Raw genomic sequence first — 266,467 nt, 5'->3', positions numbered from 1 at the left:
GAGGTGGGGGGTGGGGGGAGGGGTGAGGGTATGACTACATGGTGAGTGCCAGGCACACTGTCTGGGGAATGGACACGCTTGAGGCTCTGACTCAGGGGGATGGGCGGAACATGGACAATGTATATAACCTGGGCTTTTGTATCCCCGTGATGAGCTGAAATAAAAAAAAAAAATAGAGAGATAAAGAAGAACATTAAAAAAAAAGAACATTATACAGATTGGTTGGAAAGGAAAATATAAAACAGTCTCTACTCATAGACAACATGATTTTCAACGTATAAAATCTTGTGGAGGCTGGGCATGGTGGGTCACGCCTGTAATCCCAGCATTTTGGGAAGCCAGGGTGGGAGGACCACTTGAGGCCAGGAGTTTAAGATCAGCCTGAGCAATGTAGTGGATATTTTCTTTACCAAAAATGAAAACAAACAAACAAAAATTAGCCGGGCATGGTGGTGTGCTCCCGTAGTTCCCACTACTCAGGAGGCTGAGGCAGGAGGATCCTTTGAGCCCATGAGTTTGAGGCTGCAGTGAGCTACAATGATGCCACAGCACTGTAGCCCAGGCAACAGAGTGAGACTCTTGTCTCAAAAAAAAAAAAAAAATCTCATGAATCTACAGAAACATCCTAGAACTAATAAAATAGTTTAACAAAGTAACAGGGTACAAGATCAATGTACAAAAATCAATTACAGTTCTATATACCAGCAAAGAACAATTGGAAATTGAATTTACAATATTATAATAGCATCAAGCAATGGAATGCTAAGGTATAAATCTAACAGAATGTATGCAGGCTCTGTATTCTGAAAATTATAAAACTCTGATAAAAAAAAAATCAAAGGCCTAAATAAATGGAGACATATATCATGTTCATGGATTGGGAGACTCAGTATTGTTAAAAAGTAAATTCTCTTCAAATTTATCAATAGATTCAACACAATTTCAATCAAAATCCCAGCAAGGTTTTTTGTGGATATTGAGAAGATCATTCTAAAATTTAGAAAGGCAAAAGAACTAGCATAGCCAAAACAATTATGAAATAAAGTAACAAAGTTGGAGAACTCAGACTATCTAATTTCAAGACTTATCATAAAGCTTAAAGTAATCAAGACAGTATGGTGTTAGTAAAAGGATATATACATAGATCAATGGGGAAAAAGAGCCGAGAAATATACAGAAATATAACCAGTTGATTTTTTTAATTAATACTTTACTTCTTAGAGCAGTTTTAGGGTCACAGAAAAATTGAACAGCAAGTACGTAGAGTTCCCATACTCTCTCTCCCGTTCCCCCAGTTTTCCCTATTATTAGCATCTTGCCTTCGTGTAGTACATTTGTTACAATTGGTGAACCCATATTGATACGTTATTATTAAACAAAGTCCATAGCTTATATTAGGGTTTTCTCTTTATGTTGTACAGTTCCACAGGTTTTTGCCAAATATACAATGTCATGTGTCCACCACGACAGTATCATAGAAGAGTTTCACTGTCCTAAAATCCCCCTGTGCTTCACCTACTCATCCCTCTACCCTCCCAACCCTTGGCCAACCACTGATCTTTTTACTGTCACTATGGTTTTGCCATCTCCATAATGTCATATATTTGGAATCATGCAGTATGTAGCCTTTTCAGACTGAAACCTGATAGAACTTGAAATAGGATAGTCGATTACATAATCTATTTAAATTTTGAAGCCACACGTTAGTTACCATTCTATTTGTTGAGTGACCATATGCAAATTCAGAAATTTTCATCAAGATAGAAAGTAGCAGCAAAGGAAGCTACAGCGCCACCTTGTGGTGAGACCCAACACTGCACTAAGATGGTACCCTCCCCTCCCCCACCAGCCCCTTCAGTCACACTTGGCCACATCTGGGTCTGATGTCACTGCATGGTGAGGGACCAGCAGAAGCTAAGCTAAGAGCCAGAGTAAACAACAGACATGATTGGGAGTAAGGAGGCCTTGTTCTGGGGCTCCCTTGATGACCTAGAGGGTCCCTTCTCCCTAACATACTCAGGCAAGATCAGGACAGCCAAGATCCTCAGCCAAGAAAGCCTGAAAGGTAAGTTAAACGGAGGAAGACAAGATGGAGAATGACAGTATACTGACATTCCCAGGTGGTGGAAATAAAGTATTATTGATTATCCATGAGCCTCAGACCTTCTTCAAAAATACATTAACCTTTGTTTACATTTAAAACTGCCCAATAGCAGAAGTAAGGAACACCAATCACAGATGGCAAATAGTTTTCATCTCCAGTGTCAACTTCAACTAATTGGTAGCAGCCAATGAGAACACTGTGTTAAGCAGGATTCTGAGGCAGAGTTTGAGCTCAGTGGAAAGAAGGCCATTAATGATTACAACATCAGTCCCAGGTATGAGAGGGAAGAGGAACAATCTACCTATCCTAGGGAAGGTTCTACTGCTGTAGAACTCTATGTAGCTCTAACTTCTCTGAGTCTCTGTTATCCTTGGTTAAAAAAATGAGGATAATTATGCCTTCTGGGTCTACAGCACAAAAAGAAAACCATGGATTTAAAGAGTTTTGAAATTTTTAAGAATATATATAAGTGTGAGATGGTACAAGTATTTCCATTGGCTTCCCTGGATGAACAAGAGATCTCATGACTCCAGAGTTGCTAGTTGCCTTTCCCAACCTAAAGCCCACTGAAGGAGCTAAAAGACATTGGATTAAAAATGTTAAGAGATTGATTAGATCATAACATCAAGTCAAATAGATTGTGTAAGCTGGGCTCTAAAGAGTTTAAATCTGCCAAGCATGGTAGCTCACATCTGTAATCTTAGCACTTTAGGAGGCTGAGGCAGGAGGATCACTTGAGCTCAGGAGTTCGAGACCAGCCTATGCAACATAGTGAGACCCTGCTTCTACAAAAAAATTAAAAATTAGCCGGGCACGGTGGCATGCACCTGTAGTCTCAACTACTTAGAAAGGTAAAGCAGGAGAATTGCTTAAGCCCAGCAGTTTGAGGCTGCAGGGACGCCACTGCACTCTAGCCCCAGTAACAGAGTGATACTCTGCCTCAAAAAAAAAAAAAAAAAAAAAAGATTTTAAATCATTAGCAGTGAGAGACTGGAAAATCCCTGGCTTGGTGTTGCAATTTTTTTCAGGGCCAGAGATAAAATTAAAATGAATCAAATAGCATCATTGAAGGACCCTTAGATTAATTAACTCAACAGTTACTTATTAACCATCCACTCATTTGCTGACTTAACAGATATTTATTGAGCACCTATTATGTGGAAGTTATGCTAGGGCAAGGAATAGAGTCAAGGATAAGATAGTTAGGTACCTGCCCTAAAGGAGTTTATAGTGTAGTGGGAAAGGTAGATAATAAACAAACAATTATCATAAAAGTGGTAAGTTTTATGAAAAGGGGAAAGTGGAGTGCCAGAAGAGCCACTGGAAGAGGTTTTAGATGTCTGGAGGGGGCCGGGTGTGGCGGCTCACGCCTGTAATCCTAGCACTCTGGGAGGCCGAGGTGGGAGGATCGCCGGAGGGCAGGAGTTTGAGACCAGCCTCAGCAAAAGCGAGACTCCATCTCTACTAAAAAAATAGAAAGAAATTATATGGACGACGAAAATACATATATAGAAAAAATTAGCCAAGCATGGTGGCACATGCCTATAGTCCCAGCTACATGGGAGGCTGAGGCAGAAGGATCGCTTGAACCCAGGAGTTTGAGGTTGCTGTAAGCTAGTCTGATGCCATGGCACTCTAGCCTGGGCAATAGAGTGAGACTCTGTCTCAAAAACAAAATAAAAAATAAAAATAAATAAATAAATGTCGGGGAGGGGCAGGCACTGTGGCTCATGCCTATAATCCCAGCACTTTGGGAGGCCAAGGAGGGAGAATTGCTTGAGGCCAAGAATTTGAGACCAACCTGGGCAACATAGTGAAAGTCTCCACAAAAACATTTATAAATTAGCTGGGCACCGTGGCATGCGCCTGTAGTCTCAGCTGCTCAGGAGGCTGAGGCAGGAGGATCGCTTGAGCTCAGGAATTCAAGGTTACAATGAGCTAGGATAGGGCCACTGCACTCCAGCTTGGGTGACAGAGTGAGACCCCATCACTAAAATAAATAAATATAAATAAAATAAATGTGTATAGGACAGAGGTTGTAAATTCATGGTGTGTGGAACAAATTCAACCACAAATAACTTTTTTGACCAGCCCCACGCTTTAAAAGTACCTAAATTACAGACCAATGTTCCTTAAAAACATTGATGCAAAAGTCCTCAACAAAATACTAGCAAACTGAATTCAACAGCATAGTAACAGGTTATATATCATGACCAAGTGGGATTTACTCCCAGAATGCAAGGATGATTCAACATGTAAAAATTGATCAAGGTATAATAATATACCACATTAAAAGAATGCAGGGGTAAAAACCACACGATCATCTCAACTGATGCAGAAAAAGCATTTGACAAAATAACACCCTTTCACGATAAAAAAAAAATCAACAAACTAGAAATAGAAAGAAACCACCTCAACATAATAAAATCCACATATGAGAAACCCACAGCACACATCATACTCAATGGTAAAAGACTGAAAGCTTTTCCTCTAAGATCAGGAATAAGGCAAGAATGCCCACTCTCACTACTTCTATTCAACATAGTACTGAAAGTTCTAGTCAGAGCAATTAGGCAAGAAAAGGAAACAAAAGTCATACAAATTAGAAACGAAGAAGTAAAATTATCTCTGTTTAGAGATGATATGATCCTATATGTATAAAAACTAAAGGTAAAAAACTGTCAGAACTAATAAATGAATTCAGAAAAGTGGCAGGATACAAAGTCAACATGTAAAAATCAGTGGCACTTCTCTACACTAACAATGAACAATCTGAAACGGAAATCACAAAACAATTCCATTCACAATAGCATCAAAAAGAATAAATACTTAGGAATTAACTTAACCAAGGAAGTTAAAGACTTGTACAGTGAAAACTATAAAAAGTTGCCACAAGAAATTAAAGAAGGCATAAATAAATGGAAATACATCCCATGTTCATGGACTGCAAAACTTAATATTGTTAAGTTGTCAATACTACCCAAAGCAATCTACAGATTCAATATAATCCCTCTCAAAGTTCCAATGATGATTTTTTTATAAATAGAAAAGCCTATTCTAAAATTAATATGGAGTCTCAAGGAACTTCAAATAGCCAAAACAATCTTGAAAAAGAATAAAGTTGGAAGGCTCACTGATTTCAAAACTTACTACAAAGCTACAGTAGTCAGAGTAGCGTAGTGCTAGCATAAAGGCACGCATATAGACCAGTGGAATAGAATAGACAGTCTACAAATAAATACTTAAATATATGGTCAACTGACTTTTGACAAGGGTACCAAAACAATCCAATGGAGGAAGCGCAGTCTTTTCAAAAAATGGTATGGGGAAAACTGTATATGCTCATACAAAATAATGAAGTTGGATCCTTAACAAACACCATATAGAAAAATTATCTCAAAATGGATCAAAGGGCTAAATATTAAGGCCTAAAACTATAAAATTCTTAGAAGAAAACATAGGATAAAAGCTTCACAACATTGGATTTGGCAGAATTTCTTGGATGGGACACCAAAGGCATAGGCAACAGAAGAAAAATAGACAAATTGGACTTTACGAAAATTTTTAAATTTTATACGTCAAAAGACACTATCAACAGAGTAAAAAAGGCAACCCACAGAATGAGAGTAAATATTTGTAAATCATATATCTGATAAGTGATTGTTATCCAGAATATATAGAGAACTCCAAAAACTCAACAATAAAAAAAAAAACCACCCAATTCAAAAATGGGCAAAGGGCAATATACGTAACCTAAACTTTTGTACCCCCATAATATGCTGAAATTAAAAAAAAATGGGCAAAGGGCTTAAATAGACATTTCTCCAAAGAAGATATGCAAATGGCCAATAGACACATGAAAAGATGCACACATCACTAACCAGTAGAGAAATGCAAATTAAAACTACAATGAGGCCCGGCAAGGTGGCTCACACCTGTAATCCTAGCACTCTGGGAGGCCGAGGCGGGTGGATCGCTCGAGGTCAGGAGTTCAAGACCAGCCTGAGCAAGAGTGAGACCCTGTCTCTACTAAAAATAGAAAGAAATTATATGGACAGCTAAAAATATATATAGAAAAAATTAGCCGGGCATGGTGGCACATGCCTGTAGTCCCAGCTACTCAGGAGGCTGAGGCAGTAGGATCGCTTAAGCCCAGGAATTTGAGGTTGCTGTGAGCTAGGCTGACGCCACGGCACTCACTGCAGCCCGGACAACAGAGCGAGACTCTGTCTCAAAAAAAAAAAAAAAAAAAAAAAAACTACAATGAGATAGCACTCATAAGGATGGCTACTACCAAAAACAAAAAAAAAAAAAACAGGAAATAACAAGTGTTGAGGAGGATGTGGAGAAATTGGAATACAAAATGATACAGCCACTGTGGGAAACAGTATGATGGTTCAAAAGCTAAAAATAGAATCACCATATGATGTAGCAATTCCACTTCTGGGTATATACCCAAAAGAACTGAAAGCAGGTTATTGAAGAGATACTTGTATCCTCATGTTCCTAGCAGCATTATCCACAGTACCAACAACGTGGAAGCAACCCAAGTGTCCGTCAACAGATGAATGCATAAGCACAATGTGGGAGATACATATAATGTAACACTATTCAGCTGTAAAAGGGAAGGAAATTGTGACACATGCTACAACATGGATAAAACTTGAGGACTTTACACTAAGCAAAATAAGCCAGTCACAAAAAGATAAATACTATATGATTCCAGTTATATGAGGTAGAGTAGACAAAATCATAGACAAAGAAAATGAAATGGTTGTTGCCAAGGGCTGGGGGGAGGAATTAATGGGGAGTTACTGTCTAACGGGCACAGAGTTTTAGTTTTACAAGATGAAAAGAGTTATGGAGATGGATGGTGGTGATGGTTGCACATTATGAATGTATTTAATACCACTGAACGTACACTTAAAAATGGTTAAGATGGTAAATGTTATGTTACATGTATTTACTATAATAAAAAAAATTTCTTTTAAAAAGTACTGAATAGCTTCAGTGGCACAAGCACGCTCCAGTTTTCCACAGTCCCCACCATTCCATATTGTGTTCCACCTGGTGCTTGCTCACATGGAGGTAGCCTGGACCCTGAAGGACATGCCACTCAGTGAGTCAGGTGAGTGGGGTAGGAGAGGGAGTCAGGTGAGTGGGGTAGGAGGAGTGTTCCAGGTGAACAAATGCCCAGAACAGAGAGAGATTATGGTACGTCCGAGGAATTGGAAGGTCCAGGTGGCCCAAGTGTGGAAGGAGGCCAAAGGGTTCAACTCCTTTATGTGATATATGGAGAAACTGACACCCAGAGGGAACAGACTTGCTCAAGTCACACAGCTAGCAAGTGACAGACTCGGGGCTAAACCCCAATCCCTCCTGCCTCTCCAAAGGGCAACTCTTTCCCTGTAACCCTTTCCTTTACCCACAAGGCCTCCTAATCGCTAATGATGTCCCAGGGAATGTCCAGGAATCCTAGCCCGTTCAAACCACCTGCTCGTCAGGATTCAGACCAATCAGGCAAGTGGCCTTACTCCCACGGGTTGCTCCACAGCATCTCCTGCTACTTTCTTGAGTGTGAGTCAGGGCTGAATTTAGTAGCTGGCAAGTTTCAGGGGCTGGGTTAAGGATCCACCCCATCTGTAGTTTCCTAAGTTGCGTGATGACAGTGAAATACCTCTCTCAGCCACATGAGGATACCTAGAATTTCACCATTAGCCCTTCCTTCCTCTAGCCTAAGGCTCTGTCCTGCCTTTAAATGCAAATACCTGGGGAGAAGCAACACTGTCACCTCAGTCTGAGTGTACACAGAAAACCACAACTGGAAAGAAAACTACAGAGTAGCCAAACGAACGCTCTTCTCTTACTAATGAGAAACAGGACCCCAGAGAAAAGGGGCTGGCCCGGGATTATCTAGCATCCAAACTAGGGGGAAACCCCGGCCACCTGATTCCTGGTCCGGGGAGGGGGGGCACTTTCTACGGCTCTGCACCATTTCTCACTGGGTCCTGTCCTGAGAATGTTCTCCTGGAGGAACAGAGGAGAGAAAGAAAAGGGAGCATCACAGAGGTGGGGAAAGGTATCAGAAAAAAAAAAATAGAAGGAAACTTGGCTGGCTTTATAAATTTTCAACTCTGGTGTAGTTCATTCTTTGATTCAACATATATTTATTGAGGGTCTGCCATGTTCCAGGCACTGTGCTGGCTGCTGGGGTAGTGCCTTTCCTTGCAGAACTTCCAGGCCAGGGCCCCCAGCTGACCTGCGTGCCCTGCTCTTCCCCTCCCCCACCCTCCCTCACCATTGCCTTTGCTAAGCCAATAGCAAGCTCATAATAATCACTTCACTCGGTGCATTTTTCTTGCACAGGGCACTGTATGTTCATTATTTCATTAATTCTCACCAAAAACATAATGAAACATGACAAAGAGATTATCACTCATTTTACAGATGAAGACACTAAAGCTCACTCTTGCCTTGGTTCAAGCACCCTTGCTGCTCTCTCATTCAAACCACCTTCCTCCCAACTCTTAGGGGTTTGAAAAAAGGAGGAGAAAGAAAGGATCTCATCACTTCCTCCCCAAAACCTCACCCCTCGTCCAGCCCACAATCAAGTCTGAGGCAAGAAGGGCAACCTATCATCTCAGAGTTTCTAGGAAAATTTGGAGTCTGGTGCCTGAGTCTGGGTACCCTCAGTGAATGAATGATCAATGAAATTCTGCCAGAGGGTAGGAGGGAAGGGCACCCAGTATTCAGTTAGAAGACTCAGCCCCTACAGAAACACAGTAATCTCCATGGGTACAAAAAAAGCTCCTTTCACAGCTCTGATTTCAACTTCAACACTCTCTGTGATGGTGTCCTCTGTAGAGGCAGAAATCAGGCTGAAAGACAGGTAGTGTCTTGCAGAAGATCACACAGTGAGGACAAGGGAGCCAGACCGAAGCTCCCACCTTCTGATGCTGTTTCCACTACATTGTGCTGACTTCCTTAGAGCCGTAGGCAACCTGGCACCAGAGTCAAGTCCTTGGCCAGACCCCCCCATCTCCTCCTAAGAGCAGCCTACCAAGGCTAGAGGTAGGAACAACATCTAACTGAGGCTCTCTGAGAGAAAGACCCTGAGCCGGGGACCAGAACAAAAGCCTGGCTATCTTTCTTAGGACTCTCCTTCTTCATGAACACCTTCCCACTACTGGATATATAACCAAAAGAAAGAAAGTTGGTATATCGAAGAGGTATCTGCATGTTTATTGAAGCATTATTCACAATAGCCAAGATATGGAATCAACCTAAGCGTCCATCAACAGATGAATAGAAAAAGAATCTGTGGCATTGGAATACTATAAAATGTGGCGACGGAATACTATACAGCCATAAAAAAGAATGAAATCCTGCCATTTGCAGCAACATGGATGGAACTGGAGGACATTATGTCAAGTGAAATAAGTCAGGCACATACAGATGAATATCACACATTCTCCCTCAAATGTGGGGGCCAAAAAAGTTTTTCATTTTTTTTTTTTTTAGAGACAGGTTCTCACTATATTGCTCAAGCTGCTCTCGAGCTCCTGCCCTCAAGGAATCCTCCTGCCTTAACCTCCCAAAGGGCTGGGATTACAGGAGTGAGCCACCAGGCCCTGCCTTAAAAAAGCTGATCACATGGAGGTAGAGAGTAGAATGATGGTTATCAGAGGCTGGGAAGTGTGGTGGGGGAGAGATGAGGAGAGGCTGGTTAATGGGTATAAACATACAGTTAGACAGAAGGAAAAAGTTCTAGTGTTCGATAACAAGTAGGATTGTTCACGATAATTTGTTGTATATTTCAAAATAGCCAGAGGAGAAGATATGAAATGTTCCCAACAAAAAAATGATACATTTAAGGTGACAGATATCCTAATTACCCTGAATTGATCATTGCACACTGTATGCGCATATCAAAATATCCCATATACCCTTTAAATATGTACAATTATCATGTAGCAATGAAAAAATAATTTTTAAAATTAAAAAAAAAAAGAAATCACTTAATCCCGCTGAATTGTGTACTTAAAAATGGCTTAACAGGCCGGGCACGGTGGCTCATGCCTGTAATCCTAGCACTTTGAGAGGCCAAGATGGGAGGATTGCTTGAGGCCAGGAGTTCAAGACCAACCGGAGCAAGAGTGAGACCCCGTCTCTACAAAAAATAGAATAATTAGCTGGGTGTGGGGGTGCATGCCTGTAGTCCCAGCTGCTCGGGAGTCTGAGGCAGGAGGATCCCTTGAGCCCAGGAGTTTGAGGTTACAGTGAGCTACAATGACACCACGGCACTCTAGCCTGTGCAATAGAGTGAGATCCTGTCTCAGAAAAAAAAAAAAAGATCTAATAGGTAAATTTTATGTTGTGTATGTTTTGCCACAATTTTTTAAAAAATAGCTGCTCCTTCTAAGCTGAGGATGATGGCTGTGGAAGATGTCTCATGCAGCTGTTCAGTAAAAATTAAATCCTCTCTTTATCCCTGCCATGGAAATTGACATAGATTCTTTGCTCGACCAAACTTCAGTCAGGCTCCTGCACCTTCTCTTCGACCCATCTGTGCATTTCCATATAAAATTCAGTTTTAACAAAGAACCCTGCTAAGTCAGTTGAGCAAGAACCCCTCACCCTCTATATCTGATCAGGTTCCTCATCCTCCACCAGCCCGCAAGGGATGTCTGGTCACCCTGGCCTGTCTTCAGCAAGAATCCTGTTAGGTCAGTTTAGCCAGAATTCCCCTTCTCCCTGATGTTCCCTCTCAGTAATTTTCCATCAATCGACCCCCACCCTGCTCCTTGGCTGTAAATTCCCACTTGCCCATGCTGTACTCAGAGTTGAACCCAATTTCTCTCCCCTGCTACAAAATCCCATTGCAATGGTCCCTATGCCTATCACAATGGTTTTAATACAGTCTTCCTGACCATTCTTTAACCAGTGTCATTGAACAATTTTTTCTTTAAAAAAAATACAGTTGGGAGCTAGACACAGTGGCTCATGCCCATAATCCCACACTTTGGGAGGTCAAGGAAAGAGGATCGCTGGAGCCTCAAGACCAGCCTAGGCAACATAAGGAGACCCCATCTCTACAAAAAATAAGAAAAATTAGCCAGGCATGGTAGCATGTGCCTGTAGTCCCAGCTACTCAGGAGGCTGAGGCAGGAGGATCGCTTGAGCCCAGGAGATCAAGTTTACAGTGAGGTATGATCGTGCCACTGCACTCCATCCAGCCTGGGTAACAGAGCGAGAACCTGTCTCTAAAAAAAAATACGGATGGGTAAGATCATAGTGGTTAAGAACAAAGTTTTTATAGTCAGAACACAGCTGCACTCAGTGTTTGCTTCTGTGATCTTGGCAACCTGTATCAAAAGGCTTCCAAACTCTGATGTGCACACAACCCCTTGAGGCACTGAAACTTCACCACAGAAACAATCGGGGTGCTAATATCTGTTTCATAGGGTTGTTATGACACTGAGACACTATTCGTAAAGTGCTTAACACAATTCTGAGCATTTAGTGAGCACTCAATGAATGGAAACTAATATTATTTTTCTTTCTTTCTTTTTTTTTTTTTTTTTTGCTTAGTCTCTGTCCTTCCAAATTTAAGAGTGATCTGAGGGTTTGGTGGAATTTGGTTTTTGGTTTTGGGGGGTTTTTGTTTCTTTATGGTTGTTTGGGGTTTGGGAGGATTTTTTGTTTGGTTGGTTGGTTGGTTGGGTTTTTTGTTTTGTTTTGTTTTGTTTTGTTTTTGAGACAGAGTCTTGCTCTGTTGCCCTGGCTAGAGTGTTGTGGCGTCAGCCTAGCTCACAGCAACCTCAAACTCCTGGGCTGAAGCGATCCTTCTGCCTCAGCCTCCCGAGTAGCTGGGACTACAGGCATGCGCCACCATGCCCGGCTAATTTTTTTCTATATATATTTTTAGCTGTCCAAATCATTTCTTTCTATTTTTAGTAGAGACGGGGTCTTGCTCATGCTCAGGCTGGCCTCGAACTCCTGACCTCGAGGGTTCCACCCACCTCGGCCTCCCAGAGTGCTAGGATTACAGGCGTGAGCCACCGCACCCAGCCTGGTTGTTGGTTTTTTGCTGTCTGTGCACAATTGGGTACATGAAAGCCCTTGCATGTGCAGCAAGTTCCTCATACAGTTGTTTGCGTTCCCGGGAATACACAGACCGGTGCAGGTGCAGGTGCACGTGCCAGGGGAGGCACGCGTTTGCCCGCGGCAGCTAAGCGGGTGTGTGCACGTGTATCTGTGTGTTTATAAAACACTGTTTCCTTAGAAGACTTCACTGTCAATGAATTAATTCAAAAGTCATTTTCTCTTACTTATCATGGGATCAACCAAGGCTAGTGAGTGGGAAGGTAATTACAGATTAATTGGTCAAAGGGAAAGATTGCGTTTTTATTGAAGTCTCTTATCCTAGCCAAAGGTTCTAGATACTGGGGAGAAATGTAATAACAGGTCATAAAAATCCTGGTCTATAGGTTGCTGTGGATCATCAGGCTGTACACGTCATAAGGGCCCCCAGTCCCCTGCCCCGTCTTCCCAGTCAGGGGGAGGAAGAGTGATCGTGGGGTGCCCCTCGTCTTGGAATGCCCTTTGTGCTGCCCGTCCAGAGAGCTCTCTGCAGGCTCGGGGAGGCGCAGGCCCAGGAGGCAGGACCCCTGAGCTCTGACTGGCGTCTGTGGCTGCCTCACTTTCCCATGCCAGGACGCCAAGGCCACATCGGCAGAGGGGTGCAGTGTGGTGCAATGGTTAAGAGCACAGGCATTAAAGCCAGACCAACCTGGGCTTAACTCCCAGGGCCTCCGCCTCCCAACTGGTAAATGTGTGATTCAGTGAAGCTCTTTCTGAGCTTCTAGTTCCTCAACTACAAAACATGGATTTTTTTTAAAAAAACGAATATTTCGTTCATTCATTCAACAAACACTTACTGAGTATCTCTTATGTAGTAGGCATTGTGCTCAACAGGGCAGACTGAGCTCAGTCTGGTGGAGACAGTCGTATAGGCCTGGCGTATAACATCCTTCGTAGTGAGGTCTGAAGCCACATCTTCAGCCTTTTCTCCCACTAGTCATCCACATGTCTCGGAGCACCGGCCGTACCTAATTACTCCTCATACCCACTGGAAACAGCACAAGCGCTCCCTCTACTTAGAATTCCTCTCCTGGCCCCCTGGCCATGTAGCACTACTATGGAACCTTGAAGATACAGCTCATCTCCTCACCAGAAAGCCTTCTCTGACACCCCCAGGCAGAATCACCCCCCAATCTAGTTCCCATAGCACATGGCATTTACTGCACAGTGTTAAAAGGTAAACTTAGGCACATGAAAACATTAAAGGGTTTATTTGAGTAGATGGTGATTTGGAAATCAGGCAGCACCAGACCACAAGCAGTTTAGCACTCCACCGAGGGGGTGGGAAACATTTATAAAGTGTTTGCGGAAGCAAGACAAAGAAAACATATTTGGTTAGAGTGAAAAGTCCCTATTTAGAGGTTAGTTGGGGGTTTCTGATTGGTAAAGTCTCTAGTTTTATTTTACTGTTCACATTCGGCAACAGTTTGCTTAGGTAGCAACCGAAAGTGCTAGAGCCATCTCAGCCTAACGGCCTTCCAATTAAAAAAAGTTCAATGGCAGCTACAGCACTCATCAAATGTGTTTCTGACTATCTGTTTATACGTCTATCTCCCCACCAGACTGAGCTCTCAGTCTGCCCTGTTGAGCACAATGCCTACTACACAAGAGATGCTCGATAAGTGTTTGTTGAATGAATGAATGAAAAATTGATAAAGTGAGCACAGAAAAGAAAATCAATGAGTCCCGCAAGGCCGAATTTCTGAGCCTTGGTCTCACTCAGTAGCACAAATTGAGAGTCTATAAGACAGCATGGAGGCTGAGAACTAGCCAAAAACTAACCTTGTCCTGCCACCTGGGAATCACAGATTGTCAGAGTGAACCAAAGACCAGGGAGATACTAAGACCTCGAGACGGTGATCTGTCCAAGGTCCCCCAGTGAGGTGTCCACAGAGCAGAACTAGAAGACAAGCCTCCTGCCTCCTCCTTCTGGAAGCTTTCATCCAGGCCAGCTTCTGTCCAAAGTTCCACACGGGAGAAGCAAGGTCGTCTTATACACAGGGCCTCCAAGAGGGTACCCCTTGGCTAAAGCTGCAGATGCACAGTCAAGCTCTGTTGGGTTGAATCGTGTCCTCCCCCCAACAAGAAAAAAAATTCATATGCTGAAGTCCTAACCTCCAGTGGCTCAGAATGTGACCTTATTTGGAGATAGGGTCTTTACAGAGGTAATCAAGTTAAAATAAGAGCATTAGGGTGGACCTTAATCTAATATGTATTGATATCCTTATTAGAAATTTGAACACAAAAGCACCAACCCCACCAGACCTTGATTTCAGACTTTTAGCCTCCAGAACTGTGAGACAATAGATTTCTATTGTTTCAGCCACCCGGTTTGTGGTACTTTGTGATGGAGGCCTAGCAAGCCAATGCAAGGCTGGAGCAGTGCGCTAGCAGAATCACCTAGGATTAGTTAGACAGGCAAGGCCTCCCATAGGAAGTCTGGGAATGGACTCAGCAAGCCCGCAGCTGGCTCTGATGCACACTACATTTGAGAACCACTGCTTCTGAGCTACTCTATCCATGCTGGGTTGATTAGTGTCCTCCTGAAATTCACGTTCACCCAGAATCCCAGAATGTGACCTTGCCGGTTTGGGGAACCTGCAGCCTTGGGGCCTTCTCGTGCCCTTCTGGATCCTTGAGTGTGGCCTTTTGACTGAATCCAAATTTTTCAGAACACATCCTTTTACTAAACGGATTAAAGCTATACTTACAAGGCAGGATCCAAATTTTCAAACTTCCCCAACCCTAGGTAAAAGCCTCTGAAACCCAGTCCATTCATTTTTTTCTTTGGAGATGAGGTCTGACTACATTGCCCAAGGTAGATTCAAACTCCTGGGCTCAATCGATCCTCCTGCCTCAGCCTCCCAAGTAGCTGGGACTACACTGTCCACGCCCACATCCTAGTCCACTTTTAAGACCCAGGTGATGACCAAGAAAAGGTGCTCGACTCTATCTCCAGAGACCTGACTTCAAATCTCTGCTTTGCCAACTGACTCCCTGTGAAATCTCAGTCCCTCTGCCCTCTCCTGGCCTCGGTCTTGCCTCTGCAAAAGTGTCAGGCCTGAGTGCGTTGACCTCCAAGGGACCCCTCCGTTCTGCTCTGGGCCATTCTGGATCTTCGGGTTGTGTGTACGTATGCATGGAACAGGGTCCAAGCAATTCCTAAAGGGGACAAACAGATTAACCATTAGGCTGGGTCAGTTCCAGGAAGGACTCAAAAATTAACCTGGTTACTCTTTTTTTCCCATTTAATCTTTACCATTTGTAATTCCGGTGAGGCATCATTCCTCTCCTGTTCTTAACTCTTCAAAGCACCTGTAGCTCTCTTACCTCCTTGGATCCTCGCAGGAACTCTGTGAGACAGGCAACCACAGGACAGATGAGAATCCAGAGCCCATGGAAGTGAAACAATTTGCTTAAGTCCACGTGACAAGTTGGTGGTAAAGCCCAAAACTCATGCCAGAGTTTTTGCCTCCCAGTCCCAGACTTTGGGGTGTGCAGCACACCGTGAAATCATAGCCTCAGTTTCTTTTTAAGAAACTGCAGCCTGAGACTTCCTCCATAGCAGCATGTGAAAACACACACACACACACACACACACACACACCATAGGTATCTATCTTCCTCCATACCAGCATGTGAAAACACACACACACACACACACACACACACACACACACACCATAGGTATCTATCTTCACACTGTATTCTTTATAGGAACAACAGCCCAGGGCAGTTCCCAGCCAGCAAAATACATTTTCTAGAAGAGATTCCAAGAGACCAGAAGATGCTGAACTTGGTCCTGCTTGCTCTGATGAGCTCTCCTCAGCTCCTCCCCACCTCCCCACCTCCCCTTGTGCACCAGCTTGCTTAGCAGGGAGAAGAGAGGGATGAAAGCTCTGGAGTGTGTATTAGTTTGCTAGCACTGTCATAACAAAATACCACAGGTTGCATGGCTTAAACCAGCGGTTCCCAACCTTTTTGGCACGAGGGACTGGTTTCATGGAAGATAATTTTTTCATGGATGAGGCAGGGGGAAGAGGGATGGTTTGGGGATGATTCAAGTGCATTACATTTCTTGTGCAGTCAAACCTCTCTGCTAATGATGATCTGTATTTGCAGCTGCTCCCCAGCTCTAGCATCACCACCTCAGCTCCACCTCAGATCATCAGGCATTAGACTTTCATAAGGAGCACACAGCCTAGATCTGTCCCACACTTGGTTTACAGTAGGGTTTGGGCTCCTACAAGAATCTAATGCTGCCACTGATCTGACAGGAGGCAGAGCTTATGCAGTGATGCCTGCGATGGGGAGCAGCTGTAAATACGGATGAAGCTTCCTTTACTCACCTGCCACTCACCTGCTGTGTGGCCCGGTTCCTAACAGGCCACCGACTGGTACCTGTCCACAGCCCGGGTCTTAGGGACCATAGGCTTAAACAACAGAAATTTTATTTTCTCACAGTTCTGGAGGCCAAGGCCAGCATGTTCGGTTTCTCCTTTGGCCTCTCTCCTTGGCTTGCAAGTGGCCACCTCCTCACTTGTCCTCCCACGGCCTTTCTCCTGTGTGCCTGCATCCTTGGTGTCTCTTGGTGTGTCCAAATTTCCTCTTCCTATAAGGACATCAGTAAGATTGGATTAGGGCCCACCCATATGACCTCACTTAACCTTAATTATCTCTTTAAACACCCTGTCTCCAAATATAGTCACATTCTGAGGTACTGTGGGTTAGGACTTCACATATGAATTTTAGCAGGGGACACAATTCAATCTATAAGAGAGTATGTGCAAGCACCCCAGCACACAACTGAGAGGTGGTCTTCTCAGTGAAATACCATCTTCGCCCCGCTCAGCATCTGTGGAACCACATTCTCTCATCACAGCCACCACCGCTGCTTGCTCTGCAGAGTTACTTGTGAGTCTGTAAATTTACATACATATTCATGTGCATGTGACTATTAGGTGCAGGTGTGTATGGACAGGTGCATTTTGCTATTGTGTTTGGTTTGAATGTGTGTGTGTGTGTGTTGTGTAGGTGTAATGTGAGCATGCATGAGTTTATCTGCAGGTACCCACCTGCAGATGTGCACATGTGTGGACGAGCATGTGGGTGAGCATAAATATTTGTTCATTCACCATTCACTCATCAGTTCAACAAAGATGTACTGATGTTGCAGGCACTACGCAAGGTTCTGGGGATGAAGAAGACACAGTACGCAGATGGATGTTCACCAGGGTACATGCGTGGTGGATGTGTTTTCCAGTACTATGTAGGTGTCTATGAAATCTTTACATACACGTATGTATATGTCACAGCCCACATCAAGCTAGGAGAGTTTCTGATTGAGAGAGAGTTTCTGTTGATACTAAGAGATGCCACTGTGGTCTCTCCCCAAGCCCTAAGGATCAGATTCAAACAGCCCTCATGGAAGCCACAGGCAATACAGGCATTCTCTGCCCACTGGTCTACTAGGATGGAAGGCTGAAGTGCTGGGTCCCTCATCATCCCAGCCACTCCACCCTCCCCACCCATAGGGAGGTGAGGCATTTCTCGATAACAGGGCACCAAGAGTCCAGGCCACTGAAGGCCATCTGAGCTTCACGTGGTTTTATGGTTTCACGATTAATGCTTGGCCTTGGGTTATTTCTAGGAGTAAGGCAGGAGAGAGATGGGGTCAGGCGAGATAAGGTGCCAGGTCACCTGCAGGAGGCACCTGCCCTGGCAGCTGCCTCTGGCACCACAATAACTGCAGAATTCCAGACCCTGCCAAAGGAGGGAGGTGCCAAACAGGGAGAGATCAAGGGCTTCTGGGAACATGGGTGGAAAAGACAGCCCTCCGCAAAACGCTCCCAGGACCCAGGGAAGCCCCTCTACCAATAGTCAGCCAGCCTGCGTGAGTTCACCTCCAGGACGTGAGGAGCTCACAACCTCCAAGGAGCTCCCTTAAAACATTCTCTTTTATACTGGGAAAAAGTCTACCTCCTTCCGTTCATTCATCTTATTTCCCCTCTAAAAAAAAAAAAATATTATGGGAATAACTGTCCTACGATTAATGTCTCCAGGAGATCCTGTTTCTAATGCTAGTATATAACTTGGAAAAAATACGTTATTACTTTATAGCTTATTTGAGCACTTTTCTTTCCCACTGGAAGTCTTTAAACTTCCTAAGAGTAGAAATGAATATATATACACATATATATTACATAATATATATATGTGTATACTATGTACATAGGTTTTATATGTAAATATTATGTGTGTATATTTTATATGTATATATTTATACATATGTTATATATACTTGTGTGTGTAAATATACATATATACTGTATATACCACCATTTAATTAGCATTTACTATATAAGGCACCATGCTCAAAATTCACACATGTGCTCTCTAATCTCTACAACCACTATAGAGCATTATTATTTCTATTTTATAGAGGAAAAGAATGAAGAAGGGTTAAGTACCCTGAGTGAGACCCCCAAGCTAATGAGTAGAATTCAAACCCAAGTCACTCTGATTTTAACCCTGTCCCCTTAAGCACCACATTATAATTATTCCTATGCCATGCACAAAGTAAGCCTAAATTAATGCTAGGTGAATTGCATTAATTATAATAACTAACCCATTCATTCCTAGCATGAGTGAGTTTATCACATGAGTCGGCTGCATCTGGAATGGGTGGGACATAGGACAGATGAATTTACATGGGAGGACAAGAGACAGTCTGAGGCTGAACCAGAAGATTGGGTCTTTGGACTTCAAGGTGTTGCCAGTGTTGAAGGGGAGGGAGACATGAGAAAGGAAATGCCGTGGGCTTCTGAGCTTCCCCCAGAATCACCCTTGAGCTGAGTCCTTGGGAAGAATCCCTGAGTCTTTTACCTAGAATGCCTTTCTCCCCCATGTCAGCCTCTCTTCCTTCAAGACCCGGCTCAAATGGCACCTTTTCCCTGCAGCTCAAGTTACCCATTATTTCTCTCAAGGCAGAATTATTCCTCCTTCAGCTGGGTTCCCACTGTCCTTCCTACACATATCTCAACTATAACACACATCCCATCACATTGCATTGAAATGTTTGTTTATCTCCCTAGACTATGAGGTCCTCAAATGCTGGGCTTTTTAGTCTAAAAGCTTAGCACAGGGCCTTGGAGAGGTGGCACTCAGTACACAGATGCTGTGAATGAGTCAGTGGGTGAGTGAGACACTGAAGGAGGAGAGAGCCATCTTGCAGAAAGGAGAAACTCCTAGGTCCAAAGCAGGCCAGAGGTTTGCACCTTACAAATGACATACAGGTTTGTATCACTGTCATGCTCCTGCCTTGAGGGTTGGCATGGCAACCCCCTTCTTCTCCAGAGCCAGGGTCCTCCAGACACCTCCCCACCATTCCCAGTGAGAACTGAAGTGTGAATCATCTGCTATCCAACACCATTCCCCTTGGGGAGACCAGCCAGCCAGTCTCCTGCCTTTCTCTCTAGCTGTGACAGGACAGGAGGAGCACCCACACTGGAAAGTTTGCCAGTTGAGTCCATACAGGACCTACAGGAACAGTCTAGGACAACCTGGAGACCAAGAAATCTAAGATAACTGGAATGAGTAGGATGTGGAGAAAAGAATTCAGTGAGGTCAACATGGACAAAGGCTATGGTAGCCAAGCTCCAGCTACACAAACGATAAGGAACATGTCAGGACAACAGAGAAAGGCTCCCAAAGACACAATTGTTACCCCCTGGGAACGGTATGGCCAGTGGGAAAGGCTCAAAACCTAGGGTAAGACCTGGGTAGAGAAGGGATCTCCAGGACACATGAGGCAGAAAGGGCACTTAGACCACATATTTAACATCTAAGTCTAGCTCTTCCCCAGAGCAGTCCTACAGGGCAAGGTTTCCTGATAGGATGTAGGGTAGAATTCTCCAGGCTTAGATCAAAGAATCTCAGATTATACCACTGGCACATCTAAGAAGCTCTTCTGGATAACACAGTTCTGTCCAACCTGGCTTCCAAACGGGGCTATAATCTGCTCAAGAAAAGAGAAGAACAAATGGCAACAAGCATATGAAAAGAAGCTCAACATCATTAGTCATTAGGGAGATGCAAATCAAAACCACAATGAGAAACCACTTCAGACCCAGGAGGATGGCTAGAGTCAAAAAAGCAAAAAAATAACAAGGGTTGATGAGCATGGAGAGAAACTTCATACATTGCTGATGAAAATGTGAAGTGGTGGTCCTCAAAAAGTGAAACAGAATTACTGTATAATTCACTCCTAGCAGAATTGAAAACAGGCGTTCAAACAAAACCTTGCACACAAGTGTTTATAGCAGCATTATTCACAATCACCCAAATGCCCATCAACTAATGAGTGGTTAAACAAAATGTGGTATGTCCATAGAGTGGAATATTATTCAACTATGAAAAAGAATGAAGTACCGATACGTGCTACAACATGGATGAACCTTGGAAACATTATGCTGAGTAAAAGAAGTCAGACACAAAAGACCAAATACTGTATGATTCCATGTATATGAGATGTCCAGAATAGGTAAATCCATAGAGACAGCAGATTAGTGGTTGCCAGGGATTAGGGCAAGGGAGGATTGGAGAGTGACTGCTTAATGGGTATAAGGTTTTTTGAGGGGTGAAAAAATGTTTTGGAACTAAGTAGAAGTAATGGTTGTACAGTAATGTAAATGTACTAAATGCCACTGAATTATATACTTTAAAGTAGTTAATTTTTTGCTTGATACTTTATTATTATGCTGCAAAACAATAAAATAAAATGGTTAATTTTATTATCAAATTTCACCTCAATTTAAAAAAAAAATGAAAAGGACATTGGCTATCAGGGCCATATGAGTCACTCTGCATGGTTTTGCCTTCTCCACCAAGGTGGACACTGGGCCTCTGCCTAACAAACTCAGGGAGTCACAGCTGGGGAGCTTTAGCAACCCAGGCAGCCGATGGGGCAGAGTACCCCTTCCTCGCTTCCTTCCTCACCACCTCAGCAAGTCTCTGTTTAGGGAGGCCATGGCAGCCCCTGAAGCCCTCAGAGGAATCAGAGCAGGAAATCAGGGCAGAAGGCCAGCTCCCTAGCACTGACCTTCCCTTGAGCTCACTAAGTAACTCCTTCATGGGTTTGCACAGTCAATATCGGCCATCCTGCCAAGGCGCTGGTGGGGCAGAAAAGCCCCCCACTTCTCTGCTGTTAAAGGGGCCCAGGCTGGTGAGGGACAGTCTCTCTGCTCCCCACTCTTTCTGATGGCCTACTATGGGCCAGCACAGCACGTGGTATTTGACATGATTATCATATTGAATCCTCCCAATAATCCTACTTTGGGGTTATATTTACATATATATATGTATGTATATATTATATATATATATGTTTCAACTAAAATATCACCTCCTCAGAGGCCTTTCCTGACGAGCCATTCTGAAGGACCCAATACCTACCCCTGCTCTCAATTACATTGCCCTCTTACTGTCTCCATAATTCACCACCAGTTAATACCCATAACGGTTTATTCAGTAACTCATATATCATCTCTAACTGCTCTAGAATATTCTCAATGATATTTGTTTGCCACTACTGTTATTCCTTTTGTCTGAAACACAATAAGGACTTGGGAAGTAATATTTGTGGACTCAGAAAAAGAATGCAAAGGAAATACTCAGGACCAGGAAAGAAGATCTGGGGAAGTGGAGAAGTAGTTAAGCCCCACCAGGCGAAACCAACAATAATCCCTGTCTCAAAAGCCTGAGAACTAAAGAAACCAGAGTTGGCTCTGGAACACAAAACCCTGTGCTGGGCACAGGCGGGTGGATGAGGGTCCAAGTGGGCCAGACCTGATGCCAAGGGTGGGATCCACACACAGCCCCTCCCTGCTCTAGGACCAGGAAAGAGCGGCAGGAGGGGCAACCCTGAGAGTAATTTACCCGAGTCTCCCTGGGACACTAAAAGGGAAAATGTGAGGATCTTGGAGCTCCAGGGCTCCACTCAGGCTGCCCGCCCTAGGCCTGGCCCTGCCATTGTGGAGACTTGTGGGCCCAGGGACGTGGTGGGGGCTCAGAGCTCCACAGTGATAGGCAAAGGCAGCCTGTGCCTGAGGTAGATATTATCAGGGCTCAGTAGGACTTTGTGGGTCCAAGGCATTGTTGCCTTTGTGGGCCCCTTTCTCCACAAAAAAATGTGAAAAATTCTATTTCACAATGCATTAATATAAATATATTAATATTGTCTTAATTTATGTGACCTGAAAGTTCATTTTCTTCTTCTGATTTGAAAAGAAACTAAAACTTTTTCATGGACCCCTAAAAGTATTGTGGGATCTAGACATTATGCCTCCTGTGGCTGATAGATAAGTTAGTCCTGGATATTATTATTATTATACCATTTACAGATGAGAAAACTGACACTTAAATTACAGAGCTCAAAAGTGGTAGGAATATGTTTATGGTCAGTTGATTTTACTTTTTTTTACTTTTTTTTCTTTCTTTTTTTGTCTTTCTTTTTTTTTGAGACAGAATCTCGCTCTGTTGCCCAGGCTAGAGTGCCGTGGCATCAACCTAGCTCACAGCAACCTCAAACTCCTGGGCTCAAGTGATCTTTCTGCCTCAGCCTCCCAAATAGCTGGGACTACAGGCATGTGACACCACACCCAGCTAATTTTTCCTATTTCTAGTAGAGATGGGATCTTGCTCTTGTTCAGGCTGGTCTTGAACTCCTGAGCTCAAGCAATCCTCCCGCCTCAGCCTCCCAGAGTGCTCGGATTACAGGCTTGAGCCACTGAGCCTGGCCTGGTCAATTGATTTTAGACAAGGGTGCCAAGAAAATTCAGTGGGGAAAAAAAAAATAGTGTCTTTAACAGATGGTACTGGGACAACTGGATACCCACATATAAAAGAATGAAGTTGGACCCCTACCTCACACCATACATAAAAATTAACTAAAAATGGATGAAAAAAACTAAATGCAAGACCTAAAACTATAAAACTCTTAGAAGAAAACATAGATGTAAATCTTCATGCTTTCTTAGATATGACACTTAAAACACAAGTAACCAAAGAAAAAGAAAAAATAGATAAATTGGGATTCATTAAAAAAATTTTTTTTAACTTTTGTGCTTCAAAGGACACTATTTAAAAAGTGAAAAGACAACCCATGGAATAGCAGAAATATTTGCAATCACCTATTTGATGAGGGTCTAGTATACAGAATACATTAAGAACTCTTAAATCCCAAAAATAAAAAGACAACTCAATATAAAAATGGGCAAAGGACTGGAATAGAAATTTCTCCAAAGAAGATATACCAATGGCCAAACACATAAAATGATGTTCAATGTCATTAAGGAAATGCAAGTCAAAGCTGCAATGAGATACCACTTCACACTCACTAGGATGGCTACAATTTTTTTAAATGGAAGTAACAAGTGTTGGCAAGGATATGGAGAGATCAAAACCCTCATACATCGATGGTGGGAGTGTAAAATGGTGCAGCCTCTTTGGAAAACAGTTTGGCAATTCCTCAAAAAGTTAAATATAGAGAATGACTAGCAATTCCACTCTTAGGTATATGCTCAAGGGAAATGAAAACATATACCCACACAAACACCTGTACACGAATGTTCACAGCAGCATTATTCATAATAGCCAAAAAGCAGAAACAATCCAAACATCCATCAAGTGATGAGTGGATAAACAAAATATGGTCTATCCATATAATGGACCATTATTCAGCCATAAGTAGGAATGAAATACTGACACATACAACATGGATGCACCTTGGAAATATTATGCCAAGAGAAAAAAGCCATATGAAAAGCCTACATAGTATATGAGTCATTTATAGAAAATATCCAAAACAGGCAAATATATAGAGATAGAAAGCAGATTAGTGTTTGTCAGGGGCTGGGAGGAAGGGGAATGGGGAATGACTGCTAATGGGTAAAGGTTTCTTTTTGGGTGGTGAAGATGTCTAGAAATAGTAGTGATGGTTGAATACGCTGAAAATCATTGAATTGTACTCTTTAAAATAGTATGTTATGAGTATGTTAATTGCACTTCCTCTGTGTCTCTAGTTTTAAAAAGTAAAATTGTCTGTGGTGATGATTGTATAGCTCTGCAAATATACTAAACACCATCAAATTGTACACTTTATTTTTTTTTATTTCAGGATATTATGGGGATGAATTGTATGGTATATGAATTATATCTCAATAAAGCTATTAGCAAAAGAAATGACAGGACAAGGGCTCAGATCCAGATCTTTCCATTTCCAAAATGAATACCTTTAACCACTATACCACACTACCTTATTTGTCAGCTCACTAGTCCCAGAGGGGCTCTTGACCTCCCTCCTTTCCTCGTACTAGCACCGTTTCCTCTCCTGCCCTGTCCTCTGAGCACCAAAAGCTCCAGGCAAGTGGTTTCTTTCTTCTAAGCTCTGTGCTGTCCAGATCAGTCCCTCTTCAAAAACTCATAAATGCCTACAATTTCAAGTCCAGTCTCCTTAACCTGGAAATCAAGGCCTCTCAAGGTCCGGCACCAACTTGGTTTTCTGTGACCCAGTTGGACGGGGCCAACAGCTGCCCTTCTTGGAATCATGTCCTTTCTTGCTGTCCTGCCTGCAAAATCCTCTCTCCACCCCTCCACTGCATGGCCAAATCCTGCCTCTCCGCTCTGGTGCTACCTGGCAACTTCTCTGAGTTCAAAGTTACACGCACCCACACATGGGTGTTAATTGCACTTCCTCTGAGCCCACACGGGTCTCTATTTATACCTCTACACCCTTCTCCCGGTATTAAAATATCTGGGCATATATTCCTTGAGGGCAACACAATAAACAACCCAAAGCACTCAGCACAGTGTCAGGCACCCAGCAGTGCTGACAAAAGTCACAGCAAACTAACAGATGTGAATTCAGTCTCACCCCCAATCATCTCATGCTCTTTTTTCCCTAATGGCAGTTTTCCTGCCAACTAGAAATACTGCAGGCAGATTGCACAAGATGTTTAGAATGATAATGAATGAAAATGGATTACAGTCACATTTATTTCATATAAATTAACCTCTGTGAGCTTTATTGCCTTGGTTGTCTTGACTACCCAGCTGTTGATTGGCATACCCTGCTCAGCTCAAGGGGTGGAAATGTCCCCCTGGCAGGGCGATGTCAGCTGGAGGTGATATGAAGAGGATGAGAACTCAGGAGCTGAGGTACCAGTGACATCCTGAATGGTTCTTACTGTCACCTCATTGGGACCCCACCTGCCTGTTCCTCAACTGCAATTGAGACAGCCAAGGAGTTGGGAAGTCCAAGGGGTGTGCCACAGTTGTGCTCTAACAAGGTCCCGGGAAGGAGAGCCAGGGAGAGCCAGGCCAACAACCCCTACTCTGGGTTTCCTATAGGGGTGCCCGTGCCGGAGATGCCCTTCCGTTTCCTACCCACTGCTGCCCCCTGGTGCCCCAACCCACCATGCCCTACAACGCCCCACCAGCCCTACCCTCTAGCACTGCGGTCCCCCCCGCACTGCGGACCACTGCCGATCCGTGGCTTGTTGGGGTCCCCAAACCCACTCCCAACCCCAGGCCTTGCGGCCAGAGGTGGGCGGCAGGCAGGCAAGTGAGGCTTCATCTGTTTGTGGCCGTCCCCCATCGCTCACATCACCTGTCAGATCAGCAGTGGCACTGGATTTCCATAAGAGCGTAAACCCTACTGGGAACCACCACATTCTGGGGATCTAGGTTGTGCCCCTGTGAGAGTCTGGTGCCTGATGACCTGGGGTGGAGCTGGGGCGGTGGTGCTGGCGCCGGGGAGCGGCTGCAAGTGCCGACTGTCATTGGCAGAGAGCTTTGACTGCACAATGAATGTGGTGCACTTGGGTCATCCCAGGACCATCCCCACCCTCCGCACTCACCCTCCCTCACCCCTGGCCGTGGAAGGATTGTCTTCCATGAAGCTGGTCCCTGGTGCCAAAAAGGTTGGGGACCACTGCTCTAGCACATTGGAAATACAACGTAAGGCTGGGCACAGTGGCTCACACCTGTAATCGCAGCTGCTCAGGAGGCTGAGGCCTGGCAACGGAGCTAGACTTTGTCTCCAAAAAAAGAGAAAAAAAATGCTAGCACAAATGTAATTTTCTAGTAGCCACATTAAAAAAAGAGGTAAAAGTAAACAGGTGAAATTAATTTCAATAACATATTTTGTTTAACCCAATATATCCAAAAGATTAGTATTTCAATGTGTAATCAATATCAAAATCATTCATGAGATATTCTACATTGTTTTTCTATGCTAATTCTTTGAAATGTGGTGTGCATTTTATACTTTTAGCACACCTGAATTTAGACAAGCCACATGTCATGTACCCAACAGCCACAGCCGCACTTGGCCAGTGGCCACTGTACTGGACAGCTTAGCTCTTGCGCCTTGAACAGCACTGCCCCTGTGGACCAAACCAACGCTGCCCGTGCCCTCAGCGAAAATATTATCTCTAGTCCAGTCCTCATTCCTAAGCTCTAGACTCTGAAAGCTGTCTGCTTGTCATCTCGACTTGCCTAACAGAAATCTATCTAAGTTTCCCAAAACTGTATTCTTGTTTCCCTCCCCAAAACCTATCTCCCACAACCCACTCCAACTCAATCAGTGGCACCTCGATCCACCCAGTTGCTGGAAGTATTAATAAAACCCCAAGCGATCATGCTTTTCCACCATCAAACCACCATTGAGTCCTGTCAATCAGGCCCACAGGTGTATCTGTTCATCCACCTCCATCGTTAAGGCCAACATCATCTTGCCTGGATGACTGAATAATACCCAACTAATTCCACTCCGACCTTCCCACCCGCTCACTCCACATCGACATGGAGCAGCTAGAGGGAGCAGAGCACTCCCCTGCCCACGCCCCTCCACCAGCTTCCCGATGCCTCCTAATAAAATCCAAACTTCTTGGCCGGACACGGTGGCTCACACCTGTAATCCTAACACTCTGGGAGGCCGAGGCGGGTGGATCCCTCGAGGTCAGGAGTTCGAGACCAGCCTGAGCAAGAACGAGACGCCATCTCTACTAAAAATAGAAAGAAATTATCTGGCTAACTAAAAATATATATAGAAAAAATTAGCCGGGCATGGTGGCGCATGCCTGTAGTCCCAGCTACTCGGGAGGCTGAGGCAGTAGGATCGCTTAAGCCCAGGAGTTTGAGGTTGCTGTGAGCTAGGCTGATGCCATGGCACTCACTCTAGCCCGGGCAACACAGCGAGACTCTGTCTCAAAAAAAAAAGAAAGAAAGAAAGAAAGAAAAAAGTAAAAAAGAAAACCTAAACTCCTTGCCTAGCTTTTCCACACCCGTCATTACCTGCTCCCACACCTCACTGCCCATGACTCTCTCACTGGCCATGTGCCTCCAACCTGCTCAACTCATTTCCACTTCCTGCTCCCTCTATCCAGAATGTTCTTCCTCCCAACCTTCTCACCATTGGGCTGGCTGCGTGGCCTTCCCTCACCACCTTTCCTGCAATAGTCCCCGCATCCTTAGTCATTTTCTATCCCATAACCTTGTGTTTATTTTCTGCATGGCATTCATCACTCCCAGAAATGATTTGATTGGTTGTTTGTTTCCTGTCTCCTCCCACTGGAACGGAAGCTCCATGAGGGGACAGAGTTCTCTTGTTTTGTCCATCTCTGTTTTTCTAGCAGCTAGAACAGTAGAGTACCCAGCACACAGTAACATATGAATGAGTGAGTGAGGGAATGAATGCTATTCCTTCTGTCTGGAACACTCTCTCCACCCTGTGGCTGGCTCTTTCTCTTTGGGGTCTTAGATTAGGTGTCACCTGCTCGGACAGGACTCTATCTCCCACCCTCTTTGCTACTCTCCGAGCACATACCACAGCTTTTACTTCAGCCAATTCATTCGCTCTCTTTTTTGTCTTTTCCCACTGCCCGTATCACCACTTCGAGATTTCTAGACTCTGCACTCCAAAAACAGGGGCAATGTCTGTGCAGTTCACTACTGTCACCCATTGTCTAGCACAAAGCCTGGCATGTGATGGGTGTCCAAGAAATACTTGTTGAATGAATAACCGACTCTTCCTGGGACCTCCCAGCCCTGCCCAGGTGAGTGATCCCTTGCGGGTATCCTACCAGGTCTCTACAAAAAGCCTGCCTTGCCCTGGTCCCCTCTGGCTTCCAAGGGTGAACCACTGGCCCACCTGGGCATGATGTGAGCTGTGGACCTGCTTCAAAGCAAGAGTCAGGACTGGGGTAGAAAGAGGAAGGACTGCTGTCCCCAGGCTAGGCCTGAGGTAGCCCATTCGCCTCTCTCCCTCCCTCCCCCAGGGTCATCAGAGCCCTCCTCCCAACAAGGGTCTCAAGAGCCCACCCAGGTTGGCCGAAGGGAGGGTTTCTGACCCTGAGACCCAGCTATCACCCTCCGCAGTACCCACCCCCACGCCCACTGGGCTGGGCACACAGCCAGGCACACCACCACTTCCACTTACCTGGCCAAAATCAAGAGTCTACTCCTCAACCCCACACTGGGGCTGGACAGAGATCCACAGTGTCCGTGGGAGGAACTCCCCCCTCAGGAGTCTTCCTTCCACTGCAGAAGCCCAGAGAGGATCAGGGACTTGCCCGGGGTCACACGGCCAAGGCCGGAACCCCAGGCTCCTTCGGGTGGAGGTGACAGGCGTGGTCTACCCCTGGAGCCCCGGGGTCCTGGCCACCCCTGCCTTTTCTTCCGTTTTCGCTCTCCCAGCTCTGCAGAACCAGGAGAGGCCTGGCTATAACCTCCTCGCACCTGGGCCTTCACCACCACGGCCTCGCCTCCAGCCTCACAGTGCGGGGCTGCGGAGAGATGCGCGTCCCAGCACGGAGGCCCAGCACGGAGGCCCAGCATGGTCGGACCCAGGAACGCCACCTCCAGCCCAGGGCCAGGCCCCGCCGCGCCCGAGCCTCCGGGGAGGGCCGGGGCCGGGGCCCCCACCCTGGCGGCTGTGACACGGCAGGAGGGCAGCAACTGGGCCAAACCCACCGCCTCCCCCGGGCGACCCCCGCCTGCGCGGCACGGTAAGGTGGTGGCATCCCCCGGCTCAGCGCCTGAGAGCGACGGCTCTGTCCCTTCCGCGGCAGGGACGTCACCGCCGCGGTCGCTCTTCCCGAGGCCTGGGCTCCGCGTATCTCCTCCCCTCAGCGGCCCGCGTGGACGTTCCTCGCCCTCACTGCGTGCAGGGCCGGCACCCCAGGGCACGGGGGACAAGGGCGCCGCGATGGCCAGCTGACCGCCTGCCGAGAAACGCGAGGACTGACCAAGGGACAGTGGGAGGAAGCGTGTGACCAACAGGCTGCGTGGCTCGGTGACCGGCCGACAGATTGAGTGACAGGATCGACTGACACTCCGACTAGGCTCGAGGGTGCCAACAAGATCGACCCGCACGTGGGCTGCGGCGGGTGTGCGGCGGCTGCCGGCCTCGGCCTCGGTCTCCACCTTCGGCCCCTTCCCGCCAGCTCACGGCGCAGCCTCTGCCCCCGAGGACCGATGCCCGAGCCGCAGCGCGGGCAGCCGGGCGGCCGCGGCGTCCTCCAGGGGTCGCTCGAGCCCGCGCGCGGCTCCGCGGCGCCACCTCGTGGCCGCGCCCGGAAGGGAGGGGCGGGGCTTGTGGGCGGGGCTAGGGGCGTGACTGCGACTGCGCAGTAGCGAGCGTTCCAGCAACCCCTTTCCCCGGTCGTCGGCCACTTCCCCGCCTCGCTTGCTGGCCCCCTGAGCCCGACCCTCCTCCCCTGTCCGAGAGGACGGGTACCCTCGGAAGCCTGAGTCGCACTGCAGACCCGTCCAATGGCCTGATGGGGCAGGAGAAACTCCCGGCTCCCCCTTGGACCCCCTGGCAGCCTGGGCGTCCCGGCGGCTCCGGGGACCCGCTGGGGCGGGGGACTGCGGCACCCGAGCATGGCAGGAGCCTCAGTGAGCAGGTCAGGACAAAAGCTGGAGCAATTTGCATCACAGTATTTCCGTTACCGGGCCCAGAATTACTCGTCACCCCCACTTGCTCCCTTCCCACCACCCCGCGTCCGGCTGGTTCACCTGCAAACTCACCTGCCTTCCAGACGGCCGGCCTGGAGCGTGGCCAACACTGGCGCGACCCCTAGGTGGCAGCAAAGGCCCGAGAAAGCGGTACCAGACCGGTGCCTCCCTTCCACCTTAAACACAGAGGAGAGAAACATCCTCGCACCCCAAGGTGACTTGAACCCTGACTTGCCGCCACAGGAGAAGAGACAAGGCAGAGAGAGGAGAGGCTAACAGGGAGGGGCCATAGGAAGTGATGGTTCAGAACACAGATGCTCTCATACCTGCCATCCGGACCATGTGACTGCGGGAGTCTCCTCACCTCTCTGGGGCTCAATGTCCTTACCTGTAATATTAGGGACAGGATCGGTACCTGCTTCACAGGACGTTTTGGGGATTAACTGATGCTGCGTGGAAATCACTTAGCACCGTGCCTGGCACGCAGTAAGCGCTCTGTAGTCGCATTAATAAACGTAAACAACATCCCATGGGCCACCAAGACCATACCCAGCTGGCATCTGAGTGTGATGTCCTTTTTAATGGGTCGAATTGGCTAGGCTACAGCCCCTAGTTATTCAGCCAAACGCTAATCTAGATGTTTGGGTGAAGGTATTTTGTAGATGCAAATGAAGTCCATTATCAGTTGACTTTAACACATTGACTGCCACGCTAGAAAAAAAATTTTTTTCCTGGCCGGGCGCGGTGGCTCACGCCTGTAATCCTAGCTCTGGGAGGCCGAGGCGGGTGGATTGCTCGAGGTCAGGAGTTCGAGACCAGCCTGAGCAAGAGTGAGACCCCGTCTCTACTAAAAATAGAAAGAAATTATCTGGCCAACTAAAAATATATATACAAAAAATTAGCCGGGCATGGTGGCTCATGCCTGTAGTCCCAGCTACTCGGGAGGCTGAGGGAGTAGGATCGCTTAAGCCCAGGAGTCTGAGGTTGCTGTGAGCTAGGCTGATGCCACGGCACTCACTCTAGCCCGGGCAACAGAGCGAGACTCTGTGTCAAAAAAAAAAAAAAATTTTTTTTCCTTGGGGCCATGGTGTTTTATTATGACAATAGAATACAAACTTCAAAAACAAAATGATCCTTTCTAGTTTAATGAAATATTCGGTTTTTTTTTTATTGTTTTCTGTGTGTGAGTTATATGCAGCTTGAAAAATAGTACTTGTGGCTCCCAGGATGAAAAGACATGTGAGTTACATAGGCTTCACAAGGCCCCAGGCTCAAAACTAGTGTGAGTTAAATACAACTCACATGGCAGTTAATGTGTTAAGAAAGAAAATCCTCAATAATCTGAGTGACCCTGATGCAACCAATTGAAAGTCCTTAAAGTCAGAGCTGAAACTTCCCTGAGGAAGAAGAAATTCTGCCTGTAGACAACAGCTTCAGCCCCTGGCAAGAGTTCCAGCCTCTGCTGATTTCAGACGTGCTCAGCTAGCTCGACAATTACATACAACAACTGCTTGCAACCAATCTCTTAGTATGTATCCCCCTACTGGTACAGTTTCTCTGTTTGAACCCTGACTAATACATTGAGGAAGCAGTGTGTGTGTGTGTGTGTGTGTGTGTGTTGGGGTCACAGGGCCTAAACTCATATTTATTCACTCCTTTTTAAGCTCCAGGTAGTTTGTGGCTTTGGGGGTGCAATAGTTGGAGGCTGTAGCCAAAGCATGGGGTGTTTTTTTGGTTTTTTTTTAATAGAGATGCAGGTCTCGCTCTTGTTCAGGCTGGTCTGGAACTCCTGACCTTGAGCGATCCTCCCGCCTCGGCCTCCCAAAGTGCTAGGATTACAGGCGTGAGCCACAGCGCCCGGCCCAAAGCATGGTTGTTGATGGGCTATGAGGTATTGATAGGGGCTGAGTGCCGGTCCACCAGCCCTGCCCCCCAGGCCATGGCCTCATGGATGCGACCTGCTTGTTCCCCACCCACCCCGTTTCCCAAGGGAGACCAGGCTCATCCTCTTCCCCCTGCAGCAGGTGTAGGATTGGAATGAGGGCTCCAGAGCATGCTGTCTCTCTGGAAACCAGCTGGTGAGGAGGAGGCTTCTGCCTCAGCAACTAGCAGGTCCACATGTCCCTGCCTCTCCTGCCCCTACCCCACAGGCCCGTGTGTCACGCACAAACCCACGCCTCTTGCTCTCCCGCCCTGATTCCAACAGTCGCTCACATTCATGGATTACATTCTACACGGGGGCACTGTGCCAAGCCCCTGACTCGGCACACTCACCCTCACCACCAGCCTGTGGGGTGGGGATTATTACTGACGTCATCTCCGTTTTCCAGAGGAGGAAGCTGAGGCACAGGGCTATCCTCCTAGCCTTCTACCCATTCCTCCGGGGGAGACCTGCTCCGGGCGGAACCTTAAAGGTGGGCTGAGAGCGCCCATGGTGGAAAGCAAGCGGCTCTGGTGTTGGAGCTGTGCAGGGTTGGGGTGGCTCATCGCTTCCCAGAGCCTTGGTTCATGGTGGTGGACAAGGAGGTGGCCGGCCTGAAACACTTGGAGCTTTACAGGCACTTGGCTTCCTTTCACCAGGAAACTGGAGGCTGGTGAAACATCAGCTGGTGGGAAGAGCGTGGGCTCGTGAGTCAGCGAGCCTGAGTTTGAGGCCTGGAGCTGCCACTTGCAAGCTGCGGGGCCTTCAGCACGTTCTGGAACCTGTCTGAGCCTTGGTTTCCTCATCTCCGGGGAGGAGCCCCCCCCCGCCCCCCTCCCCCACCACAGGGCTCCTATGGGGACAGTAGTGCAGCTGGCACATACTGTTCTCTCCGCCTTTGTTAGAGGGTGGTAAAAGTGAAGGCCCCGTTTTACAAGCACAAGAAATTGTCATTATTACTGCTGAATGGACACCAGCCCCCACCTCCTCAAAAAAACCCAAAAACCTGCTCATTCTAGGGTGCAGCATATCAGCAGGCACTCCTGTTTAAGACTGACCCGGGCCGTGTGCCTCCTTGCATGATATACCCTGGACATCTCTCTTGCTCACCTTGGTCCCAGCCCTGCCTTCCTTCCTCATCTGAGAGCAGAGCAGCATCACTCCCCCACCCCAAGTCGCTCACACCAGAAACCTGGGTGTCAGCCCAAGACCTCCCTTGCCCTCACCCTCATATCCAGCAACTCCTGCCAGCTCTACCTCCCAAATCTATATCCACTGTGTCCCCCCATCTCACAGCCACTACCCAGGTCCCCACTACCCAAGCTCCCTCCTGGACGAGCAGCTCTCCCACTGCCTGCCCCACACAACAGCTAGGGTGTTTTGTTGTTGTTTTGTTTTGTTCTTGGAGACAAGGTCTTGTTCTGTTGCCCAGACTGGAGTGCAGTGGCGTCACCATAATTCACTGTAACCTCAAACTCCCGAGCTCAAGCGATCCTCCTGCCTCAGCCTCCCAAAGTGCTGGCATGAGCCACTACACCCAGCCCAGGATGAGATGTTTTTAAAACACAAACAGGATCGTGTCTCCCACCACTCAAAACACTTCCATGGGGCTTCCCAGTGCTCAAAAGACAGATGCCAAAGCCCCGGCCTCCAAGGCCCCGCAAGGCCTAGTCCCTGCCACCCTGCCTTCTCCATTCATGTCAAATTCCTTTCCCTCCTGCTCTGCACTTGGCTGCCCACCCTCCTTTCCCTTCCTGATACTCTTTGCATGTTCCTTTTGCACAGGCTGTTCCCTCTGCCAAAGCGGTCTTTTCCCCTACTCCACCCCAGCGCTTCGTTAACTCCCCTCCGTAGGGAGGGCCTCTGGACCCTCCTGCCCAAGCTGCTTCAGGTACCTTTTGTTAAACATGGCCCTGGAGCTTGGTGCCTTCTTTTGAGCACTGCACTCAGTCAGTATCACAGCTTGCATTTGGGTTACTGTGGGATACCCTCACCCCGTGACACGTGCACACACGCACACATGACTGTGAGCTCCGGGTTCACAGGGACCAGGGCTGGTTCTGCTCACCATGGCATCCCCAAACCCATACGCAGGCAGAGCTGAGTCAATGCTTGTTGGATGGGCCCCTGCTTGATTATGGGCAGGGGGCCACATGCCCTGGTTTTCCTGGGGAGGCCCAGGGTTTACCTGTCATCCCTGCATAATAATGATAGTGCCTCTGTTCACTCTCAAGTATCCCAATTCGGTGACGTGTGATCAGCCTAGTTGTTAGAAAGGAGAAGGGGTTCACCCAGAGCTTCTGCTCTTTCCCAGACCCACATTCGTTTTCCACTTTTCAGACAAGCTGAAAGCTTTTCCCTCTCCTCCTGAGATATTTTTCTTCTTTTACTATCCTCCCTGCATTCCCCCCAAACCCTAGAAATACATAAGAGTTCTGTTTGCCCATTTCACCGCAGAAGTGTTCTCCTGGAGGGTTGCCACGGTGATCGAATGATGTCACCGCCCTGGAAACAGTTGCCCAGGAGATGAGTGATGTCACTTCCAGGAGATGATTCCCATGGCAACCATCTCGGTAGAACTGGGGGGTGGCCAGGAAAGTGAAGGGGGTGGAGGGCGGATACAGAAGGGACAAATATGAAGGGCGGAAGGAAAGGGGGAGGGGGAAGGGAGGGCAGGAAAAAAGGGCAGGAAGAGGATGGGGATCATCCCAGAGAAGTTGAAAATAATACAGCATCACAGAATCTCAGAAATGGAAAGGTCCCCAGAGACCACCAAAAACAACGACCTCGTTTTTCACAGAGGCTGCTGAGAGGCCAGGACTTGCTCAAGGTCACACCGCCAGGTTACAGGTGATGTTAGAACCAAGCCTGTGGCTTCCTGACTCTCCAGTTTTTTATATGGCCCAACAGTAGATCTGGGCAGGGGAATGAAGGATTCCTCTCCGTCATCTCTTTTTTAAGTTCTGGCCTCAGGTTGATCGATTATTCATAAATTCAATAAATTCTTCCTGGGAGCTGTGTGCTAGGCCGGGAGAGGATCCTGCATGACATTTTCAGTTACTTTACATATTTTTATTGTATTTCCCCCGCTAAAGCGTTAGCGCCATGAGGACAAGGGCCATGTCTGTGTAATTTACCAAGGCACTCCCGCCACCCGCCACCACTGTCTCCCACTCAGTATCGGCTCAGTGTGTTTGTTGAATGAAGACAGGGTGATAAACGCGGTGTGCGACAGACCCCCACTACAGGACCCCAAAGAGGGGCTCACAGTAGCTGGCAGGGAGGAGGTAGGATTCATAGATAGAATTTGAATAGGGCGAGAGAAGGAAGCCAGAAGGGAGGGTAAAAGCTTGAGCAAAAGGGAGAGAACAGGCTGCGCAAGGAGGGTGCAGGTGGAGAGGGATCTCAACTGGTGGTGCTTTTTGATCCACCCCTTGAATTTTACCGTAAATGTAGCAGCTACAGGCGCCTCACTTTCGGAGGTAAAGGAGCAGCTCCAAGGCTTAGGAGAAAGCAAAGCATTAAGGTTCAGATTGCAAGATACGCCTGGGGATGGGGGTGAGGCAGCGAAAAAGACCAGTCGGGCAAACAAAGAAATTAACTGAGTGAAGAGTGGCCGGCAAGGGAGGACAAGGTCTCACCAAGAAAGACCTGGAATGTCCAGCTTTCAACCCCAGCCTGAAGGCAACGTGGCATTCTGAAAACAAGGACCTGTGCAGAGACATGCTCTGTCACCTCCCAGCTGTGACCACAGGAAAGTCAGTTCTCTCTGAGCCGCTAAATTGGAGCTGCACAACCATCTTGGAGCTCGCAAGATTATTAGTTTTGAATTTTAAAATGTATGTAAAGCCCCACTTAGGAGGGTGACCAGCCCACAGAAGAGAGTCAGCAAAAGTTATTCCTCCTCCGCTTTCCTGATACAGTTTCTGCCCTCCACAATGGCATGGCAGCGGAGCTTTGGGAAATGAACTTGACAATGGATTCCTTCGAGCTGTAGCTCACCCAACCTTTTGGGGTCCCTGCTTTGCTGGGCGCCACAGGGGCCTACAGTCCAGTGGAGATGGGGAAGAGACCTTCACAGTAACTTAGAATAATGATGCAAAGACTGACCCGAAGTCACCCAGCAGTTCAAAAGACAGAGGAGGCTTCTAGCCAGATCAGAGAGAGGTGGCATCTCATCAGGCTTTTATTTTATTTTATTTTTTTTGAGACAAGGTGACAGGGTCTCACTATATTACCCAGGCTAGTTTGAAACTCCTGTGATGTCAGCCTCCCAAGTAGCTGGGATGACAGGCATGAGCCACCAGGCCGGGCCTCATTAAGCCTTGAAGGAAGCATTTGATTTACGAAGGACAGAGACCAGAGAGGCAGACAGGCTAGTTATTGTTACTTTTCTAGGACTCTTTTTCTCCAGATGGGGATCAAAATATCCATTGGGTAGTGAAAAAAGCTGCAAAGAAAGACAGCTTATTTTTGGTTTGTTTTGTTTTTTTAAGAGATAGGGTCTTGCTTCATCACCCAGGCTGGAATGCAGTGGTACAATCATAGCTCACTGCAGCCTCCCAGGCTCAAGGGATCCTCTGCCCTCAGCCTCCCAAATAGCTAGGACTACAGGCATGTACCACATCTGGCTAATATGTTTATTTTTTGTAGACACAGGGTCTCACTATGTTGTCCAGGCTGGTCTTGAACTCCTGGCCTCAAGCAACCCTTCCACCTTGGCCTCCCAAAGCGCTGGGATTACAGCCACCACACCCAGCCTAGACAGGCCCAGTTTTGATCTGTTTTACTTCTTACTAGCTATGTACCTTATACCACCAATCTGATATCTGGTTTCCTCATCTGTTAAAAAATGTTAACATTCCCACCTTCCAAGTTTGCTGTAAAGATTCAGACACCATGCACATAAAGTGCTCAGAACAGAGTAGGTGTTTGATTTTGGTTTGGTTTTTTGCTGTTTTATTTTTTAAGAGACAGGTCTTGCTCTGTCACCCAGACTAGAGTGAACACAGCGCAGTCACAGCTCTTTGAAACCTTGAACTCTTGGGCTTAAGTGATCCTGCCGCCTCAGCCTCTTAAGTAGCTGGGACCACAGGCACATGCCACCATGCCCCACAGTAAGTATTTGAAGTGGTTTTTACCAGCCAGCCTAACTACTGCGTTTCATAAGGAAAGATGATGTGTTAAGTCCCACCCATCTCTGAATCACAGTGTTTGTGCTTGCCTGATAGTTGGAAGGGTCCCGTAGGAACTGAGGCCCCAGCTCAGTCTCTGAATGGCACACAGCCTCTATAAGGGTGTATGGGAGGAAGGGGTGGAGGGCCTGACAGCCCAAACACAGCCTACTTTATCTTACAGAGCCATGAGGAATCCTGGGCTCCCCAATCCCAAGTGATTTGAATGGCCAAGTATCTACCCAGTAATAACTCCATCATCAAGAATCCTCTAAGAAATGGACTTTTGGGCTGGGCGCGGTGGCTCACGCCTATAATCCTAGCACTCTTGGAGGCCGAGGTGGGAGGATCGCTCGAGGTCAGGAGTTTGAGACCAGTCTGAGCAAGAGTGAGACCTCGTCTCTACTAAAAAATAGAAAGAAAATAACCGGACAACTAAAAATATATATAGAAAAAGTTAGATGGGTATGGTGGCACATGCCTGTAGTCCCAGCTACTCGGGAGGCTGAGGCAGTAGGATTACTTGAGCTCAGGAGTTGGAGGTTGCTGTGAGCTGGGGTGACACTACAGCACTCTAGCCTGGGCAAGAGTGAGACTCTGTCTCAAAAATAAAAAACAAAAAGAAAGAAATGGAATTTTGAGCAGGGTTTGAGGACCTACTGGAAATCAACAGCACCAATAAATGTTAACATCTCTTTCCAAGTATAATTTCTTCAATTCTAAGTGAAAACATTAAAAGCACTCAGAGTGGAGGATATGTGACATTCATTTTTGTTCTAGTCTCAACCCAAAGAGCATGGCACAGTGAAAAGAACCATGGACAAGGACTTACAGGATCTGAATGCTGGTCTAGGTTGGTTTTTTTTCTTTTGAGATGGGGTCTCGCTACCTTGTCCAGGCTGGAGTGCAGTGGCTATTCACAGGTGTGATCCCACTACTGATCAGAAAATGAGTTTTGACCTGCTCCGTTTGCGACCTGGGCCGGTTCACCCCTCCTTAGGCAACCTGGCAGTCCCCCGGTCCCAGGAGGTCACCACATTGATGCCGAAGTTAGTGCGGACACCCAGTCAGCATAGCACACTACAGCCCAGAACTCCTGGGCTAAGGCGATCCTCCCGACTCAGCCTCCCGAGTGGCTAGGACTACAGGTGCACGTCACTGCATCCGGCAACTGCTCTAGGTTCTGTCGCTAATTTTGCTATGACCTAGAAAACCTATTTCATTTCTCGGGATTTTAGTTTCCCTGCCGTAACACTCAGATGACCCCTTCTTAACTACTTCAGAAATTTATCTAGATCGGAAAAGCTTTAAAACACTAAGTGTAGAACTGGAGAAAAAGTTAAACGAGCAGAGAAGCCTTCCTGGTTTATGTCATCACTTGTCACTTATAGCTCCCTCTTAGGTCCTCTCAAAGAACATTCATCATCAATGGGGCTAATTTTAACCACGCATGTCCATTCTTCCCTGTGCCCCATGACCAGACTAAAGGCACCTTACCCATACTGAGAACCATGAGCTGAATTAGAACATATAACCCAAACCCTACACTTAAAAAAAGAGGAACCTGAGCTTCAAAACTGGCATAACTTGCCAAGGCAGCATGGCTCTGCGGGAGCCCACCGGAGGGCAGTTAGAATTCTGAATTAGAAGTCTTGGGCAGAGGCTGTCCTCTGTAGCTTAGCAGCTGTTTGAATTCTAGGGGTCCACAACCTTGCACCTCGGCTTCTTCATCCATTGAGACAAAACCTTTCAGAAGACGGCTATGAAAATGCAAGTGCTTTAGCAACTTGCATGAAGGACATTTCAAATGCAAGAGCAATTTTTATGTCTACATGTTTATCAAAACCAAGTGTCTTAGCCAAATAAAGCTTGTAGCTTTAAAATGCCTGACCTACTCATTTAAGTAAAAGTCAGTAACCATTTTAGCTTAAAATGAGGTCAACTTGAAACAGGCAGTATATTTATTGGCTTGTGGGGGGGGTCATACCTCTACTTCAGAATGAGAACATAGGTTAAACTTCCATGCTTAAGTTATGTGCTCCACAGTATAAACTCAAGTACAGAAAAGGTCATGGCCATTTTCATCAGTCCAGTGCCAAGCTTCAGTCAAAAACGAAGTGTTTAAGACCTCTGGATAACTGAACCAATCTGCCTAACATGCTCATTCCTAGGTTCCACACTGGATGTGAAAAAACATTGTGAGGGGCCAGAAACCACATCACTCAAGGACGGTCCATTGGTGGTACTGGGCCCCCGGGGACACCTTGGGGTCAACCAAACTGGGGCATGTTTAAGGGGTTAGGCTTTTTTTCTTCCAAAACTCAGAATGGGGTCTGTTTCTCTACTTTAAAGAATACTTACAAGCTTTCTTAATAATAATCACTAAAGATGACTTCAGGGATCCAGGGTCTGCCCCTAATTAACATTTTATTACATCTAATACAGAAAGAATATTAAGAAAATTTGAGGACACGTACAGACTCAGTGTTTACCTTCAGTGTTAAGTATAAACCAACATGCCAGGCTGGGTTAAGCAACACCCCCCAAGTTAAATACAACCTTTCAGAGGTGCTCTACTGTGGAAGGCTGCATTTTGTTCTGTGAGGCATCAGTTCGTTATCAGGAAGATGGATCAGAGAGGCTATGTGAACTGGGTTTGTAGAAAACTATTTAAAATCCATGAGTCTGATGTGTGTACTGCAAAATATGTAATGGAATCAGAGGGCAGGAAAACTTGAATACTGAACTACAAATACTTCAATGTTTGAGAGACTCAAACCAGAATCCAAAAGGGTTAAATGGCTCCTTGAGAGAGGAAAAATCAAGACCATACGCATAGATAATATCCCCAAAGCAGCATTTATTTACCCATTGAATTCCAAAACATTTATTTTAGAAGTCTGGCATTTCATAATTACCCATCTTGATTGACATGGGCTGACACACATGGCGCTGTCAGGATACACAAGGACAACAGCCAAAGAGTTACAAAAAATAAATCCATGATTCTTAAACAATTGCAACCAAAAAAAAAAAAAAAGTTACAAGTATCAAAACTTTAGATGCATTGCATTGAAAAGAAGGTTTGTGCACATCATAATTTAAAGAGGCAAAACAAGGCGCTACTGAAACCTCACGTTGAACAGTTTATTATAAAGCTGACGGAAAGGAGCAAGTTGTCTGTCTGTATCAGCTTCCCTTAACAGTTTTCCATTAGCTGAAGAAAGAGGTGGGAGGGGTGAATTCATTTTTGCATGCACAAGATGTACTGCTTAACAAAACACTATCAGCTTGTTTTAAATGGATCTTTTAAATATCAACTGTAGCCTGTGTTGGCTATTCTCCTTTCTACTCTCCCCCATTACTTTCACCTGGATTTCTCACAGATCACTAGGCATAGTAAAATGCCTCATTCAGAATGCACTTCTCTGCACAATTCAAAAAGGGAGCTCCTGTGGGCTTCAAAGCAACCATCAGTCCAGCAATGCCCATGAAGATTTATCTGAAACTGCTTCCCAAGGGACAGGAGAGCAGATCTGAGTAGCTGTGCTGCCAATACAGATAGGTTTAGCACTAGATATTTAGTGATTGTGGCAAGGAAGAATTGGTGATGATGAGGGTGGTGGGTGAAGGAAGGGTGGGGGACCCGAAGGATCTTCAGTTGCCTTCTCCTGCTTCTTCATCCTGCTGGTCGCTTGTCCAGAGGGTGAGGTTGTCTCGCAGCAATTGCATGATGAGCGTGGAGTCCTTATAGGAATCCTCGTTTAGTGTGTCCAGCTCAGCTATGGCGTCATCGAAGGCTTGTTTGGCTAAGAGGCAGGCTTGCTCGGGTGCATTCTGGATCTCATAGTAGAACACGGAGAAGTTGAGGGCCAGGCCCAGCCGGATGGGGTGTGTCGGCTGCATGTGCTCTTTGCTGATTTCAAAGGCTTCCTTGTAGGCAGCTTCAGAAGCTTCGACCACACTGTTTTTCTTCTCCCCAGAAGCTACCTCTGCCAAGTAGCGGTAGTAATCGCCTTTCATTTTCAGGTAAAACACCTTGCTCTCATACTGGAAATCGTTGCAGTTCTTGATGAGGAACTTGTCAAGCAGAGCCAGGACATCATTGCAAACCGTCTCCAGCTCCTTCTCAATCTTCTCCCGGTAAGCTTTAACCTTCTCCAATTTCTTTTCATTTCCATCAGCCATGGTTTTCTGCTCAATGCTGCTAATGACCCTCCAGGAAGATCGCCTGGCACCAACCACATTCTTATAGGCCACAGAGAGGAGGTTTCGATCCTCATTGGAGAGAGGTTCATTCAACTCCGTCACCTGCAAAACCCCAAAAAGAAAAATATTGAGAGCAAAGTCTGAAAATCTTGGAAAGAAACATTCTCTTCGATACAGTCAACAATTCTTCTCAAGAATAAGATTATGGACAAATCACTGGAGAATAAGCACCACTCATGGACAAAACCAACATAGGCAAGGATCCTATCTAAAGGAAGACTGTAGTCTAACAGAAAAGATAAATATAACTCAATACAGGAAGTGACAGGGCTTGAGAAATTCATGATTCAAGTCTTAAAGATGTTGCTTTCCTACTGGTAGAGGAAAGGGGACAAGGATAGTCATGGAAAGGTTGTGAGATCATGGTGCACAATGGTGAGGAAGAAAACCTTGAGGTTCAGCTATTCTGCAAAAGATATTCTGAACAAGATCTGCCATCCCTTTACCAAATGCTCCACGATGACAGACTGGAATTCTGTTTCAGATTCTACTTCCAGCTTTATAGTCTGGAGAAAACCAGTCACTCCTCAAATACATAGTAACAGATGGACAGGAGCCTCCCAGATGAAATCAAACATCACACCGATATAGTGGCCAAAGCTTTGCCCTGTGTAGGCACTAATGGAACCTCACTGATATTCCCCCCAACCAGAATGAAGAACAATGCATTAGTGACACTAAAACACCACAGCCGCTGGTGAAAGGAAGCATAGCTACTCAGTACAAGCTCTACTCTGGTGACATGACAAGAAACCCTGAATGGCCATGAAGGATGGGAGCATCAATTATTTCAGATCAAAGAGTTAAATTTCATAAGCTGTGACTTCTCCTAGTTCTCCATAATGCCAACTACAAGCGAACTAGCTATGTAGTTAGGAGAAAGAGCACTAGACCTTCCCGTGGGTTGAAAGATATTTTGAAGTCGTAACGCCAGGTACCTGTGAATATGACCTTATTTGGAAACAGGGTCTTTGTAGATGTAATTAGTTAAGATTCAATCATCCTGGATTAGGGTGTGTCCTAAACCCAATGACATTTACAAGGACAACTGAGATTTGGAGACAGACACAAAGATACACATAGAGAACACCATGTGATAATGGAGGCAGAGACTGGAGGATCGCTTGAGCCGAGGAGTTTTTGAGGTTGCTGTGAGCTAGGCTGATGCCACGGCACTCTAGTCCAGGCAACAGAGACTCTGTCTCAAAAAAAAAAAAAAAAAAAAAGAACAGAACCTCCAACAATGGAGGGAAAAAGCCAAGTTCAATGGAGAAAATTATCAATAGCACATTCAAACTGACATGCTTAAACTGGTCTGAGAAGATTGGCTGCAGAGAACCAGAAATTTTATTTTACTTATTTTAAACAAATAATGATGGTTTACTGGGGGAATTAGAGGTTCTAGAACATAAGCAACAAGTATAATCATTACATGTAAAATTCAGAAAACCTGTTTTTTGGGTTTTTTTTCAATCCTGAGATCCAGGGATCCAACAGGTTCTTACAAAGTAAAACAAGCAACTGAGTCTCCCCTGCCCCTAAACCCCAGACAAAATAAAAACAGCAGTTCCCTCTTCTAATTTCCCCATTTCTCTGCTCCCAGGAACCTGATTTTGCTGCAAATCCTTAACCCAGGGCTATGTCTCTCCTCCTTTGCCCACTTATTTCTTCAGTGTGGCTCGGCTACCTTCCCGGGAGGGCTGCCTCCCCTCCAGTCAAGCCATGTTTCTCATTCTTCTTCCTCATACGTGCATTAGTCTCCATACCTCTCTCCGTGATCCGCCCCAGTCTACCACTAATCCAAAATCCATGCTCCCTTCAAATCTAGTTGAAGACCTGTAAACCCACCAGTTTTCTCCTCCAGTAAGTGCCTTTAAACATTCACATTGTCTTGCCGCAAATACAAAGAGATTTTGTAAATATTTAATAACTTAGCCTCTTAAGGAAGCAACCTTTCTAAATCAAAATTCCATCCCAAGTACTCTTGAGAAGTTTCAGAATGTGTGAATCCTCTAGAATGACTCGATTTTCTAGTGCAATATTCAATAAAACAAAGGATGAGGCAAAGAACAGAATTTGGAGCCCTCCTTCAATCTTGCAGTCACTAAACTCAACTAAGACCACTTGACATTAAGTGGAACTGATATCCATAACAAAGCTGCTTTTATAAGACTGTTGCAAAGATACACCAAGGGAACCTCCCAGAGTGTATCATTAAAATTGAGTGTGTATCTGAAATCCATTTATGTATCATACAGTGTGTTTATAAGGGGCAGTATAATTACTAAAACCTAAGACATCTGGAGTTTAGTCTGCGCTAGCCAGCTGTGTGACCTTAAACAAACACCACCTTTCTGTTGTACATCAAAACCAAAACAAGGAGGATGAGCCCAAATGATCCCGAAGGCCTCCTTCAGCTCCAGCATGGTATGGTTCCATTTTTCCTGAGCACCAATAAAAGGTGTGGTAAGGCAGGAGGCTGAGGTTGACCCTATTAACACAGAAGAAGTCAGGGTGTATCTGTGGGTTTCAGGAACTCACGTAAGCATATCCTTTCTCCATCAGAAGCAAATGGCCAAAAAAGGCTCTGGGCAATATTTATAGTGACACCTTCAAAAGAAAAATCATTTACGAGGAGTATTAGTGTTTATGTAACAATCATCTGGTTGCCTGCCAGTCTGAATGAATCACTATCAGCATCAGCTGAGGGTGACTAACATAACTAAGCAAGTAAACATTATTCTTAGAACCCCAGCCAGAGCCTAACTAGGAAATAACTGGATACATTTAAAGATAGGATTTTTTAATACTCCTGGGTTATAACTTGGTTAACAAAAGAAAACTTATGGAATGAAGATAGTTTTATTACTTGATCAGGTAAGTAAAGAAAACTGAGTTTTCCCCAGACTGGAAAATTACAGACTCAAGTGAAATCAGATGGCCCATTAAAAGAAAAAACACTTACACCAGTCTTAATCGGTGATATTTATTGAGAATAACCTCCACTAACATTAGCAACCAGTTCCAAACACTTCCAATACCAAAATACAGAAGCCAGGAAACTAACAAAAGTACTCAGGGAGGCAGACGCTGGGAGGCAGCGCAGTGTAAGGGAAAGGCCCGTGACACACTCCTAGTTCCACCCACGCTACATATGAAATCAGCTGGATGATCGTCTGCAGAATCTAGGGAGATGAGATTTATTGCATCTCTACGATCACAGGTTTCCAAATAATTTCTTTTCTTTCTTTTTTTTTTTTTTTTTTACGAGATGAGGTCTTGCTATATTGCCCAGGCTGGCATTGCCCAGGCTGGGCTCAAGGGGATCAGTCCCCCAAGTAGCTGGGACTAATACCACTGAAGTTGGCTCCAAACAGTTTCCAATTAGGACATGAAGCAAAGACAAGACAGAAAATTTTAGAGATGGACCTAAACAAGTTCTCAATCTTCTTTCCCGTCCAACACCAGAGTTACAACACTCATTTCTGCCACACATGGCTGCCCCCAGCACCGCAACTCTGGGCACTAAGTCTTCATGGCTACAACCCACCTAAGGGATTTTGCCACCTCTACTCACAGCCTATGCCCTCTTGATCCCCTGCCCACCTCCCCACCCCCATTTAATCCTACTTCACCACCCCCCCACATACAAAGGCTCTCCTCTCCATTTCTTTTAAGGACTGCAGTCCCTGCCAGCCATTTGCGATGTCCTTACTACACAGGATGTCCTTACCACACAGCCTTCGTCTACACCTGGTCCCAACCCCAGGGCACTCACTCCACAAATTTTCTTTGCTCCAGAACTACACAGCATTACTGAATGTCACAAATGACCTGTCCTGCTGCTAATTCATTTATCTTCCTGTGACACCATTTGCTTACTCAAAAATCCCTAAGGGCCTCCTCCCACTACTCACAAGGCAATAAACTATGTGTTTGGGAGTAAAAATAGATCCACTGCCAAAAATAGCACAGGAACTATTTAGGAAAATTTAAAGTCCTTAATCTGGGAAATAACAGCACCAGAAGTCATACTGAGCAAATCCTACACATGCTACTGGCCCATGCTTTACTGTTAGCCACACTTGTGTGCTACCAGCTGGCTTCCTTTTAAGAGTTTATAACAGAAGAAAATGATTCTCACAAACAATTAAGTAAACCCGCATCATAAAATCTTTAAGCTTCTTTGGCAGAACCTTGTGTTGTTTTAAAAAAAAAAAAAGTGAACTAGAGGGATGAAAGCTTTTTGGCTCTTTCCCAAGTTAACACCCAGGATCTTGCCCGGCCTGACCCCAAGCTGGCAAAGCACCCACCACCAGAGCACTCCCTGCAGGGCACTGTGCAAGGAACAGCCCCCAGCCAGAACCAGGCTGAGCCTCTCCTCACCAGGGCAAGGTTGTAGTTCTGTAAAGCCACACAAGATAGGCTGAACTTCAAGCTCAGAGCAGACAATTTCAGGTAATATCCACTCTAAACCTAATGTTAGTCAAATAAAATAGCTATCCTTGTATAGTTAAGAGACTGCCTTTGCCTTGCTTTGGATATAATTGAACATCTTCAGAGGGATTGGCAGAGATCAAATACAACTCTATCCGAATGGCATTACTGCATGCTACTGTCCCTGGCAGGCACCAGGACTGAAGGCTTCAGAAGCCGTGCCAGGTTCCGATCATGGAAGTGCCAACACCCACCGCTGCAGAAGGGAATGTCACTGCAGCAAGGAACAGGGGTGGGAGGAGCACCAAAATGCTGGGGCAGAGGGCAAGCTGACTCTGCTTGGACACTTGGGAGGAATTTTTCCAGCAACCCAGAGACAAATTTGGGGCCTACAGGCTTGTAAGTTACTAAAGGCAATATGGAGAAACAATTGGTGCCAAGGATATGAGACGATTTCTTAAAATACCCCAAGTAAAATTTAATGTAATAGCAGAACTCAAGTTCAACTAAAAAAACCTTCTGGCCTTCTAAGACCCCTAATTTGTGGATTGTTTTTATTCAGAAAAAAATGACTTGCATCCAATACATAAAATTATTTAGTAAGCCCACCTGTGTAAAATGCTTGGAATTTAGTCACCAACGTTAACAGTGCTTAATATACCAAAGTATACACTAGACATATTATCCCTCAGCCTCATGGACCTTCTTAGACAGTAGCTCTAAATTCAAGAGTTCAAATCTTGGCTTCACAATTTAGCTATCTGACCATGAAAAAAATCAACCTCTTTTAAAAGTGTCATTTGTAAAATGGAGTTAATAACAGTACCTATCCAGAATTGTTATAAAGATTAAACAAGTCCTGGAGAACATTTAGGAGATTGAAAGAAAAATATTCTTGGCCAGGCACGGTGGCTCACGCCTGTAATCCTAGCACTCCGGGAGGCCAAGGCGGGCGGATCGCTGGAGCTCAGGAGTTCGAGACCAGCCTGAGCAAGAGCGAGACCCCGTCTCTACTAAAAATAGAAAGAAATTATATGGAAAGCTAAAAATATATATAGAAAAAATTAGCCGGGCATGGTGGCGCATGCCTGTAGTCCCAGCTACTCGGGAGGCTGAGGCAGGAGGATTGCTTGAGCCCAGGAGTTTGAGGTTGCTGTGAGCTAGGCTGATGCCATGGCACTCACTCTAGCCCGGGCAACAGAGTGAGACTCTGTCTCAACAACAACAACAAAAAAATTTCTTAATTAAAAAAAAGATTAAATGAGAATAAACAAATTTTTTTAATTAAAAAAAAAGATTAAACAAGAATGTACACATAGAATGACAGCTACCATTTACTTAGTGCCTAACAAGTAAAATGAAAACTTCCATAAACTTTCTGAATATAACAGGAAAAACACATCCAAACCATACTTCTGGGTAAGTGTGACACTATAGTCTACCACTAATATAAAATCCGAGACCAAGATGAGAACACACATTTTTGGTTTTTTTTTAAGGGAGTCAGTCCTTGACAGCGGGAGAAGCTCTTCTGGGGCTAATTCAGGAACCCAAACCCACAGGGGGCCACAATTCCCACTTCAGTGCAACAAGTCTATGCGAGCTGTTTGCCACCTGAAGTACCTTTAATTGAGACTATTACAATAATCCAGAAAGAAGGCTATCTTCCTTCCTCAGCCAATAAATGACTGAGATAATTACCTTTCAAATGACCAGTTAGTGGGAAACAGGGCTCCCTTATTTTTGTATATTTCAAACCATAGTATCAATGTGGCTGTAGAGATTTCATACTGCTCACAACTTGGGTACACCTCAAATCACCCCTCACTATCAGAGTTTGTCTCACCCTGGGCTACTCAGTCCTGCTCTCCTCTTACATAGCACTTGCTCACGTCCCCACTTCCCTTAATCTCACAGCTGTCGGAAGAGGCTTTTGCCACTGGTTGGGCCAAGCGCCTCTTCCTCTCCAACTCCTGTTTCCTTAAACTGCAGTTTTGCTTCCTGCACTTAAGATTTCTATAGATATTCTTCAAGTCCTTCAAACATATTTCTCCCTGTCTTCTGTCAACATTGTCATCGATTGGGCATCAGTGTTAAAACACACCATGCTACCCCAGATAATTTTTACAATTTATAACTTCATGATTACCACTTATGTTTTCTATAAAATAGTTGACTCAGGGCAGTAAAAGATATGACTTGATTGTGTCTACTCATGAATATTCACTGGAAATCTATCTGGTTATTTTCCTTCTTTCCTTAAATCACTTAGTCTAATGTACTAACATTTTAATCCCACTTTATGGATTTCATATTTCTCATGAAATAGTGTTATACTCATTTTACAGAGGTTATATGAATTGTGTAAGGTCATTCAAAGGACTTGGGTTCTAGAATCTTTCACAATGTTTCCTCCCACTATTAGACTCTATGCAAGCCACTAGGTATGAGATAAAGAGAGCTTGCAGATACTCCTTCATAGTTCATTTCAGAAAGATTTCTTGCCTCTTCAAATTATGGGGTGAGGCACGAATCATAGTTCGCAACTGATGAGGCAACACCATTGTTTCCAATATGCATGATTTTTCTTAAAGCTTACCGACACTGTCCTCCAGGTGATGCTGGTAGAATAAGGAACATCAATTATTACAAGCAGGCAACATTATTAGGTGACCATTTAAATTATAAATGAAACAGAGAACAAGTTAGAAGATTGACGGTGAAAACTGACTTGTTAGTAAAACCAACATTACTAGTTTTATACTTCAGAGGACCAGAAGCCAAGAGATTTAAGTTTCAAGGTCACAGAGTGGTGGTGGCATCAGAACACATCCTCAATGCAGGTACCTGCTCCATTCCCCCTATAGTCTACTTACCTGCCCTTCCACCGCCCTGAAGAATACTCATGTAAACCCAGAGAGTTACTGAACTTCGGTAAGGCTTGTATTAATAAAATGGGGACTGAGTTATCCCAATAACATTAAGAATTTAATCTATAAACACTGACTTAACAGATAAAAAAAAAAAAAAGGTGTTCACCACTGACCCCTGCTAAGTCCCTTCCAATAAATATATTTCATTTACATGACAAAAAAATTTTTACCATAAGAAACAGGCATATTGGTGAAAAAATGTTTGTATTTTTTGATAGGAGTTACCTAGAGAAAATGGTTTATCACAATTCTAAGATGACATAATTAAAGCTTGGACTGAATTTTCAGTGTTCATCAATCATTTCGGGTAGAGATATTATAGACTCCCAACACACTGAAAGGTCCATTAGTTTGCAAAACAATACCTTAATGCCTCAGAGAAGATCTGCTGGACACAAGAAGCTAGCCGCAGGAAAGCATTTTCAAGCCTGCTTCCGAAGACCAGAAAGCCAATCTTCTCTGCTCCAACTAGATTTCATTCTGGAAACATCTCTCCATTCTTTCCTTTATTTCCCATCTCAGTGACCTCAGGTTTCTGATAGCTCCAAAATGTACCTTCTAGCCATTTTTGCTTCACCTCAATTCACCTTCAAACCCCATCCTTTCTTTCTTTTCACCATCTTTACTTCCCAAAGGGCACCTAAGATTGTGGACTTCAGAAGTCCCACTCATGGGATTAGCAAGGGCCTTACAAAAATGTACAGAGGCCTCAGCCTCCACCATCCCAGTTCCTCTCAGTTACTGGGGAGAAGAGGCTCACTTAAGTGTGACTTGCTGTGTGGACAGAGGCAGCTTTATTTTAAAGAGATTAAGCTTTAGGGCCCCAAGGAAACACTCATACAGCCAGTCCCATTTCTGCAAATTTGTAAAATTATAGACTCATTTTTTTTAAAGAGGGACTCCATAAATTTCAGGCCCCAAACCTAGACCATACCCTGGTTTGCATGAAAAGCTCCCATTTAACCACAACAGCACGCCAGAAGGTTCGAACCAGGATCACCCAGGATCACCAATGAATCGACAAATGGGCCTTGCTGTCGCCAGCCTCCAAACAGACCTAGTTAAATGTGTAACAAGGACACCACAGGAAAGATAACTCAAGTATCCTTCTTCCCTGAATAATCCTAAATATTGGCCTCAACTACATACTTCATCTGATATTAATAGCAAAAGCCTTAAAACGAGTTTTTCAAATGACTCTTAAAATTTTAGAAAGCCTTGGTATTTGTAGTTTTAAGAAATCCCTTCAAAAGGACGTATTAGCTATAACCCGGGGTGGTAATTCTCAAACTTAAGCCAGCTAAAAATTGCCTGTGATAACTGGTTGAAATGCAAATTTCTGAATCTCACCCCTAAATTGTCCACATCTTTAGCTGATCTAAGGGGGAGTCCCAAGGGATCCTCCCAGGTCTCAGGAGGTCGTACGCTGGATGAACACAGCAGGTAGGTGGCCGCAGCTGTAGCTCTACCACTGTGACCTTGACGCAGAGAGAAGTAATGTTCATTCAGAGAAAACGTAAGATAATGTGAAGAGAGGGACAGTGAAACGGTAACCGGAACCCAGAGTGTCAGAAATGCAGGTGGGTGTCTAAGTCACCGTATTTGCTAGGGTGTGGCTGGGCACGACTCTACTGGAAATCAAGTTGCAGAACCGACTTCGGAGGGTATAGGGAATGCAAAGGCACGCAGGTTCGTCTGACCGAGAAGTCACGTTCATCTCAACCTTCTGGCAGACTGCGCAGCAACATAGCCGGGGCCCCGCGCCCCTGTTTCCCCGCCGTCGTCCACCCCAGACTGCAGGAAGAGGGTCTTCGCACACAAAGCCAGCCCCCAGGCGTGGGAAGGGGGAACCAGAATGATTCGGGCGAGCAAAGCAGAACAGAATTACAGACTTCAGGTCGTGGCAGAGAAATGCAGGGGAAACAGGGTGCCCCCCTCACTAGGTGATTCTTTATTACAAGTTGGGGAATGGAGGAAGGCGAGAAGGGGATCAGCCCCCTGGTCCGGAAGAACGGTCTAGAAGGAAAAATGTGGCTCCCTCACGCCGCCTCGGGCACGCCCGCCCCCCACGCAGGGCTCCGAGCCAGGACGCGGCGACCCCCGCCCGCCGGCCCGCCCCGCATGGCGGCGTCCGCGACCCTGCGCGGCTCCCCCCCGAGCCCCCACCCCGGCCCGGCCTCAGGAAATGGCGGGGCGCCGGGCGGGCGCGGGAAGCGCGGGCTGCGGCGGGGCGGCCGCGCCCAGCCAGGTCGCGGGGTCGCCCCGGGCCGAGAGGGAAATGCCACCCGGCCGTCCCCAGCCCTCCCCAACGCCGGCTGCCCCGGCCGCCCTCCCGGGTTCTAGGCGCGCTCACCGCCTTCATGGCGGAGGCCATGTCGTCGTAGCGCTCCGCCTGCTCGGCCAGCCGTGCCCGCTGCAGCAGCTGCTCCCGGTCCCCCATGTCACTCGCGGCTCGGCCTCGCCTCGCGCCCCACACCGCTCGCTCGCCCGCCCGCCGGTCCGCTCCCGGGTCGCCGCGGAGGCCGCCGCCGCGCACGCGCACTGGCTCGCCGGCCGGCCGGAGGCTGCAGGCTGCAGGCAGCGCCGCGCTCACGCCCTCTCGCTGGCTCGCCCCGCGCGCTGTGGCTCGCGCCGCCGACGCCGCCGAGGGAGGAGAGGCGGCCGCGCGGGGGGATGGGAGGACGGCACGACGCCTGCGCAGTGGGAGCGACCGGTCCCGGCGCCGGGGAGCGGCGGGAGTGGGAGGGGGGAAGGGCGGGCCGGCCCTAACGGTCTATTTCAAGGTGACGTCACCTACTATAAATAACTGCCGCCACCGCCCCTCCCGGAAGCCGCGCAGGCGCCCTGCGAGTGCTGCATTTTACAGCCGCAGAAGTGGAGGTGGGAGCGGGGCGAGCCGTGCTGGGGACGCGGAGCCCGAGCAGGGGCGCGGTGATGGCGGCTGCACAGGCAGCGCATTGTCACAGCCCCACCCTGAAAAGCGCCACTGAAGCCACGTTAGCGATCTGGCTTTGAGAAGGGCCGAAAAAGCAAATAAACCTTGCGGGTGGAGAAGCCGGGGACCCGCCCCCGCCGTCTCTCCCACCCCGAGCCCAGCAGGGCTGATGGGCTCTGCGGGGCCACACCCTGCGCTTGGGTCTGCACTGCCCCGGGCGGGACCCTTGGCGACACCCCTGACACACACTCACACCCACCGCGCTGCAGAACTGCGCCCCCACCCTGAGACGTGGCCTTGGGCCGACTGTGCCTCCCAGAGAGGAGAGTCTGGGTGGCCCGGCCGTGCAGAGTAACATTCAGAACACACCTAGGAGCCGGCCCAGTGCGGGCATTATCCTATTTAACCCTCACAACCTACCCCGTGGGGGGGCCACAGCTGGTCTCTCCATTTTCCAAATGTGGAACCGGAGGCAAAACGAGTTTAGTGACTTGCTCAGGGTTACACAGCCTGTAAGTGGTGGGGCCAGAATCCGAGTTCAGCGCAAAGCTGGACTTCCTCCTGTGGCAAAGGGGGACTGGACCTGCTGGCTGGTCACGAAGCCCCTCCCCGTGCTGGCATTGGATGCTGAGGGTCCCTCAGGCCAGGCCCTGGGCTGGGCTGCCCGACCAGCTAGGAAAATCCCAATGACTAAAACAGGGCCCGTCTGAAGTCTAACACGCCAAGGGCAGTGTGGGACAGTGAGCCTTGGGCTCGCTGAGAATTTTATTGGGTACCTACTGCATGCACGGGGTGGCTGGAGGGAAGGAGGACATAAGTAAGACACAGCCCCTGCCTCTGAGGTGAGGTCTAAATACAAAAGAGCAGGTAAGCTGGCCCGTGCAGGAGCTAGTCAGGAAAGATAACAGGGGTGGGGAAAGGCTTGGTGGTGAGGATAGAAACAAAACCTGGGAGATGGTGAGAAGAGAGGCCTGGCAGTGGGAAATGTTGGGTAAAACAAGCTTCGGGAATATTTTAAATGCCAGGCTGAAGATCTGAGGCTATATCCTTAGGTAATGGGAGAACCACAGAGGTGGTGGAAGCCATATTTCAGGCCAGGACTCTTGCTCTGGAGAGTAAGATGCTGTAGAAGGGAGAAGGGAGGGACTGGAGACTGGGACTTTTCCAGAGAGACCTGTTTTGCCATCTGGATAACTGGACTTAAAGAATTATTTAAAGCTGCGGTCCCCAACCCCCGGCCATGGCCCAGTACCAGTCCCTGCGTGGCGTGTTAGGAACCCTGCAGCACATCTGCCTGGGCTCAGCCTCCCCCTCATCCCAGCCACCCCCTGTCCATGGAAGAATTGTCTTCCATTAAACTGGTCCCTGGTGCCAAAAAGGTTGGAGACTGCTGGTTTAAAGGACTGCAGAATAGAAAGCCACATCCTAGAAAGTCAGACGTGGCAGGACCCTGAGAGTCACCACTGTCCAACCCCTTACCCTGCATACGGGGAAACTGAGGTCAGAGGAGAAGAAGGGGGCTGGCCCTAGTTTGTGCAGCGAGTGAGCATGTCTGGGGCCTCCATACCAGGTCTCCTGCCTCTCAGGCCTTCTTCTTCTTGCTGGGATGCTAAAATGACCACAGTTTCGGTGCCCACGAAACAGGATTTGAGTGTGGGCCTGAGAGGACGCTGCCACCCCAGGCTTTGCCATGCTTTGAGAGTCACCTTTGCTGATGGAATCCAGGTTAACAAACCAGGCTGATCTTCCCCCTAGTGAATATTATCAAAGAGCATGCGCAGGCTGGATAGTAATTAATCACCCACCCACCCTCCGTGAGGATGGGGTTCTGGCGAGAGGAGGGAGGAGGCCCAGCACCGAATGGGGACACATCCTCAGCTCCTTCCAGCTCTTAAAGGGCTGAGAGCCCTTCCAGCTTTTCTGATCGTGTTCGACTGAGATTGATTTCAAAACAGTGAAAATTTAGGTAGAGCTGGAACATTCTGAATAATTGAGTTTGTTTGTTTTGGTTTGGGTTTTTTTTTTTTTTTTTCCTGAGACAGAGTTTTACTCTGTTGCATGGGCTAGAGTGCAGTGGTGTCAGCCTAGCTCACAGCAACCTCAAACTCCTGGGCTCAAGCGATCCTCCTGCCTCAGCCTCCCGAGTAGCTGGGAGTACAGGTACTCACCACCACACTCGGCTAATTTTTTTCTGTTTTTGTTTTTTTGTAGAGACGGGGTCTTGCTATGTTGCTCAGGCTGGTCTAGAGCTTCTGGACTCAAGTGATCCTCCTACTTCATCCTCGCAAAGTGCTGGGATCCCAGGCGTGAGCCACTGTGCCCGGCCAGGCTGCTTATTTTTGTCCTCACTGCTTTCCAACCTGTTCCAGGGTTGTCCCTTGAACAAACTCACACAGCTGGTCTTGGGCAGTGCCAGGATTCATGCTCAGGTCCGGCATAATCCCAAGTCTGAGACCAACCCCACAGTGCCCTTGGGGTGTCAACTAAGAAGGGCTCAAAGTGTGACTCCCCCGTTGGGGTCATTCAAATTGTAAAAAGCATACACAAGCCTCCCACCCTATATCCTGCACACGCTTACCAGCACTCATCTTCTTTGCTCTCTGGGGAGAGAGCCACAAATTCCCCTGACCCTGCTCCCAGGGCTCCTAAGTCTCATCGGTAAACATAGCCTTTGAACAACTCCAAAGAGAGCCTCTGAGCAAGGTGAAGGAGGCCAATAGTTAATGTCAAACACACTTGTATTGCGCCAGGGCTCAGAGCAGGTCCCCAGGGCAGGGGCCCAGTCTGTGTCTTCACCTGCTACAGAGTCTCACTCAGGGAACACAGCAAAAAGCCCCCTAGCTTCCTGAGGTTGTGTGGTGTGATAGGAGAAAGAACATGGTTCTGGACTTAGGTTTGAATCCTGTTCTGCCAGTGTACCAGCTGAGTACCCGCTACTTGCACAAAGGGACAAACCGGGGCTGATGCAGTGGCAGTGGCTCACACCTGTAGTCCCAGCTGCTTGGGAAGCTGAGGTGGGAGGATCCCTTGAGCCCAGGAGTTCAAGGCTGCAGTGAGCTATGAATCACAACACTACACTCCAGCCTGGGCAACAAAGTGAGACCCTGTCTCAAAAAAAGGAGGGAGGAAGGGAAGGAAGGAAGGAGGAAGGAGGACGGGAGGAAGGAGGACGAGAGGAAGGAAGGAAGGAAGGGAGGGAGGGAGGGAGGAAGGAAGGGAGGGAGGGAGGGAGGGAGGGAGGGAGGGAGGAAGTCAAGCCCCACCCTGGACCTACTGAATCAGAATCTTCATTTTAAAAGAAACAGGACTGACCGTGCCTTAGGTTTGTGGTTTGTTGTGGGGGTCAGCAGGCCTGTGTGCTGTGCCTGCACGGCGCTGGCACTGCCCATCACAGCTGCAAAGCTGTAATAATTCCTTGCTGCAACCCACTCTGAGCTAGTGGTCACGACTGCTCCTCACACGGGGCTGGATTTCCAAAGCATTGACAGAACCCTCCACCAGAGCCCAGTGAATAGGTGACCCAGAAAAGGCACGACCTGGTTTTTTGGGTTTTTTTTCTCAGATACTCCAGGACACTCTGAGCTGCCTGAGAAGTCTGGACACCAAGGGACATATTACAGAGAAAACCCGGTATTGTTCTAGAGAGATGGTGTTCACACTGTTGGCATGGTTACCATCTTGAGCTGGCGGGGCTACCTGCTCTCAAATTAGTGTCACCCAGAGAGGATTTTAATTTTTTTCCCCCAATGCAGGCTGCCTGCTGCCAAGGTGACCCTACTTCTCCCTAGCCAATGACAATAAACACCACCAACAATAGCATCAACAACAGCTCTTGTTTATTAATCACTCTCTGCCTGCCTTGAGGGTAAACAATTTACCCTCATATATTATCTCATCAAATCCTCTGCACTTGAAGCCAGGTGCAGTGGCACACGCCTGTGATTCCAGCTACCTGGGAGGCTGAGATGGGAGAATCCCTTTAGCCCAGGAGTTTGAGAGCAGCCTGGGCGACATAGCGAGACCCCTGTCTCAAAAAAAAAAAAATTGTCACTTGGAGGGAGGTTGTTATCCCCACTATACGGACGAGGAAACTGAGACCCAGAAGGATCAGATGCTTGCAGTCATCCAAAGCCTTCCCCACCCACACCCATTTTCTGTCATTTCCTTTCACCTCAGTGTTCTTCTGCTGATCCCAGATCCCGCCTCCTGTGTCTAAGATCAGAATGAGCACAGAGATTTCAGGATCATCCAGAGCCTTCTGTCGCTCTTTCAGAGCCTGCCTTGGAAGCAGACCGGTACCCAAGGCAGCTTTTGGCATTAAGACGCACAAAAACGTCCTGGTAGCTGCAATCTGTGAGCGGGTGGAGCTCCGAGCCCCAGTCACAGCACCCACCCCCCTCGAGCTTGTTCAGAGGAGCTCAGCCCAGGGGGAGAAGCAAAGCTGTCACCTATGGGATTGCAGGGAAAATGAGGGCGAAAGAGGCTTCTGCAGATGGTCTGGGAGCTTGTGTTCCTGAGAAAGAGTTTTCTAGATCCTTTGGCTCGAACCATCTGGATAATTGTCTCAAGCTTCTGCATGGCACCCACTGGGTGGACCCAGGTGGGAGGGCTGTCGTGGTCCAGGAAAGCTGGAGAATGCTGTTACTTCACCTCTAGGCCTTGGATTTCTTTCTTTTTTTTTTTTTTTTTTGAAACAGTCTTGCTCTGTTGCCTGGGCTAGAGCGCCGTGGCATCAGCCTAGCTCACAGCAACCTCAAACTCCTGGGCTTGAGCGATCCTCCTGCCTCAGGCTCCTCAGTAGCTGGGACTACAGGCGCTCACCACCACGCCTGGCTAATTTTTTGTATTTTTAGTAGAGACGGGGTCTCTCACTCTTGCTCAGGCTGGTCTGGAACTCCTGGCCTCCCAGAGGTGCTAGGATTACAGGCGTGAGCCACCGCGCCCGGCCTGAGCCTTGGATTTCTTACCTGTAAAATGGGAGGCTGCACAGGTGGATGGCAAAGTCCTTTTTTTCCCCGAGCTCTGAAAGTCTAGGGTATTTTACCATTGGAAGATGAACAGAAAATGACAAGACAACCCGAGAGGATAAAACAGGGATGCTTCAAAAGCCAAGTGTTTGGATCATGTCAAGTCATGGAGTGAAGAAGGTAACGAACCCCTACTCCATAGCAGGCCACGGGGCAGCATTTGCCAATACGCTCCCTCTTGGTTAAGGCAAGGTCAGTATTAATGTTTCCATCTTACAGATGAGGAAACTGAGGCCCAGGGAGGTTAAGCGTCTTGCCCAACTGCAGCAGAGAAAGCAGGGGGCAGGAACCAGGATCCAGAGCCGCTCCATCCCCACCACTCCCACCGCTGCTCCTGACCTGAGAGCCTGAGAACATTCTTTTAGTCACTGAGCTGTGAGCATAACTGTCATCAACTGCTGCTTCAACCATACCCTGGGAGTAAGAGAGAGAGAGGGTCGCTGAGTTTTCACCACGGCTCCCTGCCAGGAAACTCTGCTAAAAAACATCTTTTCCTCCCCAGTATGTTAGTAGGAGGCAAGCAGATTGTTACAGCCTTCTGTCTTCTGAGCCCAGACAAAACGGTGGCAGGCTGGCCCTGACGCAGGAAACAAAGGGATCTGGGAGGAACACAGCCACATGAGAAGGCTGGCTCTAGGAGGCTGACCTCTGCAGACACAGCACTGAGCTGCCCCTGGGGTCGTAGGTGGAACCTCTCCCCCTCTAAACATCAAAGCTCCTCCACCTGGCCCTTCATACCCTGGCCCAGACCCATCATTCCAGGTCATCACCGACTCCCTGGACATTGGAGGCCCAGCAGGTCCCTGACTCTATCCATGAGTTTCTAGAATGTCCTTTTTCATCCTTCCACCTCATTCATTCCCTGCTTCTTCAATCCTTTATACCCAGCTGAAATCTTACCTCCCCTAAATAGCCTTCCCAATTTCTACAACAAGAAGTACTCTTGCCTTCCACCTACTCCTACTGTGACTGGTACCACCATCTGCACAGAGCAACATCAGTAGGGTTGACGTTTACTGGCCAGCTACGGGGTGTCGAGCACCGTGTTATGTCATTTAATGTAATGTATAATCTCATTTAATCCTCATGGCAACTATTCCTTTTATATCCATTAAACAGATGGGGCAACAGAAGCTCAGAAAGGCGTCCTCTCACCTGAGGTCATGCAGCTAGTAGAAGTGTTAGGATTTGAACCCCAGGTCTTTCTGACTATAAAGTTAATGCTGTTTGTCACTTATACCACCTACTTCCCACTCCCCAGGAAGTTGCCATTTCCCTTGCAGAATGTGAACACCAGAGGATAGAGCCTGTGTTTCATTCATTATCTGAGCCCCTGGGATGCCTGGCTGAGGGTCCTGAATCCAGGCACCGCTCCATGAATGCTGAATTGAATGTGGTTACACCTTCTGCATGTTACAGAAATCCCACCATGAAAGCCATCTTTGTGAGTGTCCAAGGTCTTCCTTTTCCTCCACCCCAGGAGGGGGAACACCTTAAATCAACTGACAGCTTACTGATTAAATGACAGCTGAGTGAAAGATAAGAAAAGGGAGGGAGCAGAGGGGAGGAAGGCAGGACTGCAGGAGCCAGGAAGGAGCTGAAAAGAGGGGGAGGGCACCCAGGTTGAATCTGGCCCGTCTGTGATTACTCAGAGCACAAGATTGGAAGTTACCAGACCTGGCCTCAGATCTCAGCTCTTCCACTGTAGCTGGGGGAACCTGGGTAGGTTGCTGCACCTCTCTGAGCTTAAGTTTCCTCTTCCATAAAATGGGCATGTTGCTGTCCTTGCTAGACTCTCTGAGCTGTTGCCAGGAGGAGTAATGCTGTGCCTGAGGGAGGGAGTGAGTGCTGCCTACCTGGTACTTGTGACAATGTTGTCACCCCCTTTAAACGGGGACAGTTGGAGGATCAGCGTTCCCCATGAAGTCACTGGGCCCTGAAAGCTGTGGCAACCGGGAACTCACAGAATCGCAGAATCACAGACCCATAATGAGGATCTTGAAGACAATTCGCTTTGGCTTTCTCACTCCAAGAGGTGGCACAGCACGGTGGACTGATGGCCAACTCTGCCAGCAGACACGCCTGGGTCCAAATCTTGGTCCCCACTTGCTAATTGTGTGGTCTTGTGCATGTCACTTTGCCCCCTCAGACTGATTCCTCATCTTTAATATGGAATTAAAAGTAGTTCCGGCTGGGGGGGGTGGCTCACGCCTGTAATCCTAGCACTCTGGGAGGCCGAGGCGGGTGGATCGCTCGAGGTCAGGAGTTCGAGACCAGCCTGAGCAAGAGCGAGACCCCGTCTCTACTAAAAAATAGAAAGAAATTATCTGGCCAACTAAAATATATATAGAAAAAAATTAGCCAGACATGGTGGTGCATGCCTGTAGTCCCAGCTATTCGGGAGGCTGAGGCAGTAGGATCGCATAAGCCCAGGAGTTTGAGGTTGCTGTGAGCTAGGCTGATGCCACGGCACTCACTCTAGCCCGGGCAACAAAGCGAGACTCTGTCTCCAAAAAAAAAAGTAGTTCCATTCCCACAGCACTGTTGGGAGGATCAGAGACCCAGATAATGGCATCTGGTTATTCAGCTGGTCCTAAGGCAAATGAGGCTCAGAGAGGGAAAGTAATTCACCCATGGTCACACAGCAGGTTAGCAGCAAAACCAAGTCCATGCCCAGGCCTCCCAAAGCCCAGCCCTGGGCCTATCCTCAGACAGTTGGGGCTTTGCGTCAAAGAAGCCAAGACTGACCTTGGAAATGCAGCCAAGGAACTCGTGCTGGGATCACCAGTGGGATTGTGTGTCTCCCTGAGCTGAAACAACTGCTCGAGTTCCTGTAGCTGGAGTATGACAAAATGGCCAAGTCAGAGCCTAGGGTCATGTGTCCAACTTGGGGTCCACCATGTAACCCTGGGCATGTCTGGTCACCTCTCTGAACCTCAGTTTCTCTGCTTACCAAATGGGGGGAAGAATTCCTGGCAGTGCAAAGGAATCATATAAAGGCAGAGAGCTATTTTCATAACACAGCTACCCCTGAGTTCTCCCTGTGTATCTCATTATGCAGCCAGCCCTACGCTATTGCTAGCAATGGCTTCATTTGGTCTTCATAGCAACCCTGTGAGGTGGGGCCCTAACTTGCAGAGAAGTGGCTCAGAACAGGTGGAACAAGGATCTGTGCTCCCAACCTATTCCCTCTGCCTGGAACACCCCTCTTCGTTCTCTACCTAACTTGGGCTCCTTCTTCAGGTTTCAGCATCACCCTGGCTTCCTTTGGAAGGATCTTTCGGCCTTAGGCTGGGGTAGGCACCTGCCCTCACCTGCAGTGCTGGGTTGCTCACTCTCCTCCAACAGACAGGGAGCTCCACGATGCAAAGACCTCATCACACTCATGGCTGTATCTCCACAGCCTAGCACTGTGCTTGGTATACAGCAGGTGCTCCGTAAATACTTGCCAAGTGACTGAATGCATCACGCCAGCATCAGGATGCCTCTGGAGCCTGAGCGAGCTGGCGGGATCAGAGGAAGAGGAAAACTTCTGGCCTCCTGCCACGCCTTGCATTAGCAGCATCTTCTCCGAGGCCAGACAGCCGGCCTCCTGGGACGCCATTTGAGCCGGCTTAATTCCGGTCACTGCTTCACCTTGGAAAGGCAGCCGCAGCCCTCACCAAGTGGCCCAGTAATTGACATCACAGCAGCGCTAGGAGCTGCCCTATTAATATTTAATGTGGCCATCACTGCGGCAAAGGCCCAGTCTCCAAGAGCTGGAGGGGCCGTGCAGACTCCCCATGGGGTCGTGGGGCGGGCACGGATGGGAAAGGGCTTCACAGACCATAAGGCCCCAGCAGATGAGCACTATGCCAACCCATTTTAGTCCCTGGCTTAACTCAGGAAGAGCCGGGCAGCATGTGCTTGCAGTGAGACAAGAAGACTGCTGACTGAGCCCAAGCGCTGAATACATGGGGGATTAGGGGTTCCCGGGGACATTTCCTGGAGACAGGGGGAGGGCAGAGCACTGGCGCCGGCCAGATCTGGACTCCACTCCAGGCTGGCCCTGCCCAGCTGTGTGACCGGGGCAGCGGCTGATGGCTGAGCTTCAGCTCCCTCATCTGTGAAATGGGGCTAAGACCTGCCGGTGGTGCTGCTGTGAGGACTGAATGAGACACGTGGTGCGGAGACCCTAGCTTGGCACATAACAGGACGTCCACAAAGGCTGAGTCCCTTCTCCCAGACCAGGCCTGGGACCTGAAGCTGGAGAGAGGAGGAGAGGGGACCCTTCGTGCATTCATTGGCCAGAGTGACAGCAGAAGGGAAGAAGCAGCAAGGAGGCACAGAAAGGGTGACCTTGGAGCCAAACATCTCGGGTTTGGACTTTCCACCATGGTGGCCCACCCAAGGAAGGAAACCAGAGAGAGGACGGGCAGAGAGCCCCAGGACGGCAGAAGCAGAAGGGCCCTCAAAGACAATCTCTCTGACCAGCTGACCCCTCTGTTTGGCAGATGAGGATACCGAGAGTCCAGGAGGGAGCAGACCGTGCTAGAGGCTCACGCGGCAGAGCTGGGGTCTGATCTGGTCTGCAGCCCTCCGGGGCCTCATCACCTGGGGCTTATTCAAGGCCACCTCCCAGGTGGGGCAAGCAGATGGGTTGGCAGACATGATGTGATGTCCCCATTCCTGGTGCTGACCTCCACTTCTCTGGCCTCCACAACAGGAGGAACCTCATCCTCTGCCCCTTCCTGGTCTCCCTCTAGTCTATTTTCCTACACATCCTGGGAGCTCCCTAAAACATAAATATGAACTCGTAGTTTCCCTGCTTAAAACCCTTCCATGATCCCACACTTAAGTTCACCAGGAGGCCCAGTTAAAACTGAATTTCAAGCTGGGCGCAGTGGTGTGCACCTGTAGACCCAGCTACACGGGAAGGCTCACTTGGGCCCAGGAGCTCGAGAGCAGCCTGGACAACATAGTATAAAGTCAGCATAGACTCAGCATAAAATCCTGACTCTAAAAAGAAAAAAATGAAAAAGAAACCCTGAATTTCAGATAAACAATGAATAATGTTTTAGTATAAGAATGTCCCACTAGCACTCTGGGAGGCCGAGGTGGGAGGGTGTAGGCTCAGGAGTTCAAGACCAATTTGAGCAACAGTGAGACCCCAACTCTACTAATAATAGAAAAAATTAGCCAGGCGTGGTGGCGCATGCCTGTAGTCCCAGTTACTAGGGAGGCTGAGGCAGGAGGATTGCTTGAGCTCAGGAGTTTGAGGTTGCTGGCAACTAACTAGGCTGATGCCACAGCACTCTAGCCTGGGTGACAGAGTGAGACTCTGTCTTTAAAAAAAAAAAAAAAAAAAAGAATGTCCCAGATATTTCGTGCACATACTTATGCTTAAAAAAATTGTTTATCTAAAATTCAAATTTAACAGGACAACCTGTATTTTTATTTGTGAAATCTGGAAATCCTACATACATTGCCCTCAGGAAAAAGGATGAAGACTTTAGTTAGCCCACGAGGCCCATTTTATCCCAGAACTCATCCCTCCCCTCTCTTCCACATGGACTCTCTGCTTCAGACACAACTCTGCCTTTACTTGAGAGTCCCAAGCCCTCCCTCCTCTCTGACCTTTACAGTTGTTGTTCCTCCCACTGGGACCCTCTTTGTATCCTCTGCTCCTCCTAGTGCCCTACTGTGGTTGACCTGACTCATCCATCAGGCCTCTGAAGCAGTATCACTTCCTCCAGGAAGCCTTCCTGGCTTTCCAGGCCTGGCTGGTGCCTGCCCTGGGCCCCCACAGTGCCTCTCTCTGCCTGTTCCGTTCCCACGGCATAGCACAGGAGTTCAGCAAGCATTTGTTGCATTGAATTGCTGAATTCCACAGCCTCTTACACCTCTCCTATCAACAGTTCCCCCTCCTTCAGCCAAATCCTATGTGCCCTCCAAGGCCTTTTTGGAATCCCATCTCCTCCAGGCCTTCCCTGAGCAGCCAAATCCTTCCAGCTCTTCTCTTCTGAGATGCACCTGGCGTGTCTCAGTCACAGCCGGGGCAGTGAGCAATCTTGTCATGCCATAAGCTCAGCAAGATCAGCAACCCTGGGACTCTCCTCCTGTGACCTGTGGTGCTGAGCACGTGCCTTCCTGCCAGGCAGCGCTCCACAGATGCTTGTGAGCTTCAGGAAAGCCAAACCAAGCTCCTGTGTTTGACTCTCCTCCCACCCAGTGGCCAATAACCAAAATCCTAACGCTGCCCTGAGGCAAAGCATCTCACATCCTATATGCCTATAAAGGAAGGGAAGCATCCTTAGTTCCCACTTTACAGGAGAGGAAACCAAGGAAGTGGAGGAACCCATTGTTCAAGGCTCAGGTCTCTGGGCTCCATCCTACCTCAGGGCCTTTGCACTTGCTGTTCCTCTGCCTGGAACACTCTTCCCCAAGCTCTTCACGTGGGTGATGTGGCAGGTTAAAGATGGTCACAAATACTTTGCTGCTCCCCTGCATTAAGAGGTGATGTCTCTTTCCCTACCTCTCAAATCCAAGCCGGCCTTGTGACTTGCTTTGACAACAGAATGTAGCAGAAGTGACCCTTTATGAGTGTGAGAGCCCAGGCCTCAAGAGACCTTGCAAGCTTCTGCCTTCACCCTCTTGGAACACTGCTCCTAGACCACCACGTGAGGCAGCCGGTCTAGCCAACTGGAGGATGAGGGGCCCCAGCCAACAGCCAGCACGGACCGCCAGAGGTGTGAGTGAGGCTGTCTTGGACCACCTGTGCCTCCAGCTGAATGCGGCTGCACGTGTGACCAGGAGAAGTGGGCAAAGGACCCACCCAGGCCAACCACAGACTCATGAGAAATAATACAATAGTTGCTGTAAGCCACGAAATTTGGGGATTTGCTATATGGCCATACATAACTGATACAACTGCCTCCTCCTCATTCAGGTGTCCACTCCAATGTCACCTCCTCAGAGAGACCTTTCTTGACAATTCTGGCTAAAATAGCACCCCCCCCTCCCTGAGCCCACCCCTTACCTCTACCCGCCCAGCCATTGTTTATCCCATTATCCTGTTTCATCCTGTCCAAGGCATTTAGCACTATCTGAAATCATGATAGTGATTATTCCCTTGTGGACTTACTAGCCATCTCCTGCACTGGGCTGCAGGTTCCATGAGGGCGGGGGCCAGAATGGTGCCACCTGCCTAGAGCCTGTGTGGTGTCTGGCACAGGGAAGGAGCTGCAAATTGTTGCTGGAGAGATCGTGAGCTTGCTGGTGTGGCACTTAGGGGAGCAGAGTGGCAGGTGTGAGCTCCCATCTGGGCACATCTTCCAAAACCAGTGCCCTTGGGAGGGCAGGAGTGCTGGCTACGTGGCTGGGCTCTGTTTCAGGGACAAGACCTTCAGGGAGCCCAAGTTGAACAGGAAGGAAGAGAAACTGCCAACACGTTTGTTTTCAGCAGGGGCTCAGGTTCAGACCAAGGAAGTCACCAGGGCTTCTCTCCTCCTGCCAGCTGCAGATTATCTCCGGCCCAGCCACGCCCTCCTGCAAGATGAGCAAGTGGAGAAACGGGGCAATGGGAGACAATGTTGGGGACACTGAGTCACTGCCCAGGGGCCAACTATTCCCAAGTCCCTCAGAGTCCTCAGAGTCTGCTTTTTCCAGTGCCAAGAAATTGATCCAGCCACAGCCTCAAAGGAGCATAAGAAACACAAACCTGACAGCAAAAAGAATCGGCTCCAGGATGCGACTTCAAGCTATAGCGCTCTGCATTCTGCAGGAGCAGAGACAGCATCACTGCGGCTCCAGCCAAGCTGCTTTCAAGTCAGGCACGACGGTGTGACCTTGTGCATGCTACTTCCCCTTCCTGAGCACCGATTTCTGCATCTATAAACAGTGGACAATGAAGGCTGAACTCCTAAGATTGTGATGAGAATTCAATGAAAACAGGATGCTCAGCACAACCTCTAGCACACACAAACAGTAAAACTGATTGTGGTTAAGCTTATGAGCTTTTCTTTACCTGTCGGTATACTGGGGGCGGGGGGCAGGAGGTGATGGCTGGAAGCAGGGGGCAAGATTTGCAGTTAAGGTGACTTCTTGGGCCCCTCTCTCGGGACCCGAGAACCTCACCCAGGCCCCTCTCTGGGGACCCGTTGAAAAATAAATAAATAAATAAAATAAAAAGATTTGCAGTTAAACATGGACTCTTCCCAGGAACGAGAGCCACATTTAGGAGTTGCCTGGCATTGCCTGGCAGGGACTAAGGTTATAGTGTGAAACCCTTGGTCCACATTGGAGTGTCTGATTCTGATTGTCTTCTCTGACAGATGAGAAAGCCCCTCAGAACAGCCCTCCAACCCTCCTGGAGGCCTCCTGGTGTGACTAAGTCAATCGTTTGGAGGTAGAGCCCTGACAAGGATTCAGAAGGCCTGGGTTAGGGGCCCAGCTCTGGCATTAATATGCTGTGTGACAGGGAACAAATCACTTGCCCTCTCTGGGCTCTAGTGTCCTCATCTATAAAATGGGTCATTCACCTCTTACTAAACTCATAGTGTTGTTCCAGTGATGAAATGATGAGATAGTTTTCAAAGAGTACTTTGAAAAGCATTTGTTGTTTGACAAATAAAAAGGGAATAGCTATTAAAACTGAAAGGACCCCTGGATTCTCTAGAAAAGACTCTCTAAAGCCATTAAGTCAGGCAATATAATATGGTTTCAAATCCTGGCTTGCAATGTGCATGAACTTGGGCAAATGAGTTGACTTTTAGCACTGCCAGAGGTTTGGTTTTTCTTCTGTGGGAGATAGGGTCAGAGAAGGGCTGGGAAGATGCTGCAAGATACAGGATAGACAAGATGAGAAAGAAGCCCATCAGCTTCCAGAACCCCTGGAAAACCAGGGGAGAGGGTTCCCCACCTGACTGTGAGTTTAGGGGGGGCTACCTGTTCCTCTTTCCATCCCCTACAAGCAGCCCTCTGGATCTCAGCCCACCCCAGGTAGATGGTGACTCAAGTTGTTCTGCAGAGACTGGTCTCTCTGCCTCTGTTGCCATGGCACTGCGGCACTGCCTGGCCAATCAGGAAGGAGATGGGTATCTGAGCCTCTGTTGCTAAAGCTGGAGCAGGACACCTAGCCAATGGGAAGGGCAGCAGAGTGGAGCCACCATGGAAACCTCAGCAGCGAGGTTCAAACCATGTTTTTGTCTTCATGTCTCATTTGCAGGGGGTAGGCTGGGTTTTCTGCATTTTTTTTTTTTTTTTTTTTTTTAGCAAAGAGCATCTTACAGCCCTAGGAGGATGTTCAGAAGTCACAGCAGGCATATGTGACAAGAGGCAATCTTCAAAGAGTCAGAAGGACTCCAGCTTAGCAGGGTACAACTTTAGATGATCCCTTCATCATTCTTCCCCCAGATGCTCAGCATCACCTGTGTCTCTGAGCGTGGCCCATCCCCACAGCTCTACCTAGCCCTGTCCGTCCTAGAGAATGTCTGTAGGCTGCAGACAAACCCTCACCCCCAAAGTAAGTAAAAGAATGTGGGGCTCACCCTCTTTTGCCCCATAGCTTTCTGGGTTTGGATAAACTCCTTAACTTCTCCTCCTACGGGCAAGGTGGTGTAGGAGAACAGAGATAAGTAGGGGTCAGACACAGCTGCTGCCCTGCTCTGTACAATTAGAAGACTGTGCACATGGGCTCTGTGATTCCTTTTAGATTTCACATTCTAGACTTAATGCTTTCTCACCTCCAGGCTCTGGATAAAATGGATCTACAAGGAATGGCTTCCCAAGGAGGAGCCCTGTAAATAGTGCAAGTGGACACAAGTAAGATTCACACGGCTCTGTGCACTTAAGTTGCCAGACTAGGAGGATCATCATTTGTAGAGCTCAGGCCCAGAGGGGTGAAGGTGCCCCCTTGAAGTCACACAGCTGCCTGGATGCAGAGGCAAGATGCCCTAGCTCCCTGTAGCCTGTGAAATGCAGCCTCCTTAAACTAGCCTCCTCATCCCTGGACAGGCAATCAGGAAGCTGTGCGCCCCACACCTCCAACACCCTTTATTTTGCAAACACAGGCAGAAAAACAACCAAAAGGGAAAGCATGTCCCACCCCTTCCCCACTCCCTCCTGGCTTTCACTCTGTTGCCTGGCAACAGTTCTATCCAGAAACCTGGGTGTCATCCTTGACAACTCCCTCACCCTATCCTTCCCACAAAACCCATGGCCCAATCATGTCCGTTTTATCTCCTAAATGGCCCTCGAGTCCATCCATTCCTCCCCTCCCCCCAGCATTTCCCAAGTCTGAGGTTCCATCATGAATTTCCTGGACAACTACATTGGCTTCCCACAGGCCTGCAGCTTTCATACTTGCTCATCCCATCCCCCACCTCTCTCTTCTATAACCACAGCCAGAGCAATCTTTTAAAAATACAAATCTAATCCTATCACCTGCTGTTTGCTTAGAACCTCTAAGGATAAAAATCATCATCAGCCTACTCCCCCAACTTTATCTCGCCCTTGTGTGTGCTCTTCCCTCTCTACCTGGAACATTCTTCCCTCCCCAATTCTGATTACTCCTGCTCACCCTGTAGCTCTCAGTTCAATGGTCACTTCCCTGGGGAGCCTTTGCTGACCTCCACGACAAGGTCAAACCACCCTGTGATTGGCTCTCCTGGCACCACATGTTCTTTGCATCTATCCATAGCACTTAACACAGTCACAATTTTACCCTTATTGGTGGGTAATTATTTGATTTGTATCTGTAAGCCTTGACCCATTTGATGTAAGCTTCATGAAGGCAGTGACTTTGTCTTGTTCTCCACCTCAAACATGGACAAATGGATGGATGGACAGGAGTTGAATAGGTATATGGATGGATGCATGGATGGATGGATGAGTGGATAGTGTATGGATGCATGGATGGGTGGGTAAGTGGATGGGTAGATGGATAGATGGGTAAGTGGGTAGATGGATGGGTTGGTGGTTAGAAGGATGGATGGATGAATGGATGGATGAATGGATGAATAGATGGATTGGTGGGTGGATGGATGCGTAGGTGGATGGATGGGTGAGTGGGTAGATGGATGGATGAGTGGATGGATGGGTTGGTGGATGGAAGGAAGGAAGGATGGAAGGATAGATGGATGAATGGATGGATGGATGGGTATATACATGAGTATATAGATGGATACTCCCATTTTGCCCAGCTTACTTAGATCTCATCATATCTCCCTCTAGTCTGTGGCTAGCTAATCTTTCCCCTATTCATTCAACATATACCACGCATTTCCGATGTGCCAGGAATATGCCCACAATGCTATAGGAATCCAAGGAAAGAGGGATTTATATGCCCTTGAAACTTAGATAATAATGACAGCTACTTCCAATTAACCCTTACTACTATGTGCCAGCAACCACTGTAGGCTCTCCTCCTGGGAAGCCCCCACTCCTTTCTCTTTACTTTTCCAGTAGTAGAGACCAGAAGCCTATCGGTGTCTCAAAATTCAGTTTAGGCGTCAGCCCATGCCTGATCTCCCATCCTCAGAACTGCCCCAGCACGTACTTCTGGGGCACTCTTGCTGGTCCTTGCTCATAAACTGCTTCATATTATCCTTTCTCCGTCTCTTCCTCTCCACCAGAGGAGTGGAAATCCTACCTATTCCCCAGGAAGCTCCCCAGGGACAGATGTGAGGATTCACATCTCACAGAAGGCCTATCTGTGGGCTGGGCACTGTACACGCACTTCCCTCTTTTAATTGTCATAGGATTCCAAGGGAGGCACAATTACCCCCATTTTATTTATTTATTATTTTTATTTTTTGTAGAGATGGGGTGTCCCTATGTTGCCCAGGCTGGTCTCAAACTCCTGGCCTCAAATGATCCTCCCATCTCAGCCTCCCAAAGTGCTGGGAATTCAGGTGTGAGCCACTGCACCAGGCCTACCCCCACTGTAAAGAGTAGGAAAGTGATTTGCCCACAGGTAATGAATGGTGAAACTGGTGCTGAAACCCAGGTTGGTTTGAATCCAAGGCCAAGATCCTTAACCAGTATCCTCAGATCCAAATAGTCTCTCCAACAGCCCAAATATGGCTGCTACACCATCTGCTACACCTGTGCCTGAACACCACCGGGCAGGGCAGCCTATTCTGTTGTTGCGCGCCTGCCTGTCAAAGACTTTATTCTAAACCGGTTGAAATGTGCACCTCTGAAACTGCTACCCAGTGACCCTGATTCTGCCCCCTGGTTACAACCAGAACAAGCGCATCCCCTCTTCCACATGGCAACCTGTCAATAATTTACAGCCAGCTCTCGTGTCTCCCCTGCATCTCATCCTCTCCAGGGAGGGGCTGCAGAGCAGAGAGGATGCGAACCTGGAGCTAGAAAACCCAGGTTCTCATCTTGGCTCAGCCACCATCCACAGACCCATGTATTTCAAAAGAAAATTAAATAGGTGATTTTGACAAACAAGGACATAAAAAAAAATCACCAACTTTCTAGCACCCTTGTTTCATAAAAGAAAGGGCATCCTGACACAGAAAAAAGTAGGGCAGACAATCTCAGAATTAATTTAGCTTTCTGAAAACTCCCTACATTGTCCCTGTTTTTCTCATTTGGCCAGGTCCTGGTGCTGACTCCGTGGGGGACTGGCCCAGGTCTGGAGGCCTGTGAGAACCTCCGCTGCAACCCATTTGAGAAAACATCGCCAGCCGGAAAGCCAGAGCAGAGCACTCCACCATCAGGACACAGTAGTCACCCTGTCTCAAAAGGGAAGGAAAAGCCAAAAGCGCCTGGCACTGTGAGACAGCCACACTCAGGAAGCGACACAGACTTCTCCATCGCACTGTGGCTTCATGTCTACGTTCTGTGTCAGCTTAGAGGAACAAAGGCTTTCCCTACTCTGGCAACTCCTTAGGTACCCTGAGACCATGGGAGGCCACGTCTCTAGCAGGAGGAACTTACTAGAAGTCAGGAGGGCTGTTCTGGTTCCACGGCAGGAGGCCAGTGGGAAAGGCTGGCTGGTTGGTTAGGCAAAGGCCGCAGACTTTCTTTGGGGGCAGTTCTGGGCTTGACCTGAAGGGCTACCCTCCAGCCCAAAGGGTTTCTTACCACTCATTCATTCATTCGTTTAATATTTATGGGGTATCTTCTATGTGCAAAGTGCTGGCTAGCATGGGGAGTACAAGGTGAGCCAGGAATGATTTGGTCTCTGTTCTCATGGAGTTTAGAGTCTATTAGGAAAGGCGGACGTTAGTCCAAGTTGAAGGAGTAAGTATAAACTGACGACAGTGATCAGGGCTGCGACAGAGGCACGTGTTGCCCTGACAGCGAGACATGAGGGCAATTCCCCCAGTCAGTGGCCGTGGAAGGCTGCGACAGCAACAGCCAAGCTGGGACTGGAAGAAGCAAGAGCAGGCGCTAGGCAGGCGCAGGGGGGAGAGCACGTTCCAGGCAGAAATCGCATGAAGAACAGCCAGTGAGGCCTGTGTGACCGCCGTGGGGACGAGCAACAGGGGAGAACAGGCAAGGCAAGGCTGGAGAGGTAGGTGGGGGCTCACATACTACTTAAAGGGGTTTGGTCCTTTTCTTGAGTGAGACAGAAAGCCACCGGCAGGCACGGAATGTGAAAAGTGGCATAAGTATTATTACTTGAAGGCAGAGAGAAAACAACAATTGCCTCTTCCAGGCGTCAAACCGATGATGGTCGTGGTGGCAGTAATGATAAGGATAAAAAAATACTAATAGAACTAATGTTACTGAACACTATGTCCTATGTATTATGAGGTGGACACTGTTATTATCCCCATTGTACAGCTGCCAAAACTGAGGCACAGAAAGATTAAGTAACTTGCCCAAGGTCACACAGCTGGTAGGTGGCAGAGCTGGAAAATGAGTGAGTGACCTCTGAACACTTAAAGAAATTACTCTTTTAAAGAAGTCATAGGGCTAAGCACAGTGGCTCAAGCCTGTAATCCTAGGACTCTGGGGGGCCGAGGCAGGCAGATCTTTTGAGCTCAGGAGTTTGAGACCAGCCTGAGCAAGAGGGAGACCCTGTCTCTGTTAAAAATAGAAAGAAATTAGCTGGACAACTAAAAATATATACAAAAAAAATTAGCCAGGCATGGTGGTGCATGCCTGTAGTCCCAGCTACTCAGGAGGCTGAGGCAGGAGGATTGCTCGAGCCCAGGAATTTGAGGTTGCTGTGAGCTAGGCTGATGCCACGGCACTCTAGGAGGGGCAACAGAGCAAGACTCTGTCTCAAAAAAAAAAAAAAAAAAAAAAAAAGAAGTCATAGGCCAGGGAAATGCTATCCTACAAAAGAGACTCTGGGGACAATGACCTGGAACAAACTTGATTTGTAACTTAGCACTTTAAGCCACACAGTTCACTCTGCGCACTCTTATTGAGCCTACCATGTGCTAACCACACTGTGTAGGTATCAAGGATATGGCGGGGACCAAAAACAGTCCCAGAACTTACATTCTAGGGAGGAGAAGAGATTGGCACACGTAGGCCAATAATGTAGATAATTTCAGATGATGATGGGCTAGGAAGAAGAAACAACAGGGCTGTAGGGTGGTGCTTCTCTAGACAGAATGGTCGGAGAAGGCCTTTCTGAGAAGGCAACAAGTGACACCAACAACGAGGAACCAACTGAACCACAATTTCGGGAAGAGGGTCCCAAGAAGAGATGTGCAAAGGCCCTGAGGCAGGGGCAACCTTGGGGTGTTCACGGAACAGAAAGAGAAGCTGCATCATTCTGAGGGAGTAGGAAGAGATGAGAATGGAGACTTTGACTTTCAGAGAAGCCCAGGTGGGCTTCATACGGTCTTGCAGGCCCTGGCAAGGAGCTGGGATTTTTATCTTGAATTGATGGGATGTCACTGAAGGGTTTTTGAGCAGGAGAAGGATACAACCTGTCCTATGTTTAGAAGAGAGCGGGCTGGTTGCTGTGAGAACACATTCCTGAAGGCAGAGGAGGATGCAGGAGGACCAGTCAGGTTGTGTCGCATCAGGCGAAGGGGGTGGGGGGAGGATCAGACTACAGTATATTTTTGCCAATGGATTAGATGTGGGGTTGAGGGAAAGGGAAATATAGCATAATTGCAAGGCTGGGTAGACGATGGTACAGTTACTAAATCAGGGAAGACTGTGGGTGAAACAGGTTTGGGTGGGAGCTGGGGGTGGGGTGCAGAGCTAAATGAAGAGCTGGTTTCAGACATACCACGTCTGTTATTACTCTTAGGTCTCTAATGAGAGGCCAGGAAGGCAAGTGGACTGACAGGCTGGAGTTCAGGGGTGGGCTCAAGGCCAGAGATCTTAAGTTGAGACTCATGGCCATGTAGGTGGCAGTTAGAATCAGTACCGGGTCACCCAGGGAATGCAATGCAGAAAAGAGGCCCAGGGGCCACAACCTGGGGTCAGTCCCCCAACATGCAGAGACTGCACAGAGGTACAGAGGCCAGCAAGGGAGGCTGAAACAGGAAGCCAATGAAGGGGTCCTCGAGGAGAGCCCCAGCCAGACCTAGCTCCACTGACCCACCTTGTTACCCCTCTGCAGACAAGGGGATGGCCACACTCATTGCTGAGGTGGCTCCAGCCTGATCATTCTGTGACACTCCTGAGAAGGAGCAGCAGCAATTCCGGCAGCCACTTGCCAGAAGAAGAAATCAAAGCTCAGGCTCTTGCTTGATACTTAACTGCTGAAAAAATTAAAAAATAGATAAAATTAAAAAAAGAAAAAAGCTCAGGCTCGCCCAACTCGCTCCTGCAATGGTCTCACACCGGGTGAAATCCAAAATACAACAAAACATAGGCCAAAGGCCCATCACCAGGGATGGAGGGCTGGGCAAGGTCATGGTGACCTGGACTCTGTCACTTGCCAGGTGGGTGACCCCAATCCTCAGTTACTTATCTGTAAAAGGCAGCCAAAAATAGCCAGCGTGAGGGGTTGTTGCTAGAACTAAGCCAGGTAGCAAGCGAAGCATCCTCATGGCTCCAGGCGTGCTTGTGATCAATGACGGCTCCTTTCTGCTTTAGGAAGATTTTTTCCCCTGAATCAGAACAGAGAGAGTCCAAGGTGGCTCTGCCCTTTCTGAATAATGCAGTCCTGCTGCTGGCCAACCCCGGGGTTGCCAGCTCTGCGCCACCCCTGCCCCTCATGTGCACAGCACATAGATACCCAGCTGATCACAGGAATTGGGGGTCTGCAAAGACTGACTAGGTCACCCAGCTGGAGTCTGGGGTGCTGTGGAAGGTGGAGTGGGGAGTGGGGACATCAGCTTCTAAGGCTGACCACAGCTGTCCACTCACTTGAGCCTTTCCCCAGGCTGTGTTACCTTGGCTGGCAGAGGGCCCGATATGACCGCAGAGCAACACTTCAGCAGCGAGCCAAGTGAACTCAGGCCGATGTGCTCAACCCCGAAGATGGCTCCTGGCTCTGTGTCTCCTAGAAGCAGCCCTGGGAAGAAGGCAGCCACTGCCACGGCAGCCACTGGAAGGGGAGCTGGGCAGGCAGCCTGGGTCCCTGGCCTGCCTTTGTCACAGTCACACTAATGGCTCCACTTACTGGAGCAGCCCCAATGTGGCAGGTGCTATGCTAGGTACTTTACCTAAGTAGGGGCTCTTCAACAACCCTGCAAGGAGGGCGAACATGCTCCCTTGAAAAGATGAGGAAACTGAGGCCAAAAGAAGAGGAAGGCCTGCCCAAGGTCACCTAGCCTTCCACACATTCTTTCTCTTGACAGACATATAAACAGGCAGGAGGCCCTTCTGTAGCCCACAGGGTCCTGCGTGATCTGGTCTCTGCTTCCTGCTCCAGCGGCACTTGTCCCCTCCTCCCCCGTGGGCCACCCATCAGGTCTTCACAGAAATGTCCGGAAGCCTTCCCTGAGCCCCAGAACAGGTCAAGGTCCTCCTCAGACCTCTCCCAGCAGCCTCTCCTTTGCCTTTGGAGCACTTTTCACAACTAATTGTTTCACGACAGCACTCGTTATTTGTGTAATTTTTTGACATCCTTCTCCCCCCTGTATGCACAAAATGCCTGCACACAGACGGTCGTTAACAACACATATTTGTTATGAGAGCACGATGACCGAACACGTGAACGACGAATGAGCGAATAAACCACGAATGGACCTCCCTCTGGCAGGAATGGGCCAGCTCTGATTCTGCTGGGAGACAGGACTTGCACAAAGTGCCATCTCCCTTAGACCCTAAATCACAAACCCTGGTAGAAACAGCATCTTCCATTCACTAGGATGCTGCCCAAGGAGATGTGCGCAAAGCGATGCCAAGATGTGTGCCGTGGGAGGCAGACACCCAGCTCCCTGCACGGGTTGGGCCCCAGAGCAGGTCGGCTTCTTTTATCATCCCCTAGTCTGGCTGCCAGAGGTGGCAGCCACTCTGCTATTTCCTGAAGAGGGACGGTGGCTGGGGGTGGTCAGACTTGCCTCTTGTCTTGCAGGGGGAACTGGCCCGTTTCACTTCTGCTTTGAGGTGAGACACATCCTGTGTGTCAGACCACCAGGGAGTGCTCCCGGCCCCCCAGTGCCAACCGCCACCAGCGGCCGGTGAGCGGCCAGTGTGGTGGATGAGCAGGAACAGGAGAGTCTGGAGAGTTGGGACCGGGGACATGGCTCTCAGCACTGTGCAGGGAGCCCAGGTCTCAAGCCCTGCCCGCCCTCTCTCCCTCCTGCTATGGCCGTCCCACCAGAGGCCACCCCGACGGGGCTTCTCTCCCACGCCCCAACTCATTCTCTCTAAGGGGAAGAGCCCCCGGGGTGGAGAATGCAGCTGGGTTCAATCCCTTTTCTGCCATGTGTGCTCAAAAACCCTGGATAAGTCCCTTCACTTCCTTGAGACTCAGTTTCTCCTCTGAGAAGTGGGGGGGAAGGGGTTCCATCACCCACCGCCTCCCTCAGGGCTGTCCTCAGGTTCTAGCAGGACCATGGGTGCACGCTTGCTTGGGGCTTGACACACAAGTCAGCTCTGGCTGGCAGTTCTGTTCTCTCTCCCTCCTTTCTCGAGCGTCAGACCAGCTGGTGGTGTACCAGGCTCTTTGTGCACCTGCTGGGCACGTTCAAAACAGAACGTTTGGTCTCCATTAGGGGAGACTTTAGAGCAATGCCTTAAAATTGGGGAGCGCTCTGCACCACCCAGACACCTTTGCAAAGCTGACTGCATCAGATCGTCACCGTGACCCCTTGAAGGAGGCTGGAGAAACACCACCATCACCACACCCCCAGCTTGAGGTTGAGTGAGGTGAATGACTTGCTCAGGATCACACAGGTAGTTGGCACTAATGTCAGGCGAGAATAACAGCGAGGCTACCTCAGACTGTGTAGTGGCTCAGTTCTCAAAATGTTTTTACAACCCTTATCTCCCAGGTTCTCATGGCAACGCCACCCCCTCCCCGAGTTACTAGTTACGAGTTACGTAAAGATGACTTGATAACTCCCATTTTGTGGATGCACTGGTGAGGGTCAGAGTGGTTTTGGGGAGTTTGCGCAGGGTCACGTGGTGAAGAAACAGCAGGCTGAGCCCAGGAGCAGGATTCCTGGATCCCTGAGGAGAAAGGGGGTCACAAAAGAGGATTATTCCCCTGCCTGTCCTGTCTAAGGCACCAGCCGCTGCCTTGCAGCTTGGGTGCGTTTACAGCCCATTGTTCTATCCAGATCAGGGTCAGGAAGGCCAAAGTCTGACAGGTGAGCAAGGCCCCACGTGGCGTGACCCCAGGGGACAGGCTGCTCAAGGCTTCCAGACAATGGGCCATTTGTCAGCTCCAGTTTGCACCCTAGAACTTGACATTCACCTCCGCTCTGGAAATCAGTTGTTGAAAGGGCTGGGTGGGGCAGGTTTGGAGAACTCTCCAGTTCTCTCAGCTTTTTAGCTTTGAGTCACCTTCTCCTGACTGATCTGGTGCCAAAGCCCTCCAGCCCTCCAGTGTCCCCTTCCCCACCCCATCCTCTTCACCTGCTAGAACTCTTATGCAGCCATAAAAACCCAGCCCAAATGCTCCTTTGTCCAGTCTTCCCCAGCTCCCCTATGCAGAGCCAAGTCCCCTCCTCTGTCTGTAGTGCTTTATACATGGTTGGTCCTAGATAGAGTGCCACAGTTGCCACTCTGCGTGTCTGTTTCCCTCCACCACGAGGGCAGGGCCCCCATTGGTTCAGCTTTTCTTTTTTTGTTTGTTTGTTTTGAAACAGAGTCTCATTCTGTGGCCTCAGCCTAGCTCACAGCAACCTCAAACTCCTGGGCTCAAGCGATCCTCCTGCCTCAGCCTCCCGAATAGCTGGGACGACAGGCATGCGCCACCATGCCCGGCTAATTTTTTATATATATATTTTTAGTTGTCCAGCTAATTTCTTTCTATTTTTAGTAGAGACGGGGTCTCCCTCTTGCTCAGGCTGGTTTCGAACTCCTGACCTAAGCGATCCTCCTCCTCCAGAGTGCTAGGATTACAGGCATGAGCCACCACACCCAGCCCAGCTTTTCATAAATATTGACCAAATGAATGACTTCAACCAATTGTAACGAACACCTAATGTGTGATGGGCACTTGTGGAGGATAGGAGGATGAGCAAGATGTGCTCTCTGCCCCCAAGGCGTTTACATATGACTGGAGAGGCAAGCTGCACAAACAAGGAAAGTGGAGGAGAAACCTAAGAGCCATGCAGCGGGATGTGAACACTCGGTATGACCAGGATTCTAATCCTGGTGCTGTCCAAAACTTGCTGTGTGGCTCTAAGCAGGTCTCTTAGCCACTCTGGCCTTGGAACCTAGCAAGAGTAATTACTACAGGAGATTGGGACTGGGCTGCCATTAAGAAAGGGTTCAGGCTGGGCACAGTGGCTCACGCCTGTAATCCTAGCACTTTGGGAGGCTGAGGCAGGAGGATCCCTTGAGGCCAGGAGTTCAAGACCAGCCTGAGCTAGAGCAAGACACCGTCTTTACTAAAAATAGAAAAATTAACCGGGTATTGTGGCGTGTGCCAGTAGTCCCTGCTACTTGGGAGGCTGAAGCAGGAGGATCACTTGAGCTCAGGAGTTTGAGGTTGCAGTGAGCTATGATGACGCTACTGCACTGCCGCCTAGGTGACAGAGCAAGACCCTCTCTCAAAAGAAAAAAAAAAAAAAAAAGATTCAGATCTCCACAGCCAGGAGAAAGTGGCAGGCACCTTTTCCACCGAAGTCACAGGGGGAGGGACCCCAGACCCCCCCCCACGCATCGAAACCTCTTACCCAATCAGAGTCTAGTTCATGGTGTCTCAGCCCAACACTATTGACATTTGAGGCTGAATAATTCTTTGTTGTAGGAGCTGTCCTGTGCATTGTAGGGTGTTTGGAAGTATCCACTAGATGCCAGTAGCACCCCCTGCAGTTGTGACAACCAAGTGTCTCCAGACATTGCCAAATGTCCCCTGCAGGCAAAACTGCCCCCAGCTGAGAACTCCTGGCCAGTTCCTGATTCTCCTCCAGTGCTGTCCAGGGGCCTGGAAAGGGGTCAGGGTGTTCTGAGACAGTGTTGGGACAAAAGCCCTACGGGCTTGCCTTTGGCATAGTCCCTGCCCACCCCCGCAAGCTTGTCTGTCTACTCAGGTTCTGAGGACACACAGCTTGAGGAGAGGCCGGACATACCACCTTGAAAAGGGGCCCTTTCCCCAAGGCAGCACCTGGTCACGCCTACAAGATGCTCTCAGACTGCAGAGAGAGAAGGACCCAGAACATAAACTACTAGGGTTGGATGAACATCAAAGGCATTGGGAAAATGTTTTTCTCCCGGGATGTCATGGGCTTAAAAAGAAAATTTTCTATCTCTTAGGAGATGTTTGAGGAGTATTAAAGGGGGAAACTGAGCCTGGACAAGCAATCTGGTACAATGCAAAGAGCATGGAGAGGAGGAAGGAGACTCAGTTCCATCTGCAACTGCCATGAGCTGCCAGAGGGACTACGTGGAGCTGGAATTCCCCCTCAGCACTCAGCCTTCCCGTTGTTTTGAGAAGGGGAAAGGTCTATAAACTGGTCCTCAAGGTTTCTCCCAGACTCATTGCCAGACGAGTTCAGATGAAAATTCTGGAGCTCAGAGAGAAAGGGGTTTGCTGGAGATTGCACAGTGGTTCCCCATCTCCCCTTGCCCCCATGGGGAAAGAGATTTTCTTCTTGGAAGGACTATGTGCTGATTCACTGAGGAAACAGATGAATCCTGCTGCATCCAGAGAAGCAGAAGGAGGTCAAAACTGAAGGCTGGTAGGACTGAGTTCTTGGCACCAGCTTTGCTACAAGCAAATGCTACAATCCGGGCATTTCAGGCCAGGTTTAGGGCGAGTGTGTGGCACAGCTTGAAGGCCAGGAGCTGCCTGGAACACTTGCAGGCTGAAGCCACAGCTGCAGGCCAGAAGGGAAAGACCAGACGGTGCCTTCCAATGGGAGCCAGGAGGGGAGGAAAGGCCACTGGCCCCGGCTCAAAGTCACCGCCCACTCCCTACAAGAAAACCTGGAAAAACCTCCTTCATATACCCCTCAGGGCTGCACTGCACTTGTAATACAGTCAGTCGAGAGGAGGCCCAGGCCCCAGGATGGACAAGCAGGTGGCACTCATCGACCCAGCACTCCCAGGAGGTGAAGGGGACAGCACAGTGGGCAGGGACTGGGCTCTGAGGTTGCAGACATGATCCTCAGCCCAGCTGCTCGTCAGCTGTGTGGCCTTGGGCTCTACCTCCTGAGGCCTCCCCCTCTCATACAGTATGTTAAGATTATGAGATGAAAAGGCACATGACACAGTGCTCATAACACAGGAAACACTCAGGGACTGGAGGGATCATTATTCCATGTACCTGAGGTGTTCTGGGTAACTGAAGAGGCCTGTAAACTGGCTTCTATTCAGCTTTCTCCCCCACGATATCCTATCCTCTTCAGTAAGGCCTTGCATATTTGCTGAGTGTCTCAGACGTATGTCATGTACACCTTTCTTTTAATAGCCAAAGATTCCATTTTCATTATTTTGATGGGTCTTTTCCTACAAACTAGATACAGCTTCCGTGCCTAGTCATCATAGTGCTTGGCAGTCCCCAGCCCGGCTACGCAGCCTTTGGCGGTCCTGCGCCTTCAGAGGCCCTTTGTTCTGTCGGCTCCAGTTGCCGTCACAGTCAGTTGCTGTTTCACCCTGCTGTCGGGCTCTCTGCCTCTACTATCTCATTCCAGCGTGCAGCTTCTAATCTGCTGCGGTCTGAGAATTGTATTTCCAAGGCTGGTTAGAACTGCGTGTAAATGGGAAGAAGCTTAGAGAAGGAATCTGGGTTTCTCCAATGCAGCACTGACGGCAGAATCACTAGGAGTGTCTGTTTGCAGTACAGAGTCCCAGACCTCCGGATTCAGGATTCTGCAGCTCTGCGAGGGAGGCCCTGGAATCTGTGTTCTAAGGGAGCTCTTCATGTATGGGAGCATTTGAGAACCACTGGTGGGGACACTGAGACAGCTACTCCTGCTTTGAAGCCTTTTGGCTTATTCTTAGTTCCTTTGGTAAGGAATGTGTTACTCAACCTTGTTTCTTTTTCTTTTTTTTTTTGGAGTCAGAGTCTCGCTCTGTAGTCCAGGCTAGAGTGCAGTGGCATCATCATAGCTCACTGCTGCCTCAAACTCCTGGCTCAAGTGATCCTCCTGCCTCAGCCTCCCAAGTAGCTGGGAATATAGGCACGTACCACCATGCCTGGCTAATTTTTCTATTTTTGTAGAGATGGGGCCTTGCTCTTGCTCAGGCTGGTCTTGAACTCCTGGCCTTAGCCAGTCCTCCTGCCTCAGCCTCCCAGAACACTAGGATTACAGCCCTGAGCCACTGCGCGCAGGCTTCTACCTTGTTTCTTTTCCTGTTACATTTTTCTGTATCTCACTCCCTGTGTGGCTCCCTCCCAGCCCCACTCCATTTCTATATCCAGGAGGCTGACTTGCGCTGCCCCAGATATAGTGGGGCCTGTGGGCACCCGCTGGGCACAACCACGAAGCTGAGAAACTTCCCAGGAGCTGCCCAGCCTTGGGCGACAGCCCTGTTCACAATGGGCAGGCACCAGGGCAGTGTGGTGAGGAGACCTTTTTTCTACTCTTTTCAATGTGGCGCCTCGGGCCAACAGAAAAAACTTTTCCCAGCAGAGGATCTTGGGACCTAGACAAGGCAGAACGATCCTGGCAGCTACAGAGCCAGTTAGAGGAGTGTTCTCTATAGCTCTTCGGCGCACTCTGACCCCTACACATCCTACGAGGACCAAGGCTACTTTCTCTTTAAACAGTACCCTGTCCACTCTGGCCCTGTGATTACTCCGTTCTCTAAACTCTTGGGGCTCACAGAGTCTACATTAATCATCGTCATTGTGACATTAACATCTATGAAGGAGTTACAACCTTCTAGGCACTAAGCTTTACACACACTCTCCTGCGTGATCCTCAGGACCCCATGAGGTGGAATTATCCACTCATTTTACAGATAAGAAAACTGGGGCTCTGAGAGGTACAGTACCTTACTCAGGGTCACACAGCTGGCCGGTGGCCCTGCTGGAAACTGAATCCAGGCACCTGTCCCCCAAGCCTGCTCTCTTAACCACTATGCTACTGACCATAACCAAATGCCTGGAAAGGCACTGCACGGGAAGCCAGAGGACCTGGGTCCCTGCCTTGTTCTCTCCCAGAGCCTGGGGCAGGCCACTCTGGGGCTGTTTCCTCATCTGGGGGAAAATCAAAGGGTGGGACCGGATCCCCAGGAGCCCCTCCATGTTAAGGTTCTTGTCCTTTGGGACCACTCTCATCTCCACAGACACTGGGGTGACCCCAGGCATATCATGCACATGTCTGGGCCTTAACAGCTTCGTTTTTCCATAGGAATACGTCCTTCCCATGACTCACTTTGGGGAAGCAGATCAGGTAATCCTGTCAAGGTCCTTCTTCCAGTTCATGTGTCCCTCCTGTGCGCTGGGCCCTGTGAGGGACCCGGCCACACACACCTGCTCTGTTGATCTCACTGACTCATTCATTCAGCTCTCACTGACCGAAGTGTGTGCCAGAGGTTACAGTGCACAGGGCTACACAGAGACCGGAGGCCTGGTTTCCCTTAGGGGAATCCTAGGCCTAGTGAGCTGAAACAGGCCAGCAGATAATTCGTGTCACAGTGCAGAAGAGCAACATTTAGAAGGTGGCAGGGGAGGGCTGGGGATAAAGGTGAGGCCACCTCATCTCTGTTTACAGCTGGGCTGGAATTTAAACCCAGGTCCTCTTGGCCCCAAGCTTACCGCATTTGCACCCACTCTGCCTCTATACCAAGGCACGGGTATTCACATCTACACACCTGGTGGTGGTTTTCTGGTCTGCACGCATGTGTCCTCCGTGTCTAGCCAAACCACACATTCCCTGTGGGCTGAGCTCTGTGTCTGGGAAGCAGGGATGGAGGAAGATGGGCAGGACTGAGACAGGTGGGAAGACCAGATGATGGTGCAGGAGGGAGGCACTGAGTTCAGCCTGGACAAGTGGGTGGAAGAAGGTGCCCACCAGGGAGAGAAGGACTGCAGGGGAGCAGGCAGCAGGGGGATGGGGGCTCAAGGGCAGGCAAGCTTCAGGTCCAGCTCTGCCAGGGGAGTGACCCAGCATCCTCACTCTTCAGCTGCCCTTTCTGCTGAATCATTCTCTGGGCCTTCTCCTGGGCAACTGCTGAGGATCGCAGGCTGCCATGTCCAGCATCACTCAGGAATCTGGCTGGGGAGCAGAGTGAAGACTCCTGTCCAGGAAGTGAGAGTGGACATTTGTTTACTGCCTTCTTGTTAGGAAGTCCTTTCATATACATCTGTCCTTTGACCCTCCAGCCGCCATGGGAGATAGCATCCCATTTTATAGATGAGGACACTGACACTGAGAGAGAAGCAATGGTTTGTCTGAGAGAAGGTCAGGTGAAAAAGGAAAGGAAAATGTTTTTTTATCAAAGACCTGCTCTGTGCCAGGAATCAACCAGCGCCATTTTCACATATGTACATAAACAAATCTATTCTCTCAAAATCTCTACATGCAGCATCAATAGCAGCATTTTAAGAGTTTTAAATAAGTTCAAATCACCAAAGAATTCTGCTAAGTAACTAAGAAGCCCTGCTGGAGAGGTGGAAATTCAGATGTAACACCCAGTGCCCAGCTCTGGAGTCCAGAGTTCATTCATTCTATAAATTTAGCTAACAACCATTTCTCCAACATCTACTATTATGCTGCACACTTAGGAACAAAAAGATGAACAAAATGGAGATGCTTCTGCCTGGTAGAGTGTAAACATCAAGCACCAGGTTGAAGTACAAAGTGCTCTGGAGAAGTGACATTTGCGCTAATAGCTGATAGATGACAACCACCAGGATTTAGGGAGACAGGGCAGGCGTGGCGAGAAGGCGTGTTTGGGGCAGATGGAGCAGCATGTGCAAAGGATCTGAGTTGGTACAGAGTTTGCAAAGCCAGGGACTGCACGATGGCCAGCATGGCTGTAGAAACAGCCCACGGAGCCAGATTGTGCAGGGCCATGTGGGCCACATCTAAGATTTTTGAAGCTCCAGTCACCAAGGAGTTCTGATGAAGTACTGGGCATAATCACAGCCGTTTTTGAGCAAGTGGTAGTAACTATCAGGTGCTCCCCTTTGGCCCATGGCCCCCTGCCTACCCCTGTGCAGGTCAGGGAAGGGCACTGAGGTTGAGGCAAATGCTGAGTCGTATCTCAATACACAACGAGACCTAAACCTACGTTAGAGTCCAGAGAGGCTTCCCTTTGATTTTTCTCAGAATGCTATGATGTCTGTGTCCCAGAGCTGGCCTCACCCATTCGTCAAGATTCACTCCAACAGCATGAGCCTAGTTACCTTGTATGTTGTACTGCCTGCTTACTAGTTCTGACCAAATCTATCCTTGCTCCTGGCCCAAGAGCCTGTGAAAAGAAATCGCTCAGTAAATCCACAGTCAGACTCCAAGCCAGTGAATTCCTAAGCCCTGTCACTGTCTGTGGCTACCCCATTGACCACCATGGCCCTGACCACCGGGCACAACTGCCCAGCCCAGGATAGGACCACTGCTGCTGGCAACTGGGCTGGGGACAGAGATGCTGCACATGGAGCTTTATTTGCTTCTGGTATGTACAGGTATGTACAGTTGGTATGAAGTCTATGGTACATTATTTCGTAAGATTACCTTACACCCTGGCACACTCCTGGGTGGAAAGCAGCAGATTCTGCTCCTAATATCCCACGGACGGTGAAGGAAAAGGACGCTAACTGGAGCCACCCCCTTCTGAGGACATTCATGGGGGCTGCCTGCCCCCTTTGCCAGACACTGAAGCCCTCCTACGGACAATCTGTGCCTCCCACCTGCTCTGGGCGCTTGCTGACAGGATTTGGGTGGTGACAGCAGCAGCAGCTGCTTCCAAAGTCTTTCTCCTCCAGTGGAACAACGCTTGTTGGGGGGCCAAAAACGAGCAATGGCCCCCACTCACCAATGGACACCTGACGCCTAGAGACTGACTGGAATCTTCCGCCCCAGGTTTGAGGGTAGCAGCTTGTTCTGCTGCCCCTAGCATGGGCACAGCCTTCTAACCCCGCCGCAGCCTGGGCTCATGGGGCGCTGGCGTGCATCTTCTCTAGGCAGCTCGTCCAAAACGTGACCAGCCGGTTGTCACGGTTGATGCAGAAGTCTGTGAAGTCCTTCAGCAGCCGATCGGCAAACTTCTCATCCCCTGTGGCACTAGAGCGCCACGTCTTGGTCAGCATGGTGTTGTAGGCCCAGTTGTAGCCAACCCGCTCCTCGCAGAACATGTTCTGGTTGGTGGAGCTGGTGGAGTTCCGCCGCCGCCGTTGCTGCCCTGAGAACTTGCGCTTGGAGTAGGGCAGCTGCAGAAACACCGTCCCTGGAGAGAAAGGAGAGCACCTGGGTCACAGCCACTAGGAGGGCACCTGGAGCCAGCTGAGGTGGTTCCGTGGCCACAAGCTCAGTGCAAGGGAAGGGACCTGCATGAACAGGGCCTGGGCCCTCAGGGCTCCTGCTCCCCCCACCGGGGCCCACCTGCCCAGCTCCTCACCTGTAACATGGATGTACTGAGGCTTGTTCTCAGCAGGGAAGTTAAAGGCAGAGGCAGAATATTTATCTTGTACAAACCCAAACCTAAGGGAAGGACAGGAAGACACACTGATCAGGGCCTTCCCGCCAAGGGGACAAAAGGAAAGAATGTGGCAAATAGGACTCGCTGACATCCTGAGATAAAGGGAGCTAGAAAGATCTCCTTCAACATGGAACATGCAGGCTGCTTTTTTTTTTTTTTTTTTTTTTGAGACAAAATCTTGCTCTGTTGCCCAGGCCAGAGTGCAGTGGCATCACAGCTCACTGCAACCTCAAACTCCTGGGCTCATGCGATCCTCCTGCCTCAACCCCCCGAGTAGCTGGGACTACAGGCACACCACTACTACACCTGGCTAATTTTTAAATTTTTTTTGTAGAGACAGGGTCTTGCTATGTTGCTCAGGCTGGTCTAGAACTCCTGAACTCAAGTGATCCTTCTGCCTCATCCTCCCAAAGTGTCGGGATTACAGGTGTGAGCCACTGTGCCCAGCCAGGCGGCTTATTCTTGTCCCTGCTGCTTTCCAACCTCTACCCCTTCTACCACCATGACTGCCCAGACCTCCTTGCACCCAGCCGCCTGTCATCTCTGAGGTCCACTGTGTCACCGTCACCACAGTGAATGAAAGCTCTCCCACCCACTGCACTCTTCACCCAGTCTTTGTCTCTGCTCAGATGCTCCCTCCCTATTGTTTCGTCCCTCAGCCGCTCCCACAGACCTGCCCACTGTCCCTTCTCCCCAACCCCACCCTGGACCTTTCCTCTGCATCTTGCTGGAATGTCCCTTATGTCCCAGTTAGCCGCACACTCAAGGGAAGGGTCCTTATCTTAATTCACCCTAGCCACACCTCTCTCCCTTTCTCCACTGTCCTTAGGCCAAGCAAGTGGAAGGTTCTCAATAAAGGCCTTGACTTGAAATGGAACGCAGTATCGTAACTGAAGTCCTTTTCTTAAGTAAAGAACACCAATCTGGGCCTCTCTGATTCCCTGTGCTCTGGAAACAGGCAGGAGGAGCCATTATTCATCTATGCCTTGTTCTGTTCCATTTCTCATCTCTGGCTTGTTCTATTCCTGGTTTTTCTATTTCCATAAAGTGCATTTATTACAGCTCTACCTGCTAAGAGCTGTAAAGGACGTGGTAACAGATGTGGCTCCTGTCCTCTAAGTCTGAGCGGTTTATGTAACAAACGCAGTGATGTAGGGAGAACTAAACAAGGTAAAATGCCTATCTCCTTTCCTGGACTCAGTTCCTCGGAAAGGTGCTGTATAAGCTATATAAGCTTGTACCAGCTTTATAAGCTGCTGAGGCTGGGTGTGGTGGCTCCTGCCTGTAATCTCAGCACTTTGGGAAGCTGAGGCAGGAGGATTGTTTGAGTCCAAGAGTTTAAGACCAGCCTGAGCAACATAGTGAGATCCTGTCTCAACAAAAAAATTTAAAACTTAGCAGGGTGTGGTGGTGCACACCTATATTCCCAGCTACTCAGGAGGGTGAGGCAGGAGGACTGCTTGAGCCCAGGGGTTTGAGGTTGCAGTGATCTATGACGACTCCACTGTACTCTAGCCCAGGCAACAGACCTTGTCTCAAAAAAAAAAAAAAAAAAAAACAACCCAAAAAACAAAAACAAAAAGCTGCCAGCTTTATACTGGCATTCCATAATTATTTACCAAAGAATACATGAAGTCAAATAAGCAAATTAAATGGACAGACTACTGTGCATCGCAAGCTCCCTCATCTATAAGATTTTGCCTTTGCTTCCTTTACTTTCTTTTTTTTTTTTTTTTTTGAGACAGAGTCTCACTTTGTTGCCTGGCTAGAGTACAGTGGCGTCATCATAGCTCACTGCAACCTCCAACTCCTGGGCTAAAGCAATCCTCCTGCCTCAGCCTCCTGAGTAGCTGGGACTACAGGAGTGTGCCTCCACACCCAGCCAAGACTGGGTGCATTTTTAAAATGCAATTTAATCACATGGTCTGTGGCTACCTCATTGTCCACTCAGGGAGAATGTAAGCTAGGATTGCAGGTAGGGGGCTTCTGTCCCTGGGAAAGAGATGTATTTCTTTGTTTTAACCCACCCATTTGCACATGGAGGAAGGGATGTAATAGTATCACTCCAATTGCCCAGATGAACATAGAGGAGGAGTGGGGAGCCATAGAAGAGGAAGTTCTGGGAAGATGGGCACTTTTCTAGCTCTTTCTGAGACAGACCTTATGGGTGGGCTGATGTGTCATTTCAGAGCCACATTTCCACTTCAAGCCCCACTCCAAGTGAAAGCTACATATTAAACAACTGCTCTAGGCAAGGCACTTTGCTAGGCATTGTAGAAGGAAATAAAAATGCCCTCTGGGGGCCCCCAAATCATTGGAATACATTCAGAGTGTTTTGAAAGAAAGGGAAAGAGGAATTCAGAATGGAAAAACCTGGGAATTCCTGGTGGAGCAAGATTCTGACAGGTGTGGAATGTGGGGGAGTATAGGTGTGGAAGGTAGAGAGATGCAGGTGTGGAAGGTGGACGATGTGGAAGGTAGGAAGGGTACAGGTGTAGAAGGTGGGGGGTGTAGATGGGGATGTAGGTGTGGAAGGTGGAGGGATGTAGGTGTGGAAGATGGAGGGGTGTAGGGAAAGAAAGTAGAGGGATGTAGGGGTGGAAGGTGGAGGATGTAGGTGTGGAAGGTGGAGGGATGTAGGTGTGGAAGGTGGAGGATGTAGGTGTGGAAGGTGGAGGGATGTAGGAGTGGGAGGTGGAGGGATGTAGGTGTGGGAGGTGGAGGGATGTAGGTGTGGGAGGTGGAGGATGTAGGTGTGGGAGGTGGAGGGGTGCAGGGGTGGGAGGTGGAGGGGTGCAGGGGTGGGAGGTGGAGGGGTGGGAGGTGGAGGGGTGGAGGGGTGGGAGGTGGAGGGGTGGAGGGGTGGGAGGTGGAGGGGTGCAGGGGTGGGAGGTGGAGGGGTGGAGGGGTGGGAGGTGGAGGGATGTAGGGGTGGGAGGTGGAGGGATGTAGGTGTGGGAGGTGGAGGGATGTAGGGGTGGGAGGTGGAGGGGTGTAGGGGTGGGAGGTGGAGGGGTGTAGAGGTGGGAGGTGGAGGGGTGTAGGGGTGGGAGGTGGAGGGATGTAGGGGTGGAAGGTGGAGGGATGTAGGGGTGGAAGGTGGAGGGATGTAGGTGTGGATGGTGGAGGGATGTAGGGGTGGAAAGTGGAGAGGTGTAGGGGTGGAAGGTGGAGGGATGTAGGTGTGAGGCTTAAGCCTCCTTCTGAGGGGGATCAGGAGGAGGATGCTGTTAAAAAAAAAAAAAAAAAAAAAAAAAGCAGATTTCACAAATAAAGGTCACCTCCCAGTGATACCCAGCCAGCAAAGCGCACCAGCTGCCTGGTGCTGTACAAGGCAAGCAGCGTAGGAGCTGCTTAGAAACGCGTCCATTAGCCAGGGTCTTCCCTAATGATTAGTGTCTACTCAGGGCTCACTAGGTGCATCACTAGGTTCACCAGGAACATGAGAGAACCCTCCCAACAGTCCTGTGAGGGGTGAGAAAATGAAGACTCAGCGGTTTCAGGACTTGCTCGTGGTTCCTCAGCCAGGTGGTGGTGGAGGTGGCAGTGGACCAGGCCCATCTGTTTCCCACATCAAGACATCTCCCACTGACCACTGCACTCCCTACCTTCTGCCCTGAATCTGCACACACACGCACCCCTGCCCTTAATGGAAGGAGGAAATGAATTACCCTTGTATTCATTCCGTAGCCTTTACTAAGCACCTGGTATGACACTGGGGGAAGGTGTAGAGAGAGGAATACTGAAGCAAGCACAGGAGGCTTTGTTTTCACCATGATTATCATGGAAGTGGCAATCAGACACCAGGGTAGTGATGTTTGGAGACAACAGGGTTTGCTGGACTGGTCTAGGGGGATACAGCTAAGCCTAGGACAGGCTTTCCCTGGCACACATATTAGGTGCCAAGAAATATCTACCAACTCATCTATTGCTTTTTAACTGTTATCTTTTCAACATATGTCAAGGGGCTCTTGACACATTTTATAATTTTTCATTTCATGTGATCTCTAGGATAGCTTGGCTCAGTCTTGTCAGAGGCCAAGAAGAGAGTTCTATATTCTCCACTCAACTGGAAGAAGGTGGTAATGTGGTCTGAAAAACAACAGCTACAGGAACCAGGGAGGTAGCGCTTATCTCTGAAACCAAGGAGTCCCGCTGGAGATAAGCGGCCAATTTGTCATTGGTGGAATAGATCCCTTTCTCCAGGAATAAAACAAACTGAGTTTCACTTTGGTAACCGCCGTTCAAGATAAACGCTGATTACTTCCCTCCTGTTAAGGGACAGACCTGTGTGCAATGGCTTCCTGGAAAAGGTGCATTCGGTCCCAGTATGTTTCTGGTTCAAAGCCTGAAAGGAAAAAAATAAAGGCTGAGTTGTGATCACCAGGTTTGTAATTCTCTCTGAGGCCAGTCTTCTGCACCCTTCAGTACTCTTGGCAGTTAGGCCCCTTGAGCCTAAGCTCTGCTTCTCCACGTTACCTGCTTTAGGAAGACTGGCCTCCATTCCAAGGAAAGGAAAGGACAGTTGTGAGTCCAAAGAAAGGATAACTTTGCGTTCACACATCCCTTCCCCCAAGCTATAGCAGGGTCTAGAAAGGTGATGAGTCCTCAACAGCCAGTGTGAGCTCCCAAAACTCAAGCTAAGACTCATTCTAATGACTTCCTACGCCAAAAGCTGAACGGACCAGGACATTAAAGTACAAACAGAAGATAAACTTTAAATGCATGTTAGCTGCTTCTAAGGAGCAACAACAACAAAACCTTTACTTTTCTATATTACCAATCTTCCATTTCCCTACAAGGAAAGGCAGTATCACAAGCTCCATGTTAGGGGTGGGGAAAATGAGGCAAATAAATATAAAAAAACATTTTTGACAAGTAATTGGTCGGGGAGGGGGGCAGAGCAGATGAGTCCCCTCCTCCACTACCTACTTTGTTACTCTGGCCTTGCTCCCTCTGCAGAGCTGCTGCTGAGGACCAAGAGTGGAGTGAGGTGGTGGGAGGCTGGGGCAGCCTGTCACCTAGCAACCGGCAACTGAGCCGGGCTGCTCTCGGATGAGGTGCTGAGGCCGGGGCAGCAACTGCACAGACATCCCAAAGACCAGGGTGCCTGCCACAGCTCTATTACTCTTTCTGCATTTGGAATTTTCTACCATGGGTGGCTCTCAGGATTCTGCGCAACTAAGGAGCAAAACACCAAAAAAAGACTCTGGCTTTAAAAGCAGAAAATACACACACACACAGAGCACATCCTTGTCAGAGTTTTAAGATTTTGAAATCCCTGTTATAGGAAGTGGTGAGAACAAGAAGAGAAGAGGCACAGACATAAGAAAATAGATTTTTTAGATTCAAGTCCTTATTCTTTTAAACTAGGACCCTTTCTTTGGCTGCAACCATGACAACCAACAGAAGATGCTAGTCTTGAAGACCGTGTTACAACCAGCAGGGAAAACCAATTTGTACAAAAATGTCCTCCATGCCAACCCTGAGGGCAATCCTGTGCCGTTACAGTGAAGGTGGAAAACCCCAAAAGAGTCTGCGGATGGTGTGAGGGAAGATCTCTCTGTGTTCACGATATAATAAAAACAACAGCACAGGAGCTGCCTGGTCTAAAATTGTCTGATATGAACACCATCATCTGGCATTTCAGGACTGCATAAATGGTCCTCTCTCAGCCACACTGCAGGGTTAAATGAGAATGTGTGTGTGTAAAGGGGGCTTTGTAAGCTCTACGTAGCAGGGACTCTACGGCCTCCAGCAAGGAGGGGCTCTGTGGGGCTCACATGGAACCCCAACTATCATTTAGAACATTGCTTCTATACAGAAATGCCTTCCAAGATGTAAACAAAGAATACGCAGATGGGCCTTTTGGAAGAAAAGCTGTTCGCACCACAAGAGCAGCCCATCACAGGAAAAGCATAGGAACACTTGGCCTACCGCACGTCACCCTCTGGGCCAGTTCTCTGCCGCCAGTCATGACACAGACTTACAGGGGCATGGAAAAAATGTATCTCCCTTACGTCAAAAGTTATTTCCTTCACACTTATAATCTGTATATCTGAGAAATTACAGGGCTCCTGATGTGTCAGCATCAATGCTAGCTTCTCGTTTTAAACAAGATCACCTGTGAACTCCTTGAAAGCTTTGAGGAGCTATTTATATGTTCATTCCCAGTGAGCACTTGGGGATAAAAAGCTATGTGTGTATGCTGTCCTAAACCTGCCTTCAGGGTTCTAGTGGACTGGGGTTGGGCAGCAGGTCTGGGTTGGCCCTGCGTGGTCCCTTTCTGATTGACAACCTGTCCCAGAGGGAACAGCTCTGATTTGGGTCCTGCTTTCCTCCTCCGAGCCTCCTCCTGTTCTGCTCTGCCTTCCTTAAAGATGTGTGACTCGAGCCACATGCACTGTTCCAGGGGCTGACACGCCACAGCTTTGTACAAAAGGACACTGTTTCCTATTTTGCTTTCAATGCCCCCTGCCCTCTTTTCAGCCTTTTTCCATGAAACAGCACATGCAAGTCCCCTGTGAGGCTCAAAGCCCCACAGCCCAAACCAGTTAGGCTGGAGCATAGGAAAGGACAGTGTGGGAGAACGCCAGTGCCTCTCGTGACTTTCAGCATGTCACACCCTCTCCCACCCAGCACTCCCTGCCAAGGCCTTATGATGGCTTTCCTGAGTTGGCAAGGCAGCTCTAGACACTCCAGTTTAGGAATAAGGAATTTGAGGCCCAGAGACGTTAAGTGATTGATTAGTCTAGGGTTACCCAGCCACTAGGTGATGAACCAGGATTAGAACCCAGATCCTTCTGGCCCCTCATCAAAAGCCTCTCTCTTTTCCCCAGCCCATGGCGATTAGAAACCCTGAGCAGTGTCCTTGGTGGGGGAGGGGGTCTTATTCGTCGAGACGGAACCTCTGGGGGAGTATCTCTTACTATCGAACAGGTGCTCGCTGCCCTCCTTGAGCAAGCAGCTGATGTTGAGCGGGATGAAGAGCTGGGCTCGAAGGGGGTCGCCATATAGGTAACTGGGCAGCGCGAAAGGTCCCTCCAAAACCGGGACCAACAAAAAGCCACAGGAGGTAGCTTTCCGATGCCAACCTTGGACCTGGTGGAAAGTGCAGAAACAAAGAGTGTCATCGCTAAGTTCTTTCAGACAACAGAAAATACTTCCCAAGGAGTGAATCCGCCAAAGCGGCAGCATGCATATTGATTGGCTTGTTCATTTATTCATGTCCTCTGGCTCCAAACCGGTCCTGGACAGGAAAAAGTGCAGTTTAACCTCCTGAAGAACACTCCGGAAACTGTGAGCTAAGCACACAGCTCCTCTTCATAGCCCAGGCTTCTGCAACTTTGGTGTTTCTTTTGAAAGGAACAGACTGGAGAGAGCTGAAACCCTTCCCATTTCAGGGGATATTGAAAGAAAGTCATGGGGTATAGGTTAAGTCCTTACAATTTTGTCTTTTATCAGGAATTTAATAAGTCAGCGGCCTCGGGGACACATGTGGCCTTCTGGATCCTTGAGTGCAGCCTTTTGACTGAATCTAAATTTTATGGAACAAATCATTAATAAAGTGATTTGTTCTATGAAGTCTGGATTTGGTTGAGGGGCTGCACTTGGGGATCTGGAAGGCCACATGTGGCCTTGAGGCCATAGGTTCCCCAGCCCCCTCAAATAGGAAAACAATCCACTCAGGCTGGCTGAGAGGAACATGACATGGGGTGGGAGATGACTGTGGTGGCCTCTGGCCAAAAGTGATAAGCGCTGACCTAACAGAAGGAGAGCCATTCTCCGGCAAACTCCCAAAAGCCGTCTGCCCAAGGACCCAGAACGAAAGTTACTAGGGCCTAAAGACACCCCTCCCAACAGTAACATTTTCTTGGGGAGCTGTGGCCATTTTCTAGTTCTCGAGATAAAGTGAAAGAGACCACTCTTATCTTTTTTCCCAGGAACACTCATAACAACAACAACAACAAGACAAGATCTCTGACCAGAATAACTCCTAAGGCTTGGTCAACAACCTTTTGATTTTATGTACTAGTTATCTTAATAAAATCTGATTTATAACAAATATGGACATTGCCTTAACATAATAAATTAACCTACACTACAGTTTTAAAAAGCTTAACAAAATAGTGATAAAGGGATTAGCAGCTTTCAGTGGGTTTTACATAAATCGACGTGAAAAGTACACTTTTTAAAGACACTTGCTAAATTCCTTTGAGGAAATAAACACCCTTCCTCCTGCCCAACTGTGACAATGCACGTGTGTCTGCGAATGCTGAGGTCGTGTTGTTTTGCGATATGGTTATCTGGTAGGGCCTGTAAGGAGAACATTTAAGCCTATTGGGTCAGAGGGTTAGTTTTGCCTGAAGGATGTGGTCATCCCCAGTGTCAACCAGCTGGGGAACAGCTAGTGTCCTGTAAGAGCTGAGCAGGACAAGCAGTGGGCTGTCTTTTTTGATTTGGACCTTAAAGATGTTCCCCAGATGAGAGCCCTTCCAAAGGAGGGGTCCTTGAAGATGCTAATGCCACGTGGAGGCAGGCAGAGACCCGGACAAATCTCCTCCCCAGGATACCGTGTCTTGTGGGACAAAACTGAGCCTATGAACTCTGGACACAAACACTTGCCAGCCCAGGCTGTGCTGATTTCTCTTTGGTCATCTCCCAGCTTTTAGTCAGCTCTTTTTGAACTTTCCAGCTGCTCTCAGCTGTGAGATGAGATGCTTGGGCTGGTGTTGGAGGGGAGCAGGACTCAGCTGAAGCTATAGAAAAATATCATTTTTGGCTATATTGGAGAGTGTATAAAAAGGAGTAGCAGACTATAAAGATGGTTAAGGAGAGCTTCTAGAAGATACTGACAGCATGGCTAAGGGGTGGGCACAGAGACTGGGGATGGGGTGGCCAGGGGTGGCTTCTTAGTGCAGGAGCAGTGAACAGCCTGATTAGAGAGGTGAGCCAGGATGTACCAGGAGGAGGAAGGACAGGCAGGGAGTCCAGTTAAAACAGGGCTTCTCACCCTTAGCGCTTGTGACATCTTGGGCTGGTTAATTCTTTGTTGTGGGGGCTTGTCCTGTGCACTGCAGGGTGATGAGCAGCATCTCTGGTCTCTACCCACTTGATGCCAGCAGCACCCTTACCACCAGCCATTTGTGACAAGCAAAAATGTCTCCAGATATTGCCAAATGCTCCTGGGCAGCAAAATCACCCCTAGCTGAGAATCACTGAGTTTAAGGCAGTGATGTTCATTAATAGGGGATTGGCTAACTATAGTACAAATAAATAATAGAATATTCCGCAGCCCTTAAAAATAATGAGACAAAACAAAAACAAAAAATCTGTCACAACCAAAAATAAAAAACAACCAAGGCAGATTTATTCCATGTACTGACATAGAAGACATACAGGTAACAGGAAAAATGTATCATAAATAGTTTCTATCCCATGCTACCATCTCTGTTGCGGAAAAAAAAAGTAACATGGTTTTGTATATGCTACATGCATAGAATCTCTCTGGAAGTTTACTTGACAGAGTGGTAGTTGCTTTTAAATGAAAAGTCCCAGGGATCGAGGATGGCAGAGACTTACTTTTCACTCTAGACCAGTGATTCTCAACAGGGAGCAATATTCCCCGTCCCTGGGGACATGTGGCTATATTTGGAGACATTTTTGGTTACCACAACCAGGGGGTATGCTATTGGCATTTACTGGGTAGAGCCAGGGATGCTGCTCAATGTACTATAAGGTACATGACAGCCCTCCCTACAACAGAGAATTATCTGGCCCCAAATGTCAGTAGCGCCAAGGCTGAGAAACCTTGACCTTACCCTTTTTGACCATTTGAATTTTTTACTATGTTGAAAATTTTTTTTTTTTTAGAGACAAGGTCTCACTCTATTGCCCAGGCTGAAGTACAGTGGCACAATTATAGCTCACTGTAACTTTGAACTCCTAGGTTCAAGTGATCCTCCTTCCTCAGCCTCCTAGGTTGCTAGGACTATAGGTGTGCACCACCACACCCAGCTAATTTTTAAAAAAAATTTTTTGTAGAGATGGGGTCTTGCTATGTTGTTCAGGCTGGTCTTGAACTCAAGTGATCCTCCCACCTCAGCCTCCCAAAGTGCTAGGATTACAGGTGTGAGCCACAGTGCCTGGCCTGTTTAAATTGCTTTAAAAGGCTATTCCAATAGACCAGTTGAATGATAATAAGAGCCTGAACTAAAAAACAAAAGTAATATGAATCTCTACAGAGCATTCCCCATTCCCCTCTGAGAGGTGAGCCAAAGGCACGGCCACACGCATGAAGGTTCTCACCATCTCAAAGAGTACTGCGGCAGTCACTGCCATCCAGTGCAGCTTGATCTCGAAGGCTGCATTCAGGGAGAAGTTGCCGTGGTAATAACAGCTGCACCACTCCAGCCGGTCTGTGCGGTTGTTCACATCGACGTCCAGGGTCACAGTCCTCTGCTCTGGGACAGTGGCAGCTAGGTCAGTACCGCAGGAGGGGCCCCAAGAGAGGGAAAAGGAGGAGTGGGATGAAGAGGAAGAACAAAAAACTAAGCATCCAGATATGAAACTGTAGAAGTGTCTTCTAAAAAAAATCACAGATTCTAGACGTTTCCTGGAAATCATCTAGTCCAGGGATCAGCAAACTTTTTCTGTAAAGGGCTAGATAAATAATTTAGGTTTTGTGGGCCATATACTATCTGTCATAACAGTGCAAAAGCAGCCATAGATGTTACATAATGCATGGGCTCAGCTGTGTCCCAGTGAAACTTTATTTACAAAAACAGATGGATTTTTAGGGCAGTGAAACTATTCTGTATGACTATTAATATGTCACCATACATTTGTCCAAACCTACAGAATGTACAACACCAAGGGTGAACCCTAATGTAAAACCATGGACTTTGGGTGATAATGACGTGTCAATGTAGGTTTGTGGATTATAATAAATGTCCACTTCGGCAGGGGATGCTGGTAGTGGGGGAGGCTGGCTGTGGGGTGGGGGCAGAGGATATATGGGAATTTTCTGCTCAATTTTACTATGAACCCAAACTGCTCTAAAAAAATAAAGTCAATTATAAAACAAACAAACAAATGGTAGGCCAGATTTGGCCAGTGAAGCTGTAGTTTGTCTACTCCAGTCTAATCCAACCCCTTTATTTATAGAGGAGAGAACGACAGCCCAGGGAGAGGAGATGCCTTGCTGAAGATCAAAGAGTCAGAACCTCAGCCAGGCTGAACCCTAGATCTTTTGACTTCAGCGGCCTACAGAGGACACAATAGGGCAAACAGCCCAGACAACAGTGAGAAGGAAGTATTGCTTTTTTGGTTTTAACCTGAGAAGGCAACAGTTCCATAATTTTCATTTTCTAAAAAAAATGAAACCTCATAATGAAGCTTAACACCTTGTTCCATTGTTGATGTGTCACTCAAGGACTCTGGGTGAGCATCAAACTTGCTCATCCTATTAATATCTGGGTGGGATCCCTGCTCAGAAATCTTACTCAAACCAAGATAGGGATATTTTAGAGATGTATCAGATAATCAAGTTCCTGAGCAGAATAAAGACCTGAAATGGGCTCAGAAGTAAAGAAAAGGTCAGGGCTGTGCTCTGCCTGGCTAGGCATTGCCAGACCTATGGTTTCTATAAACTATTATTCCCCCTTCCCCCTGTGAATTAAATGGTTTCTCTTTATCTGAAGCAGTCAGCTTAGTTCTGGGTTCTGCAGGTAGAAGCCCTGAGTGGCCTTTGTCACTGACAAAGATAAACAGCTCTTGAGTCAGCAATTTTAATGAGCTAGTGTTGGGAGGCAGGGGAGCTACAGCCAGGTCACATGGCACTTGAGCAAACTGATACTCCGCTGCCAGGTATACCACTTAGCACTCTCTCAAAACGAGAACATGCAAATGGGAAAAGTTCTTGACTTGGAGTCAGAAGATCTAAGCCCTGCTGTTTACTAGCCGTGTCTCTCTGAGAACATGCTTCACCTCTCCTGGTTTATCCTTGACTGCAAACTGAGATGTCCCAGGCCAGCTGCTTCACAGAGAGGTTGAGGATAAAGTGAAACACAAATGACAAGGGAGTCGAGAAGGGAGTGAAGATTCCCTCCCTCTCTCACCTTGTCCTCTAGCTACCTTACTCATACCTCTCCTTTTCCTTCTGTTCCTGCTATTCTTTTCTCCCAGTTTAAGCCATAAGCTCACCAATGCCCAATCCAAGGCCTGTCCATGACTTCCACAGACACTGCTTGAGCTGTCTGTGATACTTACCGCTGAAGAATTTGGTCATTCTCATCATTATAACTAGATTCTGTCTCTGCTTCATGATCCTGATTCATGACACTGCCAGAACAACCCTTTACCTAATAGCCCAAACCAAAGAAAGTTTTGCTCTCTAGTCTTAGACACTGTGTATTTCTCCCCAGGGGAAAAGCCCATGGCACAAAAACAAGGATACTCAATAAACACCAGCAGCGACCTCACACATCTCTTCTCTCCCATCTGGAGTGTTAGGTTCTGAACAGGCTTGTCTGAGGAAGCCCAGGGAAGTATACTGTTTAGCCAAGTGGTTACAGGCTCAAGATAGCACTGGCTTTGTACTTCAGGGGTTAGATTTGACGGAACAGATGCTTCTAGCAGGATTACAATGTTGACAAAAGTGTGAGCCCAGCTGAGTTGCAGCTTTCAGTGAGTTCAGTGAATTATTACTTGAGTTCCATGAGAACGAATTTATTCACCCTGGGGACAGAGAGATACAGCAAGCCCAAAGGAGGAGAAGGCTGAGCCTCCTTCACCCAGGTCATAGCTAGGGGGTCTTAACAACCTGGCAAGGGAATCAGTGTCAGTGGAGGACAAAGAACGCAATCTTAAGAAGGGGACCGACACTCTGTATAACAACCAGAGCTGCCCAAGAATGGAACGAGCAGTCTCACAAGTGAGTGCTGTGTCAATGGGGGTTTTCGAAGAGAAGCTGGCTCCCCGCTTACTAGGAGGGAAACATCCAAGTATCAGGGCTTGGACAGAGATGTTCTACAGGCCCTTCTGAACTTAAGATCCAGTGGGCCATCAAGAAAAGGCTGAGAAGAAGAACAAATGTCACAGTTCTTAACGGAATGTGAGAGGTCTTAAGGGACGTGGTCCGCTTATTCCAGAGCCTCAGATGCTCTTGTTGCTTCCTGGATCAGTGGCACAGGATGACAGGGATGGGGATGGGGATATGGGAGCCACCACGAGTGAAGCCAAAGAGGGCCCTGTGCCAATGCCAGGCACTTCAAAATAGGTTTCCACTGCTAACCACTGCTAACCTCTGATTGAGAATCAGAGTGTTTAAAAAGGAACATGTCAAAACAAACAGACAAAAAGGACAAGTAACAAATGATACACAGGCCTTCCTCCCCCTATAAATTATGCTAACGTTCTTCCCCACTGAGAAAAAGCCCAAACACTGAAGATAGTCTAATTTAAAAACAACAGATTCCTCTCACTTAAGTAAATAACATAGTATATTCTAACCTGAAAAAAAATGCTGGGAAGAAACATCTCATTTGCTAACACAAAGGTCTGAGAGCTGCTATGGGGATAGAACTAGCTGCAAGAAGGCCACGTTGGGTTTAGAAAGAAAAGAAACTTGTTTCTTTTGGGAAGGGTGATGGGCAAGGAGGCTGATAGAGTGAAATTCCTCTGTAACAACCATGGAAGCCATTAAAAAGTTAATAAAGGGATGTTTTCCCAGAAAACACGCACACACACAAAATTCTGCCTAGTTTCAGATTCCCCAACACCCTAAAGCTATACACAGAACCCAGGTGAAGAACACCTATTTAATAAACTACCTGCTGTAGATGTAAGTCCACTTCTTCCCTATTCTCCCTTCACTTTTCTATATACTGCTCCTCTTTAAGCACTAACAACCAAGGCTAACCTGAGACGATCTCAATCTCACATTGCGCTAAAGACTATGAAAGTCACGAGAGGGTTTTATCAGCCTACAGGAGAAGACAACTTTGGAAATGAAGTTGTTCACATAAAAATTGTGAAGATAGCCTTTAGAACCACAATGATGATGCATAGGTGACAATACCTAAAGCATTCTCCAGAAGCAGTAACTCTAACCAAGGAGTAAGTGTGAAAAATGGGCTGGAACTGTGTACATGCCTCCATGACATGTGGCTTGTCCACTCACTGTGTGGGGACTGTGCACATGCCTAGGTGATGGGCAGTTTGTCTGTTCCCAGGCTGTTAGCATTTTTTTTTTCTTTTTTCCTCACAAGTCTCTGGGTACTAGCTGTTAGCATTTTTAACTACTAAAGATGAAGAGCAGAACTACTGCCTTTCTGACAATTGGACAATTAACTGCTTAGAGTCAGAAGGTTTGCTGACTGCAGACCTAATGCTCCAAATTTGATTTTCCCCAATTCTGCCAAACAACATTCGTTCACATTTTTTCATACATTCAACAAATATTTATTGAAGCCATGTGTCAAGTACTATCCTAGGTGCTGAGATAGAGTGAGGTGGGAGAAGCAGAACAGAAAGATGGCAAGATTAACTGGTTGTAGGTCCTGGTGGGGGTCAAAGAGTTGTTGGAGTTGGGACTGGAGGGAGTGTGCTAGAAGGACCAATGGGATGGCACAGAGGGTAAGAAAAGCCACACTAAGAGAGCTGCAGCTGAGGCTGAAGTACAGCATGGTTAGAGCTCAGGCTTCAGGGCCAGCACTCAGTAGATGCAGAGCCTTGGGCAAATTATTAAATACTTCACCTTTCTAAGCGTCATAGGTTCCTGAACTCAAAAGCATAAATCTGTCACAAGACTCAGATGAAGATTAAATGAGACAATTTTCTGCTCAGTACAGAGTCTGACACATACATGCTCTAGAAATCATGGCATTAATGTTGTTGTTGCCACTGCACCACATCAGGTAGGGATGAAGCAACCACAACCACTAGCGCTGACAGCACAAGAGTTGCCCAGGGGCCAGGATGGAGCAGAGACCAGCATTTCCTTCCAACGCCACAGCTCCAGCGCTGACCATTCATTCTACTCCCAAGCTCTGCAAACATGCCCACATTACACATCAACCTCACACCTCCTTAGGGAGTTACTGATGAGCTTCAAAGCCTCTCAGGTTTTGCTGAGCTCTCTAATTTTGGCTCCTACTGGAATCCTTCCTTTTAAGACAGTGGTTCTCAACTGAGGGCAATTTTACAACCTCCAGGGGACATGTGGCAATGTCACACTGCAGTGTGCTACTGGCATCTAGTAGGTAGAGGCCGGGGATGCTGCTAAACATCCTACAATGCACAGAACAGCCCCCCACAACAAAGAATGATCTGGCTCAAAATGTCTGTACTGCTGAGGTTGAGAAATTCTGCTCTAAGGTTTTATACACTCTGTAGGAGAAGAGTCATATTAAAATAATTCCTTTTACTGAAGACTGTCAAGAAAAGAGAGAATTATAGTTACCTCCCCACCTTAAAGGACCAAAACTTAAAAGATTTATTTTGCAAAACATTCTGCTAAAATATGTTAGTACACCTGCTGCCATTAGGTACCCCTAAGCCTGTCCCTCTGATCTGGGGTATTAGTGAGGGACCTATAACCAAACTGGTAAGACCTCGGTAAACAGGCTGTATATGCTGGTCCAAGGGTCTTTCCCCACAAGGAGGTGACACTTGGACTTGCAGCATTTATGTGGCTTCTTCAGAAACCTTTTTGCTTCCTTCAGCTCTCAGGTAAATACAGTGTCACCGTACATGATCCAATATTTACTTAAAGTAACTCATTGTATCTTTGTCTCACAAAATGACCTCAGAGAGAGTGGTAGGGTTGACTTTTCAACTCTCTCTTTAGTATATATCTGAAAGCACCTAGCTTTCGGGCATTGTTTCTTGTTCCTCAGAGAAGATGAAAATCTTTAGCTTTAAAATGTGGCTACTAAAAATAAGCTTGATTTAGTGGGGAAAATGGTGTAAAGCTTAGTTTCTTGAGAAGCTTCCCATATGCAATCCAGTGCTATAACTGAATAACGCTGTACTTATCGAGTTCGTGTGCTTATTATATTTGCAATAGGTTTTCCTGACTCCACCTTCACTGTTAAGAGTATTGCTTTTTGCTTCCCACTGCTATCAGGGTACCCGCCCTTTTATTTGCTGTTTCTAGCAGGCCCTTTGTGGCACAAAATGCACGATCTTGCTGCTCACTATTCCAGGTGCTCAAAGGTCTTTGGTCTCAAGCCCTTGGTGATGCTCAAGGTGGTTTAGGCTGCAGAAAGTGAGCACCCCAGGATAACAGGGAGTATGTGGTTTCCAAGACCTCATGGAAGTAGACAGTTAGAAATGCAATAAAAGGGAGAAGGGCAAGTCACGACTGCCTGGGCGAAAGGAGGAAGAGCTGCCCTTTTCAGGGTTCCACCCTATCCTCCACCCCTTCACTTCTCACACACCGTGCTAAGTGACGCTGGGGTGAGGATATAAGGGGAGGTCACAGCCACTCCCAGGTCCAAGTGAGTCTGAGGCTCTGGAAACTGTAATGACTATTAACGTTTTCATCTCCCAGCTAGATAAGAATTCCAATTAGCTGGGCATTTATAGGCAAACGAAGCAGAATTTGGAATTTCACTGGAGTTTGGTCTACGTTATGTTTGCTTCCTTCTGCCAAAGGGTTTTCGGGGTCTCTCCCACCTGCCCTTGAGATAAATCCCATGGTGCTTTGCCCATGGCCTGTATTTTCTAAAGACACTCATATTTCAACCCATCAGTCCTTCGGGGTTCCCCAGGGCAGACTTCCCCATTTCCTATCAGAGGTCACACCATCTTTCAACAGGCAGGTATTCACCCCATCTTAGAACCATGGAAAGGACAGGAAGAGTTCCAGTTTACAACCCTGGATGTGGTAAGCACACTGGGAAGGAAGGGAGGAGGGGAGGTTCCTGCTCAGGATGAATGTCTGGAATGGATGACCTTTTAGGTTCCCTCATCTTCTGACATCCTACGATGCTATAGTTCTAGGAAAGGCCTCTGGCAGGAACTAAATATCTGCAATGGGCACCAGCTCACATCCCCCATATCCTGAAGGCCTCTTGGGAAAAGTGGCCACAATTTTTTCTTTCCTATCCAAGCAGTTCTGGCACCATGCTCTGATATGAGAGGCGCTAAATACTGTTGGTTGGGATAATAATGAAGCCACTTGGCCAGTGGAAGTTTGCACAGGAGCCCACGGTGCTGACAGCCACAGCAGCTCTAATCCCAGTTCATGTGGTATCATTCCCTTGACTGGCCACCACCCTCCCCCAGCCGCCCACCAGCATATTCCCAGACCTTGTCCAGATCAGGCATCTACCTAAAAGCGCGGCCGCCTGGCTCCGTCCTCCAAAGCTGCGGCTAAAGGAGCTGTGCCTGCTTGCGTAGGAGGCTGGCCGGCTCGGCAGCCAGGGCAAGAGGAAGGCAGGAATCTCGGAGTGCAGGAGCTCTTCTGCCACAAAGGCTACCTCAAACCACTTACGCTGGAAGCTGGCGAAGTCGTCTACCCCTGCTGTGTGCCAGGAGGCGGCGGGCTGCTGCATGGCCACTGGGAAAGGCAGAGGGGAGAGAAGGAGTCCTCAGCACAAATGCTTATCCTCTTACTGATGTATGTCCCAGCCTGATGAGCCTTGAAAACATATGTGAAGTAAAGGGAGCCAGACACAAAAGGCCACATGGTGTATGATTCCATTTATAGGAGAAGTCCTGAAGAGGCTAATCTTTGAGATAGAAAGCACATTAGTGGATGTGGGGGCGGGAGGAGAAGGAGCTGGGGGTTGACTGCTAATGGGGATGGGGTTTCCTTTTGCGGTGATGGAAATGGTCTGGAACCAGATCGAGGTGATGGTTGGTGAATGTACTAATTGCCTCTGAACTGTTCATTTTCAAATGGTTGATTTTATGTTACAGGAACTTTACTTCAATTTAAAAAAATATTTTATCCTCAGTTTCATATCTTTTATTTGAAAGCATATAACAGTAACCTGGTATTTTTCAACTGGAAGGTAAAATAGGTATCCACCAGTCAAACTTAGACTTTAAGAGAAAAAGTGTTGATGGACATACTAATGGCTACAAGGAAAAAAAACCCACACAGGTCCACTGTCAACATGTCCTTAGACAGCACAGTGAGTGGCACTAGCTACTTCATCTCAGATATGATTCCTTAAGCCTGGAGATGGAGAAGCCATTTGCCTACAGAATGCGTGTCACTTCCAGCCAAGGTCCCATGTGCTCTGGGTACACTAGAGACACTGGTCTGAATCCTGGATGCCTCCAGAGTTATGTGAGCCAGCTCTGACCATGCTAGAAATTGTTCCCCTCTGGGAATTACTTTTTCCTCATTAAAACAAAAACAAAAAAAAAAACAATACCTAAAATGTATCTGGGAAAACTTGCTAGGACTTGATAGTCTTCCAGGGGAAAGGAATGGAGGCTGGAGACCCAGCAAGTGAAAACAGCTATTAATCACAGACTGGAGCCACTCATGTTATAACCAGAACCACCTGTACAGAGTGGGGGTGGAAGTGAGGACCGGGGTGCTATAACTAAAAACAGCTACCAAAAAATGACTTGTGGGAATTTCCTCACACCAGGTCCCTTGGCCTCTTTGGGGTTTATCTTCCACCCACAGTGTCCTCACCAAGCACATACTGTAGCTTGAGAAACCTTTGTCACTCTGGCTATGCTTAAATTAAATACAAATGCTCAGGGAAGCTGACAGCTCTGACAACTTGGAATACAAAGTCATACATGGAGCTCAAGCAGCACTGTCATGGGAAAGGGCAAGTCGCCAGGAAAACCGTCCGCCCCCGTGGGCAACCGCATGCGCCTCGGCTCTGACCTCGGTCTGGCTCTTTGTCCACTACTATCTTGTAGAAATAGAAGCCATAGATGAAGTTCCGCCAGGCTTCGCCAGATGCGTGCATGATGAGCTGCTCTTCCAGCATTTTCTAGGAGAGACATTGAAACACTGAAATTCCTACAGAGGGACATCTGAAGGCGCAGCCCTCTATCATGCACTGGAGTCAATGGAGTGGAAGGAGCACTAAGGAGACCCTACTCCCCCCCATTAGACATGTGCCTGGTGTAACTTACATTATAAAAAGAAGCCTCATATTATATCATCAAATATTTCAAACATGCAGAAAAGCATAAAGAAAATCCAGGTATGCTACTATTCTGCTTTAATAAATTTAACATTTTGTTATACTGACTTAAGATCTTTTTATTTAAAAAAAAATAATACAGACTCTCCCAAGTCCCATTCCCCTTCTTCTCTCCACAAAAATAAATGGTTAGTATAATATTCTCATGCACATTTTTAATAATTTTATTATACAGACATGTATGGATGGAAAATGAGGTATTCTTATGAAATTTTAAATAAATAGCATAATACTACATATCACTTTGTAAATTGGTTTTTCAGTCCACATCATGCTTCTGACATTTATCCATGTTGATACATGTACCTTCAGCTCATTCATTTTAACTGCTGTAGTAGCATTTCATTGTTGTTTTTAGAGACAGGGTCTTGCTTTGTTGCCCAGGCTGGAGTACAGTGGCGTAATCATAGCTCACTGTAACCTTGAACTCCTGGGCTTAAATGATCCTCCCACCTCAGCCTCCTGATTAGATGGAAGTACAGGCGTGTACCACTACGCTAATTTTTTTATTTTTTATAGTGACAGGGTCTTGCTATGTTGCCCAGGCTGGTCTCAAACTCCTGGCCTCAAGTGATCCTCCTGCCTTAGCCTCCTGGAGTGCTGGGATTACAGGTGTGAGCCACCACACCTAGCCACATTTCATTGTTTGAATAAGGAAAATAGTATTCTTAGGGAGGTGAGAGTATATAAAGCTACCAGGCAAAGATTAATCAAAACAGTACATCAAGACCCTCAAAGAGATCACTGAGGATCACATGCTTATTCAAATCAGTTACTGATTTTACATTTCTGTGATGACAACCCAGCTAGTCAGTAAACAGTACTGATTTATTTCCAGTAGGGACCTCTACACAGACAGGATGGTGGGAACTGGCTGAGTCAACTCAATCTTTCCCATTCCTGTCCTCACTATTCCAGTTCCGAACAGTATAAGTAACTCTGGCAGGTGTGGGACTAAGTGCCTACCACGTACCAAGCAACATGCCAGGCACTGCAATGGATAATAAAAGGTAGCCCCACCCTCCAGGAGCTGGTCTAGGCAGGAGACAAATGAGATACACAGACAGATTCTTCATTCTGTTGTCCCCAGGGCTCTGACAGAGTAAGTACAGGGTGCCAGAAGGCCCCTGGGGCAGAGCCTTGAATCCAACTTTGAGTCTTGAATAAAACAGACACTGACCAGAGGAAATTGGGGGCTTGAGGTCAGAGGGAGAGAATTCTCTGAAAATCTTTCACAGAGATTTCTCCAAGGTTTACAAGTGCACAGATCCCATACAGAACATTTCAGTTCAGACAATAAATTCTGCCAGATTTTTAAGTCAAGATGTAGTGTATTTCGAAGCAAGGCTTTTTCTTTCATCATTTCCAGACAGGCCTTAAACTTATTAAAAACAGATTCTCACCCCACGTGCGATCTCATTTCTGGAAAGGGTGACGGCTTCTGAGACAGGGCCTAGTCCCACGGGGGCCTGAGCAGACAGCTCTGCAGGCCCTGCCTTGCTGCCTCACCTGCATGATGTCGATGGCCATCGCCTGCGTCTGGACCCCCTCCACGTGGTTCACCAGCCAGTGCACCACCTCGGCACTGATGAAGCAGTATGGCGAGAGACCCTTCTGTTCAGAGAGCAGCTGGACTCCTGTCCTGGGTTCCAACACGGTGAGCAGGGAATGTGTGTGCCCGGTGGCAACAAGCAGAAAAAAAGATGAAAAAGAAGGGACTCCCAGTAACACATTTAATATCTGAAATAAGGGCCCCCATGAAGCAATTTCTCTATGCTACTCTTGGACCCAGAGAAATAACCATGACAGAACAGAAGAAGGTGTTACAGGGTGAAAAGGAGGAAGGGGAGAAGGGACTGACATTTAGAGAACACCAGTACTTGCAAGCATTACATTAGGTCCTTCGCATAATTATTTCATTTAATCCTTACATCAACCCTGTGCCTTAACCATTTTTTTAAAAAATCTGATTTTACAAGCAAGGTAACAGAGGGTCAGAGAGGTCAAGTCACTTGCCCAAGGTCTCAAAGCTAGTGAGCAGCAGAGTCAGGTATGAATCCACCAAACCACACTGCCTGAGCACTGCAGTGACACATGCTCTCGGGAGCCTCCTGACCCTACACTCACATATGTGACGAGCTACTCACGAGGGGTGCTTCATGGCTTCCAGGATCTCCGTCAGGGTGGAGGACGACGTCAGGGAGCTTGCTGCCGGCTGCTGAGAGCTGTGATACAGAGCGTCTGGTCAGCAAAGCAAGAGGACGCACACACAGTCGGAAGCACGAATATCAGGAACACTCTCTACTTCTTACGGAGCAGGAAACCAGAACCATGTTGACACCGAAGGCATTCAAGCAAATTCTGGACAGCTACATCCTGGGGATATCTCACAGGGGATGTTCTACTTCCAAAGTATACACATTAAAAGAATAAAAATAATTCAAAGTAGTTTTGTATCTGAACTTACCCTTAGTGAGTATCTCCCCTTTAAATGGCCCAACCGTTTCCAAGAAATCTCCCTGGACTGCTCTGGTTTTGCCCCAAAGGCCTCTCCCAAGTAGCTTCATTTACTTTTGACCAGAGAATGGGATACAGTAAGAGCACAGGGGACAGAATCTCAGTGTTATCACTACCCAGCCATAGGGCTTCTAGCTTTTCTTGGCCTGAAAGATGGAGATGATGCTATTCCTCTCTTTCAGGGTTGCTATGAGGCTAATGTCTCTACGACACTGAGCTTAGGGATCGATACCCATGAAGCCCCAAATCGTGAACAGCACTAAACATGACAACGAATAACATCAATCTTCTGAAACTCAGATTGGTTAAAGGAACTGGTGAAAGTCAAAGAGGCGGGAAACGTCAGGATCTGGATTTGAATCCAGGTCAGCCGTACTCCAAAGTCCAGATCTTGCCATCACCTGCTGCCCAAGCTCTTCCTTAATGGTATGACAGTCCCTTAAAACAAGCTTAACCCTCAGCAGTTGAGTGGCCACCCACCATACCAAATTGGGCCAGTTCTGGGGCTTATCCAGAAGCTCCTCAAGTTCTTTAAACTTCTCTCTTTTCTCAGTCCTGGATTCCTCTTCCTGTTTGGAGGGTCCAGGACTTGCTGTAGCATTTCAGAATCTCAAGAATTAGAAAAAGCCTTTAAAGACCCTTGAAGTGATTTTCCTTCCAATCCAGGGAAATATCTGTGTGGACATCTTCAATGGCAGAGAACTCAGCTCCTCTAAATATAGTCCCCCCACTTTTTTTTTTTTTTTTTTTTTTTTTGAGACAGAGTCTCACTCTGTCACCTGGGCTAGAGTGCCATGGCATCAGCCTAGCTCACAGCAACCTCAAACTCCTAGGCTCAAGCAATCCTCCTGCCTTAGCCTCTCAAGTAGCTGGGATTACAGGCATGCACCACCACACCCAGCTAATTTTTCTATTTTTAGTAGAGATGGGGTCTCACTCTTGCTGAGGCTGGTCTTGAACTCCTGATCTCAAGCGATCCTCTAGCCTTGGCCTCCCAGAGTGCTAGGATTACAGACGAGAGCCACCGTGCCTGGCCAACACCGCCCCTTTTCATGCAGCAGTACCTAGACCCGGTAAGTTCTTTATTATGAATTGGAATCTGTTCTCCATAATTTTTTAGTCATTGGTCCTTATTCTACCTGCCAAGTTATTTTTGATCTTCTCACTTTCGGCCTAAACATCCCTGGTTTCTCTTTTCTTCCAAAAGCAGAAGAAAACCTGCTGTTCTACCCTTGTAAGGAACAAGGAAGCAGGTAAATGCACTCCTCTCCTGTGCACTGGGCAGCCTCTCCAATCTGCTCCATGGCCAGAGCCAAGAAGCCAGCCAGGCTTGATGGGGATACGGGCCTGAGAGAAGATTAGAGTAGAGCAGTCCAGGCCTGCTCCTGCTTCTGAACTGGTTGTTACCTCTCCTGGCCAGAACGAACAAGCTGCAGTGGATGAGGCCCAGGTAAAACCAGCACAGAAGTTATGACATAAAGGAAACCAAGTGACTCCTGACAGAGGCCAGTCAGGTAAGTAGCCTCAGAGACCCTTCTGCTCCCAGGGAAAGGGGTGCAAAAGTCAAATTTCTTAGATCATTTAGCTAAGGGCTGCTCAGTCAGGAAAGCAACAAGAACAGATTGGGCAGAAGTATTCTTAAGCAAACACAGTTGGGAAGGAAATAAAAGAGAAGTTTTTCAGAATTGACAATGGCATGAAAAGCTGGTGTACTTGCTCAAGCAAATGAGGTACAGGCAGCTTCTTTTTCCTCTGGATACTAAGGAATAGGAAAAGAATAGCCATGTTCAGCCACAATTAGTAATTCATTCATCTCCTTACTGACTGCAGGCTATCATGTACAAGGCATCACACCACTGACACCATGGTGAACAGGACAGACTTGGTCTGGGCCCTCTTCCTGAAGCCCTGTTCCCCTGCACAGTGTCTGACACTTCCCTACCTCTCTGTGGAACCTCTTGGCTATCCTGTGAGGAAGGCAAGACACAGATCATTTGCCCCATCACATAGGTGTGGATAAGGACTGACTTGCCCAGAGTCCCACATAATCAGTGGCAGAGTCGGAACTTGGCCCAGAGCTTTGGACTCCTGCCTCCGCAGCCTTTGAGGTTAGATGGCCACCACTCCCCAGGAGCATGAGTTCAGCCATTCTGAGTCTCACCTGTTGTCACTGGAGTTTGCGGAGGAGAAGCCCTGTTCTCCTACGTTCTGGGAGTTCCCAAAGGCCTGGCTGTTGCCTCTGTCCACGGATTGGCCTGTGCTTACCCCCAAACTGGTGCCATCCAGCATCGGAGGGACTGTTTGTTCCATAGACATCTGTAGGAGATTTAAAAATTAATACTTGGATCTAAGAATAACCAACAGGGAAACACAGTAAATAAGCTGTACTGGTTTATCCACTCAATAAGCATTTACAAAAAATAAATCAATAACAACTAATACCAAAAAAAAAAAATCTTTAATTAAAGCTACTTACATACATGGTCCTTTCCATTCCTCTCATTCTCAGTCCCCATTGGTCCCTGACGGAAGAGCTGAAGGAGTCTAGACTATACCCCCTCCAGTGTGCGCTGCCTTCTATCAGAGCAACTAGGAACCCCCACCCTCCAAACCAAGACAGACAAGAGGCCACCCCTCACAGTAAATCCCCAGGACCAAAGAAATCACTTCAGCATCTGACTCAAACCACAAGATTTACACTAAAGAAAAACCTCCATAGAAAGAGCGGAGAAGTCCGAATCATTCCGTATGAGAGTGGGAGGAGGAGAGAGAGAACACATTTGCAGGCAAATGGGTGAACACCACAGGGGCATCCTCTGTCTAACTATGATGCACCCTTTCCCACCTCAGGCCTCCTTTCCTGTATCTGTCAGTGGTACAGTCTTCCAAATGCCCAGGCTTGAGCCTCAGCGGCATCAGATAGCTCTTCCGCTTTGCACCTACGTAGAGGCCTCATCCTGTGGCCACCCCTCTGCAGATTCACATGCATGTCTCAGCCATGGCTGCACTTCCTCTAGCCAGAGAGGACTCTAACAGTCTCCTCCCCAGCCCGCAATTGCAGCCTCTCCCCTGAAAAACCCTACTTGCAAGCCACCTCCATTTGTATCTTCCTAAGGAACAGCTCCAATCCCACCACTCTGTTACTCTGAAATCTTTCAAGTCTCCCTGTGAGCTACCACACTAAAAACCAACTCTCGGGACACTGAGGTCCTATACAACATTGGCGTGACCTGTGATCTCACCGCATTGCCCGCCCACCATTCACCCATAGGTACCTTTCCAGCCAAATCAAACCCTGCATGTATAATCTATGTGACCTGTTACCCTGGGGTTGACTTCCCTCCACCCACCAGCTAAAAATCCATCAGTCCTTGAAATGCAGTGACTACAGGATAAATCATGAATGCAAGATGCTTCAAGGTAAGCAGAGCTTCCTAACAACTGGACTTCCACAGTGATGGGAACTGCTTCCAGAAGCAACCGTGCCCTTCCCAGCAGCGAGAGACTCCTAGGAGAGCCTAGGCCTGTTAGGAAGCTGCGTAGGAATTGATGAGTGGTTTGGATGGTCTCTGACACCTCATCCAACTCTGAAAGTTGAGGACTACAAAGTAGACGCTCAGTCCCTGCACCTTGGATTAACTCATTTGACTGGTCTCATGCTTCGTATGGGTTGATTAGAAATACGTAAGGGATCAAAATACAAAATAAAACTTTAGGCACAGCCTCAATAACAGATGTGCTTCTCATCAATAAGTTCTACCAATGGATCAAAAGTAAGACTTAGAGCCAAGATGTGGAAACAACCCAAACAAACATTAATAGATGGATGAATGGATAAACAAAATGTGGTATATACACACAATGGGCAGTATTTTTAAAAAAAGGAAATTCAGACACATCCTACAACATGATAGAAGCTTGAGGACATTATACTAAGTGAAATAAGCCAGACACAAAAGGACAAATACTGTATGATTCCACAGTATGAGAAGTATATGAGGTCCCTAGAGTAATCAAATTCACAGAGATAGAAAGTAGAATGGCAGTTGCCAGGGCCTGGGGATAGAGGGTGGGGACTTGGTGTTTAATAGGTACAGAGTTTCTGTTTGAGCTGATGAAAAAGTTTTGGAGATGGATGGTGGTGGTGGTGGTGGTGGTGGTGGTGGTGGTTGCACAACACTGTGAATGTGCTTAATGCCACTGAACTACACACCGAAGTGTGGCTGCACAGAGGAAGAGCCCAATATGCTTCCAGTTTAGAGTGGAGAGAATACAGCATCTGTTGGGGAGAAGGAAAGAGGGATCCTGAGACCCTGAGGACAGTTTTGGACATGGTCAGAGGCCGGTGGCCGGAGGTACTGTTAACCCCCAATCTGCAGACAAGTGTGCACATCAGTCTGGCAGTTACTTCTGTTATCCTTCAAACTTTTGCCAGGTTGGAGAGACTGATGACATCAGAGGCTTCTGACCTTCCTGATTGGAAGGACCCGACTCCGGGGGTGCCTGGCAGTACAGTGCATAACAGCATCTTCACAGAGCTTGTCTCCACCCCTAACTTCTCCCCAACTTGGAGAAGAGATAACAGGCTTGGATTCAACCAGAGCCCAGAAGAAAGTTTTGGACAGAACAGCGTCTGGGTTCCATGGAAAGGAAGGAAGAGCTTGGGAGAAATCATGACCAACTGGACTCTTAGTCTGAGAGCCAGAGCCCCCAGCACAGCACCTCAGGGTACTACCCCCTGGAGGTAGTGGTGGATGACAAATGTCCAGGACCATCAGCCCCTTGGGTAGATCCCAGTCCCCCGCCTTAGTCCCCTGGCTGGAAAAGGAAGAGGGAGTCATCATCAGATTCCAAGGATGAGGAGTTTGAGGAGGACTGGTGGTCTCTGAGCCTAAGGACATCTGGGTCATGGAGTTCGCTGTGTGGGCTAAAGATGAAGCTGAAGAAGCAGAGAGTGTCATCAGTGCTTCCATAGCACTGTGAGGTCTTTACCAGGACGTATGAGGATATTGTCATTAAAAAATTCCCAGCCTGGGAGAAAAATCTGAGGGTATCTGCCAAAGTAAGGTTGTTCTGCTCCAACACATAGCCTTGGGGAGGGCAGGGCGTTCTAACCCACAGTTGCACTTCTCTCTCCCTCTGCATATCTCCAACGGGATGCTCCCACAGTCCTGACCGTTTTAGGACTTGTCAATATCTCCTTTCTGGGCCCTGGTGGTCTCCTGCAGAACGAACACGTGGCCTTGCTGGGGGTCCTTTGGCATCTGGGCCCTCGGCACAGTCTTGTGCTGGACATTGCCTCTTTGGTTGTCACCACCCTGAGCTCCGGGCCTTTCTCCTCTCAGCTCTCTGAAACTGCCCTTTGCTGCAGCTCACTAAAGATCCTCCTGACACCAGCCGTCTGAAACACATTCCCTCCAGAGATCCCAGCGGAGCTCGCCTTCCTGGAAGCATCATGGACCTCATTTCCTCTGACTTCTCAGATGTGCAACCGACCTTCAGACACATCCTTCAACCCCACCAAATGAGCATGGTCACCCGACACAGCGGTTTCTTCTCTGAGCAGCAACCCCTGCCCCTATCCCCATGTTCTCCCTCTTCCACAAGGGACCTCTCTCTTACTGCTTTTACTCTCTTTCCATCAGTATCTCCTATCTATGGTCATAGCCTATTTAGCTGGGCTGGCCTCTTTTCCTGGCAATACTAATGAATTCATTTCTTCATAGCACTACCTGGCCAATGACATGGAGGAAGACAACCAGGCCCCTAAACAAGCCATTTTTTCATTCCTCTATGGGAAGAGCCTCTTCCAGCGTCCCCTGTTCCACAAACTGTGGTATCAATTCATCCGCTCCATGGGCTGGAGGACTAGAGTTTCCCAGGAAGACTGTGAAGACATCCAGGCTTATGATCCGGACCTCTGGGTGCGGGGGTAAGATTGTACCCTCATTCCCTAGGGCTCCAGGGACCATGGAGGCCTGAGGCCATCGGCCATCACTGGGCCCAGGGGAGAAGCGGAACCTGCTTTTTAGCTGTTTCTAATATGCTACAAAGTCTAAACTTTGCATTTTTATTTTAATTAATATGTTTTTCATATCCAGAATTTCTCTTTAGTTCTTTTTCAACTATTCTTGATCTTTTTAAAAAATATACTCTATTCCCTGCAGACATTTTTAAGCCTTTATGTATAGTAAATATAGCTGAGTCTGATAATTCTGAGATCTGAGGTCCCCTCAGATCTGTTTCTGCTGTCTGCTCTTTCCACTGTTTTTGCCGGTGCCATTCCCACCAAGGGAGCCCCAGAGTGTTTCTTTCCCGCAATCTCATGAGCTCTGGTATTACCCAACTTTAATCTTCGCCAGTTGATAAGTGAAATAAATGTTACCTTATTTTTTTATTCGTAAAAAAAAAAAAAGTCCATCAGTCTTGAAGGGCCGTTCCAAATGCTGCTCTCTTAGCAAAACATTTCCTGATCCATTCTGCCCCAGCCGCCAAGCAGAACCATCTTTCTCTCTACTTTAGACCTCTGTGAACCTCTGCTAGTAGCTGCCAGGTTTTGCCTCATGTAATGGCATTATGTCTATCTCATTTCCTTTAAGGGTTCTGGAGGCAAGACTATGACTTGCTCACCTGGAGTTCCTGCAGCATCTATCAAAGGTTGCACCTCACAGCAAATATTGGGAGAGAATTACTAAGCCTTCCAGAGATCTTCTGGAAAAGTATAAAATTTCTAGTCCCTCTTAACTTGAGGTTCTTAGGTACTTCCAGAATAGGGCCTTATATTATCAGATATTTTGTTAGATGATATAAAAATTGCTTTCTAAAATAAGACTTCTCAAACTTGGCACTATTGCTATTTGGGGTCAGATACATGGATACATGTTTGTTGCAGGAAGCTGTCCTGTGCATTGTGGCATGTTGAGCAGCATCCCTGGCTTCTACCCACCAGATGCCAGTAATACCTCACCTGTCATCCCCCTTCCCCAACTTGTGACAAATAAAAATGTCTCCAGATATGACCAAATGTTCCTTGGGGGTTAAATTGCCCCTCATTCTGATAGAACCATTTTGCTCTCCCGTGGAAGGCTCAATGGTTTGCAAAAAAAGGGCCACATAGGCTTTGCTGGCATCATAAACACACAGAGAAATGCAGCAAGAGGCAGCTTGCAATTACCAATCACCATCTATCCCTAACCAGAAAGGCTTAGGAACAGGTATCACGCCCTAAATTTAAATTAGAATAAGCTGAGAAAGTTGAGACCCAGCCTTTATAAGAGTGGCTCTTAGGGATGGGAGTGGTGGCTCCTGCCTGTAATTCCAGCATTCTGGGAGGCAGAGGCAGGAGGATCACTTGAGGCCAGGAGTTTGAGACCAGCCGGAGCAAGGGCAAGACCCTGTCTCTAAAAAAAAATTGAAAAATTAGCCAGAAGTAGTGACATGGGCCTGTAGTCCCAGTTACTTGGGAGGCTGAGGCAGGAGGATTGCTTGAGCCCAGGAGTTGGAGGCTGCAGTGAGCTATGATGATACCACTACACTCTACCCAGGACACAGAGCAAGATCCTGTCTCAAAAAAAAAAAAAAAAATGAGTCGCTCTCAGGCCCTGACTTCTAGGCCCCTGTAGTGGGGTTCTCTCATCTACTGAGCCCTGAGAATTGCTCTACCAGCCTAAACTGAATGATGTTACCAGAAACTTACATTACTCCTGCAGTTTCATTTTGGTAAGGGTGTGGTTAAGGAGTTGTCCTCTAGCTCAGGAGTTGGCAAACATTTTCTGTAAGGAACCAAATAGTAAATATTTTAGGTTTTGTGGGCCATATGGTCTCCATCACAACTACTCAACTCTGCAGGAGACAGTAGGAAAGCAGCCATTGACAATATGTAAATGAATGGGCATGGCTGTGTTCCAATAAAACTTAATTTGTAAAAGCAGATGGTGGGGCAGATTTGCCCCATAGTTTCCTGACCCCTGCTCTGTTATCACACAATGTCTTTTAAGAGGCTGCACAAAAAAGGTATCTTGCTCAGATCTTAATACCTGGAAAAGATATGCTTCTCCCAAGGAATTGGTTTATCTTCACCCAATGACCACTCTGAATCTTGGAGCAGACGTTTCCCACTTTTCTTTGGCTACCAGAAGTTCAGAGCTGATTTTTAGCACTTTACAATGCCCCATATTATGTCCTATCTTATTTTCTCTTTTCCTGAATTTCCCCCATCTAGTCACATTTTTATTTTGGGGGTTGCACTTACTTCCACAATCTATCTGAAGTAACTTTCTGGAATAAGACCAGTGGTAAACAAACAGAAAAGGCAGGCTGGATGGTCAGAATGGCAGATGTCTCACGTAGATGCCTGGCAAAGAGTCAAGCAAAGGGAGGTGCCTGGTCTATGATACATTTCATCTTAAGGACTTCGTCCAAAATCTTCTTGTAGAAGGATTCCTTGAACATATGTAGATACTCTCTGCTTCCCTTTAGAGTGGGCTAGACTTAGTGATAGAGTATAAAAAGGGAAAATGAGTAACTTCATAGTGGAGACAGCTGACAAATACACCACTGATCAAGTGATGATGGTTACCATCACTAGTGATGTCATGCAGATCTCATGTACCCCCTCATATGATGTGATAAGAAAGGCACTTCACCTCTGAGGCGTTCTTTTTAAAAAACCAAAACTCTAATCTAACCATGAGAAAAATATCAGACAAACCCATATTTGTTTTGTTTTGTTTTTGAGACAGGATCTTGCTCTGTTGCATGGGCTCTAGTGCAGCAGCATCATTATAGCTCACCGCAACCTCAAACTCCTGGGCTCAAGCGACCCTCCTGCCTCAGCCTCCCAAGCAGCAGGGACTACAGGCACTCACCACCACGCCTAGCTAATTTCATTTTACTTTTTGTACAGACAGGGTCTCACTATGTTGCCCAGGCTCATCTTGAACTCCTGGCCTCAAGTGATCCTCCTGCTTTGGCATTCCAAAATGCTGGGATTACAGGTATGAGCCGATGCACCCAGCAGGTATTTAGTTAAAAAAAAAAACAACAAAAACCCTCAGCAGCAGCACCAATCCCCAGCCTCTTCCCACTTTCCAGGACCCCTGTGGGAAAAGGTGAGTGAGGGAACCCTGTCATGGATGCCTCTGAGATTAGCACCACCCGCAACAGGTGCCCCCATAGGCCTTACCCACCTTGTGCCTGTCACAGCCCTACTTTCTCATGCTGGAGGATAATTGGCCCCCAGGAAGCAGCCAGGTCTGCCGGCCCAGCTCTCCAGCTGTGCCCGGAGGTTGGTGGAGACAATACCATGCTTTGTCTTACCTGGAGTCAAAGGGCCTAAGTGGTGGTCCTGCTTTCTAGTAACCCAGCTCCTTCCAGGCAGGTAGAGGCATTGCAAAGGGACCCAGGACAGAATCCCATGTACCCTGCAGAGCAGGAAAGCTTGGGAATAACTCCCAGACCCAGAGCCCGAATGTTCTCCAAGGTTTATACTATCAGGAAGGAGACTATCATCCCAAATCGAAACCCTCTCCCTGCCCTCATGGAGCCTTCCATCTGGAGGTGGGGAGGAGAAAACAGGCATTAAGTCATATTCATAAGGGGTTTCATTCATCCCTGTATCTCCCACAGGACTCGGCACAGCCCTGTACCTGGTAGGTACTCAGGATTTGCTATCTCAGTTGATCTGAATTTTCTCTAGAGGTACAGCCTCCTTCTTCCACATGTCCTTCCACCTGTCCTGCAGGTTGTTTATATTTTTATATCTCACGTCACTCCAAAAAATGTGAGGCCACCAATAAATGGACATATAATAAGATTAAATACACGACAAAACCCAATAAAAAGAAAAAAAGGGTAGGAGAAGTGTGGAATTATAGTCTAAGTACTTTTTTGACCTTAACAACGACATTTTAGATGTCTAGAGCTGTGCAGTGCAATACAGTAGCTCCTAGCTATAAAAGGCTATTTAAATACAAATTATTCAAAATAAAATAAAAAATTCAGTTCCTCAGTCATACCAGCCACATTTCAAATGTTCAACAGGTACCTGTGACTAGAGGCACTGGGGCTACACGAGTCCATGACAGGGAATCTGACTAGATGAGCAAGAATTAACTAAGCACAGTCAGTGCAAGGGAACAGCTTGTGCCAGGACAGGGTGGCAGGAGGAAACCCGGTGCCTCCAGAGGTCTCTGGAGTGCAAGAGGGAAGAAGAGGATGGCAGAAGATGAGGCCGGAGAGGGAAGCAGGGCCCCAATCACATAGGACTTTTCAGGCCATCGTAAGGATTTCAGCCTTTATCCTAAAGGAAAGAAAGCCCCTGGAGAGGTTTAATCGGGGTGACACAATTAGATTTCATTTTAAAATGGGACCCTGGTGGCAGGGTGGAAAACAGACTGGAGAGGGCCGGGAGGGCAGCAGGGAAACCACGCAGGAGGCAAGAAATGGTCTTGTGGACTGGGGGATGTGGTGGTAGAGATGGAGATGTCTGGAGACATTTAACTTGCAAATCCACCCAGAAGTGCTGGGCCGGGCTGCTGAGAGCCAAGCCTCCTTGTGAAAGTAACTGCTGGGGGAGTCAGGAAGTAGTGGGAGAGGAGAGACCCCAACACTGGCTCAGGCCTCATGTGCCAGGAGCCTCGCTTGACTGCCATGTCCCTTCAGGCTCTAAGCTGCAGACAGAAGACATCGTGAGGCTGACTTCTGAGGAAAGTCCCATTACCGAGTGTTTCTTATGACCTTCAATTCTTATGTAAGTTCCTGATGAGAAAAATCAATTTCCAGAGAACAGGATATAGAGAAGAAAACTGTGAATCTGTTCTAGTTATCAGACAGAGTGACACATTCGTCATCGTCAAGATAATGAATTGGAGGCACACAGGACCATTTTCTAAGATCGGTGCACCACCCTGTTACCTGGAACCCTCTGTGCACTGCTCTCTGTTTTAGTCTTACAGGTACTTCCTTCCCTCAGCAGAATCAGAGTCTGGGTGATGATGTCCCCCCACCGCCTCGGGCCAGCAAGAACCCTTTCTCAGCAGACCTGTTCTGAGGGCAAAAATCACAGGCCACACCCTTTGCAACTCAGCCAGAGCTGGAGGATTTGTCTCCTTTCCAAGGTCCAACAGAGTCATCGCAGAAGTTCAGAGCCAGAAGGGCTAGGAGAGGACACCTAGTCCAAGCCCATTTCTATACATACACTCAAGCTTGTTCACTAGTTTATACCCCTGTCCTCCCTGCCTCCCTCCCCTCTTCTCTCCCCCTCACTGACGTGTAGATTCAAGTATGGAGAACTACTGTGTACCAGGGTCTGGCTGACCACAAAGATGCTTTGTCTCCTTTCGCTCTCACAGCAACCCTATCAGGAGAACACAACTGTGAGTCCCATGCTACAGATGAGAAAGGTTGGGAGCAGCTAGTGCAGCTGTCAAAGGGTTCACGACCAGTCCCGTGAAGTGGCAGGCAGCCTGACGCCAGAGCCTACACTCTGACAGTCTTATAACACGCCATGTAACCCCTTTGTCTAAAGGGCTCACTATATACCTCTTTGTACTTTCTGGTGCTGGATTAGGGTGGAGAGAAGCAGCAGCAGAAACAGGGGGTAGGCACTCATGAACAGATACGCATCAAATTAACATTATAATCTGGCATTATAGTAACACCTAAGCATAGCTGGCGCTTACTATGTGCCCACCACATACCAAGCACCCCGCCAGTCATTCATATACATGAACCAGCCACATACATGACTAGAACTGTGTTACTCAATTCCCAAATAAAAGCGGGTTTCCTAGTTACACTTTGTCACTGGCATGTAACTTAACTGCCTTGTGGTCAGAAATATGCTCTATGTGATTTCATTCCTCTGAAATTTCTTGAGAAACGTGTATTATTTCTAACCCTCAAAACAACCCTACAAACAAATTATTTGTATTTCCTTTTACAAATGCGGAAACTGAGGTTCAGAAGGTTAATTGATGTGCCTAAAGCAGCTACCTGGTACAGTGCTGAAGCCAAGATTTGAGCAGCCATCTGACTCCACTGGCCCCTTTCCTCCGTTCTATGCTGCATGTTAGTTTATTTTATTTCTCTTTTTTTTGTTGTTGTTTTATTTTTTTCTATGTTGCATATTAGAAAACAAAGCCAATTTTGTTATGTATTTTTACCACAATAAATAATAAAACAAACATAAACAAAGACGGGCAATTTAATTTTGTGTATGTATAGAGAGCTTCCTTATTAGCCCAGATATGAGTTGAGATAAAAATTTGGCTTTTTGTGTGTGTGTGAGGGTGACAGGGTCTCACTCTGTCACCTGGGCTAGAGTATAATGGCATCATCATAGCTCACTATAATCTTAAACTCCTAGCCTCCAGCGATCCTCCTGCTGGGACTATATATAGGCCTGCACCACTATGCTCGGCTAATTTTTCTATTTTTTTGTAGAGACACGGTCTCATTTGTGCTCAGGATGGTCTCAAACTCCTGGCCTCAAGCAATTCTCCCGGCTCAGCCTCCCAAAGTGCTAGGATTACAGGTATGAGCCACCAGGCCTGGCCAAAACTGATGGGTAATATAAACTTTCTTCACGTGCCTCTCCTGAAGTCTGAGATCTATGTGCTATTCCCAATTATGGGAACTCCACTTTTGTTCTACTTGTGAATCACACCACATGAAACTGTGTGAATTATTGTATTATGGGGTTTATAAAACAACTCTCTTCTAGTTCTGTTGATTTTTCTTATGTTAAATTCTAATCTAAGTCCAAAACTTTCCACAACCTGTCTCTTGTTAGAATGTAAAAAGTTAAAAGGATCGACCTAAGTTTGTTTCAAACTAAAAATATAGTGTGCCACCCACATTCAGAGATCAGAGATGATTAGGACTCAGAGACTCCAACAGGGATTTGCCCAGGGCCACGCAGCTCACTGGGAAGAGGCAGGTGCAGACATCTGGAGACCTGCACAGACAGGTGCAGCAACCTCTGGCCTCCTAAGAAAGGAAAGGCTCCGACGTTAACTAAATCCTGACCCTCCCAGCACAGTGGGCAGGATGATGTAGGGGTTCAGCTACTTACTAGTTGTTGCTCTCTGATCAGCTAACCTCTTTAAGTCTCAGTTCCTCATCTGGAAAATGGGGTGATAATACCTGTAACTTCTAGGTTTTTGGAAAGATTATATTTGCAAGGCCCTTTACACAGTAGCTGGCAGAGTGGGTTCTCCATAAATATTGGTTTTCTGGTTTCCACTAATTAAGGATTCCTTAATCTTTGCCTTTGAACCTCCCACATCCCACTGTCCTTAGCCTACCCCACTCTGCATAAACCCTCTCAACTCTTTCAGTTTTCTGTCACTAAGTCAATTTCATATACTTAGGGCCCTCCATAAAGGGCAATGAGCCCTGTTTCTCTTCTCCTAGGCCCTGTCAAAATAGTAATTACTAACAGTAATTACAGAGTGGGTCATGAGTCAAGCCTATGGGCCTGAATTTAAATCCCAGCTCTATACCAGAGAAGGTAGAGAAAGAAAAAGAATAAAGAACAAGGAAAAAAATAAAAACAAAAAAAGATAAAGAAGAGAAAAAAAAAAAGAAGATAAATGCCAGCTCTACCCTGCGCTGTATAAAGCACAACTTCCTCATCCCTCAATTTCTCCATTTGTAAAATTGGGATAAAACTTTTACTTAATCACCCAGGATACAGTGCCATGGCGTCAGCCTAGCTCACAGCAACCTCAAACTCCTGGGCTCAAGCGAGTCTCTTGCCTCAGCCTCCTGAGTAGCTGGGACTACAGGCATGTGCCACCACACCTGAGTAATTTTTCTATTTTTAGTAGAGACAGGGTCTCACTCTTGCTCAGGCTGGTCTCGAACTCCTGAGCTCAAGGGATCCTCTTGCCTTGGCCTCCCAGAGTGCTAGGATTACAGGTGTGAGCCACCATGTCCAGCCAACTTGTAGGTTCTGCTGTGAGGATGAAATAATACATGTGCTTGGCATACAGTAAGCAAAGAATTTTAAGGCTTGGAAGGCCCTTAGAGATCTGGTCCAAACCCTTTATTTGACAAATAAGCTAAGGGAAGCCCAGAGGGTAGGAGAGCTACACCATTAGCCTATGATATAACACATGCCTAATAATAAACGTTTGCTCTGTTTTTCACCACTTCCTGCCATACTGTTAGAAATTTATCTGGTTGCACTGGTAGGAAAAAAAATAAGTGTTCTATCCTCGAGTAAGCATATTTCATGTTGCTCATACAGCCTAAAAGGCAAGGTGCTGTAATGTGGCAGAGAATCAGTAGCAACTATGTGAGACACACAGGCAGTGGTGAGAAACACTTGAGTCAACACTGGTGCAATTGTTGTCTCTCTTACATTAAACTCTTCCATCTCCCTTCACTGCCACAAACACCATGGAAGGGAATGTATACTTCTGAGACCAGATTCAATTTCAGCTACCCCTCAAACTTAGTTTCAGCCCAATTCCATCTGTCCAGAGCCAAACAGAAGGCCAGCTCCTGGCTTCTGCTGGTGGGACAGGCATGCGGAGCCCTGGAGTTCGACTAACCTGAGGGTAGAAGGTGGATGATGCCGTGCGTGGGCTGCGGACAAACTCCATAAAGAAGGCCCCGTCCTGAAGTCAGAGGAGGAGGAAGCAGCAGCAGCAGCAGCAGGTGCAAGGAAGCGAAGAAACGGAATGTGTACCAGCAGTTAACCATCAGGGGAAGGAGAGGAGTATGAAAAATAAAAAAACAAACATAAAAACAAGGATGGAAGGAGAGAAACAAAGACATGAGGGGATTAGGGAAAAGAAAAAAAGAAAAAAGAAGAAAGATAGAGATCTACCCAGAAAGACAATATCCAAATATGCAAAGCATTAGCAGAAACTCACACCTTCCTGGGCAGAACATCCCACTTGCGTGGGAGAAATCACCCAGGTTAGAAGGTGTGTCCAAGCTCCCTCACGTCTCATCAGAGTGTGACTTGGATGCTCTCGCCCTCCCACATAGCTCTGAAGTTCCTTCAGACCTATGCCAAGGAAGAGGGAAAGGCCACAGGGCAGCTTGGTGGGGCTGGCAGGGAAAGGCTTCAGTGGCAACATCCTGGCCTCCCACCTGGCTGGGTGACTAGCAGCCCTCTTAAAGAGAGACACTGAGGCATGGGTTTTTTCTGCCTGTTACTAAATATGGCACCCAGGTGGGAGAAGAGGATTCAATGCAGGATAAGTTCTTGCTTAATTTTCTGAGCAAACAGGGGATACAGAAGCAGCCATACCTTCTCCTCCACTAGTTGTGTAACAAAATCGTGAAGAAGCTAAGACACATATGATGTCAGATACACAAGGACTCATTGTGAGGGGCTTCCACAGCTGTCTTCCCCTCCCCAGCCTACCCTTGTAGGGCTGAGGTGGCCATGTATTGGAAACAAGAATGACACGGAAGACTTTTCCAAAGACCACTCCTTCTATCTTTCTTAAGTAGTACCCTCTGTCCCTTCAGAATCTTTTTACGTCTTAGGCTTGATTATCACAGAAATTCAAAATTGGCACTTGATAAATCACAAGGTCCCTGCTTTCCTACAGCTTTCCTCAATTTGAAAAGTAAAATAACTGAAATATTTTGGTGTCCATTTTATCAATACTGCCGCCACCTCTCATAAGTGACTGTAAACTCAACTAACAAACCTTGGAAACTTGTGGCTGTGGAGGTGCAGATGCAGGTAACTGCCATGCATGCTAACAGGAGATGCCGCCTGGGACTCTGTTGGGCATTTCTGAGAAAATCAGTAGGGTTCTTCACTTTGGCCATCTCATAGCATCTTTGTTTTCCGTCAACTACTTAAGAGGCTACATCCAACACTACTGATGGCTCAGACATGTAGATTTTAGTGTTCAGTTGGAAGATCAGGAGAGTGTTTTAAACAGCCTTCTAATATTTGGTCTTTGGCGCATTTTAACCTTAATGTTTACATCATGACTCTATAATTTCTCTACTTTTCAGTATTGTGGCCTTGGCATTGTTTCTAATCCTCAAAGACAGCAATGAGTAGAGGTAGCAGCTGGAGGACAGCACACAGGGTACTTAGTTATCTCATTGTTCCATTTGTGTCCCTTACAGAAGCAGAGAAACTGATAATACTAAGATTTAGGGACATGTGAAGGTCTCTAGACCAACAGATCATTCTTTACGCACAGACTATCCTTGGGACCTAAAGCCACTCCCTAGAGCAGGGGTTGGCAAACTACAGTTTGCAGGACAACTCTGGCCAGTCACATAATTTTTTAATAGTCTGTGAGCTGAGAATGTTTTTTACAGTTTTAAATGGTTATGGAAATAATGTACTTACACAATAGCCTTCTTTTGCCTCTTGGCCCACAAAGCCTAAAATATGTATTTATGTTTGCCGACCTCTGGTCTAGAAAGTCTACAAACTACCTGTAACCACAGTTGATGCTTTATCTCAGATTTTAATTCCTCCACCCTAGTAGTCTAATTCTAGTAATTTATGCTAACGAAATATCAGAGATGTGGCCAAATAATGATTATAAGGATGTTCACTGCAACATTATTTATAATTGTGATACACTGTAGAATAATTATAAAAATTTACAGACTACCAAAAATTATTTTAAACATCAGAAACCATCTACATTTTTAACAAAATGAAGGTATAAATGAAGGTATATTCATATGATGAAATATTATATATATTATAACATATAAATATGACATAGCTATTTTTTAAAATAATGCTTTTGAAAAATACTAATGACAGGAAATTATCATAATATGAAAGTAAACTAAGTAAATACAGGGGATGGATATACAATTTGACCACAATTTTAAAAAACAGCATATATCTATTGAATTTCTTTCATCTCCCAGGGGTAGAGAACAGATAAAAGAAGGAGCTAACAGAACCAAGTCTATCGGTCTTAAAAGATATAAAAAGCTTGACCTGTGGTGTTTTTGGCCCCTCTTCTATACTTCAATTCCTGATGGAGGTCTAAAGTTTCAGGTTTTTTGTATTTTTCCTCCCAGGATGCTCTCATTGGACTGTATTTCTCAGAAGTCTAAGAGAACTAATGGGAATTTCATTATCAAAGAAGAGTGAGCTATCGTGGAAGCTGCTTTGGTAACTTTCTACTCCCCTCTGGGAAAGCTAAAGATGAGGTTGAAAGAAAACAAGACAGCCATTTTCAAAGCTCAAGCCAGATCTTGGGCATTGACCAATATAGTTTAGCTTGACTATTTTTTTATCTGCATTTAGCTAGAAGTTAGCTTCCTTACTATTGTGAGCAAGAAAGTTCCTAGATGAAAATAGTAACAGTATAGAACCTTCAAAGGGTTTGAGGTAGAATTCATCCAAAGCACCAGCACGTTCAATCCTGGATTCGAAGGGCTAACCCATTTTACCCTCCACGCTGGGTCTCTGAGATCATGCATCAGCTCCCCGCTGGGGTGGCCTCCTTTACCTTTCGTGGGCTGTCCACGTGGGTGGGAGTCATGGCAACACTGCTGCTCTCGGCTGGCTGGGTGGAGCTCTTCCCACCATGTACAGCTGCCTGCTGTTCTCCTAGGCACCTGAAAGAAGGAAAATACAGGACCGGAGCTTGCACAGAGCTCTCTGGTGAAGGATCCATCTTAGCCGAGATGAAGACAGCGTTGTTGTTTTCATCTTTGAAACAAACACTTCTGCTTTGTTTCTCCTTCAGGCCCTGTATAATGCCTTTAATTGCATTTATTGTGCTGAACAATCACTGGTCCTCCACAGTAAATCAGAAAACAGCCCAATTTAAAAAGCTTGCTGGCAGCACCTGGTGCTTACCTATTATTTTTAAAAGGCAACTGACACGGTTTAAAGGACTCTATCCACGAAGACTTTTCCTCAATTTGTATTAAATATACCAGAAGAAGCACATTCTGAAAATCAGGACTACATTAATGTGTGGCATAAACTAAACCGGGGGAAATGTGTCAACTCTCTGTATATTTTGAAAGGGTTTACACATTAATCTTTCAAATATACATGCTACCAAAAACACAAACAGACATTATCTCACAACATGAGACAAATATGGTTTTCCTATATCTCATCCCGTCTCAGTTCTGAGGTACATCAATGCATACTTTCACGTTTATTTTCCTCATTTTTTTCCTGTACTAAAATTAACTGTGAACTATTTTAGCTTAAATCACATTGTTTTACCATTGTATTCTTATTTGGCAAGTCTTGAATGCTTTATTAGTATTATATGCACTTCTTGTGGTGGTCAGTGTGAGGTGCCCCCCAGATCCCCCCACCGTAGCGCCCTGCTGCCTCAGTAGTTGGGAGTGTTGTCCGGGAGGTTCAGCTGTCAGTCCCTTTAGGGAGAGTCCCAGCTACAGAGCAGCCTCGTCTGAGCTCACGCCCTTCCCTGGGCTGCCACAGGCAACGAATGGGTGGTGGTGTGGTGTGGTGTGTGGGGGGGTGTGTGTGTGTGTGTGCGTGCGCGAGTCTAAAGGCCTGGCCTCACTGGCCCAACCCGGCTCCTCTCTAAAGGCTGTTCTGGCTCCAGAGATTCTATGGGGTAGCCCGCCATCGTCACTGGGTCTGGGATGCAGCTCAGCTTCTCCTTGTGTCCACTCCTGTTTGTCCCCTCCCTCCCACCGGTGTTGAGCCCAAGGACTCTCCTAAATAAACATCCTACTTGCTAAACCCCACCTCAGTTGACTTCCCCGAGAACCCAGCCTGCAACACTTGTCTCATCTTAAATCCTGACATTTTTGTTACCAATCTTGAAGTAATCACATACTGGGGATTAAAAATCTGTTTCCATAGTAACCTGTTGCACTCTCCCCCTTGAAAATTTTTTATTATGAAAAAATTCAAACATATACAAAAGTAAAGAGGATAATATAATGAACCCTACATACCCAGCCACCAAAATTACATATTTAGAGCCAATCTTGTTTCATGTATACCCCCACCTGCCCATGCCAATTATTTTGAAGCAGAACACACACAATATATTTCATCCACAAACACGTCGGTATCTCTAAAAGAAAATAACTTATAAAAATTTAAAAAATTTTTCTAATATCAAATATTTCCCCAATTGTCGCAAAACAATTTTTTTACAGTTTGTTTGTTGAAAGTAAGACTCAAGGAAGGTCCCTACACTGCTATATGTTATGTTTCTCAAGTCTCTTTTTGAGGGATAAGCTCCTCTTCCTCTCTCCTTATCCTTAAAATTTATTTGTTAAAGAAAGTAGCTCATTTGTCCTGTAAATTTACACAGTCTGGATGTGCTGATTACATCCCTTTATGGTTTAACATGTTCCTCTGTGCCCTGCAATTCCTGAGAACCAGAAGTTATATCAAGAGGTCTGAGCAGATTTTGGTTCAATTCTGGGCCAGAATCCTTCCTGTGCGGTGGTGTGTACTTCTCTCTAGAGGCCCAGAATGTCTGGATGCTTCTTTCTGGTGATGTTAGCTGCCACTGATGATATTTGCTGGATTCATTCATTCATCAGAGATTACACGTACTGACTGATATTCTATCATTCCTTCTGCATTTATTAGTGGGGATATTTTAAAAAGAGAAACTTCCCCCACACCAATTACTTGGTTAGTCTGAGGTGTAATTCATAGAGGAAAAGCAGAATAGATGCTTGATTCTTTCCCTTGTCCGCTGACACCACACCCACTCTCTCTTTCTATCATACCACAGCATGTTTTCCTCGGAGCCTCATCCACAAATGCACACTGTGACATTCTCTTGCACTTCCTGAAGGCTGCGGTGCCAAGAAGCCTCAGTTACCCCCCAGTACCCTCTCAGATGAGTCGTCCGATGCACATGACAATCTACTGAGCTGCCTTCTATGTGCTGACTGGTGGACTAGGAATCAGGGATTCAGAGATGAGGAAGACCCTGTCCTTGCCGTTAGGGGCTCTTTGTCTAATGGCCTGGGAAGAGGGGACTGCCACAAAATGACCAGTTATAATGCATACGTGTATATGTGAGAGAACATACATGAGGGCACACTGCATTCTGCCAGGAGGGGGCCACCAGCCAGGCCTCCACAGAAGTAGTGACATATACGCACTAAGCAGGCCTTGAAGGGTGGGCAGAAGAAAGACACAGCCTACCCAGAGGCAAGAAGAGTAAAAATACGCAAATGCCATTCACGTGCCTCTGCAGACGGATGGTGTGCTGTGTCATACTGTTGGCATGCTTCCATCATGGAGCTCTGAGCCATGAGCACACACCAGAGCCACCTTGGATAGGACATGAACATCCATCTGCACGGGGGTGGGGGGGGGTGGGCGTCTCTCTCTCTCTGCCCTACTCAGCTGTCACTGGATCATCTTCATCTAACAGGAGCAGAGATGCGCACTGGCCAGCACCAGCTGCCCAGACTGGTCCCACTGCTGTTAATCAGCACAAAGCTGAGACTCGAGAGGTTTCTGTCTTCCATAGGAGCCTGACTAAATGTGCAATATATGCCTACAGATAAAGGTTGGAAGGGAACTGGAAGAAATAAACACAGTTATGGTAAGATGGCAGGACTATATTAAAAACTCTTTCATATTGCTGCAACATTGTTTTCAAAATAAGTAAAATTGAATCTGCCTGATGCTGCAAAAGGAAAAAGAAAAACACACAAATAAAAAATGCTCTGTGAGCAAACATTACATAGAGGTCTGGCTCTCTGTACCTCCAGCCTTTAGAAAATACAGCACTTCTCCCAGGAGCAGTCATCTGAGGCAAGGAACGAGCCTCGAATCTCTTTGTCCTGACTCCTACCGTGGGGTTAGATGAGAGTCTCACCCTTCACACTGGGGGGACTACTACCCCAAGATATCTTCCTTCTTCCCAGTCTGAGCAGAAAGAGGCTCCTTGGTGCATACTAAACAATGACTCACGGATAAATTAAAATAAGATCCCTTCACCCCCAGCTTCACACTCCTCCCAGCAACATATGTTCCTTGTTCTCTTTTTCCAGTGGGAAAGGTCTATGATTAGTTACAGGGAGAACCTGTCACACGGAGTTCTGGGGTCTTTCCTTGGTCTGATAAAGATATTTTCAAAAGAAGACCCAGTGCCCCCAGCAATGAGCCCAAATTACCCCAGCTTTCCTTTTCTCATTTGCCCCCCGCCCCAAGCACCCTGTTGGTTCTTCATTCCTTCCTTTCCATTTCATCATCAGCCTCCACCCAGCCTTGGATGCCCCTTGCCTGGACCAGTGGGAGCCTCCCAGTGGGACTCTGCCTCCTGGCACCCACCCACCAAGCCTTCCCACACAGGGGGCTCGCCCCTGAAAAAACCACTTCTGCCAAAGACACTGATTAGATATTTCACGATATTAAGGAACTATTGTAATTCTTAACGTAAATTATAATATCATGTTTTTTTTTTTTTAAAGAGTACTTATCTTTCAGAGATACATTCTGAAATAGTACAGATGAGGGGAAATGATACCTGGAATTTGATTTTAAAAAAAATAAAAGGAAAGGTGAACACAAGTGGCTAGAAATGAAACAAGATCGGCCATGAGTTGATAATCACTGAAGCTGGGTGACGAGTAAAAAGGGATTTATTATATTAATACTAGTCTGTATACGTTTTCTTATGTGTTTGAAATTTTCCAACAAAAGAAAAGAAATTTGCTAAGGATTCTTTGAAAAAGAGAATGTGTAAGGACCGCCTGGCATCCAGCTTCCCACACTGTCTTTCCAACTGCATCTCCCACCATACCCCCTGCTCACTCGCTCACCCCCTCAATGTTAGTTCCTGAAACCCGAATGTGTGCAGGCTCCTGTAGGCATGATGCACACCCTCACACCACGCAGACAAGGTCTAGTCTCCCTGAGCACACTCCCCCCACATCTGTACAGGGAGACCCTCAGCATCCTGTCCTCCATCATTCAGTAAATATCCATCATGCATGTACTATATGCCAGGCACGACACACAGCCTTTGCCTTCGGAGCACGCAGTTAAGTCAGGTGGAAATAAACTGATGACCACAGTCCTCAGTAGAATACTGGTAAGTCTTTTGATGGACATAGGCCCAGGATGCTGGCATGCACAGAGGGGAGCTTGACCTAGCTGGGAGGACAAGAGAGGCAGAGGAGGATGCCCCCAAAGCAGGTCCTACCTGTGCACGGCAATATTTTCTTTTTTCCCCAAGTCCCACCTCTCCCCTGTATAAAGGCTTCACTTCCTACCAGGCCAACTTAAATCCAACCTCCAGTGACACTCTCCCAGGCAAGTGTGGTCCCACTAGTGTCCTGTCAAATGTAGCAAAGGGGCCACACACTCAAAGGCCTAGAGCAGCCAGCCAGGTAGCATGACTAAGGAGCAAGACAAGTCTAAGACCAAAGGGTGAACTAGGGGCATACACTCCTTCTTAAGTGCCAGCCCACCATGGCTGGGTACAAACGGGGACCCAGTGTTAACAGAGCCTTTGCTACTTCAAGCAAAGCTGGATTTTATATACTATCTATAATATAATTTTGCATTACAGTAGTCCCCCTTTATCTATAGGGATATGTTCCAAGACCCCCAGTGGATGCCTAGAACCACAGAGAGTACCAAGGCCTACGTATACTATTTTTTTCCTATATATACATATCCATAATAAAGTTTAATTTATAAATTAGACACAATAAAAAATTAATAAAATAGAACAATTATAACCATATTCTGTAATAAATGTTATGTGAATGTGGTCTCTCTAAGTATCTAATTGTACTGTTTTCACCTATTTTTGGACCATTGCTGACTGCGGGTAACTGAAACTGTGGAAAGTGAAACTGCAGATAAGGGGGACTACTGTATGTTATCTATAATATACTCACTGTTTCATATAATTATGCATCACAGCATACATATGTTATATATTTTTTCATATAAAAATTCACATAAAATCTAGGTTTTTATATGAAATCTTCAAATTTAAAAATCTGGCTCAAACATGTTAACAACACTTTGTGAACCAACCAAATGTGACCATAGTTCAAATTAAGCCCCAGACCATGAATTTATAATTTCTGGCCTATTGCATGTTATTTGACACTTACCAGGTATTAGCCTAGTTTTCTTTTCATGTAAATGTCTTTTTCTTAATTACAGGTTCCTTATAGAAGGAAATCCTATTTCACCCTGAACAAAAGAGTGGGACACGGAAAACCCTTCTGGCCTATGAGGTAGAGACGAGTCACCCTCCCACCAAGTACTTACTTCTGACTGGCCTCCATCTCCAACAGGGCAGACAGAGCTGAGGTTCCCTTCTTCCCAACTGGAGGGCCGGCTGACTCGAGAGAGTGTGTGGGAATAGGGCCGGTCATCTGCAAGCCTTTCATGGCGGCCCCTTTCTAAAGCAGAGAAGAGGAGACAAGGTCATCACCCCATGTGGGCTCTCTCAGTGGAAGCCACTCACACCCCAGCACCTCAGGCTCTGGGAATCCAACGAACAGAGTTGAGGAACATGTGTTCTTGGTGTTCAGTAAATGACAGGAAACTGTTTTTCACTCACTACCTGGAGGACAAAAAAAAACCTGCCTCTTTGTGCATCATCTCATTTTACCCTCACCACAGCTCTATGACGTTATCCCTATTTTACAAAAAAAGAAACAGAGGCTCAGAGAGGTTAAGCAATTTACCCCAAATCCCACTGGAACTAGAATGCAAACTCCAGTGACCTCACTTCAAAACCAAAGTTCTTTCCACTATACAAGCTCTCCCGGAAATGTTCCTAATCATAAGTGATACTGTGTACAAAAGGCAGCTGGTGTGGGAAGAAGAATCCTGAATTTGAGGTTAAAAACACAAAAATAAGGACACAGCTGATGATGAAACACCACCCGGCGATTAAAAAAGAATGAACTAGTGATAGGCACAACAACTGACATGAACCCCAAAGTATTAGGCTAAGTGACAGGAGGCAACCTCAAAAACTTCCATGTTGTATGATTCCATTTTCTGTGGCATTTGGAAAAAACAAAACAGACCAGTGGTTGCCAGGGGTTAGAGATGGAGCAAAATGTGACCAAAAGAGTAGCATGAAGAAATTTTTTTAAAAGTGATGGAACTATTCTGTATCCCAATTGTGGTGGTTACACGAATCTGTACAACTGTTAATATTCATAGGCCTGTATAAACACACACACACACACACACACACACAGGTTAATTATATGTGTTAATTAAAACAAAACAAAACCATACTGAATCCCAGATCTGCTCCTCACGTCTGGATGGCCTCAGACATATTCCATAACCCCCATGAGCCTTAGTCTCCCCACTGAGCATTGTGTGATTGAAATGAGGCACGAGCATGCTAGAAACTCTGAAAGTGACAGAAGAGTAAGGAAGGATCACTGCTGTTGGCCTCCTGAGAGTTTCTACTCAGCAATTCAGCACTGAATCGCACAAGCAGCTGTATTTGACACTGGGTCCCACTTGGAGAGTGCCCTCAGGCAGAGAGGGGTGGCTCAAGGCCAAGGAACACTGCCCAGTTGCTGTCGGCACCAATCCCTCCCTCCTTCATCCTGCAATGGAGGAGAACACACTGTTTTGGATTTAAGATAAACGTTGAGCAGTTATGGAATAAATAAGCTGGCTGAAGAAAAGACTCTGAGATAGGAGGAGGCAGATCCTACATCCCAGACCATGCCTGGGTTCCAGAGAGTCCAAGGAGCCCTCACCCGCATCATGCGATCTGACCGATGTCGTCTGCGGATCCGGTTCAAGCCCTCCACAAAGCGGATAAAGCCATCCAGGAGTTGCCACTCGTCCTCATCTGCACGGGGTCTGTCCCCATAGATGTCGCAGTGCACCTCCCCCTCTGTGATCCGCTTGGTGGCGGTGACACAGGCTGGCAGCAGCAGGAAGCGGGTCCTCCAGAACTTCAGAGACTCAATTAAGCTACAGAGGGCCAAGAAAAACACAGAATGGTGGTGAGAAAAAGGAGATTATGGGTCAGGTGTGGTGGCTCACACCTGTAATCCTAGCACTCTGGGAGGCCGAGGTGGGAGGACTGCTTGAACTCAGGAGTTCAAGACCAGCCTGAGCAAGAGTGAGATCTTGTCTTTACTAAAAATAGAAAGAAATTACCTGGACAACTAAAAATATATATAGAAAAAAAATTAGCCACGCATGGTGGCACATGCCTGTAGTCCCAGCTACTCAGGAGGCTGAGGCAGGAGGATTGCTTGAGCCCAGGAGTTTGAGGTTGCTGTGAGCTAGGCTGATGCCATGGCACTCTAGCCTGGACAACCGAGCAAGACTCTGTCTCAAAAAAAAAAAAAAAAGAAAAAAGAAAAAGAAAAAGGAGATTATGGAAGTGCTCCCAGTGAACTCTCTGGAGTGGGTGCGTGAGGGTCCACCTCCCCAGGAGTATGTGTTCATCTGACACTGCAGCTCATGGCTTTGCTGAAAATATATGTTCTAAAGAAAGACCATGAAGATCACTTTTGCTTTAATCCCAGAGATGTCAGAATGCTTCTGTGCATCCAGGCCCAATGGAAGTTGTGGTTTTTGTATCTCCACAATCACAAATCACACACAAAAAAATCAAACATTGAAAATGAGACATCACAAAGCTACCAGCCAACTAGTGAGGAAACCATTAAGAACATGATCTTCACTGACACTTGCATCAAGGAGCAAATCATCACTGAGTTTTGTTTTCCTCAATTGTGGTGAAATATACATAACAAAATTTACTTTAACTTATTTTAAATGGACAATTCAGTGGCATTAAGTACATTCACACTATTGTGCAACCATCACCACTGTCCACCTCATGACTGAGTTTTTAACCCAATGCAGATGTACCTTTGTTTTTCCTTTTTTTTTCCTAAAACAGATATCATTTTGGCATCAGGAAAAAAGGACAGCAAGTGTTAAAATACACATATGCTCAAGGCTACAAGGATGGAAAGCCAAAGCCCACCCTCTGACCTGAAGTCCTCGGAGCCTGCAGAACAGATATACTGATCTAAGTAATTCCACTTGTACTCCTCCAGCCGTTCGTGGGAGAATTCCACCCAGCAGGAGACGAACTCCGAGTCTGAGTGGGAAGGGCAGAGGCTGTAGGTGTAGTTGATCTGGGCAGATTCATAAGGGTACCTGGAAAGTAAAGGACAGGCCCAGAAGTTCAAAAAGAGAATTCTCCCCAATTCTCCTCTACCTTTTCTGCTTCTACACACTTACACCATTCTTAGTATCCAACCCTCAACTACAGTAACCAACTCATCCCAGGAAACTGTAAGGGAAATTTCTCAGATCTTCTTAAACTTTTTCATTCTTCTCTCCTCACATTCTTTTTTCCTTTAAAATTGATTTCTTTTTATTTTTTTATTTTTCTTTATATATTTTTTTTAATTTCAGTATATTATGGGTGTACAGAAGTTTAGGTTATGTATATTGCCCTTGCTCCCCCACCCCCGAGTCAGAGCTTCAAGCATGTCCATCCCCTAGACAGTGCGCATCACACTCATTATGTAGGTATACACCCATCCTCTCCCCTCCCCCCTTTTTGTTTTTATTTGTGTATATTCATGGGGTACAGGTGCAATTGTTACATTGATATATTGCATTATCTCCTCACATTCTTAATTTTTAACTGGCTTGTTATGAATCATGCTAAACATTGTAAGATGAATTGAATCCCTTTGGAAGTAGGTAAGCTAAAACCCTAAAATAACCCTAGGAAACAAAACAACAACTCCAAGAGAAAAACCAATCACTCAACTTCCTCAGTTTGAATTATGTACTATACACATAATTTAGCACTCGGACATAATCAAGGACAATAGCCAAAGACCTTAAATATCCAAAGACTCACTTGGGAAGGTACCGTGTCACTGTGATCATCTTATCCTTCAGTGTCACTTTGTGGAAAGTTCTGCCCATACTCAGCCAGTACTGGTCCTCCTCCTCGGGGCGGTTTCGGGACACAAGGCCTAACAGAGAAAAATAATAACTTCCTCCATCTGGTTGAGGCTCGTTCCTACAACAGGCGATTGCTCCTCATTCATAAAGATTCAGGAAAGGAGAAACAGAAGACACAACACTTTTCTTTTGAGGGGCAGTTTCATGAAAGAAAGCTGCTCTTGATTAAGAAAAAAAAAAGTCCTGAGATTGGTTTATTTTTCTGTTACTAAATCAACCAGCAGCAAATCAGAACCTGAGGGTCCTGACAGCACCTAGACAACACCCTCAAAGCTGAACAACCTGATGCTTCATCCTCTGCAGAGGAATGTTCTGGAGTAAATGTTAATAGGCTAGGAGATGACTGTGGAACTGAAATGGAATTCCACTCCACCCAAGCACAAGCTGCCCACCCTGGCCTGTGAGGTCCTCACCCCAGGGTGGCGCCAACCCAACTTTCTGGCCTCTACTCCCACACTGCTTAATCAAGTTTCAATCTTAAAAGACCATGATTTATTTGCTGCAATTTCCTCCCTCTAAACATTTGCTTGGGTTGCTTCTTCTGCCTTCTCACCATCGAAATCCTATGGATCACTTAAGGTCACCATCAAATGCCACTTTTTCCAGAAAGCTGTCAGATCCCACCAGCAGTCTGAATTCTACCTCGTATGGAGCTCCTTCTGTGTGTCTCTAATATCCTTAAAAACTAAAAGTTCCAGGAGGCCAGAGAACTGTTGTTCAGTTTTTGATTTTTTTTTTTTTTTTTTTTGAGACAGGGCCTTGCTCTGCTCCACCTAGGCTGGAGTGCAGTGGCACCATCATAACTCACTGCAGCCTCAAACTCCAGGGCTCAAGCGATCCTCCTGCCTCAGCCTCCAGAGTAGCTGGGACTACAGGCATGCACCACCATACCCAGCTAATTTTAAAATTTTTTTTAGAAATAGGATCTCACTATGTTGCCCAGGCTGGTCTTGAACTCCTGGCCTCAAGTGATCCTCCCACCTCAGCCTCCTGAGTTGCTGGGATGATAGGCATGAGCCACTGCACCCAGCTTTAGGTATTCAAAAAATATTAGTTGAATTGAACACAGGAAAGAGGAAAATAATGAGGAATCAAGACAATAACAAGTATTCAAGAGAGTAAAAATTGTGCCAAACCAAAATTTCCTTGTTCTAGAAATGAAACGCACGCAGCCCTTTCATTCAGCTGAGAGACAGTCAGTCACACAGTGGCAGGCAGCACGGGAGTGGTCAGGAGGAGAGAGGACGACAGAGGCTAAAAGAACCTTTACTGTGAATGTGGAAATTTCCCAGATGATGCCAAGGGAGCAGCAAGCCAGGTGCATATAAGAAAGAGGTGAGGCTTTGACTCATGGGACCCCAGGTTAAACCCCAGCTCTTTCATTTGCCAGCTGTGTGATCTTGGACACCAAAACTCTCTGAGTCTTGCTTTCTGCAATTAGAAAGAGAGCATGTCCCCACCCAAACATTCCTTAATTTACACAACAAATACCCTGCTGGCTGTCAGGAAGATACCGTCATGGCATGACATTCACAAACATCTAGCATGGTACCCTGATACCCCATTCTAAGTTTGGTACACCCCAGTTATTCCTGTTTTTATCCTGCACAGTATTCTTCACAATCTATGATCAAATATATACTGTGGTTTACTAGTTTAACATGTGTCTCACCCCGTGGACTGTAAACTCCGAGGGCAGGGCCAATGCTGTTCTATTCCCTGCCGGAACAAGACCTGGCTCACATTCAGTATTCCATAAATCTGCGATGAGCGAGCAGCACAGGCTCAGTTATGATGGCAACTTTGCCAGTAATTAAACAACAACGGTACCATTACTGTTACTATAGAAATAATAGAGATATAAACTTATCAAAGGAGAAAAATAACAGTCAGGCAAGTAGCCTCTGGCCAGCTAGCCATGACATGAGGCTCATGAATCAGCAAGGAACAGAACTGGACACTAGAGAAATTATTATAGGGACATCGACCAGCCATTCCAGAGAAGAGCAAGTGGGCAGCCTGGATGGGTCCAGTTACACTAAATGAGAACTCATGCCACTGTTCTTGGGATAAAGAACAAAATCCTTCACATAGTCTTGTGAGGTCTCCTGATATCTCTGGTGCATCTCTGGCTCACTCCTTGTGCTCCATCACACTAGCCTTCTTTTTGGTCCCTATAAAGTATCACAATGTCTCCTACCACAGGGCCTTTGCACAAACCAATCCCTCAGCCTTGTACACTCTTCCTTTCTATTCCCACTCTCCACTCCCAACCTACTTCTCCTAATAACCTCTGCAAGTATTTCAAGCCTAAGCTCAAAAATCACCTCCTCCAGGAAGCCATTCCTAACCCTCCAGACCAGATCAGGCCACTTATTAAATATCCTCACAGCCCCTTGACTTTTCCCTCACAGTCTGTATCACAACATGTAATTATATTTCATAGTTTGACTAATGCTATTTTTTCCCCACTGAGCTATAAATCCCTTCCCAGAGTAGAAGCTGCAAAGACATTGTTGAACGAATGAGTGAATGAATGATTCATATATTTATTGACCTGACCCATATTGTTGAGTGCCATGCACTGTGGTTTCCACTGTGGAGGATAAAAAGATGAACTGGAAATAGCCCTGGCACTTGAAAAGGATAATATTCAGTAGGGTCCGGAATATGAACAGAAGGCAACATGCAATAGAAGTCACAAGTTGCTTTCAAAGAAAATCCAGAGGGAATCCAAAGCTCCATCTGTGAACAACGGGGCCTGGCCTGGATGACCACTAAACTCCCTCTAACAGGTCCACACTTGTCTGATCCTCTGGCCAGAGAAGCTTTGTGGAGCCAAAGATGATCTGGGGTTTAGAACTAGGTGATTAAGGGAGTGCAGGGGGTCTCATTAGCAGTAATGAGGAAGCAGAAGACTAAGACAGCTCACTGACTGTTCCAGGAAGTGACTCCTGCTAATTCCAGGCACCCACACTTAATTCTTTCTGTTAGACTTATTTTAGAAGCGTGCTCCACAGCCTGGCTCTAATTTAATTAGCGTCACCAATTTTGTCACTTATTAGCTTCTGCCACTCACGGATGACCCATTCTTGCTTCAAGTCACTAAGCTTCTGTGATAAAAAAGAGAAAGGTGAACCCAGAATATGAAAAAAAAAAAAGAGCAAGTGTAAACTTCAGGATTAGGTAACATCTGAGAGCCTGCCCTATACCAGGGACTGTGCTACTAACAATGAAATATAGCCTTCTGGGGTTAGAATATTCACTGTATACTTTGACAGCTCAGTATTGGCTCAGGTGCCTGCTGTTTCCTAGGTGTTGTTCAAGCCAGGCTGCACCATTCCCAAACTTGGTCATATCCTCTTCCTTAAAAGGAGAGTTGTAAATTAAAGAGAGTGTTCAAGATAAATCCGCACCTAATGGAGACTTTATTCCTCATGTAAAATAAAATGTGGAAGGAAAAATTTTGCATTGAAAGCAATTGCTCCTGAAGTTATCTACTCCCTACCATTTTGAAGACTTGTTCCCACAAATTTAGTAGAAAAGAAAAAATGTGAGTCCAAGGAGAAAAACTCACCTCGGCTATAGAGTGGGCTACTGCTCAGCGGAGGCGGAACAGCAGGGTTGGGTTTCTGCGCCTTGGGCTGCACGATGATTTGGTAGCCCTGCATGAGACGCTGGCAAATGAACTCTTCAAACACCTGTTGGGCCGTCATCTGTACACCCTCCTCATCCCTCCTGGAAAAACACGGTTGATCCCATGGACGCTTGGCCTGGGGCAGTGATGCTTAAGAGCACACAGTCTCATCCTCTGCTTGGCTTTATCCCTGATAACCCTGATGTCAACAGAACTCTAAAGAAATTAACAGTTCTTGCATCATAACACTTCCCAAATATAAAAGGAGGACACAGGTTGTTGAAAATTCAGTGTTCTGATGCATATGTTGCAATATACCCACAAACCTCACAAATCAAGCTGAGTGTCTTTTTCTCTGACACTGACCTGTCCATATCTGCTTCTGGGAGGAGATCATAACAGCCCTCTGTGTAGTCGTTCTGCAGGCCCTGGCGGTCAGGGAAGTAGTCGGTGGTGAGGGGGAGGCACGCCGGAGTAGTGAGAGACTTCCAGTCCACTCCAACTGTGCAACAGAAGCCTGGCACTACAGGGGGAGCAGACAGTGTCAGAACTGCCTCGTGTAACAGTGGAAAAAGGTATGTGTGGTCACCATGGCAGGTTTGGGATGTGGGGCGGGGGGAGGAAAGGGAAGGAAGGATGGGGAAAGTTCATGGTAAAAGATGATAAAATTGTCAGGATAGGGAGGGAGAAGAGGAAAAGGGGTAGGGGAGAAAGAGAAAGAGAGAAACAGAGTTTGTTAGACAATGCAGTGCACATGCTTATCCAATCCCATCATGCAAATGGGATTCACAGCTGATACTTTTCATTTTCTGCTGACCGTGAGCTACAGCCGCAATGCGGGTGAGGTTACTGCAGGGCAGGCAGAGTTACACATCGAAGCAAATCAACATTCCAACAGCAGATGAAAGGCTCAAGCCCGAGCCTCTCCCAAGGACTGCAGAGTGGCTGGGTGGGGAAAGGAGGAGAGCTCAGCCCGATTTGGGAGCAAACAGCATATAGTAGCAGAAATAAGGAATACTTCCAGAATCACAAAAATAAGTAACAGATCCAAAAGGGTAGGAGGAAAAATCAAGTGAGGATGTCTGGGAATGTTATGAGGCCAGGACTTTAAAAGACAGAGTTTAATAATCCAGAAATGAAAGCTGCAATCAGCAGAGTCAGCCTGACCACAAGGGTCTGTCTGGAATTGCCTGCTCCTCAGTTAAAGCAGGGTTTCTCAGCTTCAGCAACTATAGACATTCTGAGCCAGGTAAATCTTTGTTGGGGGGTCAAGGGTGCTGTCCTGGGCATTGTAGGATGTTGAGCAGCATCACTGGACTCTACTCAACTGTATCCCTTGGTTGTGAAAACCAGAAATATCTGCAGACGTTGACATATGTCCCCTGGGGAGAAAAATCCTCCCCAGTTGAGAATTATTAGGTTTAAGTATTACGGTAGTTACCTCTTTAAGTGAAGATTAGTTTTTAAAACTCTAAGAGGGTGTAACATGAAGCAGAAAAACTCTATGCCTTTGCCCTTGAGCCCTGAGCAGGATACTCACACACCTTATGTCTGTACAGTGCTAGATGGCTTACAATGTGGCGTAGCCCCTGTTGCCTCATCAGCCCTCACATCACCCTCACGTCAGTGAAGAAAACTTGGGTGCTAAGTCACAGCAGGAAGATGCCCCACATAGCACTATTGACTTGGCGAAGATGATTTAACCTGCAGTGGGCCTAACTCCATGGTCTACGCAGGTCTTGTTAACTCACTAATATTTCAGGAATTCAAAACACGGCCCAGGATAGTCTAATTAATCACCTCAGTTTCCCTATATGGCAGACAAGGAGGTGAGCTTGTTCCTATCTCCTGGTTAGAACTAGGAACAGAAAGTAGATACCTGACCAAAGCCCCAGTGGGGAAGCCAGAAACAAGACAGCTAAATCTTCATGCCCTCTTAGATCACTCTGGCCCTCTCCACTTTACTGACTCTCAGGATTATAAAAACCATGTAGAAATGTTTTCTGCTGGGCCCACACCAAGAAAAAAGGATTTAAATGCTTAGCCCAAAATCCCATGATGAGAAGAAAGGTTCCTGATTCTAAGTTTAATGATGTTCTGTCCTTGGGGAAAAAATACAGCCTCTTTTCTAACTTTCGTATCTTTTGGTCCTGAAAAGTAGGCCTTTCAGGAAGTTCCACCTCAGAACCACTAAAATAACAACGATGAACACAGGTAACAAAATCTAGTGCTGGGGCTATAGAGAAATAGGATCATCTGTTCACTGTTGGCAGCTTTCTGGAAAATAATCAATCTGCCAGTCATACCTTGGGGAATATAATCCAAGGACATGAACCTAAAGAAAAAAGAAAAACATACACCCACTGTGCCATGCATTACACCTGCATTATATGCTATCGCTAAAAAATAGGAAACCATCCAATGGTCATCAGTAAGAAATGACTATTCAAACCAGGATATAGTAATGTGCTTGATATCGCCATTACAAATGACTAATAGGAGAGATCTGAAGAAATAGTGAAAGGATTATTAAGTTAATCATAAGTGGGGACAAAAAGACCCAGTGACATATATCCACTGATCACAGCTATGTAAAATAAAGTTTACCAGGTGGTAGGATTTTTTTGTGCTATTTTGTTACTGTAAGATATTTATTGCTATTGCACAGCTACTTAAATAGACAAGGATGATCAAAATGAATGCAAACCAGCCAAATATTTTCAATTATAGGTCTGTAAATGGTTCCAGTAATGGCCTATTACTTCTTTCCAACTTTTTCCCCCAGAGACATGATAAGGCATTTAAAGACTAAGGCCAGCTGTGTACTGGCACAAGAACATTGCGGGAAATTTGTTATCCTTCTCATGTGTCCCTGAATCACATTTCATTCAGCCTCACCCCTCTCATTTCCTAACAGAGAGTCGAAAGAGTCCTCTTTCCCCACAACACCTTCCCGTACCCCACAGATGTGTGCACTTCCAGACCATTCTCTTCCCACAGGGCTTCCTCAGGCTTTGATCACCCCACACTCTCTCCCCTTCACCCCCACTGCCCCTGTCAGCTGCCCCCCCCTTACTTGGTTCTGGAGAGGTAGAAACATTGTCTTCTAGAGAATCCTTATTCTGGGTCCTAGGATTCATACCTATGGAAAGACAAAAATAGCTTTTCTTAATAAGGCTTATTCTGCAGAAGAGTCAACCTGTTATGGATGAAAAAGGCCAAAATTGTAGCTAAAAATAAAAATGTGAGCCAAATGCAAATTCTGTGCTGAGTATTTCCAACAGCACAGAAGAATCAATCAAAGAAAAATGATCAATCTAAAATTTGGAAGTGAGCACTTTGGGAGGCCAAGGCGGGAGGACTGCTTGAGGCCAGGAGTTGGAGATCAGCCTGGGCAATAATGAGACCCTATCTCTACAAAAATTTTTTTTTAAAAATTAGCCAGACATGGTGGCATGTGCCTGTAGTCCCAGCTACTCAGGAGACTGAGGCAGGAGGATCACTTGAGCCTAGGAGTTTGAGGCTGCAGTGAGCTGTGATAATGCCATTGCACTCTAGCCTGGGCAACAGAGCAAGACTCTGTCTCAAAAAATAAAAAATAGGATAAAATTTGGAAGTGAGCCAGAACTTTAATCTAAGGTTATCAATACCTTTCTTTGCCAAAAGAAATTTCCACCCCCACCCCCACAAGTAACTCATCACTTATTTTAAGAAAATGGAGACATGGTAAAGTCATTTCAATTAATTAGAGCAATCTTTACCAATATAAAATAACCTACTTAAATTAAGTACACTCATCAGCCATCTTTATCTTCTGGAATTTTCTTCCCCAAATCATGGCTTTCTGGACTCTGTCACAGAACATCAAAACTCACTACTTTAATAGAAAAATGATTTTTACCTATAACTAGGCTGAAAGGAAAAACAGAAAGATCCTCTGAAATGCAACTTATTGACTGTAAAGTAACAGACCTATGGGTATATAAGCCTCCCTTCAAAACATATATTTACTAGAAAATTATGATACTGTAAAAAGAATTGGAAAGATCTCACCAAACTGTCAGCAGCTCTCCAAGAAGAAAGCTGGAGGAGAGGGTAGGAGGCAAGAAAGAATTTGTACTTTTTACTGTAAATATTAAGACTTTTGTATCATTTGAATCTTTTATAACAAGAGCAAATATTTATAAATTCCTTGTGAAATCTTTGAAAAAACAAGCTACAAAACCTGGGAGAAAGCACTTGCAAATCACACATCTGGCAAAGGACGTGTACCCAGAATACAGAGGACTCAAAACTCATGCAAAAAAAAAAAAAAACAAGCCAATGAGAAAATGGACAAAGGATTCAAAGACACTTCACCTGACATCATATCCCAAAGGCAGATAAGCACATAAAAAGATGCTCAACATCATTAGTCATTAGGGAAATAGGAAATTCAAAACACAGTGAGGTACCTCTACATGCCTATCTGAATGACTGCAATGACTGATGATATCAAGTGTTGACAAGGTTGTGGAGCAACTGAAACCCTTACACATTGCTGGTAGGAATGCAAACTAGTACACCACTTTGGAAAACAGTTTTCACCAAGATTTACCATTTGACCCAGCCATCACACTCCTAGAAATGCACATAAGTGAAAATTTAAGTTCATACAAAATTATATAAATGTTGATAGAAACTTTATTCATAGTCACCAAAACCTGGAAATAGGTTTTGTCTTTCATCTCGTGACAGGATAAACAAACTGTAGCACGTCCATACAATGGAATACTACTCAGTACTAGAAAGTAATGAACTACAGGTGCATGCAATAACTTGGATGAATCTCAAATGCAACATGCTGAGTGAAAGACTCAAAAGGCAACACACGGTATGGCACCATGTACGTGACATGCTGGGAAAGGCAAAACTAGAGGGGCAGAGAACAGAGCAGTGGTTTCCAGGAGACAGGGGTGGGGTTGAGTACAAAAGGACAGCACAAGAGAATTATGGGGGGTGATGGAAATGTTCCCTATCTTGATGCGTTCTTTGGTAGGTATGTGGTTCTATGCATTTGTCAAAACTCATAGAACTGTACACTAAAAAGAGTGAATTTTATTGGAAATAAATTTTAAAATAAGTAATATTTTTAAGTTTAAAAAGATGATGTCCCTTGGCCAAAGGAATTTCAGAACTTTTTTGGAACTGCCTGGAGCAGATTTTTTTTTAAATTGTTAGTCATCAAAATAGAAGATATAATTTATTAAGTCAGACAAATAAAGTATTTCATTTCATTCAAACTCACACCAGGAGGTAGATGTGAGGTAGGAAGAATCCTTTCCCATAGATCAAGAAACTGAGGGTCAAAAAAGTTAAGCAACTTACTGAAGATCTCACAGTAAGTAGGTGGAAACTGCATTTAGATTCTTTCTGCTCAACTTTACAGATGCTCTATTTCTTGCCTATCCATCTGGGGCACCAATTTTTAGCTGTTGAAATGTTATCTGTTTTTTGTCAATAGCCAAAAGCCATTTGGAGCTAAAGTTTCTCAAGAAACAATCTTGGCTGACAATATCCATTTTTATGCAAACATAAAGCCTGATTATAAAGAAGCAATGAGACGAATTTTCTTATTCAGCATGAGAACTGGTATGAAGGCAATTGAAAAATTGGCATTTGCAAAACATTCTGAGTAGTAAGAGAAATATTAAATACGTCACCTCCCAGGTTAGGATGCTAAGTTTGATCATCTGATCACCTTTTATTGTTGTTGTTCTTAAGAAAATCCAACCCAGACTTGGTCTATGAGGCAACTGAAATTCTTACCCTAATAAAGAAACAGTTTAACTTATCAGAGCAGCGTGGGGTCCTAAGCCAAAAGTAGACTTGTGCCATCTCTAATGGAAACACACACAAGTATGCACAGAAATTTTAAGGAAAAAGCAATTTAAAGAAATAAATATTTTAAGCGCTTCCAGGAAGCTACTTACACACAGTTTCCTTGCAGGCGAAACCCAACAACACACTGCCTTTCGCACTGGCTCTGCCTTTGAGGCCTTTTCAGTGGAGCAGACTTGCTATTGACATATGAAGAGCCTCACCAACCTGCGACAATGGAGGTAAGACTTCACTGAAGTCTCACTCCCAAAGTTCAAAGCCAGACATATAACTTGGAGAGCCAATGCTGACAAGAGTCATCTCAGTTCTGTCTCTTTTGACCTCTGTTCAGAATTGAGAAGTATGAACGTGTTCTCTAATTGTAAACCTCAAGGCCAAAACAGGTACTTGGCATGGATCCTCTGGGGCTGGCCCCAGGCCGCCATCTAGAAGCCTGTGCCTGGGACAAGTGATTTCTCCTCTCTGGGCCACAAAGGTGGTACTTACCCATAAAAAACCCAACCTGGCCTTGGTCAGTGACTCAGAAGTCCTTTCTTCCAGTTTTAGTGTGCTATGACTTATTTTTATTTTAGCTCTCAGGCCAAATCTGCCACATGCACCTAATATTCAACACAAACACCGAGTTCACAGATTTTGAGTCCCAACATTAAAAAGAAAGAAAACATGGCATCTGCTTATTTTCTTTTTCAAAATGATCTACCTCCAATAAAGCAAAAGACACTTACTGATAAGTTCTTCTAAACTGGTCTCCAATTAAAGAAACAGAGGGATAAAAACTATCTGCCCAATTCCACCAACTGCCTGGACCCTGCTGGGCAGTATGGTGAGAAATAAGCGAAAAGTGCCGCTCTGAGGGCCCCCAACAATGCTGCAAATGAAACTCTACGGGGCCAAGAGGGAAACCCACAGAGACGCGACTCCTGTGAATCATGACTCACATATGAATCATGCCCAAACGCAGGAGAAAATCTGAGTCACGCTTTAGTGCCTACAGATGGTGCAAACCAACCAGCCCCGGGGAGGTGAAGGTGGGGTCACAGATAAGGTTTTCCTGTTTCTTTTATGTTTTTTTTTAATTACAGGATATTCTTTTATGTTTTTTTTAATGAATGAAATCTTAACTGTTTGTGTGTTTAGAACTGCCTTGTCCCAAAACAAGGACTCAGTGTGGTAACCTTGCCCTTAACAAACCCAACCTACTTTTGATCCTAACAACAACTGTGCCAGGTAGGCAGGTAAGAAGGTGAGGATCTTTATGTCCATTACACAGATGAAGAACCTGAGGCTCAGCAAAGACTGAAGGCTCAATTCCAAAGGCCAGTGAGGAGCAGGGCTGAGACTTTGATCCTGGTTGTTTTCATCACGGCACACTCCCTCACTGAGCATCTCCTAATTTAGCAGAGATCACAAGTTCAAACCACACTGTATTATCGGAACTACTCATACAGTCCAACTCCCAGTGAGGGGGCTTTCCTTTCATTGTTGTTACCACACAGGTGAACTGCTTCAAATAAAATCCCAAGTGAATGAGGAGCCAGGGCTCCCTGAGGTCGGAGAGTCAGTGCCTTAATAGTTTTTGTTTCTTCTCAGGCCTTAGCACAGTGCCTTGAGTTCAATAAACATTTCTGGAATGAGTAAGAGTTTCGTGAGCTTCAAGAAAGCAAATCATATTTCGTGAAGATTGAGGATGGCTTGAAAGGAAAGTCACTTCAAAACCAAGCAAGGTTAAAGACTGGCCAAGTCTTTGAAAAAAGGAATCCAGCAAGGATTTCAACAGGTTATAAGAGAGAAAAGCATTAGAGGAAAAATTAAATCATTCTTCAGCAGAGAGAAAGCTAACCTCAGAAGGATTTTAGCATTCATCCAACTACCTGTCATGTGGCAGGAACTGTTTTAAGCTCTGGAGATGCAAACTCAGACATATGGACCTTAGCCATGAGGCTCTCTGGAGTAAGAGCACAGAATAGGGGAGAATAAGAGAAAGGACCTGAGTTTCGGGGTGTGTCTGATCTATCTGGGCAACCACTACAGTGAAGTGAGAGGGGGAAGCAGGAGACAAGGTCTGAGAGTAAGAAGAGGCCACATGACACGAGGGGTCTTTCGGCTACCATAATGCCTTGGCTTTGACTCCAAGTGAGTTGGAAAGCCCTTGGAAGAATTCATGCAGAGAAGTTTCATGATCTAACATCTATTTTAGAAGGGTCACTCTCAATTGCTTTGTTGAAAATAAACAATATGGGAGGGCAAGGGAGGAAGCCAGTATCAGTTAGCAGGCTACTGTATACAGGCAAAAGCCTGGTACCTTGAACCAGACTAGCAGTGATGGAGTTAAGATTCTGGATATATCCTGAAGATGGATCTGACATGAATTGGTTATCGCATATGGCAACAAAAATTGAAATGATTTAATCCAATTTCTTTCTGTGGCTTATTAACATAATTAGTCAGGTAGCAGAGGGTCAAAGATGAAAGTTCAATTCCCACATGGCTATAGACCACTTACTGATGACCCCTGGCCCCTTCGAAAACACATGCTGCAGGTCATAAGGGCACTGGGCAAGGGAAAGAATGATCCCACTTAACTATGTTCCCCTGACAAGAAAAACAACACAAGGAGCCCAAACTTTCTATAAGAAGCTAAACATATGCATGTAATTGAACACTTGCATACCAACTAAACAATAATTTTGGGGGTTGTTCAATGCTTCTCACATATGGCAGCTTGGTCTTGGAAGTATAAATTCATTTGTCAATAAATGCTAATAAATAAACAATAAATATGCACTATAGGAAGAAGAAAAATAAAGATAAGTTCTTTTAGTCTAGTGGGGAGACAGACATGGAAATAAACTGTGGGATCAAGATGTGCCAAGTTGTATAGTCGGGTTATGCAAGTGGAGCTGCATGGAAACATGCCTAACATCTCCTGGGAGGACATGGGGAGCAGAGGGAACCACCAGGGCAGGCTTCGAAGAGGAGGTGTTGTTGGAGCTGAATCCTAAAGACTGAGTTAACACTCGCCAGGAAGAATCAGGGGTCGAAGACAGGAAAGAAGCATATTCTATATAGAGGGGCTAATCTATGCAAAGGAAGATGAGGACATAATTCTTCTGAGGAGCCAGAGCAATGGCTGGAGTGTAAAATATGCTCATATAATAATAACAACAATAGCTCCTGTTTACTGAGCACTGACCATGCATGCCCAGCACTGTCCTAAGCACACACGCAGATTATCACATTTAACATTCACAACAATCTTCCTCACAGGTGAAGAAACTGAGACAACAGAGGTTGGTTAGGTAACTGGTCTGAAAGCCTCACTACTCATTAGAGTTGGAGTCAGGGCTCATGTCCTAAGATTCTAGAGCCTGCGCTTTTTCCGCACCCAGCACCATGTGGAAGTGGAGGCAGGTGAATACACAAAGGCAGGCAGGAGCCAGGTGACCACGAGTGTTGCAAGCCAGGAAGAACCACTAAAGGTTTATATGTGGGAAGGAGTGGCTGATCAGATCTGCATCTGGAAATATCTCATCCCTGACAGTATAGAAGATGAATCAGAGGAGACAAAACAGAGCAGGCAGAGCATTTAGAAAACTACTGTGATAATAGTGGCCAGAAATGACAGGGATCTGAACGAAAGCTGTGAGAAGGGAGATGAGGAGCCAAAGTCAGAAGAAAGGAACAGAAGAGGAAGCATGGGTCGGGGAACAGCAAGACATACGTTCAGCTGTCAACACATGAAGGGTGAGGTACTTGGTCAGCCAAGTGGAGAAATCAATCCATCAGGTACACAGATCTATCACTATGGAGCCCAAGAAGGAAAAAACTAAGCTGGCAATCCAGGTTGCAGTAAATGCTTTTCCAATGTATGTGCACCAGGGAACCCTTAGTTTCGAGGACTGCATGATGGTATCATCTGAGAATCTTTCACAACCATCCCCAAATATTCTTTGAAATCTTACTCTTTTACCACAAGAAGATTTTCCAAATCCCAAAAGACTCATTTTCTGGGGTATCATCTGGTCTACCTGAGCTACCCCAGGTCCAGAACAACTCCAGGACTACCCTGGGCAGATCCTGGTGCTGATACCATCTGAACCTGTAACTTCCCCTCCTTCAGGTCTCCAGTGGAACTAGTTCAAGGTATAGTCCAGTGAGCTCCAGAGCAGCTCTCCTTGGTGCAACTCTACCCCAAACAGCCTGGAAAGTTGAAACTGTGGGTTCCTAAAATGTGGCTCCTTGGTTTAGGAAAGCAATAGAAACACTGCCTCTATATCCTTCTAAAGGCACTTTAAAGTAGTCTAGCAACCAGGTAACGTTTTCAGCACCATGAGTGCAGGTTCACAAAGTATATTCTCATCCCCCTATATTATTTTTTTTTCTTGTCTTTTTTTTTTTTTTGAGACAGGATCTCACTCTGTCATCCGAGCTAAAGTGCAGTGGCATCATCATAGCTCACTGCAACCTCAAACTCCTGGGCTCAAGCAATCGACCTGCCTCAGCCTCCTTAGTAACTAGGACTACAGGTGTGCAACAGCACACCCAGCTAATTTCTTTTTTTACTCTTTGTAGAGAGGGGGTCTTGCTATATTACTCAGGCTGGTCTCGAACTCCTGGGCTCAAATGATCCTCCTGCCTTGGCCTCCCAAACCCCAAATTTTTATTCAGTGTGTTTTCTCATTAAAAAGGAATGAATGGTGATAATTAGGTTGACCAAAAAATAAAAATAAAAAAATAAAATAAAACAAATGAATGAATGAATAAAATTATAATCATTTAGGGATTCTCTTACTGTCAACCCAGTTTCCAAGCCTTAGCCATAGGCCTCTAGGAATATTGTTGGATGAACCTACCAATGAATGAAGGAAAACATTATTACCAATTTTATACAACTTCACTTTCACTATACCTTCCTTAAGCTAAGTTTTAGAAATGCAAGTTCGCTTATAGAAACACTAAGGCATGAATTAGCAGCCCCATTTTTTTTTTTAAGTTTTAATGTTTCTCACATTCATTTTGTCCTCTGAGGCTCTACAAAATCGGCCGCCACCTATCAAAACTCATGTTCCCCTACACCCCCTTAAAGGCACTGTAAATAATGTCATCAAAGGAGGACAGCAGTCTGGGTCAGGATACCTGGCTACTGGTTTGAGAAATGAGTTTAATATCTCTACATTTCTGGGCATTAAATTGTCTACGTGTAAAATATATTTAATGACTTATGCCCTACTGGGATGATAGGATGAGATAAAAGATATAAAAGTGCTTCTGGAAAGCATAAAACCAAATTCATACTTCTCCCCTTCCCCTCTCCACTTGGAATCCTCACCTTCTAACCCTCTGCCTAACCGAATTCTGAGGTGCATGCTCACTTCTCTAAGCAACTATGCCACCCTTCTCTTTTCTGATCTCATAACTGGAGCCACCGTGTTCCCCTCTGGGTCTCTGTTTTTAGTGTGGTGGGTTTGCTCCCCTGACCCCAACAACTGAAAGCTCCTCCAGAGCAGAGACCACTCCTGCTCTGGCCCTGGAGTTGCCCTCAACACCAAGCTCCTAAGCAGCCCTCAATCACGACTCCCTGACAGAAGATGATAAATGTGGCTTGACCAATACGTTCTCAGCTAAAAATGTAATGTGCAGCCCATTTATAATTCCATGCATTAAACAGAACTGCTTCTAAATAGGTCACCCAAAATTGTGGCTGAAATAATCCCAAAATAGACATGGCCCTGCTTTTCTGGCCCTCGTGTCGTTCCTAGATGTGAGCCTGCTCTGAGCACCCAACTCCGTTACCTCTTGGATTGGTTACCTGCACCACTGTTGCTAAGCAGGCTGGCAGAAAGCTCTTCTGTTCCACTCAAGTTCAAGAAGGACATGCCGTCACCAGGCTGGCGGGAAGTGCTGTGCCTGCAGAGAACAGAGTCCAGCCACCTGGCTTAATGCACATCATCCACCTCTTTTTCCTGCTCACCCTGTATCCCAGGGGGGTTTCATCAAAAACTGGCCTGAATATTCAGCCACTCAGGCTGGCAACCACTAGGACTCATCTCTCAAGCCACCAGGCTGCAGTGCCTGGTTTGTGTGCCAGCTCTGGTCTCCTGTGGCCTGTTCCTCCTGCTCTTGTACCTGGCTGCTTTCCCACCACCATGCTAGACCACCTGCCCTCTCTGTCCCACACCTCTACTTACGAACAAGGATGGATGTCAGATGCTTGAGTAGAGGTACCAGAGTTGTTCTGGTAAAAAGGGTCCTGCCTGCCCATGCCCCTTACCCATCTCGAGGGATGTCAAGGTGACTTAAAGAGGGGCCAAAGATTGCTCTTTGCAAAGTATTTCCTCAAGCAACACAGGAACAGTGAGTCCAGGTGTAACCCAGGCTCATGCTTGTGAAGGCTTAAATGACTTTCTTCCCATACCGCCTCTCTTTAGATACTTTGTAACACATTCAGAGCTCTGGTTCAAAAAGAGTTGTTTCTTTAAACACAGGCCTTGATTTCCACTGCTTTTAGCATTAACTTCTTCTAAACTCAACAGTGGAATTTCTCAATGATCAAAATGACAAAAGTCAGAGAGGCTATCCAAAACACATAGCATGAATCACCTGTCTCAGCACTCCAACCCCAAAGCATTTCCTCTCTCGTTTTCATCCTTGACTGGGGTGTAGAAAGACCCATGTTTGAGGTTTACAATGCGGTTTTGGATTCAAGATAAACCTAAATAAAGCAGGGCCTAGGTAACAGCTCAGGCAAAAATGTCAGGTTGTCTGCTTTGCACTTTACCCCGTGAAGGGAATGACACTGACTGACAAAAGAAGGTCCTGATGTCATATTATCTTTTTAAGTCTTATAAACATGTTTTGTCAGCTGTCTGTTATGCACATCGTCCTGGGTGCTGGGGAGTGTTCTCAAGTTACCTTCTGCAGCCCTGTGCACATCCTCACCTTCCAGCAGCTTCATGATATGCTAACTCCAGCAGCTCTGCAGAGGAGTGAGTCGGGTCCCTCTGCCCACTGCCTTGCAGCTCCGCCATATTCTGTCGGGTCTGGTGATGGATCTGGATGGCCTCTCCCGATGGTCCTACCCAGACAAAGAACCACTGAGCATCATTCCCACCTGATAGCTGTGCTGTGCGCTTAACTGCAATTGTCCTTCTTTCCAGCTGCTAGGATGGTGCTGGAGAAATTGAAAGAAGAATACACCACCCAGGAACATTATACAAGGGACCCTCTGGCATTCAGAGAGGACACCTTTTCTTCCCAAGCAGGACCCATAGTACTGTAGGGCCTCATATTTATCATCCTGTCCAGTCTATTAAGAATATTTTAGAAGCCTGTTTCATGCAAACCAACTGAGACACCACAGACAAATACACTAGGTTAGGAGGCAAGGTCCATTCCCAGGAGGGTTAACACAAACTCCATGAGAAGGAAACACAAGTGAAACACCAAATGACTCTGTTAATACTTAAGAAAATAATAACTATGACTCTAAGAAGCAGAAAATGCTTAAGTGCAAAGAAGACAGAGTAGGAGATAAATTAGAATTAGTCAAGCCTACTGAAGAAATCTTCCCAGAAAAAGAGAAGTGTTAGAGCTAAATGTTAAACAAGGGCCGGGCACGGTGGCTCACGCCTGTAATCCTAGCACTCTGGGAGGCCGAGGCGGGTGGATTGTTTGAGCTCAGGAGTTCGAGACCAGCCTGGGCAAGAGCGAGACCCCTTCTCTACTAAAAATAGAAAGAAATTATAGGGACAGCTAAAAATATATATAGAAAAATTAGCCGGGCATGGTGGCACATGCCTGTAGTCCCAGCTCCTCGGGAGGCTGAGGCAGAAGGATTGCTTAAGCCCAGGAGTTTGAGGTTGCTGTGAGCTTGATGCCATGGCACTCTAGCCTGGGCAACTGAGCAAAACTCTGTCTCAAAAAATAAAAAGAAATTATATTTGTGAAATCCCAAACGTGAAAGAGGCAAAACGTGTGCAGGAGACCACAAGATTATTGAGAAAGATAAGAGCCTCTGAGGATGGGAATGAGGAGAGAGGCTGGGAAGCCTGTCAAAGGAAGGCCTTAGCTATCCAAAGGCCAGGTTGGCAGGAGGAAGAAACAGAGTAAGTTGTGTTTGGAGAATATTGTTTTAGTAAAGTGTGCATGAAGGGTAGGAGAAGGAAAAGCACAGAAGCAAAAAGAGCTGAAGGTCATGGAAGAAGCATCAAGAGCTCTCTTAAGAGATCCCAAAGGGAGCCAGTGGAAAGGAAAAGACTCTAGAAAGAAACAAGTAGTGTGCCGGATTATAGCAGAGGTAAGAGGGCAAAAAGGGGGTTGGGAATCACCCCCAATTACAGCCATGACCCAGATTCATTTCTCAATAATTTAACTTTTAAACACTAAAAATAAGTGCAAAAGAAATTAACTAGAATTTCTAGGCATTCAGCAGGATGATTTCCATGGGAAAAAAAAAAAAACCCAAACCTGGAGCTTAATGCATCTGTTCCTTCGCAGCCCAGTAAGAGCCCATTAAGCTGACGTTTATTTTTAGACGCAGCTTTATAAAACCTTACTGTCATCCTCTTGAGGACAGATCACAGATCAAAAAGGATGGGCTAGGGTTGGGAGTGGTGGCTCATGCCTGTAATCCTAGCACTCTGGGAGGCCAACATAGGAGGATCACTTGAGGTCAGGAGTTTGAGGTTGCAGTGAGCTATGATGACACCACTACACTCTTGCCGGGGCAACAGAGTGAGCTTCTGTCTCAAAAAAAAAAAAAAAAAAGATGGACTAGGAAAAAAAGTGAATGTGAAAAAAATTTTTTCTTTTCAGTTGTCAGAGACCCCTAAGAGAAAACAAAGTAACAACTCTGTGTAACCAAGACAGCAATGTCAATATCCAGAGAGGATTTAGAGCAGTGGTAATGGATGAGAATAAGGGACATCAGTCTCAGGAAAGAAAGTACATGCCAAAGCAGTTCCTTTCGAACAGAAAAAAACAAGCCCTTAGGTTTACACAGCTAGTTAGTTACAAAGTCTGTTCACAAGAACCCCTGGGATAGCCAAAGTGGACATGGTTATCCCCCTCTTACTGGAAGTTGAAACACTAGACCAAAAACATATGGATGATTAGTGCTGAGGACCACCAGGGGGGGAAATGCTAGTCCAAGGCTCTTTCCTGAGCAACCAACTTACCCACAGGAAAAGTGTGCATCCAGCGCCTTCTGTTGGATGTGAGCTTCATGGGCATTCGAGAGGGAGCAAAGGGGTTAATCAGTGCTCGCTGAGGCGTGTATCCACCGGGCCGGACATGTAGCATGGATTCTGCGCTGCCTACATGGAACCTCCCCGGTGCGCTGGAGTCTCGCTGCGGTGGCTCAATCATGTTCTCCAGGATGTCTGCCAGTTATCATGGAGTCGAGGCACAAAGAAAAAGCACAGAGCCATAAGGAAACCAGAACTAGGCAGACTGATAAGCCAAGGATGACAAGAATCGTGGACATCATAAATGTCAGGGAGTGAGAGAAATGAGGCAAATTGCCAAACTATAAAGAAAAGAAATACGTTTGGGTTTGTTTACCTTCTAAATACTTGCGAGAAGGGGGTTCTGGTTCCTAGATTACTGGCCCAATGGAGCCACACACAAACCTAATGAGGACGACCACACATCACCTGGAGACCCTGGACTTAGAGCTGGATGCAATGACTGAATAATGGGCCTTGTGTTGTCTCCCTGGGGAAAGGGGTGAGTATTTTCTATATATGGGAGGAACAATAAAAATACGCATTTGGTGGCCAGAAGGGTAAACCCTGGCAGAACTAGTCAATTTTGTTTACTAAACCCACTTGATTTTCCTTTTGGGCACACAGCAAGACTACATGGTTCTCAACCCCTTTACACTGAAGCCCAATGACTTAGTTCCGGCCAATGGAACACAGGTAGAGGTGATATATTCCAATTCCAGGCCTGGACCACAATGATCTCCATGCATGATCCCCATTCTCTTTTTCCCTTCTGTGGCAACTTGGGAGACCAATGTTGATGACCATGGGATCCCAGGATGGCGGGAGCCTGGGTCCCTGAGTGACTAAGTGGATCAGGACTCCCTCCCATTGACTCAGTGGACTGGGACACGAGTAAGCAATCAAATGTTATGATGTCAAAAAAAATTCTTGGGCTCGAGGTGGCTTACACCTGTAATCCCAGCATTTTGGGAGGCCAAGGTGGGAGAATTGCTTGAGGCCAGGAGTTCGAGACCAGCTGAGCAAGACCCCATTTCTACAAAAAATAGAAAAATTAGCCAGGCATGATGGCACACACATGTAGTCCCAGCTACATAGGAGGATCGCTTGAGTCCAGGAGTTTGAGGTTGCAGTGAGCTATGATGATGCCACTGTACTCTACCCAGGGCAACAGAGTAAGACTCTGTCTCAAAAAAATAAAAAAGAGGTGGGGGTAGCATGAGGGAGCCTGGTGGTGACATAATAGTTCTGTACCTTAATTGTGGTGGTGGTTATACAAACCTATACATGATAAAATCGCACAGAGAAATATTAATATATACAAATAAGCATATATAAAACTCGTGAAATTAAATAAGCTCTGCAGATTGATAAGGAAAGAAGCAAATCCCTTTGACCTTAGGCCTAAGAAAAGCTCTACATTAACATATGGAAAGGTACACAGTTATTGTGATGAGGGAAGAAATGGTAGACACAACAATAGTATAATACATACATATCTAACAGATAAGATGATTCTCACCACTGCACTGGCATGGAAATAATTAAGATGTGGAACTCACAGTCCTGACCACCACCCCCACCTCCCATCCCCCACTACAGTAAGGAAGCCATCCCCAGCTCTGCCTGTCTGTCAGCACTCTGACCTCGAGTGCTGGTGTAGCCCAAGGAGCTGCTAACTTCATACTGGTGCAGGTGGGGGTGTGGGATCATCAGGATATTGGTGCTCTTGCCCAGAGAGCTGTCATCAGAAGCCTGGCTCCTCACTTCCTCAGCGGGCAGTGCCCGGCTCGGCAGGGAAGGGCTAGATGAGACATCACAGGAGCTGGCACTCTTTCGACTCTGACTCTCCCGTTCTCGCACAGATCTGCCAGGCGAGAGACAAAAAGTTACCACCAAGCAAGGCATGCTGTCCCACCTCCAAAACCCATCACCAGCCTAAGCCACTTGGGAAACCAACAACAAAAATCTCCAATGTGATCTATGAGTGGGAAACATGTAGGCGGTACTTTGCCCTGAGCCACTCGAGATGTTGTGTAAGAAAGGGAGGAACAACTGATAGTTCTCAAACAGCCAAGTCCTGGGATCACAGCTGTAAGGAACTGACGACTCCAGTCTTATCCCACCTGATCCCACTGATCAATCACATGTCACTAAAAACTGGAGAACTGACAAGATACAATGTGATGCAAAACAAAGTACACAGTGCCCCTGGAGAAGGCTTCTTGCCCCCAAATTTGAACCTAAATCTAATTATGCCTCTAGAGATAATTGCCAGTTTAAAGGAAATTCAGAGACTAGAGGAAAAGTTAACAAGGAAACAATCAGCTAAATGAAGCAATATATTCTACTGTTGTACACACACACACACATAAAAGACATCACAACCAAAGGAAATGTGTTGCTTAGATCCCAAGTTATACAAACCAACTGCAAAAACACATTTTTGAGGCAATTGGGAACTCTGAAAATGGATTGGCTATTAGAGGATATTAAGGAATTAATGTTAATTTTGTTACTAGTGATAATTTTTTCTAGAAAATCCTTATTTGTAAGAGACACATACTGAAGTATGTATCAGCAGGGGGGGAAAAAAAAATAGAAATGCCTGGGATTTGTTTTAAAATTCTTCAGCCAAAATTTAAAATGTGGGAGAAGTGATGAAACAAGACTGGCAACATGGTGATAACTGTTCATGATACTAGTCTCTCTGTTTGAGCATGATGGAACATTTCCTTAACAAATGTTTAAAAAATAATATACTCTTATTAAAACATAAAACTCCCTAAGGGACTAAGGGAAGAATCTCTAGAAGCAGTAGGAAGAAGGATTAAAAGGAGAGAAGTCCAATAGGGAAGCAAAAATTAAGAATGGAAGAGTTAGCCCACCAATAGGACTGCCCTTCTGGCATCAGAGCCATTCCCTCTCTTCCTGGAAGGATTTTGTTTTAAGTAAGAGCTTAGATAAAGCCTGAAAATAGATCCCACGTGCTGACTACATTTTCATGTATTTCAACAGTAAATATTTGAGCACCAGTATATGCTTAGCCATGTGCAAGGAGTAGAGCACAGATTAAGATTATGGTTTACGCCTTCTAGGTACCTGGATACCTCAAACATAGGGTCTTGCCATCTTTGATTAGACAAAGAAAACCAAAAATCTTGCCATCTTTGATTAGACAAAACAAAACCAAAAATCTTGAACTATGAAAACATTTTTAAAGACAGAAGAAAAGCCCCTAAGTAGCTGCTACTGAGTCTCTAAGTAGCACCCACACGTAGGAGAGCTGCTGTTAATAGCACTTATTCTGAACTCTCAACAGTCTCAGGAAGAGACATCATGATGGGGTGAGAGAAAATGACAAAAAAACGATCATATGGCCACAATAAGTTCATTTTCCACAAAATTAAGAGACATGATATTCTTCCAGTTAGTTGTGCTTAAACTTACACATTTAAGAAATCTGGAATATGGTATTTGGTCAACTGGAAGAAAAAAAAATAAGGTAGAACTCTGTTTCACACACTCATGAAAAAAAAATTCTACATAAAGAACTAAGCAGAAAATCCAAGACTACAAAGTAGTAGAATAAAATATAAACTATAGGGCTGGGCACGGTGGCTCTATATTTCTACCACTTTGGAAGGCTGGGGTGGGAGAATCGCTTGAGCCCAGATCAGCCTGGGCAACATGGCAAGACCCCGTCTCTTAAAAAAAAAATTAAAAATTAGTCAAGCATGATGGCATGTGCCTGTAGCCCTAGCCACTTGGGAGGCTGAGCACATTTAAAAAGCAGGAATTAAAGAAAGAAAAGTTCTTGCCTTTTGGCAATAATAAACCTAAAAGAAACTCTGGGCCCAAGGATCTATATTAGTGCCAACCTGGTAAGAAGATTCTAAAATTTGTGACTAGTTTCTCTTGGCCAGAACTCCTTCTTTATTTTGAGACAATAATTCATAGCAAACAAAATGGCTGAGACTAAAGAGCCTGAAAACAGAATCCCTAATGCTATATATGGCATGGCTTACTTCTGGTTAATTTTAATTTAAAATATTTTCAAGGTTACTCTCATAAAGGTCCCCAGTGGACCTTAGGTTTTCCTGAACAATTTTTATATACCCATTATCCCCCAAAGTGAAACTGGCAGAAAACCTGCAGGTGGCGAGGCGCTGAGCCCGGGATGGGCCAGGCAGCCTGAACACTTGAGCGTCATAGGCATCATAATCTACTTGGATGGGAAGGGCGTTCTCAGATTCTTTTGGAGATCCGAGAGCTGAAATACACAAATAATACAAATTGTCATCCAAATGCATTTCAAACAGATGCCTTCCGAGGGTTTTCACCAAAATTTGCAAGGTATAGGTGATCATCATCTCCCCCTGGAAAAATAGGATAATAACTCATTCATCAGGTTGTTGAGATTCAATGACGTGCCAAAGTGATACAGGAATAATATAGCACTCAGTGCAGGCAAGATGTCAGTAGCATTTCATTCTTCTGTGATCCCGCTTTAAAAATACCGTCTTAATATGTTTAGTACTTTAAAACTTCCTACCTGATCCCGACAATTGATCTATGGAAAAGAAAAACAAGGTTTTATCATCATTTTGCAGCTGACAGGGCAAAAATACAGGGTGGTTAAAGGACCTTCCAAAGTGACACAAAAAGAACTCAGGTCTCCTGATTTTTCTCTGGAATTTTTAAGTGATTTCACATAACTTTTTGCGAGGGGTTAGCTGAGTCTTTCTAAAAGTGATGAAAGAAGATCTCAAAAAATACTCACACGTATCACGGCCATTTTTTGCTTTCTCAGAGGCGGGCTGTAAAATTAAATAGATAATTAATCACTCCCCCCTCTGCCAGAATAGAACTTATCACAAGGCACAGTATGCACATGGCTGCTGCCCAGGGCAGAGACCATGTCTTAACTCTCCCTGTAACTGACGGAAAGGCAGGAGCTAACATCTGACACTTACCTATGATGGTCCTTTACTTCCCACCTCACATCTTGTTTACTCCCAGAACCCTACCCAGTGGGGGCATGGACCCCACTTTAAAAGTGAGGATATCCGATTCTAGAGAGGATAAGGGACTTGCCCACAGTCACACGGTTAGCAGGTGGCAGACTCAAAATCCAAGGCCAGATCCTCATCCTCTTGGTCAGTCCACTGTTGTGTTTATTCTACCATGGTCAGGTCCCACCTGACCCAAGCACTGTGTGCTTTCCCCTTCCCCACGGCACTGTCACCTGCCTGCCTGCACCTAACAGAGGTGAGCACTCTGTAGATTGCCCAATGCACTGAAATGGAGTACAAAGGCAGAAAAAAAAATGATAGAGCTATCACTTTTTAGATTTTCTTAATGAATCTTTTTCAGGACCCCTAAACCTCTCATAACAATATTCATTCTTGCCTCTTTAAAATGATCATGGTGCAGAGAAGCTCCTCTGTGTTCCACGTTGCCAAGAATGGTTGTAGTGAAGGCATAAAACTGCATAAGGCAGGAGAAGGCTCTTTCTAGGCAGTCCCATCTCCCAGCACTTTTCTACTTGACATGGCCTATTTAAGGAGTCCTCAGATTCCTCCAAATCAATATTTCCCCTATTAGAAGATTAACATTAACAGCCTCCCCCCCAAAAAAGAAAAGGGAAGTAGTGGCCCTAATACTACTAATGTAACACAGCCATAAACAGGGAAACCCTCAGAGAATTCAGCTCTTCTGAAAATCAGGAGAAGGGTGATAGCACCCTGGTGTGGGGCCTATAAACATAACACCCATTTTTTTCTTCTCACACTACATCAAAAGCACTTGTTCAGGTTCTTAAAACTTGGATTTTTTATTAGTTACAAACATATTCCATCAAGTAGATATTGCATGGTTTATTCGGCCATTGCTTTATTGTTTTCAACTTCTCACTATTATAAATAAAACTAGACCCAGATCTATTTGCATATTATAACTTTGATTATTTCCCTTCACCACATGCCCCAAAATGGAACTGCCTGGTCAAATGGCATGAACATTTACATTACTCTCGATACACATGGTTGAACTGCTTTGTAAAATTATCATACACCAACCAGGTACTCAAGTACCAATTTCATCACACTTTTTCCAGCATGTGGTACAATTAATTATATATTTTAAACCTATCAGTAAGCAAAAAAAAGAATCCCCATTCTAGTTTGAATTTGCATTTCCTTACTATTAGGATGTGACTCTTCTATCATACTTCCTCTTTGCTATAGTGTGTATCTGTGTTTTGTCCCCATTGATATCTTAGTAGCCTCAGTATTTGAATAAACCAGTCACATCATAATAAAATTAACTCTTTGTCATATTTTTTCACGCTGTCTGGGGGTTTACCTTGTTATTTATTTATTTAGTGTATAAAACTGTAAAGTTCTAAGACAAATTTCTTAAACCCTATTCATGACCATGGGAGGAGATGAAGGTACCTCGGTACTAAAATAACCTCATCAATGTGTGACAGTCCCCAAAGGCTCCACTGGTTAGTAAAACCTACCTTCTTTCCTGCCAGTTTTATTCGTGGGGTGAAACTGTTACAAAAGAGCTGGCTTTTGGATGTGTAGAAACTGTAGAAGAAATAAACAGGGTCATTAATCTAAATCCCTTTTATTTTAACCTCTAGACACAATTGAAATCTCAGGCATGGATCAGCCCTCCTGTGCTGGAATTTGTTTTAAGCTTCACTGATCGTCCCAATTCTAACTTCTTTTGCAAGAAGTGACTACAAAACATTAATTATGTTTTTAATTATTGCACTATTCTTTTTTTCCCCATAAATTATTTCATATGTGCAAGTCTTAACTCCTAACTGGATCAGAATCTCCTCCTTGTGTCAGGGATTAAAATCTATTTATATCATGATGCTTTCCCCTTGATACCTGGCAAGATACTACACCCAAGGGAGGTCCTTATCACTCACTGATTGATCAGCACTTAGTAAGCAAGAAGAACCAAGGCAAAAAAGGAAAAGGGTCAGTACTCAAGAAAAGATGACAGAAACCATTAAATCCCAATCCCTGTGAAAAGCATCTTAATATAGTCATGTCAGGTACATGAGACTCAGCCTTGCCTTGAATATGTTGAATGAATGAGTAAATAGAGGCCGTGCAGGCTTTATTATTTCTCAAGCATCTCTCTGTATTCTCTTTTAACTATCACTAACTTGTGGTCAAGATGTTTTGAATATTGACCAATCTCCACCTTCCATAAAAACTCTGACCACAGCAGAAAAAAAAAAATTTAAAAGGCAATTTCAATAGATAACCATTGGATTGTGAAGCAATCCTCGTGGCATATCAAGCAGATAAGAACTTAAGATGCCACCTGCAGTGAGACCTAGAGTTCAACTGGGCCCTGGGATTTGGCCTCTCATAGTGGTATCCAGGAAAGTACCAAGTAGAGGATGCTACTCTCTTCCCAGATATTGACTGTAAAAGATCTGAGTGGTAAAGTGATGTCAGCCAGAAGAAAGGGTTTCTATTAAAGAGAACCATAATGAAATTGCTATTTTTGAAGGTCAAAAACAGTCTAATATCATGATTTCAAATGGCTCAAACTAGTAATTGCAGTTTTGCCATGAACTTGCTGTTCAACCCTAGGCAAGCCACTTAAACCTCTCTGGAACTTGGTTTCCTCACCTGTACAATGTGACTAGATGGTCTACATGGTTTCTAAAATAGATTCCAGTTACGTCCTGTGATATCTCAAAAATCTCAGTTTTATAACTCTTACATATCTGACATTAGTTTACTTTTTGGATTAATTTTCATTATTAGCCAATAATACTATGGGAGTAATAAGTTCTCACTGAAGACAATTTGATTATATTTAGTAAGGTGTCTGCCCCTAGTACAGCGGGAATACTTTGCCTGCTTCTAAAGGGGTTTTGCTGACTGGAAAAGAACAATGGCCCCTGTGAGCAGCTGTCTGTCTCATGCCCTCTTGTTCCCGTCCCCAAGTGGCGTGGGCAAACAAGGCTCAAAGGAAATGTGAAAAGCAGGCCTTGTGCCCTCCCAGTTCTCAGACTCTGAAGCATGCAGTTCTATCCTCCATCTTAACTGGCATCAGAGAAGCAATTTAGGAGGAAAAATAAAGTGAAAATTCAGGAAACTTTCAAGTTACTATAAGCAAAATTTGAGGAAATTGCAATACTTAAATGCACATGTAATTTTGTGTATGCTACGGTTACTTTTTATCTTATCTCCTGAACTAAACTGAAAACCATGAAATATGCTGTATAATTAAAGAGTGGCTATTTTTTTTTTACTGGCAATTGTATCTGAATGTCTATTAAAAGATTACAAATCCAAAAATAGAGGCTGACAAAAAAGAAGTTACTTTGAAATAAGTGAAAAAAGAAATGAGCTCAAAATACTACCATTTTACTTGAACCAGGTTTTTACTTTATTTTATTTTTTATTTTTTGTAGAGATAGGGTCTCTATCTTGTGTTGCCCAATCTGGTCTCAAACTCTTGGCCTCAACTGATCCTCCCACTTTGGCCACCATCAAAGTGCAGGGATTACAGGTGCAAGCCACCATGCCCAGCCAAGAACCAGGTTTTTAAAATAATGGTAACATAAACACAAGATGAGAAAGGTTACAAAGGCATCTTATTATGAAGCAGTCACTGTTTTTTTTTAAATGACTTCATCAGGCCATGTAATGACAACATACAAAATTGAACATCATTAAAAGTACAACTTTATGTATATACATGTAAAGGAAGAACATAGGTGACCACTCAAACACTATCTTATTGGGCTCCCATACAAGACAGGGACATACTCGCAACAGGATAATCACAATGTGACCACATCACACTTACAAAACTGGCCAAAATGACTATTCCTTTGCTCATTCATGGTTCCTCACCTATGAATATTATAGATGACCAGCAGAATCCCTAGACTGATGGCAAACAGCCCATAACAAAGACAAAGGATAAACCCATAAAGCTGAAATCAACATTTGTGATGAGTTTTCAAGCTGGTTTCCAGTAAAGATTTACAACTAAACAGAGGCCAAAATTGAAGGTTCTGTTGTGCTGAAGCAAGACCCTAGTGGTCTTCTGCTCCTCATAAATCCTGGCCACAGACAGACAACCCAGAGAAGGACAGAATACTCTGGAAGCACTAAAGAGAAAACAGCTATTGGATATCAGAGGCAGCACAGGAAGAATTCAAAGAGATATGATGGAGCTGGGTCTAGGGGATACATAGGCATTTGTGAGGGAAGGGCAGATGGAGAACCCTCTAGATAGAAAGGCCCAGAAGTGAGGTGCTACCGTGTAGAATGAAAGAGGGCAGCGGTGGGCAAGGCCTCAGATGTCAAATGCTTTAGTCTTTATCAAACTGGCATGAAGAATCAGAGGGAAAGAGCAGTAGGATTTGGTTTTTTTTTTTTTTTTTTTTTTTTTTTTTGGTTTTCACAAAAATGACTCTGGTAGGCAGGCATAGCAGAGGTTGCTGGACACTGCTCCCCAGATCCCCAGGGTTCTTGGTGCTACATCAGGGCCTGCTATGTGAGGGCACAGAGGGACACTAATACATTTTGCTTTTATATATTGGGATTCCAAGATTTTAACTTGAAGAAAAGGCCCTGTAGGCCGGGCGCTGTGGCTCACGCCTGTAATCCTAGCCCTCTGGGAGGCCGAGGGGAGTGGATCGCTCGAGGTCAGGAGTTCAAGACCAGCCTGAGCAAGAGTGAGACCCTGTCTCTACCAAAAATAGAAAGAAATGATTTGGACAGCTAAAAATCTATATAGAAAAAATTAGCTGGGCATGGTGGCGCATGCCTGTAGTCCCAGCTACTCGGGAGGCTGAGGCAGTAGGATCGCTTGAGCCCAGGAGTTTGAGGTTGCTGTGAGCTAGGCTGATGCCACGGCACTCACTCTAGCCCAGGCGACAAAGCGAGACTCTGTCTCAAAAAAAAAAAAAAAAAGAAAAGAAAAGGCCCTGTTGCTTAAGAACAAAATAAAAAAAGAAAGGAAAGAAGAAAACCATTGGTCTAAAGAAGTAATTCTCGATGGGGGGCAGCGTAGGTGGATCTTGCCACGCAGGAGACATGTGGCGATGTCTGCAGACATCTGTGGTGGTCACGACTGGGGGTGTGTGCTATTGGCAGCAAGCGGGTAGAGGCCAAGGATGCCTCTCCACATGCTACAAATCCCAGGACAGCCCCCACAACAAAGAATGATCTGGCCTAAAACATCATAGTGTCAAGCTTGAGAAACCTGGTTTAAATAATGGACTGAAGAAAGGAGAGACTAGAAATAGACACACCAGTAAGATAGTGCTATAGTTCAAAAAGATGAGGACGAAGATAAAGCAGTGGCACTGGCAGAGGGAAGAGAGAGGCCATCCTTGAGGTGGAGTCCGCAGGAATGCTGAAACCTTGTCCCATGCAAGGAGGCATGGGGACTTGTCCACAGATGAAGAAGGCCAGGCACAATGTGGGTCTACTATGGTCTGTGGGAGTTGGAAATAGTAGGATTGGGAACAGTAGCAGACATAAGCCCTTCAAATTTGTTTTGACTTTTTCACCATAGACTGTTCCTATGTTACTTCTACTGCTTTGCATGGAGAGAAGCTTTAAGCAAATGTTAGAACTTTGGTTCCCACATTTTCTTGACAAAAGGTTGTGCCATAAATAAGAACTTAACACATTTAAAGAGAAAATGGCAAGGAAGCTATTTGAAACCCTTGTCACCGACCATTGATTAAGATCGCACCCACCTGTGGTTTATCCAGTGGGGAATATTATAGTCGTCACCCAGACGAGAATCCCGAGGAGCACTCCGATTATGTAGCTGCAGGAAAACAGTAAGCACACCGATAAGCAAAAAATCAAGTAGGATGTGGAACTGTTCCAACTTTTCCATTTTTGACTATTCTCCACCTGGCCTTTAGCAAGCAAACCCAAAATCTAATTACCTTGAACAATGGGACAGCATGTAACGGTTGCTCTCCCATGCACACCAAGTCCACACCGATTCCTAAAAAAGAGAAGACAAAAAGAGGGGGGAGGGGAGTGGCAAACATAAGTGTCCCAATTTATAAATGATGCTATTTAACTGGGTATGAGGCAAAGCCAACTTACCATCCTATGCTTTATAACCTCATCAGTGCTATCTATGCAGCAAAAAAATAAATAGATGCATTTTGTCTGGTTCCTCTTTTCTGAGTCGGCTCACACCTGCCACTATTCAGTGCTTGACAATTAGCCTTTGACTGCCCTGCAGGCATAATTTGTAAAACAAGACAACCAGGCCTCACTAAAGTTTGAGGCCAGAAAAGAATAAGCACTTTGCAATCTCAGTAAAAAGAAAAACAATCCATATCACTTAACACATCTTTTTTGGCAATCAGGATTTGCTCTCCCAACTCCATCTTGGTGAAACAGAAATCAAACCGAGTGCCTGGGGCCAAGCTGGAGACACGAGGCACATTAAGGAGGGAGGAATGGACTAGATGACCTGAGCGTGGTTCCCAAGATGAGCTGATGGCATGCTGGTCCCTTGGAACAATCCCCCCAGAAAGGGTTCTCTTGTGTCAAATATGTTTGGGGAACTCAGAGTACTAGACGCACCCTGTAGAGATAAACAACATACACTAACATATCAAAAACTCTAGGGAAGATCTGCAATCACGGAACCTGCTTATTTGTGTATGACCCAACATTTCCCATACTGATTTGACCACTCAACTCTTTTTGTCATCCGACATCTGACGCCCCCAGATCTTGTGACACACAGAACACTCTGCAGAGCTCCTCACACTCTAAGAAGTCAGTGACAGCTCAGAGTTCTAGGAAAAGTCAGGCTGTAAACCCACAGCGCCAGCGCACAAACCAGGGAGCGTTACCGTTGTCTATCATTCGCTGCTTGGTCAAGATCATGAGCAGGCGGTCCACTTCGAAGACACCCACCCCGGGCGTGATCACCACAGACATCTGTCCGGTTCGGTCAAAGTTGCGGTTGATGTAGTGCTTGTCAAACACTTGAAATACAACAAAAATTCCCTGATAATGATGTTACAGCTTTTCAGAAACCAGCCACAGGCAAGTATCTCTGCCCTCTGAGAGGATTATGTCCATATTTCCATTATACCAACTGCCATATTCCAGTTGGTCGTCTGCCTTTCCTCTTCTACATTTAGAAGTGCTTCAACACAGAACTAAGTCCCCGTCACCTTTGTCAATCCTCCTCATGGATGCCTAACACTTGCCTGAATGCAGCCTTAACCGCTCAGATTTCATGTCATTATTTTAAACCATCCATAAATGAGTCTATTGAAACTCACAAGAACCAAATATTAATTTAAGACAATATTTAAGAAAGTGGACCAGAATCTTGGGATGACTTTGTAAATTTGGCAAGTTAATTTTTATCTCTAGCATCTACAATTCTTATTATGGAAAATCAGTGATATTCAAATATAACAAAAAGATTTCCTAATAAAAGACACTATGCTCTAGAATTCCCCAGCACCTGGGTGCAAACACATGGGAAGGTGACATAACAGTGATGTAAACACACATCATCGCTTCCACCACTGGCCAGACACCTGAGCAGAGCTGGGCCTATCAGACTCTCTCTACTGGGAATGTGGAATTCTGAGCAGAGGAGAGCAGAGACAAGGTTGCTGGGAGCTGAATGTGGCCCTAGGAATTCCTGCTGGTTCTCAGAGCCACCAAGGTCTCCGCCTTCTCCAACATGGTATTTAAGCCTTTCCTGGCTATCCCCCTAAGCTCCTGTGTCCTTAGAGTAAACTTCCCTTTTTATTTAAACTAACTCAGTAGGTTTCTGTTATTTGCAAACAACAGTATTTCAGCTAACACATAAATGCAGGGACAGACATTCAGAAGAAATCACACCACACTGTTAACAATGGTTCCCCTTAGAAAAGGATTGGTAGTGCTGGGAGAGGGGTATCACTTTTTACTTAATACACTTTTCCATACTCGAATTCTAGGAACATGGGTTACTTTTATACTTTTTCTAAAGTAGAATTTTTTTTAATTACCTAGAAGCAGTTGAGGGATTGGGTGGAAAATACTAATAACACAGTTTGTAGTAAAACAAGGAGCCCAGGGAAGATTCCCTCTGGCTCTTTACCATGAGAAACAGATGACACTACCAACAAATTAGTTAATTTCCCAACTGAAGACCCAAGAGCTAAATGTTGGTCATTAAAACCATCCAATCAGAGAAGTTATTGCATGGAATTAATTTGGGGGGTAGTGGGCAGGGGGATCATCACCCAGGTCTGGGTCTTTCGAACATTAGTAGAGAGAAGTTCATAGCCACGGGTAAGCAAGATGCTGGCTCGCTGTGGCGGCATCTGGACTCACCGTTGAATGACAGATTGATGGCCTCCAGGTAGTTTCCCTGTGCTGAGGTAGAATTGTCTCCTTGAGGAAAGCCCTCTGAAGCAAAAGATACAAGCGAAGGAAAAATATCTCATGAAAGATGAACTCTCAAAAACTAAGCAGAAGGTGTCTGGCTTCCCAGGGCCCCCACCCTGTATCAGGGACACTGTTGAACTTACTACATATGGAATGAACAACCGGAGCCACTTGGAAATAGAAACCTGACCAGAAGCAGAAACTACACACAGCAATGGATGGGAAACAAGCACGAACCTCTTCTCTGTCTTCCAGGCTCCCTCCCATACCTCCTTTTGCCCCGTACCTTCTGTTATGTGGATGCAGTACCTGCCTGTTCCAGGCGCACCAAGACCGGATACTGGATGAAGAGTTTTTTAATGGTCACGAGGAGGGAAGTCCACTCTTCTCTTCTCTCATTCTGCACCACCACTCTGAAAGGAGTATTATTGTAAAAGGGATATCAAGCAGCTATTACATCAGTTCTCTTATAAGGTTTCAAGGAAAGAAGAAGATGGGATTCCTAGAGTTAGGGGAATTAACTATATAATAACAAGTAATGAAGTTAAATACACTTCACAAACATTAACAAAGAAATATGATCACATTCACAGTCACGTAAAAGACAGAAAAACACTAAAAAAAATTGCATTCATACTTTATTAATGCCCAGTGTTGGGCAGAGATATGAACATTCTCACATACTATTTAATTTACTCTCCTAAATTAACATTCTCACATACTGTTTAATCTACTCTCTTAAATTAAAATTAGGTGGTATGTACAAAAAAACCTTTAAACAGAACATCCATATATATGTATTACATGTAAATCCAATAAACATGTCCAGGTTGGGAGACTCAATTACGGGAAACGGACAGGTGGGAAACTGTTTACAGCACACCTTGTGAATTAGAAATTAGAACCATGTGAATGTATTGCAAAAAAATGTTCAATTTAAGTAGAAAAATATATACTTTCCTTAATAATTTCAATGCTTGGAATTTATTCTAAAGAAACTTAAGGATATATAACTACGTATTTATCATAGTGATATAGATAATTTTAAAAATTAAAAAAAATTCTTCTGTCCCATAGGTTTAAAAATTTTTAAATAAATAGTTTAAAAGATTATCAAAAAAATTGCTTAAAAAGTTTCCATAACTTTTGTTATTCTTTGGCACTTATCCACAATACATATTTTAAAAAACAAGCAGACCAGGCATGGTGGCTCATGCCTATAATCCCGCACTTTGGGAGGCTGAGGCGGGAGGATCACTTGAGGCCAGGAGTTTGGGACCAGCCTGGGTAACATAGCGGGACACTCTCTTTACAAAAACATGTAAATATTAGCCAGGCACGGTGGTGCCCACCTGTAGTCCCAGCTACTCGGGAGACTGAGGCAGGAAGATCACTTTAGCCCAGGAGTTTGAGGTTACAGTGAGCTATGATCAGGCCATTGCACCCTAGCCTGGGTGACAGAGCAAGATCTTGTCTCTAAAAAACAAACAAACAAAAAACCAAAAAACGAAAAAACCAACCACAGTTATAAAAGATTTATTCTTTATAGATGGTATTACAAAATTGAAAAGGAAAAAAAAAAGTAGGCATTATGTGCTGGCTTGGGACTTAGGAAGCAACTAGTTACAAAGAAATATATTATATATTTAAGGATGGAGGTCTGGGGAAGATGGACCATTGGAGCCAAAAACTGAATCCCCATAAAAAATGGTTACTCCAAAACAGAGAGACATCATATCTCTAAGTCTGAGGTGAGAGGAGAAACCAACGAGGAGTTCTTCCTCTCAGTTAAGGAAGGAAATAGTTTAAAGAAGCAAGACTCAATCAATAACAGGTTAGTAAGTTAAAGAGAAGAAATCTTTAATGGCTTTAAACAAGTGTAGTCAGAGGTGATGAAATGTGCCTGTTACCAAAGAGATTATGTTTTACATAAACATAAAATCTTTGTAAAAACGTAGGTAATAATGAAACAATCAATCCAACACCTTTTGAAAAAGCAAACGGTTTTCTAACATCTGTTTCAATGTCTACTCTCTCCTCCAACTGAAGGGCCAATAATCATGTGATAAACTTTTTCATGCATTTGAAAATTTAAAAGGTCATGTTCTAGGCCGGGCATGGTAGCTCATGCCTGTAATCCTAGCACTCTGGGAGGTCAAGGAGGGAAGATTGCCTGAGCTCAGCAGTTCAAGGCCAGCCAGGGCAAGAGCGACACCCTGTCTCTACTGAAAATAGGAAAAATTAGCCAGGCGTGGAGGCACGTGCCTGTAGTCCTAGCTACTTGGGAGTCTGAGGCAGGAGGATAGCTTGAGCCCAGGAGTTTGAGGTTGCCGTGAGCTAGGCTGATACCATGGCACTTTAGCCTGGGCAACAGAGCGAGACTCTGTCTCAAGGACAAAAAAAAAAGACCAAACATAAATTGTTTTGGGGGACAATTAAGGAAATCTAAACATGCACTAAATGTCAGATGATATTATAGAATCATTAATTTTGTTAAATGAAATAAAGATATTGTGGTTAAGATATAAAAATGCTCTTTTTATAGACATAGAAATAAAATGTTATGGTGTCTATAATTTACAAAACAAAATTTAGTCAAAAAACAGATGAATCAAATATGGCAAAATAATAACTGTTAAATGCAGGTATTGGGTATATGGGTTCATTATATTATATTATCCACTCTTCTTTCATGTATGTTGACATTTTTCACCCAACATTTATAAGGCCTAAATACAATGTGGCATCCTGGATTGGGTCATATAAGTAAATGGGTGAAATCTGAAAAAAATCTGATTTAGTTAATAGTTACGTACCACGCTGATCGCCTAGTTTTGACAAATGTAACTTGGTTATGAAATGTTAACACTAGAGGAAACTGGGCAGAGGGTATATGGGAACACTCTGTATTATCTTCACAAATTCTCTGTAAATCTAAAACTACTCCAAAATAAAAAGGTTAATTTTTTTTTAAGTTAGGAAAGAAACAACCAATAAATAAATAAAAGGCATAGCAAAGCACCCAAACATACTTGTAAAAGTCTTCATAGAATCGGCCCTTGTGATCCTGTCGAATTGAGGCTCGGTTTATTTCAGGAAATTCATCTGAAATAGAGAAAATGAAATGTGGAGATCAGATTGAAAAGAGAATTTTACCATTTTGTCAGCTTCCTCTTCTGGGTTAAAGATTTGCATCTGAAAAAAATAAAGATAAATGTTTATCTATTAACTTGAGTTTTTTTTGTTTTGGGGTTTTTTTTTTTCCTTTTTTTTTTAGAGACAGTGTCACTGTATTGCCCAAGGCTGGAATGCAATGGTATGACCATAGCTCAATGTAGCCTCAAACTCCTGGGCTCAAGTGATCCCTCCACCTCAGTCTCCTGAGTAGCTGGGACTACAGGTGCATGCCACCACACTCAACTAATTTTTTTTTTTTTTTAGAGATGAGGTTTTACTACATTGCCCAGGCTGGTCTCAAACTCCTGGCCTCAAGTGACCCTCCCGCCTTGGTCTCCAAAGTGCTGAGATTACAGGTGTGAGCCACGACACCCGGCCTACTAAATTGGTTTTCAGATAAATCACAGCCCACAGACCTCTTGCAACCACTAATGGACTGTGGTACTTCCTGTTTTAGCCTGTCCTCATAAGGTGGGAAAGATGGAACAGTACAAAGGGAAAGAAGAAGAAAAGGAATGGTAGTTGTTAGGGCAGGGGAAGCATAACCAAAAAATAACTGGAGGAAGGAAAAAGAGTTACTCACCAATAGATTTTGCATCATAGAAAGTTCTAGAAAATAGGACCACTGTTACTTCATGACTACAGTTCTTCTCCTAGGCATGGGTAGAGAAAAACAGTGCTCAAGTTTACTTCATTTACTTCACTATGAAGCAGCCTGCATGCACATAATATTCTCACTTCTAAGAGGCTCAGCAGCAATGCACAGAATTGGATAATTTCATGTAATTATAGGCTGGATAGTGCAGGGGGCAGAGCACTGCTGAGAAGCAGAAGACCTGGATGGAATCCTGGCTCTGAAACTTACCACTATGTGACCTTGGGCAAGTTAACTAAAGTCTCAACAATGTAGAAAATGCTCAGAAAACTGAAAATCACCAACAAGTAATGGTCCCCCATCTCCCAGTTCTTGACATGGCATGAAACTGATCAGCCCAGCAGTAGAGGCTCATGGTATTTGTACCTGTTTACAGTCTTTAAAATTTCTTCAGAACTGCAGTTTGGGGAACAAGAAAAGCATTCCATGGTGCTGGATTTAAAATCAAAGGCAGTCCCCCACCCTACCACTGTCATAGGATGAGTACTGGGGACTGCTCAAGATGTATAATCCAAGGCCATGAATTATTTTTGGACAGGTTGGGACTAGCAAGACTAAACGTTTTCATGAATCTGGAGATCAACATCCTGGAAGGAGAGTATTTACAGACGGACATGAAATATGGCTTGTACCAGTGAGCCAGGAGGCTCAGTTTCAGTTCCTCCTGGGTCTTTAAAGACAATAAATAACCTATACCAATCAACCTCTCCTCTATACCAATCATACTTACTGACTAGACAATTCAGCGTGTGCCATATAAAGTACACAATATAATGTACATTGTAAGCCATTTAAATTCTTCCATGGATATATTTCAAGTGGACATTCCTAAATACAAGCCACAATAGCAAGGGCAGAGCACTAGGAAGGAAAGAGTAGATCTTCATCAGCTACTGAACTAATTTAATGGACTCCAATTGCTCCAAACTCAGCATCCTTATCTAATTTTCAAAAAGAGTTTCTTGCCCTGTACAAATTATATTTATGAAACTGAAATGCTTTGCAACTTCAGCACAAATCAATTCCTGATTTCTAGTGTTTTCCAATTTCCATGGTGTAAATATTCTCACCAAGATTGATTTCAAGCCACCAACATGACATCACTGAACCCAGAGCTGGGAGGAGATACACAGTAGTACACAAGTATACAGTACTTACACCATATAGATACAATAGAAATAAATGACCTCAAAAGCAAAGATAATAGAAAATGTCATAAAGTACAGTTGTCTTTCCATGGGGGATTGGTTCCAGGATCCCTAAGGATACCAAAATTCTCGAATGTTCAAGTCCCTTATATAAAATGGCACAGTATTTTCATATAACCTATATACATCCTCCTGTATATTTTAAATCATCTCCAGATTACTTCCAATACCTGATACAATGTAAATGCCATGTAAATAAATCCTTATCTAATTTTGGTGTAAGTGATATACAGGAAAAATGTCTCCCAATGGGTTGGTGTGGGCATAAGTCTCTCAATCGACACGTGACAAAGGCAGTAAGGACTACCACTATTTCTACTTTGTCTTGTTCCTGATTTTAGGGGAAAGTTTTCAGTCTTTCTCCACTGAGCATGTATGATGTTAGCTGTGTGTTTTTCATACATGCTCTTTATCATGCTGAAGTGATTAGGGCAATTTAAATCTGGAGTCCAGTTTTCTTTTTCTTTCTTAATTTTTTTAATTTTTGAAACAGGATCTCTGGCTCTATTGCTCTATTGCCTAGCTACAGTTGCAGTGGTGCGATCATAGCTCACTGCAACTTCAAACTCCTGGACTTAAGTGATCCTCCTGCCTCAGCCTCCGGAATAGCTGGGACTACAGGCACACACCAGTACTCCCAGTTAATGGTGTCCAGGTTCTAGCCAAGATAGCTCAATTTAAGGCAGCTTAATTGAAACAGTGCGTTTAAAAAATATGTATTAAGTAATGTTTACTCAGTGAGACCTGGTATGTAGGAAGAAACGTACCTTCCACTTGGTAAATAGATCAGCAAGGAAACCATTCACAGCTTTCTCAAAATATAGATCCCCTGAAAAGAAACAATGAGAAGAGGCTGAAGACTATCTTTATTTCTTGCTTGCACTTTCTTCTTTAAGTAAAGTAACAGGAATGGGACCAAAGGGAAGGTGGGTTCTGTTATATTTTAAAATAAGACCATAAAAGCCATGTACCAATTGGTTTCATCCTAGAGTTTCTATCAAGCCAAATTTATTTGTTTACTTATTTATTTTTTTCCTCTGGAGTCAGAAGTATTGGAAAGCCAAATTTAATGTCTGCCTCACTCGATAAGGGGCCATGGCTTCAAGGCAAAATGTAACTTTGAAAAAAGCTTTGATGAGTGAAAAACATAGTGTATCTTCAGAATGAGAGAACAATCTAACTTCCAAATATGGTAATTCTCACAGCGATGCTTAAAGTTTGTTAGAAGATGATTCAGTGGGCCCTGGGCATTCATGAATCATCACTGGCAGTTCCTGATATTCATGAGCAGCCTTGTTGACCCATAACAAAAACTAATTTGTAATTTTGCTAAACACAAATTTGAATTGTATGTACAATGAGGCTGGTGTACTGGAGACAATATTTGCACCTAATAGCAGCTTTATTGTTCTCCACTCATTATATCATAATTCTAATAAAATGAAACAAACTTGGTTAATTCTGTGAATGACACGAAGAGAAATGAAAGATATCAAAGGGTTAGCTGCTAACCATACTCACTCTATAACATTTCATCCTGTACTTACAGAATAATTAAAAATCTGAGAATTCAGATTTTTCATTAATACTTCACTGCATTTCATGGACTTGATAATCTTTCTATACATACACATATACATACATCTATACAATTTATCTACCTACATATTAATCTATCTTAGCATTAGGACATATCCTTACAGAATGTCAAGAGCTCACTGTAAAATGATACCAACTTGGGGGAAACCAGAAAATTCTCCCCAGTAACAGTTACAATCAGCGCTTAGGAACAGTACCATAAATATCAAAATCCCACATTTCACAGCTCATCTGAATAAATATGTAAACCATAGCTGACGTAGAACGGAATACCACCTGAAACAAACAAAAACATAATTGCATTAGAAAGCAAGGATGTATATAGCGTTTCAGTTCTGTAAGATGAAAAAGTTCTGGAGATCTGTTTCACAACAGTGTAAAAATAGTTAACACTACTAAACTGTACACTTAAAAATGGTTAAGATGGTAAATTTTATGATGTATTTTTTACCAAATTTATTTTATTTTATTTATTTATTTTTTTTTGAGACAGAGTCTCGCTCTGTTGCCCGGGCTAGAGTGAGTGCCGTGGCGTCAGCCTAGCTCACAGCAACCTCAAACTCCTGGGCTCAAGCGATCCTACTGCCTCAGACTCCCAAGTAGCTGGGACTACAGGCATACGCCACCATGCCCGGCTAATTTTTTCTATATATATTTAGTTGTCCATATAATTTCTTTCTATTTTTAGTACAGACGGGGTCTCGCTCTTGCTTAGGCTTGTCTCGAACTCCTGAGCTCAAACGATTCACCCGCCTCGGCCTCCCAAGTGCTAGGATGACAAGCGTGAGCCACTGCGCCTGGCCTAAATTTTTTTTAAAAAGCAATGATGGAAGAATTCTCTTAAGCATGATGTGGGACTTCTAAAACCAACCTTCATCCATGCATTCTTTTTTTCATTTAAATAGTTACTGAGCTGGGGTTCTGGCTCACGCCTGTAACCCCAGCAATTTAGGAGGCTAAGGCAGGAGTTTGAGACCACGGCGAGCTATGATTGCACCACTGCACTCCAGCCTAGGTGACAGAGTGAGACCCTATCCCTAAAAGAAAAAACAAAATAAATTTAAAAATTAAAAATAGTTACTGAGCTTTTGCTCTGAGCCCTATATCATAGGCATTGAGGGGAAGATCTGGTTCCTCTAGGAGCTTACAGTATGGGATAAAAACATGCAAAATGTTGCAACAGATACAAACATCCCATGAAGGCTCACATAAGAAATGCAGAAGAGGCAGTGACTCTATGTGGGAAAGTCATGGAAATCTCATGGTGACAGAACTTGGGCTCAGATGTACCAGATGATGAGTTGCCAGTTTAATAAATTAATAATTCACATCATACCTTCCCTACACTCAGACTGCCTCAAGGAAGGGCATAAGTGGTTTCCTGGCCCTGTGTGCTATACCACGCTTTACCCCACCTTTTCTCCTCCATAGAGCTCTGAAGAGGTTTGGTGGGAAAGCAAAATGTAAATCTCTGACAATCCTTTAGTTCATTAGAGACCTGCTCCTTAAAAACCATTCACTACCTAGGGCTTTCTATAGTTCCTAGGGCATAACAGGCACTTGATAAAATTTGCTCTCCCTTTCTTTTCTTTTCCTTTTTTTTTTTTCAGACAAGGTCTCCTTCTGTTGCCCAGGCTAGAGTGCAGTGGCATCATCACAGCTCACTGCAAACTCAAACTCCTCAGCTCAAGTGATCCTGTCTCAGCCTCCTGAGTAGCTGGGACTACAAGCATGTGCCACCATACCTGGCTAATTTTTTGTATTTTATGTACAGACAGGGTCTCACTATGTTGCCCAGGCTGGTCTTGAACTCCTGAGCTCAAGTGGTCGTCCCGCCTCTGCCTCCCAAAGTGCTAGGATTATAGGCGTGAGCCACTGTGCCTGGCCTCACTCTTCCTTTCTAATACACAGACCCACAAAGACTGGGAGGAAATATTTCTTTCAAAATGTTAACTGTGATCATCTCTGGGTATTGGTATTATGAGTGATTTCACTTCTTTTGTTTACTTTTTCTAATTATGAAATCTATTAGAGAAATGAACAAAAATACATATTTTCTAAGTTTTTAAATAGTAAACATGCAAGGTTCTTATAATTAAAGTTATTTTTTAAAAAGATACCATTTTAGGCAAAATTATTCTAGAAATAGAAGCAGATTAATGGTTGCCTTTGTGTGTGGGGGGGGAGTAATGACTGCAAAGGGATACGAGGGAACTTTTTGGGATGATGAAAATCTTCTACCCTTGCTTGAGGTAAGAGTGGTGTATGCATTTCTCAAAACATCAAACTGTACACATGAGATGGTTTTATTTTGTGTATAGATGTGTTTTACTATATGAAAACTGTTTTATTGATTTAAAAGATACTTTTCTAGATCTTGTTATATTATATACCATGTGTCTATGTGTATGTACATAAATAAATTAAATAATTTTAGTTATGCCTGCATTTTACAGTTTAAGTTCTCTTTATTTTGAAACTATGAGTCAGTTATTATTGCATTCAGATCATCCTTCTAATGGTCCCTTCTTTTTTTGTTTTGTTTTTTTAGATAGATTGTCTTTTTTGTTAAGATAAAAATTCATGTAACATAAAATTTACCATTTTAAAGTCTACAATTCAGGCCGGGCCTGGTAGCTCACGCCTATAATCCTAGCACTCTGGGAGGTCAAGGTGGGAGGATTGCTTTAGCTCAGGAGTTCAAGACCAGCATGAGCAAGAGCGAGACGCCATCTCTGCTAAAAATAGAAAAATTAGCTGGGTCTTGTGGCTCACACCCACAGTCCCAGCTATTCCAGAGGCCGAGGCAAGAGGATCATTTGAGCTTAGTAGTTTGAGGTTGTAGTGAGCTATGATGACACCACTGCACTCTACCCAGGGTAACAAAATGAGACTGTCTTAAAAAAAAAAAGGACTACAATTCAGTAGTTTTTAGTATATTCACAACATTGTGCAACCATCACCACTCTCTAATTCCAAAACATTTCCATCATTCCACAAGAAACTCCATACCTATTAGCAGTTACTCTCTGCTTCCCCTCCTTCTATACCTTAGGGACCACTAATTTACTTTCTATCTCTATAGATTTGCCTATTGTGAACATTTGATATAAATGGAATCATATAATATGTGGTCTTTTGTGATTGGTTTTTCACTTAGCAAGGTTTCTTTCACTTTCAAGGTTCATCCATGTTGTTGCATGAATCATGCTGCATGAATCAAAAAGAACTTCTTTATTTTTATTGCTGAATAATGTCCCATTGTATGAATATGAATATACCACGTTTTGCTTATCCATTCATCAGCTGATGGACATGTGGGTTGTTTCCACTTTTTGGCTGTTATGAATAATGCTGCTGTGAACATTCATATGCAAGTTTTTATGAAAAATGTTTTCAATTCTCTCAGGTATATAAATAAGAGTGGAATTCCTGGGTAATTCTATATTTAATTTTTTTAAGGAACCACTCAACTGCTTTATGCAGTGGCTGTAGCATCTTATATTCTCACCAGGAGTGTAAGAGTGTTCCAATTTCTCCATATCCTCCCCAACATTTATTTTCCTTTTTTAAAATTTTATTTTTATTATAGACATCTTAGTGGATTTAAAGTGGTATTTCATTGTGGATTTGATTTACATTTCCTAAATGACTAAAAAAGTTCAGCATTTTTTCACATTTTATTGGCCATTTGTATACCTTCTTTGGAAAAATGTCTATTTGAACTGTTTGCCCACTTTTTAATCATGTTATTTGCTTTCCTTTCTTTTCAATTTTTTAAAATTTAGTGTGTATGTGTGTGTATGTTTGTTTGTTTGTTTTTAGAGACAAGGCCTCATTCTGTCACCTAGGCTGTAATGCAGTGTTGGACTGTACTTCTCTATAACCTCAAAGTCCAGGGCTCAAACAATCCTCCCATCTCAGCCTCCCAAATAGCTAGGACTATAGGTACATGCCTCCAGGCTCAGCTCCTTTTTTCTCAAAGTGAATCAAACATTTACTTTATTTGAATGTTTTTCAAAGATACTTTGAAAATTCTAGTTAATTCTGGTTAGAACTTTTTCCATATTTTAGTATTTTTATATACATACATATCTATATAATATTGTAATAGTTAATGTTGCCATTCTTAATTTGGAACTTAGGGTGCTTTATTATTTTTATGAAAAATTTCAAATATGCTAAAAAAATGTTTAAATTGTACAAGACATACTCATATACTCATCGCCTAGATCCTACACTTGACATGACATTTGCTACATCATTTACCTATCCATCTTTTCATCCTTTTAGATTCCAATTCATCTTATTTTTTTCTATAAAGAAATAAGTTACAGACGTTGGACATTAATACTCCCTTCCCTTTTATTTTGCCACTTTTAGTCTTTTTGTTTGTTTGTTTAAAACAAGAGTCTCGCTCTGTTGCCCAGACTAGAGTGACGTGGCGTCAGCCTAGCTCATAGCAACCTCAAACTCCTGGGTTCAAGTGATCCTTCTGCCTCAGACTCCTGAGTAGCTGGGACTACAGGCGCGTACCACCACACTTGGCTAAATTTTTTTTTTTTAGTAGAGACAGGGTCTTGCTCTTGCTCAGGCCTGATCTTGAACTCCTGACCTCAAGCAATGCTCCCACCTCTTCCTCCCAGAGTGCTAAGATTACAGGCGTGAGCCACCATGCCTAGCCCACTTCTAGTCTTTTGTGGGTTGGAAAACCAGGTAATGGAACTGGCTATAAAGTTTAACTGAAGTAAGAGGGCCTTAGGACATTAATTAAACTTTGTAGTGCTGATTTCTTTTCACATATTAAAATCTTGTTTTTCTAATCAGATTATGAATTCTTAAGGCAGGGGGGAGCATGTCTAAAATTTCATTCAACAAACATTTGAGAGAACACTAAACGCCAAGAGTCATGCCAGAGACATTTGGGGTATAAATGTAATAGATACAGTCCTTGCCCTCAGGGTATTTGCAGTGCGGTGGCAAGGCACACAAGCAAGTGTACCCACCACAGTGTGGTAACTGCTAATGTATGCACAGGCCCAGGGTGCCATGGAGATACTTCCAGCCTGTGGGACCAGGAAGGCTTTCCAGAAGCAGAGAAGCCTGGATGAGTGGCTTGGGAAGGTGGGCAGGCAGGATCGAGACACCCCTGACAGGAGAGGGCAGCATGTGCAAAGATAGGGACACAAGAGAGAATGTAGCATGTTTGGGGAACAACAAATGGTTGGCTTGGCGAGGATCCTGGGAGGCGAGGGGGAGAAACACATAGGAGAAATGATGAAATGAAGCCCAGACTCAACTATCTCCCCTGATTTCTCCACTCAGACGTCCAACAGGCATCTCACAAACTGAGCTTTTTGACTTCCCCCCAACCTGCTTATTCCCTGTCATCCCCATCTCATGAATGGCACCAACATCTACCCAGCTGCTCAGTTCTTTTCTTTGCTTCACTCCTCACATCCAATCCATCAGCAAGTTCTGTGGACTCTACCCAGAAATGTATCTCTACCTGCCCACCTCTCTCTACCATTACAACTCTCACCTTAGTACACACCACCATCTTCTTGATGGATTACAGGAGGCCTCCTAACTCATTTCTTTGCTTTTTCACTTGCCCCCACAAACAACACTCTACAGCAGAACCAGAGGGGCTGCAGCAGTTAATGCCAAATGCCTGTCCATTCTTCCCTTCTTCCCAAGTAACCGGAAGATGATTCTATTCGGGGAGGCAAGAGACCCAGTCAAAAGACTAAACTTCCCTGACTCCTTAGCAGCTACAAGTGAGTAAATTCTGGAAAGTAAGATATAAATAAAAGTGTTGTGTCCATAAAGGAAGCTGACTTGGGTGGAAGGTACATCCTTCTTGTCTCTCTTCCTCTGTCCTTGCCTTGAATATGGAGGTGGTTACAGCAGCTCTAGGAAGTCTTATCCTGAGGATGGCAGAACAGGAAGACAGAAAGAGCCCTGGATCACCAATTACTGTAATGCTGTCATACCTGCCATGAATTACGTACCCATGGACTTCTTTTACATGAGAGAAAAAAGTTGACCTTTAAGCATTATAGCCACTGTTACTTTGGGGTTTTAGTTCAACAAAATCCAACTTAAAGAATAATGATCCTTTAAAGGTATAATTCATGTACTTAAAATCCTTCAATGGATTCTAACTGTCCTTGGAATAAATTCTAAACTGGTTATGATGGCCCTTAAGGCCCTGCATGAACTGGCTGGAGCCTGTCTACCTCTTCGCCAGCATCATTCTCCCTACCTGTCTGCAATATTTCCACCACACTGTCCTCTCGCAATTGTTTCCTCTGCCTGGAATCCTCTTCACTGCAACCTTTACACACTGCCTAAGTCTCACCTTTCATACCTTTGCATGAAAACCTTCCCTGCCCACCTTGGTGAAGAAGGTTTTTCTGTAATTCTCCATCTCAATGTTCCATTTCTCTCAGGATTATTAATTTATTTGATTTGTTTACTAAGGAGGCCAGCCTCAGTCCCTTTCCTTCAGGAGTACTCACCATAATCTGTCATTATCCCATTTGTGGATGGGGTGACTCATTACATCTGTCCCCCTGCTAGGGTATAAGCTCCTTACCAGCAGGATCTTGACTGTGCCATTCACCATGGACCCCAGGGCCTAGCAACAGTAGCTGGCACACAGTAGGTACTTTGATATTATTTGTTTAATAAACGAATGAAGGCGTTTAAAGAGGCAAGCACATGCCAAATTATCATGGTCTTTGTAAGTCATGCTTGCAAGTTTTAAATTTTTAGAAAACTAAGGAAAAGCAAATTAAACCACTATGAAATACCAATTTATGACACCTAGAATTGCAAAAACCTTTAAAATCTAATGTTGGGTGTTGGAAAAAGTGAAAAACAACAGATTTTATACGTTGGTACTAAGAGTACAAACTAGTCCAAATAATTTGACAATATCTTGCAGAGTGGAACCTGTGACCCAGCAAATATACTCTATATACTTTTTTTTTTTTTTTTTTTTAAGAGATGGGGTCTTGCTATATCACCCAAGCTGGTCTTGAACTCCTGGCCTCAAGCAATCCTCCCACCTCAGCCTCCCAGGTAGCTACAACTATAGCCATGAGCCACCATGCACAGCTCCAAATACACTCTTAATTACAGATTTTTAAAAAAAAATTTAAAGAGATGGGTCTCACTATGCTGCCCAGGCTGGTCTCAAACTCCTGGCCTCAAGCAATCCTCCCACCTCAGCTTTACAAGTCACTGGAATTATTACAGGTATGAGCCACTATGCCCAGCCTTTATTTACAGATTTAAAATATAGTACTGAGTACAAAAAAATCTAACTAAAAAGACTACATACATTTTTATTCCACTTAAATAAAACTCAAAAATGAGCAAAACAAATACTATCTAGGGTAAAAAAATATATATGTATTAACACTATGTAAATAAAAAGCTACAAAAATAAAATTTACATAATGGTTACCTCTATTGGCACTGGTTTTCAACTAAGGGTGATTTGGCCCCTAAGGGGACATCTGGCAAAGCATAGAGACATCTCTGGCTGTCATGACTTGCAGGGTGGGGTGTCTAGGGTGAATCTGGCATCTGGTGAGTAGAAGCCAGAGATCTTGCTAAATATTCCACAATGCACAAGACAGCCCCCCACAACATGATTGACATTTGGAGCCAGGTAACTCTTTGCTCTGGAGGCCTTTTCTGTACATGTAGCACGTTTAACAGCATCCTCGCTAGATGCCAATGACACAAGCCCCGAGGTGTGACAACTAAAAATGTCTCCAGACATTGTCAAAACACTCTGGCAGAAGGGGTGAAAAATCACCCCTGGTTGAAAACCACTGCTCTCAGGGGAGACAGGGAGATAGGAAAAAGGAAATGTAGTCAGATAGTTTAATTTTTGCTCTGTATTAGTGAGCAGAGCATCCTACAGGCTAGATACTACTATTTAATACTAAATAGACACCTTCAGAAGAAGAAAATAAAGATCAACTCCAAACCAGAGAGATCCAACCACAAGACATCAGAGTTGGAGGAGACCCTGACAATATTACCAGTTCCACCTGGGCAAACGGTAGCAATCAGGAAATCATCAGATATTTGCTTGATTCTTTTTGATTTTAGGACTTAAGACATAAATGGTATGAGGAGACAAAACCAAAAAAGCATCTTATAAATCTTACCCTGGTATCTTCACTGATATAACCACACATGACCTTCTCATTCTTGACCCACAGCTCACCAGCCTGTGCCCTGAAAGGAGACATACACACAAATTATTATAAGTCTTACATTAAACCAAGAAGAAACAGGGGCAACTTCAGGTGGCTCCCCCTACTCTGACACTTACATCCAACGGCCTTACTGGTTACAGATTTTCAAAGAGAACTCCATGAACAAATCATCCAATATAAAGGATTCTCATAGTATATTGAGTATGAACAACAGGAGCTCTTAATCTGGGAGTCCACAGACAACATACAGATCTAAGATAGAGCTTCAGGGATCTGTGAACCCTACGAAATGATAAGTAAAATTTTCCAGGCAGAGAATCTATAGCTTTGGTCAAACCTTGAAAGGGCCCATATCACAATAAAATGTTGAGAAGTACTGATGAACAATTTTGCTAAGCCCAATTTTGTTTCCTTTTTGTTTTTGTTTTTGTTTTTGAGACAGGGTATCACTCTGTTGCCTGGGCTAGAGTGCAATGGCATCATCACAGCTCATTGCAACCTTGAACTCCTGGCCTCAAGCAATCCTCTCACCGCAGCCTTCCAAAGTGCTAAGACAACAGGTGTGAGCTGCACCTGATCTGCTAACCCCAGTTTTGATATAGTGAGTTTTCATCAGAGACAAAAATCCATAGTATAGTATCAGGATTAGAACACAAGCAGTCAAGAGACATGAAGGTTCAGGGTCCCTATTCAATGGAGGCCACTTTGCTGAAAAATTACAATGGCAACTTGGTGCTACATTTTTCAGGCTTGATGTTTTTCCTCTGCAACTTTTGAGGGTGTGAAATGGATAGTACAGTACAAAATGCATGGCTTTCAAGCTGACCAGCCTGGAGAGAAACTGGTCTAGGCAGGAATCCCAGCTCTGGGTGTCACTTAATAGTTGAATGGCCACAGGGAAATAACTCACAAGGTTCAGTATCCTTATCTTACAGAATGAGACGATGATACCTACCCTATATAGCTGTTTTGAAAATTAAACCAAATAATGTGGGGCAATTGCTTAGGACAGCACTAGGACAGAGGACAGGTGCTCAATTAAGAGTACTAGGAACTATCTGTATTAGCGAGAACTATTTAAGTATAGCCAATATTAACACAAAATGCTACCCTGGAGAGAAAGTGGTAGCTGTTGAGGACGGAACCTCTCAAGCCGTTATCTTCTACCAATCTCACTCTCTTTCCCCCAGTATAGTCACCAGCCCAACTTAAGCAATCAGTCTTCATGAAAAAGATCAGATAAAAGCCAGAAAATGCTGTGTACCACAAGTCACAGCTCAGGTTTCGTAGGAAATGCTGAATAATCAATTAACCTCTCTGGGCCTCCCTCATATCTGCAAAACGAACACAGTTGGACCAGGCCTGTGGCTTACACCAAGAGGAATACCTCTTGGTTTTCCTTTGTCCAAAATCAGTCAATGTGGTTAATATGAATCCTGCCCCATCCATCTTTTAGGGCTCCTGGAAAGGTCAAATGAGATACTGTACATGAGAGGACTTGGTAAACTGTAAAACAGTTTATTAATATTATTCCTATGGAAATAGTTCTTTATTAAAACACATACACATACACACACACACACACACACACACACACACGCATGCATGCACACACAATGCAATGTTGACCCTTACTCTTAAGCCTTTAATTTTTCCTTACCCAACAGCAACCAAGAATAGCCTGGAGGCGGTATTTTTCTCTTTTCTACTGGTTCAAGGGAGAAAGAAATGCCACTGACAAATGCAAGCACAAAATTTATATCCCCCAGGACACAATCCAAAAGCACGCATGGCTTCCCACAGTGTGCAACAGAAGTGAATGGCACACTGCCAAGCCCTAGACAGCGATGAAGGGGACCTGGGGAGCACCAGTCCTTGATTTATGCATGAGCTCAGGCAGGTCACTTCCCTCCTTTTTCTATCAAATGAGTTGTTTGGTGTCAGTGATCTCCACTACCCTTTATAACTAAGTTTCATCATTCTGTGAATTAAAAAGTTAAAATAAGTTACAATGTGATCAAACAGGCTAGGGTCCCAAGTTTAGTATTTAAAAAAAGCAAAAAGCCAGGCATGCTGGCTCACACCTTTAATCCTAGCCCTCTCTGGGAGGATGAGGCAGGAAGATTGCTTGAGGCCAGGAGTTCAAGACCAGCCTGAGCAAGAGTGAGACCCTGTCTCTACTAAAAAAATAGAAAGAAATTAGCTGGACAACTAAAAATATATAGAAAAAATTAGCCGGGCATGGTGGCACATGCCTGTAGTCCCAGCTACTGGGGAGGCTGAGGCAGGAGGATCGCTTGAGCCCAGGAGTTAGAGGTTGCTGTGAGCTAGGCTAACACCAGAGCACTCTAGCCGGGGCAACAGAGTGAAACTCTGTCTCAAAAAAAAAAAAAAAAAAAAGGAATACTGTAAGTCTTTTGGAGAAAGGATAGAAGACTTTGTGGTTTACCTTTAACCATGCCTGAGCAAATTATTAGGACAGATCTTGAAAACTTTAAAACTGACACTGAGTCAGGGTTTCTTTTCTCTATCTAGCACCATGTGTATGGGAGCATTTACAAAGAGAAACAAGGAAATTAAGAATGCAAGGGATTCAAGAGGGTTTCTAAAGCAGGGCTCAGCAAACTATATATAGCCTACAGGCCAAGTCCAGCCCATCTCCTGTTTTTGTATGGTCCACAGCTACGAATGGTTGTTACATTTTTAAACACATAGGCACACACAGAATATACAAGAGACCTGAGATCTACGTGGTCCGTGAAGTTTAAAATATTTATTATCTAGTGCCTGACAAAAAAAGATTCTAAACCAACTGTTCCATGCTGCAGATGTGGAGACTGAGAGTTTACCTGACTTGCCCAATATCACCCTAATTACTGATCACAGTGATGGCTAATCACTGGCACTGCAGGAGTAGATCCAGGTTTCCTGACCCTCAGTTTATCATCCAGCAGACTTGCTTATATTGGAAGCATGAATCTAGGTTGCATTTTTTCTTCTGCTTGAGATTAATCACTTGGGTTGTGCCTTAGTTGCTTGAATTTTTAAAAGAATTCTGACCATCCAACAACCTTTAAAACATTTTTTTTTTTTTTAACTCACAGTCCTGGAGGCTGGGGAAATAAAGAAAAAAAAATCATTTTTCGGGAGAGCAAAATGAATACTTTATCCTTTCTTTCTTTTTTAGGATCAGTATTTCAGAATAATCAAATAGCCCTAGTTGATGATAAAAAGTTCTTTACAAAAGGATTCTAGGGCTGGGCACACTGGCTCACACCTGCAATCTCAAAACTTTGGGAGACTGAGATGGGAGGATTGCTTGAGCCCAGGAGTTTAAGATCAGCCTGGAGGCTGATGTCCATATGACTCAAATGCTTTATGTAGCCCAGTTACTGCATAGATAAGTCAAGAGTGATATAATAGTTACCTGATGCCAGCAAATTCCACCTTCTGGGTAATATAAGCACATGTGCTGACCTAAGGGGAGAGAGACAAAGAGATTCAATATATTAAGGCCATGAAAAGTCTCAAGTGAAGTCTCCTGGCTTTATAATCCCTTCTAACAACCCAAAATTCAATCAACTTGGGAGTAACAGATTTACCCCACAGAAAAACGTGCTGAGGCAGGTATAACAACAGGCACTTAAGGAGTCTGGCAAGTATAAACAATAGTAAAGACCAGGTGGATAATAAATGGTCAGCTTCACAAATATACTTACCTTCACATGTTTACACCTGTATCTACATTTATATACTCATCTAAATATAATAGTTTCTCATTTTATTTCTGATTTTAGAAAATAGAACCCTCCCTCATCAAATAAAAAATAAGCCAATTTGTTTTTTCCTGAAAATACACACTGTATGGCATTTCAACCTATAATTTGTCGTTTCATAATATGCAAACACTCCAATAAGGAGAATTTTCAGAACCAGGTCACAATTCTGATGAGCTGATCTTTTGAGTAAAAAATATCCATTAAAAATAAATAAGGAAAATGGGAGGAGGGTACAGCAAAAAGCAGTCTGACCTAGAAGCCACAAGATCTGGGTTCTTGCCAAGTGTCAACAGCTTACTAGCTATCTAGCCTTGGGCAATCACTTAACTTCTCAATCTCAGTTTTCAACTCTGTAAATTAGGGATAATAAATACCTGTCCATAAGGAGGAGATGTGAAGAACAAATGAGATCAAGTGGAAATCTGAAAACTAAAATACCATTCCAATGTAAAATATAGTATAATTTCCCATTCAAACTTAAAATGTAGAGTAACAATCTGTAACAATAAACAAAACAAAGCTCAAAAAAGCTATGAACAGAAAAGAGAATAGAAGAACACACAAGATGCTTATAATAATTATCTGTAGATGCTGGAATCAGAAATGGTTTTATACTCTTCTCCCTACTAAGATCTTCTAAATCTTTATGATAAACAAGTGTTATTCACGATAATGGAAAAAGTAACAAACTTTTTTTAAAATCACACCTTACCAAACTTTTCTTTAATCGCCACATATCCCCACGGCCAATATACTGATCCTTAAAAGTTAATTCCACTAGGTCAAGGGTCACATCCTAAAAGGGACAATAAAATAATAATTTTTGCATTACTCTTGTCACAATTTATAGTCGTAAGATGATGCCCACTCACCATGGAATAAACCTTTTTGCAAAAAAGAAAACTACTAGAAGACCATTCAATAGCAAAATCCTAATAAACAGAATTTCATTCTATCAAAGAAGGCTTTGAAGTATACATGATAACTCTACGACTAATCCTACAGTATTAGTATTTTATTTAGTATTTAGCACTTTCATAGAAAATTTTAAATAAAACTTCATATACAGAAATCTGATTAGGACAAGCTTCAAAAAAAGGGGGTAGATAAACACAACCACATACTATCTATAACATAAAAGACCTATATACATGCGTGTGTGTGTGTGTGTATGTATACATATATATGGCCACATATTTAATAGTCTAACACTATATTTAAGTAACCCATTATTTCCTTAGTGACTTAATCTTGAGGAAGTATGCTAATCATTCCAAAAAGATATTCCAGTCCAGAACAAAGACAAACCTTAGGGTCTACAACATTCACATAGACATCTTGGTAAGGTCTTAGCCGGAACACTTGAGTCACAGTCTGGTCCACACTGATAGTTTCTGAAACAGAGAAGAAATCTGGCTCAGGTAACATATTATGAAAAAGTCAGTATATATATCCTAATCTACAAATACTCAGAATTTCAACAAGCAACACAATTGATCATTTGCCAAGGGCAAGACACGTTCTCTGCCTTCCAGGAGCTTAAGCCTAAGCAATTAAAAAAAAGAGAGAGAGAGAGAGGTGGTCAGGAACAGTGGCTCATGCCTGTAATCTTCACAGAAAAAAAAATAGAAAAATTAGCTGGACATGTCAGTGCACACCTGTTGTCCCAGCTACTCAGGAAGCTGAGGCAGGAGGATTACTTGAGCCCAGGAGTTTGAGGTTGCAATGAGCTATGATGATGCCACTGCACGCCAATCTGAGCAACAGAGTGAGACCCTGTTTCAAAAAGGAAGAAGAAAAAAAAAAATGAGAGCGGAAGAGGAAAGAGGGAAGAGGGTAAAAGAGAGGGAAAAGAAAGAATTTAAGAAGCAACATAAGAAAGTTCAAAGACCTATAAAAATCCAGAAGAGGAAAGAGATCTTTTTTTGTTTAGAATGAAGGTATCAGTGGTAGTTAAGGAAGAAATAAACTTTTCAATGAGCCCTGCAGTCTGGTAAATAAGAAACACACAGGTGGCAGGAGATGGGATGAGGGTATGAAGATCACTCTTAGGATTAAGGTTTTATAGAATATTTCCCCATCAAATTGAAATATTGAGTGGCAGAACATGAGTGGTTGACATCAAAGCCCTTTAGAGCAACCCAGAAGTTTTTTTGTTTTTTCTCTTACTACTTAAGGAATTATCTGTTTAAAGAATTTATTTTAAGGAAGAAAATAAATGTAAGGAATTATCTTAATCATTGTCAATTAATATTTTGGTTCCTTGAGTAGCATGGCATAACCATTACAGGAAAAAGAAAGGATTTGGATCTAGAATGAGTAAGTAGAATCACCACTCTGGCTCCACTTAGACTATAGTGTAGCTAAGACTAAATTTCCTCACTCACTCGAGTTGTTGGGAGGATAAAGATAGATTATAAAAAGCTCCCAGGACAGTGCCTTGCACACATGGTGTGCAATTATTATATTTCTTCCCCTACCACCCAACTCACCCAGAGGAGGCACCTAACAAATATTTTGTGAAAAAAATATACTATTTAGGAAAACACGCTTTACCTACAATTACTAGTTATGTATAAAGCTTTATATATTCAGATTAACTTTTCTCCTGACCCTAAATGAAGATCATTTCTTCAGTGCCTTCAAGATGCTGACAAATGAGATTCCTTGGCAGTTTTGGTATCTGACAATTTTTTTTTTAGAGGGAACACAATTTGATAAGAAGAGAAGTACTTGCCCTCATCCCCTGAGTTTATGAAGAGAGGTTTCTCACTGTTTCTGAGACAGTAAATATAAAAATCTCAAAGAGAGACATCATTTTTACCTTTCTGTAAATCTTCTTTAAGTGACTTGACCTGCAAAAGCAGAGGGCTGGAAAAGAAAGCAACAAAGAGGTGAGATAATGTAAGCAGTAACTCTGCAGTTTTCTTCCTCCCAGACAAAAAGCAAACTAATCACTTCGTACATATTTGTTTAACTTGTAGTACAACAATGGGAGAAAACTCCCTTAGAAACAAAGAAACTCTGCACATGCACTAAAGGAAATGGATAAATGCTACAGAATTTTTCAGAGTTGTCATCTCAGCTTTAAAACAGAAAGAATGGACCACTTTTAAAAATTTATTGTTTTATCAAATCCTAGAGGGCATGAGCATTTTTAGAGGCTTTTGCTATCCTGCCACCCTGCAAGCCCCTTAGACAAAATATTAACATCACTTAGGACCAGTAGGCTGCCCAGTTCCCTTGATCCTAACAAGACACTCACCTGTATTCATCGTTGGGGTGAGCAATCTCTACAATGTCTCCAAGCTTGATGTGAGGAAACACTTTGGGGTTCACAACTAGCTCATCATCTGAAAGACAATTCAGAGATCTCAAGTAGAAAACACATTCATTTGGGTGACAGGTATACTGTGTATGTTCTCACAACGGCTTCTCACAACCCTATTGGGTTGGTATTACTACTCCATTTTGAATTGAGGTTTAGAACAACTAAAGCTTTTGCACAGGAAGCTAGTGAGTAGCTTAGTGGGACAGTGCTCAGGTACCTTTGTCTCCACAGCCCACGCTCTTTCTACTATCCTACTAATTCCAGAGAAAAAGGGGTGCTTGGATATTAGGCCTCTGGGACATCCCTTTTTTTTTTTTTTTTTTTTTTTTGAGACAGAGTCTCACTCTGTTGCCCGGGCTAGAGTGCCATGGCATCAGCCTAGCTCACAGCAACCTCAAACTCCTGGGCTCAAGCAACCCTCCTGCCTCAGCCTCCCGAATAACTGGGACTACAGGCATACGCCACCATGCCCGGCTAATTTTTTCTATATATTTTTAGATGTCCAGCTAATTTCTTTCTATTTTTTTAGTAGAGACGGGGTCTCACTCTTGTTCAGGCTGGTCTCAACTTCCTGAGCGCAAACTATCCACCCGCCTCGGCCTCCCAGAGTGCTAGGATTACAGGCATGAGCCACCACGCCCGGCCTGGGACATCCCTTTATTCCCTCAAATATCACGTATCTGGCATACACCAGAACAAAACAGGCTGGTTCCCCCAGATATAGCACAATCCCTTATATTATACAATGTTCAAAGAATTTCACAAACACTTTCATGTGACCCTCACAATAAACCTTTGGACCTAACAGGAGTGAGGAAATAACTTGGGATATAAAGTGACTCATCTAAGGTTAGACAGCTAGTAACAGGACTGCCAGGAGTGATCACTGGTCCCAGGTTCCTTCTACTTAAAGCTTGCCACCTCTCTCACAAGTCATAAAAATCAAGCCAAACAAAATGGCCTGGACTTTCGAGGGCAGCACCTGATCAGGGAAAAATGTCAGGTATCAGTTCACAGTTCACAGTAGAGTCCAAAGAGACCCTTAACATATAAGGGGGACATGGTTTCACAGGCTTATCTACCCCGACCCTCCCACGGGGTAGGGAGAGAACTCTTTCAAATATTACAAATGCAGAATTATAAAGAAAGAATGATTATTTTGCTGCTCTAATTTGGGGGGAAAGACATCGCCTTTAATTATGCTAACACCATGAGAAATATATCCAGATTTGATATATAATCAGACCCAAGAAAAATTCAGCCTAGTAAAATGAAGCACTGGGTTACTCCCAAATTTTATTTGGTATGTTTCCATTGACAGTTTTATGCTAAATCCTCTGTGAAGCCTCTCCCTAACATCCATAGTCTGAATTAAGCCCCCTGAGCACATATTTCCTTCTGCTTGGTTTTATCATTTCCTTTTTGCATGTCTGTCTCATCAAGCTGAAAGCTCCTTAGGGACAAGGAACCTTGTCACATTCATAAACTTTATGTTTAGCACAGGTATACACCAAATAAATATTTGTTGCTTATATTTTTATTAATGGTCCTGCAGAAAACTGGAAATAGCACCTGACTACCTTTGTCTTATAGCAGAAAACATAGACTTGTATACATTGTATACACTGTATATAATGTATCCTTGGATTCTTCCCTCTGCCAAAAGTTACTTCTGTTCAGCTACACTCCACAAATATTAATATTTAGGCAACGTCGATAGCACACAAAGTATAGTGTTAACAATAGGCTGTTTCAGCAGAAATTGTATTTTAAGTATAGCAATACCTGGCATATCCTTGTCCTAGTAATTATAATGGCTACATTTATTGAGCAGAGCCTGTTACTCTGCTAAATGCTTTACAAAGATCATTGTACTTAAACCTCACAACCCCCTATGATATAGAAAATACTGTTTTCAGCCAGGTGCGGTGGCTCACACCTGTAATCCTAGTACTCTGGGAGGCCAAGGTGGGTGGATAATTTGAGCTCAGGAGTTCGAGACCAGTCTTGAGCAAGAGCAAGACCCCGTCTCTACTAAAAATAGAAAGACATTAGCTGGACAACTAAATATATATATATATAGAAAAAATGAGCCGGGCATGGTGGCGCATGCTTGCAATCCCAGCTACTAGGGAGGCTGAGGCAGAAGGATTGCTTGAGCCCAGGAGTTTGAGGTTGCTGTGAGTTAGGCTGATGCCATGGCACTCTAGCCCAGGCAACAGAGTGAGACTCTGTCTCAAAAAAAAAAAAAAAAAAGAAAAGAAAATATTGAAATATTGTCTTCCCTTTTTGGCAGTCCTTGTCCTCTGGAGGCTTATGCACACATAGCATAGAAGCAAATGCATCCTAAAATACAAATTTAAAAAAAAGATTCATTGTATTAATTACAATTTCTGAAGTAAATGAAGTTGTTAACACAGAAGATAAAAGTATTCCTTTACAAAAGAAAAAAAATTATACTGCTAAGTGCCTTCTTATTCTGCAGATTTATGGACTCAAGAGGCAAAAAGAAACTATTCTAAAGCCCTCAAACTTGCAAATAAGGTAAACTAGGGGCTTGCTGGAGGTCTCAGGGGAAGTTAGAGGCAGAGCTGGTACTGAGATTCTGGTCTAGTGTAGCATAACATGCTGTATCCTGTCCCTTCTTCCCATGTCTAGGAGCCAGGCAAAGGTTCATGCTTTGATCATACGTGTTCTATGCACATCTAAACTACTTCTCTCTCACTGAATGCAAAACAAATACCATTTCAGTTTCTCTTATCTGCCAAACCAGTGCAGGCTGGAATCTTATGAAACATATATAGTAAACTTATAATAAACAACACAATTAAACAAATAAAGGGTAGTAAACCTGCAACATTCACAATGTTCCTTAAAAGTCCGAATGCAAATGTCTTAGAAGGGTCTGACCACCCTCCTTGTTGCTGTATATTATAGGTGCTGCTTAACTCTGTTAAGTTGCCTGTCTAGCCTCCATTGTCACGAGTTGGGGTGTAATTTTCAAGGCACTGGGATACATCAGACACACCAGAACCTCAGCCAACTTACACAACCCCCAAAGATCAATCAATACTGACCACTGCCCCCAAAGCCCTTCTTGTGGATGACCAGTTTGTAGACCTTTGTTGTTCTCATCTTGCACTGTTGTTTCACTTCAGCTGTTCCAAGCTTGGGGCAGAGAAGTCATCTTGCCTCCCTACCATTGAAACAAACGACAAGGGTGAATGTCAGACTTTTCCTTGCAATTGTTCTTTGATTTTAGGCCAGTGAAGATACTGGTATTGTTCAGCTGACATGTGGTGCCAAGTGACTCTTGGATGAAGTCACTCCTCCAATTACAAGGAAGGATGGAGAACAAATAGAACCACGGAATCAGGAAACTAAGAGGTATTTGGACTAGGGTCTAGTCAAACCTCAGAACAGATTTTCTCTCTGTCTCTGTAATTCATTCGCAGGGAATGGCCCCTCATTATCTTGTCTCCACCTACATCAATCACACTCAAATATTCAAGAGATCCTAAAAGAGGTTAGCCCACTCATTTTGTAGATGAGGAAAGTGACAGCCAGAGCAAGGGACTTGCACAAGGTCACTCAGAGACACTCCTACCGTTCGTGTTTCGCCGCCAATGTCCTGGGCAAGGCGACTACAAAGGGGAGGCAGATATTGGTCCTTCCCCGAACCTCCATCCGTACCAACTCTCAGCGGGTCTTCCCGCCTCCATTTCACAGCGGAAGCCGCTGAGTCTCAGAGAGGGAGAGAGACTTGTCCAAGGTCACACAGCGGGTTCGGGGCTCAGCCGGGACTCGAACCTCAGCCACAGTCCCCCTTCCTCAAGCCCCTCAAAGGGCCAGTCCGGGACGGACAAGCTCCACTCACCCGCAGCTCCAGAGCCCCTTCCCGCCTCAGACCGGGGGGCCCTGGGGCCGGACCCTCTCCAGGTCCCTCACGCCTCCCCTGGACACCCGGCCTGAGCCTCCACGGCCCGCGCACCTTCCGTCAGTGAGCTTGGGCCGCCGGCAGGCCCGCCCGGGCCACGGAACGCTCACCTGAGAACCCGCGCCGCTCGGGTGGCTCCGCCCCGGAGCCCCGCCCCCTTCCCGCCCCCGCGCCCCGGGCCTCTCTCGCTGGGCCTCCGCCGTCTCGGTGGCCGCGCTACTTCCTCATCCGGGGCTCGCGCTGGGGGCGGGGCGTCGGGAGAGGCCTCCTGCTCAGGCCGCTTCCAGGCGTTTCCCGCTCGCGGGCCTGCTCGGCCGCGGGCTTCGCAGAGGGAATCCATTCGCTCTCAGACAACCCAAAACACATGCCACAGAGCTCCGGGTTTTGTGTATAAACGAGGTTAATGACACTCACTTGGCCTCACAGGGTTGCTGAGAGAAACTAAAGAGGGTTTCTGGGAGAACTTATGTGAAATGCAAAGGGCTGAGGACAGGAGCGTTAGTGTGAAGGCCCCAGCTGGGACGTGTCCACTTTGGGGGTCTTTTCAAATCCTTCCAAACTCCAAAAGATGATCTGCTCCCCCCTCGGGTTATTAATAACAATAGGTACCATGGCTTCACAGACGTCGTGGTTCTGTAATCGGTGCATTCCTGGTAGGTGGTAGATACAGGTAGATCCTGTTTCACAAAGGCGGAAACAGCCCGAGGAAACGTAGCTCCTCACAGGGAAACGAGGCCGATCCTGACCCACTCTAACCAGGATCCTCGTGTCACACCCAGGGCTCGGGCTAAGCTCCCATCTGTCCAGATATCTTTATCTCCTCAGGAGAAAACCAGAGCTGGGTGGGCTGTGCCAGGTGCCGGCCAAAGGCCCCAAACAGGTTGCCAGCTCCACCTGCTGCCACTGCCACCACACCCTGGTCTAGGCCACTGGTGTTCGATCTTGGATGGCTGCGCCTCTAGGGGCCTCCCTGCTTCCACTCTGGCAGCGGGAGAGGTCTTTCTATAACCGGAATTAGTGTTTGGGGTCAAGCCTCTCCCCTGCTGTTTGTAATATATAAGCAAGTGGATTGCAACAGTTACAAAATCTTTCCAGGATAAAATGTTACATGTAAAAGAAACTTTTATGTTGCCACTTCAGAAGACACACCCAGATCCCCTGCCGGTTTCTGTCTTTATCAGCCGTGATTGGTGGGAAGTCTTCCCATTCCAGAGGGAGCTTCTGGGCGCTAGGGGGAATCTGATTCCTTCTCCTGAGAGCGGTCTATAATTGGTATCTTATCTTAGAAATACAAGTATTTCACTTGTTAATTTAGCAACTCTCATTAAAAAAAAAAAACAAACCTTGGAAGCTTTGAAAATTTTTGTTTGTTTTTACTTTTAAAGCTGGTTAAAGTTAGGAAGGCCAGAGCTGACAGTGCTCAGATTGGGAATCCCATAATCTTGGTTCTACAACTGCTGTGCTACAACCGCCTCCCCCTGCCTGTTTTTAGCTGCATGGCCTCGCACTAGATACTTTTCTGTTCTCAAATTTCTCCCCTATCGAATAGAAATAAAAAGTACATGTCCTTCCTCCTTCACAAGGTGTTTGAGGGCCAAACAAGGCAAGGGATATATTATATTAGGTCTTTGAGATTAAAAAACTAAAAGTGCTACATAAATGTGCATAATGTACATAAATATAATTAACCAAAAGCATAAAACTCATGGGGAAATTGGCTCTCCTTGGACTTGTAGGGCATTAAACGATATATACGATGCTTCTTTTGGATGTTGTTATGTGTGGTGTTTCCTATAAAGAGAAGCAGGGTTGAGACTAGCATGAGGCAGTGAGCCTAGAGAGATATTGGCCTTAGCGTACAAAATGGTAAGGAGATGCCAAAAAAACTCAATAATCAAGATAAATGATATTGGAATATATTTTTTAAAAATCAAAATAAATACAAAAAATCTGGTGGGTTACGGTGGCTCACACTTGTAATCCCAACACTTTGGGAGGCTGAGGAAGGAGGATTACTTGAGGCCAGGAGTTTGTGACCAGCCAGGGCAACATAGCAAGACCCTGTCTCTACAAATAATAATAATTTTTAAAAGAATTTATGATGAACAAACTATCACATTTTTAAATAAAGACAAGATCAATAATGGTGTTGTGCAGAGCCACACTGGAACCTGGGGCAAAAGAAAACATTAGCAATATTGGGCTTCTCAGACCTGCATCTATAAGCATATAGTTGCCTGGGAAAGTACTTGAAGATGTAGATACTGTAACTTTAGAAATGTTCTAAAGTAAATTTCTAGTTAATTTATCCAAGCAGTATCCGTGTATATTAGAAAAACAGTAGCCCATACATGAACTATACATATATATGGACTCATACAGGCTATAGACAATAGGATTAGAACATTTGGGTTTGTGTATCTCCAGCTCTAACTTAAGTTGGGAAAACCACTATCTCAGCCAAAATGCATGTTCACTGGTTCAAAGATATCTTGATCAGAGGAAAGAGAATTAAAATCTCCCCCCAAACCTCCAAACTTTTAGTTCTCTAGTCTGCCAGGTGGATAAGCTCCAAGAAGCAACAGATTTCTATTTTTAACACAAAGCTGTGTAATTTGGGGCAAGTCGATTTCGTTCTCTGGACCCTCTCATTTCCCTCCTGGGTAAACATTTTTTCCTTCCTACAAACACATCTGTTGAGCAACTACTTTTGTGCCAGACACTGTTTTAGGTGCTGAGCACAGAGCGATGAACAAAACAAAGTGGAAGAGGACAGATGATAAACGAGTCAATAAAGAGATAAAAATGAAACACGATAATTTCAGCTAGTGTTAAAGCTATGAAGAAATTAAAACAAGGTGCTGTAACCGACTGGAGGCAGGGTGCTATTTAGAAATAGTGGTCAGTGGGATTAGAAGAAGCAGGGGAGTGGCTTGACCCAAAACACTGATTCCAGTTATAAAAAGATTTCTCCGGCTGCCAGGATGGAAGCGGAGGGGGTGGCCCTAGAGGTGCAGCTGTCCAGGATCGAAAAATGGTGGCCTGGCCCAGGGTGGTAGCAGCGGACACTGGCAGTGTGCCCTGGGGCTCCCAGCAGCAAAGCTGAAAGGTGTGTTTCCCTTTAAGAGTCTGAGCCGCAGGGGCGGGGTTGAGGGCCTCTGGGGCTAGCAGAGGGCGGGAGGTCCACCCCGGGAAGAGCCTCCCCTTGGAGTGCGCGCGCGCCGTGCGGGGGCGGGACTTGGGAGAGTCCGCATGGCTGGTTCGGGCCCCGGATGAGGAAGTGCAGGGGGACCATAGAGACGAAGAGGCGGCGGCAGCCGGAGCGCCCCCGGGTTCTCAGCTCCGTAGGCTCAGGTACACTTGGCGGCGACGGGGCTGCGGCTGCAGAGGCAGAGCTGGCGGGGCAAGCGCGGGCCGCGGAGCAGGCCTCAGGGTAAGAGGCCGGGGGCGGGAAGGCCTCGGGCGTAGCCGTCCCGCCCCACTCCACCCCGAGGGAGCCCTCCGTCCGGCGGTACTGGCTAAAGGGGAGCCCGGGCCCCCAGCCGTCTCCGGGCGCCAAAAGGAACGGAGGCTGCGCTGCGGGAGGCAGCAGGACCCAGGGAGAGGGAGGAGACCAGGTCCCTCGTCGCTAGAGGAAAACGGCTCCTCCGAGTCATGGCTCCGACGAGAAAATGCACTCCTTCAACCTCGATAAGACAGGGAGCCCCCCAACTTCTCTCCTAGGGGAGGATGACGCCCCTTGTCGTGGGCGTACGCGCTTGCTCTGCTCCCCTCAGTTTGTCAGCAGGAGACCGTCTCCCTGAGTGCCGGGGAGGGATTCTGAACTTATCCTAAGGAGGGATAAGAGATAACCGCTAAACGAGACCTTTCCCCCTACTTTGGTCAGCGCCCCCCAGGTGAAGAGTGACACTCTCAACTTGCCTAAAAGTGACAGAGGGAATCTTTCTTCCCTGTAGGAGAAGGACTCCCCTTCTTTATTTTTCACCTTTACCCCAAGATGTAAAGAGGAAGACCCTGAATCTACTTTATGATATTAGAAGTCAGCCTTTCTCCCCCTCCCCCCATCATGTCCACAGAGGGAGCCTCGCTTCTTTTCTTCTCTTTAAGTCTCCTGGTGTGCAATGAGCTCCTTTCCCTTGCACAATTACGCACATGGCTTTTGGAGTGTGATAGTTGCAAGCTTTTGTCTCCCACTTAATATCTTTGTGACCTTGACTAATTGCTTAACTTGTCTCAGTCTCAGTTCATCTCTAATTTGGGCACTTTTCTTGGAATTGTCATGAGGGCTAAAGGAGTGTTTGTGTAAATGCTTAGTACATAGTAAGCTTTTGGTAAGTTCTTGCTATTACTATTACTTAATTTGTTAAAAAAGAAAACTAGTATCTTGCACAGAGAAGCAGATTTTTCTCTGTGTGCCCCTCCCATGCTCATGACTAGTGTTCAACCCATCCTTTCCCACAGGAGAGGAAGGACCCCACCCCAGGTGTAGAAAAAGACATTTCCACTCCCCTTAAATCTTACCACACTGCACTTCCCAAATTAACAAAGAGGGCCTCACTGAAAATAATCAGGAAAAATGGACTTAGCTTTTGGAAACAGATCTGTACTCTTAAGAGGGAGGGAGAGCTAATGCCAGAAGCCAGCCTTTCCTTTGTCCATAGAAGCTATCACTTCTTCCTGACTGGTTAAGAGATGTCATCTCCCACTCCCCCGACTTGCTCTAGTGACAAAAAAGCTTCCTTCTATCTGCACATCTCCCCATTCCCCAAAAGGGCAATTCTAACTTCTTCCTTCCTCTTGCTTTCCCAAGAAAAAATAAGACTCTATACCTATGAAGAGAGATCTCTTTCTCCCCGTATACCTAGAGTGGCGCAGATGGTTTCTTTTCTCCTGTTCATTTGAAAAAGAGATGAAAATCTTTTATGCAGGGAGCCTTTGTCAGTGGAAATCAGGAGCATTTTTACCGTTTCACTCCTTACATGGAGACAGAGGGATCCTTTTTCTTCATGCTAATAAAGGGAGGAAAAGGGAAACAATCCTTGATGCTTTTGAGATTTCCTGCACACTCCATGTTGAAGAGCTGAGCCCTATTTAGTATATGCACTTCCCCTGCCTCACTTTCGGTTTGTCTTGAGACCTTGTTAAAAGATTTCTTTCTCTTCCTCAAGAAGAGGCCCCCTTCTCCACATTCTCTCTTGGAGGGATTGGCTACAATGTCTGAATCTTTGGAAAAGAAAGCCCCTTTCTCAAGGTGAAAGGAGTGTTTTGAACTTCTGAGGGCCTGATCATTATTGTGAATATTGTTCCTTGACACAAGCATGGCAGCGCCCTGTGTGAACAGCCCCTTTGCATTGAAATTAAAGGGAGGGGAGAACTTCAGACTCGGGATTATTGGGGCACATGGTTTTCTCTTCTGCTGTTTTCTTTGTTTGATTTTTTTGTTTTCTTATTTTTTGCTTATTGGTGTACACTTTGTACCTCCAGAACTTATGTTTTGGGGAATGTTTGAATGACTAAAGTAAAAGTTGCCACTTTGCCAGGTTTTTAGTATTATAAAATGTATTCTAATGAAATTGAGAGCTGCAGTGTTAATCCTTTACTAGTGGGTTTGTTTGTTTTTTTCTTTTTTCCTGTTTTTGTTTTTAGGTGGGATAGAAATTAACACTGCCAAATTACTTGCAGGCACACTAAAGAGAAGCTTTCCATCTTTTTGTATGTAAAGTGTCTTAAATTACCTCAAATGCCCTTGAGTACTTGCAGAGGGAATTAGTCTGAGCTCTGTACCACCATTGTTGGTGTCTGTAGGTGTGCTTTGCTGAAACAAAGAGAAATAGAAAAGTTATCCTTTAGAGTCTTGGGGTTTTTATGGTTGGCTGGACCCTTTAAGCTTATTTTGATTAACATGTGAAAAACAATTCCAAGAAAGTTCACATAACTTTCACTTAACACACTCTAGGCCTTGCATCTAGTAGCTGTGCCACAGGGTAGGGACTCTGGCTTCCTGACTTGGAAACCAGCAGCTAAGACTGCTCACGGCAGTACTTCTGCATTTGAAACAGAAAGATCATGAGATAATTGTTCTCAAAAAAGAGAATTTCTTCTTTTGTTGGAATAATTTTATTGCATACTCTCTATAAATATTACTCTTTTTTTTTTTTTTTTGGAGTAAATCTATTCCCTGAACAATCTAATACAGTACTTATTTGTGTCATGGTAATAACAAGCCAGTAGCAGCTAGGAAGAGTTGTTCATAAAATCTATGGTTTATTTTTTGCTTATACCTCAAACTAGATAATTATCTGGTGTCCTCACCCGGTAGGTTGATTATAAGTCATTAGTAAGGATTAAGCTATAAATCTCTTTCTACATTTTATAAGCATGTATTTGTTACTCTTTCCTTTTACTTCAAGTTTATTTAACACTTTAATGTAAAAACTTTGGTTGAGGTAGAGAGCCCACAGTTGGAAAAATACTGATAAAAGGAAGAAATAATACACGTACTTTTTTTATTGCTATGCATTTGGATCTTGGGAAATAATGGTTAGAAAAATTTTTAACATAAGTAATAGATACTGTTTTAAAAAAAGTACAACATACGGATAAGTCATTGGTGATCCCATCATGCAAGGTAACACTGGTAATATTTGGTTTATATTCTTTCAGACATTTTCCATGCGTGTATATGTGTTTTACCAAGATAAGAGTCATGATGTTTATTTAGTTCAATAAAATATCGCAGGTAGCTTTCTACATCTTTATTTTTTATTGTTCCATTGCATTCAGGAATTTAGTTTTAAAGAACTTAAACGTCTTATTAAAATTGTGTTCTATTGCTGCAGTCTTGTGGCATTACCAATATTTTGATAGATGATGATGTGAGCTAGTGAGTGAGAATTAGTTTAACCTGCTGCTCTAGGCTTGCATCTAAATATCACATCATCTCTGAGAGTTCCAGCTGTTCTTGGTAACTCAACTGCAGATTCTGCTCAGAAAGGAACCCAGAATTAGATTAGCAGAAAAAGGAGGGAGTTTTGTTTCCACAGCCAATGTGCCTAGTTGTTTTACAAGTTGAATTTCTTAGAATTCTGCCAAACAAGAGTATCAAGAGATGAACCATTTTATGTGATTATCAATATTGACTCTTTATGATAAAGATCTATCTAGTAAACTTGTATTTGTGTATGATCCTGTGTGGAACAGCATTTGGAAGAAAATCTTCGAGTAGAACTGTGGGGATGGAAGAGAGTAGGATTTATTAGAAACACCGCAGGGGGGTTGAGTCCACAGGCTACAGGTGCTAATTGAATGGTGAATGGAAGGTCAGATATGATTATTTCTGGAGTTTCAAGTCTGAGTTCTAGGATAATGATGGTGCCTTTATTAAGAGAGGCAACAAGAATAAGCATGTAAGTTTACTGAGGCCATCTTATTCATCCTTTTTTCTCAAAGTTGTATGTAGAAAAACTCAATTATTCACTGAATGGGTTGGGTTTCAGACATGTTACGTTTTAGGGGTGCCAATCTTGAGTGAAATATACATGAGGAATTGAGAGAAGGATTGGAACCAGGGACAGGTTTCTTTTATTTTTTAATCAGCTGTATTAAGATTTAATTCATATGCCATATAATTGACCAACTTCAATTGTATAAGTCAGTGTTTTTTAGTATAGTCACAGAGTTGTACAGCCATCACCATGATCAACTTTAGAACATTACGCCAGAAAGAAACTGGAGTAGCTACCACTCCCTATTTCTCCAACACTCCCAGCTCTAAGCAACTACTAATCTACTTTCTGTCTCTATGGATTTGCCTGGATTCTTGACATTTCATATAAATTAGATTTTATATTACATTATTATATTTTATAATATGTGGTCTTCTGTGACTGGCTTCTTTAACTTGGCATAATGTTTTCAAGGTTCATCCAAGTTATAACATGTACTAGTACTTCATTCCTGTTTATGGATGAATAATATCCCATTGTGTGGCTATACGACATTTTGTTTATCCACCAGTTGGTGGATATTTGAATTGTTTACACTTTTTGGCTATTGAGAGTAGTATTGCATAGGACGTTTGTGTACAATCTTTTGTGTGGACGTAGGTTTTTCGAATATATACCAACAAGTCAAATTGCTGGGTCATGTAGTAACTCTATGCTTAAAGGGACAGTTTTGAGTCATCCTCATAGCAGAGAGGCTGCAGGACAAGGTGAGGTCATTACAAAAGTGAAGCCTAAAAAGGGAGGAGTCAAGGATTAACTTTTAAGAACACTCATACCTCAGTGGTGGGCAGAGGATAGAAAGCCCAGGGGCACAGGTCACAGGGACCCAAGGAGCCCCTCTCCATCAACAAACCTGTAATATTTTAGGCAGGTCACTTTTAACATCTTCAGGTATGGTGTTAGGATCTATAATGGGCAGCTGATAGCTGCCTGACTTAGCTCACAGGATTGTTGTGAGAATCAAATGTGTGGTGACTATGAAAGCACTTGGAAAATCTCTAGATGCAGGATCAAAATCAGGAGGAATTCTGCTAAAGAGCTGGTTCAGTAGTGTCTTGTGATAATCTCGTAGGTATAGCTCAAGTATTTAGTAAGCAGTAAAGGAATGGAATTCCATTTTCTCCATATCCTCATGCAAAGAGGAAAATCAATGTATCATATTCTTCAAAGTCCCATACGTCAGTGTTTCAAATTCTCTAGAGTCCCTCAGTATGTATTCATTCAACAAATGTTTTACTGAGTACCCACTAGGCGGTGGGAATACAGCAGTGAACAAAATGACTAGGGTTCATGTCCTGAAAATAAGTAGAAAACCATCTTTGTTTTCTAGTTTGCATCAGGTCTACCCTTGGGTGCTTAGGCATGTCTCATTCTCATCTGCGTTTGCTGGCCATTCAGATTTAAATTCATAAGGCAATATTTGAATTGAGATTAGACAGATGTCTATTAAAGGTAAAGGTATTTGTTTATCCACTAATTCAGTTTATTGAGAACTTTTTGGTGCCAGATAATGCTGGCATTTGAAGTAGAATTTATTTTCTTCATTTTAGCCAGTTTGAACTGAGACAGTTTTCTTCTATCCTGTCAAGGTTTTAAACTTTTATCCCTTCCTTTGATTTGTGTCAGGGGGAACCGTTTGATGTAAAAGACTTGACTCCATAATCTACATCTGCCCTAATGCTGTCATCCGGAGTAGAGACCCAGCCAGTTCCACTTGATTCCTCCATGTCTGCTGTGGTACAGGAAATATACTCTGAACTCCCAGTAAGTGTCTCCAAAGAGCTTCATGCTGACTCTGAGCCAAGTGTGATTCCAGATGTAAAACCTGGAGCCTCATGCTCTCTTGTAAGTCAGAGTAGGGCATTGCCCTTGGAGCTGCAGAGGACTCATGCGGAAAGTTGTGGTGAAGAAACCTGGGGGACCTTGGATCATGGGGGTGAGCCTGGGCAGTGTGGGCTAGTGGAGTCCACAGCAGGAGGTTCTGTGGCTTCTGGGATCTTGGATAGGGAAGAGAAAACCAAGAGCATGGAGCTAAAGGTCTTCAGAGATCAAGGGGACCAGGTGGAAATTATGAGAGACCCCTGTGAGGGAGCAAAGGAAGACCCTTGTCAACATTCCACAGCTCCTGAAGAAAAGATCAGCCCAAGTCAGGTAAGAAATCTTGATTCAGATGAGTTGAGTGTGAATGACAGCTTTTCAGAGTAACACGTCGCATGATAAAATACAGATGCTGACAGGTAGCTTATGATTTATTCTTGAAACATATCTAAAATGTTGATTTTGATGTTAACTTTCTTTTGATGATCTTTTAAAACATTTGTGTCATATCAGACACTTGAAGGAAGCAAGTGCTCATCTAGTAAAAAAAAAAAAAAAAAAAGTCACCGAAGCAGCTGCTGTATACGGAATGTTGAGTCTCTGTGTGAAAATCGTGTGTCTACATCTGATGTTAAGAAATGATGTCTACTCCTTCAGTTTGGGTAGGGTAAAGTGAGGTATCACAGAAATCTCTGAAGGGAGGCTTTTGACCCAAGTGGGGCTCCCCTGGGTGGCTACCTTAGAGGGATCTCCATGTTTCAGGAGCTGGTCCTTAACTTTGCAGGAACAGAAAGTTGACTTTTATTTTTTAGTATCAGAGGTGATGGTCTCCAAAGGACTATCCCCTGCTAACCCACTTCATGAGAGACTGAAGTATGAATCAGAAAGCCAGTTCTTTAATTAACACACAGTGAAAAGTGGAATTATCACTCGGTAGGAATGGTCCCATTGGCTGGTCAGTATGTCTTCTCCTTGTAGGCAAGCCTACATGGGAAGTCAAATTTCTTCTATGATGTTGAAATTAGAGTAAGAGGGTTAGTTAGGGGAGACTAGTGGGTAGTGAGCTGTGATAAAGGAATATACCTGCTAAGTAGACTAAAAAACTTATTCTCTCATGGATAGTGTCCTAGACCAGAGGTCAGCAAACTTTTTCTGTAAAGGGCCATATAGTAAATAATTTGGACTTTGCAGGCCATATGGTCTCTGTTGGAACTACTCAACTCTGCTGTTGTAGCATAAAAGTAGGCAGAGACAATATATAAATGAATGAATGTAGATGTATTCTAGTAACACTTTATAAGCACAGGCTAGCCTGGGCAATATAGTGAGATCCCATATCTAAAAAAAATTTTTAAAAAGGGCCAGGCACAGTGGCTCACACCTGTAATCCCAGCACTTTGGGAGGCCAAGGCAGGAGGATTGCTTGAGGCCAGGAGTTCAAGACCAGCCTGATCAACATAGTGAGACCCTGTCTTTACAAAAAAGCTTTTAAAAAATTAGCCAGATGTGGTAGCACACACCTGTCGTCTCAGCTACTTGGGAGGCTGAAGCAAGAGGATGGCTTGAGCCCGGGAGTTTGAGGCTGTAGTGAGCTGTGATCATGCCACTGCACTCCAGCTGGGTGATAGAAACAGAGCGAGACCCTGTCTCTAAAAAAAATAAAGTAAGTTTTTAAAAATTAAAAAAAAAAAAACAAAAAACAATTAGCCAGTTGCGCTGGTTCTGGCTACTCAGGAGACTGAAGTGGGGGAGAATTGCTCCAGCCCATGGTGATCTATGATTACTGCTGTGAATGGCCACTGCACTTCAGCCTCGGTGACATAGACCCCATCTCCAGGAGGGGGTGGGGGGAGCACCAGCTGGTGGCCTGAGGGCTATAGTTTAGCAGCCCCTTCTCTAGAGCCATTAATAAATTTATGTTCTCTGGACTTCCTGTGCGAGGGTCCATTCCCCTCCTGAGAAATACATGATTTCTTTACACAGACTAAAGGGCAGCTAATTGTTAGTAAGCTTCATATATTGACTATAATTAGGAATGAATGAAGCAGTTGAACTTGACATTACAGTTCATGCTGTGATGCCCTACCTTTAAAAAATGTAGTTAAGTAAGTGAGGTAAAAGATTCAGGATCCAAAAATTTCTTATATGTTACTTCTTGATATGAGGGACTCAGTCGAACAAGAAAAGTTTCTTCATGTACAATTTGATAAAAGCATGTGTAATATACAAAAATTATGAAGTATAGTAACACAACATACAATGCATATATATGTACTACCTAACCTAAAAACTATTAATAGATTACAATCTCCCTGTTCTTTTTTTAAGTCATCCCCTTTTTCCCACCCAACACCACCAGAAATAAATCCTATTTTTAATTTTGTAAAGCAGAATTAAATTTGATAGATACAAATGTAACATTTTGTACTTGGTTCCAAAAAGTGAACCCCACAAGTAAAAAAAAGCACAAGTATTTAATGGGGAAACAGGAGACCTACAGGTTTTAGCAGGCCAATTAGAATCTACTTTGTGGTATGGCTGCAAAGAACAGCCAATTTACTCTTAACATCATTAACAGAAATGTGTTATCTGGACTGGGAGGTGGTGGTTATGCTCTGTTTTGTGCTGGTTAGGCTACAGCTAGAGTATTGTACTGTCTTTTTGGTCGCATATGTAAGAGATGTGTAGAAAGCCAGGAATGCATTTATGGATAAGAATTCACACTAATGACACAACTTGAAAACCACGCGCAATTGAAGGCTGGGCCTCTGGGTGTCTGACTTTTGAAAAAGAACAGTGAAGAGAAGTAAGAGAAGCCTTCAAGAATTTGGAGGGCTTTCCAGCAGAAGTGGTCCTGTAAGGCACAGTTAGGGTCAGTAGAAGATACAGAGCAGTAGTAGCTCCTAATCACTCTCAGGTCACAGGACCCGTATGGAAATCTGAACACTGCAGACCTCTCAGAAAAGTAGATATACCATTTGCATGCCATTTTAGAGGGTTTGCAAACCCAGACGCACTCGGGTCTCAAGATAAGAACTCTTGATAGATTGACAAAATGTAACCCAGTCAAAAGACAACTGACAAATTGAGAGAACATATTTGCAACATATATCACAGATCTTATATCACTGATACATAAAGAACTCTTGAATTGGGGAATGAAGAACCAAAACCCAATAGAAAAATGGCAAAAGACTTGATATTCCCTGTGTGTATGTGGTACTTAAACATATGAAGAGGTGGCCAGCCTCACTCATAATTAGAGAAATGCAAAGTTTAAACAACCTGAGATACCACTTTTTACCTGTCAGATTGGTGAAAGCGAAAAGTATGACAACACATCTTATTAGCAAGGCTGTGAGGAAACATTCTTATACATGGCTGGTGGGAACGCAAACTGATACAGCCTTTCTGAAGAGGAATTTGGCAACATTTAACAAAACTATAACACAGACACTCTGACCTGTTGATCCAGCACTCTCATTTCTAGGGATCTACCCTGAAAATAGACTTCCAATAGCATGAAAATATTTGTACACAAGGTTTGCTATAGTTTGTCCCCCAAACCTCATGTTGAAATTTGATCCTCCATGTTACAGGTGGGGCCTAATGGGAGATGTTTTGGTCATGGGGGCAGATCCCTCATGAATGGCTTAGTGCCATCCTCACAGTAATGAGTGGGTTCTCACTCTTAGTTCCCGCAAGAGCTGGTTGTTAAAAAGAGCCTGGCACCGCTTCCCTTTCTCTTGCTTCCTCTCATACCATGTGATTTCTGCACAGCGGGCTCCCTTTCACCTTCCACCACGAGTGGAAGCAGCCTGAGACCCTCACCAGAAGCCAACCAGATCCCAGCGCCATGCTTCTTGTACAACCTGCGGAACTGTGAGCCAAATAAACCTCTTTTCTTTATAAATTACCCAGCCTCAGGTGTTTGTTTATAGCAACACTAAGTGGACTAAGACAAGGTTGTTCTTTGTAGCAGTTTAAAATTGCAAAATATTAGAAATACACTACATGTCCATATATAGGAGTGAAGTTGACTGAACTATGGTATAAGGCATATCATACATGAAGTTCTGTGCAGCTATAATAAGGAATGAGGAGGATCTTCGTCCCCAAGACCACCTCTAGGTTTTGTGATTCACTAGAACTCATAGGACTCAGCATTTAGTTGTTCTCACAGCTAAATTTTTGACAGTGAAAGGATACAAAGAAAATCAGCAAAGGGAAAGGGGGCATAGAACAAAGTCCAATGGAAATCGGGTACAAGCTTCCAAGAGTCCTTTCTTAGTGAAGTCACATTTTAACCTCATCCAAGAACAAATTGTGACAACACATATAAATTTTGTCCGCCATGGAAGCTTGTTAGGGACTTGGTACCCAGAGTTTTACTGGGGGCTGTTCACGTGGGCATCTCTGCCTAGCACATACCAAAATGCCAGGTTCCCAGAAGGAAGGAAGGCGTTTAGCACAAACCATATTATTGTGTAGCTGCAGTGAGCCACTCTTATCATTTAGGAAATGGTGGATCTCCCCAAATCCAGTTCATAGATGCTAGCAAAGGCCAACTTTGCAAGTAGACCTTTCTAAGGATAGCAGTCAGGCCCGATATGTTGACTCTTTTCTGAAAACCAGGATATAATGAAAGATGCAAATGAATATTTATAGTATCCTCCCTTTCATACAAGAAAGAAGGGGAAATAAGCACATATACAGTATCTGCTCATTCATTAAAAAACAAAAAAACCCTACACACATGTATACATGAGAAGGATAAAGCAGAACCTGATGAGTTTGATTACCTATACCAAGTGAGTGGGAGCAGGTGGACAGAATGGGGAAGTGGGAATGGAATAAAAGGGATGGGAGGAAGTGATGCTTCTATAAGTATACCTTTTGGTGTAGTACTAACTACATGCTTGAAAAATAACTAACTAGATGACTAGCATGTGGGATTGGGAGCCCAAAATTGAATACAAGTGAAAAATGAATATTATAAATAAATAACAAAACAACACAGGGTGGGGAGCCCAAATTACTTTGGGAAACAGTGTTTTGACTATGTTCTCTTAAGACTAAAGCCAAAAAGAGAACAAAACATTTTAGTAATGTTTAGGGGTAGGACTTAGCCATTCCTAAACAAAGTAGTTAATGTATTCTAGGATTGAGCAAATAAGTAAATATACTGTGGATAATGAGAGCCAGCTTTCTCACTCTCAGAGAAAGAAATCACAAAGAGGAAAGAGGGAGGCTAAAGTGAACCATGTGGTGTTGAATTAGAATTGGAGTTATTGGCCGGGCGCGGTGGCTCATGCCTGTAATCCTAGCTCTGGGAGGCCGAGGCGGGTGGATCGCTCGAGGTCAGGAGTTCGAGACCAGCCTGAGCAAGAGTGAGACCCCGTCTCTACCAAAAATAGAAAGAAATTATCTGGCCAACTAAAAATATATATACAAAAAAATTAGCTGGGCATGGTGGCTCATGCCTGTAGTCCCAGCTACTCGGGAGGCTGAGGCAGTAGGATCGCTTAAGCCCAGGAGTCTGAGGTTGCTGTGAGCTAGGCTGATGCCACGGCACTCACTCTAGCCCGGGCAACAAAGTGAGACTCTGTCTCAAAAAAAAAAAAAAAGAATTGGAGTTATTGGTATAACCTAGTGTTATTAAGATACACAGATAGATATAGAAATATATGTGTAGGTGTGTGAGATAGGGCCTAGAAACATTGACAGACATGTCACAGCAATGAGCATACCTATTGCCCAGGTCTTGGTTTCTAAATATCATCTCTTCTAATAAAAGGAGCCAAGGCTCTTTGGAGAAATGGCTGTTCCAGAGCAGGAGAATTGTTCCTGGAACAGTTAGTGGTGAAATACTCAGAAAACTATGAGGACATATCAAAAGGACACAGGAGCCAGCTTGAAGGGGCTCCCAATGGCCAAGTCTGGAATGATTTGAATTTAAATGATAGTGATGATTATACCCATAGAATAAAACAAATACCTATTAGTCCATGTTGATATAAAACAACTGAATAAATAAATAAATTGAGAAAAAGGTCTTAAAGAATTCCAATTAATATAGAAGGATTAGCCAGGTGGTGGCACATGCCTGTAGTCCTAGCTACTCAGGAGGCTGAGGAAGGAGGATCCCTTGAGCCCAGGAGTGCAAGGTTACAGTGAGCTATGATTACACCACTGGACTCCAGCCTGGGCAACAGAGCAAGACCCTCACCTGAATGAATGAATGAAAGGAAGGAAGGAATGAAAGAAAGGAAAAAAGAAAGATGGATGGAAATAGAAAATCACCATTTGGCAACCATCACCATAATAATTATCTCAAGCAAGAGTCATCAATGGATGTTAAAGCTAGTGGCTAAAAGTTTGAATGAGAAATATTTACATGGTCTCAAAGTATTTCTCCACAAGATATTTATTTTTTAATAATTACAAAGCAAGAAATAGTAACTTCACAGTTGGGAAGCCTGGCAGGCCCCACCTGAACCAAATGAGTGCAGTTTGCCTCCCCAGGAATGAGGCACTCCCCACCGTGATGCTGTAGGACAGTGCCTCCTGATAGGACACACTGAGAAGAGCCAACATCACTTTTGTGGTCTTCCTGCTCCCAAAGTGCATCTCTAGAATCTGATCACGAGAAAACATCAGACAAACCCAAACTGAGGGACATTCTTTTTAAAAATGTCAAGATCATGAAGAATGAATACCTAAGGAACTATCCTAGTTTAAAGGAGACTAAAGGCCAGGCACGGCAGCTCATGCCTATAATCCCAACACTTTGGGAGGCTGAGGCAGGAGGGAGGTTCCCTTGAGGCCAGAAGTTTGAGACCAGCCTGGGAAACATAGCAAGGCCCTATGTATACAGAAAATTTAAAAAATCATCCAGATGTGATGGCTCACACCTGTAGTCCCAGCTACTTGAAGGCTGAGGCAGGAAAATCACTTGAGCCCAAGAGTTCTAGCTTATAGTGAGCTATGAATGCACCATTGAATGCCAGCAGCCTGGGTGACAGGGCGAGACCCTGTCTCTCAAAAAAAGAGACATGATGACTAAACGTACTGTGGGAGCCTGGATTGGATCCTGTTTGAGGAAATGGACATTATGACAAGATTTGAGTAATTTGAATAGATTAGTTGATAATACATTAGTATTAATCTACAGGTACTGATAATTATACTATGGTTTTATAAGATGTTGACATTAGGCAGGTGAAGACTCGGCAGGGAATTTTTTGAACAGTATTTGCAAAATGTTTGGAAGAAATTATTTCTAAATGTTTAAAAACTAAAATTAAAAAAATATACTAATAGTAAAAGCTGTACTTGCTAGAGGGAGACAGAACGTAACTCAATATAAGAGGAACATTTTAACAGCTAAGCTAGTCTAGCAATGGCTTAGGTTGTCTGGGAAGTCGTGTTTATGGGGAGGCAGAGTGACTGTATTTCAGGGATACAGCAAAGGGGGTTCTAGTTTGGACAAGCAACTTCATATGTATTCTTTTCTGTCTAGAGATTCTGTGATCTATTAGTCTTTGATCTGTCTTTAGCAACATTGCACAAAGTTCTTTTCCTTCAGGTGTTTGTTTTGTAGGCAGAAGGCCCACCATCAGTACTGGCTCAGTTTTGGGGAAGAGTACTCAAAGATTACTACCTATGCTGCCCTCTTCCTCTCTAGACTTAAAATCAGTCAAGGCAGAAAAGGTAGCAACTTCAAGGGAGCTTGGCTTCAATAATAAGAACTTACTCTGATTATGAAAAATAGCCACCTCGGCTTTCAAGTTATCTATTGCATGAGTCGAACGAATTTAACAAAGTCAGGTCTGGTTGGTGGATTTCCCAGTAGTGCTGCGCCAGTATTTAGAGGTAGAAGTTTGCACTTCTGCTTACCTTGGGCTCTGGTGAAACCGAACTCATTTTGTTTAATATACATTTATTCACTCATTTAGTGTCTCAAAGTCATTGTGGGTTTTGTTGTTATTAAAAGAAAACAAACTACATGATTTTTTTGAAGCAACTTTTAAATGGTCTTAAATGTTTTTTGCTTGTTTTATTGTGGTAAAATGCACATAACATAAAATTTACCATTTTAACCATTTTTTTAGCCTTACTGTTTTTATTTATTTATGTATTTCAAAATATGAAGGGGGTAAGTGTTTTTGTTACACGGATAAATTGAATAATGCTAAAGTCAGGGCTTTTAGTGTGCCTGCTAGGAATGTTTTTATTCCTCACCCTCCTCTCTACCCCATTTTAACTTTCTTTTTTTTTTTTAAGAGACAGGGTCTTGCTCTGTCACCCAAGCAGCAGTGCAGTGGCACGGTTGTAGCTCACTGCAATCTGGAACGCCTAGACTCAAGTGTTCCTCCCACCTCAGCCTCTTGAGTAGCCGGGATTATAGGCATGTGCCAACACACCTGGCTAATTTTTGTTTTTAATTTTTTGTAGAGACAGGGTCTCAGGGGCATGGATTGGTCTGAAACTCCTGGCCTAAAGCAATCCTCCCGCCTTGGCCTCCCAAAGTTCTGGGATTACAGGGAGGAGCCACCATGCCCAGCACATTTTAACCATTTTTACATATACAGTTCAGTGGCATTAAGTACATTCATATTGTGTAACCACCATCATTTATCTCCAGACTTTCTTTTCATCATCCCAAACTGAAACTCTGTACTCACTAAACAGTAACTCCCCATCTCTGGCAACCACCATTCTACTTTTCTGTTTCTGTGAATTTGACTACTGTAGGGACCTCATGTAAGTGGAATCATACAGTATTTGCTTTTTTGTAATTGGTCTTAACATTTTTTAAAGATCCACATAAAAAGTTGAAATAAATATTCCAATTGTAAGTTAAATATTTGCATTATGAAAAGATGATAAGCCAGCAAAAAATAATTCTTTCCTGTCTTAGGATTGTGTCAGAAAGTTATAAAAATTTGTAATTAATTTTGTGCTTTAATCAGGATCACCCTGTTATTGGGGAGGGAGAAGAAAGGCAAAAAAGGAGAGAAAAGTGTCTGAAAACAGGCATAGAGGAAAGGACAGCTGCAGGAGCCAGGCTGAATTGTGAAAGGACTCATTCAGTTCTGAACTCCCCTCTTGTAGGAGAAAGGGCGAAAACTATCTCGCTTGCAAAAGTTGCTAGCCAGGATGTGGAAAAGATTGGTCTTATTTAAGAACTTTGCACCAAAAATTTAAAGAGATGGGTATGTGGCATCCCTCGAGTATGACTTAGCATTGAAAACTCTTTATACCATGCTTGGTTTTTATTGTTTGTTTCTTTTTTGGTGCTTAGTTATAAGCTATAGAATGTTAAAACTTTTTATAGATTTTGCTTTCCTCGCCCCCCAACAATGGTAGATCTGCTTGGGTTGTAAAAGCTTTGGCTGTAGGATACCGTAATTTAGTTGTGTTCAACACAGACACAGAAAAAGTTCGGAATTGTCTTTTAGCTGTAACATATGATGGCCCAGTATGCATTTTTTGACAGATATATGGAGAGCGAATATGAAGTAAGGAAGCAAAGTGACTGTTGAGCCCTTGAAGCATGTTACGCTGCTGGGGAATCTTGTTTGTAATGGTGTGTTCGTAAGAGACCCAGTCTCGTGCCATGTGTATGTATTTACTTAAATGAAAGGTGGTTGCATTAAATGTCCATGAAGCTTACTACTTCTAACCCTGAGAGTCTTTGATCCTAAGGGAAGTTTGCAATACTACGAAGGAGCTTGCTGTTTGCTTAAAAGGAAGTCTTGTTGGAAAGAATTCAATTTTCAGTGATTTAAAGATGAAAACCCTGGGCTTCATGCTCTAAGTAGTAAAATTGGTGGCCATAAGCTGTTCTCTGGGTCTGCCAGGGCACCAGTGTCCCTGTAATGGTTTGCCCATGGTTGTCATCTTATGTTTTGAACAGTGTGTGACAGAGAAGTACCCAAAGCACATTGCTGAGACTTAAGATGGAACTTCCTCTTAATTATTTCAGCAGTTCCCTTAGAAAATTCATTGTGAAGGGATATTATATACCTTACCTGGCTATATGATCATTACCTTATTTAAAGTCACTAGTTGCTTCTCTGAATTGAGATATGTGGAGGAAAATTCTTTTTTAAACTGTGCAAAGGTAACTTAAAAGTTACTGTTTTATAGTTGTTCCTTTTTATAATAGATATGCAAGGCTAGGAAACTGAAAGATCTATCTGAGATATAAAAGTTTCTTTCATTTTCTGAGTATTCTTAGCTATGAGAGTAATCATGGGTATTTCCTCAAATGTCAGGAAGTAGGAAGTATCACATTTTGGCCCTGTGATTGCGTAATTCAGTGTGCAGTCCTATCTGTAGATGGGGCTATGGCTGCCCTTCCCTTGCAGATCTCCGTCTGCCTCCAGCTTGGGAAGCTTAGGTTTGGATGAGCTCAGAGATGTTTGGTTATAAGCAGAGCTAAAGGCTCAGAAATACATCAGGCCCTGAGGAGCTTACAACCACCTGCTTATAACAACTGAAGAGCTGGATGTATATTCATTTCCCTCCAGGTATTTTTTTTTTCTGCTCTAAACTAGTCTCATGGGAATGAGTCAGAGAATTGCATCCTTTCTGGGACATACAGTCAACTTTTTTTTTTTTTCTGAGACATGGTCTCACTCTGTTGCCAGAGCTTGAGTGCAGTGGTGTCAATCATAGCTCACTGCAACCTCAAACTCCTGGGCTCAAGCAATCCTCCTGCCTCAGCCTCCTGAATAGCTGGGAGTACAGGCACACACCATCACGCCTGGCTAATTTTTTCTATTTTTAGTAGAGACAGGGTCTCACTCTTGCTCAGGCTGGTCTTGAACTCCTGAGCTCAAGTGATCCTCCTGCCTTGGCCTCCCAGAGTACTGGGAGTACAGGCATGAGCCACCGTGCCTGGCCAGGGTCCAACTTTTAATGGGAACTAAGACCACAGATGAATAGTAATAGTGGTTTTCAGGACTCTCCTAAAATCTGCCGAAACTTTGGAGGAGTATCATGAATTGATTTTGATTCCAAAACAGTGGGCAAGTGGGCGACATGTTGAGTCCATGAGGCAGAGAATGGGTTTGTTGTCAATTTGAAAAACAAATTGCACTATTATGTGGAATTTCTTGTGTTATATATTAATAGTATAAATATTGTAGGAAAAGGAAATTGTGTCTGATAAACATCTGCAAGTGTTCATTATATGATTGGCTGACTTGAAGTGGGGGATGGGTTTACAAAGGATTGTTGTGAGGACGTGTCCATTGCATGCAAGTGAGTTGTTCTGTTCCCTCATCTGCAGTTAGGGACCCAGACTTGCAGAGCTCCCACCTGATCTGGAGGTTGCCCACCACCATGGTAGGGGTGGAAGGTTCTCAACCTCGTACTCTTTCCTTATCAATCCAATATTATGTGTGATTATATCTGAGACCTCAAACCTTTCAGAGTTTCCAGCCTTCCTGTGATGCTGGAATTTTCCTTAACTCAGAACCTTTAAAGAAGAGTCAACAAGGCAGGGAGAGAGTGGGATGACTCACTCCTTGCTGCTTTTTCTCCCCCGCCCTGTTAGGAATCGTCACTAACCAAAGAGAAGGGGACATGGCTGAAGCATTGGGCTTGGCACTCCACCGGGTATTTTGGGGCCTCCAGCTAGGGACACCTCCTTAGAGCGACAGGTGGGGCAGAACTAAAATTTCGGCAACCACTGGTAGGGCGAGGCCAGTAAGGGTTAATTGCACAAGCTCACCAAAGCCCTCTGGGATCTGAAGGAACCTGTATGTTGCTAACTTGAGCTCCACAGTCACTTTACAGAGGCTCTTGTAGCCCCAGAATAGCTTATGGTAGTCATTCCAGATGACATACTGGAATCTTGGTGACAGCTCTATTTGCTTTTCTCACGGAAAGGAATAACAGGTGTCTATAGTCTCGTGAAGGATGGAAGCTTCTGTTCACAGAGTACCCTATCCTGTCAGGGTATCTTGCTAGGTGTTTTATGTGATTTCCATTTATTCTTACAACCACCTGTAAGGTTACTCTCAGCTCTATATAGTTAGTAGGTGTGACTCCTAGGGTTAGAATAGAGCTCTGACTGCTCATCCTGTAATCTTTTACTCCAGCACTCTGCCTTTTCCATAAAATATTAACCTGAAAGAATATTTTAAGTAGTATCCTCACACCTTAAACATACAACCCGGGCACTGGAAAAGCAGAGAGTAGTATCATGTTGGAGAAAGGATTAAATGTAACGACAAAGAAATGTTTCTTAACCTTTTATTTTTTTTTTTAGAGATGGGGTTTCACTGTGTTGCCCAGGCTGGCCTCGAACTCCCGGACTCCAGTGATCCTCCTGCCTCAGCCTTCTGAGTAGTTGAACTGCAGGCTCATGCCACTGTGCCCGGCTGTTTTCTCGACTTTTATTTTGAAATAATTTGAGACTTACAGAAAAGTTGCAAAATTAATACAAAGAAGTCTCATAAACCCCTCGTGCAGATTCCTCCCATATTAACATTTTACCATATTTGCATTATTAACATTTTACCATATTTGCATTATTAACATTTTACCATATTTGCATTATTAACATTTTACCATATTTGCATTTTTTCCTCAATAATTTAAGAGTACAGTCATAGACATCATACCTAAATACTTCAATGTGTATTTCCTAGCAAACAAGAACATTCTGTTACATGACCGTAGTATATTAATCAGTATCAGGAAACTAACACTGATCCAAGTACTTTAATCTGCAGACTATATTCAAATTTGGCTAGTTGTCCCACTGCTGACTTTGTAGCAAAGGAAAAGAAAAACGTATTTTATTTTTCTGGTCCAGGATAAATGTAGGACCGCTTGTGGCATTCATTTGTCATGTCTCTTTAGTGTCCTTTAGTCTGGAACAGTTCCTCAGCCCATGACCTTGATACTTTTGAAGAATACAGGCTATTTATTTTGTAGAATTTCCTTCAATTTGGGTTTATCTGATGTTTCCTCGGGATTAGATTCTGGTTATGCATTTTGGGGCAGGAATACCACCGAAGTGATGTTGGCTCTTCCCAGTGTGTCCTATCAGGAGGCTGCTGGTACTGGGGATGCCTCATTCCTGGGGAGGAGAACTGTGATCCCTTGGTTTGGGTGGGGTCTGTCAGGTTCCTCCACTGTAAAGTTACTATTTTCCCCTTTGTGATTAATTAGTATCTTCTGGGGAGATATTTTGAGACTATGTAAATATTTCTTTTTCTCATTCAAAGGTTTAGCCCTGAGTTTTGTTTGGTTTTTTGTTTGTTTGTGTGTTTTTCTCCTGGATGTTCCTTGCCAATAGCCCTGAGTTTTAATGTCAATTGATGATTCTTGTTTGAGATAATTATTACTGTGATGGTTCTCAAATGGTATTTTCTAATTCCATCATTCCTTCTGTGGTAAGAGCTTTTTCTTCTCTCATTGACAAATAATTTCAACCTGCCATCATGCTAGAATTTGGACTTTTTTTTTTGTTTTTTTTTTTTTGTTTTTTTGCCAAATATGGTGTGTTACACATAAGTTATCTGGGAGATACGTGTTTTCAAGTTCATGCTCTGTAAAAGTATTCCATACTAAAGTTTCAATACAAAGTGAAAGAATAATCCTGCTTCATATATTCATGTAGAACAGTCCATTCTGGTTGTCATCTCTCAAGTCCAATGATGATGTTTTATTTCTGTCCATGTCAATCTGCATTTGCCATTGCATACATCTTCCTTCCCCCTCCTGGGTTCTGTTTCTACCAGTAGAACTTTGTTTAGAGCCCACATGGCTTTTGCTTTTTTTTTTTTTTTCAGTGCTTATAAGAATTAAGAAAAAAATTATATGAGGTTGTAGCAGTGATTTCACTGATCTGCAGCTTCAGATGAGTACAGTGTCAGAATCTTTTACTTAATCAAATCAGCGAGAAAAAAACTAGGAGGGGGGCCCTTAGGACAGAGGAAAATAGGTGACCCAGAAGGAGAGTTTAGGGTAAGCAGCCATCTGTGGTTGGTCAGAGTCTCCGAGCTAGTAAGTCTGATAGAAGGCTTACCTCCTGGGGCCCCAGGGCAGTTGCCACAAGGTGCACTTTCTACCACTGGCTGCCCCTTCCTGTTCTTCTGAATTTCTTCTGTAGGAGGAAACTGATTGTCACTGATGGTCTCCCTTTTTCTCTTCTCCCCTTCTCCTCTTCTCCCCTTCTCTGATGAAGGAGGATGAAAAAAACCTTCTAAGAAGTCTATTATGAAGTGAATTATGATATCTAGAATGATTAGGGACTAGGAAAAATCTGATTTCTTGATACTTTTCTTTCAGATGAAATTAAAATTGCATTGCAGCAATTTATTTCTTGATTCAGAAGGCATTTATAGGGTTTGTTTGGATCTGCAGGTTGGCATTTTAAACCCCTATTATTGTCCAACCTTGAAAATCTTGGCTTTTCAAGCTCAAATTATAGAGAAGTAGAACTTTTTGTTGATTATACTTACTTAAATTTGAGGTTTCCTTCAGTTCCCAATCCTTGTGACTGCTAGCAAATTTCCTGGAGTCTTAAAGAAGTCTCTCAAAGGGTAACTAATATTCACAAGCTCAGGTATCTCTGAATCCTCCCTGACCGCTGGATTTTCTTACTGCAGGAGGATCTCCTGATGCAGTCCAGCAAAGAACTTTTGTGTGCGGACCTCCCTGAAGATTTTCTAAGGAGCAAAGGTATTTATTTCTCTCAAGTCTTTTCCTTTTTCTACTTACTACACACACTGTTTTAGTTCCCAGTTTTGGGCCAGGTGTGGTGGCTCATGCCTGTAATCCCAGCATTTTGGGAGGCCAGAGCAGGTGGATTGCTTGAGGCCAGTTCAAGACCAGCCGGGGCAACAGAGTGAAACCCCGTGTCTACAAAAAATAAAAAGAATTAGCTAAGTGTGGTGGCACGCGCCTGTAATCCCAGCTACTTGGGAGGCTGAGGCAAGGAGGGTCGCTTGAGTCCAGGAGTTCAAGGCTACAAGTGAGCTGTGATCCCACCACTGCACTCCAGCCTAGGCAACAGAGCGAGATCCTGTCTGTTAAAAAAAAAAAAAACCAAAACACAGTTTCCAGTTTACGTTTTGCATTGAGAATATAAGCGTTAGAGGTCCCTGCCTTGTAAGATGGACTTAACTGTAGAAATTTCTTGATACTGCCCATGATGTACTTGAACACACCTAGTATTATCAAGCAGTGCCTTGTTTTTGACAGTAGTTTGCTTCCCACTTACTTGTTCCATAGTGAATCCTCCCTCCATCAACAGTGTGTTGAACCTTTATTGCTGATGTAAAATCTTGTGTTTGATTTTATATCATCAAATATATATGCCTGTTTGGAAGGCTTAATGGGACGGGAGGAATTCACCTGGTGTAGTTCAGCACATGGGAGCGCATCCTGTTCTTTTTCCCTGGGGTCAGGTATGAGAGAAAATGTTTTACTCCAGGTCACCTTGAGAGTTTTCAAGGCAGTTTCATTTCCATTATCTCATTTTGCTCCTCAACACAATGGTTGGGTATAGGCATCTGCAATATTACTTTTAGTTTGATTGAGGAGGAAACTGAGGCTCAAAAGAGAGTAGCAGAGCTATGATTCTCCTCCTCCCCCCATCCCCAGACTAAAAATAATCTTGAGTGGAGGACTATGTGCTTATATTATAAAGCACATAGTATAAAGTTAATAATGTAGAATAATCAGAACCTAAAAAAGGGAAGATAAAGTAAATAAATTATATGAGCATTTTGTTACTGTGGTATAACATCAGATTTGACTCTCAGCTTCTTGGCAGCCTGGACAGAAAAGGAAGCACAAATCATTCTTACGAAAAAGGACATTTGTCCCAGTATATCACTCTGCTTCCTGCTGCTGCAGATTTTCGCTGTGGCTCAAAGACTAGACTGTCCAGTATAGATTCAAGGACATTGCTGTGAAGACGAGAAATGTTGTTTTGCACATAAGTCTCACCTTGTTCGTAGGGACTTACTCAGGATGCAGTTAGTGCACCCCACCCTCAAGATCTTTTCGGGGGGCTATAATATTGCTATATCCAATCTATGGTATATTTTCACCCACAGTCTTACTGCAAAATGTACTGTCTATATGTAGAACTACACTTTGATTAAACCACTGAACTGGCCTTTAAACGGGAGAACGAGAGTTCTTTTCTGCTTGAAAGTCTGCCTTTTCAAACTTACCTGGCCTGCTCTCCTCCTAAAAAGCTGACACACATTGGACGTAGATGAGATGAGCCCCTCTGAAGAGTGTTCTCACATAACTACTCTGTGATGCTTTCCTTCCTGTTTGAACATCATTCTTATTTCATAACTTAAATTGGTAAAATAAATTATTTGATTTTCCCCCCCAAGGCCATGTGTAAGGTTCTCAGTTTAGTATGGGGGAGCTTGAAAGAGCAGCTCTACTAGAGTTTTTAGCAGCAATGGCCTAGTCCCTGAGATTCAGGCCCCAAGAACCTTCCAAGGTGTTCCTGTGTTACACATGAGGAAGCAAGCTCAGCTGTCCAAAGTCACAGCCAGTCGTGGCAAGGCAGAAAAGAAGGTTCTGTGAAGGCATTGTGCCCTGGAAGTGTGATTAGTACGTGCTATCACCATGGATATGATTTAAATAGACCCACATGCTCTTCTGTAGTGTAGCCAGCATTTCAGCTTGCTTTGCCAAGGTCAAGGGCAAGTATCTACTGTCTTATCTTTACTACGAAATTGAGAACTGAATGATGCTTCTTGGAAATCTAGTTGTACTCTGTCCCTAGGGACCCCAGCTGCCAAAATTTTTACTCTGCCCCAGATTTAAAGTTTCTGATGAAACTCAAATATATCCTTGCTACCTTTGTTTTATTAAGTGTTTGCACTGCTATAAAACATTTTGCATGAGTTCTTTTTTTTTTTTTTGAGACAGAGTCTTGCTCTGTTGCCCGGGCTAGAGTGAATGCCGTGGCGTCAGCCTAGCTCACAGCAACCTCAAACTCCTGGGCTCAAGCGATCCTGCTGCCTCAGCCTCCCCAGTAGCTGGGACTACAGGCATGCGCCACCATGCCTAGCTAATTTTTTCTCTATATATATATTTTTAGCTGTCCAAATCATTTCTTTCTATTTTTAGTGGAGACGGGGTCTCGCTCTTGCTCAGGCTGGTCTCGAACTCCTGACCTCGAGCCATCCACCCGCCTCGGCCTCACAGAGTGCCAAAATTACAGACGTGGGCCACCACGCCCGGCCTGCATATGAGTTCTGTATTGAGCACTGTACAAATTGCTTTACATAGTTTTATTTGTATTACATTTTGGTCATTCTGAGTGGGAGGACTTAAGTGTACTAGTTTGTAAATTTACCAAGGAATCATTTTGGATCCTTTACACTGAATTATTTAGTAAGTGAACCTAGGCTACTATACGCTCCCCTCAGTGCATTATTTTTCCTTCTCTATATAATAATGTCCCACTTACAGTACTACCAAGATACTGTGGTATTCCATAGTTTTGAGATTCTTATTAGTCATATTTCTGCTGCTACTAAATGAAGTGAAATCAGAATAAGTTGAACACTTTAAAAGGATTTTTGTGTTAACCAGAAGGCACCTTTAATTGGTAGGATGGGCTGGTCGAGGTGGCTCATGCCTGTAATCCTAGCACTCTGGGAGGCTGAGGTGGGAGGATCACTTGAGCTCAGAAGTTCGAGACCAGCCTGAGCAAGAGTGAGACCCCGTCTCTACTAAAAATAGAAAAATTAGCTGGACAACTAAAAAATAGAAAAAATTAGCTGGGTATGATGGTGCGTGCCTGTAGTCCCAGCTACTCGGGAGGCCGAGGCAGGAGGATCACTTGAGCCCAGGAGTTTGAGGTTGCTGTGAGCTACGCTGAGGCCACCACACTCTAGCCCAGGCAACAGATCAAGACTCTGTCTCAAAAAAATAATAATAATTATATAATAATAATAATAGTAATTGGTAAGATGCTATTTTGCCTATCAGTTTTTATTTCTTGATCACTCTAGGGCAGGCCCATGCGAGGGGGTATGGGGAGCAGTGATGGGAATAGTTTAGTTGAGGAGCCATTTCATAAGAGACTCCTCCTGTCAGGCACTCTGACTGGTACCTCTCCCTTTCTGCTCTTCTGACTTTTATTTTTTATTGATTTCTTTTTTCTGAGTCACATCAAATAAAGATATTCTGACTTTCAATGTGGCCATTTCACCATAATATTTTGTTTAATATTTTATAAAACTGATATTATCAAGTTTATATGTTTTCTTTTGTTTTTCAGAGAGTTCCCTATAACTGGACTTCTTTGGGAGGGTTATGTGTAGGAAAGGTGGAGTGGCATCGAGGACAATGCTAATATTAGTTCCCACTCATTACTGTGAGACTTAATTCCCACTAGTGATTTGCGTGAAGTCTTATCTGGAAGGGTTGCCAGGAATTGGAGGAAGGTCGGGGAAAAGGTGAAAGTAGTGAAGGAGGGAAAGTCTACTTTACATAATTTTTAGAACTAGATAATTTAGAATAAAGTTGAAACAATCTTTTATAAGCCTGTATTTCTGTTCTATGAATACATTGATCATTATAAGGAGGTGGAATGACCTGTCAATAAAGCTCTTATGCCTTATATTCTCCTAGATTCTTGCAGTTTATTGAGTTTTTAAAATATATATATAATTTGAAATGAATATTTCCTATTTTTTTGTAGAGGTTTTGCTCCTTATTTATGTCATTATCCTCTTTTAGTTCATATTTTGGGGGATTAAGTTTGAAAAATCAGCTAGTACCACATCCACTTAATAGATAATAAGGATGAAGTCTAGACATTTGGGGAACTGAATTTTTTCTTTTTTTTTTTTAATTGAGGTGTAATTTACGTACAGTAGAATACACCCGTGTGTGTGTGTGTGTGTGTGTGTGTGTGTGTGTGTGTACAGTTCTGTGAGTTTTGACAAACACATACAGTTGTGTAACTACCACCACTGTCAAGATATAGAACATTTGCTCAGCAATTTTTCTCCTTTTATATTCAGTCTCTCTTGCCACCCCACCCTTTAGCAACCACTAATCTGTTTTCTTCTGTCCCTATGGTTTTGCGTTTTTTAGAATGTCATATAAATATAAATAATGTAATCAATAATAATATATGAATGATATAATCATGCAGGAGAAGCCTTTGAGTCTAGCTTTTTTACATTTAACATAGTGCATTTCAGATTGATCCATATTATTGTATATATCAGTAATGCACTCCTTCTTATGGCTGAGGAGTGTCTCCTTGTCTAGTACCATAGTTTATCCATTTCCCATTTGAGGAAAATTTGAATTGTTTTTAGCTCTGGCAATTATGAATGAAACTGCTATAAAACATTTGCATATGAGTTTTTGTTTGTGCATGAGTTATTTCACCTGGGCAAATACCCATGTTGTGTCATTTGGAAAGTATATGTTTAATTTTATTAATATAAGAAACTACCAAACTGTTTGTTAGAGTGATTGCACCATTTTGCATTCCTGCTAGCAATAGAGAAGAGTTCCAGTTGAGAAGTTGAATACTTTTCATTATTTTTTAACTTATTTGTAATTTGGAAACCCAGATATTCAGTGGTCAGCACAAGCTTAGGAGATGAGCAAAGCTTATAGGGTTATCTGAGGCTGTCCTACCTCTAGGCAGCCTCTTTGAACCTCCACAATTGAACTTCCTTTTGTAAGATATTAAAATGTTACTAAACTATTACACGTTTTCCAAGAATGAGTGTTTAAGATAAACCAAAACTTAGGTCACATTTAGTTTCCAATAGCCACTTAAATTTTTGATCTAGGAAAAGGTTTTGACAGAAATGCTATTGAATCCTTTTCAACCTCTACTGTGTCTATCGCAAGTTATGGTTATATGGAGATAATACACACACACAAAGTATAAGTTTTCTCATGTTACTTATATTAGAATTGGAGTGTAAGCACTTTTTAAAAAACAGCCTTTTGAGATATAACTTATATACTATGAAGTTCACCTATTTAAAGTACACATTCAGTGATTTTTCATATATTTACAGAGTTGTACAGCCATCACCATAATTTAATTTTCATCACTCCTCAAAGAAACTCTGCCCATGGAGTCATTCCCCATCCTGCCCTCTCCCCATCCTCTTACAGCCACTAATTACTTTTGTCTCTATAGATTTGCCTATAAAGTTTGGATATTTTCTGTAAACAAGACATTACCAGTATGTGGTCTTGGGTGATTCACTTCTTTCACTCGGCATAAAGGATTTTTTTTTTTAATTTTTATTTATTTATTCCCTCCCCATCCCTGTTACCCAGCATAAAAGTTTTAAGGTTCATCTACGTTGTAGCATATATCACTTCTTCATTCCTTTTTATTTTTATTTTTTGACACAAAGTCTCTGTTGCCTGGGCTGAAGTGCGGTGTCGTCATCATAGCTCACTACTTCAACCTCAAACTCTTGAGCTCAAGTGATCCTCCTGCCTCAGCCTCCTGGGTAGCTGGGACTACAGGCTTGCACCACCATACCTGGCTAAATTTTTAATTTTTATTGTTTAGTAGAGATGGGGTCTTGCTCTTGCTCAGGCTGGTCTTGAACTCCTGAGCTCAAGTGATCGTCCTATCTTGGTCTCCAAAGTGCTAAGATTATAGGTATGAGCCACTGTGCCTGGCCCCTAATCTTCTAATTCTTCATTCAACTAACATTTTTTTTTTTTAATGTTCTTAGGCTCCTCTTTCTTTTTTTCTTTTCTTTTCTTTTTTTTTTTTTTTTGAAATTTTGTTATTATTATGGCTACATAATACTTGTATATATTTATGGGGTATATGTGAGGTGTTTTTTTTGTTTGTTTGTTTGTTTGTTTGAGACAGAGTCTCACTCTGTTGCCTGGGCTAGAGTGCCGTGGCGTCAGCCTAGCTCACAGCAACCTCAAACTCCTGGGCTCAAGCAATCCTTCTGCCTCAGCCTCCCGAGTAGCTGGGACTGCAGGCATGCACCACCATGCCCGGCTAATTTTTTTTTTTCTACATATATATTTTTAGCTGTCCATATAGTTTTTTTCTATTTTAGTAGAGATGGGGGTCTCACTCTTGCTCAGGCTGGTCTCGAACTCCTGAGCTCAAACAATCCGCCCGCCTCGGCCTCCCAAGTGCTAGGATTACAGGCTTGAGCCACCGTGCCCGGCCGTATACGTGAGGTTTTGATACAGGCAAATAATGTATAATAATCAAATCAGGGTAATTTGGAGTATCTATCACCTCAAGGATCTATCTATCCTTTCTTTGTGTTAGGAACATTCTGACTCCACTGTGTTAGTTATTTTAAAGTCTACCATAATGTGTTGTTGATTATAGTCACTTCGTTGTGCTATCAAATATTGTTCATTCTTCTTGGATGCAGTGGCTCCTGCCTGTAATCCCAGCATTGTGGGAGACCAAGGTGGAAGGATTGCCTGAGCCCAGGTGTTTGAGACCAGCCTGGGCAACATAGTGAGACCCTATCTCTAAAAAAAAAAAAATTTTTTTTGTAATTAGCTGGGCGTGGTGGCATGTACCTGTAGTCCTAGCTACTCAGGAGGCTGAGGCAGGAGGATCACTTGAGCCTAGGAGTGTGAGACTACAGTGAGCTATGATCTTACCATCCTGGTGACAAAGCAAGACCTTGACTTGTCAAAAAAAAAAAAAAATTGTTCATTCTTCCTACCTATATTTTTGTACCCATTAACCATCCCCACTGCCCTCCCCCCTACCCTTTCCAGCCTTTGGTAACCATAATTTTATTCTCTATCTCCATGAGATCAATTGTTTTACTTTTTAGCTCCCATATATGAGTGAAAACATGAAATTTGTCTTTCTGTGTTTGGCTTATTTCACTTAACAAACATAATGGTCTCCAGTTCTATCCATGTTGCTGCAAATGACAGGATTTCATTCTTTTTATGGCTGAATAATATTCCATTGTGTATATGTACGACATTTTCTTCATCCATTTATCTGCTGGTGGACACTTAGGTTGATTTCAAATCTTGGCAATTGTGAATAGTGCTGCAATAAACATGGGTGTGCAGATACCTTTTTGATATGCTGATTTCCTTTCTTTTGTATCTGTATAATAGTGGGATTGCTGGGTCATATGGTAGTTCTCTTTTTAGTTTTTTTGTGGAAACACAGTATTATTCTCCATAGTGGTTGCACTAATTCACGTTCCCACCAACAGTGTATGAGGTTTCCCCTTTCTTCACATCCCTGCCAGCATTCATTATTGCCTGTCTTTTGTATAAAAGCCATTTTAACTGGGGTGAAATGATATCTCATTGGAGTTTTGATTTTTTGCATTTCTCTGATGACTAAGGATGTTTAACATTTTTTCATATACCTACTGAGCTAACATTCATATGTACCTACCATGTACCAAGGCCAGTGCCAAATACTGAATCCACAGCAATCGTTAAAATCTAGTTTCTAGACTGGGTGCAGTGGCTCTAATCCTAGCACTTTGGGAGACTCAGGCAGGAGGATCCCTTGAGGCCAGGAGTTTGATACCAGCCTGAGCAAGAGCAAGACCCCTTCTCTACAAAAAATAGAAAAATTAGCCAGGCATGGGGGCACACACCTATAGTCCCAGCTTCTCAGGAGGCCGAGGCAGGATGATCGCTTGAGTCCGGGAGTCTGTGGTTGCAGCAAGCTATGATGACACCACTGCACTCAAGCCCAGGCAACAGAGCAAGACCCTGTCTCAAAAAAAAAGAAAAAGGTCCAGTTTCTGTCCTCACATAGCTCAAATCTTATGGGTGTGATATATTAAAGAATCAAGAAACAGTATTACAAAGATTTTGGTAGAGATGTTGTCCAAGGCAATAGGCTCCCAAAGGCGTAATAAGAGTGGCTAACACAAACTAAAGCTGGATTCTCTGCTGGCATTTTTAAGAGCTTTGTGTATATTAACTCATCTAATTTTTACAGTAATCCTTTGCAATATGTGCCATCTTTATCCCCGTGTTACAGATGAGAACCAGGCCAGTGTTGCACAGCCTTTTCATTTGTTTGCTTATTTATTCAGGCCCATCCATGGAAGTGGTATTCCACAACCTTTTGAAAACTTTCTAATAAAAATAAAGTTGCCTCAAACTCTCATTTTACAGTTCTTTGAAATTTCAAAATAAATGTGATTAAAAATAAGTCAAAAGAATGGGCAGAGTATCATTTTGCTTTCCAGCTGGACACAAGCCTTCTGCACCCAGCCTTCTGCTACACTGCCTGGGAAGTGCCTGTTCCTCTGCCTCCTCCCTAAGACTCTTGACTACGTGGAGAATGGGTATTTTTCTAGCACCAAAGGGGCTCTGAGGGGAAAGTCTTGCTTTAAGTGCCTTGCACAGAGCAAACCCACAGTTTAGGGATGGATGAAGAGTTTTACAGCTGTCCTGAGCAGGTGCAATGAGGGATACAGGTAGGATGGTGCTGGAACTGAGGGAAGGCCCAGAATATACTGAGATGGTTTAATGAGTGCTCTAGCATCCAGTAGAAAGATAAAGCCATTTGGAGTATTCGTGCTTAGAAATTAATGCATAGGGTAGCACTGTCTGCTATGATATGGAAAGTAATTTAGTTTCACAATGATAAATATTGTGTGGGGAATTTGGAATTACAGGCTGCTTTTTGTCAATGATTGGTATCTGTGAAAACTTGTGGAACCCAGTATACGTTTATCAATCTAGTATCTGCTGACTCCAAATATTTTTAAATGCTGTTCTTGGCCTAATTATAATCATTTTAACTATTCTTAGGTCCAGTAAAATAAAGAAAGCAGAACAAAGGAAAGACACCTTTCTTTTATATGACAGGCACTACTATACCAGGTGGTATTTTGTATGTATTATTTAATTTAGTCCTCAATATAGCACTGAGGTTAGTGTACTTCCCCCACTTTTTACAAAGAAAGAAACTCAGAGCAGTAGGTATCACAGAGCCAAGATCGAGTCAAAGGTGGTCTGGTTTCATAGTCATGGCTCTTGGTAATTGCTGCTCTCAGAACCTATTGAAAAATGCATTAGGAAGCCCTAGAAACTCACTATTAATAGCACTTGTTGATCTGACCTAGCCGTATTCATTAGTTTTACAGGTATTTATTGAGTACTGTTGTATACCAGGCATTATGCTGGACAACAGGGAAGAGAACAAAACAAACAAGATCCTTACCCTCGTGGAGTTTACATGCTAGTGGAGATCGGACATTTAAATTGATTTGCATTTTGCTTAATTTGTTTAGTGCAGGTATCTTGTTACATACGTACATACATACACACTATATAAACATGCATGTGTATAGCTTTGGATTTGTTTTCTAAAAGGGGAGGAGGGATGAAAATATTTCTCTGTGTGGGTGTAGATTGATAAGTTTGGGGAATTTCTTTATGCTAACTACATCTTGTACCTAGCATTTCAGAGAAATTGTAGGAAAAATTCTTTATGAATTGTATTTATATTCTGCTTAGAAAGGTTTTTGATTTTTAATGTTTCATAATGGGAATTTTCAAACTTATTTGAATGTGGAAAGACTGTATTAAACCCCCATGTATCTGTCACTTAGCTTCAATAATTATCAGCTCAACCTTATAGAAAGCCAGTTGTAGTAGATAATTGACTTCAAGGCTAATATTCAATTTACAGATTAATCTCTTTTATATTAAGTTTTACAAATAATTGTTTTTCTTCAAAGAGTAATTTTATCTATGACATACAAATTCAAATAATGAGATAGATGGTCATCTAATACTGTAAGCTGTTATATTGTGAATCTACTCTATTAATGTTTTGAAATGGAAGCTTCTTAAGACTGTGAATTAAGCATATGTCTCCATGTTGTATTCAGTTGTCCAGCATTGATCTATGAATGCTGTATAACATTCAGAGAAAGGCATTTTTTGAAAATTCCTGGTTTCTAGTGGGGCACAGTGGCTCATGCCTATAGTCGCAGCATTTTGGGAGGCCAAGGCAGAAGGAGCACTTGAGGTCAGGAGTTCGAGACCAGCCTGAGCAACATAGCAAGAGCCCATCTCTACAAAAAATAAAAATTAGCTGGACGTGGTGGCACGTGCATATAGTCCCAACTACTCAGGAAGCTGAGGCAGGAGGATTGGTTGAGCCCAGGAGTTCATTGAGCTGTGATGATGCCACTACACTGTACCCCAGGCAACAGAGTTGAGACCCTGTCTCAAAAAATAGAAAAGAAAATAAAATTACCAGTTACTGGCAAATCTACATCATATTTTGCAGAGAAAAGTGAAATCAATGGTATAGTGCACTAACTGCAATTCTCTTTTTCAGTTGGGTCTTTTTTATTGTTGTTGTGTGTAGCATGATAAAATTCATGAAGGTATAGCAAACAGTTTTTTTTTAATGATTACATACTGATTTAGATTTATTTCTTTTGCACAGAAGGAAATGTACAAATTACAACTGAAACTCTGTTAAAATCCATTGAAGAAGTACAAGGTATGAAGGTCAATGGGACTAAGACGGACAATAATGAAGGACACAAGAATGGCAATGTGAGTAAAGGTCTCTCAGCTGGGTGCAGCGAATACCCAGAAGTAGACAAAATCATGGCCAGTGGTGAGGTTTCAGAAACCAGCAGATTAGTTACCGTAGAGCCTTTAACCTTTGTGGACCCTGGATTAACAGAAGCAACTCCTAAAGAGAGAGATTGTGAAGAATTAAAAACCTGTCCTTCTTGGTTGTCATTATTACCAGGGAACAGTGCCATTTGCAAAGTGGACGGTGGGAAGGAAGAGTTGTGTAAATTTAACTTTGTCTGTGAAGCAGCTGACAATCACCCACAGATTCATGGCCACCATCATGAAAAACACAGTTCTGCACCTGATGGTCCCATAGCCAGAAGAAATGTAGTTGCTATAGAACCCTTGGAAGAAAATTCTGAAGTTTCACGTTTCCCATCAGATTTGTCTGGTCCAGAATCCAGAACATTATCCTTAGAGAAATGTGGTTTTGAAGGAGATGGTTTGCTGAAGGGATCTGCTGAAACAACAGACAATTCCTGTTTTGATGGGGACGATCAAAACAAGAACTCGGCTTCTAGAGAAGAAAATGAAGAACAGCGTTGGAATCCCAGGAGTGAAAGAGGGGAACTCTTTCCTATTAATGCCACACAGCCAGAAAAGGAGATTGGTCCTCCTTGTTCTGGTGGAGAAAAGACTGTCGATTCCCCAAAAGAAAATATCCACAATAACTATTGCATTCAAGGCAGTCTCCATACAGAGAGCTGTGGTTCATTAATGCCCAATTCTTTTACTGATGCCACAGGAATAATGTTAAAAAAAAGTGATTTGAAAATTGCTTTAGACATTCAAGATAACTTGACAAACTCTGAGGACCATAGAGAAACTTTTGTTAATATGAGCCGTGCAGGTGGACACGCTGAAAAGAGCAATTTTTCCTCCTTGATGCAGGTTGAAGAGCCAGAACAGATAACCACTATGGAGCCCAATATGTTACATGAAAAAATTTACAGTAAAGACTGTAACTCCTTAGTCAGCATCCAGAGAAATCCGGAAGGTGACACCCATTTAAATGAAGCATCATGTAATGATTTTCTGTTTGAAAGAAAATCTCTTGTGAGGTTAATGCCAGAGGATCAGATAAGTCCTATAAATGAGATTTCCAAACCCAGCAAAGATACTGCTCAGTTGCCACCATCCCCAGAATCTGATCACAGATCTGGGTCAGAAAAAGCTATAGAGACCTCACATGACAATATTCCACATTTAGATGAACAGAGTATTGCCTGTGAGATGAATGAACTTTCTTGTACTGATGAACTTGTTGTAAACAAAGTAGAAAGTGAATGTGTTTTAAATCAACAAGTGTCCCTTAATTCTCCAGACCACACAAAGTTGCCAACTGACTTTCTACAAAATATAAACAAAGAGATGCCTTTAGCAACAAGCAAAGATACCCAACCGAGCCATCACCCTCCATTAGAGGATGGAGCAGATGTCCTTGATAACACTCAGACCATTCCCATTAAGACAAAAATGAAAGACATCTCTCCACCAGGTGGCAAAACCTGTGGTGCCTCTTCAAACAGTCTCACCTTAAACATCAAACCAGAAAACCTAGAGAGAAAAAAAGAAATGGCTGATTCAAGAACAAAAGACCTACATTCCAGGCTTCTCCCAAGTAAGAAAGAAGTAGCTAGCTTTCCTCAAGTGGTCTCTGTTACAGAATGTCACAATGCTCAGTCTCAGGATATGTCTAGCTGTCATTGTGTAGGAAAAAATGCACCAGAAGAGAACATGTATTCTGCTTGTGCTGCTTTTGAATCCAGCAAAATCAGCCTGAGAGTTGATAACTCTTTGATAACAAAATGTGAAAATGCAGTTCAGCACAGCACTAACCATTGCCAAGGGACAGAAGACTCTGTGGAAGGTAGCAGCCATAAGGTGAGTTATACATCAGAGGAAAGTGAACTTGACGGGAGAGAAACTAAAGGCAACTTTCCAGGAGGTGAGATCAGAAATGAGATGACAGCAGGCACGTTAAATAGTGGAGTTTCAAACAAAACTATTTTCACCACCAATCGCATCAAACCCAGTGAGGAAAGATTAGAAGGAATGAAACAAGGTAAATCAAAAGAGACTGTATTTTGTAAGCATAACATCTCTGATTGTGCCACACAAGAACTACACCAATCTGCAAACATTCCAAGTCCTGAAATATTGTTGGACCAGTCTCCTACTGTTACGTTCTCCAACTTTAAAAACATGAACAAAGCAGTGGAAACTCTTGATCAGAAGGCAGATGAAGTCCTTGACTGCCAGAGTAATCAAAACAGACCTGATGAATGCAGACATGAAGATAAACCAGCTAAGGAGACACTAGGCGGTGACCAGAGGGAGACTGTCACAGAGCCTAACAGGGAGGTACGCCACCACCAAAAGCACCTGCTGGTCATTTCAGGCAGTAATAACCCACAGTCTTGTGGGAGACCAAAGAAAGGTGATTTGAAAGGAGACTGTAAAAATATTTCTGGTTGTGAAGAGTCCACGGACGGTGTGGTAGCTACCGTCAACACAGACTGTAGTAATAAGCCTACAGAAGGCATGCTGGACGTGAAAGCAACTAGTACACTTGATAGTGGTGCAAGGCAAGGTGGACTGGCATTTCAGGAAACCGCAAGGAGTACCTTGTTTCAGAGAGGGGAACTGAATACCGCATTTATAGAAACGACTGACCAGGACTCAGATTTCCCAGATGCTGCTGATTCTACAGTGGGATCTCTTGAAACAAAAAAATCATATGAAGAGAAAGCATGTAGATCTTTAAAAGACTGTGAAATGGAAAACTGTCCAGAGTCTTGTGCCCACGAGATGGAGTCTGTTTCAGATCATGAACCAAATGCAAGAATATTGGATAGAGTAAATGTGTCTTTAAATTATAATCTTCATGAACAGCAAAGTAAAGGAGCATCTCTGAGAGAAACACAAGAAATGACTGAAGGATCAAGACTAGAAAGAAATTCTGAGCTTGGCAAAGAAAATACCACTGAAATTTCCTTAAAAGAGTCGACATCTTCTAGATGCCAAGATGAGAACTCTCCTTCCCTAGGGAGCCTGGAATCCGTTGAGATAATGCCTTTGTGTGTGTATTCTCAAGAAAATTCAGAAACTAATATTAATAGTGAAGAAACTGACCTAAAAACTCTTTTTAAACCAAAAGTCGATGAAATGCGTTGTGAAAATGTAAAGGACTCCACAGTCCAGCCTGAGATGAAGGAAGGAATATCAAGAGATATGAAAAATTCAGGTGGAGAAGGCAGCATATGTGTCAGTGTGGAAAAGAATGCTTGCAAAGCTTACCATCCTCGTGAGAATGCCACATATAGACATTTGCCTTTGACAATGGAAACGGAACCTAAAGTGACAGGAGAAGAAACTGAGGAACATCAGGGGGGACCACTGGGTCACTTAACTGTTGGGGAGGAATCTGAAGAGATGATTATCAGAGAAGATAATGCTAGTGATAATGTGAGCAAGATTTCTCAGACCCACTTTAAATGCCAAAGGATGCTTGGTGATGCTGGAAAACGCCAAAACCACAGGGTTTTGGACTACATGTTGCAGAAGGAAGAGGAATACATACATCGAAAAACACATACGATGTTGGAACAGTGTGTATCCTCTAACATATTAGATGATACCCAAAACAAGAACCAACCTAAGGTTGACAAAGAGGATTCCACCACGATGAAAGAAATCACCCTAGCAAAGCTGGCCAAGGAGGACATTGCTGCAGTTATTCAGAAGTTGGAAAACCAAAAGGAAGAAAACTTATGCCATCCTTTAAAGAAGGACATTGAATCATGCACAGGTCCTTGCCTTCCTGGTGCTCCTAGGAAAGCACAAGACCCCAACACTGCTGCTGGGTGTGATCAGATACATGGTGCCTTTGCAAAGAAAGAAATACTTCCCTTAAAGAAGCAGCTCCATCGAAAATGTAAGAAAATTTTGTGTCAGGAGCAAGTCAGTGTGGGGAGAAAAATAAGTAAAATCAGAAGTTCTGCCTTTTTAAAGAATTCCTCTGATCCTGTCCCCACAAAAGCACACAGACTGCTTAGTTCAAGTGCTGTGTCTGCGCCTACACGATTGGAACCCAAAACACCACCTGCCAGGAGCTTAATTAGCCACATACCAAAGCAGAAGGCTACACCATGCCATCCCTTGAGGAGCCTGAATTTTAGGAAGCCTACCAAAGAATCAGCCTTACTAAACAAGCTCTCCATCCTTGCCTCCAAACTGGCCCCAGCCGCAAAGACCACCCAGAAACTAAGATATCGGCGGTGTTCCTCTGAACTTCTTCCAGTGGCTAACACCTACAAGCGCCTCAGATATAAACGGCTCCTGGATGGATTTTCCTACAACACACTGCAGCTGAATCCGTATTTGGCAGCTAGTGGATGGGATAAGAGGCCTAACAGTAAGCCATTGGCACTTTATTCTCTCGAAGCCATCAAAATGAGCTTCATAGATTTGAGCAACAAGATGCCATCGCTGCTGTTTGGTTCCGAAATCTTCCCAGTATCCTTTCACGCGAAATCGGGCTCAGATTGCATGACTGAGTCCTCAAGGACTTTTCCTGAGCACTGTGCTCCAGCAAGGCTTGCCTTAGGAGAGTCCCCCCAGTGCCCGTCACAGCCTCCCAAGTGGACCTTTTCTTTCTTCTTGTCCCATGGTTGCCCTGGGATGGCCACATTCAGGGAAGACGCTGGCCTCCATAGTCAGGCACACACTCAGGCTCCTCCACAGCCTCCAGCTCCTCTCCAAGACTATGGAGGCACTGCCATAGTCCAGACCAGAGCAGACTGCTCTGTCCTTGGCCTTCACACACTTCTAGCACTTTGTTCCCCAGGATGTTACCGAATCTGGACAAAAAAACGGAGCTTCTCCAGTCACATGCCTACCATGCAGAGGCTCTTCATGACCCAGTTTATACAGGGCTTGAAAGGGTTGAGGTCTCCAGCCTCCATAGCAGACAAGGTCTTCTGTTCTCTGCCCTACTCGGTGGGCAGAGTGCTGTCCATTTGGAGTCAGCATGGGCCTTCCACCTGCTCCTTCGAAATCTCTGCTCTTCATTCCACTCACGGCAAGCAGCAGCCAAGTCTGGGCACCATGAGCAGGTAAAATCTGTCCCGTTCTTTGCAAATGTCCCACGTTTGCTTCCTGCCAGTGGGGAGGAAAGAGGGGCTCTACTAGAAATGCAACGCTATTTGGAGTCCTCTTTGTATCTGCATTTTCTGTTTATCTTGCCAGATCTCTGCTGAAAAAATGCAATAATAAGTATAGACATCCCCCCCCTCCTGTGGAATCTACTCCTGTATTTGCCCCATTCTTTTTTCTGTACATTTTATTCTTCAAACTGTCAAGTCTTTTGAGTCTTGTTTCCTCCTCTTGGCACCCATCTTGCAGAGAACAAACACTCATTACAAGTGGAAGACTATAAATAGTGGCAGATAATCGCTTGTAACTATATCTTGTTCACAAAGCAGTATACAGCCAGCACCTAACTCAGTGTTGTGTAGAGAATACAGGATAAATACTTTTTAATAAATGAATAAATTATATAGGTATCACCAAGTCTCGTTCATGAACCTCTACATTTCTGCAGTGTAGAGGCTTCAAATTTTTTTAGTTTTAGGATTTATAGAATTTAAAGTGAACTAGGAAGGAATTCTTGTGGTTTGACCATGAGAATACTTAAAAATAATTTCATCAACACCATTATACCTTCTAATTGAAAATAAGAGAAGAGAAAGAATGAGAGTTAAACTATTCATCTTAAGAATCCCTGAAGAGCTGCTATAGACATGATAGAGAAATCCCCCTATTTATGATTCTTTTGGTAAATGGAAACTTTTTATTTATTTATTTATTTTTAGAGATAGGGTCTCACTTTATTGCCCAGGCTGATCTCAAACTCCTGGCCTCAAGTGATCTTCCTGCCTTGGCCTCCCAAAGTGTTGAGATTACAAGTGTGAGCCACCACGTCCAGTGGGAAACTTTAACTTGCTGTTACCATTGCTATAGTTGAAAAATTAAACAACAGCAACAGTGAAAAAGCCTTAATATTCCAAATAGCCTGGGAGATACTTTGTTCTTTGTGTGCCTCTGTGCAGTCTCTAATGAGAATCATTATCTGGTTTTTTTTTTTTTTTTTTTTTTTTTTGAGACCGGGTCTCATTATATTGCCCAGGCTGGACTCGAACTCTTGGACTCTAGCAGTCCTCCTGGCTCAGCCGCCTGAGTAAGTGGGACTGTAGATGCACACTGCTGAGCCTGGCTCAGAATCCTTTTGGGTCATTTAAAAGCTGCCAGTGCACATTGTGCAATGCTCTGAGCATCTTAGCAGAAAACTGAATAAATAAAAGGGTTCCAGAAAAACATTCCGGAACCTGAACATTGCTGATTGAAATTGAAAGATGAATTACTATTATAAGTACTTGTCCTATAGTTAATAGGAAAATATTCACTTCTTATAAGGTAGCCATAAAAATATGTTAGAACGAATCAAATTGTTTAAAATAATGGTATACTGCTTTTATTGTCTAGTTTGTCGGTATGCTTCTAAAACCTTCATGATTGCTCTGCTGTGTATCTATGGCACACTGCTTTAGGTTGTGCTACTTTCTTTAAACTATATTTATTCCTGAATTTAGTGTAGAAGGTACATACTTCACCCTGTGAAGGTGTGATCCTTTGGCCCTTTTTCCTCTTCCAGAACTCTTTCCCACCTGCCTTGTTTCTTGATGTAGAATATTTTCTCTCTATCCCTTATTTCCTATGTCTGGCTTTTATTTTATTTAATTTAAATTCAAGTGTAAGCTGGAGGTGAGGTTTGTACAGACTTTTTCTTCTCATTGGCTCTAAAAGCGCCTTAACATCATGTGCCTGGGCTTAGAGTTTAGAAGGCTGCTGTTTTTCTAAACACACTTAGAATTGCAAGATAAATCGGGTAGCCCCAGAAAACAAGCCTTAACAAAGATTAATTTTAGTTTCCGTAGGATTTTGTTCTCCAGCAGTCTATAATACAGGTTGGACGGGGCACGGTGGCTCAAGCCTGTAATCCCAGTGCTTTACAGGCAGGAAGATTGCTTGAGGCCAGGAGCTCAAGACCCAGTCTATTTTACAAAAAATAGAAAAATTAGCTTGACATGGTGGCACGTGCTTGTACTCTCCCAACTACTTGGGAAGCTGAGGCAGGAGGATCACTGGAGCCCAGGAGTTTGAGGTTGCTGTGAGCTATGATGATGCCACTGCACTCTAGCCCAGGTGACAGAGCAAGACCCCCTATCAAAAAAATAAAATAAAAGTCCCTCTAATTATGGACAGGGGTGTTGTCAATAAACTTAAAAAAAAAATACAGGTTGGACAGACATCTTTTTTGGCTTTTTTATAGGCTCAGCTATAAAACTCAGGCATATGTAAACGTTTTTCCTAAGCCAGATCATGAGTTGGTCAGGGTTTCAGCTGAGTTAGAACTAGAACCCAGGGCTCCTGGTCCCTGTCCGTCAGCTGCTTTGCCAGTGTTCCATTCTGCCTCTCATTCCTTTTACTGGTGCTCCTCAGGGAAACCCAAGTTGGCATTAAATATATTCTAAAAACCTGAATTATCTGGGTTTTCTTAGCTGTTAAACAAATTTCTCTTACATCTGAGAGGAGATAAATTGTATGGTCATCACACAAATGTCTTACTAATTAAACCTGTACTGAGTTTTAAATTCAGTAGAAAGTGATGCAGGTTTTAGTTTATTTTTATTTTTATTTTTTTTGCAGTGGGGGGTTGTGTACCAACTTTAGTGACACTAATGTTATTAATAATAAGTTCTAATAACCGTAGGTTTTACTTTGAGGGGTATACAAAACTCTCCAACAGGCCAGGCGCGGTGGCTCACGCCTGTAATCCTAGCACTCTGGGAGGCCGAGGCAGGTGGATCGTTTGAGGTCAGGAGTTCGAGACCAGCCTGAGCAAGAGGGAGACCCCCGTCTCTACTAAAAATAGAAATTAGCTGGACAACTAAAATATATACAAAAAAAAATTAGCCAGGCATGGTGGTGCGTGCCTGTAGTCCCAGCTACTCGGGAGGCTGAGGCAGAAGGATCACTTGATCCCAGGAGTTTGAGGTTGCTGTGAGCTAGGCTGACGCCACGGCACTCACTCTAGCCCAGGCAACATAGTGAGACTCTGTCTAAAAAAAAAAAGCTCTCCAACATAACCTATTAATGTGTTAATACCTAGAAGTGATTAATACTATTTTTTCATCTAGAAAAATAACGCTTAATTATAAAACTTAACAGTTTTCTTCTGTGTAGCCATGTTTTGTGTGCAACTTGGCTTTAAAGAAAAGAATAGATTTTTTATTTTTTTTGTAAGGTTATAGAAACTAGCATCTTTTATTATTATTATAGAATTACTACAGAGCTGAGTAGTATAATGTTTTTTATCTTTAAATTATTTTTTTAAAATCTTTATATGTTCAACAACTTGATTAGGAGGAGGAGCTCAAAGTCATTCTTGTTTCCCTCCCTTCTCTTACTGTCCTCTTTATTTCTTTCTCTACCTTCTTTCTATTTATGTTAGAAAATAATCTTCCTGTCAGCCTGCTCCCAGTTCCAGTGATGGGCACATAAAGGTAATTCTCTTGGTGGGATGCAAAGTAACAGACATTTCTTGTCTTCCTGGGGCTCTAATTGAGTATCACGTGCTAATACCCGCAATGGCATCAAAACCTTTCCTGTTGTCCCTAACTGCCCTAACCTGTTGCTTTTGTACTTTTACTTTACTTCAGCCGCACCATGTTACCGTACGTGCCTCTTCCAGGCGTGGAAGCTACGTATAACACCAGCGGCAGTCAGATGAGGTAAACACAGGAGAGCTTGAGGGGTGTGAGTGTGTGTGAGAGAGAGAGAGATCTGAGAATGCACCTGCATGCGTGCGTAGGGGGCATGGGTCAGGCATGGCACGACTGTGACCTCTTATCCTTGTAAACCTGATCTACATCTCTCAGATAAACAACTCTGAGATTCAAATGTGCTCTATTACAAGTAGCAACTAGGGATGTGTAATCAATGCCATTTATTTATTTATTTATTTATTTATTTATTTATTTATTTATTTATTTATTTAAGGTGAAAATGACTCGCCAGCTTATTGTACCAGAAGTCGCCTCTGTAGCTTCTTCATGTCTGTTATTTAACCAGCTTCAGTCTCTGGATAGGATTGTCTTCGTCTGAGCACTATTCATTTGTTCAGTTCACTAAATGTCTTCTTACCCAAAAAAAGTCTGTTCCTTTTTACATTTTTTTCTTATAAAACTTCATACCAATGAAATGGATTGACCACATTTTTATAATTCTTTACAGATGTCCAAAAGTGACTAGAAAACAGGTTGACTAGTGATATCATTCCTGGAAAGAAGGAAAGTCTTCAGCTCTGGTCTGAGTTTTAAGAAGTTGAAACCCTTCTTATGATTTTCTTCTGTCTTTCTCTCCGTCGTGCTAGGTTAGAGCCTCCATTCCCTGCCTTGGTACCAAAGTCTGTCTTGGTAACAGAATCAGCTGTCAGCAAGCTCCTGCTTTCAGCCTCTGAGTTCCAAGTTCCTGGATTTGATGAGCTGGATGGTGTGACAGTAGCATGTCCTTGCCCACAGAGCAGCCCTCCAGAACAGAAAGAGGTAAATGTAAAGTGCTGGTGGGGTCAGGTGACAGGACATTGGAGGTGGCCATCATCGACTCCTATCACATGATAGGTACAGACTAGGTGATCAAAGATGAGTGAATGATGATGTTTTTTAGTTTTGCAACATCTGCTGTCTCCAACAGTTACAGACTCTCATACTGATAATCTCAATATCTGAACTGAAGGTACAATTCTATTTTAATAATATGAAGGGGGTAGTTGCTGAAAACACAGCAGGCGTACGAGTGAGAGCTTTGTCATAAACTACTTATTAGAATCACCTGTAAACTGAGGAAGCAATGTCTTAAATGTCAAGAAAGGGGACTTTATATACTTGAAATGTCTTACGATGTGCCAGACACAGAGGTGTGTGCCTGCAGTCCCATCTACTTGGGAAGCTGAGGTGGGAGGATCACTTGAGCCTAGGAATTTGAGACCAGCCTGGGTAATAAGATGAGACCCCTCAAAAAGGAAAAAAACCCAAACACAATGTCTCACAATTTGACCATCTTTCTTGTTAACCCTTACAAATAGGCTGAGCCGGAGAAGAGGCCAAAGAAAGTCTCACAGATTCGCATCCGGAAAACCATTCCTAGGCCAGATCCTAATCTTACTCCCATGGGCCTTCCTCGACCCAAAAGGTGAGCTCCTTCTCTAATGCAGACCAGGTTCACTTTTTTGAAGAGCTGTTTGGCAGAATATAATTACCCTTTAAATGGTCTTATACTCCTGAGTCTTTTAGTATACTTCTAGGAATTTATCCTAAAGAATTCATTAGTCATGAGGCTGGATATTGGTGTGAAAGGATATTTTAATGCATTCATACTAATTTTGGTTAAGCTTTTTATGCCAGATATCGTACTTTCCCTTTGCAAACACAATCTCAGTTCATGCTCCAATGATGCCAGGAGGTGAGTTGCTGTTGTCATCCCACATTTAGGTAAGGATATTGAGACTCAGTGGTTTAGAAACCTGTGTTAGGTCCTTGTGTCAATCCTGGCACACATGGTTTCTGTCTGTCACAGGTTTTACCCACCCCCAGAGCCCAAGCTCCCAACACTAAACTATACACTAAACTGGGGAAGGACCTAAATGTCTTAAGTTTAATTTTTTCATAAAGTTCTCCAGACTTATATTTTCTTGTGATTAATTTCACACCTTCATTTCTTACCAGCAACTGGAAGCCTTACAGTGTCTCTTAAGTAACCCAAGGCAAGTTATTTAACCTTCCTGAGGTTCAGGAACTTATGTGTAAAATATGAATAAGAATCCTCATCACTTAAGACAATATTTGAGAAAAGAATCTGTACTGTATCTTTTATAGTGCTTCACGCTATAATGCAATAATAGTTCACACAAATGCAATAAATAGTTAAGCATTAATTATGGTCATGATTGTTCCACTTCTCCCCTGTGACTTTTATCTTAATATATTGTATTTTTATTTTACACTTCTTTTGTTGGTCACCCTATCGTATGTCTTTTTAAGAGAAATTTTTAAAATAATTTCAGATATCTTAGATTGAATGGTACTTATTACTAGAACAAAATAGAATTCAGTATCGGTTGTATTCTATCTTGGATTTTTATGTCTGAAGAACCTTGTTTATATAAATAAGTAGTTTAGAGAGGAAAGAGTTTTAATACAGTAAAGTCATTCAGTTCTTTCAGCTTTCAAGTTATATGCTTTCATTATATTTAATGAAAGCAAAGGATTGAAAAGCACCGAATCACAAAGATTCTGTTACCCAAGGATTGGAGGCAGTTACCCGTCTCAGAGTCTGGGAAGGACACCAGAAAAGTCCAGTAAGTGTCACATGCCTGATACTGTAGTTACTCTTGCACTTAGAGGTACCATATTCAATCCAATTTACTGAAAGGGGGTTGAAAAAAATAAGATTTTTTAATAAATCTTTGCCTAAACATATGGTATCTTTTGATAAAATGCTTTTATTCAAATGTACTTCTTTTTTTTCCCAGAGACAGAGTCTTGCTCTGTTGCCCAGGCTACAATGCAGTGGTGTCATCATAGCTCACTACAACCTCAAACTCCTAGGTTCAAGCAATCCTGCCTCAGCCTCCCGAGTAGCTGGGACTACAGGCACACACTACCATTCTCGGCTAATTTTTCTTTTTTTTTATAGAGACATGGTATCAGTCTTGCTCAGGCTGGTCTTGAACTCTTGGCCTCAAGCAATCCTCCCGCCTTGGCCTCCCAAAGTGATAGGATTACAGGCATGAGCCACCTTGCCTGGCTCAAATGTACTATTGTCCAAAAAAAAAAAAAACTTGAAGTTGCAGATTTTAGTGTATTAAATTTATGGAAGATCCCTGGCATTTAATTGGCCAAAGCAATTTATTATTCAAACCCATCAACTAAAAAGTTACTTCCTAATTTTTCTGTTTTGCAATTCAAATAAATGTGTTAATTTACACTTATAAGAAAATGATACAAAGCACTGAGAAATAAATTAGGGAGCACATCTTGTAAGGTAGATTTCTAAAAGCCATGAAGTCAAAATTACGTGTCAGTAATATAATTTATCCCTTTTAATAATACAGGTTGAGTATCCCTTATCCAAAATGCTTGGGAGTATTTCAGACATTGGATTTTTTTCAGATTTTGGAATATTTGCATTATACTTACCAGCTGAGCGTCCCTCCTGAAAATCCAAAATCCCAAATGCTCCAATGAGCATTTCCCTTGAGCATAGCCTTTGAGCATGATGGCACTCAAAAAGCTTCAAATTTTGGATTTTGGATTATGGGTGTTCAACCTGTACATTATAAAAACAGCATGATAATACTATTTCTCATTACTGAATTTATAATATATGTAATTGAACTGGTAAGTTATGAAGTGAGGAATAGGTAAAATGCAATGATATTCCTTTGGTAAATATATATGCATACATGAATCAAAACTCTGTTAATAGACTTTTTTTTTTTTTTATTGAGACAGAGTCTCACTCTGTTACCTAGGCTAGAGTGCCGTGGCATCAGCCTAGCTCACAGCAACCTCAAACTCCCGGGCTCAAGCAATCCTTCTGCCTCAGCCTTTCGAGTAGCTGGGACTACAGGCAGGCGCCACCATGCCCGGCTATTTTTTTCTATATATACTTTTAGTTGTCCAGATAATTTATTTCTATTTTTAGTAGAGACGGGGTCTTGCTCAGGCTGGTCTCGAACTCCTGACCTCAAGCAATCCACCCACCTCGGCCTCCCAGAGTGCTAGGATTACAGGCATGAGCCACCACACCCGGCCTGTTATTAGACTTATAATAATGAATAAGAATCATGTAAAAAATCAGAACACAATCTATTAATTTATATAAGTCTCATTATTGCTTCCATCTTTTAATATAGGAGAAACATGTATTGCAGCAGACCAATTGGCATGGCAGCTCATTGTAGAATTTTTGTTGTTACAGGAGTATAAATATTTGTTATATATATTTCATATATATATTTTAAATCAAGTGTTGAGTGGATCTTTTTTTTCGTGCTACACATGATCTGCAGGAAAGTGGAACTTTTCTTTTTAATTGATGACATACTGTTAATAATGAGACTGGAGAATAGCTTAAAAAATTGTGTACAATTAAATACATGAACAAGCTATTTTTAGTGTTTGAAGCTCTCTTTCCTAATTAGGATCTCTTTCTTAAGTAAGCATTATTTGATGATAATCAGGGTGAATGAGGCGAAGTCACCCTGACAACCCTTTTCACAAGGTATCTGAAATCAGAATATCCTAATGCTGGCCTAAAAACCATATTTCCAAAACCACTCTTCTGTTTTAACGGAACGGTGTGTAAAATGGGGAAAAACAAGTCCAAGACAGGTTTATAGTAACTCCATTAATCACTGAAGAGGGCTTAGCAAGATCAGTGATTTGGTTCATACGTGAAAGTAGAATTCAGGATAGACAGGGACTGAATTTGTGGGAATGGAGAAACTTGCATGAGTATTCAGGAAACTTCTCAGATGTATCACTTTTAGAAATTAAAGATTGAGAGAGAGATTCCCCTGAAGCTGGGTTCTTGCATGCTCGGTAGAAAGTCTTTGGTGCACTAGTGTAAATACCGCTGGTCTAGGGTATTTAATAGCAACATAATTTGGTATTTTGGGTTTTTACTATAGTATCATGTATCAGTTCATGTCCAGTCAGGAGACAGAAACCACACAGTATTTTAAAGAGCAGAAGTTTAATATAAAGTATTAAACTATGACAGGAGAGTAGCCTTAAATGTAAAGAGAATGCTGCTAGGTACACTATGGCTGAGGGCGAGTGCCCAAGGAAGGACAAACTTGGAAGGGGCACCACCTCCCCAGGGTTGGACTTGAGACTTTGTTGGAGCAGGTATGGTTGCTGCCCATGGGATGGCTGTGATGCAGAGGCCAGAGCTGGACAAGCAGAAAAGAACAGCAACCTTCTGGAGCACAGACAAGCCGAGGCTGGTGGGCAGGAGGGTGTTGGCACTGCTGTGATGCAAGGCCTACAGCATGTGATGTTTGCTTCAGGAGGGCCACGGAAAACAAACCTCAGGAAGTCCGGGTGCCACTGAGGATGTAAGGCCTGAGGTGCCCTACCTGGGTTGGGAAGCCTGCAGCAAGGTGGTCACCGTGCTAAGGCTGCAAGGTCACTGAGGGACTATATGTTCTGGCCACGTAGTTAGGGCAGAGCCCCTCCAGATTCCCCCCTCCAGACACCCCTACGCACAAACATGGACTGTGCAGCTGGAGCAAGAACAAAAGCTCACCTAGGCTGTGTGAGATGGCTCATGCCTGTAATTCCCGCACTTTGGGAGGCTGAGGCAGGAGGATTGCTTGAGACCAGGAGTTCAAGACCAGCCTGGACAATATAGCAAGACTCCATCTCTACAAAAAATTTAAAAATTAGCTGGGCACGGTAGTGTACACCTGTAGTCCCAACTACTTGGGAGGCTGAGGCAGGAGGATCACTTAATCCCAGGAGTTTGAGGCTGCAGTGATCTACGATGACACCACTGCACTCTAATCTGGGTAACAGAGATCCTGTCTCAATTACAAAAAAAAGCTCACCAAACCAGGAAGAGAAGCTCCCTACCTCCTGCATTGTTCCTCCAGCATCTTCTACTGACAAAGCTTAGCATCAAACTCACTGTAAAGGAGAAATGCTTAAAGGACCCAAGATTCCATTATCACTGAGCATGTACTAAAGGTCAAATTGAGAAGCCATAATTTGATGATTGGGACATTCCAGTGAACAGTAAAAGTTGGAACACATTTTTCACTTAACCAAGAGCTGTTCTTTTTAAAAACAGATTTGAATAAATGGAAAGGTATGTGTTTTAACACAATCACAAAGTTCAAATGAAAAAATAAAGCTGCAAGAATAGCCAGGAAAACTTGGAGAAGGAGTGAAATGAGAGTACTAGCCCTAAGAGATATTAAAATATAAATTCTCAGTAATGAGCCAGATCGTAAATATATAAATTGGTAAAACAGAATAGAAAGTCTAGAAATAGACAGAAATACATAGAGAAATTTCATGTATGGCAAAGGTGTCCTCTCAAATCAATGATGGAGAGATGGATTATTTAGTAAATTGCTGCTGGAATAATTGGGTAGCCATTTAAGAGTAATAAAGTTGGATCTATACCTTTTACCTCTCACCAGAGTAAATTCCAAATGAATCAGATAAATGTAAACGAATCAAACTAAGAATACTTGAGGAAACCATAGGAAATTTCTGACTAAAATGGCTAACTATACTACAAATCCAGAAGCCATAAAATAAAAGATTAAAAAATATGTTACATAAAAATGAAGAACTTCTGCTGGGGAAAAAAAAATACCAAAAGCAAAGTCAACATAAATTTGTATCCCAAAGGACTAATTTCTGTATACTCATATGCACGTAGCCTCTAAACATTAATAAGGAAAAAAATGAAAATCTTAATAGAAAAATGGGCAAAGGATATAAATATATGGTCCATTCAGGAAATACAAATGGATCTTAAACATATAGAAAAAAAATGATCATTCTCATGCAAAGAGAGAAAACCACAAATTAAAAAATATTCTGTTACTATTACCTTGTACTTGTCAAATTGCAAAGACACAATGTTTGATAAGTAAGTAATAACACATGGTTTATTTGAAGGGCTTTATCAAAAGAATAAAATGTCATGCAGTCTTTAAAAAAAGAAAAAAAGATTCAGGTCTTTGTATACCAGAATGGATTGTATTTGTATACCAATGTTGATAGTGGTCTAAGATAATAGTACTCTCCATAGAATGCTACCAAGTACTGTCTATAGAATGCTACCATTTGTATAAAATATTGGGGGTTTCAGGAAAATGATCTCTTAAGCTAGGTATAATGGCATGCACCTGTAGTCGGGGGTACTCCAGTGGCCAAGACAGGAGGATCACTTGAGCCTAGGAGTTCAACACTAGCCTGGGCAACCTAGCAAGACCCTCATCTTTTTTTTTTTTTTTTTTTTTTGAGACAGAGTCTCGCTGTGTTGCCTGGGCTACAGTGAGTGCCTTGGTGTCAGCCTAGCTCACAGCAACCTCAAACTTCTGGGCTTAAGTGATCCTACTGCCTCAGCCTCCCCAGTAGCTGGGACTACAGGCATGTGCCACCGTGCCCGGCTAATTTTTTCTATATATATATATTTTAGTTGTCCAGATAATTTCTTTCTATTTTTAGTAGAGACAGGGGTCTCGCTCTTGCTCAGGCTGGTCTCGAACTCCTGACCTCCAGCAATCCACCCGCCTCGGCCTCCCAGAGTGCTAGGATTACAGGCGTGAGCCACCGCGCCCAGCCAAGACCCTCATCTTAAAATAGAGAGGGGGAAAAAATTTCTTAAGACTTCTGTGTTTTATATAAATAATTTCTGCAGTCGGGTCTTCCATAAGCATTTATAGAGGAGAGACATAGTTTGTCAAAAACTGAATTTGAACTGGCCCCAAATGCCTGGTATTTTGTCTTGGACCTTATTTCTAGATTTCTTCTTTCTAGGTCAGAGTATAAAAGCCATTGTCACCCAAGCGATTTGGTCATCCTAGGGATTACGTGTTCCCTGGTCATTTTCTAGGCCAGAAAATAGGTACCATCAAAAATTATTGCTATACCCTGCTTAGTTATATCAGCACATCTCAGCATCAAAACTGTGCCTCATGCAGTTTTCAGTGAAAGCTCTGAATGAAAGAGCTCCTTCTTCATAATGAAAAGTATATTAACTTTAGGTGATTCATCTAAATTTCTGCCACAATTTCATTATAAAACAGCATGACCAGATTAATCTTGAATATTCAATCCCCAAGGTTTGTCATAAAGCCACTTAGTGACAGAGTTGCAGTCAGGTCTTCCATAAACATTTATAAAAGGAGAAACATAGTTTCTCAAAAACTAAATTTGAACTTACCCCAAATGCCTGATGGGGTTCAAAACCTTTACATCTGTGACCTTCTACCTCATTTCACCATAATCCTTGTGACTTTAGGGATATATAGGATAGAAGTGAGGCACTAGGACTTCTGTTTTAGCAGTGTTGTAGATACCTTACCTTGCTACCTTACCCTTCAAAAACCAATAACAATGTTTGCAAAGTATTAGTCTTTAAGTACATCAGTACTTAAATTGTTGGGAGAATAAAGAATTCTCAGAAACCAAAAACTAAATGAAAGTAGCAATCCAGAGAGAAGAGAGATAAATGAGCATTAAAACCAATGCTCATTTTTGCTTTGAGGGCATTTACAAAATCAAGGTTACATTGAACTTAAGTTTTCACTGGCCTCATGGGTGACAACAGATGAAGTCTATGACCTTACCAAGATGAAAGCCTAATATAAAACACACACATGCACATTAAATTGACACCCGCCCCCCAAAAGGACTATAACCTCAGTGTGTAGATGAACCAAAATTAACCCTGTTTGCCTCTCCCTCCCCAACTCCCAAGAGGACAACAAAGGAAATTACCTTCCCCAATTCCTGGCACTGGGTGGAGGAAAAGAATTTTCCCTTGAGAATTAATAGCCAAAGGCTGGCTTTCCTCTGGGTTTGCAGCCTGAATCCATGCTACCTGGATAGATTGAAAAAAGCTTTAAGCTAAGGATATACTTTACAGTGGTCCCAGTTCAGTAGTGCCCAGAAGCTACTGGAAGAAACACACAGTTTCTTGAGGAAACCACCTCCAAATCTGGCCTTAAATAAAAGCTAGAGGAATGTGAAACAACTCAGAGTAAAGTAAATAAGGTGGAGGGAAGCCAGGTTTCATACATAAATGCCAACGAAAATAGTAGATAACAAATAAAATCTGAAAAGACTTCAGATATTGGAATTATTGGAGAAGAATATAGTATGTTTTATATGTTTAAAGAAATACATATAGATTGAAAATATGAATAATAGAGCAAGATGCACCCAAAAAATAACCAAATAGATTTGAAATGGAACTGTATAGAATTTCTAAAAATGTAAATAGAGTAACCAAAATAAAACCTTAATGATGCGATCCTCCTGCCTCAGCCTCCTGAGTAGGTGGGACTATAGGCGCCCACAACCACACCCGGCTAATTTTTCTATTTTTGGTAGAGGTGGGGTCTTACTCTTGCTTAGGCTGGTCTTGAACTCCTGGCCTCAAGGAATCCTCCCAGCTCGGCCTCCCAGAGTGCTAGGATTGCAGGCATGAGCCATCGCATTGGCCAGTTAAAACAATCTTGAAAAAAGAACAAAGTGGGAGGTTCACATTTCCCCATTTTGAAACTTACACATGAACAGTTAAAAAGAATTAAAATGGTAAATTTTATGTTTTGTATATTTTACTAAAATAAAAAATCACACATGAAAAATTACTGCAAAGCTACAATAATCAATACAGTATGGTGCTGGCATATAAAAATAGCCTTATAAATCAATAGAACAGAATTGAGAGTCCAGAAATATATATCTATGGTCAATTGATTTCAACAAGAGTACCAAGACCATTCAATGGGGAAAGAATAGTTTTTTCAACAAATAGTGCTGGGATGACTGGATAGCCACATGCAAAACTGGATACCCTCACACAGCAGTTCCCCTGAGGTTTCAGTTACCCACGGGTCACCGCAGCCCGAAAATATTAAATGGAAAATCCCAGAAATAAACAATGCATAAGTTTTAAATTGCATGCCATTCTGACTACCATGATGAAATCTAACTGCATCCTGCTCAAGACAGATGTGAATCATCCCTTTGTCCAGTGGATTCACACTCTTTGCTATCTGCCCATTAGTCACTTAGTGACCATCTCAGTTATCTGATTGATTGTCATGGTAGCACAGTGCTTGGGTTCAAGTAACTTATTTTACTGAATAATGGCCCCAAAGCCCAAGAGTAGTTGTGCTGGCAATTCAGATACGCCAAAGAGAATCCATCAAGTACTTCCTTTAAGTGAAAAGTGAAAGTTTCAGACTTAATAAAGAATAAAAAAATCATATGCTGAGGTTGCTAAGATCTACATTGAGAATGAATTTTCTATCCATGAAATTGTGAAGAAGGAAAAAGAAAGTCATGCTAGTTTTGCTCTCATACCTCAGACTGAAAAACTTACAGCCTCAGTGTATAAGTGCTCAGTTAAGATGGAAAAGACAGTACATTTGTGGGTAGAAGACAAGAACATAAACGTGTTCCGATTGATGGAAATTGAGTTCAGTATTACTCGGGGTTTCAAACATCCACTGAGGGTCTTGGAACATATCCCCCATGGATAAATGAGGACTACTGTACAAAAAAATAACTCAAAATGGATCAAAGACCTAGATATAAGAGCATGAACTATAAAAAACTTAGAAGAAAACATGGGTATAAATCTGCATGACCCTAGATTAGATGGTGGTTTCTTGGATATGACACCCAAAGCATGAGCAGCAAAAGGAAAAAAAAAAAAAGAAATATAGCATCATCAAAATTAAAACTTTTGTTCATCAAAGGATACTATCAAGAAAGCAAAAAGATACCCCATCAAGAGAATAAAAAGACAAGCACAGACTAGGAGAAAATAGTTATAAAAGATAAGTCTGATTAAGAACTATTATCCAGGCTGGGTGCGGTGGCTCACGCCTGTAATCCTAGCACTCTGGGAGGCCGAGGCGGGTGGATTGTTTGAGCTCAGGAGTTCAAGACCAGCCTGAGCAAGAGCAAGACCCTGTCTCTACTAAAAATAGAAAGAAATTATATGGACAGCTAAAAATATATATAGAAAGATTAGCTGGGCCTGGTGGCACATGCCTGTAGTCCCAGCTACTCTGGAGGCTGAGGCAGTTGGATTGCTTGAGCCCAGGAGTATGAGGTTACTGTGAGCGAGGTTGACACCATGGCACTCTAGCCCGGGCAACAGAGTGAGATTCTGTCTCAAAAAAAAAAAACAAAAAACAAACTATTATCCAAAGTATACAAAGAATTCTTAAAACTAAGAAAACAACCCAATTTTAAAGTTGGCAAGAGACCTGAACAGATACCTCACCAAAGAAGATACACAGATGGCAGAGCATATAGCTTGTAGTTGGTTCCTTGGTTGTAGAAGGTGCCTGCCTGTTACCAGGAGACGTGAAGTCGGAGTTTAAGAAGCGTCCACCTTCCCCTGACGGCATTCAGCAGATGTGCTGGGGGCTCTGACGACAGACCATGAAGGCTGCGTGGCTGACAGAGGGAGCCAACCCAGGGACGACAGGGTTGGATGCAAACATAAGAAGAAACTGTTCATGTCCTGTACCCACTTTTTAATGGGTTTTTTTTCTTCTCAGCCACAAAAAACGATGGTGATCTAGCACCTCTTGTATTATCCTGGATAGAGCTAGAGCCCATTCTACTAAGTGAAGTATCACAAGAATGGAAAAACAAGCACCACATGTACTCACCATCAAATTGGTATTAACTGATCAACACTTATGTGCACATACAGTAGTAACATTCGTCAGGCGTCGGACAGTTGGAGAGGGGAGGAGGGGATGGGTGTATTCACACCTAATGGGTGCAGTGTGCACCATCTGGGGGATGGACACGCTTGGAGCTCTGACTCAGGCAGGGCAAAGGCAATGTATGTAACCTAAACATTTGTACCCCCATAATATGCTGAAATAAAGAAAATTTTAAAAAGAAGAAGAAACTACAAGAGAAAAAGGTAGAGCAAGGGAAAGACATTCTCAACACCAAGCTTCTGGTGGAAAACAGAAGAACCAATAAATCTCCCTGAGACGTCAGGGAATAAGGGCCCCTTTCCTGGGAGAAACCTAAATCAGCCCTAATGGGGGGCCGGAACATGTCAGGCTCCTGACTCTCGGGGCCTGGGGTGTTGGTGAGCACCAGCCAGCAGGCTGTGTTGAAGGCACGAGGCCAGAACCCTCATTGTGCAGATGAGCTTTGTGCACAGTGAGGGTTCCGGAGTGTGAGCCTTCTTGCCCAGTGGTTCAGCAAAGGATCCTTTAGGAATTCATTTTGGGACAACAGACACTAATGTTACTATTTGGAATAGGGGAGGCAGCACTTCACTATGTGCAGACCAAGTAAGTGAATGTGGGCTTGTGAGCAAGTTTGGATAAATGCAGAAAGCTCCGCCACCACACAGGGCGTGGGTGTATGTGTGTGCGCATGCTTGTATACATTTACCCATTCTTGCAATAAGCATTTATTTCCATATATATAAGCGGCTTTTTGTACTAGGCGCTGTTGATTTAGCTGTGATCAGAACAGAGGAAATACCCCTGCCTGCTTGGAGGGAGAAATAGATACGTAAGTAAAATACATGGTGTGTGGGACGGTGGCTAAATCTTTTTTTTTTTTTTTTTTTTTTGAGACAGAGTCTCACTCTGTTGCCCAGGCTAGAGTACAATGGCGTCATCATGACTCACTGCAACCTCAAATTCCTGGGCTGAAGTAATCCTCCTGCCTCAGCCTCCGGAGTAGCTGAGACTACAGGCGTGCGCAACAATGCCTAGATAATAGTTCCATTTTTAGTAGAGGCGAGGTCTCACTCTCGCTCATGCTGGTCTCGAACTCCTGAGCTCAAGTGATCCTCCTGCCTCACCCTTCCAGAGTAATAGGATTACAGGTGTGAGCCACCACGCCCGGCCGGGTGGCTGTCTTAAGGAGAAAAAGAAATCAGGGGAAGGATACAGAGAGTCTGTACTGTGTTTGTGTCACTTAGAAATCTTTCAGTTTCTCTGGGACCATTATTTAGTTTCTCTGGAACCAGAATGTATCTGCCTGTGTGTCCCAGGTGCCAAAGTCTGGGTGATTCTGTATAGCTAGAATTATCCACATAGCTGCGTTGTGTTCACTGTGTTAGGGCAGGAGTGTCTGTGTGTCTAGATGCATAATTGTGTTATTTCTCTGTCCCTGTGTATGTTTTCTAGTCAGTGTATAATAAAATACCAACCTATAGCAAACCGCCTGCCCCCCCCGCCGCACACACAGAAGGTATATAGATAGCAAATAAGTACGGGAAAAGATGCTCAACTTCATATGTCACTAGGGAATTGGAGATTAATACGGCAAGGGGATACCACTACACACCTATTAGGGTGGCCAAAGTCCAGAATACAATACCAAATGCTAGCAAGGATATGGAGCTACAAGAACTGTCATTCATTGCTGATAGGAATGCAAAATGGTAAAGCGATTTTGGAAGACAGTTTGGCAATTTCTTAAAAAGCTAAACATACTCTTGCCATACAATACAACAGTCACACTCCTTGGCATTTATCCAAATGAATTGAAAACATACGTCCACACAAAAATCTGCACACAAATATTTATAGCAACTTTATTCGTAATTGCCAAAATGTAAAAGCAACCAAGATATCCTACATTGGGTGAATGGATAAACCAACTGTGGTATGTTAGTTAAGACAATAGAATATTATTCAGTGTAGAAATGGAATTAGCTGTCAAGCCATGAAAAGACACGCAGAAACCTTAAATGCATACTACTGAGTGAAAGAAGCCACTCTGAATAAGCCATATACTGTATGATTTCAACTATATGACATTCTAGAAAAGGCAAAACTATGAAAACAGTAAAAGAATTGGTGGTTGCCAAGGGTTAGGAGAGAGGGAGGGATGAGTAGGTGGGAGAATTTTTAGAGCAGTGAAAACTGTTCTGTCTGATACTGTAATGATGTGTACATGTCATTATACGTTTGTCAAAACTCAAAATGGGCAACACCAAAGGTAAACCCTAATGTAAATTAGGGACTTTGGGTGATAATGATATGTCAGTGTGGGTTCATCCATTGTAGCAATCGTGCCATTCTGGTGGTGTGGGACGTTGCTGGTGGGGGCGGCTGCTCCTGTGGGGGAGTAGGAGGTACATGGAAACACTCTGTTTTCTGCTCAGTTTCGCCCTGCACCTAAAACTGCTCTAAAAAATAAAATCTTAAAAAAAAAAAAAGATAACAGATAACCCTTGGAACTGGAGAAAATATTTACAAATCAGTTACCTAATAAGGGTCTAGTATCCACAGAATATAAAGAACTCTTACAGCTCAAGAACAAAAAGATAACAACTCAATTTTTTTTAATGGGCAAAGAATGTGAATAGACATGTCTCCAAAGACAAATGGCTAACAAGCATTTGAAAAGAAGCTCAACATCAGTAATCATTAGGGAACTGAAAATCAAAACCACAGTAAAATACCACTTCCTACTCACTAGGATGGCTATAACTTAGACCGAACAAAATAGAAGTGTAGTGAAGTTGTGGAGAAACTGGAACCCTTGTACATTGCTAGTAGGAATGTAAAATGATACAGCCACTGTGGGAAACAGTTTGGAAAAATTTAAACAGAGTTACCATATGACCCAAGAATTCTCCTAGATACACCCAGGAGAATTGAAAACATACATTCACACAAAAACTTGTACATGAATGTTCATAGCAGCATTTCTCATAATAACGAGAAAGTGGAAACAACCCAAAGTCCATCAATTGATAAATGGATAAGGAAAGGGTAGCATATTCATAAAATGGAATATTATCCAGCCATAAAATGAAATTAAATACTGATACATGCTACAACATGGTTTAACCATTTAAACAGTATGCTAAATGAAAGAGGCCAGATTCAAAGGGCTCATATGATGTGATTTAATTTATATGAAGTGTCTAGAATAGGCAAAATTTTAGAGACAGAAAGTAGATTAGTAATTACCAAGTACAGAGGACAGGGGGAGTCAGTGACTGCTAACAAGTGCAAGGTTTCTTTTTGGAGTTATAAAAGTGTTCTAGATCAGATAGTGGTAATCAATGAACAATTTTGTGAATGTCCTAAAAACCACTGAATTGTGGGGTTTTTTTTATTTTTTATGAATTGTACATTTAAATGGGTGAATTTTCTGGTATATGAACCAGGGCTCGTTGGAAAATGATTATAATTCTACGGCAGGACATACACGAGATGATTGTATCTTTTCACACAAGAAAGTAGCAAAGCTCTGAAAGACCACTAGGGTTGTGTCAAAGGGCTTTAGGAACCAGTTTGAAAAGATTCCGACTGGCCACAGATGAGACAGGCTGAGCATCCAAAGGAATGATAAAAGGCACATCAAATACGTTTATATCCAATAGTTATAATGATACTTTTAAAAAAACACTGGCCATCTTTGGAGGATATTGGGGAACAAATTCATTGTTTTGGAAATTGGTCAATAATGGGGAAGAACCAAGCACATGGCCTGCTTGGACTGTGTAAACAGTACCTCAGGGTTCCCAAACAATGGATGAGCACGAAGTTTCTCTGTAGGTGGAATTCTGCCTAATGAATGAGGAAAGAGTGATAGACTGCCACCATTTGCAGCCCTAAAGAAATAAATGGCCGGGCACGGTGGCTCACACCGGTAATCCCAGCACTTTGGGAGGCTGAGGTGGGAGGATCACTTGAGACCAAGAGTCTGAGGTTGCGCTGAGTTACGATGACGCCACTACACTCTAGCCTGGGCAACAAAGTGAGACCCTGTTCAAAAAAAGGATCACGTCCCACAGAAGAAAGTATGCGACACCGGCTGAAAGTCTTTCTACCAGAAAAAACCGAACACCTAAATCTATTCATACCTCTACACTTAACTGCCAGTTTATAGGAAGTTCCTATAGTGTTTCCTGTATATTCAGTCAAGAGAATTTGTTAAATGACATCATGGGCATGTAACGGAGAAAATCTAGACTTGGGGAAGCCACAGGCCAAATGACTTGGGTTTTGTTTTGTTTTGTTTTGTTTCCAACAAATAAATTACAAAATAAAAAAGGAAACAAGACACATAGAACACTAATAACAAATCGGGACAGTCCTGAGCAGAGTTCAAAAGGTCCAAGGACCTTGTGTTAATTGCAAGAAGGGTAAAAATACTGATTCACTTAAGTTAAATGGGCTCGTTAAAATTCTTGCCAATCACTAAAAGACTAGAATAGAAAGAGTGTATAATTTCCTTGTCAGTGGAGGGGAATGAAAAAGAAAAAAAGCAAACAATGAAGGAAAAGAAGAAATGCTGAAAAGCTGAAACAAGCCAGGTGTGGTGGCTGATGCTTGCAATCCTAGGAGGCCAAGGTGGGAGGACTGCTTGAGGCCAGGAGTTGGAGACCAGCCTGGATAACCGTGAGACCTTGTGTCTACAAAAAATTAACAGATTAGCTGGGCCTGGTGGCACACACCTGTAGTCCCAGCTATGCAGGAGGCTGAGGCAAGAGGATCGCTTGAGCCCAGGAGTTTGAGGTTGTAGTGAGATATGATGACACCACTGCACTCTAGCCAGGGCAACAGAAGGAGACCCTGTGTCAAAAAAAATAAAGAAAAGAAAAGGTGGGACAGAAAGAAGCTGTAAGTAATATATATAAATCCAAATACATCATTCCCAGTAAGCATAAATGGACTAAATTTCACAAAGTTGAAGATTGGCAGCCTGGAAAAAAGAATCCAGTACATTATAGTTCACATGAGACACATCTAAAACTTACTACAGAAAGGTTGCAAATAAAGGAATGGAAAGGATAGCATTTGGAAACCAATATATTCTCCCTGAAGAGAGCATGAAGAATTTATTTTTTTCTCTTTTCAGGTTAAAGAAGAAGGAGTTTAGTTTAGAAGAAATATATACCAACAAGAATTATAAGTCTCCTCCTGCAAACAGGTAGGTGCATACAGCTGGAAAATAGAGGAAAAAATTCTGAAAAGATAGATGTAAATCTCCAGTCCTTGCCCTTCAGAAAGGGTTTATGGACCAGTTGCCGTGGTTTGTGCCTGTAATCCCAGCACTGTAGAAGGCCAAAGTGGGAGGATCACTTGAGGCCAGGAGTTTGGTGACTAGCCTGGACAACTTAGGAAGACCCTATCTCTATTTTAAAAAAATATATATTTAGCCAATCATGGTGGTGTGCACCTGTAGTCCCAGCTACTCAGGAGGCTGAGGTGGGAGGATCACTTGATAGTTCAAGGTTGCAGTGAGCTGTGATTGCACTACTGCACTCCAACCTGGGCTATAAAGTGAGAGACCTCATCTCTTAAAAGAAAGGGTTTGTGTTCAGTTCTACCAGCTACCTTGCCGAGGGACAGGGACTTGGCATCCTGTCACACATGGTCTCACTGGCTCATTTCAGTAGTTGAGGAAAGATGAGCTATTGTGTTTTTTTAGATATAACTAGAATTGTTATTTTTTGTTTCCACTTGAATTGCGATCAGTGATAAGATAGGAAAGAAATGTGTGTTGGGTTAGATAGATAGAGAAAATGTAGTCTCCTTTTAATGTTTACTTGTGTTTTTACCAAATATGCTGTCTTCTTCAGGACTGATAATTGATCTTCAGCTATGATTCCCAACCTAAATACAGAAAGGGTTTCACTTAGCCTCCTTTGGGTCTGAATTCAAGTCAAGTCAGTGAACATTTATTAAATGCCTGTTGTGTCTAGGACATAGCAGTAGAGTTTTAGGGTTTTATCCTAGGATTTTGTGTATGTGCTCTAAGATGCACACTTATTACAATGCCACTGCAGCATTGCTAAAAAATAAAAAAGTGTTGGAAACAACCTAAAATATCTATTACTAGTGTTCTCATTAGATTAGAGTCCATCCTTATAATGGAATACTTGTAGAGCCATTAAAAACTGTACTACGTTGGAACAATCTTAAAGGTTCCCAACAGGTCAAAGACGCTCAGTTAGAGGATAGTGTCTGCTACTATTTGTGGAAAAAAACAGAGAGTGTGCTGTGGGTCCGCAAACTACAGGCCAAATCCAGCCAGTGGCTCATTTTTATTTTACGGCGTATAAGCTAAGGATGGTTTTTACAGTTTTAAAGGGTAAGGCCGGGCGCGGTGGCTCACGCCTGTAATCCTAGCTCTGGGAGGCCGAGGCGGGTGGATCGCTCGAGGTCAGGAGTTCGAGACCAGCCTGAGCAAGAGTGAGACCCCGTCTCTACTAAAAATAGAAAGAAATTATCTGGCCAACTAAAAATATATATACAAAAAAATTAGCCGGGCATGGTGGCTCATGCCTGTAGTCCCAGCTACTCGGGAGGCTGAGGCAGTAGGATCGCTTAAGCCCAGGAGTCTGAGGTTGCTGTGAGCTAGGCTGATGCCACGGCACTCACTCTAGCCGGGGCAACAAAGTGAGACTCTGTCTCAAAAAAAAGGGTTGCTTTTAAAAACAAGAAGAAGGAAAACAAAGAAAAATTTGTAACAGAGACCTGTGTAGCTCACAGAGTTTGAAATGTTTACTGTCTGACCCTTTATAGAAAAGGGCCAACCCCTGATAATTAATACATGCTTATTTATGCATGTCTGTATTGAATGACTTCTGGGAGGATACACAAAAGTGTCATTGGTATTGCCTCCTATTGTGTGGGGTTCGTCTTTTATTCTATACCTTTCATCCAGTTTATTTCTTTTTTTTTTTTTCTTTTTTCCCCTTTCATCAGAAATGCAATCATCCAGTTTAAATTTGTTCACTGTGCTCATGTACTATACATGTGGGGTTCCCCCCACCCACAACACAGACACACACACACACAGAGATAGTGGCCAGAGGAAAGATTTAGCTGTGAGGAGTTGTTGGTGCAAGTCACGTTCAGCTGGTTCAGTCCGTTGGTTAATCTGTTTTGTGCTCCATCCTTAGGTGTTTAGAGACCATCTTTGAGGAACCCAAGGAACGAAATGGCACGCTAATCTCAATCAGCCAACAGAAGAGGAAGCGAGTTCTAGAGTTTCAGGATTTTACCGTCCCACGAAAGAGGAGAGCTCGAGGTAAAGTGAAGGTGGCAGGCAGCTTTACGAGGGCCCAGAAGGCAGCTCTGCAGAGTCAAGAACTGGATGCTCTTTTGATACAGAAACTAATGGAACTGGAGACCTTCTTTGCCAAGGAAGAGGAACAGGAACAGTCCTCAGGTTGCTGAGAACCCGTTCCTTTGGGGAGTCTCAATTTTAGATTTATTTTGGACCTCCTTGGAAGAGGTTGCCTAATTTTGCCCTACCGCCCAAACCACTCAAAATGCACAGTCGATGAATTTTTACCTATTTCAAGGTGCAGCCTTTTTAGGAACTGGTGAAGGAGGGTCCTCTACTTCTACTGCTGAGTATAGAACCTCAGGAATGCTCCCTTTCTCCTGGAAATGGTCCCGAATGACATCCGGCCTCCGCCTCTCCATCTCTGCCATCCACAGGAGGAAGAAGCAGCATATCTTAAGTAACACTAGGATTCCAAGGACTCACAGGATTTGCACGTCCACATGAAAGTTCCACTTTGTTTACGGTGGTGCTAGACCAAGATTATTTAGAAATGTGGCCTAGAGAAGGGGGACCTGACGTCCTGTCCTGCGTGGTCCCACCAGCTCATTTCAGTAGTTGAGGAAAGATGAGCTATTGTGTTTTCTAATCCTTTGAGTCTGTCTGTCCAGAGCCTGTTGATGTGAGTGTATGTGAATGTGTGTGTGGTGTGTGTGTGTGTGGCTTTTCCCGTCGTTTCCTCCCCTCTGTGACTGTGGGTCACTAGTGCCAGAGGAGCCCATCCAGGCCCCATTTGAAGTAAGTTGCACTTTTTAATGTCGTAGTGGTGATGATTTTCATTTGGCTTATTTTCTTGTTTGTTTTTTATTTTTTTTTTTTGTATTATTATTGCTGCATGTTTGGAGCCTTTAAATGTGATTTTAAAAAATTTTTTTAGACATTAAGGAGAAAGACAATACATGTCTTAATACATGATAGGCATTTGATCCAGTTGATTGGTGCATGGAAGAGACATTTTCCCATTCACTTGTTTCACGCAGTCCCTTCCCCATCTCCAGCTTCTAGCGTAACTCACTAGAGGGAGCACTGTTTTCATCTGGGTTCTCATTCTTGCCCAATAAGTACATGTATTTATTTTAGTGACATAAGCAAGAGCAGGTTTCTCTCCCAATCATTGAAAAAGTACTAAGGTTGGGTGTGGTCGTAATGGTTTTTATCTGAAATGGTGGTCTGTAACAAAGTTGGGTGCAACGGCTCAGGCGGTGACATAAGCCGACCCAGAGCATCTGCAGCCGTCCAAGCAGCCTGCTCCAAGAGTGGGGAGAGTCGGGGTAGGGCTTCAGACCCAGTGACGTGTCCTTGCAGAGGGATCACGAAATTCCACGACCAGCCTTCTTTGAGGGCACCTCATTGTACTCTCAGCTCCTGCATCAGAGCTGCTGGAAATGTCATCGAATGCCAGAGTTAGCTGAGTTTCTGGGTTTGTGCCTGCAGGAGTCTGTGAACAGAGGGCTGCCGTGGGCCACCACGCCCCATGGTCTCATTGTTTTCCTACTGAAGCCCCACGTGCCCTCACCCTGCGTCCCCTCCTCTTCTTGCCTTGGGGTTTCTCTCTCTCTTTCTCTTTCTCTCCCCTCCTCAAAACAAAAGTTCAGAGAATTAACATTCCTTGGCCGGTGAGTGGGATACTGAAGCCAGCCTCAGGACACTGGTCACCTCTTCCCATCCTCCTAAGAGCCACTGCTATGAAACAGCTGCTGATGGGAACTGTCCGAGCTCCAGACACATTTTCAAGTCAGTCTGTGAGAGAAGAATGAGCCGTGCCGTCCTGGAATGTTGCCGACTCTCCTAGGTTTCTTTTGCTTCCCTGTTTGTTAGTGGGTGGGGAGATGGGGTGGGGGTGGGGGTCTCTATGTGCCTTTCCTTTGCAGGTCGACAGTCTAAGCCACACTGGAGCAGAAAAACTGACATGAGTAGGAGGGGGAAAAAGTGCCATGTCTATCTTCTAGGCCTGCTGCCTCAGACATAGCATTGAGACAAGTGAAATACACACCTGGTCACCCATGGAGGCTTCGAAGGCCATGGCCAAGTAGGATTAGAAGAGAGCCAGGAAAAAATAAAAATAAAATAAAAATAAAAAGAGAGAGCTAGGTTTCCACACTGGCTCAGAGTGATGCTAACCAGATTCTGCCATTCTCCATCTGCTTTGCCCAGACTGTATAGACACGACCTATGCTTCACCTCAGTACCTCTCCCTTCCTGGGACAGGGTTCCTACACACTAAATGCTTCTGTCTTTTTGCTTAAGGGATCAGGGTGAGTCATCCACTGTGCCCTTGTCCAGACGTGTTCAGGGAGCTCTTGCTGGACAGCCTGCAGACTAGCAGTGAGCCAGCAGCACTGCCTGCCAGCCCCATTGCCAGCGTGGAGGAGGCAGTGATGTGGCAGCCACGTGCCCCAGCAGACACAGTCGAGGTGGCACAGTTGTGGTGTCAGCCTGACAGGGATGCAGTCTCATGTTTGCCCGTTACAGGCGTGGCACTTGAAAGGGCCAAGAGCCGTGGTTTTGGAATGTGGGCGTCTGGGAACAGAGGACTGCAGAGAACAGCGACCTGAGCTCTGTCCTTGTCCTGAGAACATAGGGGAGAAGTTGCTCTGAGGTCAACTCTGCCCGTCCTTAAAATTCTCAGCCTACCCTCTGGCTAAGGCCCTTCCCCTGCTCCAGAGTTAAGAAGGGGGCCCCACTGCAAACTACATGGGGTTCTAGCTGAGCTCAGCCACACCTGTCTTAATGTCCACTTTGACCTTGATTTAGCTGCAGTGCTGTGAAGGGTCCATGGTGGGAGGTGTTCGTCGGTGGCTGGCACACCACCTGCCCAGAGCTGGGGAGGTCTGGTTCTGGGGTGGGAGTTGGTACAGTTTCTGAGAAGTTACAGTTAAACCTACAACTTACTCAACTATAACTCACCTCCAGAAGTTTAGTGTTTTTAACATGGGAAAGAGAGGAGAAATCTCAGGTCCAATCAGGGTTCTGCCCATCAGCTTTTCGCTGAAACTTTCAACTATGGATTTTTTCCATCTCTCGGTTTCCAGCTATTTTTCCCTCCTCCCCCCATGTCCCCACCTCCTCTTTTTTTTTTTTTTTCTTTTGGTTTCCTTTCCAGCTTCATTTGTCCATCAGTTTGAACGTACCTCATCACCTGTTAAAGCAGATTATGTCCACTTTTTTACTCTGAGAGCTACAGGTGAGGGAGGTACAGTGAAAAGACATGTATTGTTTGCCTTACCCAGAGCCTGAAGAGCTCAGAAACTCGTGCTGTGAATCCCCAAACTCAGCGCTCCTCCAAGAGCTGTGAAAATCATGACACTGTCAAATTTTGCCTGAAAGGGTCTTCTGTATGGGCGCCAGAGCCCACCTGAGGTGAATCCCAGACCCCACTCTCTGGGCATGATACTTAACCCCCCCCCCAGCTCATTCCTCGCCTGCCAGGCCAAGAGCAGCAGGGAGCATGCAGGGCTGCAGCGCAGCCTGATGGGCCACAGCCGTCGTGCCGTCTCCAGGCTGGGATCCCGTGACATCGTCAATACCGTGTACGGTTAAGATCTGCTAAAGACCAGCTTTTAGGCAGTGATACTTTTCCCCCATTACCTGGGGGTTGGGAGAGGGGAGTATGCAGTTGGTGCTTTCTTTAATTCCTTTGTTTTGTTTTGTTTCTGTAAGCTTTTCCCTTGGTTTCATGGAAAGGACCTCTCAGATAACCACATTTTGTGGGTGGCTGTATCCAAAGTATAAATAATTGGCCACAGGTGTGGAGTACCCTTTCCGGGATTCACGTAAGGAAAGGCCTCCTTGCCAGAACTGAACTTGTTCTATAAAAACCTGGCTAGGGAGAGAGACTCAGTTTCGCGAAAATCACTGTTTAATATTTGCATCTAGCCACACATTGAGCAGCAGACGCTATTTCAGTCGCGACCTGGAGGCAGGCCCCAGCGCAGCCCGCCATCCCTGCACAGCGTGCGCTCAGACCTGACGCTTGTCGATTGCGTGTCTTCACAAGCCCCTCTCTGGTGCTGAATTGGATTTGAATTCTTGGTGAGAGGTCTCAGCATCTCCTTGGGCTGGTCTGGGCCAGTAAATAGCTGCCTGAAGTGTTTATATATTATCACGGTCAATAGTTCAGTGAAATTTGTACATTTTTGGTAACATTGGCATACCTGATGCCCCTGCAGTTCTTTTTCTGTTCAGTAGTTTGTGACTCTACAACTTCCACTGTTATGTGTGTTAATTTATGAAAATAAATTTTTTTGAAAACCTTTCACATAACTCTCAAGGCTATTCTTTCATTCTTATGGCATGGTAATAAGTTAAAAATTGATCTGTCATGTCTTGAGGTTGTTTTTTTTTTAATAGATAGTCCAAAGTTACATATCACAGCAAGCACTATTCCTTCCAAAGTGGTCACCGTTTTCTGAAGACTGTCTTGTGTTCGGAAGGTGTGTGGAACCCCACCTTTAGGGTGGCCTTCAGAGCCCACAGTGGAGCTTTTTACATTTACTCAGTGGTGTAAGTCTCCTATGAGGGAATTTGGTATTTGGTAAAGCCAATAGTCATTCAAATTTGAATTATACCCAATTCAGTTGGGTTGCTGAGCAAGTATTTTAGGTGTGATTTTTAAGTAATGTGACTTACGTTCTCACATGGCTGGGAAATCAAAAAGCAGTTATCAGTTCAGTTCAAAATATGTTTCTCATATTAACGTATTTGCATAAGACCACTTGGGAAAGTATAAATACAGGGGGGAACATTTATTTCCTTTTGGAAAGGTCTCATCCTTTATCCCCTATCCTTCCTAGCTATGTGCGAAGTTAGGCTATGAGTCTTCTGATTCTCAATTCTTTATTTTAACCAAAGGAAACTGATGAAAGAATGACTCTGAAAACAGCTAACACCACACTGATATGCTCCAGAAAGAAGCATAATTCCTGAGGACATTCTTCCTCTGTCCAGAGCAATAACAGTGCCCAGTTTCCCTTCTTGGCCTCAGAACTAATACAAGGAATTCTACCCAGGCAGCCTTTCCTGTTTGGGGAGCATCCTGCCTGGTGGCCCTGCTGCTTGCTGGGTTTCATGGTGACTGGGAGAAGAGTACTCTCGTGCCTTTTCTTTAGAAGAGAGTGGCTAATTATCAATCAAGACGGTGTTGCCTCCTTAACCTCTCCCAGCACAGAATCTTAGCGCTGGTAGGGCCTCCTGAGAGTAAGAGGACTGGCCCGAACTGATTCAGCAATCCTGTCTGTGGTGGCCTGCCCTCTTCCAGTCACCGAGAACTCATTTCTGCAGTTCGTGCTGGGACTTCTCTGTTAAAAAGTGTTCTAGAAAATTCCTAGTGCTTCAACTTCCAGGGTCACAGGTATGTCTTCCGTGACATCTTTCTCAAACCTCCAGTGCCGCCTGCCTCCTTATCGACAGCTGATAGCTTTGCTGTGCATTTCACTGAGCAGACAGAAGCAAGGTGAATAGAACTTCCACGCGGACCTTTGGCTGATCCTTGAGCAGACCAGACACGCTCCCCCTTTTATGACACGTGCATTTGCTGTCTCCTGTGCCCAGAATGCCCTTCCGTAGCATTTCTACATAGTTCCCTCTATTCGGGTCTTTGTCCAGATCGCTCTACTTGAAAGTGTACCCCCTCCCATTCAATATCCCCCTTACAGTGCTTTATAGTTTATAGCACTTCCCAGCACCTCCCCATATGAATCACTTTAAGCTCCTGGAGGTCAGGGACTTTGTTTATTCACTCTGGTCCCTCCTGACCCCTCAGGCTTACATGGTAGGCGCTCAGTAAACACTAGGAGTCAATGAATGAAGGGTTCTCCCCCCTGTTGCCGCACAGACCTGCCCAGGTACTCTTCACCCCGCTGACTCTTTGAGTATTTGAAGACACCCTCCCCCCCCCGCCCCAACTCTTCTCCCCTCTTCAGTTATTCAAGGGACCTGGTTAGCAGCTGCCCAGACGCTGACGGTGGAGCTGGGCACACTGGTGTCCCGCTCTGCTCCGCTCCAGGTGCAGCCACACCCACTGCTGGCCTCGCGCCGTCTGATTGGCTGCGGCTCACAGGTGGGGCGGGGCCAGCCGCGGAGCCACCCACTTTGGAGGTGGTGTCTAGTAGCGGCACCTGCGCAGGTGCGTGCCGGGGGCGGGAGGTTCGCGTGGGTAAGACTCATCTTAGGAATTTCTCTCCTTTTTCTTTTGCATTTTTAAATCTCGGGGTTTTGGAGATGTTGAAATAGTCCCTGAAACAGTGCAAACACGGGGAGGGGAGAGGATCCCAATGTATTGCAACAGCTGCTGGGTGCAAGCGCCCCTCGTGTCCTTCCCCTACTGGTGCCTAAATGGTCTAAAACACAATTTTGCACCTGTCAGAGCACTGCTTAAATCTCTCCATGGCTTTCCTCTCGCCACCAAATAAAGAGAGTGACTACTATTTATTGAGGCCTGATTAAGTGCCAAGCATTTGATATTTGTTACCTCCCTGAATCTTCACAACAACACAATGCGGTAGACACTGTTTTTATCCTCATTTTGTAGATGGGGAAACGGAGACTTAAAGAAAGGTTAAGTGATGCACCTGCTTAGTAATTGATAGAGCCTGAGTCTATACTCCTGACCCTGAAGCAAACCCAATTATCTCTGACCACGGGCCCTTGGTGAAGCGTCTGCCTTCCTCTCCAAACCCCGTCTCTCCTCCACGCTCCACCACCCTGAATTTCTTTTACTTTCTTAATTCTTCCATGCTGTCTCCTGCCTGGAAAATTTTGCACAAAAACTGTCCCTTTGACCGGAAATATTCTTTCTCCCACCCTTCACTGGCCTGACTCCACTTCTCCAGGTCTCTCTAGGATTTCCCGGGATCCACCCTCTCCCCCACCTCCCCCCACCCCCAACAACCCCCATTCCTGTTAGGCCTCCCTGTCAGGTATTTCCTCACCTTGTGCTCCCCGTTCAGGTATGAACTGCCTGCTCACTCGTCAGGGTCCCTTGAGCTTCAGGAGGCCAAGGTCTTGTCTGCAGTCTCACCCCTGCCCTGGCACAGCCCTGGCACAGAGGTGCCCAATCCCTACTTATAGAACAGATCAATGTATCATCACTCACCTTGTGGCACAAAGCTAACTAGCCAGTCCTCTGGAAACTCACGGTCATGTAGGGGAGAGAGACACTTGGGTCAGAAACTGATAGGAGGCAGACTGGCAAATTTTCATGAAACGGGTAGAAAGGCCATGGGGATGGGTGAAAAAAAGACAGTTTTTTTTTTCTTTAAAGAAATGTAAAAGTTGCAAAGAACAGCATAACAAGCATCCAGAATTAACAAGGGCTGACATTTTTTATTTGCTTCCAGTCATGTTTAAAAGAATAAAACATTACAGATATCATCATAGTCTCAATAAGCTATCAGCCCCAGCTGCATCTGCTCTCCTCACTCCCTAGGGACAGGCATTATCAGAAGGTTGGCATTTGTCTCTCAATGTCCTCTCCTCTCTCCTCTCTGCCTGTCTCGCTCTTTTTTCATAAACAACTTACAATACTAGTTTGTTTTAGAGACGTAGTCTCGCTTTGTCACCCAGGCTGGAGTACAGTGATGTCATCATAGCTCACTGCTGCCTCAAACGCCTGGAGTCAAGCGATCCTCCTGCCCCAGCCTCCCAAGTGGCCGGAACTACAGGTGCACGTCACCACATCCAGCTATTTTTTCAATTTTTTGCAGAGGCAGGGTCTCACTATATTACTCAGGCTGGTCTTGAAATCCTGGCCTCAAGCAATTCTCCTGCCTCAGCCTCCTCCCAAAGTGCTGGGATTACGAGCCTAAACCACCACATCCAGCCTGTTTTTATATATTTTTAAGGCATACAAATAGTGCATTTAAAAGTTTGTACCATTTAACCTCTTGGTTATTTTCAATCAATATTTCATTACATTATTTTTGAGACAGAGTCTCACCCTGTCGCCCGGGCTAGAGTGCCATGGCGTCAGCCTAGCTCACAGCAACCTCAAACTCCTGGGCTCAAGCAATCCTCCTGCCTCAGCCTCCCGAGTAGCGGGGACTACAGGCATGTACCACCATGCCTGGCTAATTTTTTCTATATTTTTAGTTGTCAGCTAATGTCTTTCTACTTATAACAGAGATAGGGTCTTGTTCTTGCTCAGGCTGGTCTCGAACTCCTGACCTCAAGGGATCCTCCCACCTCAGCCTCCCAGAGTGCTAGGATTACAGGCATGAGCCATCAGGCCCGGCCCATTTTATTTCTGAGATTTATACAGCTAAATATACATCAATCTGGTTCATTTCTTCTTACTTCTGTAGGCTAGACAGTTATAGAAATGTGATTGGAGAATTTCTTCCCTGATGGGGATTCAAAATGATGACGCAATTTATTGGAAGGAGATCTGGAGTTATCTGGAGACCCTCTGTTTCAGGGAGGCAAAGGCCAAATTACATACTTTTGGTAATTTATTTTGTATCTTTCTTTCTGATCCCACCAGTCATATCAAATTTTTGTCAATTTATTTTTTATGTTTCAAACTGCATACTTTTGAAAAATCCATTTCCAATTAAGGATTATGAACCCAAGCACATCATTTGAGCAAAGATGTCAAAGATGTCTTGATACCTCTTCTCAGCGTTGGAAAAAAAAAAAACTTTAGAAGTAGGAGGGTACATCCTCATTTAGCAAATTGTCTCATTTCCCTGTGATGCTCCAGTGGGTATGATGGGGAGTATAATGAAATAGATGGTACATCTGTCAACGCCAAAACTCAAAAGAAACATTCTTTTAAAGAACTGGCTATCTCAAAATGTTAAGAAGATTCTTGGCAAGATTAAGACTGAAACAAAAATGAGCAAGATCAAAAATTATACACTTTTAAAGAATGTCTTTGGAAAGAAAAACCATAAAAATATAATATAAACTGTTTATTCTAACATTATATGTACAAAATCTGAATTAGAAGCATGTTCCTAATGTGTATTTGTGAGCTATTTCTGCAACATGGCTGCATAACAAACCACCCCGGATTCAGTGGAGGACAACAATGAGTGTTTATTCTCATGCGTATGTATCTGCAGGTTGACTGAGGTTGGCTGATCTAGGGTTGGCTTGGCCCAGTGGCTCTGCTTCAGCCACAGGTCAGCTGGGTTTGGCTATGCCTGAGGTTCAGGTGTCTCTGCTTCAAGTGTCTCTCATCCTCCTTGCACCAATAGCTCCCCAGAGTAGGAGGGAAAGCCAAACCATACAAGCACATTTAAAGCCTCTCCTCTCCTCTCATCCCTAAATGCTCCACTGGCCAAAGCAAGTCACAGGGCCAAGGTCAACATTTAACAAGGCAGGGGACTGAAGAAAAAAAAAACAACAAAAAACAAGGCAGGGGAAAAGATTCTACTCTTAGTAGAATAATTGCAAACCTACATGGCACAGAACAAGGATATGATACAGCAAGGGCATGATGAATTGGGACAAATGAACAATAATTCAGTCTACCCCAAAGTGTAAATAAGAACGTAAACTCGATAAAAATTATAGACAGAAGTAGCCAAAAAACTTGATCTACCTGACATGTAATCTTATGAACAGTATGAGACCTAAGAAATCCTCTTAAAAATCTGTTTTGCTAAAAAAGTTATCGGTCTTTGGCAATGCTTCTGGCTCCAGCTTCAAAGACGCAGACAGTAAAATCTCAGCAGGATCTCTTAGAATTTCTTTCAGGGACTGCATGCTGCAAACCACTCAGATGATTAAAGCTCCTGAGTCACTTCCTTGCAACATGATGCAACAAAACTTGTGTTTGCTGAATGAGGTTATGTGACTTTGGCATTCCTTACCCCCTCCCCCAGAGCTCTGGATTCAGACCCCAGCCACAGAATTCCATTGTTCCATTTCAATACTCACATTGTTCCAGTATTTTTTGGAAGGCAGAGGAGTCACGAAAAGTCAGCCTGGAAAACTTTGTACAACTTGGGCGAAATGTGGCAGCCTGAGAGTCAGTTTGCAGAATCCAGTCCAGCCATGTCACGTGCTGACCATGTGACCTTCAGAAAGTCAAGTGACCTCTCCTTATCTTTAAAAGGAAGGGCTTGAACAAGAGGGAATCTACCCACTACCCACTACCCACAGCCAGCCAGAATGGCCAGAATGTTTTGTTTTTGTTTTGTTTTTTGAGACAGGGTCTTTCTCTGGCTGGAGTGCAGTGACACAATCACAGCTCACTGCAGCCTCGAACTCCTGGGCTCAAGTGATCCTCCTGCTCCAGCTTACCAAGTAGCTGGGACTACAGGCATGTGCTGCTGCACCTGGCTAATTTATTTTATTTTATTTTATTTTTATTTTATTTTATTTTATTTTATTTTATTTTATTTTATTTTATTTTATGAGTGGGGAGTTCTGTCTGTGTTGCCCAGACTGATCTCCAACTCCTGGCCTCAAGCAATCTTCCCACCTCAGCCTCCCAAGTAGCTGGGATTACAGGTATGAACCACCAAACCCGGTTTGGAATATTTTTTGTTTGTTTGCTTTTGTTTTTGGTTTTGTTGTTTTTGAGACAGAGTCTCGCTCTGTTGCCCGGGCTAGAGTGAGTGCCGTGGCGTCAGCCTAGCTCACAGCAACCTCAAACTCCTGGGCTTAAGCGATCCTTCTGCCTCAGCCTCCCCAGTAGCTGGGACTACAGGCATGTGCCACCATGCCCGGCTAATTTTTTCTATATATATATATTTTTTTTAGTTGGCCAGATAATTTCTTTCTATTTTTAGTAGAGATGGGGGTCTCACTCTTGCTCAGGCTGGTCTCAAACTCCTGACCTTGAGCGATCCACCCGCCTCGGCCTCCCAGAGTGTTAGGATTACAGGCGTGAGCCACCGCGCCCAGCCTGGAATATTTTTTAATTAAACTTTTTTACTTTGAGATAATTATAGATTCATATGCAGTTGTAAGAAATAATACAAAGAGATTCTGGTGTACCCTTTACCCAGTTTTCCCCCAATGGTAACATCTTATAAAACTATACAATATCATAACCACAATATTGACATTGATATAGTCAAAATACAGTACATTTCTATCACCAGGATCTACAAGGATCCCTTACGCCTTACTTCTCTCATAGCCACACATATCTCCCTTCCACATTCACCTTCTCCTTCATCTCTGGCAACCGCTAATCTAGTCTCCAATTTTTAATGCCCCTTGCCATGTAATGTAATATATTCACAGGTTCTGGGCATGCAATTGTAGTCCCAGCTACTCAAGAGGCTGAGGTGGAAGGATTGCTTGAGCCCAGGAGTTCCAGGTCAGCCCCCGGGCAACACAGTAAAACCCTATCTCTAATCTGTCTCTCTCTATATAAATCTCTCTTTCTCTCTTTCTCCCCGCCTCACCCTTCTCTCTCTCTCTCTGTTTATATATATATATATATTTTTTTTTTTTCCCCCCACAAGTTCTAAGGATTAGAATGTGGACATCATGGCAGGCAGTGGGTGTCAGGGGGCGGAGGGGGTCTAAGCATTATTTTGCCTACACCACAAGGTCTCATTGTAAACATTGTTTCCTCTGGGAGCCTTCGATACCAATCATTGCCACCAACCCAAATTAAGTAAGCCATAGTACCTTTGAGTGCACTTTTTAACATCTCACAATGTTAATCATGTGACATTTTTTTTTTTTTTTGAGACAAAGTCTCACTTTGTTGCCCGGGCTAGAGTGCCATGGCATCAGCCTAGCTCACAGCACCTCAAACTCCTGGGCTTAAGCGATCCTACTGCCTCAGCCTCCCGAGTTGCTGGGACTACAGGCATGCGCTACCATGCCCGGCTAATTTTTTCTATATATATTTTTAGTTGTCCAGATAATTTTTATTTCTATTTTTAGTAGAGACGGGGTCTCGCTCAGGCTGGTCTCGAACTCCTGACCTCGAGCGATCCACCGGCCTCGGCCTCCCAGAGGGTCATGTGACATTTTAAACATGTAATTTTTGGAATTAGTTTTTAATTCTTAGATTATATAACCACCCGTATTCAGACTGTAGCTAATATTTAGCTTTTTTATAAATACACAGTTCCTTAAAGTTTTCAGTAATAATTATCCTTATGCAATTGTCAACTGAGGAATCACAAGGTTCATAAGTTTGGAAAGGCGAGCTTTATTTCTCATAAAGGATTGCAGCTTGCAGGCTGGCCATCCCATAGGCTGGGAAACATAGCCTCTAGCAGAAGCCAAGAGCAAGTACTTTGAGAGAGGGGAGGAAGAGAAAGAAATTTATGCTGAATGTGTTAGCTAATCATACATATTCAACAGGTTATAGGAAGAGCTATGAATATTCATGAAGGGGGACATGTGCATGCGTAGTAGGTTAACATGTATACAACATATGTTCCATGTTCACTTTGGGGTGGAGACTTAACATATAAATGTATTACCATGAGATCTATACATCAAAAGGTGATGCAGAGGCCCCAAAGGCCCTCTGTGCACAGCCTCTGCAGACTGGCCAGAACCACTCCATGGTCGGGGTCTCTTATCAGGAAGGAATGCTAGCTGGTTGTGTCAAAACCTCAAATGTAGGGGCAACAGTCAGGCAGTTGGTTGAAATCAGTGGTGGAGCAAGTCTTTCAAGAGGGCTGGTTTCTGTTTAACCCTTAGGGAAGAAAGCCTACAGGTAGTTGGCGAGGGAGGGGGTCTAATTAGGCATATCTCAATGCCCATCCTGTCATGGCCAGGAACTCAGTTCTTAAGGTTTCTTCTTCCCTGGCCAAGAGGGGGTCCATTCGTT

At 44.3% G+C, this 266,467-nt stretch overlaps 3 protein-coding genes, 2 long non-coding RNA genes and 1 pseudogene across 27 annotated transcripts; 3 read left to right on the top strand and 3 right to left on the bottom strand.

Annotated features, from left to right (window-relative positions):
- Nucleotides 1–29,956: 29,956 nt before the first annotated feature.
- On the top strand, nt 29,957–30,813 carry LOC123625878. The gene is made up of 2 exons (XR_006730681.1): nt 29,957–30,213; nt 30,349–30,813. It is a non-coding gene; the product is annotated as an uncharacterized LOC123625878 (long non-coding RNA).
- Nucleotides 30,814–40,200: 9,387 nt separating this feature from the next.
- Nucleotides 40,201–51,663, bottom strand: YWHAH (tyrosine 3-monooxygenase/tryptophan 5-monooxygenase activation protein eta). Of its 2 annotated transcripts, none has more exons than XM_045534567.1 (2): nt 51,353–51,663; nt 40,201–41,671 (listed from the first exon to the last, which is right to left on the bottom strand). In XM_045534567.1, exons 1-2 carry the CDS (start codon nt 51,437–51,439, stop codon nt 41,018–41,020), a joined length of 741 nt encoding a protein of 246 aa, XP_045390523.1. In that variant the 5' UTR covers nt 51,440–51,663; the 3' UTR covers nt 40,201–41,017. The 2 variants fall into 2 exon arrangements, with proteins under 2 accessions (XP_045390523.1, XP_045390524.1); XM_045534568.1 differs by lacking the exon at nt 51,353–51,663 and adding an exon at nt 45,363–45,563.
- Nucleotides 51,664–56,510: 4,847 nt separating this feature from the next.
- Nucleotides 56,511–60,569, top strand: LOC123625975 (annotated as a pseudogene).
- A 1,809-nt stretch (nt 60,570–62,378) lies between these two features.
- LOC123625876 lies at nt 62,379–81,653 on the bottom strand. 3 transcript variants are annotated; one of them, XR_006730678.1, is made up of 6 exons: nt 81,262–81,653; nt 73,272–75,498; nt 72,476–72,986; nt 64,661–64,830; nt 64,085–64,488; nt 62,379–63,444 (listed from the first exon to the last, which is right to left on the bottom strand). It is a non-coding gene; the product is annotated as an uncharacterized LOC123625876 (long non-coding RNA). The 3 variants fall into 3 exon arrangements; XR_006730680.1 differs by having other exon boundaries at nt 72,476–72,963; XR_006730679.1 differs by lacking the exon at nt 81,262–81,653 and adding an exon at nt 77,175–77,191.
- A 1,369-nt stretch (nt 81,654–83,022) lies between these two features.
- Nucleotides 83,023–190,990, bottom strand: DEPDC5 (DEP domain containing 5, GATOR1 subcomplex subunit). Of its 14 annotated transcripts, none has more exons than XM_045534552.1 (45): nt 190,946–190,990; nt 189,976–190,094; nt 186,833–186,920; nt 186,392–186,438; nt 184,876–184,961; nt 184,280–184,363; nt 183,216–183,265; nt 179,738–179,807; nt 171,743–171,821; nt 170,714–170,775; nt 168,667–168,736; nt 167,939–168,011; nt 165,216–165,319; nt 164,853–164,927; nt 163,364–163,498; nt 162,434–162,495; nt 162,236–162,309; nt 157,997–158,066; nt 156,254–156,290; nt 156,026–156,043; nt 155,623–155,743; nt 153,117–153,337; nt 151,423–151,626; nt 149,186–149,321; nt 148,056–148,153; nt 147,039–147,095; nt 139,443–139,508; nt 136,733–136,916; nt 136,307–136,467; nt 132,623–132,740; nt 131,737–131,904; nt 130,479–130,698; nt 129,013–129,146; nt 123,260–123,368; nt 120,353–120,418; nt 107,953–108,107; nt 105,422–105,499; nt 104,784–104,916; nt 102,950–103,058; nt 101,426–101,653; nt 94,396–94,565; nt 91,017–91,188; nt 88,375–88,435; nt 84,007–84,089; nt 83,023–83,835 (listed from the first exon to the last, which is right to left on the bottom strand). In XM_045534552.1, exons 2-45 carry the CDS (start codon nt 190,031–190,033, stop codon nt 83,543–83,545), a joined length of 4,887 nt encoding a protein of 1,628 aa, XP_045390508.1. In that variant the 5' UTR covers nt 190,034–190,094; nt 190,946–190,990; the 3' UTR covers nt 83,023–83,542. The 14 variants fall into 14 exon arrangements, with proteins under 14 accessions (XP_045390508.1, XP_045390510.1, XP_045390512.1 ...); XM_045534554.1 differs by having other exon boundaries at nt 94,396–94,550; nt 190,946–190,988; XM_045534556.1 differs by having other exon boundaries at nt 136,733–136,889; nt 190,946–190,988.
- A 3,118-nt stretch (nt 190,991–194,108) lies between these two features.
- On the top strand, nt 194,109–254,285 carry PRR14L (proline rich 14 like). 7 transcript variants are annotated; one of them, XM_045534546.1, is made up of 9 exons: nt 194,109–194,189; nt 199,967–200,491; nt 214,795–214,867; nt 225,603–230,859; nt 234,526–234,597; nt 235,239–235,410; nt 235,950–236,056; nt 251,497–251,568; nt 253,547–254,285. In XM_045534546.1, the coding sequence occupies exons 2-9, from the start codon at nt 200,018–200,020 to the stop codon at nt 253,821–253,823; spliced, it is 6,504 nt and encodes a 2,167-aa protein (XP_045390502.1). In that variant the 5' UTR covers nt 194,109–194,189; nt 199,967–200,017; the 3' UTR covers nt 253,824–254,285. The 7 variants fall into 7 exon arrangements, 6 of the variants coding, with proteins under 6 accessions (XP_045390502.1, XP_045390506.1, XP_045390505.1 ...); XR_006730677.1 differs by lacking the exon at nt 253,547–254,285 and adding an exon at nt 247,111–247,179 and having other exon boundaries at nt 194,150–194,268; nt 251,497–251,560; XM_045534545.1 differs by having other exon boundaries at nt 194,150–194,268.
- Nucleotides 254,286–266,467: the final 12,182 nt, after the last annotated feature.

This window comes from Lemur catta, chromosome 21, assembly GCF_020740605.2.
Source record: "Lemur catta isolate mLemCat1 chromosome 21, mLemCat1.pri, whole genome shotgun sequence".
NCBI lineage: Eukaryota > Metazoa > Chordata > Mammalia > Primates > Lemuridae > Lemur > Lemur catta.
The sequence above is the reverse complement of the archived record's forward strand: the minus strand, read 5'-3'. Positions and strand labels throughout refer to the sequence as shown.

What these genes read in the sequence shown, in the direction of transcription:
- YWHAH (XM_045534567.1), bottom strand. Translation starts at nt 51,439, where the DNA reads ATGGGGGACCGGGAGCAGCTGCTGCAGCGGGCACGGCTGGCCGAGCAG. An exon ending in TGGCCTCCGCCATGAAGGCG is followed by an intron (nt 41,672 to 51,352) that starts GTGAGCGCGCCT and finishes GGGGTTTTGCAG; the next exon opens with GTGACGGAGTTGAATGAACC.
- DEPDC5 (XM_045534552.1), bottom strand. Translation starts at nt 190,033, where the DNA reads ATGAGAACAACAAAGGTCTACAAACTGGTCATCCACAAGAAGGGCTTT. An exon ending in GTGACACGGTACCTTCCCAA is followed by an intron (nt 131,905 to 132,622) that starts GTGAGTCTTTGG and finishes TTTACTTTCCAG; the next exon opens with GTACCCTTATGAATCTGCCC. An exon ending in GGACAAAGAGCCAGACCGAG is followed by an intron (nt 101,654 to 102,949) that starts GTCAGAGCCGAG and finishes TGCCTTTCCCAG; the next exon opens with TGGCCATGCAGCAGCCCGCC.
- PRR14L (XM_045534546.1), top strand. Translation starts at nt 200,018, where the DNA reads ATGCTGTCATCCGGAGTAGAGACCCAGCCAGTTCCACTTGATTCCTCC. An exon ending in AGATTTTCTAAGGAGCAAAG is followed by an intron (nt 214,868 to 225,602) that starts GTATTTATTTCT and finishes TCTTTTGCACAG; the next exon opens with AAGGAAATGTACAAATTACA. An exon ending in AGTCTGGGCACCATGAGCAG is followed by an intron (nt 230,860 to 234,525) that starts GTAAAATCTGTC and finishes ACTTTACTTCAG; the next exon opens with CCGCACCATGTTACCGTACG.